This window comes from Epinephelus lanceolatus, chromosome 16 (genome assembly GCF_041903045.1).
Source record: "Epinephelus lanceolatus isolate andai-2023 chromosome 16, ASM4190304v1, whole genome shotgun sequence".
Taxonomy (NCBI): domain Eukaryota; kingdom Metazoa; phylum Chordata; class Actinopteri; order Perciformes; family Serranidae; genus Epinephelus; species Epinephelus lanceolatus.
The window spans coordinates 4,541,225-4,794,467 of record NC_135749.1 but is presented as its reverse complement, the minus strand read 5'-3'; the positions used below and the strand labels follow the sequence as shown (position 1 = coordinate 4,794,467).

At 42.3% G+C, this 253,243-nt stretch overlaps 6 protein-coding genes across 16 annotated transcripts; 3 read left to right on the top strand and 3 right to left on the bottom strand.

Moving 5' to 3' along the window:
• The first annotated feature begins 3,819 nt into the window (after positions 1-3,819).
• Positions 3,820-32,226, top strand: nt5c1aa (5'-nucleotidase, cytosolic IAa). Of its 2 annotated transcripts, XM_033636232.2 has the most exons (7): positions 3,820-6,223; positions 12,996-13,040; positions 18,737-18,904; positions 20,274-20,403; positions 24,830-24,952; positions 29,102-29,286; positions 31,174-32,226. In XM_033636232.2, exons 1-7 carry the CDS (start codon positions 6,068-6,070, stop codon positions 31,528-31,530), a joined length of 1,164 nt encoding a protein of 387 aa, XP_033492123.1. In that variant the 5' UTR covers positions 3,820-6,067; the 3' UTR covers positions 31,531-32,226. The 2 variants fall into 2 exon arrangements, with proteins under 2 accessions (XP_033492123.1, XP_033492124.1); XM_033636233.2 differs by lacking the exon at positions 12,996-13,040.
• An 83,058-nt stretch (positions 32,227-115,284) lies between these two features.
• On the top strand, positions 115,285-178,905 carry LOC117264108 (hippocalcin-like protein 1). Its single transcript, XM_033637930.2, has 5 exons — positions 115,285-115,795; positions 164,076-164,244; positions 167,337-167,618; positions 172,472-172,577; positions 174,097-178,905. Exons 2-5 carry the CDS (start codon positions 164,149-164,151, stop codon positions 174,192-174,194), a joined length of 582 nt encoding a protein of 193 aa, XP_033493821.1. The 5' UTR covers positions 115,285-115,795; positions 164,076-164,148; the 3' UTR covers positions 174,195-178,905.
• Positions 177,799-191,920, bottom strand: tmem54b (transmembrane protein 54b). The gene is made up of 6 exons (XM_033637448.2): positions 191,789-191,920; positions 188,980-189,176; positions 186,677-186,736; positions 184,126-184,317; positions 181,110-181,256; positions 177,799-181,012 (listed from the first exon to the last, which is right to left on the bottom strand). Exons 1-6 carry the CDS (start codon positions 191,799-191,801, stop codon positions 180,680-180,682), a joined length of 942 nt encoding a protein of 313 aa, XP_033493339.1. The 5' UTR covers positions 191,802-191,920; the 3' UTR covers positions 177,799-180,679.
• Positions 191,921-192,854: 934 nt separating this feature from the next.
• LOC117263939 (gap junction beta-3 protein-like) lies at positions 192,855-194,894 on the bottom strand. Its single transcript, XM_033637681.2, has 2 exons — positions 194,725-194,894; positions 192,855-194,239 (listed from the first exon to the last, which is right to left on the bottom strand). Exon 2 carries the CDS (start codon positions 194,161-194,163, stop codon positions 193,432-193,434), a length of 732 nt encoding a protein of 243 aa, XP_033493572.1. The 5' UTR covers positions 194,164-194,239; positions 194,725-194,894; the 3' UTR covers positions 192,855-193,431.
• A 1,127-nt stretch (positions 194,895-196,021) lies between these two features.
• On the bottom strand, positions 196,022-197,515 carry LOC117263994 (gap junction beta-4 protein-like). The gene is made up of 2 exons (XM_033637774.2): positions 196,690-197,515; positions 196,022-196,560 (listed from the first exon to the last, which is right to left on the bottom strand). Exons 1-2 carry the CDS (start codon positions 197,223-197,225, stop codon positions 196,275-196,277), a joined length of 822 nt encoding a protein of 273 aa, XP_033493665.1. The 5' UTR covers positions 197,226-197,515; the 3' UTR covers positions 196,022-196,274.
• A 2,512-nt stretch (positions 197,516-200,027) lies between these two features.
• LOC117263058 (homeobox-containing protein 1) lies at positions 200,028-233,595 on the top strand. Of its 10 annotated transcripts, none has more exons than XM_078175547.1 (11): positions 200,028-201,370; positions 205,248-205,359; positions 206,619-207,045; positions 207,354-207,439; positions 210,645-210,755; positions 211,964-212,176; positions 214,257-214,413; positions 218,575-218,657; positions 223,477-223,572; positions 225,424-225,480; positions 229,226-233,595. In XM_078175547.1, exons 2-11 carry the CDS (start codon positions 205,278-205,280, stop codon positions 229,252-229,254), a joined length of 1,341 nt encoding a protein of 446 aa, XP_078031673.1. In that variant the 5' UTR covers positions 200,028-201,370; positions 205,248-205,277; the 3' UTR covers positions 229,255-233,595. The 10 variants fall into 10 exon arrangements, with proteins under 10 accessions (XP_078031673.1, XP_078031670.1, XP_078031672.1 ...); XM_078175544.1 differs by having other exon boundaries at positions 225,424-225,539; XM_078175546.1 differs by having other exon boundaries at positions 225,421-225,480.
• The last annotated feature ends 19,648 nt before the right edge of the window (positions 233,596-253,243 follow it).

The following is a 253,243-nucleotide window of genomic DNA, read 5'->3' as shown; positions in this document are numbered from 1 at the left end:
CATGGCATTTAAAGGACATGGGTGTTTACCAGACAAGGTGACGAGCTGGAAATTTCAACTCAAATTTCAACTGGAATCCAAGATGGCTGCTTCACGCGTCAACAGTCATTATAGCTGTAGTAACATAATGTTTATCAGCACTTCTGTCTTATTTGTGTCTCATTAAAACAGTCGTGCTCACAGTACTGTCCAGCTGGATATAAGATAAAGATAAGAGGCTAACAATGGCTAACCTGGCTAGAACTTGAAAGATGCAGTTGAGTTGCATTATGGGAAGTGCAGGATCTAGTGTTTTTGGAGCATGACCTATACTATAGGCACCAGGCACATCCATAAATAGACCCCAGGTGGTGCTCTGGTCCTCTGACTGGATAAATGCCCTTTTTAGCGAGACATTTGTTTTCTATTCATTTTTCTAATTTACCATTTTAGTTTTTAAGTTTGGCCCGTGGCATCAATTCTTTATTATAAGCGTGTTGTAACGCCTGACAACTGCATCTGAGTTTTAATTCTGCCAGACTGCAAGAGCCCGGCCAATGTCCCTTGTCACAGTCACCACAGTTAACGCACTTAAAATGAGCGCTCTGTAGAGCAGCATCTACATCTCCCTGTGAACTGTCTTCATGGATAGCCAGGTGCAGTGTTGTGTGTAACTGTGGTGAGATTAAACTGACCCACTATTAGCCTTAGCTTAACAAGTTTGTCTGGCGTAAATTGCTTTCATACTTCCACATCTTTAAAAAACAATTTTTTTTTAAACTATTTTGATAATTTGATTTGTCACCTGCCACTTAAATTTTGTTTTTCTTAACATTAATAAATACACTTCCACCATAAATTGATGCAGACTACAAGCACTACTACTACTTCTTTAACTTTACTGATGGGCAGTGACTGGAGCTAATATTTTCATACAGTACTATGCTTTCAACTTCCTATTATACTTTTATAGTGATATCAGCAACTATTTGATGTCACAAAACGTTTTTTATTTGAAAACTTATTCAAGGTGATTGTTACCAGCCAAAATATCTCTGACCTCAACACAACACTCAGCTCTTGTGATCAAATATAAATGTACTACAAGAAGAAACAGCCATAGTTGCAGCTGTGAGAGGATGTACCTCGGCACAGTGGTGCTTTGAGCTAACAGCTAGCTTTAGCATACTGACATGTTGGTGTTTAGCAGGTATAAGGTGTTCCATGCTCACTGTCTTAGTCTAGTGTTAACATGATTTGCAAGCATAGGTGTCATTTACACTGTGGACATGTCCCCATTACTTTTGGAAAGCATAATTTCCCCTCCAGCCTAATGATCCTACAATGACCCAAAAATATGCCAATCAGTAACTTTAACAAATTCTTGACACAGTTTCTTCTTTGGCAAAGTTTCCCATTCTCTCTCTGAGAACATGACAAACACACGAGCTACTAAAGTCCAGGGGTTTTATAAATTAATCAAAACTAATTAATGTGACATTGATGTGAATAGGTGAAGAGGTGCCACATGCACGTTTAAAGAACTAACTTACTGAAACGGAAGAAGACTGAAGAGCAAATCCTTCCTACGTGTGCTCTGACTCAGCAGATACTGATAAGCAGGAGTATGAATATTTGATAGCAATGGAGCAAACCTGAGAGTCTTACTGCGTCATATGCTCTTATATTTTGATATCTTAAATCCTCACCTGCTCTGTGACTTTTGTGTTTTCCTTTACATAAAGACATTTCCAATATAAATTAGTGCATGAAAATTCACCAGAATGCAGGAAATGAAGTGTCTGACAGTCACAGAGCAGGTTCACAAAGTAAGAAGCTCTACCAGTGTTCATTTTCAGCCTTGAGTGCTGGCACATCAGAGTCTCAGATGTGCTCCAAAGATGATGAGTGCATTTTAGAAATGAATCACTGCACTGCTTGGCACTGAAGTGAGGCTAATATTCTGGCTTCTCATCTTATCATCAATCTGGTGGCAGAAGTTATGAGAAGTGTAGATCATCACAGGGTAACGTTAGCCCTTAAACGTTCTGCCTTGGTATAGCACATTTTGTGTCACTATATCTTAATAAAAAAATTGTTAAAGTCAACTCAACCTGACTGGGCTATCTCTACTATTCTATTATTTAGGTGTTATACTTAAAAAATTCACTAGATGTCACTGTGTCTTTAAATAGTGATCCTCTTGTTTGCGTCTTACAGAAAGTTAGTAACAAAGAAGTCACCTCAGACATGAGGGCTCTGTGTGGAGGGATTTTCAAAGGTACACATGTTTTTTGGCATGTTGTAGTTTCAGAGGTCTATCATGAGCTTATAGCACCAAATTCTGGGCCCTGTGTATGAGCAGTCTCTGTGGGCCCCCCCATCCTTCCTCTCTTGGTCCATGTCTCTCACATGTACCTTTTTCAATTCAAAGTCACTTTGCATTCTTTCTCTGTCCTTTCTCTCTTTGAAAACAACCTCAAACTGGAGCCCCAATTTCACTTTTGTGGTAAAAGACATGACGGTGTATGTTGGTGCTCTGACATGAAAACACCAATGAAAAACGGCGTCCTTTAACATCGGCATGATATGCAGCTGGCTGCTGTTATACAAGGACAAAGACCAAAGTATTGCATCAACTTAGTACGTTTGAAGTAAATGTTAAATTTCCTGTGAAAACAGAAGTGTATTTTGAAAGAAGACAATGCATGTAACAGGCTGAAGTTGACACGGTGTCCCAGAACGTCAACAACCAAAACACCCAGGGTACCTTGCGTGTTGTATGTGGACGTGGAAAGTCCAAACGTCGATATGTGACGAGGTCGGAGTGAGAATGTGCTGTACCTTTAGGGGGCCTCAGAGACAGTGTCCTGTTACAGATTCATCTTGTCTTTGGTCAAATCAGACAAAACTGGTTCAAACCAGTGCTTCTTATCAGCTTAACATTTTTTTGTCTCCAAAATTAAAGTTATGGACCACTTGCCCTTCACTGAGATCCAGTTCTCCCATCACAGCCGTCACTTTGACCAGTAGAAACACACAACGATCTGCTGCCGTAGACAACTGTATGACAACAACACCCCAGCGTTTTTAATATTTCCTCTAGGGATGTTACCACACAGAGTAAAAGGGGGAAATGATGGTGTGAAACAGCAGAGGCACTTTGTCAACCCGCTGAGTTAACGTTACTGTCATTAGCATCAAGCTAGCAAACAATGGTACATCCTCACGGTCGGACATAAAGTAATAACATTAACAAATAGCGGCGGGGCTTTTACTCACCACAACTGCAGAGGCTCCCAGCTTCATTTGAAACAGACTACATTATAGACGCTCCGTTATTTATTAATCCCTCTGTGTGTTTATATATTTACTTTTTATCTGTTCCGTTGTCTTTGTAAAGTTAACATATCGCACCGTCATTTCAAACTCAACACTTGTTTCAAATTAAAAGCTCCTTATAACCTCGGCCGAGAGAATCCCTCCAGTTTCTAAATAGACTTTTATTCTGAAAAATTTGTCAGAACTTCCTGTGGAAGATACAGTAGCTTGATAGTTTACATATGGCGCTTCAAATGTAGCTCCTGCCATCTGCTGACGCTTTTAGGTTTCGGAGCTGAAGGACCAGCGTTCTAAAAGTAACGGAAGTAACTGATGTCTTGTTTGAAAATGTACTTAAGTATTTGATTACTCAAACAGCAAACTAACGCGTTAGGTTACTTGTTACTGCAAAAAGTAATCAAAGTACTCTAACGCGTTATACCCAACTCTGTGCAGCACACCTGGGCAAGGAAAGGGACAGCAGCAGAGAACACACACACACACACACACACACACACACACACACACACACACACAGCTGTAACAACACAGTAAAAACAGTTAAATGAAGTAAGACTATAAACAGAGAGGTATCTGCAAATAGTGAAGTGTTAAAAGCAAATAAATAAACATGAATGTGTGTAAATATGTAAATGTGTCGCACAAATAGACACATACATAAACACATGCTCTGTGCACAAGCCTTACCGCAATATGCACAAAACCACATATACATATACAGATACTTCACATTGGGACCTTATGGAAATGACATCCTAAAACTTTGTGTTTGTAGAAGTGGATACAGATCTATATGATTATATCTCAACAGGAAGTGCATTCCAGAGTTTGGGAGTCCGGACAGCAAAAGCCTGATCCCCTCTCGTTACAAAATTTGTCCTGGGAACAGCAAGACGTAGCTGACCAGATGATCTCACAGGTACGTTTGGGTTTATAGGGTGTTAAGAGATCCATTATATACTCAGGAGCTTGTCCAAGTCGTGCTTAGAAGGTGTCTAATAATGGCACTGTTCAGGATTTAGCCAAGTTTCAGTGATTCAAAGGATACCCACTGGAAATTGATGTGGTGCGAAAGTTGGCTAGCAGGATGCTTTACTGATGTTTATGTGTGAAAACCTCGACACAGCCAGCTAGCAGCTAGCTAATGTTAGCTCGAAGTCTGCAGGAGGAGAGTTTACAGACTGGTGGGTTGATTTCCGCATCCCGATGAGCGACCAGCAGCCAAAGCCAACCACAGAAAGCACCGCCAACACTTGCAAGAAAGACACAAGAGCCTAAACTTAACAATAATTTGGCAGCACTGACAGAGAGGCAGCTGGAAGCGTCAGTGCTACAAGGCAATACAAATTCAAATACTGAATTTCTGTTAAAAAAAACATTGATTTAGTGTTTTCACAGATTAAATAAAAATGCAAAGATTTTTTCCCATTGCTTTTTCATTAAAGAGTTTAACCACAAAGTGGCAAACGCATCAATTTCCCTGTGATTAAAAGATCAATTAACTTGTAAGCCATCTTTGTATAAGTCATGACAACAGGCCATGAGGCATGTGGCTGTTAGTCCTGGCACTGTGTTGTATTCAGCATGCATGAGTAAGGACACTAATGGCCCAGCGTTACACTTGGTGTGCAACCTTGGTTTTAAATGAAGGTTACATCCATTATCTGCTACCTTTAGGCTAATTCAACTCCCCGTTCCCTGATCAACCCCTCCCTGACTCACTCTCACTCTCTCAGCCTACTATCTCTCCCAGCTGACACTTGTGGTGATTACTAATGTCCATTTTGTTACCTTCCAACCACTGTGGAAGACTAAAAACCACATGTGAAAATGTGCATTTAGTTAACTTAAACCTGCCTCAGTCAAATCAGAGTGAATATGAGAGAGAGAGGAGGTGTCGGGTGTTATGCTGCAAAAAATGTGTTAAAAATAAGATAAAACAAACACCTGCTAATGTGGTCTTTATTAACTAATTTGCCGTTATTGATGAACAAACTCATCTCAGCCAATCTCACTGATTAAAAAACACACAATTAAGATTTGCCTCCAAATCTAATGGCTTATCATGATGGCTATTTTTTGCTGTGTACTCAGTGTGTGCCTGAGCATCCCATGAGCCTCTTGGGCAAATTGCACCGTCAACAAGGGACAGCGAGGGTGAGGGGCGTAGCGTTGCTGCATAAGGAAGCGGGGCTGTGATTGGTCAGCGGGATGACAGAGGGGAATGAGCCAAGCCGGAGAGCTGAGGGAGTGATTGAATGGGACAGAGATGGAGGGAGGGAGGGGGTCACTGAGTAGGGAAAGAGAGAGAGAGTCAGCAGCAGATGGACTGCTGCACAGCCGGCAACACACTCACAAAGGATAGACTGCATGTGTGACAGTGTGTAGCTGAGTGGAGGAAAGTGGTTGTGAATGAGTGAGGGTGGAGCAGCAAGCGTCCTTCATGTCCTCTGGAATTGGTTGCAGTGAGCAATAATCCTCTTGAGGGTGGGGGGAGGATACAGACAAGTGAACAGGAGACGGAAGAGTGAACACTTGAGCTCTTCACACTTTGGCTGCTCTCACAAGCCCAGCAAACCACTGCAGTGAGCCTGTTATCAATGTAGGAGTATTTCGATAGATGCCTGACGCGGGACACTGTGCTCATTTTTTGCAGAAGAAGAGAACTGTGTCTTGATCAGAGGTAGAGGGGTCAGGATACGTAGGGAGCACCTGTGGGAGCACAGAGAGGGGGGGGGGGTTCTCTATGGTGAAGATGAGTCTGGACCCTGTGCAGGTGATGAGCGGACAGGTCAAGGAGCTCAAAGTGTCCCCTTCATCCAACGGGGACAGCAGAGAATCATGGGAAGAGAAAGAAGAGTTCGATCAGCAGCACTTGGGCCTCACCACCAAGCCAAAATCAGTAAGTCTGCACTGACTGTTCATAAATGTTGCTACATCCTGTCTGTGTTTGCAAAAGCCTCTTTACCGAACAACAAATTTACTTCCTAGATCCCTCAGTCCTCTTCTCTTCCCATCTGTCCTGTTCCCGCTCTCCCCGGCTCGGTCTTTTGAGTCAGATATTTATGTCACCTACGTACAGTTTAAAGTGAACCTCACACACGAGGGACCAGGGGTTAGATAAGGTGAGAGTGTGAGGGCACATAGCTTGGTGTCAAACTCTGATGACATCCGTCTTCCAAATTATGAGTGGAATCTTAATGGCAGACACATAAGCCACAGAAACATTTTATTTTGGAGAGTGGTAATTTACTTTCTTCAGAATCAATTAATAGCCATGCAATGTGTGACACCTATATCACTTATTGTCTAGATTTTTAACTGGACTTTGGTCTAAAGACTCAGATACAGCTGACTTTGTCTAAATTATTGTCTGTATTTCAAATTAAGAGCATGAAACTAAACTTGTAGCAAATTAAAAAACAACATACAGTAAATTATACATGAACATATTTCTCACGTAACTGAATTCTACAGCAGCATAGTGTAGAAATAAATCATATCTTCAGCTGACATTCCAGTGAAAGTGAATTCAAAGCAAATGTAGCTTACTTTGATTTAGCTGGAGTTCCCAAACTGAAGTGATACTCCATCAGTGGCTCTGTATTCTTCCTCCGGAGCAACTTTACTTCTGAGAGACTTCTGAGAAGTGAGAGTCCAGTTTGCAGAACGTTGAAGGGATAGCTCACCCCCAAATCATAACCACATATTTTTCCTCTTACCCATCATGCTATTTATTAATCTAGATTGTTTCGGCGTGGGTTGCCAAGTGTTGGAGATACTGCCTGTAAAGATGTCTGCCTCCTCTCAAATATAATGGGAGAAATGGCAGACTTGTTCTGACACTGATAGCGGTATCAGACATGCGTCCAATAACCCTAACTGCCTAAAATGATGGATAGAGCATTGGCAAAAACATGAGTCTCTGCACTGATCTGATGCCATGTAATTTGTTAATCAACTCTGAAGTAGAATTCACATCTGCACAGCAAGTTGCACTGTGGCAACTACTGTTTAAGAGCAGCAAAGAAGAGTTGATGTCAGGTAAATAGTGTAATGTTAGCCATTGGCAAATTGTCAGCAATTTGGCAACATGGCATTCATTCTCTGTAAGTATTCATGTTTTACAAAGGGTTTAACCTGAGCCATGCCATACAGTGATAGCAAGTATTTCACATCCATACTGGCTTAGTAGTTTTTGATATTATTGAATTGGATAATACACAAGTTTGGGCACTGGAATCAGTATTGAGAAGGAAAAAATGGTGTTTTAACATTTCTACGAGATGGCACTCGACATGTGGTGCCCAAAGCACCAACAAATAAATTTGAAAAACTCAACAGCTAAGTCTCTTTCCAGAAATCATGACCTGGTCACTCAAGATAATCCACAGATCTTGTTGTGAGCAGTTTCATGTTGGAACTATTTTCTTCTATTGAACTATTCCCAACCATAACATTGCAAAGAAGGAAACTTGTCGGTGAAGATTCTCAGTCATCCAGGTCATGGCAATCGCAAGTGCTAATATCGTAGGCAACTGGACTTGCTTGCGTTTCTTGAAGACGTTTCACCTCTCATCCAAGTAGCTACGTCTTGGATGAGAGGTGAAACGTCTTCAAGAAAAGCAAGCAAGTCCAGTTGCCTACGATATTAGCACTTACGATTGCAAAGAAGTCAGCGTGCATCAACTGCTAGCTCACCTAGCACCACTGAGCTAGCTAAAGTCACGGCTCATTTAATGTTTACATCTCACGCTGTCATGAGGTCATCAAGTCTTTCGTCCATAGAGTGTGCCAGGGCTGACGTCAAAACCCGGAAGTTTAGCATCGCGCTGGTTCCCGGAAGAGAAAGTGAATGTGATTTTTGCATTGCGTTTTGGATTATGTCAGAAAATAAGCTCTGTGGCTAACACAAGTTTATGATACTTACAGGTTTTGTTCAGCGAGATAATCTTCACATATGAACACCTTTCATACCGCATTTGAAGCTTAAATGCGATCACCAGAAGTAAAAAGCTAACGTTAGGCATTAATGGACTACATGACTACTCCACGGTCACGTGACTCTTGATGTCACCGCCACTAAGCTTTCAACTGATTTCGGATGCTTTATTTTAAAAACATTGTATAATGGGGAAATCGGACTGTTTAAGCTAAATAAGAAGCTGTAATGGCGGACTGCCAGCACTCTCGCCTGTTCGGGGGTGATGACATTTAATGTTTAATGTCTCCGTTTGTAGTCGTATTGAGCAACTTGTTAGCAACCACCTTTTTTACGACACGTAAAAGCTTCAAAATTCACAAGTAGGGTATTTACTGACGTGTTTTATGTCGTAGAACAAAACCTGAAACTCGCTTAAGCTTTTGTTGACCACAGACCTTATTTGAAGCATTTTTACCAAAATCCCATTCAAAAAACGTATTGACTTTTAGACGAGAGAACCGCAAGTGCTAAAAGCACTAACAGAGTTCCAGGTTTACTGGTACACTCTATTAGACTGATAAATAGCTCAACAGGGAAGAGGAAAAAAATATATATTTTTGATTTTGGTGAGAACTGTCCCTTTAATTAAAAGAGACCTAGACTCTCAGTGGCAGGGTTCAGTGCTATTTATTGCGCTGCAGGACTTCAACATCCTGTACAGCACATGGCAGCATTAGCAGGGAATCAGGGGTGATGTGCAGGATTATTGCACATTCATAAAACTGAAACATACAGCAGCGGAGTGAGAATGTGTTTCAAGAAGAAACAGGATTTTAAAAAAACATTGAAAGAGTCAGCAGAATAATGGTGACTGAGGGCAAAAGTACAAGAGCTAAAAGTAGCTAAAAGCTGAGTAATCTCTGCTGCTGGAGGATTAGTGCAGCCACAGTGGTTTGTTTTCAGACTGTAAACATCCTTTACATGCACTGATACTGCTTAGCCCCAAATATCACTGCTTTACATCACCGTAATAAAGATATGATACTAATGGATAGCACATACATCTCTGCCTTCGTGAGAGCATTAGTGTATACTGCATGTGATTATTCATCAGAGGTAATGGATCACAGATTATCAGGCTTTTACTCCAATGAATGTTGAAATTAAATGGTAATATTACAGTTATAAGGCCGTGATGACATCATTTTGTCATGGTACAAAGTCAAGACACAGTGAAATAAAAGTTACAGTTCCCACACTTTTATATTGTGTCTTGATAGATACTAAATATGTGTCAAAAACGTAAATTTTGGGGCCTTTTTTAACATCAAAATCCACCTGTTTTCTTCCTACACATGCATTTCCTTGCAGCCTGTTGGACACTGAGGACCATACATGTGATTCTAGTAATTCCAGCAAGGACACATTTGATGGATGAGAGCTCCCTTATACATAATTGGCTACTGAAGAGAAACACAAATACGGGCTAACTGTTTTAGTAATGGGAGCTGTTACTCAAAACGCAGGCCTGATTGATAAACAAAAACACATCTTTCATTTCAGTTATATAATTTTAATTAACGATAAATTGCCAGGTCGGTGTAATTAAGTAGCATTTATATTAAATTAAAGGCACTTCTCATGTGTGTTCAATCTGGCCAGCTAGGAATGAACTAGCAGCCAGTACAGTACAGTCCTCTCTGGTCTAGCTAACATTTAGCCGTGTTACTTACTGATCCATTAGAAAGAAAGCTAGCTGGACATGGGTTTTGAAGCCTCTTTGGTCACGGAGCTCCCTCCATCTCTTGAACGCCTGACTGAGGTTTACTCTTGTTTTTCCTCTTCTTTTATCACTCTCCTTTTTGCTCTTCTTTGCCTCCTCACACAGAGGAGCTCCTTTTCTTTTGCTAGGCCGTTTTTCACTTGTCTCCAAACTTTGTCCGTCTGCCATTGTGCTCGTGACTCAACTATCTCATGCCCAGCTCCTCATAAGGACCAGCTCCAGTCCCTGATTGGCTGACTGACCAATTTTGCTATATATATTACATATACTGCGTTTCCTGCCGTAAAACAGATTTTTTTTCCGCAAAATTTCAGCACCGGTGGCAGAAGCTTATTGCAAAGATTGCAAAGCCACTAAGTAACCTATGTAAACGCTGATAGTCTGATTTTACTGTGGCCACTACCCTGTGCAACCCACATTATTTTCATCATGATATATTTAGGAAAATATGCTATCTGTTGCCTCTTTAACTGTGTCGTGTAGGGCTACAGGTTCTCTTAAGGTCCACTGTGTAGTAGTTTCCTACGGTGTGGGAGCCGAGCCTGTGTGCTACCAGAGTTCAGCGCCTGATATAGTGCAGTTTATACTCCAGCAACCTCAGCCAGACTCTAGGCAACGTTTGTCAAACACAACCAGTCTCCTAAAGAGCCTTGTACTGTGGGAATGTTGTGTTTGAAAAAAAAAAGCCCTGATTATGTGATGTATGTTAGCGAATGTAAAGTGGAGTTGAATAGCTGGCTTACATTTTACTTTATCATACTTACGGCCGGGGTCCACCGCCAACGGGAGCGGCGCGACAACCCCCGTCTGTCGCGCAACAACTCTATTTTACGGCTCTTCTATTTTTGTCGCGCTACGCTCCCCTACGTGACCCCTTCAGCAGATAAAAACTACATGAAATAGTGTGCTAAATGAGCACAATGTGTTTTTAAATGAATAAACCATTATCAGAGGTGATATGTGGTGATTTTTTTTCATGCATTTACCCATGTTTATCCATGACATTGTGTAAATGTCCGTGGCGGACATTTGAAAGCAAGTAGATGACAAACAGTACAGTAAACTTGTAGATAACTCAAATATATGTAATAACTTAGGTGGAAAATGCTTTAACATTTCATGCAGCCTACATGCAGCCTCTCGGCTCAGCAAACGGTAAACAACCCCGCTGGCTTCTCTACATGTCGCTTCTGTACGCAGTCAGTGGAGCCCAAATGAATACGTCGCGACACTAGGCTGACATGACGCTTACATTTGCAGCCGGTGGAGCCCGGCAGTTAGACTACTAGGAAAAACCAGGGCCACAGGATTGCTTTTTCCCAGAGGCCACTTGCGGTATTGCATCGAAAAAATCTCCTGTTGCCCAAAAAGCATTTTCCCCACAGGCCATGATTATAAAAGAGATGTCTGTAAAAGTTTAGACAGGACACCTCAAACTGCAACCAAGATAAATTATGACATTGTCAATAAGAAATGTAAAATCTATGACCCAAGAGGGAAGTCGAGGGCAGGGCACATATTCACTGGACTGTGTACCGCAGAAGCTAGAAACCTTTTTTGACGAGTTAGCTCATGGATAGGTGCCATCTTGGGATCCAAGATGATTATACATCTATGGGAAAACTAGCTGTACCCTGTATAAGAAATGCTGATCCTTTATTTTTCCATATCTTCTAAATGGATTTCCATTAGCTTAGTTAGCGAGCTAGCTATCAAATCTGCCAGCTACGTTTTACTTTTCATTTTACCTCAACTTTTGTTCCCATACTTCAAACAAAACCTCAGGTGTCTTTACTGCCTTATTTCTGCATTAAAGTAACTGTAATTAGCCTTACTTTGTCCTTCATGGTGTCACAAATATGGTTCAGCTAATATATATGTGTTACTGTATGGTGCACATCCCGTCAGAGGTCCCCATGACTCACAGCCCACGTGATACTGGCCTGATTTCAGACAAACAAGAACATTAACGTCGCTGTTATTCGAGTGTTCGGTCACACTCGTGTTACCATATCTGCCAAGGCCTGACTAGCCTGCATCATCACTGGCCTTTTACTTATCTATAAATATCAGCCCCCCCCTCCACCCGCCCGCCACTGCTTCTCACCTCCCCACTCTGTCGCTCTCTGCCCACACTTTCACCTCTTTATTTCTTCCCCTCTGCTCTGTCTCTGTCTATTGTCTGGAAGTCCCTGTCCACGTCTCTGCTTTATATTCCTGAATGAGTGAAGGTGTTGTTTCAGCGCCTCAGATAAGTAAAGCTAAATAACATGACTCATGGATCTGGGTTACGCACGGACACCAGTCCTGCTGATCTGGCAGAGCTCTGACAGGATTAATGTGTAAGGTGGGGAAGAGAGGAGGGGGAAGGTTCAAACGCAATTTCCTGTTTGATGCTTTATGGGACAATAAATAAAGGTGCAATTCCTCGGTGCCACATGAAATAAACACACATGAATGTTTAGTTTCCAGCAGGGTTGATTATACACACTCTTTGCCACCACACAGATCAATAAGTAGGAGGTGATCATGTGTGTTTCTGTGCAGAGGAGCCGTGTGATCGATGCATTCCCAGTGGGTAAGAGGCCCACTGAGAGAGGGCAGGCTGTTAACACTCCCAGTATCAAATCACAGCACAGCGCTGGCCTCTGGGATCACTCCCAGACGGTGTGACATGTTATTCATAGAGTAAACTGACTCTAATGGATAAGCTGCACCAAAGGTCTCGTACATCTGTAAGGCTGTTTCTGGGCAGCGCTCATAAAGAAGACCCAGGTTTTCCATCACAAACTACGCAGCACATTGTGTCAGACAAAAGGCAATATTTAAAGATTCTGTTGAAGTAAAATATCTCATTCTGTAATGTGTTGGTAATTTTTGGGTGGGACGGATAGTCAGTGAAGTTCAGTAGTGAATGAATGCTCTCTAAATACCCAACAAATAAAACCCAACTGTCATTCTGCTAAGGTGACAGGGAGACGAACCCGGAAGGTGGAGGGAGGCGTGTTCTTCGTAAGTATGTCCCATCATCATGTGAGGTCATAGGTTGTGTTCATGGCTACCATATGACCATCACTGCTGTCTTCTCACCTTCTTTTAACCTCCTCTGTGACCACTGTCGATGTGCCTGCATGATCATGGACACACCCACTCTACTAACCAACAACCTGACCCACTGCATCGTCACGTGTGCTGTCATGTTGATTCTGGATACTCACAGGCTGGACTGAGCTGATGAAGTCACAGAAAGCTACAGCTCTCTAATTTGTGTCCTCATGCTCCTGTGGGTTTTAAATTTTAATATTAGTGAATGTATTTAAAGCTCTGCTACAGGCTGAAAGAAAAGACATGTCTGAGAAAAAAGAAAGTTTGTGTAAGGAAATATAAACCGGGGAAAATTTGTCTATTTTTAAAACACAAAAAAAAATGCTTTTGGAAATATTTTTGTGATGCCGACAATTTCTCTATCTCAGACAAATCCACTGTTCCAATACTGGAGTGAAATCACGAGAGCTTTACCTCAGTTAGTGCTCCTGTGATCTGGTTTGCGGTCAGGTGGTCATAAAGCTCAGTCCAAACCGTCTGCAGTCTTTTCCTTTCTAAAATCAAACATGTTTAGTATTATCTCAAGTTTTTAGTCTTGACTCATGCAAATACTGAATTCGTACACGGTGTGAACAGCCAATAGCTGCGCTCTCTCCAGCACCAAACAGGAAGCAGCAAACCGTGTGTACAATAGACACGGAGAGGACTCCAGGGAGGTGCAAGAATGTGGACAAGTCACGGTTGCCTTGGACTGTGGATGAGTCTACAACAGTCTGTGTGTAACTGGGCATGTATCTGATCCACCATTTATTTTAGTCAGACATCCTACTTTTTGAAACGGTCCACCTCTCAATATCCTCCTCCTAAAATAGCAAATTGCTAGGACACATATGCTAATAACTGAAAGATGTCTCAGCCTTGTAAAGCCTGCACTGGCATCAAACATTTTTTCTGTCCTCTTTGAACAAGTCCATACAGCACTGGTTACACAACATCAGCGTTTAGCACATCTTTTCCTTTACAACATTGAACATTTGGAGGACCCTTCACGCTGATATGTAACACTCATACACTTAAATGGAAGCTAGCAAACCATGCTAATCAGCCTCCTTCCAGAGAGAGTAGGTAACCCTCTTTGCTATTGTTTCTACTGATTCACTCTGATAAAGCAGTCTTTCTGACTTCCTTAATTTTGAGAGTGAAAGTAGGTTTTTGAATTTTCAATTTTGATAAAAAACCAATAAGAAACAATCTCCAAATGTTACAAAAAAGTTTCCACTCTTGGGGCGTCGGTGGCTTAGTGGTAGAGCAGGCGCCCCATGTATAAGGCTGTTGCTGCAGCGGCCGGGGTTCGACTCCAGCCTGTGGCCCTTTGCTGCATGTCACTCCCTCCCTCTCCCCCCCTCACACTCATCTGTCCTATCAATTAAAGGCTTAAAAATGCCTGAAAAAAATATCTTAAAAAAAAGTTTCTACTCTTGGGGGAGCTGGAAAAGTTGGTGTAGTGATAAAAAAGTAAAAGTGCAATGGAAACAGATTCAGCCAATAAATGATGACGTACAGTTGTGCAACAAATTCTCGTATGGTATCCTACAAATTTGTGCCAAATGAATGACGTTACGTCCTTAATGTACAGTTCTGTAATGAACCTAAAGTTACAGAGGTTAGGTTTAGGGAATGATGGTTACAGTGGTCAAGTTTAGGAAAAGAAACATGGTGAGGACGTACCTTAAAATGACAAAGTTCACACAGGTCTGAATGTGCGACTCCAACAGAAAGTCTCAAGCTTAATTTTTTTTTTTTTTCTGTGACCCGTCCGCCACTCCAACCTGCCCCCTTACAAGTGGTCAGGACTGCTTCCTTGTTCAGTGCCCACAACACATTGGTTTCGTGATCACAGCCTTTCAATATGAGTGGGATATGTACAAATTTGGGTGCGTTGCTTTTTGTAGGACAACATATGAAAAATTTGTGACGTACCGTTATTGCATGGGGCACTGCAATAACTTTTGTCTTCTCTGGCTAAATTGCCCCCCCCCCCCCCACTCTTTCACTTTGAAGGTCCTGTGTGTTAATTTAGTTCTGACAAATAACAACCTTCACATGCGCCCTGGGGAGCACTTCTCTCTCTCTGGTGACAAAATAAAGCTATTCTTGTCAGTGTGTGGTGCTAACACCACCTTTATGTCTGTGTTTGGATAGAAGCAGAACAACCTGCAGGGAAGTGCTGTGTGTCTTTTTGTGGCAGAAGCTTAGTTTCATATATTTATATATATATAAATATGTATATATATATATATACATACACCGATCAACCAAAACATCAAAACCACTGACAGATGAGGTGAATAACATTAATCATCTTGTTACAGTGCAGTGTTCTGCTGGGAAACCTTGGGCTCTGACATTCATGTAGAGGCCACCTGACACGCACCATGCATCACCAGCCAGTGGTTTTAATGTTTTGGCTGATCACTGTACATATATATATATATATATATATATATATATATATATATATATATATATGTGTGTATACTGTATATGTCAAGCAATTAAACGTTCAATATAAATTAATTTTGTTAGATGTGTCGTATTTAAGCTGCTGGACTTTGGACTGACAATTTTCAGTCCTGTCAATCGTCAGCCCATTGCAATCCATACTGCAAGCGAGTTAGTTAGTTGGTCACATGTTGCGTCTGACCATCTGATTGAGTGCGATGTGACAAGGCTGCACTAGCATCAGAGCTAGCTAGCTCGGACCTCCACATTCGCTGTTAATTGCTTTGTGTTGAGGTGATATTTCAGGCTTTAAGTTCTCAGATGATACAAAAATTCCTTCCTGCAGAAACTGCAGACAGAGAACGGTGCTCCTATGAAGAGTTCCATCTGGGTGTTTTTTAAACGTTCCAGTCACGGGGCCAAGCAGCGTCTTCTCGTCTGCCTCCATCATGTGACAAAGCCACTGTGGCCTTTAATGACACACCGGGTCAAAGGGCAGCCCTAATATATATTTATATTTCTCCATACGTTAATTTATTGAGTCCAATGGGAACGTTGAAAACTTATAGGATGTGTTTTTTAAAAATGCAAAATAATATGACACAAGCCAACACTCATATTGTTTGTACAGTATGCATGTATCTATCTGATCTTTCGTGCTTTGTGGGTCAGGATTAATCCTGGGGTGTGTGTGTGTGTGTGTGTGTGTGTGTGTGTTACCAGGTAAGTAGGTGACATGTCAGCAGGCAGTGGTGTTGTGATGGAATAAAGCTAAATAGAGGCCCAGTGAATCAGTGCCCCTGTAGGCCTGTGGCCTATTTACCAGCACACAGCCAGAAGGACATGGACACAAACATGCATGTGTGTTATGACACAGACTCCTGCCCCACTGCAGACACACACACTGGATGCAGACACATATTGACTCAGAGGCATGCATTATTTACTGCCAGTATAAATGTTTCTGCTGATATGCTGTACTACTGAGCAATAAAACAGCTGACATCATCTCTATTATTAGATTGATCTTATTACATTATCATAGGATACATGCACGATTAAGATCCAAACTAAACATACTTGCATGTGTGTGTGATAACTTGTACAGCAGCAATCATTCACATGTAGGCAATGTCGGTGCACTGGTGCATCCCCCCCCCCACCACACACACATACACACAAACTTTCACAGGCACATTAAAGCCCCCTCTGCCCCCTCACATTTCTCTTCCCACCAACCAGACATCGTCTGAGTTCAGCTGCCTGCTGATGGCACTAATGCCACTTGCCCGCACAAGAATTCTGCCCTCCCCTTTTTAAACACAAGCACCCGAGCGTAAACACAAATTAAGCAACATGAGCCCAACAAGAGGCCACCGTGCCATCTAGCACTGTCCATTAGAGTCCGTGGAGGAATTGTCTATGATAAGAATCACACACACACAACAGCCAACAGCCAACAGCCTCTAAAATAAGCACAGAGATGATTATCAGATCTCTGACACAGTCTCAACAAACATGAATACTTTGAGCTTAACAAAGACTTGTTGTTGGGATAGCGTGTTTGGGAGCTAGCTAGCTAGATGTACCTGTAGTGTGTAGATGTAACTCAGCAGCCCAGAGTATAAACAGTAACTCTGTTAAACTTTGGGGTAGAACATGTTTGTCATTTTTACATTTTGTCCACCCAACCCCAGGTTGGAGCCAATGCAAATAGCCACCTGTGCAGACCTCAAAAAGTTATCACAAGTACCAGCTTGTGTTTCGCTGAGACCGAAACCAGCTGGTCTTAAACCATGCTAGGATAAATGCTGGCATTGTACATTTCTGCAAACCATGGGTACATTAGATTTTTACGTCATCATGTAGTGCATACGTTATACCTTAAGATATCTTTGGGTTTCAACATCGTTGTGGTTGTGTGGTTGGGATTAGGCACACAAAGCACTCTGTGGGCTGCTTAAACAGCCCGTCCCCTAAAATAGGGAGCGTATTGAAATTTTCATTTTTTAAATTTTCAGTTCACAGCATATTAGTTGCACACATTGTTAAAAATACTTTTCTATTATGGTATTAAACATTCAAATTTCAGGTTCAATCCTTTCTGGTTATTTACTGTTAAAGGACTTATTTTAAGATATTGGTGGGAGGGTTTTGCAGGGTACTCCAAAGTCAAGGAGACGGTCCAAGGAAAAGTGCTAATAACTCAGAAGTTGTCAAATACCTGAGCTTGGGCAGTGACTTCCAGCATCAGACACTGATGAAAAAAGCGGTGTATCCTTGATACACCGCTGGTCGGCGTTATTGTGTAAGGATGCCCAGTGGCGTCAGGAGGAAACACAGCTGGACAGCAATGTAAGAGGGCAAAAGTCCAAGAAGGGTGGGTGGAAGGGGCTGTGGATGGGTCCAACAACCACCTGGGAGGCTGTTGGACCTGTGTTCACTTCCTGTGTAATTGTAACGCCAAAGCCTGTTCTTTTTTCCTTAACCCAACCATGTGAGTGTTGGCTAAACGTAACCACGTGCGTTTGTTGTTGAAGGAAAAAAAGTCAGTTAGCAGTGTTGTACTGACGTAGTGAGTTTATTGTGAAAGAGACTGTCGGCAAACTGTACATGTCCTGTGAAGCTGTGAAAACAGAAGTGTATTTTGAAAACAGACAATTCACGTAACAGGTCGAAGGTGACACGGCGTCCCAGAAGGTCAACAACCAACACACGCAGGGTACCTTTCATGATATATCTCGACGTGGAGAGTCCATGACCAAACGTCGATTATAGATCTGCATTCATACAGTTTGTTGTAATGCAACAGCATCAACAGATAACTTCTGATGTTTTTGCATGTTGCCCAGCATGTATTGTGATGTGGAGATTTTTAACAATTTCTTTAACTGCATCAAATAAAGTTTGAATGACCCGCAGGCCTCTTGTAAAAAACTAACAGCAGCACTTGTAAAAATAAAAGGTATTATTAGCAGGGTTTAGTTTTGCCCCCCAGGTAAATATAGGCTCAACCATTCCTCCAACAGCTTTCACCCTCCTCCTTCTGTGTTTTCCACTCATCATCTCAGTGGGTCATCACTGCTTGCTCATTTTCATTGCTGTTTCTCTGTTCCTCTTCATCACAACATTTTCTGTCTTGTCTCTCATTTTTTCTGCAGCCAAAGCCAGAGAACGCAGTGACCATTGCAGTTTCCTCTCGGGTCTTGTTTCGGACCGAGCGAGAGCAGAGGGTGTTTGAGCAGAAAGGGGTGGAGGAGTATTTGAGGTACCAAATCGAACACGAGAACGAACCCTTCGCCCCCGGACCTGCTTTCCCCTTCGTCAAGGTTAAAGTCACACAAACACACAGTCACATTACAAATCCCAGCCCAATCACTAGATGGTGATGTTGGCACTGTACATTTCTGCAAACCATGAAAATCTCACATTTTATATGTATCATTTCAAAGTTTGTAAAGGAACATAGTATATGGGTTGACTTTGTTGTGAGGTGGTGACACCTGCCAAGCTGCAGAACACTGTGCGAGACCAACAAAACACAAACACCTGTAAGTCATTAATGCATTTTTAGTGACTTTTTAGCCACCGAACTTTGCTGTTTTTTAGTCACCTGTTGCATGTTTTTACCGGGAAAATTGCCACAAAAAGCAACTATTTTTTACCAAGACATTGCTGCATTTCCAGCCAGGATAGTGCCACAAAAAGTGATTGTTTTTTTACGGAGACATCACTGTGTTTCCAGCCCAGATCATGCCATGAATAGCAATTGTTTTTTACAGAGACAGCCCTGTATTTTCCAGCCAGGATAGTGTCAGAAAAAGCAGTTGTTTTTATATGAAACATCATTGCTATATTACCAGCGGGGACAGTGTGATAAAAAGCGTTATCTTTTTATGAGACATCCCTACATTTCCAGCCAGGATAGTGTCTTAAAAAGAGTTTAATTTTTACAAGACATACCTGCATTTCCAGCTGAGATAGTGTCACAAAAAGCAGTTGTTTTTATACAAAACATCATTGCTATATTACCCACTGGGACAGTGTCATGAAAAGAGTTTTGTTTTCATGAGACATCCCTACATTTCCAGCCGGGATAGTCTCTTTCAAAGAGTTTAATTTTTACAAGACATACCTGCATTTCCAGCTGAGACAGTGTCACAAAAAGTGGTTTTTTTTTTAAAGAGACATCCCTATATTTCCAGCCAGGATAGTGTCTTACAAAGAGGTTAATTTTTACAAGACATACCTGCATTTCCAGCTGAGATAGTGTCACAAAAAGCGGTTGGTTTTTTACGGAGACATCACTGCATTTCCAGCTGGGATAGTGCCAGGAAAAACATGAAGACACCGCTGCATTTCCCTCAGAACAGTGCCATGAAGAGTGGGTATTTTTTACGGAGACATTGCTGCATTTCCAGCTGAGATAATACCACCAAGAGCGGCTATTTTGAGCCTAATCCAAATGTTTTTTGTGCTTAAACTTAACCACATGTTAACCACAGTGTTGTTGAAATGTAAAGACACGTAAAGTTTTAACAAATCTGCTACAACATAAAAATGTAAAAACATACCAGTGTAACGTGGTTTGCAGAAACAAACAGAAACAATGCCTTCATTTATTCTGGCGACTGTGTTGCAAATACAGCGTAGTTTAATTAGCAGACTGCACGTTCGACTTATTTTGTCCCGTCACAGGCTCTGGAGGCAGTGAACGCTCGTCTGCGGGAGCTGTACCCACAAAGCGAAGAACTATTTGACATTGTTTTGGTGACGTACAACCATGCCCACGTAGGAATCCGACTCATCAACACCATCAACCATCACAGTAAGTTTTACAAGAGAGTTCATTTTAAACGTGTGCATCAAGCTGAGAAAATAGGTGCTTTATACTTAGCATCTTTTCCAGAGTTAGACAGCAATGGCAATAACGCAGCAGGTTAAAGCCCCGCTACGCAGAATCTGAAAATTTATGACTGTGGCGACCCTCAGTGGCATTATCAGATGATACAGTGTGGCAGGCAGGATTGTGGCTATAAATAGTTTCCTGTCATGGTGCAGCTCATTGATAGCTTGGTACGAGATCAGATTTCAAACAGCTACACAGACACTTACAATTCAGTTTGACAAGATTATTACCTCACTGTCTGTGCAGCCAAACTGACACTGTGCATAAACATAGAATCTAAATGAAATGACATAGAAGAGATTAAATTAAAATAAAAAAGAAAGATAAAACTTGACCACTGTATTAGATGTTTAAAGGCATATACTGATGTAATGAGATACTGAAGCTGATGCAAACTAAGCTGAGAGACAAACAGCAAAGTGTGTGAACAGCTGACTGACTGGACCCTTCCCAGGAAAATCTCAGACCCTGTGATGACGTCTTCCTCACCGACCGCTTCCTGTTCAGCTCCTCATGTGTTTTCATGTCCCCGGATCTTCGCTCCAGGGTCAGATCAAGATTACATCCTTCGGGATGTAAAAATAATCTGAGGGGGACGAAACAAAAACAGGTCCGAGCGGAGCCACCAAAGCAACACACGGCCATCCAGATGCTTCCATGTTAGATCTCTCTGGTTGCTCCCAGCATGAGGGGGCCCGGTACATTAGAACAGTCTGCTGACCGCCGACCTTTCCTACAGAGCTAAATGCAAACATGGCTTTTCTGATGTCACAGAGATAAGGGTTTGCTGACCAGCTCCTCTGCCAGCGATGGACCTCCACGGGAGACAGGGTCATGAAAAATGATTAAGGAAAAAACTATTAATGTGTTTGAGCCTCAGACAAACATTATCATTCACCTCTCATCACCTGCTTACACTGGCTATTTTTAACAGCCGCAGGGTGAGGTATAAAGTTTCTCTCTTTGCATTTGGATTACTGGGGACATGTATAGAGTTGGTGCATGGCTGCAAATGACAAGTAAACATGCCCGCCGACAGTTTCATTCATCTGCTTTGCATGTATAACATGGAGGACCCAAGGGCCACGATGACTGGCAGGTCCTGTAATTTCCTCTGTGTGCAGCAAATTGAGATTTCATGTGATAACATTTTCGTTCTCTATGGAAATCAAAACTGGAGCCACTACACGACCTCATATATGCGTGGTTATGCATAGAAGCCCATACTGACACACACCCCTGGCTGTCAAGTATTGACAGTGAGGCTGTGTCTCTGCAGTTCTGCTGATTTCCTGCCTTCCTATTACCATGTTTTAGATCTTCTGACCAAGCAAATAAAACATACAAAGACAGATTATATGAAAACATTTTTGCAAGGGGGGAAAAAAGATACAAAGACATCAATGGTGAGGAGATTTTCCATCAAGTGACTCCCACGCTCCGTCCTGTCTTAAAGGCAGGGGACACTCGGGAGGTTTGACATGATGAGGTGCAGTATAGGGCGGGGGCCAAACTCACCAGGGCCCGACTACAAAGCTGAATAAACCATGAAGGGAATCTGTAGAGGACAGTCACTACTTTGAACTCTGTTCCTCTGTTTCTTTAAGTCTCCATCTGCCTTCAGCCGGTCTATGAGTCATACTGTATATGCCTCTCTTTGTGTCCACAAGTCTTTCTGTACTTCTTTTAAACCTGCACTGCACTACTTTGCACTTTTGCAAATCCAAATAGAGTAAGTTGATGTTCAAAACATTAAATCCATCCTTCAAGAGTGTACTGCTGATGAGCTCACATTCCTCTGGACGCAGTCCTCAGATGGTGGCTCATGTTGCATTTTCTTCTATATCTTTAAATGAAATGGCAGCTGGGGAAAAGCTACCTGTTAGCACCCTGATGAAGGTAAAACAGCTGAAGACATTTAGTGATAAAGCATGTAGTTCTGGGGACGAGTCATGTTTTATTTTTGAGGGATTAGCATTAAGTTTATTGCTATACCTGCATTCTCGTAGTTAGACAATATATCCAGTTTTGGAGTTTTGGGGAGGAATAAACAATATGTAATTAAACAAGTAGTTTAACTAAATGTTGCAGTAGCTTAAGTCACATTTCAAAGTTCAGAAAGGAAGGGCTTAATGCAAAAACAGGTCAGCAGACTGGACAGAAAGTGAGCGTTAAAGTTCTAGTGTGGGTGATTTCGTGGCATCTAGCGGTGAGATTGCAGAACTAAAACTTCTCCCATGAGCCAATTATGTTGGGTGGCTGAGGCAAAAACGTGAATGTCTCTATCTAGAGTAATTTTTTGGTCCGTTGTGGTTAGAGCAACATGGCGGAGTCTGTGGCAGAAGACCCGTCCCTATATAGATATAAACGGCTCATTCTAAGGTAATGAAAACACAGTTCTTATTTTCAGGTGATTAAAAACCAATAAAACATAGTTTTAATTGTTAATTTTGCCAGTATATGCCACTAAATTCTACACACTGGACCTTTAATGTAAAGGCTGGTACAGAGAACAAAGAAAGGAGAGATATTGGACGATGGACACCAGCAGCAAACGCAAACAACCTGACAACTGACTAAATACACACAGGACTGATCAACTGATGAAAAACAGGTGTAAGGGAAATAAGTTAGGAAAAAGACAGTAGCCCCTTTTACACTGCCAGATTTTCCACGAATGTTGGGCTGTTTTGCCGGCAAGCTGCAAGCGTTTAGACACACAGAGGTGGAATGGCGAGTTGATCTGAGGTGCCCAGTTTTCCGCCTCGTAGGGTAGACATATTGCCGGAACTCTTTTAGTTTAATCAGACCAAGGCAGCCTTCCACAACAGGAGGGGCTGTTGATGACTTGTGGGAGGAGCTGTTGATGACTCCGCACGTGCGACCCACTGGCGGTGGATAAACAGAAAACAGCTGATAGCAGGAATTAGCGAGCAGCTAGTAGCAAGAGGGAAACACAAACCTGACAGACACTGTAAAGATGAGCAACTGGGGAGACAAGGAATCGCACGCCCTCCTTGTCCTCGCAAACGAAGAGGCCATTAACCATCAGATGACGGGGACGGTGAAGAACGGGTCGACTTACGAGGGAATCGCCGACTTACCAGCCGCGGCTTCCCTGAAAAAGGCGCATTCTGTATAACCAAAAGTAGGCAGGCGGCATTTTGCTGCACTCCCCGCTTTTGTTTTTATACTGCCAATGCTGAAAAAAGACTGATTGGGCTTTCCTGCAAATTTGCACAACTCCTGTTTAAAAAGGGCTAAAGACAGGGAGTAAAACAAGACATGACACATGAGGAGTGGCCTTCACAATAAGTAACAGATATAAACAAATACAAACGGATTAAGTGTTACAAACTGGGGTCGTGAAGTTTGAAAAACGTGAGTGTTTAGCTGCAGGGATCTATTGAAAATATCCTGTTGGTTGCATTATGGGAAATGTAGGCTCCAGCTGTTGAGGTGTGACTCATACGAAGGACAAAAAATCTGAACATTTTGGCCTCAGCTGCATCAATTTTGACCATTCTTTTATTATTTGTCTCTAAAAAGTCTCTCATCTTTAGAGAGGTGCAATATAAAACTGCTGGAGTATCCTTGTCTCAGACGAGTTTCTTTCCTGCTGCAGCTTTGAATAAATGCTTTAACCTCGCCATTTCTCTTTTCACAATCAGCACATCAATCTCCCACTCACAATAACCTTCTCTTTCACTATATCTCCATCTATCTTACGTGTCACTCACCTATTCTCACTCTATTACAGCCCTCAGCTCTCAAACACATTCTGTCACATCTCCATCCTGACATTAGTCTAATGCTCCACACGATCCTCCCGTGGCCTCTCGCTCTGTTCCTTCATAAATATCAGATCATTTTACCTGAACAGCTCTGTAGTCATGGATCTAATTACCTAATATCAGTCTCCTCTCGTTCTCCACATACCACCTCTCCTCTGCTGAATGAAGAGCCTTCTTCAGCCAAAAAGCAAGCAGACACTCAGCCACCAATCATTCCCTGTTCCTCTCCTCTGCACAGCCTCGCCCCTCCCACAGTCCCCTCTTCACCCTGCTAGTTAACCCCCTTTGAACCCTCTACACCTTTTAAGTCTTTGTATGTTAATCCTCTCACCATGTCCTTAACCCCATCTCCTCCCACTTCACCCTCCGTGACGCCATGACAGATTTAGAGCTTCAGCTCCTGGCTGACATATGGAGGTTTCTGTTTTGATTCTGTCGTTTTGTGTCTGGGTGTGTTATGCTGCAAATGTGCTGCATGCTGACATTTAACACGGGATGAAACTGACACTGAAACTAAAAACCTTGTTCTTGTTTGTTGTTCTTGTCCCCAGATTTGTTTATTGAGAGGTTTTGTATGACGGGGGGAAGCAGTCCTATTGGCTACCTGAAGGCCTGGCACACCAACCTCTACCTGTCAGCTGATGCTGACAAGGTCAGGGAGGCACTGGCTGAAGGTGAGCAAACACACACACACACACACACGCAGAGAGACAAAGATTAGGAAGATTAAGTTTAATTTTGTGAGGTATCTGTTACCTAAGAATTAGAGGTGATGACCTACAGCGCTGCAAAGCTGAAAAGTGATATGACTGCAAGATAAAGTCGGCATAGTAATATTTGCAAAGCACAGTCCCAGTTATCAGTCTTACCATGTTTCATTGGATCACAGTCAGGATATTATAGCCCACTGAAGCTTTGTATGGTGTTGACTTGGATCGTGAATGACATTGAGTGAAACAGCAACAGGTTGCCCAAAACATAACCCACATTCTGTGGCTAAGAAACCGCTGGAAACACTGCAATAACTTGCTAAAAACCAACCAATTTTGTTGTTTGCTGGTCTCAAACAATGGTCTGCAGCTTGGCAGGTGTCACGCCATGCGCCATCCCCTCCACCTCCAAATGACAAAGTCAGCGTATACTCCATTGCTTTAGAAACGTTGATATGATACATATGAAACATCAATTCATTGCATTTGTGGTTTGCAGAAACATACCATGCCAACATTTTCTTCTGGCAACTGGGCCGCATGATTAATTACATGTAAGAAACAAGGACTGGGCCGTAATCTGCTGCATGATTTATTCTTTGTAAAAAAAATAAATAAATAAAAAAATAAAATAAAATAAAATCCTCACATTCTCTCAGTTTTGTTACTGTGCAAAAGAGTCAGATTAGTCATTAGAATAAAATGTTGGCATTGTACATTTTTGCAAACCACGGATACGATCCTGCCGCTTTGTCAGTGGACATACACGTAAGAATCTGATGTGCTAGGTACCCTCTCATGTCAGTTTTGGATGCTCGGGGACAGCGTGTCAATTTACGCTTGTGACCTTAATTGTGTCTTTTCAAGATTAAACTTACCTTGCAAGTAAAACTCTTCATTTTTAGGTTTATTTCCTTAACTTTAGACAACAAAAGCACGTGGTCAGGGCTAGAAAAAAACATCATGATTTGTCTTAAAATTCCTATGGTAAATGAACAGCAGCCTCCCAGGTGAATGTCCAGAGTTTTTCTGACTTATCCACCTCCCCTCCCGCCCCTCCCTATATACGCTTTCTCACTCATTATGTTACAGTCGTTACAAACTGCCAATGTCTGGTACATAACTGATACTGCTGAGAAAGGTGCCTTTGACGCCAACATCCATTGACAGAGCGCTGGGTTGTTGCCTGCTGCCTCTAAAACTTATGTTTCGTATCATACCTCTGTATAAGGTGCCTCTGTGCATCAGTAACAATGACATTACTGACAAAGTGGTGGTATTTGATGAGTTTGGAGTAAGAACAGGCTGGAGACACTGAGGAGAAACAGCTGCAGAGCTGCAGACCACCATGTAGGCTGAGTCTTTTGCAGTGGGTTAGAATCCGATCTGTGACCCTTTGCTTAGTGACACCCCCCTTTCACTCTCCAGCTGTAATAAAGGCAATAAAGAAGCCCTAAAAGATAATTTTAATTTAAAAAAGTGTAAAGTTTGAACATATCTGCTACATACAAAGGTTACAGGTGAATGGTTTGCAGAGATGTACAATGTCAACATTTATTCTGCTTTCTTTTTTAGTTAATTGACCTATGGCTAAGCCACGCCCCCTCCACTTACTCGGACAAACATTCAGTGAGCGGCGCTATGGCAGGTGTCACAGTACACGGCATTTCACAGGAGAAATTGATGATTTTTGGGGACATAACGATCAGATGTCATTGAGAAGTAACCAAAAGGGCCTAAACTACGCATTCGAGGGATATATTCATCATTTTATTGTTGAGAAGGTCGATGAAAAGCTTCAATTACAAGCCAAAATTTACAGGTCACAGTGTACGCTTGTGAACCGCATCTGGTTGCCGTCACCATCAAAGACAACAAGTTAAAGTGCCACTGAAGTTAAGGTTTTTGGCTCAGAATATGAGAAAAGGATAACGGCCTTTTTACCATCTTTACCAAGAGTGTCTCTCCGTTAGTTTGGTGCTACAGTATTTACACTGAATCATTCAGCATAACGTTTGCCAACCTTTGTTATCTCTGCCATTACAGATAAGTTAATGAAGCTAAGCTCCAGAAGTTAACGTTAGCTTAACTAGAGCCCTTTGGACAACAGCTAACAATGATGTACGATCACCAAAGTACAAAACTAGAACAAAATAGGCTAATGAACTCCCAGCAAACAAGGTGACATGATGAACAACGCAGCTAGGAGCTAACGTTAGGCTAACTTTAGCTAACGTTAGCTAGAGATGTTAAAGATAACTTTATATTTCTTTCCAGCAAAGTGACAATATGTTGCCTCAAACACAATGTTGACTTCAGACAGACACTCTATCATGCCTGTTTAGTTTTATTAGTATTATCATAAGCTCAGGTGTAATTGCAAAGTGCAATTGGGGGAAAACTCCAGTACTGCCTTTAAACTTCAATTTAAATGGAAAGAAGTGCGATGCTTTTAAATTCTCACACACACGATGAGCTGCAAGTAAATTCTCTCTGTCCTGTTTGCATATTGAGCAGAGGTGACTGACATCTTGTGCGATGCTGTAGTCTCATTATCATAAACCGACACATTAACGATTCCCCCTCTCTGTGTTCCCTTGATGGATTCCCGCGTGTCATGGCACATCAAGGCGTACACTAAAGGGAGCACCAGCAGGCTGTAACATCCCATTTGCTCTGGCTGTGGCTCTGAATATGTATATATATTTGAAAACATGGGCTGCTTCCTGCCAAAGAAATACAAGATGTTAAAAAGCTCTGCTGACAAGGAGCTGGGAACAGAATACACTGATGTGAAATTTGCAGGACTTGAGGTGACAACCGCTTCTGATGGTTTAAATTTGTTCAGTGCAGCACATTTCATGCTGCATTATTATTGCTGTCAGAAAGGAAGAGCTCATACTGAAACAGAGCAAATAGGGTCGAAACTAAAAGGAAAATCCTGCAAAGCCGATCCAGAATAGAAGAAACCAGTTTCAAACTAACTGATTCTACGAAACGACATGTTGTTTTTCCTGTGTCACAGCCTGTGTGCAAAGAGGGCTGAAGGAAAATTAACTGGAGAGCTGATTGATCACAGCATGACCACATACTTCTCAAGGTGACTTCATGTGACTTACACGCTTCATGTCAGTAATGCAGTGACTGTGTGAAGCATACACCCACCAGCAACCCCCCCCCCACACACACACACACACACACACACTCAAAAGACTCAAGCAAAGGAAGTGTCCTTGACATTCTACGTGAAAGGTCTCAATCAGCTGCGAAGCCTCTTGTTATGTAACACTTTCTGTACGCTGAAGGCCATCACTAGTATCTGATCTGAGAGTGTTTTAAATAGCATTAATATCACAGCAGCTGCAACAACATCAATAATACTTTGCTGATTTGGTCTATTCAAAGCAGGAAGTAAAGTGAAAGGCAGTTCTAACTACAGACTGTGGAAGTAACCATGCTAACATCACCCATTGGTTTGTGGACTCTTGTTTTGAAGCCTCAAATTTGACATTTTGGAAGTCAAATATTTGGACCAATGGGTGGAGATAATCCTAACGCTAGCTGCTAGCTTACTTAGTTACTGCTAGCATGGTGCATTTACAGCTGTGGTTAACCCAGCTGGCATACAACTGACAATGTTAAATTGTGATGGTTGTAAAAAGGTTGGCAAATTTTTTTTATATCAACATTTAAATTTCAGAAAGATGTTTCAATGGTGAAACAGTGTTTGTGTTGTGAAATCAACGCTGATTCATCTTTCAAAATCAAAACACAATTCAGCAGTGATTTAATCATGGTATATGGCGTTGATTTAACAGTGAATAAACATTGGAACTTAACTGGATTAACTGGGATCATGCTAATGCTATATCTGCTGGCAAAAAAACAAGATTTTAACCAATAAAACCAATATACACCTTTATGTGATGAGCCACGCCCTCCGCAATATTCATTGCCTTATAGAAGCTCAGTTTTAGTAAGTTTTCCAACTTTTGCCAAGAGGGAACTTTAGATATTGGTCCCTAGATTATGTTCACCCAGTTTCATGCAGATCACTCAAACTTATTAACTATTAACTTATTCTTTCTCTTTGATGTCTGTGTCTGTGTCCAGGCATCGCAGCAGCCACCATGTTCATGCCAGAGAAGCTGACGGAGGTATCGGAGTCCCAGCTGAGGGTGGCGTTTGATGGTGACGCTGTCCTCTTCTCTGATGAATCGGAGCGCATCTTCAAGGCCCACGGGCTGGACAAGTTCTTTGAACATGAGAGGGACAACGAGGACACGCTGTTGGATCATGTAGGTGGTTTTCACTGGAGGTCATTGTGCTGACGTCATGAATATATTACAGTGCAGATTGCATTTCACTCTATCTATGAATAAGCATGTTTTTTTTGTACAGTAATTAAAGGGAAATTTCGGTTTATTTCAACCTGTCTCCTATCGTCCTAAATTTGTTTAAAGTGACTAGTGACATAAAAATAATAGTTAGCATGTTAGCCGTTAGCCTAGATACAGCCGGGGCGCATAGTAGCGTCAGACCTGTTAAAACGTAAGTGAACGGGCAACCGTCAAGTGCAAAGTTAGTCCACTAAACAAGCTTTTTTTCCACAAAGACCGCCTCATATCGTTAGGATAAATGTCAGAGAACATATAGAAAACGACATGTAAACTTGTTGTCTTACCTTACCGGTGTGGTGCCATGTTTGTTTACCATTTAGCTGTGCTTTCCAAAGCGCGGCCGAAATATATTGTGCGAGCTCTAGATAAAGCCCAGCTGGATACTACTCCAGGTGGAGGTGTCTCGTCCTCGGTCACATCCAGACCTTGAAAATAAGGCTGCAACCGGTCCCATTCCTTGCAACAGAGGCATTCCTCTTCTGTGGGCACTGGGGCACAGCATTCACAGGTACACCACCAATCTCCAGAGCTACGCAGCCTTGCAGCAGCCATTCCTCCTCTCTCGTCCTCTACCTGTTGCGCCCCTCTCTCTCTCTCCTCCTCCGTTCTTCAATTTCACAAAGTTCTTCTGTTTACCATCTAGCTCTGCTTTCCAAAGCGCAGCCGAAATATCACGAGAACAAGCAGCGATCTCGTACCGTGCCTGAAATCTAGCGAGAACAAGCAGCAACAGCTGGAAGGCAGAACCGGACAGTATCCTGAAAAGTTCATTCATTTATTTTATGAAAGATTTATAGAATAATGGCTGACATTTTGCCAGACTTCGACTTTGTGGAGGAGGAATTTGATTTTGCAGAGTTTGATGGCTGCCCTTATTTATTTGAGCCAAAATACACTGACGAAGAGCTTCCCCACAGAAGAGGAATGCCTCTGTTGCAAGGAATGGGACCGGCTGCAGCCTTATTTTCAAGGTCTGGATGACACCGAGGACCAGACACCTCCGCCTGGAGTAACGTTAGTATCCAGCTGGGCTTTATCTAGAGCTCGCGAGATATATTTCGGCTACGCTTTGGAAAGCACAGCTAAATGGTAAACAAACATGGCAGCACACCGGTAAGGTAAGACAACAAGTTTACATGTCGTTTTCTATATGTTCTCTGACATTTATCCTAACGATATGAGGCGGTCTTTGTGGAAAAAAAGCTTGTTTAGTGGACTAACTTTGCACTTGAAGGTTGCCCGTTCACTTACGTTTTAACAGGTCTGACACTACTATGCGCCCCAGCTGTATCTAGGCTAACGGACAACATGCTAACTATTATTTCTATGTCACTAGTCACTTGAAACAAATTTAGGACGATAGGAGACAGGTTGAAATAAACTGAAATTTCCCTTTAAAGAGAAAGCTTTAAATCTTACTTGCCTTTGTAGCCCTGCAATGCCATTTCCATGCAGCCCTAATCACCCATGAATGATCATGTAGCTGTACTTGATATAAAATGTAATCAACTGATAACTCTTTGAATGAATTGTGCAACATTATATGATAAATGGTTTCAGACTGTCAGTTGATGCATTGTTCAACCAGCACTTTATTAAATTAGCTTTGAGTTATGCAGGCTTGAGAAGAAGTTATGCTGAAGTTTGCTCATGCTACACGAGTATATAGATGTGGAATGACACAGCAATAAGACCTGATGATGCCAGGTGTAAAACACACAAAACAAAACACTGAAACAAAAGAACACACTGATTTCTCATCATCTCTTTCCTCCTCTGTGTCAGGGCCCCCTGAAGGGCTTCCTGGAGGCACTGGGGAAGCTCCAGAAAAAGTTTTACGCCAAAGGCCAGCGCCTGGACTGTCCCATCCGAACATACTTGGTCACAGCTCGCAGCGCGGCCAGCTCTGGGATCCGGGCGCTGAAGACACTCAGGGCCTGGGGCTTGGAGATCGACGAGGCCTTGTTCCTCGCAGGGGCACCGAAGGGCCCCATGTTGGAAAAGATCAGGCCTCATATCTACTTTGATGATCAGATGTTTCATGTGGAGGGAGCGGCCGAGATGGGCACCATCGCTGCCCACGTGCCCTACGGTGTGGCACAGAAACATACGGCCAAACAGAACACTAGTGTGGGGAAGTAGACAGCAGGACTTCAGGTGCCAATGACAACAGAAGGACTATGGGATGGAGAAACATCTTAGAGAAAAGCAAAGTGAAGCTCAGAAGTTTCAGAGCATGGAGACATGAACTTGTACTGAATTATATGTGGAAATGCATCATTTCCAGAATGTAGCAACTGTACTGTGAGTTTGTTTGATCACATGTAAACAGTCTCAATGCCATCATGCAAGGAGTTACAAACAGGTCTGGGTGGAGCATTTTACACTATGTCAAATCTCCAGTCGACTCAGTACTGATGTGTTTGTCAGATCTTGTGGTATATGGGAAATTCAAAGGTGCTTGATTGCCATGGCGACCCGCTACTTCTCTCACTACTACCTGTCTTCATAGAGAAGACACCTCGTCAGCGAATGCATGAGGATACTGAAGGAATGGCTTCGGTGATATTTACATAACTTGAGTAAAGCACAGAGACGACACTGTATGTTGGCATTAAATGAGCCATGAACACGATGCAGAGATATTATAAAGATTATTATAGTGATGTACTGTAGCACAAGAGTCAGCATTTAAAGTTTATGTGTCAAAGTTTGACTTCACACGAATGTAAAATTGTTTGTTTGCAATGATACAAAATGTGTTGTATGTTACTGAAGATAGTAATATTATGTACTATTGTATTAGTACGAAACAAATACAGAGAGCCATAAGTTTCAGTTGGTGCCTTACTTTCAATGAAGACACTATTTTAAACCCATATGAGCAGTGTGGTCGGGTCAATACTTTGCTCATGAGTAAAATATCTCAACAACTGATGGGTTGCTATAAAATTCAGTTTAGACAAACACCTGCCACTTTATTAGGTACACCTTGCTAGTACCAGGTTGGACCCCTTTTTAATTCTTGGTGTCACAGAATCAACGAGGTGCTGGAAACATTCCTCAGAGATGTTGGTCCATATTGACATGAAGACATCACACAGTTGCTGCAGATTTGTCGGCTGCACATCCATGACGAGAATCTCCCGTTCCAGCACATCCCAAAGGTGCTCTATTGGACTGAGATCTGGTGACTGTGGAGGCCATTGGAGTACAGTGAACTCATTGTCATGTTTGAGATGATGTGAGCTTTGTGACATGGTGCGTTATCCTGCTGGAAGTAGCCATCAGAAGATGGGTACACTGTGGTCATAAAGGGATGGACACGCTCAGCAACAATACTCAGGTAGGCTGTGGTGTTTAAACCATGCTCAGTTGGTACTAAGAAAATCTCCCCCACACCATTACACCAGCAGCAGCAGCCTGAAGCGTTGATACAAGGCAGGATGGATCCATGCTTCCATCTGAATGTGGTTTTTCCAATCTTCTATTGTCCAGTTTTGGTGAGAAAACCCGTGTGAATTGTAGCCTCAGTTTCCTGTTGTTAGCTGACAGGAGTGGCACCTGGTGTGGTCTTCTGCTGCTGTAGCCCATCTGCTTCAAGGTTGCACAAGGTGTTGTTGCTTCAGAGATGCTCTTCTGCACACCTTGGTTGGAACCAGTGCTTATTTGACTTCCTGTTGCCTTTCTATCATCTTGAACCAGTCTGGCCATTCTCCTCTGACCTCTGGCATCAACAAGGCATTTTGGCTCACTGGATATTTGCTCTTTTTGGGACCATCCTCAGTAAACCCTAGAGATGGTTGTGCTGAAAATCCCAGTAAATACTCAGACCAGCCCGTCTGGCACCAACAACCATGCCACGTTCAAAGTCACTTCAATCACCTTTCTTCGTCATTCTGATGCTCCGTTTGAACTTCAGTAGCTCGTCTTCATCATGTCTACATGTATTGAGTTGCTGCCACGTGATTGGCTGATTAGCTATTTGCGATTACAAGCAGTTGTACAGGTGTACCTAATAAAGTGGCCAATGAGTGTATTTGGTCTGCAGAGAATGAAACTGAATACATTTCCCTGACTTTTCATGTTGTGTCACAGGTCAGGATTGTACAAACATTTCAGGCACCATTAACATGCTCAAGTTTCACCTCACCTCTACTATTTCATTATTCTGTTAGTAGGCTACAAAACAAATACAGACAGCTATAAGTTTCAGTGGGTGCCTTTAGTTATTTGAACGCAACACGACAGGTCAAAATTGTTGGGGAGACCAGGGGCGTTCGTAATATTTTTTGGTTCTGATGTCATTAGGGACTGTTCATTATTTATGAGAGGGGAGAGGGGGTAGAAAAAGGGGAAAAGGGGAGGCATGTCAAATAGATTTAGAATAGAATACCTTTTTAAGCATTGGGGAGGGACTTATGTTTCTTTTAATTTGGCTTAGCGTAGGGGGACACAACTTTAAATGGCTGTATTTAGTATTTATGTTATGATGATGCTGATTTTTTCACCAACATTACACCATTTATCACAGCCAGAAACTGTAAAAACAGAAACTATTGTTATATTTACAAATTTCTGACGACCCTTGAACGCACTGTTTCATCACAATAACTTTTTTCTACAGGTCTCATTTAGAACTTTGCCAAAAATAAACCTTTTGCACTAACTAACCAGCATGCACGACAAGAGTGAAAACGGAGGCTCTTTTCAACTCCAGGATTTTGTCTTCAACTTGTAACTTCCAGAAATCAAAGGGTAAGTTTTGAGGGAAACAAGTCATGAGACAGTCCTTTTCTTTTAAGCTATTTAGATTCTTCTTCTTTACCTTTCAGTTGATTTATTAAAGAAAGGGTTCATATTTCAGTCCCAAAGACCTTCCTCAAGACATCACACTCATAAAATGACACACTGCTTAGATACAGCTCATAATTGCATGATGGCTCACAGCTGTGTCGCTGTGTCCACAATCACCTGAGGTAACTCATCAAATCAAGGTCACCATGACCCAGCAGATGAATTTTGTAGCACTGAAGAAATTGTATCATTTCATTATTATCAGTGGGCCTTTGGCTGCTTTGAAGGCAACACTTAAAACCATGCCAGCAATGCAGTTCAAGGAAGGTCACAAAATGAATGAATGATTAATTTCAAATCACCCTTTATTGTATGCGCTCCTCTCTTCTCTGTAATGATAATTTGTTTTCATATTAAATACTTGAGAAAGGCACCTGAAAGCAGCACAAGAAAGTGATGTCACTCCAGGTTTCATGGGGTTAACATGGACAGCTTTCCTCTGATACACTATATATGGCACATTTACAGTGAAAAGTAGCCTATGTCTGTACATGGACTCTCTATTAAGGGACTGTTCTTTATGAATCACGCACAGTTATGTACAATTAGCATGCTACAGTTTCCTGCTTTAGCCTGTTAAATGTATTTCATACCATTGAATTTAGGAACATTATTTATCAGCCTGTAGTCCACACACAACACAGCAGCATTACGTCTCAGGAGATGAAACATGAAGTCAAAAAGTGAAGTAACCTGAGGCATGTCAGCAGCGTGGTCCACTCTGGTCCAGAGAAAGATATCAAGACGACTTGGAATCGAGTGGACCCTTTAATGTAGCACCAGCATCAGTCCAAAGTTAAGCTAAAGTGTTCTATACAGTACATGAAATGTTCCTCAGGTCCAGCACCTCACAGTAACAGTACAAATACTCAGATATGATCAAAATGTCCCCTGAATTGCAGACCTTCTATTGGCTATTCTTTTTAAAACTCATCCTGGTAGCTAATGTGAGGAAACTACAGCCTCTGTGCAGGGTGAGTGGTTCCTCACAAACTCAAGTATCACAGCAACATTCACTGAGCAGCTATCTTGATTTTACTGCCCTCTCCTGTGAATCAAAGTAAGTACAGAGTCACGCTCTGCTCAGGAGGATCTGTTGATGTTGTACAGATTAAGCAATTAACGTCAATATTTTATCTTAGTTACAGCACGACTTCTGTTTGATTCAGAAACATGAATATATCATTCATTGACAAAATGGCCTTTTCAAAATGCCAATCCACTTCACATCCACTTCACATCACTGCTGGAAAGTCCTTAGTGATGCTTCATTACACCTCATTATCAGCCTACTGAGGACCTTGAAGCTTTGGAAAGTAACAAGCAGCCACAAGTTTAATTTCACAGCCAATACACATAATTACACTGAAGTTTTGTTTTTGTTTTTGTTTGGGTTTTTTTGGTAGACATTTGTGCTATATGATGGCTGACTTGTTGGAAGATACAGTTTCAGCAGGTCCAGACAAAGCAGTTTGAACTTTAGGTGGCATTCAGGAATAGATAAATACGGATCAAACAACGTTTGAACGTTTCAACAAGCTGATTTTGATGGAGGACAAAAAAGATCAACAAATATATGAATAAATCTATAAACAAATAAATAAATACAGGAATACATAGATTCAAAATTTAAAAAATGTTAAAAGAAACACAGGAATACGTAAAGAAAGAAAGAAAGAAAGAAAGAAATGTATCTGTAAATACAGGAATAAATTAATAGATGCAAAAAAAAATAAATACAGAAATAAATAAATAAATAAATACAGGAATAAGTAAATAAATAAAGAAAGAAATGTATAAGTAAATACAGAAATAAATAAATAGATGCAAAAAATAAATAAGTACAGAAATAAATAAATAAATACAGAAATAAGTAAATAAATAAAGAAATGTATAAGTAAATACAGAAATAAATAAATAGATGCAAAAAATAAATAAATACAGAAATAAATAAATAAATAAATACAGGAATAAGTAAATAAATAAATAAATAAATGTATAAGTAAATACAGAAATAAATAAATAGATGCAAAAAATAAATAAGTACAGAAATAAATAAATACAGGAATAAAAAAAAATAAAAATACATTTTTAATAAATACAGAAATAAGATAATACATACAGAAATGAATAAATAAATAAATACAGGAAAAAATAAATGTATGAATAACAATTTAAAGAATAAATAAATGCTGCAATAAATGAATAGATAAAATAATAAAGTAATTAAGACTTAATGAATGCATGTTGAAATAAATATGGAAATAATTAGATAACTGCATGAATAAATAAATTAATAGATAAATAAATGTTAATGATTAAACAGGATATAAATAAGTTAATATTGTTATTCTACACTTGTAAAACTACAGTTATTCATTTGTTTCTGTATTTCTGTGTCTGTATGTTGAAGAGGTCGGAGGTCCAACCTCTGCACTTCTTTATTTCTGTATTTACTGATTTTCATATTTTTCAGCATTAATTCATTCTGTTATTTATTTATTTATTTATTTTTGTATTTATTTATTCCTGAGTTATTTATGCATTTATTATTAAATGTTTTTAAATGTTTTGTCTTCCATGGACATCATCAACCCTTGTGAAAAAAATAGCCTATCAATTAGAAATGTTCATGAGCACTAATAAAGATGTCAATTATAGTCCTTGCTTTACTCACTGATGAAAATAAAAGATCATGTCTGCATTGGGAGTCACTCGCCTGCACTCCTTCTTTCTACCATTGAGTGGCAGCACTGGAATGATAAATGACTCGGTGCAGTGCCTGGTCTTCATTCATCACATGTTGTTTTTATTCAGGATAAAATCATTAAACTGTATCTGTACATCTCGCCTCCTCCCATGTCTTCCTAATTTCTTTCTAATTTCCTTCCTTTGGTCACATGTTGTTCCTTACAGTTCCCTGTTAATTCCTCAGAATGAGCAGAATCATATTACTACCCACACTTTCGCTCCCTCTATCAACGATGATAGATGTGTCAATATTCCCAATCATTCCCAGCTGAAGCGGATCTTCCCAGCAGAGTCTGGGTAATAAAAGCCAGAAAGCGGCAACATCCAGGGGCCAGTCTACCTGGAGCCATGCTGCTAACAGCACCACAGGGACGGGTCCTGCGGGTAAACGCTGATGGATTGACATTCATGTGTGTTTTACAGTATAAGCTCCGCATCAGTGGGTCCATATAGCTGGCATACAATAGAGAACAGGGACAGACTGACTCTGGAAACTCTGGAAAGCCTGTGCACATTTCTTAATGACACACATGCTCAGGCTGCCAGCTGTACCTATTAACAGATAATAACCATCGGCGTGAATGGAAAATAGTGGAAGAGAATGGCTCTATGCTTTGATATACTCCATTGAGATGGTGCCTGGGGACAGAAATGAGCATAACAATCCACCATCCTGCTTCTTACCGACACCCCAGTTAGTAGAAAAATGCTGCAAAGTGCTAGAGTGGAGAAAATAATTGCAAATGAAGGAGCATACTTTCATTTCCTGCGTGCTTTCCTTCAGAGCCAGTGAGATTGTGATGGGAGGACTATCATACAAGAAAAAGAAACAGACCAGAGCGAAGAGTTGTTTTATAGATTCGTTCCACTGACTGCGATTGATGACCGAATGTGGGACATTATGTAACAGACAATAAGCTCAAATATAAGCTGTCTTACTGCCAGATGTGACCTACAGAGGAGAGGCTGAGCAGGGAGGGGTGGGGGTGGCAGTCAGCCTTTATCAGCGCTGGATAACGACACAATGGAGGAAGACACAGAGAGAAGAAAAAGGATCAGAAGAAAGAAATAAAGACAGATGGAGAGGAGAGCAGCACTTGCCCCAAAGACACAGATATGTTGTTTTCCTTGTGCTCGCTTACAAAGCAGAGTGGCACCCGTGGAGGGAAACGATGGGTGACTCACTGTCTTGGCAGAGACGCTGAGGGGACCCTGCAGTGGGAGACAAGTCCACAAAATGTTTTCGATCGACTATCCAACACACTGTTTGGTCCGCTCTGCGCTCAAGTGCTGCAGATTTTTGAATTCCTAAAATAAACACTGTTCTCAAAGTGCTGCAAAGTTTTTAATTAGGCATCGAGCTGACAACGCCTTTCAGAGGGCTCTTCTCTCTGTACACTGCCACTGTATGAAAATGAAAAGGAAGTCAGTGGAGTTAATAACCTAGCTGTCTGTGTGTTAAGCTCATTTGTTCAAACTCTCCATCAGATTTGTAGTGTGCAGTATCCTTGGTGAAATCAATACTCTGCTGCTTCAAGTGTGTGTGTGTGTGTGTGTGTGTGTGTGTGTGCTCGGCCCCAGTAACTGAATATTCATTAATTCGGCGATTGCCTGGATGAGAAGCAGCTGGTAACAGGAACATAATGTGTGTAAAAATAAATAAATAAACAACCACACAAACTATTGTGTGCGTCTATCTTTGCATGTTCCTGTGTGCAGCTTTTGTGTTGGAGCCTGACAGCAAAATAACAGCTCCTGTCACAGGAGAGAAAACAGTTGACATTGGAGCTCATATCAAGAAACAAATACCAGCTGCTGTTAATTAACGAAAAGCTCCTGATATTTGTTTGTTTTCCAGCTTTTTCTTGTATATTTTTAGCCACGCTAACAGAGTGTGCCGGAGTTGTTTCCACAGACATTCACGTCCCCCAGATGATGAAGACTTATGACGTTGGTGATCCCCTGACTTCTCCTCAATTTGTCATTTTGAGTGAAATGTCCCAACAACTATTAGATGGATTCCTGTGACATTTGATATAGATATATGCAGATGATGTGATGCTCGGACATTCCAACTTTTATGGAGGACAAAAAATTGACTTAAGGACAACAATTATATGAATCTATAAATAAATAAATAAATACAGGAATAAATAGATCGATACAGAAATTAAAAAAATGTATAAATAAATACAGGAATAAATAGATACAATAAATAAATGCTGCAATGAATACACAAACAAATAAATGCTGAAATAAATAAATAAATGAATAAATAAATGTTGAAACAAATATGGAAATAATTGGATAAATGCATTGATAAATGAATAAAAAATAAAAATTGATCATGACATAAATAAGTTAATATCCGAAATGTATTTCTACATTTGTAAAAATTTATTTATGTGTCTGTATGCTTATACAGTTAGTACAGTAATCACAGGCCCCCAGGAAGTGTGCCGGCCAATTTTCGTTGTGGTCAGACAGTAGAATTCACCTCTTCTTACATCACACCTTACCCATAATTCAGTGCAAATTACCCGGCAGTGTGTCGGAGGTGCAAACAAACAGACGATTGGTTTTGAAACTCTGAGACACTGTGACTGTTTTGATGCCAGGGCATAACTATGGTGAAGACGTGAAGTGCAGAGACCTGCAAAAACCATTATCTTATGAAAAATTAAGATGTGAGCTCCAAATATTCCTTTTTAAGTTTCCGAGCCATGAAAGCCTGAGAGAAGAGCACTTTGGGGTAGAAAGGGTAGAAACACAGTGGAGAATAAAACCCATTCATTTATTTGGATTAGTCATCTGCTAAATGGGTCCTGATAGTACACAGACCCCCAGCTGCTTTTATTTTTACTGGTTAAAGATAGAAAAACTACTGAACCAAAGGTACACGGACATGTTTAGGGCAAAAAAATAATGAGTGAGAAAAATAGGGGAAATTTACTTAATAGTTTGGAACAGTTTGCAATAAATGGAAATTCACCTAACCCATTTAGAACAGGTCTAACTGTAGGCTAACAATGTATTTACAATGTAATGTAGACTACAATATATTTTTTTGGTCAGAAGAATCATTTTATTGTTCCACCCTTTTATATTTTCTCTCTGGCTTTGAAACAGCTTCAAACAAATGGAGAGATGGTCTATGATGCTAAACACAGACGAAACACTGACCAAAGTTGGAAATAAAAACAAAAGAAAAAATAACACCTCTGGCTCATCGGTCATTAACTAATTTACTTTCCCTCTTTGCTTCAGTAGAAAACGTCCAGCATAACTTTAACTGTTTTTATGTGAGTTCATTGGAGTAGTTTCTTTCTCATTGAGCTAAAAAACGTGCTTCATAGTAGAGGGATTATGATTATCTATCAGGTAACAGGCACACCAAAGGGCAAGCCAAAATCTCAAGGCACACCTGTATTTATATAAGTGCACAATAGCGTCTATGACATGTGTTATCATTCTTATCTCAACATAAGACAATGAAAATAAGAACAAAATAAGACTACTACTATTTTTTTTCTCTTTTCTTTTTTTGTGGTGGGTCGTCTCGCTGGTGCTTTGTTGTCCGTACAATAAAGTGATAAAGTGACTTTTAAATGTTTTCATCCCTCACACTGGCTGCCAATCAGGGCTGTTGATGTGTCACACACTAATAATTCCCAAGCGTTGACAGCCCCATATTTCCCTGTGAAGGTTTTTTAAATTGAAGAAAATATTTTTTTTGGCTAGAGGTTGCCTCTCTATCGTGAAATGGGTGCACACAACATTTTGATAGAGTCAATTAAAAATTGATTCATAACTCTTTGTAAAGGTCCAGTTGAATAAAAAACAAAATCCCACAACTCACCTGAATTGGTATCACGGCACACCATTTTAGAACCACTGATTGAACCAAACATCACCAGGCAAATTTTTTCACTTCAGGTGCTGTTTATAGCATGAAACAGCATGTGGATGATGATGGGAAAAAACAGGGATTGAAAAAATGCACATCATATCCATAACAAAGAATCTGGGCTTGCAGACTGCACCTCTGCCTCCAGTGTTTGAAGCTCCAACAAGATGGCTGCTTGGTCGCTGTCCCTAATGGCCATATGTGTGTGAAGGACAAGTGAAACAGGCTTAAACAGCCAAGGATCCATCTTTAAATAACTGGATGTATTTTTTGAGCGTCACAACCACTGTGAAATGACTCATAATCTACACCATCCGAATTTCCATCCATTCATTCCAATTAAATATGGAATGTCTGGACGGGCCGCACAATTAAATCATGTTATCCCGTTAGTTAGCAGAGTGCTAAACAGGAAGTAGCCAGCTCAGGTGTTGAGAGCCCCTGTGCACCTGCTGATCATCCACGTGACTTAATATGCAGCAGTTGAACTTTTTTTAGCTTAATATGCAACTGAGCAACTCTCATAGGAATGAACAGGACCCTGCCTCCAACTCTGTATCCAGTTCTCTTTATTCGTCCATGAGTAAGCCCCTGACTAGCACCTGATTTGCCCCAAACTTTGGCTTGCAGGTATTTGGTTTATGATCAAGTACCTACATAGCTAATGACATTCCCCTCAAGACTGTTGTATTTAGCAAATGCATGCTAACACACTAAACTAGGACAGTAAACATGGTAAGCATTATCCCTGCCTGTAGGGGTCCATGTCATTGGTTCGACAGCCCATTAGTCCGACTGTCCGCGGTGCTGACCGGCTTGAGGTGGAGCAGGCTCACGGCTTATGTGTTTCTCACTTTCTTTTTCATTTTAACCCACACCATGATCTTTTCCTGACCCTATCCAAGTGGTTTTTGTGCCTAAACCTAACCAGACCTTAACCACAGGGCATCATGATGATTTCGGAACGGACTTCGGAACAATGAGTTTAATATGGTCGGAACAATGGGATGTCGAACCAATGGGCTGTCGAACCAATGGGCAGTTCCCGCCTGTAGACTCTGAGTCAGACCTCTATAACAATAGAGCAAAAAATAGCCAAACTGAAATGCAATTGCAGTTGAATTCAGTGTCATTAAACTGTAATGATTTCCTCTGCCTGAGTTTGGGGGCTATGAGAGATTGTAATGTGCAGATTCAAACTCAATAAACAGCAGGTAACTTTCTCATTTCTTAAACAGTGAGCCATTTATTTGTTCCTCACGTTTTAAATGAGACACGAACAAGCTCTGAAATTTCACAAAAACAATCTCAGATGCTTTATTTCCTCTGAGAACAAAATATTAAACCATTTTACCATCTTAGCGACAGAATTTATTCCAGGAACTTTATTCAAAACCTCACGGTGAAGCTTAGAGAACATCTGGTTCCCCGTGCGAATAGTTCTTCCTTTTCTGTGCACTTTCTGTCCAATTTCTATAACTCCTGGTGAATCACTGAGTAACAAACAACACCTCTCTCCAAATATAATACTTACATGGCAGTGACCTCTGGCTGGAAATGTGAAATGACCTTTTCACATTCAGCAGTCAGGCCGGAACTGCTTTTGATATGATTGCGGCTGCCATGCCCTCGGCTTTTTACAGCAGCCTTAGAAAATCTACAGCATGTTATTTAAAATAACTTGGGTCAGTGCAGCAGTATTTCTCCAGACAAACCTGCAGCAGAGCAGACGGGCGCAGACTCTCAGTGCGGTGGCTTTATCAGTGAATACGTATGAATAGCTGACCAGGACAATCTCCTTAAAACGCTTGCTCTTTCATGCTTATGTCTTTTAAGTGCTTCAAAGTTTCTTCTGGAAGGATTCATCCCCTATGTTGGTATCCATGGCAACAGATTAAGGCTATCCCTAGAGAGAGATAAAAGGAGAGATGGGAACACGAAAGTTTGTGTGTGTGTATGTGAGTGTGTGCGTGTGTGTGTGTGTGTGTGTGTGTGTGGTAAGTAATCCATGGATTGGCCTTTACAAAATCTATTTTGTCACCAACACACTTCCATTGTGTTTCCATGGCTACCTTATCCCAGATGCTGAAAGGTGGAGAGAGATAAAAAAAAAAGAGGGAAATGATGGAAGAATGTAACCATGGAGGGAAAAGAGAAAGACTAAAGATAAAGGCAGGAAAGTAAGAGAAGAAGAAAGAGTGTACATGTACACAAAGGTATTTGGAGAATGCCGTGCACACACCTGGTGTCATACACACATACGGCACAAGTGTTGCATGAGGTGTGCGCACAACCACTTATCCAGGAGGGAAGCCTTAACTGAAAGCATGGTCAGGCATGTTGCAAAGCACTTAGAGATCTTCAGAGATAGCGGGCAAAGAGAGGAGCTGAAGGGATGGAGGAAGAGTGGATGGTTGGAGGGGGATAGTGAGGGGATGGCGGGCAGAGTGGTTTTACTTCACAGGGCTTCATCAGATGGATTGATTTTTCCTCATGCAGCATATGAGCAGAGCTTGGCCAAACATGCCTCTACTGGATCAGCTCTATAATCTGAAGTGGACTAGATAAGATGGCCAGGGCTCACATTTAAGGTTTCACATATCCGTGGGAATGTTTCCTGGAAGTGAAATTTGTCTATTGACAAAAATTACTTTTACAACCACAAAACAACAAGACAATGAATTTGATTAATCGACTTATTCAACATTTTGGGCAGAGATGTTCCAGTACGAGTTTTTCCTTTCTGATTCCTGAACTTGCACATTGACTGATACCACGTACCAGTCCCATATTGTTGCATTAAAAACAAACAAACAAAAAATTAACAGTATACTGCTAACCCTGTACAGAGGGTGAATGAATGATATAATTGTAGCATGGCATGGCTCAGGTTAAACCCTTTATAAAACATGAATAAACACATACAGAGAATGAACGCTATAGAACTTTCTTTTATCATCTCCCTTGACAATTTGATAATGGCTTTACTGGAATCAGTTCTTCTTCACTGCTCTAGTGCTCAGTTCAGACCAAAGATTTGTTATGAGACAAGTTGAAACAGGCAGCTACTTGCAGTGCGCCGTTCTGCAACATTCTGTCAGTTCACACCAATGCAACTAGATCAGACAGTGTATCATCTCATCTAGTCAACAACTCTCTGTACTTCTGATCCGTAACGTTGACAGGAAGTGACCACCATGAGACGGTGTATCATCTATAGTCAACAACTCTCTGTACTTCCGATCTGTAACGTTGACAGGAAGTGACCACCATGAGAAGGTGCATCATCTCTAGTCAACAACTCTCTGTGCTTCTGATTTGATTTGCAGCTTTTCAGACTTATTTTGTGGCTGAATATAATTTGAAGTTTCTTCAGTGTGAGGTACTGGCTACAGTTGTATTTATAGTAGTGATGAAAAGGCGTAAAACAGAAACAAACTCAGCAGGGACAGAGCACCTGCCACAGCAAGCGAACACGCCACCTATGATCATTTTGACTTGACCCACTGGGAACTGCCCATTGGTTCGACAGCCCAGACCATATTAAACCCATTGTTCCGAAGTCCGTTCCGAAATCATCATGATGCCCTGTGGTTAAGGTCTGGTTAGGTTTAGGCACAAAAACCACTTGGTTAGGGTCAGGAAAAGATCATGGTGTGGGTTAAAATGAAAAAGAAAGTGACAAACACATAAGCCGTGAGCCTGCTCCGCCTCAAGCCGGTCGCGGCACACTATACGCCTGCTGCGAGCCGTTAAGCACCGCGGACAGTCGGACTAATGGGATGTCGAACCAATGGGCTGTCGAACCAATGACATGGACCCGACCCACTGGCTGTTGAATCAGGCGACTTGCTTTATGGTCTAAAACCAATCGCTGGTGATTGCAGCTGAGTTGCAGCTGACACCATCAGCCAGCTTGAGTCAAGCTCAGACTGGACAGTTCAGTTGCTAGTGGCTGTACAGCGCAACTTGTTGTGTAGTCTACTGCGTTAGGGCAGCGAAGAAGAGTTGATCTCCATGAAAATCCTCGCTTGAAACTACCCTAAAGTTTACCAACAGATTACACGGTATCAGATTGGTGCATGGACTCGTGTATTGGACGATACCCAATCCAGCATTTTAGGCAGCATCAGAGGCATTTCCAATACTAGTATTGGACGTGGTCTAACATTTACATCAGGGGTCTTCAATGTTTTTCATGCCAAGGACCCCTGAGCACCAAGAGAGATGAAGCAGGTCCCCTCTCCTACATATATTGTATAAAACTTGCACTTGACATAATTCTCTGGATATTAACGAGTCTTCTCTCTCCGCTCTGCAGCCATCTCTGCAGCTGCCTCTATATGGCATATAGCAGCGATCCAAAGTGTTTATTCTCCTTGTGGTGGTGGGTAAGCAGGAACAGGATAACACCTCACATTCCCACTGTCACACCAGTCCGTAATTAGCTAATCGATTCCTGAGCCTCACACACAGAAATGAGAGTGGTTTTCATTCTTATCTCTCAGCAAAAATGCAGAGTGTATTTCCCAAAATGTCAAACAATTTGTTTTACCTACAAATGGGCTGCATACCATTACATTAACTTCATAAGTACAGTTGTATTTGTTAAAGCAGACGTCATGGAAACAAATCACGTTCAGCATATTGATTTAATGTAGTTTATCATTTACTTACTCGTTTAGCAAATAAAAAGTTTCCATTAGGGAATGAAAATTGTATCATTTGTGTTTGTTTTATGATTATTGCTTTACTTTCCAACTGTGTATCAATTACACATAGCATAATTTAAAAAATAATCTGTCCTGTAATGAATGTGTTTACTCAGCTGAATATCAGAGGTGCTGCCAACAGCAGGAAAATATTCAAAGAAAGGAACAGCAAGATGCATGCACGGTGTCACAGATTTAATTTCTTCAATTAAATTAAGCATCAAAGTGACACACATGAGTGAGCCTGGCAAAAGTAGATGCAAAACACATTGTTTTGTACATGAAAATGAACAAAATATATGAATACAATATAGTTAGCTGCCAGTAACTACTATATGTAAGACACTGCATGCCTTCATATGGCTTTCAGATTAGTGTCAGGAAACTAAAACTAAAATTTCATGATTTACAACATGTCCAGAAGTAGCGTGGAGGCAGCAGGGGATGTTAACGTGACCCGACTGACTCAGACGCAGCACAGGGACGGAAATCTGCTTTTTCATGCAGTGATAATATTGTCTTCCTTTTGTCAAGTTTTTCCATCAGAGCCTATGTCGAGACTCGGGGTAACAGAAACAACTGGGGGACGAGGGTGAAGAGGGAAATGGAAAATGGGAGAGTTTATCTTTAGACACATGTCTGTCCACCAAAGCAGCAGCCAAAGCCAAACTAGTGTCAGAAGAATATTTATTAGAGTTTTGGGAAGTAATGGCCCTGACTGTCCTATAAGACGCCATATAGGAATCATATTTTCAGTCTTGTTTCCTGTCGGTACTCTAAAAGACCAAAGAACTTGAACTACACTAATACAGGTATCTTAATACCTATGCTTTAAGAGTGTGTTTTAGAAAGCTGCTATTTTGTGCCAAATTTCAGTGAATCAGTACCAAGTGTTCCCCGTTAATTTGTTTCACGCCAAGGTGACAAAACCTCTGATGCAACATGTGACATTAGGTCACTGATAGAGCGCTTTTTGCACCTAACAGCTACAGTAATTAGACAGACGGACACAGGCTGGCTAATGGAAGGTGAAAGCAGTTCACTGCTGTCAGCAGGGATGACTCTAACCTCTCACTGACCCCAAGCAACATTTTCTTCCGAGGCTCAGTTTAGATTAAAATGTCACCCTGTCATACACTGCTGACTTTTTCCATACTGTTTAAAGCTGAACACTTTGTTCAAGTGGTTAAGTGTTAATGTCATGCAGTTCAAATGTTACCATTGTAAATAGCCGTCAGTACTGGTTATTTATGTTAGAGAGATTTAAAAGGCTCCTGTTACAACAATGAGTATGTTAACGATGCTGTTATCATCTTTTAAATGACCATGATTCTTAGCGAAACATCAAGGCTTTTCCAGCAGAGTTTGTGCCCACTGTTGTGCGTGTTCTTCCGTGACACATCAGGTTGTTTCCAGTGGTGTATGTGTCCCCTGTGTCCCCAAATGTGGGTGTTTTTGTGACACATTGCGGTGTTTCCAGTGGCACTGTGCCCCCAAAATTGGTTGTGTTTATTTAGCGACACTGCACCTAATCCAGCAGTGTCTAAGCCCTCAAACTTGTGTTTTTTAGTGTCACATCACTGCATTTTCAGCTCTCTTTGAAGCTCAAAACATGAGTGATTTTAAGTGACTCATAAAGGAGTTTTCAGCAGCATTATGCTACCAAATGTGGGTTTTCTAGCAACACATTCAGGGGTTTCCTGCGATGTTTGTGTCCCCCCAAAATGGGTGATTTTAGCATCACATTACTGTCTTTGCAGCAGCATTTTTCCCCCCAAATGTGGGTGTTTTTAACCAATACAGTGAGGACTTTCTAGCAAAATTTGTGGCCCCAAAATTGGTGTTTTTTTTAGCCACACATCACTGTATTTTCAGCAGCATTTTTGTCTCAAGGGTGGTCTTTTTTTTTAGCAACACATCGAAGAATTTCCAGCAGCATTTGTGCCCTGAATGTGGATGTTTTTAACAATACATTACTGTGTTTACAGCTACATTATTACCCCCAAACATTGGTGTTTTTTAGCAACACAATAAGGAGTTTCCAGCAGCGTTTGTGCCCCGAATGTGGATGTTTTTTTAGCAACACATTACTGTATTTCTAGCCACATTATTGCCCCTAAACATATGTTTTTAGCATCATATTGAGGAGTTTCCAGCAACGTTTGTGCAGCTAATTATGGGTGTTTTTTAGCAGCACATCATTGTGTTTCCAGCAGCATTTTGCCCCAAACATGAATGTTTTTAACAGCACATTGAGGAATTTCCAGCAGCATTTGTGCCCCCAAACATGACTGTTTTAAAGTGACACATCAAGGTTTGCTGCAGGTTTTGTGCCACCAAATTAAGGTGTTTATTAGTGACATAGTAACATCAAATTAAGGTGTTTAGTAGTGACACATGGCAATGTTTCGAGCAGCACTCGGTGGTGTTTTTCAGCAACACGACAAGTTTCAAGTTCATTGAGTTTATGCCACCAAACATGAATGTTTAAAGCCAAAACATAATCGTTTCCCAACCATAACTAGATTTTTTTTTAGCCTAAACATATCCACACATTAACCACATCCATTTGAAGCATAAAGAAACATACATTTAACATTTAATAAAGTGATAATGGCATTAATTAAATATTAGTCACTGTAACAGGGGCTTTCTAACATGCAGATAACCACTAATGCCTATTTAACAGTGATAATATGAATATGGGTGTTACTGTCATGTGAAAATGGTAATATGGAGATCTGAAGAACAAACTCATCTGATCACAACAAAGAACCAGACTTGGTGTTGATGAGCAAACTGTGCACATGAAGCAGACATATTCAGTTTTTATTGCACTGTAGCATTTTGACCTGTAATTTTCTGTACACCCAGAGAATCTCCCTCCCAGTTACCATAGCAACACCACAAATTAATCTGGTTTAATAGGATGAACCTTGAGTGCCTCAGGTAAGGTGAGCAGGCTGCCCTTGTTGATGGCAGACATACAGTTGTATGCTCCTCTCACTGTCTTGAAGGCGATCCAGACCAACCTCATCAGGCAGCTGGCTGACAAGAAAGGGTCATTAGCTTGATTAAGCTCACCTGGGCCCTGAAGCTATAAAAGCTGGCCTTTGTGTTCAATCTGTCTTTCTCTTCCTACAAAGGGCATCCACCCTGCAACTTGCACCTTCAGCGCCCCCACACCACACCACACCACACATATCCAGCCCAGTTGCCAGGAGAAAATGATGGCATTGTATGTGATGTAGTTCTAAATATATGAGCTGACTTTGTCATCAGGAGGTGGTGGGGATGGTGGACGGCAAGAGACCTGGTTGGCTGCCAAACTGCAGACCTGCAGACCCAACCTGTTCTCATTCTGAAGCAACACCACGGCTTGATCAGTGATTTCCTTGTCAGACACAGATGAGAAAAGCCATGCTTTCGTGGCGGTGTGATATGTCACTGGGCAGTGTCAGGATATAACACCGCCTGTAATGAATCAGTTCAGGGAGGACCCAAATGCAGAGTAACAGGCAGGTTGAAGATTTCACAAAAAAGCAAGCTTTAATGCAGCTTATAAAAAACATCCAGAGCAGACAGGTAACTAAAAGTCCAAATGAAACAAGAAACAAAACTAATACAGAACAGGTGTGAGGGGAAGACTCTGGGAACAGGGAAGGACTAACGAGGCTGATGAAGACTGGTGTGTTAAAAACAGGTGGGAAAACACACAAAGACAGGAAGTAAAACCAGACATGACACAAGAGGAGAGAGTCTACAAAATAAAACAGGAAGCAGATTCAACATGAATGAGTAACATGAAACAGGGAACACAAACAGAAAACCCCAAAATGAAGTCCACAAGATAAGGGATCATGACACCACCAGATGGCATCAGTTTGAAATGCTGCCAGAGAACAATGCAACCTAAGGAGCTAAAAAGTCCCTATCCACCTTATTTTCAAACACGGAAGTAAATAGTGATCAGCTTCCGTGTTTTTGTGCGTGACTTCCGGTCAGCAGCTTTCCCTTACCGGAGCTAACGGTGCAAACTATTTTTTTTTCAGTTTTCAATTGTTTATGTTAGTCAATCAGTTAGTTAGTTAGTCTGTGTATTTTATATAGATAACTGTGCCCACGTTTCCGTTATCCAGTAATTGCCGGTAAAAATAATTCGCTCTAAACGCGAATAAATCGCACGTCAATCAAAAACTATGACCCAAAAAAGCACAATCTATCCCGAGTGAGACAAACTGCTTGATCCCCGTCTCCAGTGTACCAGCAGAGAACCTGCAGAACCGAATCAGCAGAAAAACACACCGGGCTACACAGCCTCTCTACCTGAGCAGCTGAAGCTGCGGCTCGCACCCTCGACACACAGACAACGCTTCTGCATGCCAGCCACACGTGTGCGCAACTGTGAGAAATAAATATGTGAGGTGTACGCTGCTTTTCTATCTTTTATTTCTTTTTTCTTTCTTTCTTTCTTTCTGTCAGCGACATACACTCCTAACACAGGACAGGTTGTTTTAATTGACTTAGTTGATCATTAAGCCATAGTGATGCGCGGATCGGCTCTGATAGCACCCGAATCAGCATGTACACATCAACCATCCAGCCGTTATAACATGATTGAGCTAGCAAAGCAGTTTTGTGTTGCTATGTGTGGTATTTATTCAGTTTTGGGAAATCACGATGTCTAGAAAGCAGCAGTGGCTGCAGCTGACAGGGACAGCTAACGTTAACACCAGCAGCAAAGCTAACATCAGGACGTCATCTGTTAAAAGCCTCCCGTTGTCGGATACAACATGAAACTACTCCAATTAGCTCAATCATGTTGTAACTAAGACATCCGCTGGAAAAAAATATTTTTTTCACGGACCGTTTATTGAGTGATTGAGTTATTACAGACACCGCTAACGGCTAACGGCTAACAGCTAACGGTTAGCCCAGCTAATCTACGATAACCATGTTATTAATTACACACACAGAAATAGTAATGTTTGTTCGATCATTGTGTTTATAGACTTTGCAAACATCAGATTAGTCTAAACGGTGATATAGTGACGTGAAAAATGTGATATAGCTATATAGCTAAACTCAACAAGGTAAACAACAAGGTGATTCCCATTTACACAGTGGTCAAGAGTGCTGGACCAGAAGTATCAAACAAAAAAAACGGAAGCTGGCTGTGTTCTGTTTTGCCTCCGTGTTTTCGTGAAAAATAAGGTGGATAGGAGGGGAGGAAGAGGAGGTGGATGGGTCATACAACACCGGACTTTCACCCAGGAACCCAGTGTTTGCTTCCTGTATGAATGTAGATCTAAGCCATGACGTTTTTTCTAAACCTAACCACGTACTTTTGTTGCATAAGGAAACAAACATTAATACGGGGTGTTTTACTAACTTAAGTTTATTTTTAAAAAGACTGTATACATCTAATGAAGCTCGAGCGAAAGTTCAGTCAGGAAGAATTTACTTTTCATGCTTAGTCTGTAACTTTCTTCCCCACCCGGCTATTCACTCCTCGCATGCATGCTCACTGTCTATCTCTGGCTGTCAGTGTTCGGGGCTGTCAGTTGAGTCAACAGTTGCTCTACAGCTGATCTACAATCAACCAATAGCACAGCAAGACTCCTTCTCCGTCAACCTATCATCTCACCGCTCCTCATTTTAAATATGGTTCTTTTTCTGCCCGCAGTGCTTTCATGCTGCCGCCTCCCCATTTCCACCTAGTCTCCTCCATGCAGCCTCATTTCGCCTCATCAGTCATCTACCAAGTCATCAGCCACCACCACCAGTGTCTAGACTCCATGGAGGGATTTATCTTGCTGCTGCTCAGATGTCCCACGATCTAAAATAATCTCCCTGTGGTGTCTAAGCGCCATCTCATTCCATTCTCCTGTCTCTTCTGATTGAAATGAGCAGAAATGCTAAATTTCCTGTGAAAGTGTATTTTGAAAAAAACACAATGCACATAACAGATATAAATTGATGGTGTCCCAGAACGTCAACAACCAACATACCCAGGATACCTAGCGCTTCATGTGTAGACGTCAGAAGTCCACTGATGAGTTGGGAGTGAGAATATGTTGGCACACCATTGTTCGAGATCAACAAACAATTATTAGACATTGCACTAGGCTATTTCTGGCTGTGGTCGTTGCACCAAGAATATGTGATATAAGCGAGACATCCAAAAAAAAGGTATTTAAAGCCAAAGCATGATCTTTTCCTCACCAGAGCCGAGTGGTTTTTGTCCCTAAACATAAAAACACATCAACCCCAGTGTTGTTGAAACATGACGACACTTAAAGTTTCAACATGTCTGCCACATGATAACAGTTTGTGATATTAATAATTCAAGCTACAAAATCAAAATCCATCAAAGTCCATGTGAGAAGCTGTAGAAATGTAGAAAAGCCTTGGTGTTAGGATTGATCATCCTCTCGAGAAATGTGTAGGATAATGTATGGAGTCAATCAACACCTCCTTAAGTGACAAAAAAAAAAAAGAGAAATATACCATCTGGTGTTGTCTGCTGCAATGTTGGCATATAACTCAGGCTAATTAGGCTTAAGTGCTTTTTACTATCTGCTGTGGGTTTTAGAGAGCAGTGAATTTCTTTGCTTGTCCAGTGTCTTGTTGATAAAATGTAGAGTTTAGTCTCTAATGGTGCAGGAAAGGGTCAGCTGCACTCAGATGATCTAAAGCACTCTGAAATTTGCAAAAGGCATCATCGCTGCTCTGGTATATGGCTGCTGTAATCACTGATCAAAGAGATAATGTTTCCTCTAATGGCCCTAATGTGCAGAGATTAGCCACAGTAATCTATATATATGTGTGTGTGCGTGTGTGTGTGCCCTGTATTAACGTGCATGTTTGAGCACAAAGGTAGAACATAATAGCATCTGTGTCTGATTTTTAGTGTGTGTGGTGGGCTTGTATGGCCATTTGTGTAGTTTTATGAGCATGTACTTTGTGTGTATGCGTGTGTGTGTGTGTGTGTGTGTGTTTGGTTTGACAATTAGGGAGGAGACTGACAGAATGGATTTCCTGTTTGAGCAATAAGAAGACACAGCCATTCAGCGCTGTGTGACGCATGCACACACTCAAACACACACTTACATACACAGTTGTTCCCCCGTCCATGTGAGGACCAACGATTTCAGGCAAATCCGGCTCCATAAAATCACAATGTGTCATCTTAACATGTCTATTTCTAGGTGTTACGTACACGAGACTAAATGTGTAAATGAGAAAGCTGGGGAGTGTTTTATTTTTCACCTTTTACAGTGCTTTATTGAGTTTCTCATCTGACTCTGTGTAGACATCAAACACATGTCACATCATTTAGCTGGAAAGGTTTTGAATAGGAGGAGTGCAGGGATGTGACAGAGAGGCTGGGTGAACTGGTTAAGCAGGATTTATACTTCTGCATTGAATCAATGCTGTATCCTCCCCAGACACGTGACTGTTACAGCTGTGTGTGTGTTCTCTGCTGCTGTCCCTTTTCCCTCCACTGTAGGTCTGCCCAGGTGTGCTGCATTACTTAACGAGGTGCAGCGCACCTGGCATGGAGGAGGTGCTTCAGAGGAGAGAGGCCTCTGGTGTGGGGACTGCTGGTCCTGCTGCCTCTCAGCCTGTGAGCTTTTGTTGTCTTGTTTGCTTGTTTTACTTGTAATAAATCCAATAGATTTAAGTGTTATAAAGGTGTTTATGTTGTTATCATGGGTCAGTGTTGGAGTTTTGTTTGACGTCTTAAGGGTGGGGTGTAACCAGTGTTGGGTAAGGGTTACTTTAAAAGTAATCAAAGTACGTTACTGCATTACTTTTTAAAAAAGTAACCAGTTACTTTACTGCGTTACTCCCTGAGTAAAGTAACTCAAATACTTTAAAAGTACTTCCAACATTACTCCCTGAGTAAAGTAACTCAAGCACTTTTAAACTACTTTTGAGTATTCTACATTTCTTATTGGGCAATGGACCACAGGGCGCTAAGCCTACATTTTTTTGTCTCCAAAATTAAAGTTATGGACCACTTGCCCTTCACTGAGATCCAGTTCTCCCATCACAGCCGTCACTTTGACCAGTAGAAACACACAACGATCTGCTGCCGTAGACAACTGTATGACAACAACACCCCAGTGTTTTTAATATTTCCTCTAGGGATGTTACCACACAGAGTAAAAGGGGGAAATGATGGTGTGAAACAGCAGAGGCACTTTGTCAACCCGCTGAGTTAACGTTACTGTCATTAGCATCAAGCTAGCAAACAATGGTACATCCTCACGGTTGGACATAAAGTAATAACATTAACAAATAGCGGCGGGGCTTTTACTCACCACAACTGCAGAGGCTCCCAGCTTCATTTGAAACAAACTACATTATAGATGCTCCGTTATTTATTAATCCCTCTGTGTGTTTATATATTTACTTTTTATCCGCTCCGTTGTCTTCGTAAAGTTAACATATCGCACCGTCATTTCAAACTCAACACTTGTTTCAAATTAAAAGCCCCTTATAACCTCGGCTAGAGAATCCCTGCATTTTCTAAATGGGCTTTTATTCTGAAACATTTGTCAGTGGAAGATACAGTAGCTTGACAGTTTACGTATGGCGCTTCAAATGTAGCTCCTGCCATCTGCTGACGCTTTTAGGTGACTACAACAACATGTCGGCTGGCACATGAACACACACAGTGACTCAAATAATAGTGAAAGTAATAAAAATAGGACAAGAATAACCCGATGACATCACACACGCTGTGAAAGACGACCAGGGATAATTGGTGAGTACCAGCGTGTAGTGTGTACCAGGCATAATGCAAGTCCTGAGTCTGAAATATGTCTGTCAGCGAGTCCTACTCCACCTATTTAGACTCCACCGTAGACAACGGCAGCATTTCTCCGACCACGTAGTGAGCCACAAGCTCCGTGGCTTCTTTCAGACTGATGGGTTTAACGTTATCTCCGTTATTAGAACTAAACGACAGCCGTTGCTGTTTCGGAGCTGAAGGACCAGCGTTCTAAAAGTAACAGAAGTAACTGATGTCTTGTTTGAAAATGTACTTAAGTATTCGATTACTCAAACAGCAAACTAACGCGTTAGGTTACTCGTTACTGCAAAAAGTAATCAAAGTACTCTAACGCGTTATACCCAACTCTGGGCGTAACAAAGACTACATGTTGCAGCGACGCAGACCTCCTGTCTGTCTCTGTAAGCTGAAACCATTTCCCTCAGTGGAAACAAAGCTTTGATCTACTTTAATTTCACAAATAAGAAACAATAAATTGTGAAGACAACAAAGCCTCCACAAAAAAAGCATTTTAAGTGTGTGTGTGATTTATCCTGGCTTCATATGAGCAGAGGAAATCTCCGCTAGCTGCTAGGCTAATTTATACAATGTAAAATACCATAGGCTTGTGCTAATAAAGTTAGCATGATTTATTTGTTTGGAAAATGTGTTTAGTATAAGACAGTTGGAGAACCTTATGAGTTATAATGAAGCCTATTTGTGTACTGTTTCTATTAAAGGAAATGGCCACTTTAGAATGAAAATACAGACAGTACTTACTTACACTCCGACAAGAAGTCCAGTGTAGTTTTTTTAATCCACAAAACTCATTCGGGGTATCGGAGGATAACAGCCAGCTGGATTTTTCCATACACTTGAAGTGCATGGAACCCACATTTTTTTTTAAAGATATTTTTTGGGCCATTTTGCCTTTGATGGACAGGACAGGTAAGTGTGAAGGGGGAGAGAGAGAGGGGATGACATGCAGCAAAGGGCCACAGGCTGGATTTGAACCCGGGCCGCTGCGGCAACAGCCTTGTACATGGGGCACCTGCTCTACCACTAAGCCACCGACGCCCCATGGAACCCACATTCTGAAAATGTAATACTCCACTAATGAATTTCAAAAACATCAGAACGGCTCGTCCGTCGTAATCCAAGTGCCCTGAAGCCGCGGCATGCAAAATTGACTTGAAAAGACATAATTTACTCCACTTTTATAGCACAATTTCTCACCGTGGTCAGTTAGCCTGCCCTGCAGGAGTGCTGTGTTTACATGGCAACTCGCAAGACTCAAGAACTAGCACCTCCACCAGCCAACAGCTAGTTTGAAACTGTCTCTATTAAAGGAAATGGCCACTTTAGAATGAAAATACAGACAGTATTCACTGACCCTCATGCCGACAAGAAGTCCAGTGTAGTAAGACACCTGGATCCAAAGTTGAGGCTTGCTCAGTGGCGCATGAAACCAAAATGATTCAACTGTCTTGTATAAAGTTACCCAGATGATTCTGTGATTATGGGCAAGACTTCAGCTATGGCCAGCCCACAGAGCAAGTGCACTAGAGACTTACAGCGGCCAAACGCAGCCCAGTTCAGCTGAGTGACTAACCTCCGCCAGCCAAATGGTTAAATTCCAGTGTAGTGCTCCGCTAGCTTGAACAGGGATAAAAAGATTTAATCTTGCAGCTTTGCCAGACTGTTCTTTGTCAAAAAACTACATTTTACAAGATGACAGTCTGAGTATAATTTACCTTCACTGAATACTTGTTTTATCAAATAGAGCTGGAACGCATCATAATGTAACGCAATATAAAATCCGTGAGCTGCTAGTTGTGGCCATCTGCTGCTAAGAGCTAACGTTAACTAGCTCTAACGGCTTCATCCTCTTGAGGGTCGCGGGGGGGCTGGAGCCTATCCCAGCTGACATCGGGTGAGAGGCAGGGTTCACCCTGGACAGGTCGCCAGACTATCACAGGGCTGACACACAGAGACAAACAACCATTCACGCTCATTCACACCTACGGACAATTTAGAGTTACCAATTAACCTAATCGCCAATCTGCATGTCTTTAGACTGTGGGAGGAAGCCGGAGTGCCCGGAGAGAACCCACGCTGACACGGGGAGAACATGCAAACTCCGCACAGAAGGGCTCCCACGCCCGGGATTGAACCGGCAACCCTCTTGCTGTGAGGCGAGAGTGCTAACCACCACACCACCGTGCTGCCATTAACTAGCTCTGCTCCTGCTAATTTTAACCTGAATCTGATGTTCATAGTTAAGCATTATCAGAGAAACAATAGGGAACAATAGGGTGCATCTGATGTGACGATAGTGAGTTTACTGCATCCTTTCGTCCCGAAGCAAAAACGTTACCAGGGAAGATCTCTGTTCATCCCGAACGTGTTTTCTATTGTCTGTGGGATGAAGGGACGCCAGCTTCTACTAACCATATCATCACATAAGAGTGAGATCACAGAACCCATTTGCCAAACAGTCATTATATTCTTCTTTTACCAGCGTCAGTGGCCGTCATTCTCGAGTCCTGCTTTTTAGTCTGCATAAAACTGATGTGACACAACAGAAAAACATCGACCACTGCCTTCCATGAATGTCATCTTATTTACTGAAAGGCCAACAGCAGACAACAAGGCGGAAATCAGCCCATACTATTGTTCAGACGATACTTCTACTTTAGTACAATGTTTTAGTGATCTTTCAAACTCTGGTGACGACCAGTATTCTGTTTTAATCATCTAACTATAACTTCAAAGCCATTTTCTCCTCACAAAGATAAATGTAGAAGATTACCCACACACACAGACGTATGCACACACTCAGTGGTATGAGTCACAGGGCAGCTCCATAATGTACACATGATAGATAAGAAAATGGATTCTTTACATCTGCAGAAAAGAGAGGAGGGTTAATAGGAAGAGAGCAGAGAGGGTGGATTAAAAAGCTTGGGCGGTGGTGTACTGTATTTCCTCTGGTCTGTGGAACTGGGCGGCATTTTATCCCAACTGAGCAGATGAATCAGCCAGCTGTCACTCCACCAACGACCAGTATAACCCACCAGCTATGTATGTTCATTCATTTACATGCACGCGCACACACACACACACACACACACACACACACAACCTCGAGTACATCACTCCGTCACTGCCATGCTGCATCTTCCTCTCCCTGAGGGCCACCTGGCAGCAACCGCTCTTACCCGCCGCAGTACAGGGATCCAATCATGACTGATGGCCTGTCACACACATGACAACACACACAGCAAACGAGCAGATGCATGTGCTGTAAGCACACATGCGCAAACACACTCCCTCCCTACCTTATTGGGGTCGGCAGGGTCTCGGCAGAATGTATGATTGTCGAGCTGGAAGTGGTCTGCTGGTGTGAACCGATGCTCGAGTTGTGAAGGCTGTGTCGTTCCTGCACCTTCCTGCAGATGCACATTTCTACATCCTTCTTTTGACTTGTTGTCTCATTGCAGAAGGATCAAAGTCAAAACACATAAACAGTAAAGTCACAGTAATGAATTGCCAATCAGGGAGACTTTTATTTTAGCTGCTCTGAACACTGTGTCTTCCCGGTCTTCAGAAAATCCACAAGTGTACATGATGTAATGCCTTTCAGGTTGCAGGTTATAAAGAATGAATAGACAGCAGACTGGGTGGGTTTACAGACAGCGATGGCTGAACAGATGTAAGAAAACAGACACAGACCAGCTATTATTAGTTGTAGATACTGACGTGGTGTACATCTGCAAACTGTTCACCGCCAACGTAAAATATTCATACTAAATGCATCTGAAAAAGATGTTCTGTCCGTGTCTTTCTTATTTTACTTTTTATTAGTTTTGTGTTAACAAGTACACATCATACATTCACAAAATAACTAAAACCAACACACCTCTAGGTGAGAGGGTTCTCTACACAGTTGATGTGGATTTAATTTGAATGTATATAACGGTACCATCAAAACAAACAAACAAAATGAAATGAATCAAAATGAATAAAATGAACCCCTTCTCTCAGTCTCTTTCAGTCTGCAAATCTTCCGTAAATATCTTTGTGAAATTCAACAGTCATCTAAACACCAGCAAAACAGTCGTCATGACCGTACCTGGAAGTCTTTCAGCCGACAACCCGGCCCAACAGTCAGCACGTTTACATGACATAAGAGAAAACTGATTTATTGTGTTTGTCCGACTAAAACCAGACCTTTTAAAAAACATGTAAACATGTTAGTCTAACTGAATTCATACTAAATCAACACACTCAGATAATGTGATTGGGAGTCGAATTCCTCCTGCATGTATACAGTCAGTCAGACCCAAACTGGCCGAGGCGCTCTGAGCATGCTCCACAGCTTCCACCCCGGCTTTGACCTGGAAGTCCAATAGCATTAAATGTGTAACAGAAGAAGAAGAACATGGAGAAATCTACATCCAGAGCTGAGCATTTTTGGACGGACCAAATGTACAGAGCTGTAAAGTTGTCCACCATGGTACCAGTTAGCTGCTAGCTAACCGTAGCTACCGTTGTCCATTGTTTGGTCTGTGACGTAATAGGTCAACAGGAAAAAGGTCCAATACAAACAAGCTGAAAGGGGGCATATCTCCACCTGTCGTAGAGGAGTCGCACATACTTAGATCAATAAATCGATTCCCTTCCTGTGCTTGTATACTGGGACAAGGACAGTAGTCCAGTTAAATGGCCTTGTCGAGCTGTAACTGTAGCTCGACCTAACTATGCATGCAAACGTACTGAGGTACTGCTCACTGCTGTGGTGGTAGTGTACTTTGTGTTAACATTAAAGTCTGTCCCTTCACAGCAGTTGGTTCTGTGGCTCAGCGCACACAGCAGACACACTCCCAGCCTTTCAGAGCAGAGGATACTGCTCATTTTTCCCCCGATTTTGAATCCTGTTTTTGCGTATTGATTGATTTTCTTTACTTCTTTCTTTTTCTGTGATGTGACAAAGTCAGAGGACATTTATTTTTGCTTTATCCACATGCTTTATCCCAGTGACACCAATTCTAGCAATACCACAGCAGTGCTTTTGAGTTTATGCCAGGTGATTAAATGTTTGTCTGTGGACAGATTCTGTTCACACAATAACGTCACTGCCATGCAAGTTGCAGTCGGGAAACTTTACAGATGTGTAGTTAAGATCAAAATGAAGGCCGAGTTTGAAGAAGAGTGTGTGTGTGTGTGTGTGTGTGTGTGTGTGTGTGTGTGTGTGTGTGTGTGTGTGTGGTTCAAACAATCATCTGGAAGTAGGGGGATGGAGGTATGGAAGGGACCATTTGCCCTCAGTTTAATTTAATCTGTTGCTAACTAAATTCAAAATCATCTACATACAAAGTGTGAAAACTGAAAAAAAAAAAAGAACTGAGTTACAACAGAGTGGATTGTGCCGGTTGAAAGAGAGACAGAGGTGTCAAGCCTAACAACGCCTAATGTATGCGTAAAAGCATAAAAACTAGGTTACGCTGAAGACCCCTGACAAGACTGCGCATAGTGTGAGTTCTTAGTCAAGATTAATGATCTTCATCTCAGGCCATCTGAGGTTTATTTTTCAACCTTGGACTCGCCTTGTGTGAAATCAAACAGGACGGAACAGTGATGAAATGCAGCGTCGCCCACGCCTCCTGTGGCACGAACCTTTGGTATTGAGCAGCTTCTGTGGAAGAAAGGGAATGAGTGTATGTTCGTGTTTGGCCTGGATCCATAATCTAGCCAGACCTGCTGCTTATTCCACCTGGGTGGATGAACACACACTGAAGCACACCTTGATAATCACTAGCACGCACTCAGGGTCCGTGCGCACATCGATCAGCAGGGTGTTCAATATGTGGTAAGTGCAATGCACAGGCTTGTAGAATCAGTTCAATCTGGAGGCTGGGGTGGAGAGAGGAGGGTGTGGGGTGTTGTATTAGTGAGAGGAGGTGAAGAGGTATTTGTTAACTAAACTTTGACTCACATTATGAAATTAAAGTGCAAGAGCAGGTTGCAACAGGTGAGCTACATGGAGATAACATTTGCACAACTCTCATTTTTCTTGATTTGGACATTAATTATGCTGATGAGTGTTTATTGCTTTGCTGTTATGCACTGAAAATAAGTGGAGTATGTGTCCATCATAATGCAGTGTGGCATACTCTCATGTATTACTCAGCATGTGCGAATTAAGACGATATCACATCTGTTTCCATTAAGCTAAGCTAACTGGCTAACGTGTAAGTGTATTTCCCAAAATGTCAAACTGAGGTCAGCTCCTTGTTTTAAGGCAAACATTAAAGCTTTTACAACTGTAGTTTAAAATGTTTTTTGGTTGTTTTTATTGACTTGCTATTTTATATTTACAATTACTTCTTCTGCTGTATACTTTTACTTTTATTGCTACAAAGGCACAATTTCCCCGCAGAGATCAATAATATTTTATGCTGTTATATATTCACACATAACACCAAAATGTCGCAGCAGAGCTTTATCGTCGCTACACTGCAGAGCAGAAATAGAGTTAGTTTATAATGTGTTTTGGCTTGTTTCAGGCCCTGACTGTTGTTTCTAACAGTCATAAAACAAGTTAAACTGCATTTGCCAAGTGGAGCGTGGGCGACAAAGCATTTCCACCCCAGCCCCAGTTGATATAAATGACTTTAGATATTTTGAAACTTTTATTTCTATTACCCTCCCAGCTCAGATTGAGCTGACAGAGAAAAAGAGAAGCAGCTTCTGTTCTCCATCTCACTTTTAAACAGGCTACACCACAAGGGCCAGACGTGCACAGACAAAAGTGACATCACATGTCTGTGTGAACATTACAATGCTTTACCCTGAAGGTGTCAAAAGGGTGCTGAATTGAAACAAACACAATTGATCACCTTACTATTGCTACGCCACTCAAACTTTTCCCTCTCGCATGGCAGAGATATGTGACGAGGTCAGAGTGAGAATGTTGCAATGATCACTGGGGCATATTTACCACCCGAAATTCCAGTTATTTTTGACTGGGTTCTGATTGCAGAAAGAAGTAGATGAAAGCAGGTTGCATGTCAGTTTTTGTCAGCTGAAATAACCGGTTTTATCAGCTCTCGCTAACTAGCTCATTAATGTTTGATTATTGGTTGAAAAGAAAACGTTGATGTCTGCTCTGTTGAAAACTTAAAAGAGCAGTGTGTAGGATTTAATGGAATCTAGTGATGGAGATTGCAGATTACAACCAGCTAAAACTTCTCCCATGTGCCAAAAGGGTAGAATTCCTTCACTGTTCATTGTTCAGGAAGTTTAACTGGGAGCTGAGTTATCAGCAGAGGTCTCTTCCAAACAGAGCAGGTGATTAAAACTCGTAGGAACAATGAATAAAGCAGTGCCACGTTAAAAATCCATGTTTCTCTCATGCTGTTATCTCATCACAGACGAGTCACTAGCTCAGCACCTGCTAATGTGTGCTCACCTTTTTCTCTGACAACTTAAGATCCAGACCTCAGGAGGTTTTAACCAGGAGCCAAGTAAACCGCAAAGGTTTCTTCTTCTTCAAATCAAAGGCACCAGGTGATTTAAACCTGTAAAAACACTGACTAAAACAGTTTCATGTTAAAAAAAAAAAAGTCGTTATTTGGATCGCCATGGAGGGACTGCTAACTACGGTGGCTGACGCAAAAGCACAAATAGCCATATCTGGAGCCAGTGTTTGGTTTGTCCATTCTGGGCTACTGTAGAAACATCGCAGACAAGGACCCCCTAAGCACTCAGGAACAGCCAATTTTACATAGTTCCCAGGGGGTCTGCCCATTGGTCCGACAGCCCATTGTTCCGACCATATTAAACCCATTGTTCCGAAGTCCCATTGTTCCGAAATCATCATGATGCCCTGTGGTTAAGGTCTGGTTAGGTTTAGGCACAAAAACCACTTGGTTAGGGTCAGGAAAAGATCATGGTGTGGGTTAAAATGAAAAAGAAAGTGACAAACACATAAGCTATGAGCCTGCTTCGCCTCAAGCCTTTCCCAGCTGACCCAGAGCCGGTCGCGGGGCACCATCAAGGTAGAAATACGCCCGCCAGGAGCCGTTCAGCACCACTGAGCGCTCCCCACACAACCCCGACCCCAGAGTTAATAACAGGAGGTTATGGTGTTTCACTCTCTCCTCTCTGTGACACTTGTATCTCGACCAGTAGCCTACTTTTGTTGCGTTTGCTGATCCTCTATGGTACACAAATACAGTATAGCCTAGTATAATCGCATATTGGAACAACGGGACGTCGGCCTAATGAGAGGTCGGACCAATGAGAGGTCGGAACAATGCTACGGCACCAGTTCCCAGACGTGGAATTACACTGTCCAGGTCCGTCACATGATGACATGGCGCCTAAAAAGACTGTTTCCAGTAGACTTACATTGTGAAAGAGACATCTGTAAATCAGTGGATACATTTTTTTTGAGCATCTCATCCCCTGTGAAATGACTCGTTACACGATCTGGATTTGATCCATTCCATCTGATAACATTTTGAACTCTAGAAGAGCTGCAAGATTAACTCATTTTATCTCTGTTCACAGCACATTCTTACTCAAACCTTGTCATGTATTAATGTTTGGTCATAGATTTTCCACATCAAGATGCAACGGGCAAATTATCCTGGATGCACTGGTTGTTGACGTTCTGGGATGCCATGTCAAGTTCTGCCATCCATCACCCCTATGTCCCACCCACTCTACTCAGGTTTCCACCGCCTTAACTTGCATTGTTGTCCTGTTGCGTTTCCCCCCTGACGCCGCCGTGTGCCGTTAAACAATAACGACTACCGACAGCGTACCATGCCAACTCTGAAACTGGAAATCACTGACCAAACGCCAGGTTTCAACAACTTCAGAGTGAGACCGGGTTGCCATTTAAATTAGAGTGCTAAATTGGAAGTTAGCTGCCTGGTCACACTCGGCTGCTGTGAGTCTCCAGTGCGCTTGCTCAATGGGCCCCACAATGCGGAAGATCTGGGTAATATCATACCATGGAAATACTGTAGAACTTTTTTGGGTTCTTGCACCACCGAGCAACTTTCATAGCATCGGGGACCACCACCAACACTGTATTCAGGGCTCTTTATACACTGATGGGACCCACTGTAGATGTAAACAGCTCATTCTAAGGTGACAAAAGAAAACAGAGTAAAATATACTTATTATATTATATTCCATTTCTACCAATATATCCTCCTAAATCCTACACACTGCACCTTTAACCCAGCTTTGTGTGTTGGTTCAAAACTGTCTTCAGTAGACTCTTTATAGCATGACCCAACCCCACAAAATGGTGTATATGTTAAAGTTAGCCAGGCATGCTAACATTTGCAGCCTGCTCATGCACTTTTGGTTTTGTAGAGCTGAACAAAAAAGAGACACAGCCATCCAAACTCTTTAAATAGGCTCCTGAATATCCCTCTTACTACAGCCCCATGTGCACCACTTCAGCATGTGGAGAAATGAAAAGCTTGTCTCACTGCCTCAGGCGGAACGTTTGTACGTTCATATGTTAATGTCCTCTTGTAAGCAGCAGGGGTTTTATTCTAGAGTCAGTGAAAGGATTTATATACTCACCCAATCTGTGCAGTACTGCTGGAATCATTTCTTATAAATTAGACCGACCTAATCATGTTGTTAAGTGAATTATGGCTCCATAAAGAGTGTGTAATGTTTGTGCATAACGAGGTCAATATCAGACTGAAGGGAGAACAAAAGAGATTTCCTGGCACATGATTTTGACAGGTCAAACAGGGGTTAGTTGGGCTTTAACACTTGAACACAGATATGGGGGAGAACCTCAGTCAAAAGTAGATGAAGTCTGGGAGACATAGATGACCTGTACACCAAAATACTGTATCGCCAGTTTACACAGAGGTAGTTTGCAAAGCCTCACGTTCTATGAAAACAACCAGACATGTTGTTCCAAACCTACCTGGCCACAGCCTGGATCACCCCCCCTCTCGTGCTCCCAGCTACACCTCTAGCAGATTACACAAACCTGGGTGGAAACGTCAGTCATCCCACTGCCTGTGGGAACGATTCTCTCGATGGCCCTTCAAACAGAGAGAAGCGCTGCTCTCGACTGCATGCTAGCGCTTGTTTTGCTGTGCAGTTAGTGGTCATCATGGCTTGTTTGAAGGAGCCTGTTTTGTCAGGTGTTGAAAAGAAATGTCGGTGTCAATTGTATCTGTGCACAGCGAGCAGAATGTCCCCCCACTTATCAGTACTTCAGATCTGTGTTTGTTACACACTTTTGTTGGCAGTAGATTATTTTTATAGACATCTCAGCCTCTCAGATCATCCAGAATCTTCACCACCAACCATGTGTACACTAAATTCTGCAATATGAGGTGTGCCCTTCCTTCTTTCCTTCCTAAAGGCTCACAAATAAGACTCACTTCTTAGCCCTTAGCAACCAATCAATAAGACAATGACAACCATGTGACCATGACAATACTGTGGTCCTGGTTTTCTAGAACATGCATAGCATCATTTCTGAGTAGCCTTGCCTGATGGCATGCTAGACTGAGACATCCATATGTCTAATATAGAATGAAATAAGAGAAAAATAATAATAAAAAATGTTATTTCCCTTAAGATTTGATTTTACAGTAGCAAGCAAGACCTCAGTGGAATTGCTCTGCATTATTTGTTTATATCATTATATATACGTACTGTTAAGGCCCTGAGCACTGCGCTGCATCTTCTCACATATGATGTTTAAACACAGTCTCAAAGCAATATGTGAAATGGATACAACCTCTTAACAACACATCATAGGCGCTGGTTTAACATTGGAGGGGCAAGACATGTAGGTAACGTCTGACGATGTCATGTCAGGAGCCTCCTAGGTGAGAGCCAAGTCTGATCCTAGGAGGCTCCACCTTGGATTGGAGGTACTTGTGGGATACAGGGATGTCCCAAGGATGTCCAATCAGACTGGGATCTGGGAAATCTGAAGGCCAGGTTGACACCTTGGGCTCCAGTTTCTCAGACCGGGCGAGGCGGGGGCGCAGCACACCTTTGCTTCACCAACTGGGTGTGGCCAGGCGGATTTTGCAAGTTTGGCACACCGTGCGCCTGGCGCAGCTACTCCTCTTTCCCACCTCCGTCCCTCCTACCTGCGCAAGTCGGAAAGAGAGAAGAGAGAAGGCGTGGAGTGGGTTTTACACACATCACACCAATCAAATGAGCCCCTCTCCTCGCCCTTAAATGCGCCGCGCGAAGGCGTAATGAGAGTTTACTCAATTCGCCATGGCAGAAGAGAGCAGCAGCCTCAGACAGCCAAACTTCTCCCAGGAGGAAACTGATGTTTTGGTCCGGGAGGTCCAAGCTCGCAGTGTCCGAATATACGGAACTGCGAGCAGACCTCCACGGGCTGATGATGCAAAGGTAGCCTGGGAGGAGGTCACCACAATTGTAAATCAATGTTGCGTTTCTCTCGTGCGCGTGCGCTCTGTCTTTCTCTCTCGCAGTCTCACTCTGTTTCTTTTCTTTTGACTTTTCTAAGATGACAGATGCTGAATATATACTCCCTATCTGATGCTGTGGCTGTTTGTGGTTGGCTGAGAGGGATGTGAACTCATTAGTTTGCAGCTGTGTTAATCAAATCAGGTTGGGTTTCCATTACGCGTGCCAAACGTGCCAAACGGTGCCAATCCCCTTTGATCTGACATCAGATGTGACGGGACAGTCGATATAGAGATACATTTATGTGCTGATTGCAGATAGTTGCATTGAATAGTGTTTTTTGGGTATTTATTGCATTGTTAATGTGCCTGATATTCTGGAAACCTGCCTGTGAGGTTTTGGTGACGTGTGCGCACTGTCCGCTGGTCAGCCAAACTTCGGCTTACACCAGCTGCGCTCCGCCTGCGCTGACAGTAGACCTGGTTTCAGCTGGCGAGCTTTTAGCGCACTTTCGGCGAAGCCTTTTGGCATGAAACTGTCACTGCGCCAAGCTGGATCTGTCGACACCTCCCCCTGCTGCGCTGCCACACCCATGTCAACGCACCTCGGTCTGCCAAAATGAGCACGCCTCGGGTTGCGCTGCTCGAAACTAGCTCTGTGCGGGGTTCGCCACCCTGCGCCACCCTGCGCTGCGCCGGGAAACTAGAGCCCCTTGCGTTATGTGCCACATTCCTCGGGCCTTTCCTGAGCAGTTTTTATGGTGTCATTTGATGCACTGTCCAGCTGGGGGGACTGCTGCCATGAGGGAGTGTTGTTGCCATGAGGTGTTTGGGTGGTTAGAGTGTGTCAAGCAGCATCCACGTTAAAGCCAGGAGTAAAGGTTTCCCAGTAGAAGACAAAGTAGGGAGAAAATGATTAATGATATTCACTTCAGTGGTTTTAATGTTTTGGCTAATCAGTGTGTACTGAAGGCTTTTCCTTTGCACTCTCGCCTCTTAACAGCCATCTGAAGGCAGCAGGTATCTGTTCCATCTGCAGTCTCTAACCGGAGTGATGTTGCACACTGTCGAACCGCAGTTACACACCGCAGATCAGCTGATTACATTTTGTGCAGCCAGCATCACACTGATGTAGAATAATTACAGTGCTTACGTGCTTATGTGCACATCAGACATGTAGTTTTGATGAGTTAATTTACACTGTTTGGTCTGTGTATCAAGGGGATGCATTGAAAACAGCTCACACTGCACCACAAAAAATTGCGTCTCCTAAAAGTTCTTGCCATAACTCTCTCAGGACTGTCTGTTCCTGACAGTCATTCAGCCGGTGAATCCATCCCAAACACCAGCTCAGCGAGGTAATAGCTACATGTCATCTCTTTTTAAATGAGGCTGGCCAAATGTCGCCCGGAGTTTCACATTTTTAATAATAATAATACAGGTAGATGTGAGGCTGTGATGACCAACATGTAGTGGGAGAGATTATTCAGGTTACAAACTAAACTTTAGAAATTATTTCTTCATCCCAGACAACAAGAAGTTCCCTCTGACGAAACTCTGCAGGGTTCCCAAACTGTCATGACGGGGAGAGCTCTGTGATTAAATTCAATACTCTAACCACGTTTAATGAGCCATTATTATCACAGCTTTAAATTTACCTACCTATAATGTTTTTTTTCACAGTAATAAAGCTCGTGGTGTCTTCATGTGCGCACAAAAGGTGGTGGGACAAAAATCTTGTTGTCCACCCTATTCCAGCGACAATGAAACTACTGGTGGTGTTAAAATAATGTGCTGGCACCAAAAACAATGGAAATGCAAAGTGTTTTTTCAACAGTCGCAGTTTGGTTACGTTTGTGGGACAGAAAAAAATGCTTAAAGTTTTGGAAACAATTGTGGTTTCACTTAGAATTACTACATACAACAACTTCGTACTTAAACTACTTTGCATATTACATTGACTTTTGGTTTCACACAGGACATAAACAGCATCTCCTGGTTAATAGTCCATGTTTGTTTGACCCAGAAAACACCCTTCCTGTCCACCCTACACGGACCTTCTTACTCTTTGTATGTAATGTGCATTCACCACAACACATGATCCTTATCGACTTTACACTGTCATTGTTTTCTTGTTACCAGCTTGTAATTTTAACACATTTGGTGTCCACCACGAAATGCAGTATCCATGTAGACACATAAATAAATATCAAATATACAAAATATTCTCAAAAATACTAAATACAAGCAGGTAAAGTGTAACAACGCCTTGATGGCAACAGAGAGAATTCACCTGCAAGAACATGTCCAAAAGAAGCTAAAATACTTGAGGCTTTCAGGAGGATTTGTTGATTGCAAAAACCAGTCCAGTCCCGTTGTGTCACTCCTGTGATCTTAGACAGATTTTAACAATGCTACTCAGACTGTTTCTGTCTTTCAGTGTGAGGCTGTGAAACCAGGAGATAAATGAAAAACACAGGAAGCACTCAATAAAAGACTGACGGAAATCGAATTTAGTTTATGGAGAAGGTGAATTCCCTGCTGCCCTCGTGTCACAATCTACAGTGATTACATCAAATTTAAGCTGTTCATCCAACAAGGTACCTAAATATTTGTTAGATGTGACCCTTTACACAGTTTCATTGTGAATAATTCTTTCTTTGGCTGTGTCTTTGTTACGTCTAACATCAATAATCAACTCCTCAGTTTTAAGAAATTATTATCACAACGAGAAATAAAATCCAAGGAGCATTCCTATGGTCTGATTCTGGTCCACGGAGGAAGGACGGCAATGCGGTATCATCTGAGAATTTGACCAAGTAGCTGCCCTCCTGGGTGCTTCTGCATTCATCAGTGTCCACGATGAAAAGTAAAGGTGAAAGTACACACCCCTGTAATGAGCCAGTGGACAAAAACTTAAGAGTGTGAGAGACAGCTGTTTGGTCTCTGTTAGTTCAGAAGTCCAGTATCCATAATACAAGCTGGTTGGGAAGATTAAATTCACTTATCAACCTTTCAAGCAGCAAGAGAGGAGACTGCACTGTGTTGAATGCTGATGAGAAGTCTGCAAATAAGAGCCTAGCATGGGACTGTGGCTTCTCCAAGTGCTTATATAGCTATTGAGTCTAAAGAGCTTGGCGTCCTCCACACCTTTCCCTGCCCGATAAGCAGACTGCAGTGGATCAATTTTCCATCAACATATAAAAGAACTATGCTCTTAATAATTCTCTCGATGTGTCCATGTCACCTATTGCTATGAGACTGGGCTCAACGTTTTTATAGTCATAATGAGTGTAGACATGACAACCCATTTAAGGCATGGTCTACAACCATACTATAGCCTCTGTAATAAATAATGCGCCATAATAATGTTAATTTCCAATCTTCTATGGGCAGATATGTAAGAGAGTGGACAAAGTGCAATACTTTAAAACACCATGTATAATAAAATCAGTTTAATATCCAGCCTGGTGCATATTGATTTGGACAGGCAGTGTGGATAGTGATAAAAAGCTAATTCCAAGTAGATCATGAGAGAAAGTTCCTCTTGGTAAATAAGAAAATTGACTCTGTGTTTATAATCTTGAGACTGGAAAAGATTGATATCAGATGAACAAGAAAAAGTGTCTGTGGGAGCAAACTAAGGCTGCCCCCTAATAGTCTACTAAATGTGAGTTGTGTGGAAAGGTTGTTTTATTGGTCGCTTAGTCGCAGAAAAAACAAAATGTGAAACTCTATTAGCAGCTGCGCCTTGTCAAAATAAATCCAAACCTATATGACTGGACAATGTGTGACTTTACTTTGAAAGGACAGACACAGGAAGTGTCCACGCTCAGCAGTCAGACAGGACTCAGGTTAATTTCCAGGGCTGGTACCTGCGGTTATTCCACAGGCTAGTTAATAACATGTCGGGCAGGAAATCCAAAGTGTGGGATCATTTTGAGAAGGTGAAGGACGAACCCAAGCTGATAGCCTAGATACAGCCAGGGCGCATAGTAGCGTCAGACCTGTTAAAACGTAAGTGAACGGGCGACCTTCAAGTGCAAAGTTAGTCCACTAAACAAGCTTTTTTTCCACAAAGACCGCCTCATATCGTTAGGATAAATGTCAGAGAACATATAGAACATGACATGTAAACGTGTTGTCTTACCTTACCGGTGTGCTGCCATGTTTGTTTATCATTTAGCTCTGCTTTCCAAAGCGCAGCCGAAATATTGCGAGAACAAGCAGCAACAGCTGGAAGGCAGAACCGGACAGCGGCCTGAAAAGTTCATTCATTTATTTTATGAAAGATTTATAGAATAATGGCTGACTTTTTGTCAGACTTCGACTTTGTGGCCGCCCTTATTTATTTGAGCCAGAATACACTGACGAAGAGCTTCGTGAAATTGAAATACAGAGGAGGAGAGAGAGTGAGAGGCGCAACAGGTAGAGGACGAGAGAGGAGGAATGGCTGCTGCAAGGCTGCGTAGCTCTGGAGATTGGTGGTGTACCTGTGAATGCTGTGCCCCAGTGCCCACAGAAGAGGAATGCCTCTGTTGCAAGGAATGGGACCGGTTGCAGCCTTATTTTCAAGGTCTGGATGTGACCGAGGACGAGACACCTCCACCGGGAGTAGTATCCAGCTGGGCTTTATCTAGAGCTCGCGAGATATATTTCGGCTGCGCTTTGGAAAGCAGAGCTAAATGATAAACAAACAAGGCAGCACACCGGTAAGGTAAGACAACACGTTTACATGTCGTTTTCTATATGTTCTCTGACATTTATCCTAACGATATGAGGCGGTCTTTGTGGAAAAAAGTTTGTTTAGTGGACTAACTTTGCACTTGAAGGTTGCCCGTTCACTTACATTTTAACAGGTCTGACGCTACTATGCGCCCCGGCTGTATCTAGGCTAACGGCTAACATGCTAACTATTATTTTTATGTCACTGGTCACTTGAAACAAATTTAGGACGATAGGAGACGGGTTGAAATAACCCGAAATTTCCCTTTAACAGGCGGCTCGCTCAGTGTGTGACGTGCACTTGTAGATAAAATATAGTCCTATATTAATGAAGGTTCATTAGTACGGTTTTGTATTTCTCTGTAATGTAGCACAGTGTTAACAATGTTACTGATACTATTCTTTCTCACACCTTCAACTCAAACCACCAAAATATATCATTTCATCATTACATTCATATCAGAAACATGCAGACTAGTCCACTGATGGACCCTGATGAGGACTATTGGTCGACTGGGAAAATTCTTAGTCGGGGGCAGCCCTATAACAAACATAATGTTATTGTCTTTTAAATCATTGTTGTGTGATCATGTGAAAAGTTATCTCAGGTCGAGAGCAAGTCAAGACCACACTCTTTTAAAACTTAGCTACTAATCAACACTTAGTTATGTACCTGTGCAAATGTAAAGCATAGCGTTGTCTCATAAATGTAAAAAAAAAAAAAAAAACCTGTCTGGCCCCCGCTGATAAATCAATGATGACCACATGCCTTCATCACCCTCCTCCCGGCAGCCCGGCCCTTCCCCAGTGCAACAGTGCTTCTATATTTAGATCCAGGACCCAGAATACAGTAGCCAAGTAATCACCCCCATCCTGCGTGAGTGATGAACTGCTCCCAGCCTCCCTCCAAAGCTCCACGGGGGGCTGAGGAGCCTCTGCCAAACAGCACTGTGGTCTGTGTCAGCTGGCACGGTACAGTAAGACAGACCATCAATTCAGTGTCGACAATTGGACGCATACACACACACACGGGTCCACAGAGCTGTGACGTTAATCATCTGAAACGTGCATGTAGAGCATGTAAACACACATGTGCCTATAATATTCTCAGTGATTGAGCTCATACACTTTTGCCAGATACAGTCTGTATGTGGGAAATTATGCTTGATTTTATACAGTTTCATCTTCACAAAAAACCCTATACAGAGAATAACTAACACACATACTCAAAGATCATTCACTTTAATGACTGGATGATAAATTAAAGCTAAAATGAAGCTAAGTACGAGGCCGTGTAAAAGAGCTAAAGTGAAAATACTGTACTGCCCTCTCCCCCTTTAAGATGACTCAAGATCTCGGTCTACCCAAACTTGGTTTCCACGGTAACGGTCCCCTCCTCTTTCCCCCTCTTTCTCTCCATCTCCAATCTATTTTAATTAAAGTGTGTGAGATGCCAAAGGCCAGTCAGCCAGTCTAGTTGTTGCCTCCCTGACTCTGTCATCTCATGTTTGCTTTGACTCACACAGACAGTTCCCTTCCATCACTCCATCCCCACCTCCTGTACGCTCCCTTTGTTTACTTTCTCTACGATTCCCTCTCTTCTCTAAATCATTATTTTTCCACAGCACCCGTCTTTGTCACAGGTTACCAAACACAGAATGACGTCAGTTTTTGGCAGCATATGCGGCAAATAACAAAGATAGTAATTCGTTCTGAAAAGTGAATGTCAGGAAACTTATTCATGTTGAATGGTGGGAATCGAGCTTGACAACAAAAGTCTCAGCCTGTGCCATCCTTTAGCCTACATTTAGTTTCATTTAGTGCCTAAACTGAATGTAGGATGATCTGCTCTGCCAGCATTGATAAAGCAATAAAAAAAGACAGATCCTTTGCTTCATTTTACATTTGAGTATACTGGGACAAAATGATGTAAAGCTACAGTAAGCTGCAATGATTATATAGTTTTAAAGGTTGTGTATGTGAGATTTAGAGCATTACTATAGCTGCAAACCACTATTTGCTATGTAAAGATATTGGGAAGTAATGGCGCCCTGGGTACAGAATTATGTTATTCGAGCTTCTCTGTGGTTTATTGTGGTGAGCCAGTCCGCGTGTGCATACATGTTATGTGTGTACAAGTGGCTAGCTCATGGCTGCTACTTTGCACTGCGCTCATATGGTGGTTATTGCTGATACCAGGACGGCGTCATCACAGAAGCGTAGCACCCACCTTGTGGTTCCTCCCTGGTTAACACAGTGAGGTCTGTCAGCACTGTTGCTGTTGTTCAGTGCTGTTTATGGACCTCTTGTACTCCCATTTTGTAGCAAAAACGCCTAAAATGACATACCCAAATTAAAATGACTGTAGCTTCTGAACTGCTCTGACTACATGCATGCATGAGGTCTTGCCAGAAAGAAAACTCTCTGAAGTTTCTTGTGAAAGTGTCAGAAACACTCTAGGTGATACAGAGACAGAGTAATGGGCCTCTGAAGTCGGTAAAAAATTGAAGATTTTGCCTAAAATAAAATAAAAACTGTTTTTCAGGATGAATAACTGTCTGTGGCTTCATCTGAGCAGGTAAATGACATTGTGGGGCTGTAGGCACACTATCAATGAACACTTGTGTCAAATTTGAAGAAGACTGCTCAAAGTATGACCATTCCACAGTGTTTTTTCCATGAAAAGATCCAGGCGGAGCTCCAAATGACAAGAGCGCTCACTCCACTTCAAAACAGTACTATCAGTGATCAAACAACACTCAGCCAGCTTCAAACATTGTACCTTATTGAAATCAGGTGTGATTATGATAGCTGATGTTGTTTATGACACAGAAACACCATAAAACATCACCAAATAAAGCCATATGAAATGTTATGATCCCACTTTCTTTTTTTTTTTAAGATTTTTTTTTGGGCATTTTTTGCCTTTAATGGATAGGACAGTTAAGTGTGAAAGGGGGAGAGAGAGGGGGGATGACATGCAGCAAAGGGCCACAGGCTGGACTCGAACCCGGGCCGCTGCGGCAACAGCCTTGTACATGGGGCGTCTGCTCTACCACTAAGACACCGACGCCCAAACAGCTATGTCCCCGCCTACGACTCCACATAAGATCGCGAGTAATCCTTTAACTTTTCCCGTCGAAAACGTCATGACATGACTTGTCACCACTAATTGCAATTTTGGACTATGTGTGTTTAGGCTGCTCTGGTGCAAAACACTTAATAAATAAAATAAAAACAATGTTATTTTTGAAAAGTCGAGAGCTTCCTGAATCCGGCAATACCAAACATCACATGGTTTGATGACGTAGTGCGCCTGGGAGATACCATTTAACAGAGGAGGGGGCGAGGACGTCAGCGTCCTGGTGGAGTTAGAGAGGTTATGGAGATAGCACCGTTAGCTGCTAGCCACCAGCTCAGCCCCCTCTGAATGTCGTACAGAGTGCCTTTAACTAAGTGAGTCACCTAAGGAGTTTTGTAGGGGGCACTGTGGGAATGTTGCTCCAAGCCATCTGGTCCCTCTATAACCAAAGTGAGATCTGTGTTCATATACTTGGCCCAAAGTTATACATGTTTTCAGTGGGTGTTGGCCTCTGCCAGGGTTGTCCCTTGTCACCGATTCTGTTTGTGATATTCATGGTCAGGATCTCAAAGAATCAGGGGAGGAAGCGGTCCAGTGTTGGGACCTCAGCATTGCATCTCTGCTCTTTGCAGATGATGTGGTCCTGTTGGCTTCATCACACCATGACCTCCAGCGTCCACTGGGGCGGTTTGCTGCTGAGTGTGAAGCGGTTGGGATGAGAGTCAGTACCTCCAAGTCTGAAGGCATGGTTCTCTGCCAGAAAGCAGTAGATTGCCCCCTCCAGGTTGGGAGAGAGGAACTGTCCCAAACAAAGGAGTTAAAGTCTTTTGGGGGTCTTGTTGACAAGTGAGGGTAAAATGGTGTGTGAGATGGAAAAGCGGTTTGGCATTGCGTCAGCAGTGATACTGGCATGGTAAAGAAGTAGCTGAGCCTGTAGGCAAAGCTTTTGATATACCAGTCCATCTACGTCCCAGCCCTCACCTATAGTCATGAGCTCTGGGTAGTGACGGAAAGAATGAGATCGCAGATACAAGCGGCCAAAATGAGCTTCCTCTGTAGCATGGCTGGGCTCAGACTTAGAGATAGGGGGAGGAGCTCAGACATCTAGAGTGAGCTCAGAGTAGAGCTGCTCCTCCTTCTCCAAAGGGGGCCAGTTGAGGTGGTTCAGGCATCTTATTGACCTGGACGATGACACACTGGACTGGCTTGCTGCAACAGAGCTGAAGGTGTAAGGACATACGCCAGAGAGAGAGGCATCTGATTAGGATGCCTCCTTGGCACCTCCTGTTAAAGGTTTCCCGGACATGTTTAATTGATAGGAGGCCCTGGCCTAGACCCAGAACCAGCCCTGGATAAGCGGATGAAAATGGATGGATGGTAACTGCAACTGCTACATTATGCTGATGTGGTGGCACTAACAAAATCAGCACAGCGCACTGGGAAAGGCACTGCTAAAACTGCCAAAGAGGAAGAAAAATGTCATCTGTTTTGGACCACAGTAAAGCAGGGTCAGCCCTCCATAATGTTTCCACTTGTAAAGTCCTTGCCACCACAACTAACAAAATCCCTTTCCCTGCCATACGATGACAACAAAAGGGCCTGGAGCAGGGCTGCTGCTCCTTCACAATGAACAGAGGCCAATTAAGGTTTTTTTGGGCATCTTATCAGGATGCCTGCTCTGTGCTTTGTGTTAGTGCTGTTCTGGGCAAGTCTAAATGGTGGGAGGACCCGGAGTAGATCCAGAACACGCTGGAGGGATTACATATCTCATCTGGCTTGGGAACGCCTCAGAATCTTCAAGGAGGAGCAGTAAAGTGTTGCTGGGGAGAGGGACAACTGGAGTACCTTGCTCTCCTTGCTGCCTCTGTGACCCAGCCCTGGATAATCAGAGCCCAGGGTGATGCCTTTAGCTTGCTTGTTTGGACTGACCAATAACTTAAAATCCAAAAGGGATTCTCAACATGGATATCAGAAATAGAAAAACAGCAAATTGACAAAAGAAAAAACATCTACCTTATGAACTTATTATGGAGAATGTGTTAGCTAACAGTTGCATATATATTCGTCAAGCACACAAAGACTAGCTAGCTTGCTGGCTTGGTGTGTCTGCTGTTTGCTGTTGAGCAGGCAACGTACAGCTGGTTTCCCTTTCACATGCTCTTATTTGACCCATTGATAATAGAAAACATTGATTTGTGCTGCTTATTAGAATAGACATTGATTACCTCTCTGTCAGTTAAACTAATCCATTATCGCATGTGTATGAAGCACCCTTCTTTTCTTCTGTTCTTCTGTCCCGTCCATTTTACTGCACTCACTCAATCCCATTCAAATAAACAATAAAAATAAAGTACAATTTCAAGAAAATAAAGCATAATTGACACCCTGAGTATGACCATAAGCTGATTATGATAATCGCATGTTCCAAGCAAACTGTGTTTTGCTTTCTAACAACGTGCCATCCCCTCCCCCACATCCCCGGAGGTAAGATATTAGACCACTCATCTGTCACATCACATTCTTCACACAAGCCAGTTCCAGCTAATTAATGTGCAGAGAGAACAAATCAGAAACATTTGACCTCCTCCAGCTTAAAAATAAGTCCCACAATCCTTTGGGTTCCTCAGAACTGCGCAATGGGATGTCCCGATTTCCAGCACATAAATGTGTGCGCCTGTGATAATTACTGCAGTGCAGAGGCTAATTGGGCCAGTGCATATTAATTCATTAAAATGTCTCCCTGCTGGTATCCACTTCAAAACTGGGCCTCATCTGTTGGAAGGGTAGGTGTCCTCACAGGCTCCTGAGAGAAATACAAAGGAATTATTCTCAGGTAATATCCAGAGATATGGAGATGTCTGTCAGAGCTGAGCAGAGATATTCAAAGCTGCCTTCTACTGTACAACTTCCTTTTTCCTTTTTAAAGTGTGCTTGAAATAGAAAGTCTCCAAGCTCGGCCCATTTTCAAAGAGAACATCTCATCTGTATGTACCAGATTTTTTTTCTTCATCCTTCGTTAAATTAAGGCTTCTTTGAATGTTGATGTCCAGATGATGAAAGGTCACACGCTTTGTCATGGTCAGTGTATGAGTACATGCGTGTGAGAGAAACATATCTAAAGGCCATGAGGGCTGAGGCTGAGGGATGTTGCCATGGCCTGGATTGAGAATGCAAAGTGCTTAGTATTGACTTCTGGCAAAGACTGAGATCCTCTGGTTTTTGTCCGATCCCTATCCCGCGTGTGTGTGTGTGTATTTTTAAGCTGTTCATCTGAGAAAGCCTTTTAATACATGTTAAATGAACCAAATGAGCAGATAGCAATCAGCTAAAGGGCAAAATGAGCTTCTGCACAGCAACACTGAATACAATAGAGGCAGGCTGTGACCTTAAGCCATGGTGTAGTGTGTATAAGTGTGTGTGTGTGTGTGTGTGTGTGCGCGTGCCATGTGTGAGGCCATATTATGCATATGCACTAAGGGATAGAGACAGAATATAGAGCGCCATCAGCAAATCATCCATAGACTGCACTAACTGTCACACCAAGAAGAGTCACAATATGTCACGTCCACTTTTTCTTTATGAAAATTTGTTATTGATATTATGTTATTCATCTGAAGGATACATAATCGAAGCTGTAGGCAAAAAGGCTATTTACTAGGATGGAGAAGAGGGTGGAAAAATCAAATTATGGCTAATCAACGGCCTAATAAAGCATTTGAAAAGGAGCTGAAAGACAAAGAGAAAATGCAGATAAATGTGGAGGGAGCAAAAGTGAAAGGGTGAGGGAGTGGCGTACGTCTGGAGTCGTGACATAGGAAACAGAAAAGAGTCTAACAGAGTAGTTTGACAGTGGGAGAGCAGGATGATGATGATGAGTGGAAGAGACAAACTAAGTTGGAGAGAGAGAGAGAGGAGGGAGAGGAAGGAGCACTGGGTGCCTCAGCAGGAGCAGCAGAGGGAGTGGAGCTGATGAGCTAAATAACAAAAGATTGTCTCGCCTGTTATTATAGTGTCTGAAGGAGCAGACAAAATACTGCTCTTACACCTTGTCCTAACAGCAAATGAGCGTTCAGCTAATGTGTTGCATCATGCTACATGGGATGCTCTCTGTCCACACTGAATATGTTAAATATGGAACCCTGTTACATCATGTAAACAAGTACTGGCTATTTCAGGAGCACAACGTCACAGTATGCCAAATAATTAATATTGTTAAAAGCGATATATTTGTAGTGAACTTGCTAGCTCTCCACCAGCTACAACTTGGTATCATTTGCCAGCACACTGGAGAACATGCCCTCTCATTATTCATGTTCATAACAATACTTTCGCATGTATATCATTCTATATCATACCACTATCCCATATTTGTAAAACAAGCTAGTTAGCAAGCTCTACTGAACATCCCACACAATAACACTTTCTGTAGTGAAATGAAGCGGCATCATCTACATAACTCTTCATTTCAGTGCTGAAAATCAGCTGTTGCCTGTCCATTGTGACGCTTTCAACACAAGCAACAGGAATAAATAGAAAGGGGGATCCAACAAAATCATCATCATGCTGCCTCGGCCACAGCCAGTCATATTCCAACAGAAAACAGTGCAGTCAAACTGATTTAGTTGCCGACACTCGCTCACATCGCATCTGGTTAGGACATGGCATGACACATCTGATTAAAGAACATTGCATAATGCTGACATTAATGTGCTTATGGTTTAACCCCTCAACATCCTGTTTTCTTCCTTTATTTTCCTTTAAAGAAGGAAGAACTGTAGAGTTATCTCCACCCCTACATACCAGGGCTGAGCGAAACCGAGAAAATCAAATATCACGATATTCTAGATTATTGAAACTTTCACAAAATATTTACACAATGAGACTTTTGATAAATAATCATCAGCTATGTGGAAACAACGCCTAAGTGTGTAAGGCAAATAGTAGATAAGCTAGAACAGTCTGGTAAGTTAAAAAGAATTACATCACTTAAGTGTAATGCAGCCTTTAAAATCAAGAAAAGACAACACTTGGGATTTTACGATATTGATATATTGCCAGACCCTAGAACAGAATCTGACTGTAACAATGATTGAGTTTGAGAAAGGAGGGAAGAGAATTAAATTAGTTTGAAAGTAGGTAAAGACATTTGTGGTGTGCAGTATTAAAATCACTTGGATGTCACAATTGATCATCTCTGGATAAACACATAGCCTACAGACAGATTTCTGTCAGTATTTTGGGGTTTTGTTTGATTTTTAATAAACAAATCTTGTAACCTGGAAATCCAGATGCCCCGCCCCCAGCAAATTCTAATTTGCTTTGCATGGGGATCTGGCCCTGACGAGCAGAGCCCACTGAATTGGACCAATCAGATCAGTCTATCTGACAGAGGCGGGTTCTGGGCAGGCGTAACATGATGAAGACAGCGCTGCACCGTAGGAGTCGAACAGTTAACAGCCAAGATGGCAGCTGCTGAAGGACCACGTCCATTCAGTTTAGCTTTGGAAGAAACGCTAAGCTAACTACACTTATCTTTTTCCTTAAGAGAGGAACAGAAGACTGCCCTAGAAGCCTTCGCTTCCAGGAAGGACGTTTTTGCTGTTTTGCTGAAGGGATACAGCAAAAGCGTAATATATCAGTTAGCCCCACTGTTCGGCAAACAAATGGGGCTTAGTGCAATGAATACGTCACCTTGTTTTTTGCTCTGATTGGCTTGGGTAGGAGGGGTGTATCGGTGAGGGCCAGACTCAAAATCTTTCTAGATTTGAGTCTGGATTTCCAGACTACAAATCTTGGCTTTCAGAGTATGAAACAGTTTCTGCCAAATTCAGATGATAAACACCATTTTTGAGATTGTAAAGGCATGATGACAACCTAGCTGCAAACACTTGTCAACCGCACTCTGGTCCTACTCAGCACCACTCTCCCTCCCTCCCTGAAATTATGAATGAAAGGCAATGTAACAACAAGGCAGGGTCCGAGAGAGTGTGTTTCCATCTGATTTCAAATAAAGTTTTGGCTTTCATAATATATAAACCTCAATACCCACCAGGTTGCCAGTGTGGACCTGCTTGAGTTAGTTCTGTGGTTTAGCGTTTTGCATCAAAAAAATAATGCCTGGGGTGTCGGTAGCGTAGTGGATAGTGCCAGCGCCCCATGTATAGAGGTGATGCCTCGCTGCAGCGGTTGAAGGTTCGACTCCGGCTTGCAACCCTTTGCTGCATGTCAACCCCCACTCTCTCTCTCTCACCCCATTTCACTCTGTCCTATTCATTAAAGGCAAAAAAGCCCCAAAAAATAATCTAAAAAAATAAATAAATAATGCCTAATGTTACACTTTTGTCAATATATACATGCTATACATTGTTAGCTTGGATAAATTCTCCTCACCTTAACTGCACAGCTTAATTAACCATGAGCACCAGAGTGCATTTATTCAGATTTACTTACCTACCTTTAAAATGGTTGTTACCAGTCCTTGATATATATTTTCCTATAGTATGTAAGGTTTCATAAATCAAAATAATCCCACTGACTTTAATCCAAGCTGTGAATATTGTCATGTGAAGCCACTCATTACTAACTTAGTTTGTAAAACTGACCACAGTTCTAATGACAGAAATTTTTCTTTCTCATCTGGCTGCACCATGTTTTGTTTTTTACACTTTTATTTCACTGTAGTTTTTACTCTGTTATGCATCTTTGCAACTACTGCACTGTAAATGTGAAGGTCTTTTCCTCAAAATCATGGCTCATTAAGTAATGTGACGTATTTTGCTTAATATTTGGAGTAGAAGAACAGTACTGATATCATTAGAAGTCTTATAAGATCCTCTTTCCAACAGTTTAGAAATGTGTTTCAGGGTCAGTGTGCCTGAAAATTATAGGGCAGTTCACATTTTAAATATACAGGAGGCATCATAAGAATTGAGGACATGTAGGAAAAGATCAGTGAGCAGATTAGCTGCAGGTCAAGCAGGCGTTCACTCTTTCCACAGATCTATCCTTCACTCAGTGTGAAGTCGGCACAGGAATCGATAATTAGATAACTCTCTCCCACATCTAGCTCAGCCCTCCCACTAACATATTCTGGGCAGCATTCCTAATAGCACACCTCATCTCCCTCCTGAAAAGTCACTGGGAAGACACAGAAACTTTGAAGAGAGGTATCCAGAATTTAAGGGAACGCCACAGTAATTAATTGATGCTGCAGTGAGCGAAGCCCAGAATATTTTCATCTTTAATGGTGCCACTCGGGAACGCACTCAGGCAAAGTGTGCATTACTGCCTATCTATAATTGATGTGTCACGTTCACCACACAGAGCCCTGGCTGGGAGGACTGTGTAAAGGGATACTCTACACACTCCAGATTGCCATGAAGGCATACATAAGCATATACACACACACACACACACACACACACACACACAAAAGACAGGCACATGTTTCTGTAACTATACTTCCATTCACTACCTTTATTTCCCTAGCCGACCTTTAACTCTAATTTTTTTTAAGTATACTAACTGCAATTTTAGCAATATTAAAAGTAAAGGTGCCATTTTACAACCCCATGGCACCTGCTGACCATAAACTGCTTGTATTATTACACGTTTTCATTCCAAGTCGTCACACATCGCCGCTTTGTCAGTGGCATTTCTCATCTACATATTACATGTAGATGAGAAATGCTCCTGTGTCTGCTGTTGACGTTCTGGGACACCTCCACCAATGACGTCAAAAAAGCACATGGTTAGGTTTTACATTCATACAGGAAGCAAACACTGGGCTCGTGGGTGAAAGTCCAGGGTTTGTTGGACCCATCTACCAGCCCCCCCTCCAGCCTCCAGACTTTCCAGCTCCTTATGTTATGTAGTTGCTGACAGCATTTTAACCTGACACTTTTCAGCAGTGTATAATAAAAAAAAAAAAATGTGTCGACCAGTGGCATACCATAATACTGCAAAAGGTTACATGACACCACCCAGCGGCGTATCATAAATACCGCCAAGGTGGCTTTTGTCATCAGGTGTCTGATGTAAAAAAACACTGACAAATGGCAATATGTATATTCCTCTAACACATATTATAGATCCTTCTGTTTGCTTCTCTCTGAAATCATTCTTTCAATTTTCCAAAAAATTGATATTTCTTTAGGGAATACAGTAAGTTAGGCTACAGTGTTGGCTCCACGCTTGCTCCGACAGCTTGACAACCATCACAAAGGGGCGGGGCTTAGCAAAGGGTCAATTAAGGGTTTATTTTGACCAAACCAGAGTTGGTGAATGTTGGACAAACCAATTAAATGACTAACAAGACAAATTAAGATGGTTTCAGTGAGTTTTATTTGAATTAAATTGAGCATAGCATTAGTTCAGGCAGGACACAGTGTCAAGCTCAGCTCACATCCCAGCTACATCAGCTGATCTCAAACAGCCCGATAAACTGATGGAGCAGCTGATTGATGGAAGGTAGTCAGCTGATAGATCACATGATTCCTTTCTATGCAACTAATCGGCAAATCTCATTCAGGGCGCCCTATTTAAACTGCTCTGGCCTGCCTACTGTTGCTGCTTCCTCTGCAAGCTGCTTTGCAACCTGCCTCCACCCCAGCTCCTCCTTTTCATGTTGTGTCTGACTTATCAGTGTCATTTCTGTTTGTCATTGACGCTGCTCTGTTCTGTTCCTGGAGATCTTTGCTGCTGCTCTCCCTGCCTCAGGCTTTCCTCGTATGCACGTGGAAGGGCAGAGAGGTGTGTTCTCCCCACCTTAGGCTTTCTGTGTAGGCCTGAGGAAAGGCAGAGGGGCCCAGAACAGAGCCATACTGCCAAATATAATACTGCAAATGGAAGTTTTCTTTGACTAAAGCGGTCCTGACTGAAATGTGTTTCATGATGAGTTTACATGACAGTGAAGCTAACGTTAGTCTTAGTTGTAGAGACAAACTTGGATCTGTTTAGTAAGAAAAATATAGACCAAAAGTAAATTCTCAATGTAGTGATAATGACACAGTTTATATCTCCCACTGACGTGTTGTCACCATAACAAGTAACAACAATCTCCATTTTCTTTTGTACTAGTCAAATGACCACGGGAAACAGTTCAAAGTCTTTTCTACTGTCGAATTCTATGGATATAACTTTTAGGATTCTTACTTACTTACTTACCTTTGAGTGCACACTCTGTTTGGGTGACTGATTTAGGAGAAGCAGGTATGAAATGTGGAAGGACCCAGACAGGATTTGAAGTGGAGATACTGAGTTCAAAAATTGTGTTTGTCCAATATGTCTAATGTTTGTTTCTCTGAGCCATCTATGACATTTATTTGCATAAAAAACTAGGACTTCATTGTTTTAGAGTTACTTGCACTGAATACTCAGACACAAAATTGTATAGGAATTTTCCATTTCAATGGTTTTATTGTCCAGCTCATAAACAGATTTAGGATTCGCTGAGTTGATGTAAAAGCAGAGGCCAACGGCAACTGGATTTTCTATTCAAATGTTAAAAAGCAAATACAGTTACTTTTTTTTTTTTTTTTACCTACATTTATGCGGATCATGAATTTCAAATAAAATGGGAATCTTGTCATCTGGAATTTGAATTTTATACTCTCACACACATTTCCATAATTTGCTGCTCACTTTGCATAAAATGAAGACAGAGAGGGTCTGAGACAAAGCGTGTCTTTTGAAATTGTCATGGCTCATCAAATGTCTTTCTAAGCAGGGTGAGAACCACAGAGGAGCCAGGGGAAGCTTGGCTCCGTTTAATAAGACACCAGCTCCCCTGAAAACATAATTTGGAAATTTTGAGGGGTTTCTAAAATTACTGACAATATAAATTTTTTGCCTTGCATTTCTATTACTTTTTTTTACATTTCATTATCATAGATAATGCATAAAATTAGGCTGTTATCGATGTATGATTCATGCATGAGTGTGACTCATTGGAAATTCACCTCAGTAACGATAGCAGCATGCATGCTATTCTAGTTCCTCTTGCTAAAACCAAACATCCCAAATCTCTGAATGACTCCAGACCCATAGCCCTGAGCTCGTTAGTAATGAAGTCATTTGAAAAGAATTATCAGAGCTGAACTACTGAACTGAACATCTTGACGTACTACAATTTGCATAAAAAAAGATTAAAGATTAAAAGTAACATAATAAAGATCAGTCACAATTAATCAGGCCTGACTCAGTTAAAACTGGTTTACAACAGGTTCCTGTTCTGCAGCACATAAAGACAGAAACACATCACAAAAACAGTGACATCTAACAAAAACATAAAATTGACATGAATGTGATGTGTCCTCTCTCCTCTACTATACATTTTGTACACTATTGACTCGCACAGCATGCATGAAAACCACAACATCTTCAAGTATGCAGATGATACAGTGACAGTGAGCCTGCTAAACAGAGATGTTATTTCCTACGGTCCTGTCGTTGACTATTTTTAAAATTGATGTTGTGAATCGTTTTCAGCACTAAATGTGTCAAAGACTAAAGATGTGCATTGATTTTAGGCATTCTCACCCCTCTACTGACAGTACAGTGATTGATGGACAGCATATAGGAAGAGTGGAATCCTATAAGTATTTGGGAACTATACTAGACACCAGGGGTCGCATTAACCTGATATTCTAGGCCGTCGGTCATTTTGACCGGTTGCAATTACCACCCCTGCCCACTTTGAGGCGGACTCGAGTATACACGAGTATACTCGCAGGCTCTTGACTGTCCACACAGGCAGCGTATTTCTCCTGCGCTCTCCACGCCGGTTAAACATCGACTCCACTCGTCTGTTCCCGTCAGTAATCGTTTTTAGAACGTAATAAGTTAATGACAATTTGTCATTGCATGTCCATGTATTGAGCGTGTTGGATAAACACTGAATGAATAGGGCATATTGTTCTGACCATTTCATTTATGTAGTTATGCCTGTAGGCTCGGTGACACAAAATTAAAATTGTAATGAAGTGATTATGGTATTGAAAAATGTGTTCGGTCATGCACTGTTGTGTTATTTTAAATTACAAACACAGTATTTTCTCCTCACGTTCCTCAGTGCATGCTGTTGCTATTTTATTTTGAAAATTGACCGGATTCTCTCATCTTTTCTGTGTCCGACTTCCTGTTTGGTACGATCCGCTCGATCCAGCTTGAGAGAAGCACTCGCGGCTCGAGTGAAAAATAGACCAGATGCCGAACTGAAGCGCTGTGGTGTGTGGATGTCTGTTCATCTTTTCGTTCATGTCCTTATTAATGCACACTTTATAACTTGCTTGTTGGATTTATTAAAAACGAACAAATGAAAACTAAATATCTTTGAATATCTTTATTATCATTTAAAAATGAAAATTAAAATGACCCGTAAAAATAGATTATGACCGGATTTTTATGACTCTGTCGGTCAAAATGACCGGTGACGAAAAAGTCTAGCGCAACGTCTGCTAGACACTAAAGTGACATTCGAGAGTAATACTGACATGGTGTACAAGAAAAGCAAGCCTCTTTTGTCCAAGGAAACTTTTAAGTTCCAGGTTGACAGGACCCTGATAACAATGTTTTATCCATCTTTATTGAGTCTGTACTCACCTCCTCTTTTATTTGCTGGTATCAGTGTCTCAAAGTCAGACACAAAAAGGAACTCAGTAAGGTCGTCAATGTTTGCAGCAAAATACTGAAATTGCACAGGCAACTCTGATGGAGCTTTACGTGTGATCAACCTGGTCTCACTACCAGCTCATCAAGTAATAACACTTGTGGCCCTCAGTGTCAGATACCGACACACCGACAAACTGCTTGGGGTCAAACAAACGGTTTGTTTCTCGTGTGAAATCAAAGTCAACTGAGTTTTCATCAAACAATGTAGTGTAGCATACTTGCTAGTGATTTCACATTACATTACTTTAGTAACAAACATACTTATTGTAAGCCAAACTATGATGTTTTTTCAAACCTAATCATGTGCTTTTATTGGCTTAGACACACCAAACTGGCATCAAGGAACTAGCAGCAACAAGACAAGACTATAGCCGAAGGCCAACCAGCATGTATGTTCTGCACCAATGTGGACTCCGCTGTTTCTAAGAAATAAAGAAAAAAAGCCAACAGCAGCCAACAAGGTCCAACAACGGCTGATGAAGGCCAACGGTGCAGTGCACACTGCAAAAACTAGGACAACAGACGCTGACTGTTGGCTTGGTGTGTCAGGGCCTTTAGTTTGTAATATGTCCTGTGTTTATGTGTGCTAAACCTATGTATCCCACCGCTGACTAATAGACTGTGCATTCCAACACCCATACTACCACACTATATAGTATGCCAGTAAAAGATTTATGTCCCAATACACAGTATGCCAAAAATGCCAGGATGTTCTCCTACATCCAGTCCAGTTTTGCAGTATGCAAGCCAGCATGCTTTTCAGGCTATTCTGACCCACAATCCTCTGCGCAACTGAGCCGCAAACAGAAGACAGCTTGACAGCTCGTTGACTGCTGATTGACTGCTGTCAGAAGTTGCAATGATGTATGACAACGCATTCAAGTAACTGATGACCAGTTAAACAGTAATAACAGGAATATTAATTGTTTAAGTGAACAACATAATTATACCAGTTAACTATAAAAATAACAGTGACAGAGAGCTGCAGATGTGATTTCACTGCCAGAGTCACAATATGATATATAAAGCTACAATCTGTGCACTTATAACTTTGAAGTTAAACTACATACATTGCAAAGTAACAACAGCAGAGCTCTCTGGGTTGATCTCCATCTGTAGCAGTAAGTGGCGTTTGTTTTATCTCCTAGGTAACAGATATTAAAGCAAGAGGGTCAAAGTTTAGGGCATAATGTTATGGGGACACAGTACGTACTTTTTAAGGGCAGCTGCATCTTACTATATCTTATCTTACTACGTATATAATGACGAAAACTGTCTGTGTGTCTGTTCCACGTTTTTCTCCTCACTGACTTGGTCAATCCATGTGAAATTTGGCACAGTGGTAGAGGGTCATGGGAGGATGCCAATGAAGCAATATTACATCAATTGGCCAAAGGGGGGCGCTATAGCAACCCATTGAAATGTCAAACTTTGAATGGGTATATCTCATGCCCCGTATGTCGTAGAGACATGAAACTTTGCACAGAGATGCCTCTCCTCATGAGGAACATATTTGCCTCAAGAACCCATAACTTCCGCTTATATAGATTTTCTGCCATTTTGAATTTTTTGAAAAACACTTCAAATGGATCTCTTCCTAGGAAGTTTGAGCGATCTGCATGAAACTGGGTGAACATAATCTAGGGACCAATATCTAAAGTTCCCTCTTGGCAAAAGTTGGAAAACTTACTAAAACTGAGCTTCTATAAAGGAAATGAATATTGCGGAGGGCGTGGCTCATCACATAAAGGTGTATAACATCTCAAGGGTTTCACCCATCACCACGCAACTTTGTAGGCATATGACCACACATAATCTGAGGGGACCCCTCCATTATTGACCCCATCAAACAAAATGGGGGCGCTAGAGAGCTCATTTCTTATCTAGGCCTAACCACCATATGGATTTTTACTAAACTTGGTAGATATGTAGAACAGGACGCCTCAAGGTGACTGGAGAAATTTAACTCTAATTGGCAACTGGGTGGCGCTATAACAACAGAAAAATGCTTCAAAATGGCTAAAATGCGACCGATCGCTGTGGCTCCCCCTGTGGATCAATGTTGTTTTTTTTCTAATTTTTGGTATGACTAAGTCATGGTATGGTATGCTGTACTCAGTGGGTATGGACTAGTTATGTACTAAAAGTAAAAAGAAAAAGCATGCGATTCGTAACGCACCCAAATTTATTGATTGAATCGTAGTGGCACAATTAAGCTGACACGTTCTTTACAACAGGAGTGACAATCAGTCTCCTCCATGCTGTCAACACAATGTCAAACACTAAAATACATACATAATATACACAATGAAATGAAACAAATTGAAAATAAAGCATTACACAATTTCTTATACCACAATTAAACAGTGAAAATTTGTAGCTTTTAGTCACAAATGCCAAAAGACTGATGCTGCAGTTTCAGCTCTGCCGAAGTTGGATCTGATCTTGATTGTGAACATTTGATTAACCTACAAATAAACATATAACACCGCACACACTCTCTAGTAACATGTCATCCAGCAGAAGCCCAGAAAGTAAAGTCACTCTACTATCCGGCTGGCTGCAGTTCTTGGCACATGCATACTTCGTCAGGAGCTTATGGGTGAGGCCAAGCATTGCCCAGGCAACAGAAAACAGCGTCCACCCAATGACACACACACTTTCTAAATGAGGAAATGTCATCAAGGGATGTGCGCTTGTCTTGTACACACACACACTCTGACACAGCGACACTACGTAATCCTTTCATCCTAACACACTCATAAACACACACATGCTGACATCACTTACTGTCAGAGTCTGATGTGTGATCGACTGTCCACAACAGTGCTAATGAGATGCTATTGTAAGACACAGCTGGGGGCCCGTCTCTGACTCTGTGCGTCACAACTACAGACAGTTTATCCTAAGCACGCACTTAAAACAAGACGACAGTGAATTATTTTAGTGTGCATTATAGGAAGCATTTATCAAACCTAGAAAGTTATTGCTCTTTAGCTGATAGCTATATTGCCATAGTCTTTTATCTTCCTCGCTCTGAGCCAACGTTGCTTGATGTGTTTGTTGCTGATATGGGTATTGTTTTATTGAGTTAGTAAGAGCATTAAATTAAGATAGAGAAAGGAAGGGTGGATAGTAGTAGAGAGATATATCGTATCCTGCCACAGGTTTATCCAAGAGTATGTGTCTGTCTGCAGCAGAGTGTGTATGTGTGTATTTGTTTTTCAAAATCCTGATGACCTCTTAAGAGTAGAACGAGGGGAAAAATGTTTTGGGTTTAAGGTTTGGATAAGAATTATTAACAGGCTCATTTCAGAGTTAAGGTTCAGTGTATAGGCTATATAGCAGGGCTGTTTGGATCAGCTCATCCACTCCCAAAATCCCTTTGCCTCAGGCAAGCAGGCCAGACAGGTGAGAACTAGTGTGCTCCGCCTGAATTCTGTTTCTTGAAGCGTCCATCCTGAAATATTACTCACTTGAGGTTCAATAAGGCTGATGCAAAAAAATGTAGCTCCGCACTCTAGTAATCAACTTTACCCAAAGTCAAAATCAATTTTTGGCGGAAGTATAGTGATACCATCCTCTACAAAGTAAGAGCAGAGTAAATTCTCTCTTTGTGTTGTGTCTGAACAGCCCAGTGGCTGGTCGCAAATGTTGGCATTGTATGTTTCTGCAATCCATGGATACGTCACAGGGTTTCTAATGTGACATAGTGAATGAGCTGACTTTATCATCTGGAGGTGGAGGGTGTGACACCAAGGCAAGACACCTGCCAAGCTGCAGACCACGGTTGGAGACCAACACACAACTAAACCAGGTGGTTTTTACTCAGTCGTTGCTGCTTTATCAGCAGCTTTTTCGGCAGGGGTGATTTTTAGTGACCCAGCGCTGTGTTTCCAGCAGGGACTGTGCCTTGAAAAGCTGTTGTTTTCTACACGCCAATACCAGGTACATTAAGCCAAAAGAGTGTTTTTGTGCCTAAACATAACCACAAGTTCACCACAGTGTTGCTGAAATACAGAAACGATTCATGTCTCTGCTACATAATAACGTACAAATGTAACGTGTCCGTGGTTTGAAACAAACAATGCCAACATTCATTCTGGCCTTTGGGTCGGTCTGGAGGACAAGTGAGAAAGACTGTTAGTGCTGCAGGATTGTTGTTGACCTCGTTAACAACTGTACGTACGTTTTCCTACGAAAAGTAATGCACCCAAATGCAAACATATGCCACGTAATGACAAACCAGTAATTTGTGCACAGCGTATGTATTTTGGAAGGCTGTGATCATGCGACCATTGCGCTGACGGGATTAACAATGGAAGCTGTCCTGACTGGTCCAGTTTAGGGGCAGGTTGGGGTTATAGAGGACTCATAAAACAGAAGTTTCCCCCAGGACTTTCCTCAGGAGACTAGTGTCTGGAACTGATGAACTTTGAGTCATTTTAAGGCATTTTTTCATCATGTTTCTTTTCCTAAACCTAACCACAGTAACTTTACTTGCCTAAACTCAACCTCCATAACTTCATGTAATTTACGCTAACTTAGTAGGATGTGTAGGATGTCATATGAACTGTTGTGTGTGCATTTTAATAGGATATAATTTGAACTGTTGTATGAGATTACGTAGCATAATTTGAAAATTACTAAACCAAATATTGACCTGCACACGGGTCACGTCTTTACATCTTAAAGCCCCTACAAGGAACTTTCATTTTGAGTTGATTTTGGCGACCCTGTGGACAAAAGCGGTAGTGTTTTGCCGGAAGGAAGCCTACATTTCCCATGAGCTCTAGCGCATATTGTCGTAAAGACGCTTACCTGGCTCGCGCATGTGTTTGTTTTGGGAATGAATGAAACAACAAGACGGGAAAACTTTGCCCCCGCTCCTATCGGGGAATCCCAGCTCACCTCTGCCGCGCCCCAGCTCCACCTCTCTGGTGTAAGCGCCACTGCCGCCGGGGTAAACGCAGCGGTCGGCTGGTAAGGCTGAAGGCCTGTTTGGCGAGCACTTCCACGACTTCTTGGACTGAGTATGGAGCGGTGCTTCGCCTCTTTATTTCTCGGCACTCGCTGGACCCTGTCGACGCCTGGCTGGTACCTGTCGTCGGCCCGGATGAGGTGTCCCAGCCCCGCGGCCCCTGCTCTCCTCGTCCCCGCTGGTGCGGTGTGAATCTGCGCAACCTGCGGCCTCTGTGTGTGGCTCCCCAGACAGCTAACGCCGTGGACCCGCCGGCTCCTGCCAGGATTGGGCTGGTAAATGCTAGATTGCTAGCGAACAAAACGTTTATCCTGAAGGATTTCCTGACTTCCCGAGGATTGGATTTTCTCTGTGTGACTGAGACGTGGCTGACTGTTGGTGAGTCCAGTGCTTTCACAGAACTTTTACCCGATGATTGCTGCTATTTTAACTCCCCGCAGACGTCAGGTCGAGGAGGAGGAATAGCGACTATTTATAAGAGTCACTATAAATGTAAGCAGCTAGGTAAGATGACGTGTGCCGTCTGAGTGCCGTAAATCGTTTCGTCCTGGAAGCGACCTGGGGCGGACCCGGACACAGTTTCCTAAAGGTATGGATATACACTATATAGAAAAAGCTTATCTTCACACCGATGGTCTCATTTGCTGTTGTAGGTCACGCACAGACATCAGCAGAAACGAGAGACTTTTGCATATCCAGTTAAAAGTTCCTTGTAGTGGCTTTAAAACTTAAATTCTTAAAGTTTTCATTATCTAAAACACACTGTTGGCTAATATCTATGGTAACTTTTTTCACCAGTTGCCATTCAATGTATTGACACTTTGTAATTGTGTACTATAGTATTTATAGTAAGTGCTTTTCCATCTACAGTACCTGCTTTTTTGGCACGCTTTTAGAATACCTAAAATTAAAGCTGAGCTCGAAAGCTTCAGTGTACTGATGAAAAACAGAATGTGACAAACTGCAATGGCAACCATCCTCATGAATAACTCATGAGTACATGAGGAGACTGTAACCTTCATCAAATCAATACATGAAACAAACATAAACATATTTCCATCAAATTGGCACCAAACTGGAGAATCCAACACATTCTCACTCCGACCCCGTCACATACCGATGTTTGGTCATTCTCTCTCTCCACATCGAGATATGACATGCAGGGTACCCTGGTTGGGTTGGTTGTTGACTTTCTGGGACACCATGTCAACTTCAGTCTGTTACATGCATTGTCTGTTTTCAAAATACACTTTCATTTTCACAGGAAATGTACAGTTTGCATACAGTCTCTTTCAAAATAAAAGCACTACGTCAGCACAACACAGCGAACTGACATGTTTTTCCTTCAGAACAAAGGCATGTGTTTAGGAAAAAAGAACAGGGTTTGGCTTTACAGTCCTACTGGAAGTTAACATCAGCCTCCCACATGAGCCTGCCCTACTCAGACTTTCACCCCCTTAACTTAAATTGCTGTCTAACTGTATTTTCGCTGATGCCACCAGGCGCCGTTACACAATAACAGCGACCAGCCGCGTATCACACCGACGTGAAAGCATGACTTTTTTTGTCTGTGTCTGACACCGGAAGTCGCTGCCCAAGCGCTGGTATTCAATTTCGGAGTGAGACAAGGTTGGAGAATCAGTGCCATTGTTTATCTGCCAACTCCTGACATCACATAACAGCAGTGATGCACGCAAACATGGCTTCATTCACATTTTCTTTTGTCTGATTTTCCGGAGCTTCTCTCAAAGCAGGAGTTATCAGCATCAATATACTTCATAATGTTTGAAATTATTGTTTTTGGTGTGAATCATGTAGTGCACAGTGTGGGACAAATTGCCCATCATCCTCTCTGTGTGAGAGGGCTCCTATCGAATATACAAGAAGCACATGGTGTGAGTCCTATACATAATAATGCATTAGGATGATGTATTAGCTGCTCAAAGCACTTACATTAACCTTTGTGTGTAAGCGTGTCTTTTTAGGATAAAGTTGATGCTCTGCTGCAGAGTAATGGAACAAAAGAAAAAACCTAAACCGTGAAATCAGAATTGTTGGATTGATTACCATCAGTCATCAAATTTGTCGACATACATTAGTCTTCTGTCACTTCCTGTTGGTTTCTATAGTGCACTGATGTCCCGGGGCAGGCTACAAAATGGCCACTGTGCTGTAGCATGTTAATGAGGTGAGAATCCAATAGTTCAGGATCCATTGCAGAGGCCTCTGGAGGCTGCAGCTCATTAACTTGGATTGTGAATATCACACCAGAGGTATGTGTGTGGAATGACTAAATATGAAGCATGCAAGGACACAAACACAAATACACACACATACACACATATTAATCAATAAGTACTACGGGTCTGAGGAGTGATATCTGATTTTCCTCTTTTGTCAATTCACCTATACGCCATAAAAGCTGGGAAAACTGTGAATCAGTCAATGACTTGCACTGTTATGTTTTTATTTCCCCTCATGAAATAGCTTCTCTATGCATGGCCACTTTATTAGGTACACCTTGCTAGTACCAGGTTGGACCCCTTTTTAATTCTTGGTGTCACAGATTCAACAAGGTGCTGGAAACATTCCTCAGAGATGTTGGTCCATATTGACATGATGACATCACACAGTTGCTGCAGATTTGTCAGCTGCACATCCATGATGAGAATCTCCCGTTCAAGCACATCCCAAAGGTGCTCTATTGGACTGAGATCTGGTGACTGTGGAGGCCATTGGAGTACAGTGAACTCATTGTCATGTTTGAGATGATGTGAGCTTTGTGACATGGTGCGTTATCCTGCTGGAAGTAGCCATCAGAAGATGGGTACACTGTGGTCATAAAGGGATGGACACGCTCAGCAACAATACTCAGGTAGGCTGTGGTGTTTAAACCATGCTCAGTTGGTACTAAGAAAATCTCCCCCACACCATTACACCAGCAGCAGCAGCCTGAAGCGTTGATACAAGGCAGGATGGATCCATGCTTCCATCTGAATGTGGTTTTTCCAATCTTCTATTGTCCAGTTTTGGTGAGAAAACCCGTGTGAATTGTAGCCTCAGTTTCCTGTTGTTAGCTGACAGGAGTGGCACCTGGTGTGGTCTTCTGCTGCTGTAGCCCATCTGCTTCAAGGTTGGACAAGGTGTTGTTGCTTCAGAGATGCTCTTCTGCACACCTTGGTTGGAACCAGTGCTTATTTGACTTCCTGTTGCCTTTCTATCATCTTGAACCAGTCTGGCCATTCTCCTCTGACCTCTGGCATCAACAAGGCATTTTGGCTCACTGGATATTTTCTCTTTGTTGGACCATCCTCTGTAAACCCTAGAGATGTTCCATTCTGATGCTCCGTTTGAGCTTCAGCAGGTCGTCTTGCCCACTGAGTTGCTGCCACGTGATTGTCTGATCATCTATTTGCGTTAACGAGCAGTTGAACAGGTGTACCTAATAAAGTCGCTGAGTGTATATCATGTTCTCCTCACAATGTTCTGTTGCTCATGGCGTCTTAAAAAACTAAAAATAGCTCCAACAGACAAAAAACAGGAGACAGGTTTCCACTTTCAGGTTAGTCAGATTTACTTGGAAGAAAAAAGGATGCTGAACGACTGAATAATAACCCAAACAGTCTGCCGTAAGAATCCATTGCCACTTACAAACATCCTGGTTCAACTTTAACCTGTCATACAGTTGAGCACACTCAGTTTTCTGGTGCAGTGAGGAATTGTTTGCGACATCACAGGTGCACTCGCTTTTTGGTTTCCCACAATTTCAGTCATGTTCTGAAGTCCACAAAACATTGTCTGTGAATGTCCTCCAAACCCTCATTGATGCAGTGTCATCATCAATGATTTAGATATTGATCATTTTCCCGAAGGCTGTTGAAATTAGTTTGCAGCTGCTGGACAAAGAATGTCAATATAATGATTTTAGAGTCACCAGTTCTCCCATCAACTCTTCTAATCTCTGCAGAGGATAAACTATTGCTAGAAGGTTTCAGAAAATGTATGCTTTCCTCTGAGGCACAGCTGCAGAGCAACGCCGACATACAGTCCCGTTTTTGTGTATAACTCTCTCTGTGGTGCTGCTGTAGCCGACCGGCAGGTGGGTCTTCCAGCTCAGGTGTATTCACCCTTTCACATGTCGTGGTCACTACAGTGGACACCTATTTAAAAGCTATTTTCTTGCATAATGCAGGATTTTGATGCTACAGTTGCATTTAAGTCATCACAGCTCAAGAATCTCACCAATCCTTCTGTAATGATTATATCTTGTAAGGAAATGACAATCAATCATCTGTCCACTAAACTAGGCATCATGCATTGCTGGCTATATTTCAAGCGAAGAGAATTCAACTTTCAGTCCAACTTTGATATTGTAATGAACAGAGTATGCAACATAAAAAGTGCTGAGATTTTCGGCAACCCAGAGACATCTAGAAAACATTGTTTTTTCTGCGCTTTGGAGATTCTGAGCTGAAAAAATAAAGTCATGACTTGTACTGTAGGTTTTATGCTCTCCTTCATCTTCAGCTCCAGATGAGTCATTCCCGCTGCACTCAGCTCATCAATATTACAAAACCCTCCCTCCCCGTGCCAGCGGGCCCAGGCCGCATTACTAATTTAACTTTTATTTTCCTGTTTTCTCTGCCTTCTGAGATGAGTCGAGGAGGTTGGAGGGAGCATAGTGATGAGCTGACGGTCCCTGAAAGCTGCAGGAGATCTAAACCTAGCTGTCAAGTCATTGATTTAGCGAACTAATCATACTGTCTGCTTGATGAAAAACAGCTAGTTCACATGAAGGCAGCGATGGGATCAGAGAAAATGTGCTCTTTGAATAATTTTGCAGGATTACATAACTGCATTACTTACGATTTTAAACAGTTGTTGGCCTTGTATTGTTCATTAGCATCCCCAGCATTGTGGGATTCATCACTCCAGCCAGCAGCCACCACAAAGGTCACGCTAAGCTTCATCTCATTGGTTTCCTCTGGTTTGGACAGTTATGGCATTATTGGACACTGATCCTGAATATTGCATTGTTGAATTCCTGAGAGGTCAAGGACCAGACTGGGCTTGTTTTTTCAAGGCTGCGCCTTGAGAAGATGAAAACTACAATTCACTGGTTGGATATTGATATTGATGACTTTGGCTCGTCTGTATTCATTACATGGGTGGTGGGATTTTTTTCTTCATTGAAAAGCCACCAAATGCAATGTGTTTGTGTGTGTGTGTGTGTGTGTGTGTGTGTGTGTGTGTGTGTGTTACGTAACCACTGTGCAGCCTTGGTGTATTCTCCACTAGATGCTCTTAACTAGCCCAGGGCATTTTCCCAAGTCTAATTCTCTCATTCAAGTGATGGTGCTAGTGAGCAACAGCTGCATCTAGTGCGTCTCATCACATCACAGTTCTCTGTTATAAATTATGTATAATGGATAGTAAAGTATATAGTTTGTATAGTCTACAGGGGTGTTTGGGAGGGTTGTCAATAATCTGAACTCACACAGTTTTGCTTCTTTTTTTTCCCCCTTGCTGGTTGCATCATGACCTTATATTCTTTATATTCAGAGGCTACTACTCCAGGTATCATAAGTTGCCATTCATTTCCCCAGTTTTACTGTGGATTACACACAGTGATTGCACAGGGCGCCCCTCTTTTTCCCACTCCTGTTGTCACAACCCTTAAAGGGTAATTTCGGTTTATTTCAACCTGTCTCCTATCGTCCTAAATTTGTTTCAAGTGACTAGTGACATAAAAATAATAGACCTCTTATTCAGACTTTGAAAATAAAGCTGCAACCGGTCCCATTCCTTGCAACAGAGGCATTCCTCTTCTGTGGGCACTGGGGCACAGCATTCACAGGTACACCACCAATCTCCAGAGCTACGCAGCCTTGCAGCAGCCATTCCTCCTCTCTCGTCCTCTACCTGTTGCGCCTCTCTCTCTCTCTCCTCCTCCGTTCTTCAATTTCACGAAGCTCTTCGTCAGTGTATTCTGGCTCAAATAAATAAGGGCGGCCATCAAACTCTGCAAAATCAAATTCCTCCTCCACAAAGTCAAAGTCTGGCAAAAAGTCAGCCATTATTCCATAAATCTTTCATAAAATAAATGAATGAACTTTTCAGGCTACTGTCCGGTTCTGCCTTCCAGCTGTTGCTGCTTGTTCTTGCGAGATTTCAGGCATGCTATGAGATAGCTGCTTGTTCTCGCGAGATATATTTTGGCCGCGCTTTGGAAAGCAGAGCTAAATGGTAAACAAACATGGCAGCACACCGGTAAGGTAAGACAACACGTTTACATGTCGTTTTCTATATGTTCTCTGACATTTATCCTAACGATATGAGGCGGTCTTTGTGGAAAAAAAGCTTGTTTAGTGGACTAACTTTGCACTTGAAGGTTGCCCGTTCACTTACGTTTTAACAGGTCTGACGCTACTATGCGCCCTGGCTGTATCTAGGCTAACGGCTAACATGCTAACTATTATTTTTATGTCACTGGTCACTTGAAACAAATTTAGGACGATAGGAGACAGGTTGAAATAAACCGAAATTTCCCTTTAATAACCTTGTCATTGCAGGAATTTGCGCAATGCAAATGATGTGACGCAAAATTTGTGCTATTCACGCAAGTTCAAAGTTTACAAAGTGTGCAAGGAAATGTGTGCGACGCTGTGTTGCGGAAGCCTTTCAGCGTTGAGATCTAGTGTTCCGGACATTACTGAGAATCAGAAATGGAGGATAAACTGCTCGCTGTCTGTGGGCAACTGGAGCTCAGCGACTCTATGTCAGTACAGGGGCAGAACAAAAAAGGAGAAGGTTTGGAGATTAATGAGCCATTGTGTAAACTATTTCGTTGCTTCTTTGCAAAATACTCTGAGGTATTTAAGTTGGTCTTCTACTGTGGAAAGTAAACAACAGAAGCAGTGAAGCGGTAATGCGCAGCTGTGACAGTATGAAAAATAATGAGTGTTGCTGCCTTGATCAGTTGCACTTTACTGCAAACCAAGTTAGCTGTTGGCTGCCTTCCCTATGTAGTTAGCACAACCATTAGCACAATTGTTAAGGGTGAAAATTCGCCATTTGTGAGATACTTCAAAAACACTCTAGTGGCTGCATTTGCAACTCGTTTCCGGATTGGTATGAGCCCAGTGTAAGAGAATATGCCTGTGGTGGAAAAGTACTCAGTACATTTACTTTAAAAAAGGTAGAAATACCAGCATGAAACAATAGCTCTATTTTAAGAACTTAAGTAAAATATGTACACATCATCAAAATTTTCATTAAGTATCAAAAGCAAAAGCACTTATCACAGAGAATGAAATTACTGACAGAAATATAGAATCATATTTATTGTATTACTGTCTACTGGGTGATTATCAGTCATGAGGAAGACTGTGATACAGTTGCATCATTCATCAACTTCTGGTGGAGACAAACTGTGATGTTTTGTTTTCATCTTACAAAACTTTAGATTAATGATTCGAAGCCAGTTTAAATCCTAAAATGATGAAATGAGTTTCTGGATTTATCTGCTGTGTCTGAACGTACACTCACTGTAGACATGGTGAAGACGAGCTGCTGAAGTTCAAACGGAGCATCAGAATGATGAAGAAAGGTGATTGAAGTGACTTTGAACGTGGCATGGTTGTTGGTGCCAGACGGGCTGGTCTGAGTATTTACTGGGATTTTCAGCACAACCATCTCTAGGGTTTACAGAGGATGGTCCCAAAAAGAGCAAATATCCAGTGAGCTAAAATACCTTGTTGATGCCAGAGGTCAGAGGAGAATGGCCAGACTGGTTCAAGATGATAGAAAGGCAACAGGAAGTCAAATAAGCACTGGTTCCAACCAAGGTGTGCAGAAGAGCATCTCTGAAGCAACAACACCTTGTCCAACCTTGAAGCAGATGGGCTACAGCAGCAGAAGACCACACCAGGTGCCACTCCTGTCAGCTAACAACAGGAAACTGAGGCTACAATTCACACGGGTTTTCTCACCAAAACTGGACCATCCTCTGTAAACCTCTGATGGTTGTGGTGAAAATCCCAGTATATACTCAGACCAGCCGTCTGGCACCAACAACCATGCCACGTTCAAAGTCATTCAAATCATGTTTCTTTCCCATTCTGAAGCTCAGCTTGAGTTGAGTTGCTGCCACGTGATTGGCTGATTAGCTATTTGCATTTACAAGAAGTTGAACAGGTGTACCTAATAAAGTGGCCGGTGAGTGTACATGCATATCAGTGTTGTAACCAGTGTAGCCAGAGCTCTGAACTACTTTGCTCATACGTTTTAGATTTTAGCTCATAACTACAGCTTTGAAAAAGATGCAGTAAATAGAACCTCTGAGATGTATTGATAAAAGGTCCCATGTGATGTAAACACTCATGTGAAGTGCAAGTACCTTGACATTGTACAGAAGTAAATGGATGCAGAAGATTAAAGGATGGATATAAAGAGGGTTCAGCCAGCTCAATTTACAGTTGTATCAGCGAGCACTCAGTCAAGACAGGAGGATCCATTCAGGCTCAACAATACATGTACCTCACATGGCAAAGCAGCTCTGCTTATGCATGTTCCTCATTTGTATGTAGTCCTCCACATTTAAAATTCAGAACTGGAGAAACTGGAAAGTAAAGAGCTGAGCCAAGTGTTGTCATCCACAGCGCGAGGAGAGTGCTTTCAAAGCCAGAATGCCAAAGACGTTCACTCACAGTGCGGCCTCGTTATAACTGGAAACTTTCATCACGATGGGGGCGAGGGGAGACGCGCTCGCAAATGAACACTATTGCAATCCCATTTGCAGCTTTATGCACAGTCACTCGCCTTCATGTGAGAGATGACACTCTTCATCTCAGCACCAAAGACTCTCTGCTTCATTAGCGGAAAGGACAACTGCATTTTTTCACCTTGGTCTATACGACCTTGGACCATCTGCCAATTTCATGATTAGGTTAAGATGCACAGGCTGTTGTGTGGATAAAAGCACTCTTGTATAGAGTGCTTTCTAACTCACTGAGGAGGAAAATAGGCACAAAGAATGCAGAGTATACTCACTTTTATTTTGCACAGTGCATGCTGAGTGTAAAATATGAATCTACACTATTTTTCATCTAAAAGAATTCAGATCTCTTAAGGTCAAATATCTCAAGATGGTTTATTAGAAGTGGAGTTATCTCATCCATCTCAAATGTATATGGGTTCAAACTTCATCTCTGTGTAGCTGAGGAGCTCATTAAGCACGGCTATTCATCATCATCAGTTCAGTCACAGCTCCCTGCCCTCTCTTCCACATTCATTAAGTCCTCCTGTGTTGATCTTACAGGTGAGAACATCCTCTCCTCACAGCCAAAGGAGATTAAGTGGAAGCATTACAGTGTGCAGTCAAAGCATTAGTGAGAATCGCTAGATGCATTAAAACTAGCCGTCTCAGTCTGGCTGCAGTGTTTAAGTCAGTGAAACTAGGCCCAGAAGAGTTATGCATCACTGAAACAGGAACAGCTGAGGCCATTTTAGATTGTGGCTCATTCCACTGGTCATTATGTATTCACCGCTCCTCTTAATTGGTTGTTACATTTGGACCGGGATCCGTGTTTTACAGCGGTTTTGTGTTTCATGCAGTCACGACTCGCTACAGGAGGTGCTTGCATATTTCAACAAGAAGGTGTGTGGAACGGCCTCGCGGGGCGATTTTCATTGGGATTACAAAAAGAAAGTCTCTCTTCATCTCTCAGAAATAGCTCTGGTATAATCCCTCTGTCTGGACACAGGTGATATCAGCTGCTGCAGGATTAACTGTCACACAGTGGGCAGGTGTTGAGGGATGCCTGGTTTCCTCCTGACAGATCATCTGGTTAGTGAGTTTTCAAATCCACATTCTCATTACGAGATCATCCTTTGCTGAAAATACCTAAGTAACATTACTCAGACGTTATTAAACAGAATAGACATAACTTAGTTTGCACATATTCAGATTATTGTAACTGCCTCAGGAATGTTGCATTAAATGACACCCTTGGATTAAACAATGTAGTTGTAAAATATTGGAGAATATCGATATTTAATCAGTCATTTATTTGTCACATGAAAATATACAAAGTACAAAAGTCTAATGCAGCACAATCCTGGCAGCTCCTTAAACTTGTGCACCGTAATTGTCCATGTTTCTAGACTGGCTGCAGTGTTTGTGTTTTTGGCATCCTGAATGGTTCTGTTAATCCGTGTCTCTCATTGTGGAATGAATCAACTCTAGTTTTGGGTACAGTTACTTCTGTTGTTCTACAAATTAAATCCACCACAGACTCAGTGAATTCACTGATGTCATTGGTGACGTCCACAGTGGTGTCCTGGAGCATGCTGCAGACTCCGATTGGCTCCATTTCTTGCATCACCTGGGGCTTGCGTTGTTGTCTGTTTACATATCTCTGTGGACGGTTGACTCTAGTGTTGTCTGCATTGTAGAGGGCTGCATTGGGATTGGGTCCCGCCAGGTCCCGCGGGACCCAAATCTTGCGGGAGTGGGCGGTTTGAACTTTGCTGCGGGTGGGAACAGGCGGCTAAAAAAACACTGCGGGATCGGGATGTAGCCTATAGCAACAGGATGGAGTTAACAAATGATATGGAAAAGAAGCTCAAACAAGGTCTGAAGGTGCACTGAGCCCTCTACTTCCCAGCGCTCTCAAAGCCGGCGCATTTCATCTTCAGTATCCCTGCATCCAGTGCACATTCAGAGCGGGCCTTTAGTGTCTGTGGACGCATCTTGGAAGAGAGACGCACGGGATTGGGACCGCAGTCGGTCAGCAACATTCTCTTCCTCCACAGCAATATTATGGCCAAGTGATTCATTTGTTAAATTCATTTGTTAACTTTGTTTATTTTATGTTATTTATTAGTGTTATTTGAGCCACTCACAGCCTACTCTCGTTGCTATTTGTTAATTACATAAAGAGGCGTGATGATGCCGGTGTTATTGAGCATAGGCTTTATCTCATTAATGTTTCTTATTCAGGTCTTTCTTAGAAAAGAGACCTTAACCTCAATCACTGCGTGATTATATAAAGGTAGAGAAAAAATACAGAGGAGGAGAATAGAATATGAAACTTTATTATTTCATTAAAAACTAAATGAAAACAACGAAATAGGAGTGCTATTCCTGACCTGTGCATCAAAAGACATGCAGGCCAGGGAAATGAAACAAACAACCCCATGAATCTCTTTATTAATAGCCTATAAAATTACATGTTTTCTCCTGCGGGACGGGAGAAGACACAAAATCAATGCATCTCTATTATTGTGTGGGCATAAATTCTCAGAGTTTTGCGGGAGCGAGCGGGAGTGTAACACACATGTTGCAGTTGCGGGCGGTAATGGTCAGAAATTCAGCGGGAGCGGGCAGGAGCGGGATGAAGACAACAGTCCCGCACAGGGCTCTACTGCATTGTGTTGATATGAAGGGGCGCAGACCTTGGATATCTTTGGAGATTATCTCCGTTTATTCCTGACAACTGACAGCAAGAGGTTAAAAACAAAATCCTCCATCAATTACGACCACATAAACTCAAGCCCCTACACAAATCAAGTGACAGGAATATGTTAGCATATTATACAATAGGTTTGGGCTGAAAAAGGAACTTACAAATGGCTTAACAGCACTAAAACACAGAAATTACTATGAGAGCAATGTCGCTTACCTCTCCCACGGAGAGGTACAGCAAAAGGGGAGAGGTAAGGTGAGAGACACCGCTTCATAGGTGCGGTACCCCCAAAGGTGAACGTAGGGGGACAGAAACTGAGTATCAGACGTTCCATATAATCACTATGGAGGTCTGAGCGTGTCAGGTAATAACAACTGAAACAAATTTTGTGTAATTATAATACTTGATATTACAAATGTACATGACTTTGTTGCAATCTCAACAAGATGGCTGCATGGTCGCTCCTCCTGAAACACAAACAGCGCTGCACTGCAGCCGCCTCTGAACAGCATATAGCAATGATCCAGAGTGTGTCTTTCTCTTGTGGGGCAGGGTGAGCAGGAACAGGACAGCACAGAAAAAGAGTCACCTGATTGAATGCGGTCCAGTATTCCAGAATTTAGCCAAATTTTGGTGAAACAAAGGATATTACAGTCCCTGATATCCTTTTGGAAACTGATGTGGGCACGCAGGTCGTCCAGTTTATTATCCAGCGCCTGTACAGTGGCTAACAGGATGCTAGTTCGGCAGAAAGACCCATGCAGTCCAGCTGGTGTTTGATTACTCCACACTTGCCATGGTGCTCCTCCAATGTTAGTATGGATGCAGAGATGGTCGTGCATCGTCCATCTTCTCTGTCTTTTCCTCGATGTTTACTAATGAGAACATTTTAGAAACCTCAACCTGACCAGCAAGCAGAGTTACAAAAGAAGATTTACAGACTAGTGAGTTGATTTCCTCATCCTGTTGAGTGACCTACAGCCACATCCCACCACCGCCCAACACTAACCACAAATGCACCATCAACACTTGGAAAATAGACGTAAGAGTTGACCCGTTCTCATCCCAGGCGGTCAAATACAGATGAATCGTCATGCCATTCTGCATCTCATACGACACACAGGCCACACGGCCAAAACATGTTGTAACATGTGGTTAGTGTTGTGAAACTGCTGCAGTTAGGTTTAGGTCACAAAACTACTTGATTGGGTTAAAGAATCTTTTGGGTTAAAATAAGTATGTTTGTAATGTTATGTCACATGTGCGATGAAAAAATTGGGTAATGTTGCATAAAAAATAATAATGACTTTTAATTTCACATGGAACATAGGTACATAAGTGACCTAAAACCAAGTCAACGTTGAAACAGCGTTGACTTGGTTTCACAAAAACAAAAACAGCTGTTTTCTGGATGAAATTCTGGTTTTGTTTCACCTATCCACCTCCCCTACCTCCTGCCCTATGCGGACTGTCTCGCTCTTTACGCTACTTCACTTGCTCTTAGCATCAAGAACTGCCGCAGATGGGTTTATATTGGAGTTATCTGACACCCGGTGCATGTTGTGAAGACGCCAAAGGCAATGATTACGGGCTACAAGAACATAAATTTACCACAAATTGAATGGAGCTGACAGAGAGGCAGCTGGAAAAGCCTGCACTTACCTTTTACCACGAAGAGGTTATTTTGGTCCTTATCATACTGTATATATACTTTAATAACAATTATATGTATATAGAGTCATTAAGTACAGTCATAATTATAACTAGTCTGCGACACCAAGGATCAGCACGCCAGGGGCCAATTAGAGCAATATATTCTTGAAGAAAAATTGCAACAATTTCACATGTGCAAATAACATAGTCAAATATTTATGTTGTTGTCCTTGTTTGTAGCTGTGTGTCTATTTCTGTGTATGTGCACTGAGAGTAACACAAAAACAGAGTCAAATTCCTTGTTTGTACAAACATACATACTACAAAGCTGATTCTAACCAGCACGGCAGTGCAGAGTTTAACATTGTCGCCTCACAGCAAGAGGGTTCCTTGGTTGAATCCAGGGTCGGGGGTTTGAACCCCAGGGGTCTGGGAGTCTCTCTGTGTGGAGTTTGCATGTTCTCCCTGTGTCAGCGTGGGTTTCCTCCAGGTGCTCCAGCTTCCTCCCACAGTCCAAAGACATGCAGGTTAACTGGTGACTCTAAATAGCCCGTAGGTGTGAATGTGAGTGTGAATGGTTGTCTGTCTCTATGTGTCAGCCCTGTGATAGTCTGGTGACCTGTCCAGGGTGAACCCTGCCTCTCACCCAGTGTCAGCTGGGATAGGCTCCAGCACCCCCGTGACCCCCAACAGGATAAGCAGTTACTGAAAATGAATCTTACTAAAGTTAGTAAGATTCATTTTCAGTCAGAATGTCATTATATAGTTCTATATAATGTGTGTGTGTCTGTTCCACGTTTTTCTCCTCACTGACTTGGTCAATCCATGTGAAATTTGGCACAGTGGTAGAGGGTCATGGGAGGATGCCAATGAAGCAATATTACATCAATTGGCCAAAGGGGGGTGCTATAGCAACCGATTGAAATGTCAAACTTTGAATGGGCATATCTCATGCCCCGTATGTCGTAGAGACATGAAACTTTGCACAGAGATGCCTCTCCTCATGAGGAACATATTTGCCTCAAGAACCCATAACTTCCGCTTATATAGATTTTCCGCCATTTTGAATTTTTTGAAAAACACTTCAAATGGATCTCTTCCTAGGAAGTTTGAGCGATCTGCATGAAACTGGGTGAACATAATCTAGGGACCAATATCTAAAGTTCCCTCTTGGCAAAAGTTGGAAAACTTACTAAAACTGAGCTTCTATAAGGCAATGAATATTGCGGAGGGCGTGGCTCATCACATAAAGGTGTATAACATCTCAAGGGTTTCACCCATCACCACGCAACTTTGTAGGCATATGACCACACATAATCTGAGGGGACCCCTCCATTATTGAGCCCATCAAACAAAATGGGGGCGCTAGAGAGCTCACTTCTTATCTAGGCCTAACCGCCATATGGATTTTTACTAAACTTGGTAGATATGTAGAACAGGACGCCTCAAGGTGACTGAAGAAATTTAACTCTAATTGGCAACTGGGTGGCGCTATAACAACAGAAAAATGCTTCAAAATGGTTAAAATGCGACCGATCGCTGTGGCTCCCCCTGTGGACCAATGTTTTTTAAACACTTTAACTATCTGCCTTTCAACGTGTTACCTCAACTACTAATGTACAGTTTTAGCCCACTAACTATCCCACTACTGGCAATGGTACTACTGTACTTTCAATAAAGCAATTGTACTATCAAATTCACAAACACTCTGTCTGAATACATTGCTCTTCTTAATGGGTTCAGTTGACTATTTAATCTGCAATTTCCTATGACCTGTATCTATGTTTCTGTTTGACTTGCTTTAACTACTTGGGAACAGGTCAAAGCAGGGCCAAAAATTGGTATGAAGTTCTGTAACAGTGTGTTGCATAAAGTGCATAAGCTGAATTTGCAATTAGAAGATCATGTATAACCTGGAGGAGAAAAACCTGCAATGATACACACGTGCAAATGAACTTGAGTTAGTGAGATTTTGTAACATGGTTAGGTGGTAGGGTGATCACACAGGAGACATGGTAGTATGGCTATATGGACGCTCACTGAACACTCAAGTCTCAGAGGCAGGGCTCCCCCGCTGAGCTAGTATCCTTGCTGGAGGTGCAGGTGAGGTTCAGGCCAACGCTGCTGCCATTGTAGTTCCTGAAAAGACAAATATCCAGTTACATGTGGAGTTCATTCATGGATTTTCCACATGTCATGGAGCTTGGGTCAAATGAAGCAGTGGAAAACACACTGACAGGTCCCATTAATCATTTTTCACTACAGCCACCTGGCATTAGAGAATAGTTAGTTCCAGGTACTTTAGCTGAATAATTTGTACCATAAACAAACTAAATTGGTGTAAGTTCATTTCCTGTTGCTGTGTTATCAGTATCAATGGCTGGCAGGAAAAAGCATGAACGTAAGCTGTATCCTAGCAACACAATTGCAGTGACGCAATCTATAAGCTGGATGCAGGTCCTTGAATGGACCATAGCTGGGTTTGTTTGGAGTTTGGCTCATTGCTGGCTGCAGGAACGAACTGCGAGGAGAGAAACAGACCCCGAGCACTTCCACTCTGTAAAAGAGTTTTCTTTGATAGTGATGCCTGCAGGACTGAATGTGTAAACACTGAAGAACCTGACAGTAATTCACAGGAGAAATATCTTTGTTTTTTAAAAAAACAAAATAATATGCAGAACTCTTCTAAACACAAACCTGCAGCTTGAGGGGTTTTTCTGATGTGTGGAGGGAGCAAAAAGCAGAATTTAACTCCTTAGTCAAGTTCTGTCCTCCCGTGGAAAAAACATCCTTTGGCTAATTTTGAATTGGCACAGTGAGCAGCGTGCAATATTGTTTTCAAAGGCGCAAGAACTTGGCATTAGTAAAAACTCACCCTAAGAGTCCAGTAAAAATGTGTGCTTATTTTGAATGTTGTTAGCAAAAGAATCAATAATACAAAAATCTGATGGAAAAACAAATTTTAAACGCAATTTGCTTTACTTATTGTTAGAGACTCTGGATTACAATACGCAGCTCATTTGAAATTTCATTCCCATACTGTTCTCGCGATATTTCGGCCACACTTTGGGAAAGCAGAGCTAAATGGTAAACAAACATGGCAGCACACCGGTAAGGTAAGACAACACGTTTACATGTTGTTTTCTATATGTTCTCTGACATTTATCCTAACGATATGAGGCGGTCTTTGTGGAAAAAAAGCTTGTTTAGTGGACTAACTTTGCACTTGAAGGTTGCCTGTTCACTTACGTTTTAACAGGTCTGACGCTACTATGCGCCCCGGCTGTATCTAGGCTAACGGCTAACATGCTAACTATTATTTTTATGTCACTAGTCACTTGAAACAAATTTAGGACGATAGGAGGCGGGTTGAAATAAACCGAAATTTCCCTTTAAAGGAAGTGCCTACAGAATAAGTACCGTGTGTGCTCTGTCATATGCTGGCATGGATGGGGAATTTAATCTCATATAACTCCTGTTATAATTTTTACTTGTTTTCTGACTTTCAGCAAGTATGTATCAGGCTATCAGAGCTGTTTTTTTTCTTGTATAGCAGGAAGAAAAAAGTCTACAAAGTCAATGCTGTCGTGTTAATCATGAGTAAAAAGCATCTAATTTATATTCTTATAGGCCATGTTTCTCAGACAGGGCTGTTGTCACTGCCATCCTGTGAATTCCTGTATTTAAACACCTGCGCGTCCCTCAGTGGTGAATGACATTGAGAACAGCAGAAAGCCAAAACACCCCCATCAATAAATAATGAAATAAACTGATTGTGGCTGCTGTCATTTAAGATTGCACGCCTTTATCTAAAGCAGATCCCAAAGCTTTATAGCATTTCAACAAAGGTCAAACAGGCCTGATGACGCACTCCTTTGGGGAGCCAAGCTCCACACACACACTGCGGGAAGTCTTTCTAGAATACTGAAATGAAGGTCAGTTTTCTGGGCCGCTGTTTCCCACAGTGACCATCGCGCCTGGGGAAGAGGAGATGGAGGATGCAAGGCAACACGACCGCTGCACAGTTACGCAAGACCAGTGAAAGTGCAACAACAGCATTGAACTCTGGCTCGGAGGAGGGAAAGTGCCAACAGTACACAAAACACATAGGAGAGAGAGAGAGGGAAAAGAGAGGCAATGGGAGGAGGAGGGGGTAATTCAATCACATCAGCGTCCTCATTCACAGGACAGAGAGCCAGAGTTATGAACAACTAATGAAATAAGCAAAAGCTGAGTCAGATATTTGTCTCACTCTGGGTGAAACAACAGCGAGGTGAGACAAAGAGGGGGATGAAGGTGTGGGCAGAGAGAACACCAGGAACAAAGCAGGACAGACAAACGCAGAGCTTGTGTCTTTGCTACAGTAACTCCTCCACTCCTTCAGGTCAAAAGGCCAGGAGTATAAAGCAGAGAAAATCTCTGCACTGCAACTTCCCATCCACCCTTATCCCTCTGAGCTGAGGAGAGCATGCATGATCACACTCATACTCACTATAAGGCCTTGAACACACATCTCGCAAAGCCTCCACGTCCAGGCTGTGCTCCCTATCATCCACACTTCCCTGATCATTGCCCCAAAGGTTTGTAGTACCATCTCCAGTCTGAGGCTGTTCTCCTGCAGATACAATAACACAACAGACCACTGACACCTCAGATCAACATTGATACTGGACAATCCTGCTTGATTGCATTCAGTTTAACAGTTATATAGTGAAGTTAATGATGGGGAAAGATCGTAAATAAGCTAGGGTACGGTTAAGGTCAGGCAATCATACCACTTGGTTAGAGTTGAGGAAAGATTGTGGTTAACACTAAAAAGTCTCCACAGCTGGCTCCACAGATTGTGGACATTTTTTGCCACTGTTCTTTGAGCTAGCTGCTAACTGCTATCGGCTACTTTTTAGATCCCCCGGCTGTCCTGTTTATACAGACATTTTTGGGGTTTCCATCCACCTATTTTTATTCGCATTTTCAAAAATTACGAAAAAAAAAAAAACTTGGATGGAAACGCCTGAATTTTGAAAAAAGGCCAAAAATTTGCAAAAAAGTTTTTACGCTTGGAGGGGGTGAATTTGTCAGTGTATCGATGAAAGGAAAATGCGACTTTTTGCTATGGAAACAGGTTTTGTGAATAAACAATGACGTAACGGCACACAGATGTTTCAGCCAGAGTTCGTGAGTGAAATGCTGTTGGACAACTACTTCTCAAAAGTCCTTCACACGCCTACACACAGAGAATGACGCGGTGGTCTCCTTCCAGCTATTTCCGACAGTACTCTTAACATTAAACTTCTTCTTTGTCGTCTCTTCTTCAAGATGGTCAGGTACGCTGTGAACGCTGACAAAATGCTAACCAGAGTTCTCCCAAGAGCTGACAGGGTTATCAGGAATCTGTCCATGGTCAGTTGTTGAGTGTCAGTTGAGTGTGTTGTTGTTTACAGTGGGCATAAGACGCTCTCTTATGACGTCATCTCATGGCGCTTGGTGCTTTTATTTTGTTCATTTTTCATGAGAAGCGCCACCTACTGCTCTTCCTGTTGACTCCCAATAATCACAAAACAATAACGAATGGAAACGGGCATAAATCCGCATTTTCTTTTGCGCATTTTAACAAAATTCGCTCAAAGATTTCGATACATTTGGATGGAAACCCCACTATTGTTTCAGTGCTGTTACAACCCGGATGCCACGTTAAAGGTGAAACAACTCTGTCCCAACATTCTGCTATTGCACTTTTTGAACAGGATGGTGAGGCAGAAAACGGCATGAAATTCCAAAAAAGGAAAAGCAGAGGATTTAGTAATGTGTGCACAGATTGATTTGCTTTCACCACCAACGCTGCAAAGTTAAAGTTCTAAGTAATTATGAACAGCCCACTGCAGAGTAGCAAGCTTGTAGTAAATCAAATTAATGAATGCTCATTAAGACCTATTCATAATGTTGATGGGCTAATTTAGACTTAATAGGCTGTTACCTTTTTTCAAATTGTTTTGTGGCTCCAGGCAGATTTTTTTTTTCTATTTTTGTCAGATAATGGCTCTTTTAATAGTAAAGGTTGCTGACCCCTGCACTAGGCTAACCAAGCTAGCAGCTAGCGAGCTCTGCCCTCTGCCCTCTTGTCCAAACACGGTTACTTCTGGCTCCATAAATCCAAGATGGTGACAGCCACAATGCCAGACTTGAGGCTTCAAAACAGTGACATTATATTTATACGGTCTCTGATTATATCGTGATTTAGAGGGGCATGCATAAATCAGTGAATCTTATCGATCCAATGAATTCTTTTGGGAAAACACCTTGTTGTTTTCTCCTGCTCAACCCCTTTAAAAATATGTTAATACACCAACTTAAATTAGGAAAGTCATGAATTTATTTATACACGTCTCCACAGAGAGCTGAAGTCCTGACAAGCTGCAACTCAACATAATCTCTCACTGAGGGTTCCTTTCATCTGTTTGTCGAATAAAGGCAGATGTGTCCCTTGAGTTTAATGTGCATATTCTATAAGATAAATGAGTCTCACAACAACAACACTTACTATTAGCATTTGAATTCTGTAATATTAAAGGCCTTGAAAACTCGTTTTCTCAATCTGCTCCTTAAATTACACATGCATGCATCTCACATGGAGACATGACTGTTAAACTCTTGATGAGTAATACCTGGTTGTTATATAGGCTGCATCATAGCTATTTGTATTAGTACAGGTGTCAAAGATATTTTGAATTAATGCTTTCTTCCTTCTGGACCAGTACTTGGAAGCTGAAGTTTTGCTTTGACTCTCAGGCTGCCCTCAGACCTAGAGTGGTCTCCTTTGGTCTGAATCAGGGACTTATGTTGTTCCAGAGTTGTATAATTGCCTAGAGTTGGTTCGTGTTCTCACGGCAGCATTTACAAGAGGACCAGATCAAATGCCTTGTGTGAGAAAGCTGCTCTTGATTGGTCAGAATTTCCATGTGGGAAAAATCCAGGAAGTAAAGCAAACGTTGAAGAAGAGTACACTTGCAAGATAAATGTGACACTTTCTAATGTCACAATGGAGGGACAACTACGCAGGTTGATTTTAGCGCTGCTCATCGTGGACTATATTGCTGTCATTGTTCATTTTAGTCAAACCATACAGTTTGAAAACGAGGCGCGGCTCCAACTAGAAAACAATGTTTTGATGCATTGGATGTGCTGAATGTGCATATTAAGGCAGTACAGGAGGAGGTGCACATTAATAATCCTCCAGGACTGTAACATGCTCATGTTTAACCCAAACAATGTGTCATGTGACTGCAGTTGCTTCACATCCAGGTCGGAACACCTTCTCATCACAAACCAACCGCACCAGAGTTCCTTTGGAACCAGACTGAGACCACCTCTTCAAGAAGGTCTCGGTCCGGTTGTTTTGGTGCACACCTGAGTGTGATTGCTGTGTTCACACCTGCCCAAACGAACCGCACTGAGGGGGCAAACGAACTTAAGTTTGACTGGACCAAACCAAACAGGGCAGGTGTGAAAGCATCTTTAATGTTGAAGCTTCAGAGATAAATAGATTCAAAGAGGAGAAAAATCAATGGTTGAAGGTTGTAGTTGTGCTTTTAGATTGTTAACAGACTTTCAAACAGTTTGTCTCTCATACTTACACTTCATTGGACATCCCTGGAACCATACAACGACACCACCCAAACATCTGGCCCGAAACTTTGAACACAGTAGACTTTGCCTCCCCTTTGTGCATGATATGAAACCCATGCTGTGCATGGAAATTGTAATTCTACTCTTGCCATCCTCCAGTTGCATCTCATTCTGCATTTAATTTGCCCAACCCGCTGTGATTCCTTCTCCTCTCCTTCATTTATATGCCAGTGTATGATATCTTGGCAATAACACTCATCTATAAATCATTCCTTTTAATCAGACACATAACTTTCAGCTTTGTATTTGCAGCAGCCTTCACCTCGTGTTCACAATCTTTCCATTCAGCATATAATCATCTCTGTGCTGTTTGAAGAGCTGGGCATTGATGTTCTGATCAAGCTGTGAAATACAACTGAACTGAATCTGATGTGAATGTGGTAGCAGAGAGCACACACAGTACTTGTCTAAATAACTAAGGGTTAATGAGACATGATCATCACACGCAACAGTGGCTGATTAAAAAGCTGACCATCTCTGAGACCTCTGTGCGTCTCATTCCTCGTTTAAAATCCATCACGGCATACGTTGTCTCAGGAAATTGTTTCTGCTCCAAGCGCTTACGTGCTCCCTTTAGGAATGTGTCGTTTTTGATTTTCCTGTTGGGCTAGCGCTGGTTACGCAGGCCAGCTGTCCCTTCAATGAGCAACCAAACTTAGTCCAGTGAGACCACCATCTGTGAGTCATCTCCAACCTTTCCAACCAAGTATGGCTGATGTCTGGCTCAGATGGCGCACCTCAGAGTGTGTGTTTGTATATGTGTGTGTGTGTGTTTGTGTGTGAGGTCTGGTGCTCAGCTCATCCCATCAATGCTAATATCCACAGACTGTCCAGTGTGTGACTCAGGTCTGAAGCCTCTTTGCCAGATGTATGTGTGTGTTTGTGTGTGTGCTGCCGTACGACAAACACAGAGATTGTGCTACAAAAGTAAACAGCAGTGTGTGCAATTAAATTCCAACTGTTTTATGTGCATTTTCAAATTGTGCATGAAAAATTAAATTAAATTAAAAAAGTTGAAATATTGCAGAAATGTTTTTATGCTCGGCTGAGATGAAAAAGTTAGTGTGGCGACCAAAACAAAATATGAAAAAGTGCAGTGGGAGCAGACTTTGAATAATCCATGACACGTACGCTGGCATCCTTCTCACAGGCAACTTGAGAGCATGCACATCCGTGATTTCCACTGACTTCCTCTAAACTTGCAGCACACATTAATCGGACAAGAGAATTAAATCACCCAGCTCTTCTAGACTTTTTAAAATATAGAACAGAATGAATCAAATTCTGGGAATACAAAGAGTCATTTCAGTGTGTTTTTGATGCTTCTTTGGGCCACAGCACGCTCTGATCCCAACTTGTCACATACTGCAGCTTGTCAGTAGACCTAAACATCAAATTATGATGCGGGAGGTCCCCTCCTGTGTCAGTTTTGGACGTTAAGGGATGGTGTGTCATTTTCCGCTTGTTGTGTCCTCTCAAAATAAACCTAGTTTTCACAGGAAATGTACAGTTTCTTCTCATAAGATGCATAATAAACTTACATCGCAGGTAAAACACTTTGTTTTTTCAAAAGCATGTGGTCAGGTTTGTAACAAGTACAGCTCTTGCTAACATCATGTAATGTCATGTGACATACGTCACAACTGAAACATGCTAGACATAGAGTGCCGAAGTCACGCCCCTTTCGGTGAAGCTAATGGGACCTTAGATCAGAAAAAATATGAATGGCAGTGAATGAGGAGAGAAACATTATCTTTTGGTCCCGTTTGAGTTGTGACATGAAATCCAAATATGTCGTTAATGAATTTAAAACATAAATTTTAAGGTCAAGAAAGTCATACTTTGTGGTAAAACTGTTGAGATATAAGCTTTTGAAAAAACATAATTAGAAAAACTACACAGGAGGCGGTCGCGCATGTGACGTCATAGCCTTTGTTCGCTTCCTGCAGCTTGGAGTGACTGCAGCCTGGCACAAAACACACAGACATCTTCAATCATAAATCGATTAATCATGAAACAGTGGAATTTCAGCGGGGAGGCCAAGCTGCAGGAAGCGAGCAAAAGCTATGATGTCACATACGCGACCGCCTCCTGTGTACTCTTGAGTCTTTTTAATTTAAAAGCTTATATCTCAACAGTTTTACCACAAAGTATGACTTTCTTGACCTTAAAATTTATGTTTTAAATTCATTAACGACATATTTGGATTTCATGTCACAACTCAAACGGGAACAAAAGATAATATTGCTCTCCCCATTCACTGCCATTCATATTTTTTCCGATCTAAGGTCCCATGAGCTCTACCGGAAGGGGCGTGACTTCGGCACTCTATACCAGCACCTATACCTTGTCATCATGAAAGTCACTCCACTGACTTTTGGTTTCACACAGGAAATGAACAGCAGCTCCTGAGTGAAAGTCTGGAGTTAATTTGACCCATCCACCACCCCCGCCCATCCTATTTGGACTAAGGCTTCAGAGGGTGCCTTTTAATGTTGGTGTCTGACGCAGACATCCACTGACAAAGCTGCTGTATTTGACGAGTATGGTTGTTGCCCACTGTGCCAACAACTGCTGCCGCCTGGTGCAAATTATTCCACAGCAATGTGCGCTGTTTTTTGACACAGAAATCACTGACAAAGCTACGGTATTTGACAACAGAGGAATGGCTGGTGGTCATCATGCCAAAATCGTTTGGAAGCAACATTTTCCACTGTTTTCTTTCATTTTTGGTTTGAGTGGCGCGCTTTTAATTACATCATCTCATCGCATTCTCTTCTCCTGCAGTGACTTAATGCCACTCAGCTGGAGAATTAGCTCAACAGTTTGTCTCCAAATATCTGCTCATCAGTAGTGGATAGTAAATTCAGCAGATCATCCCGCAAGCAGCATAGTTGGTCACCAAGGACGGGTGACAAAATTGCACAATCCCCCCATTAAAAAAAATTGAACACAAAGGAAAAATTATCCAAAGATCTAATGCTAACAGCTGATAGGGACACCATCTCTAGTCCTGGTAATGCATATTGCCTCAATGTGTTCATCAATGAGTGATCATCACAGTCGGAACATGCTTTAGCATTGATAGGTGGAGTGGAGTGTGTGGAGAGCATTAGAGCCCGGTCCTTCGACAGGGGGTCTGCGGAGGGTCTTTAGACTTACTGGAAGGGGGCCATCAATTACTGTCTGATAATTTAAACTTGAATTTAACATTATGTTTTTGTTTTTTATAATTAAGATATATCTAAAAATGTACTTTAACATGAATCCAACATATTAGCAACAATAAAAAACAAAAATTAATTTACAGTTTACAACACTAGTGATAGGCTAACTGTTACCCATGAATGCTTGTGTAACCATGTGAGCTAGCTAATGCTAAATCACTGTGCGGCACTTAAGAGGTTCTTGGTCTAAAAAATGGTGAAAACCCCTGCGTTAGAGTAAGTAAGAGCCATCTGAGATGTGGTAAACAAAGAGACAAACCAAAAAAAGAAAAGACGAAGAAATAGAGACTGAAATTTGCCAGTTTGCACGTATGGTATTTCATTTGTTATTTTTCATTAGCAATGCTGATTATGTGTGTTGATTTCTTGTTGGTGCTTGTTCTTGTTTGTATTCATTTATAAATAAATATAAAATATAATGATAATAATGAGCTAGACGTCTAGCTCATTATTGGTTAATTTTCTCTTTACTTATTTTGCAGATTTTTCTGAGAATTTAAGAGCCTAGAGATTTTTTTTTACATTACAGCTCAACAAAATTCATACTCATATGTGTTATCCAATTATATATTATTCCACTTCTGTGCCGTTTTGTCGGGCGGAAGATGATGAAGATCATGAAATAATTTCCCAACTCCATTAAGACACTAATCCTATTGGGGTGCTCTAGCAAAACCACAATGGTTGTCTGTAGAAATGCAATAGTGCACAATAATCACAGATTGTTTTCTACCGACTAAATCCGGAATTTTATATTTTATATCAACATTTATATGCGTGTTTGTGGCCCCGATTATATCTATCACTAAGAGCAAAAATGTGGCGCAGGAAATTATATTATACACACAGCATGGTGCGCCATCATTCTGTGTTGTGACACACACATCTATCTGTTTTACTGGGAGAGAGAGAGGAGAAGGAGAGATGGAGAGGGGAGGAAAGAAGGAGGAGGGCTGTGCGCAACGTCGGTGCCAATAGGCGCAGCGCTGTCTAATTAAACCCCCACCACGTAATCTCAACGAAACCATCCCCCCGTTTAAATCCACTCCACCGGCGCTCACCACTTAAACACACTGTCCTCCGCTGCCATCCCGTCCCGACCGGCCCCTGGAGGAGAGGAACCGCCAGCAGCAGCAGCTCCGCATCGCAGCACCATCACTGCTGCCTCTCGCCTGCACGGTAACATGGTTTGCAGGGCTCGGCTGCTGTAGCCAAGGGCCACTTAGTCAGTCACTCAGCTAGTCAGTCGGCGTGTGTGGATGTGTGTGAGTGTGCACTAAGAAGCAGCAGTAGTAAGCAGACGGAGATCCAGCAGCGCTGTACAGCAGGAGCACCGGAGGAAAGCGTCCGGAGCGAGCCGAGCATCCCTGCATCTCCACCCGGCTGTCCTGCACACCGGCCCCGCTGAACCGGAGCAGGGACACCCCTCTCCCCACCACAGACACCACCTCGGCTCCATCGGGTAAGACAGAGGGTCGACATTACATCGCAGATGTTTAGCCTTCCTAAAATATTATTTCCTGTAATGCCACCGCTGGTGATGATAATTTAGGAACAGCGACGCAGGCGCTTTTGTTTCCCCGCGGAAACGGTGCATATCACGGCTGTGTGGTGACAATAACCAGCGAGTGTAGCCTAGCCGAGAGTATCTGACCTGAAAACATTCCCGTAGATCCCCTGCAGTTTGTCTCATCGCATCGGGACAGATGTTTTGCAAATGTGCATTCCACATCATCATCATCATCATCGGAGTGCTTTCATCGAATTAATCACTAAAATAAAAATCCTCTTTTGTGCAGCCAATAGGATGACAGCGGCATCGGCCTGCCATTTTTATGAATGATCTTAACGCGGGACAGGAGGCACGGATGGATGCGCATGGTGGTGCTCTGGATCTTCCAGCACTGCTTCTCTGTCTCACAGCCATGAGGTGCACTTACCTCCCTGAGAGAGGCAGACAGGAAGAAAAGGGGGAGATAGGAAGAGATTGAGTTGCATCCTCTTAGCTGCTGCCTTATCTGCCATACTCATACTTACAGGGCTTTATTATTCTTGTTGGGACTGCAGGGTGTGTGTGTAATTATTACACTGACTATCTTCTCATATAGCAACATTATAGAGGGACATTACAGACAATCTGTTGAATTGCAGAGAGCTTTCAATCAAGTATCACCCTTTGCCACCTTTGCCGTCTCTTTACCTGAAATCACTTGAGTGAAATGAGGCACAAAGTTATTTTCTCCACTCCCAGGTTAGGGATCTTAAATCAGGCTGTCTCACTGCTTTATAATAGGTTTATAACAGCCTTACCACCCATCCAGTGTGGTCATAATGCAGCTTATCGTCTGCTCCATTAGCCTGAGTCCTCCTATAGCTGCAATCTCTGCATCTCATGTATCCTGTAAAATGTGATTTGATCCATATTGGAAATCTCCATCGCTGTGGACTAGATCAATAGAATAAAAGGCAGGGACCTGGTGGCCCTCGATGTATATAATCTCTAATAACCATCTGTCACCTACAGGACTTCTGCTCTCCTCTTCGTTGAGATAGCAGGCCCGTTTATGGCTGATTCAGACTCGGGCTATGACACATTCACAGCTACATATTCTTTCTTAAATGCCACCCAGCTGCTGCACGCTGTGCGTATAATCCTTTCAGATTTAACTGGTTCCCGTCAGACTTGGTGTAAAGCACAAAGACGGGAAATGTTGTGCAGAAAGTCAGAAAGTCACCCAATCTATCCACTCAGGGATATTCAAAGGAGTCACATGAGCAGCAGTTGTTGGTGGAAAGGCACTGTAGCTGTCATTTAGGGAGGGTAATAACGAAAAGAGTGATGAGAGGTCTGATAATGTGACCGTCATTGGGTGTGACCCCGGGTTAATGAGAGTGTGGTGGAGCAGCATGAACAAATTGACTTATATTTGGGTATCATGTCTTGAGGAAATCGGCTCCACTCAGTTTGCTCGGGATGTGGGACAGGCCCGATTCTGCTGCTGCTGCTGCTGATATTTTGGTTGGGCAGCGTTTAGCCTGCATGTGCTAATGCTAGTCTTGTTACATAAGAAGATAAATGTGCGCTGGAGTGCTACTCTCTCTCTCTTGCCTGCACACACGCACACTCATAACTTGTATACACAGAGGTTTTAACCCTAAGGCGTTGAGCACCGAACAAATGATAGATGTCGTAGTCAAGGTGTGTTTCAACGAGGCAGGTGCTGTGCGGAGGGAAAAGGAAACAGTTTCATTATTATCCCTCCTCAATGGCTCTTTCATGCATGGCTCTCCTTCTTTATGTATTCTATATCGCAGGCTCTCACAGAACAACCGATGTAGTGTTGCTCTTATAGGTGACCTTGCTCTCGCACAACGCTGCTAGAAATTCTAGAAAGACAAGATGTCCCTGACTGCATGTATGCATGGAATTTATAGGTCCATGACCTGAAAGTCACTTTGTGTTAAGGTTTCCGTCTTGCCATGTGAGCACAGGTCAGTGTTGGATCATGGGATAGAAACACACAGGCTCGGCCACTCGGAGCTTTCATTCTTTCATCCAGAGAGACAAGTAAAACCTTTGAATGCCCCTGATGTTCGGAGACCTCAGTGGAGCTGGAGAACCTCCAGGCCTTGAGTCGGGTTAACATCTCCCCGCAGAGGTCTGCTGTTTGTACAGCCCCTGGCACCATGATGGATGTGGAAGGCCAGTGGAATTTTCTCAAAGGACAACTCTTGAGGGCTTTATGGGAAAAAAAAGAGCATAATCATTAAAAGCATAGCAAAGAAATGGACAGAAAGGCTCCATGTAAAATGGCTTTTTGGTCTGGCAGTAACACAATAATGGGAGGAAATTGTTGTTTATTCTTTATGAGTTATGTTACATATCGTCTTTAGTAATCTTGTTAATAGTAATTAGCAAATACCACTTCCCCATGAGCCATTATCACCATTATGTTATGCTATTAGGCAGAGGTTTGGACTTGAGTCACATGACTTGGACTCAAGTCAGAGTAGAGTTACAATTTCAGTGACTTTAAACTTGACTCAGGAATTGCCTGTCTTGACTTGGGACCTGGCTTGGAACTTGCCTGTCATGACCTTATACTCATGCCTGTTTTGACTTTGGACTCCACTCAAAACTTGTCTGTCTTGACCTGAGACTTGACTTGGGACTTGCCTGCTGTGACTTTGGACTTGACTTGGGACTTGTCTGTGTTGACCTGGGACTTGACTCAGGACTTGCCTGCCTTGACTTGGGACCTGGCTTGGGACTTGCCCATCATGACCTTATACTTCACTTGGGATGTGCCTGTTTTGACTTTGGACTCGACTCAAAACTTGTCTCTTTTGACCTGAGACTTGACTTGGGACTGGCCCGTTGTGACTTTGGACTTGACATGGGACTTGTCTGTGTTGACCTGGGACTTGACTCAGGACTTGCCCATCTTGACTTGGGACCTGGCTTGGGACTTGCCAGTCATGACCTTATACTTGACTTGACGTTTGCCTGTCTTGACTTTGGACTCGACTCAAAACTTGTCTGTCTTGACCTGAGACTTGACTTGGAACTTGCCCGTTGTGACTTTGGACTTGACTTGGGACCTGTCTGTGTTGACCTGGGACTTGACTCAGGACTTGCCTGTCTTGACTTGGGACCTGGCTTGGGACTTGCCCGTCATGACCTTATACTTCACTTGGGATGCGCCTGTTTTGACTTTGGACTCGACTCAAAACTTGTCTATCTTGACCTGAGACTTGACTTGGGACTTGCCCGTTGTGACTTTGGACTTGACTTGGGACTTGTCTGTGTTGACCTGGGACTTGACTCAGGACTTGCCTGCCTTGACTTGGGACCTGGCTTGGGACTTGCCCATCATGACCTTATACTTCACTTGGGATGTGCCTGTTTTGACTTTGGACTCGACTCAAAACTTGTCTCTTTTGACCTGAGACTTGACTTGGGACTGGCCCGTTGTGACTTTGGACTTGACATGGGACTTGTCTGTGTTGACCTGGGACTTGACTCAGGACTTGCCCATCTTGACTTGGGACCTGGCTTGGGACTTGCCAGTCATGACCTTATACTTGACTTGACGTTTGCCTGTCTTGACTTTGGACTCGACTCAAAACTTGTCTGTCTTGACCTGAGACTTGACTTGGAACTTGCCCGTTGTGACTTTGGACTTGACTTGGGACCTGTCTGTGTTGACCTGGGACTTGACTCAGGACTTGCCTGTCTTGACTTGGGACCTGGCTTGGGACTTGCCCGTCATGACCTTATACTTCACTTGGGATGCGCCTGTTTTGACTTTGGACTCGACTCAAAACTTGTCTATCTTGACCTGAGACTTGACTTGGGACTTGCCCGTTGTGACTTTGGACTTGACTTGGGACCTGTCTGTGTTGAGCTGGGACTTGACTCAGGACTTGCCTGTCTTGACTTAGAACCTGGCTTGGGACTTGCCCGTCATGACCTTATTCTTCACTTGGGATTTGCCTGTTTTGACTTTGGACTCGACTCAAAACTTGACCTGAGACTTGACCTGGGATTTGACTCAGGACTTGTCTGCAGTGACTCTGGACTTGACTCAGGTATAATGTGTCATGAGTTTGGACTTCACTCTAGATTTCTCCTGTCGTCAACTTTGGTTTGTTTTTAGGCCTGAGAACTTTAAAATCTGAGGTATTTAATAGAAAAATAAGCACAAAAAAGCATTCAGAGCTATTAATTAAAAGTTTAACACATAAAAACATTTTTGTATATTAGGACTTGTGGCTTTTGTCAGATCAGATTTTTCATTGTGACATTACCTTGTTCCAAATGAGCCCCGCTCACTTTACACCGGTCAGAAAACCACTGACAAAAACAGAAACACACTTGTGAATTTTGAAGCTTAAGGCGACAACAAGTGTCTAATTGAGGCTACAGAGTGCCATCACAATGAACACGGCTTTACAGCCTTGATGTGGTGTTGATGTTAAAGTCATGTGACAGTATTGTAGTTCATTAATAACCTAACGTTAGCGTTTTACTCCTGGCGATTGCATTTAGGTTTCCATACACATAAAAGTGGTGTTCATTTGTGAAGATAATCTTGCGTGTAAGTCCACAAACTTTTCTTTGTGATAGAGTTTATGTCCTGCAGTAATCCAAAGTCCAACTTAAAAAAAATTCCATAGGGCTTTTGTTGTTCACTCAACAAAAGCCGTATGGGATTTTTTATGGGAAATACAATGACAGTATTTTTCGGGTCAGCCAACAAAAACGTCATCCCTTCACTACTCTGCACGGCAGATAAAAAAAAGAAGGAAGGAAGGTTTTTTTGTTTAGGTGTGAAGGCTTTTTGTTGTTCCAGCAGGTATGCGGCCTGTTTCCCAATGCAGTTTCTCAGGCCTGAGCCAAAAGTGTATGTGCCTAGGACACAGTTGCATGTTACGTCTTTATTATGAAACTAGTGAGAATTAGAATCACTCTGAAGAGAACATCCCATGTGTTCATGCTTTGTAAGCCTCTCTATGTGGCTGTGTTTTCATATGTAGGGAAGTAGGATGAGTGGGACGTGGCCTGCATGGGTGGACACGGAGTCTGTGTTTCCCATGCGCGCTGCCGACCCCATAATCTGCCCTGATCCTACTGGGAGGGGCGTCTCCTGCCCGTCAGACATCCAGTCTGATAAAGTCTGAGATAAGGCCGAGAGAGAAGCTGCTCTGCTGGAGGTAGACAGGGCCTGAACCAAAGATGTTACCAATCAATCCCAATGTGACGCTCCGTGTAGCTTAGAGCACAGCCAGTGATGAGTTTGGTCCTTGTTAGAGCATCCGCAGTCTATGAGGCAACCTGGGAGGATGGATTGTTGCTGCTCTGCCTTTTGTGAGTGAACAGCAGTTGCTTGCTTTTGAATGGGTAGAAATAAATCAGATATGGAGCTCAAGCAACATGATTGTTCAAATCCCTCATTGTAGGGGGGGCTACCTGCACTGTCTCCAGTGAATCCAATCAAACGACACTGGTCTGGAATAATTTGACAGAACTGGTTTGTGATTGCTCCTTTTGTCTTCTAATAAAAGCATAAAAAACAAATTAAGTAGGAACAGGAAAATACCACAAAAGAGAACATGAAGTGCCAAAGAAAGGGCCTCCTACCAGTGGGACGTGCCCAGAACACACCTAATGGGAGGTGTCTGGGGGCCATCCTGATCCGAACTACCTCAACTGACCCCTTTCAACTCGGAGGAGCAGTTGCTCTACTCCAAGCTCCCCCCAGATGTCTGAGCTCCTTACCCTATCTCTAAGGCTGAGCCCAGCCTCCCCACAGATGAAACTCATTGCGGCCGCTTTTATTTGCGATCTCATTCTTTCGGACACTACCCAGAGCTCATGACCATAGGTGAGGGTTGCGACGTGAACGGAGAAGTAAATTGAAAGCATCGCTTCTGGCTCAGCTCCCTCTTCACCATGACGGTCTGACACAGTGCCCACATCACTGCAGACGCTGCACCAAACCGCCGATCTAACAGAGCTAACAGTGATGCTAAAGGGGGTGTGCAGCTCAAAATTGAGTGCTTACTCACCGCAAAGTTTCCATAGCAACGTTTTGGGGTGTGGACAGCGGTGCAAGCACTAATCGCTGAAGCATCAGCGCCACTAACTAGTTTTCAATGGGCTTGGTAGGCAGGCAAAATTAACCTACCGATAGACATGTGTAACTGGTCAAAAATATTCTCGGTGGTTAACCGATTGACGGTTAAACATTGACATCTGTAGTCTGACAGCATGGTAAAGCAGTGAAAATATTCTCTATATAGTGTCCACTCAGGTGGCTATAGATTTTCTTGGGTGATTAAATTGTGTTTTTCTGCTGCAGAGCACGGCTTACCTGCCATAGTGGTTCTTATTTTCTGCTTCTTCAACTGGGAGGGGGGCATGCCGACTGACATCCACTGTATGTAATACACTGACCATAGAGCAGTACCTCATACATCCCCACTTTGAAACATCTGGACAATCCCTTTAAGTAGCTAATGAAAAAAGAAAAATTACATGAAAAGGCGTAAGGAAATTAATTTCTTGTGGAGATTTTAAATAAATGACAGTAATTTTGCCCGTTCACCTCCTCTTCTCGCCTCTCCTTTCCTCTCCTCTAGCCATTAGGAGGCTGAAAGGGCAGCCAATTACTCCCAGTGCTCGGTATGTGGTTGAGCTAATGAAGCCAGAGGGGGAAAAAGTGTGTGAAGGAGTGTGTGTGTGTGCCCTTTAGCATAAAAGGGCCAACAGCTCTCAACTGATAAGGCGTGGTGGAGAACACACACTTGCTGCACACTCCACCGATAACTCTGTTGAGATCGTATCTCAAAGCAGCCTCCTCCTCTTTGCCTCTGTCCGTCCTACTCCTCTACCACATATCACTTCTCCCCGACCACAAGAATATTTCTGTTCTTATGTCTTGACGTCATTTTTCTGTGCATCGCTCCCACTCTTTGTTCAGCATGTGTTTCAGTTCATCTTGAATCTTTCTCTCCATTTCAAAAAGCTTAAGTGTGAAGGGACAAATAGTTTAATTAGTCCCTTTAGACTGCAAATCTGTACAGTAGCCATAACAAGAATATTTTCTGTTGTTGAGGCTCTCCCCCGACTCTCCTCAATGGATTCTGTCTTGATTTAGATACCTCCCTTATGCCTTTCAAACACAGTTGTACTCAGGGCGACCCGCAGCAGTAGTTCCCTTTGTTTGTTATTTTGCTTTGTTGTTCCTTCGTCTGTTTGTTTGATACTCCCTGCGTGGACAAGGGGGATTTATCCGTCCTGTTGTCTGATCCATTGTCATCGTACTATCATGAGGGTCACAAGCTTTTTTCTCATGATACGGGTCTTTTTTACGGCCCTGTTTGGCCTGCAGAAGTTTGACCACACTCAAATACAGCCAAGAATTTCTCATTCAGTGCTGTAATTCTGGCATGATGGCAACACAGCAACACACTGTTATATGCTGGCAATTTTTTTTAAGGAAGACCATGGGAAGTACCCCTGGAGAACCAGGACCAAGGAGGGGAGGAGTGGCCCAGAGACTACGCAGTGCACATACAGTCTTTAAGGAATAGGATGGAGGGACCGACGTGCTGTCGCTTGAGATTTGGACCCTCCAACGTGATCTTACAGAAATATGTTAAATGACCACGACCACTTAACATCTCATTATTTGGTGTGTGAAAAAGATTGCGGTTTCTGTTAAAAGGACTATGACTGTTACGTACTGGGCAGCACGGTTGGATTTATGCACCAAAACTACTGGGATAGGTTTAGCAAGCGGTTGTATTTTTGGTTATAAAAGAATGATGTATTTTACATAGAGGACATAAGTACATCGTAAAGTGATGTAAATACACCATGTAAATATGCCATGTAACTTAACTACATACAGTCAGGTCCATAATTATTTGGACAATGATACAGTTGTCATCATTTTGGCTCTGTACACCACCACAATGGGTTTTAAATGAAACAATGAATACCTGCTTAAAGTGCAGACTCTCAGCTTTCATTTAAGGCTTTTTTCAAAAATGTAGTATGAACCGTGTAGGAATTACAACCATTTCTTCACACAGTCCCCCGACTTTAAGGGCTCATAAGTATTTGGACAAACTAACATAATCATCAATTAAACAGTCAGTTTTAATACTTGGTTGCAAATCCTTTACAGTCAATGACTGCCTGAAGTGTTGGACACATAGGCATCATCAGATGCTGGGTTTCTTCCCTGGTGATGCTCTGCCAGCCCTTTACTGCAGCCGTCTGCACTTCCTGCTTGTGTTTTGGGTGTTTTGCCCTCAGTTTTGGCTTCAGCAAGAGAAACGCATGCTTAATTGGATTCAGGTCAGATGATATGACTTGGCCATTGCACAACATTCCACTTCTTTGCCTTAAAAATGTCTTTGGTTGCTTTTGCAGTATGCTTCAGGTCAATGTCCATCTGCACTGTGAAGCATCGTCCAATGAGTTTTGAAGCATTTGGTTGAATCTGAGCAGATAATGGTGCCCCAAACACTTCAGCTTTCATCCTGCTGCTCTTGTAAGCAAGACAAGACTTCACTAGAATAAATACAGAGGGTTTATCACAAGATGCAAACCATTGGTTAGCCTGGGGAAAACTGGGAAAACTGGGCACCTCGGATCAACTCGCCAATCCGGCTCTGTGTGTCTAAACGCTCGCAGCTTGCCGGCAAAATGGCCCAACATTCACTGAAAATCTGGCAGTGTAAAAGGGACTCATGATATCTGATGAATTAGCACCCCACAAATGGCGTTAGTGCTTAACGTAAAGTTACGTAGGTTAGGTTCAGGAAAAGAAATATGCTGATGACATACCTTCAGATAACTCAAAGTTCACATGGTTTTACACATGGCATGAACACCTCAGACCTGGGTGAAAGTCCTATGTTTGTTTGACTCATCCCCATCCCGACCTCTTCCATACGCAGAGCTTGTCGCTCTTGATACTTCCTATGGGATCCAACATTAACCACCGCCCACTGTGTGCCATCATTGTCCATCGTGTGTCCACCACAACAAAGAATCCTAACTGACTCTCCACTGGCACTGTTTCTGTGGAGCCGGCACATCATTTTAACACATTTGTGCCACCACCACATAATGTGATGTTTCACGTATTTCTGTGAGACCAGGTTGTGTTGTTCAGCTCTCTGCCCTTTTTATCTGCCAGGAGAATTTCCACAGTCATTTCTCATGGTTTATTATACCCACCCCAAATCAAACTTAGACAATGCATCAGTCACCATTAGAGTAATGCAGAGTTTGCAGTATCCTCTGATGCAGCTAACCTTATTATGGGGGATTTTAATCGCTGCTCTAATTCCCTTAGTCATTTTCTTCAGTACGTTACCTGCCCTATGAGACATGGCGAGGTGCTAGACCTTTGTTACGGGACCATCAGGGGAGCCTACAAATCTTATTGCGAAGCTCCTCTTGGCACCCCCGATCATAACGCTGTTCATTTAGTTCTGGTCTGTCAGCCAACTGAGGAGAGAAACAACTGGGACCTGAGGATTGTTTTTAGAAATTGATTTGGATTGACAAACTGGAGCATTTTTAAAGAATCCTTTTCATACATGCATGCATACATTGTCATGTTACATTACCTATTGTGAAAATATGGTCTTACAAAACATGTACATCTCTCTTCTAATAAACCTTGGATTATTAGATCCCTCACTATGCAGGATTTCCCTGAAAAACAATGTCTAGACTCATACAAAATTTATCCCTCTCAGTCATCACTTAAGACCCACTAGATTTGTGTAGTGGTGATTTATCTGCAGAGACTCTGCCCACTTCAGTGAGATCGGGACCTTTGTGAAAAGGTAGCGTCCAGGTACCAGACCATGCATCCAAGACAGAGCTACAAAAATTGCAGACACATCGCCAATTGCACAAATACAGTTAGGCAAAACACCAAATGGACAAAGTTTGCTCCCAAACAAAAACAAAGAATAACTGCCAATTTCATCTTAGCATACCTTTAAACAATGATGAGATCAGAAGAAACTAACCTTTTATGAGGGAGACAGCACAATGTGGAAGGTAAAGTAAGAGATGATTCCAGAAAAGGCATCAGATCATAAGTTCTGATACGTCTGACGCCGAACTGTCAAATGAAATTGTATCTAAGGTTTGATGCACACGATTTTAATCATGAACTCTCTTAGAGCTGAGGCAGGGTAGAGGGCTGATTGATGAAGCCGCAGTGCGTAAATCTTTCAATCTTATCAAAGGAGAGGAAGAGTCCTGGGGGGTGAACTCCCGACAAGCTGTGCTACACAACTAAATGTCATTTCATCTCTCAGTCTTTGGAACTGCAGAAGGTCGCTAGACTCCTTAATGTGGTTCCAGTCGTCATATCTCCAAAGTCATTAAACGATTACCTCGCTTGTCATGAAAAATATTTAAGAGGGAGTTTAGCCATGACACAGGAAAGTCTGGAGCCCCTCCAGTTAGCTTATAAGGCAAGGAGGGAGGGTGAAGATGCATAACGACCCTGCTAAATCTTATTTTGAGGCATCTGGAAAGAAACAAAAAACAGGGTTGCTCTTCACTGATGAATTGTTTTCAGTCACACATGCACACACATAGGCTGCTGTCATTTAGAACGAGGGTTTTAATTCTGTTTGTTGGTTAATTGATTTTTTGTCAGGGAGCAGAGAGAGACTTTGAGTGAATGGTTCTCTGTCTAGTACACTCTCATCTTCCTGCTCAGGGCAATCCTGTCTCCGAGGAATTATGTTTGTATATTACTGAAATGCTTTCATAATTAAGTTGTGGTGACAATTTAATCGCTGCCTTGACTGTGTCCAGAGACAGCGTTACTTTGAATTAATGAAACAATACATTTATGTAGTAATGGATTTGCAAGGAGTTGGTCGGAGCTGATGGTGGACACACAAAGATCAGGTCTAGGGGCTCATGTCCACACAACAACAGCAACAAAAGCACTTATGTTAGGGTCAGGGAAAGATTGTGATTTTGGTTAAAGGGATGCTTTGCCAATTTTCAACCAGCTTTGTACCATAACATGATGGTAGTATGTGTAAATGAATGATGTTAAACTTCCCTCCCAGTGCACAGATCTCTGCTCAATGCCACAGATGCCACTACAGATTGTACCTCTTCATTTTTGTACGCCTACAATGCATATGTAAAGAGAACTGGGTACATAGTTGGAGGCAGGGCCCCTTTCATTCCTATGAAAGTTGCTCAGTGGCGCCTGAACCTTAAAAAGCTCATTTTCTGTGGTATGAAATTACCCAGATCGTATGTGTTGTGGGGCCCAAAGAGCAAGTGCACTAGAGACTTGCAGCGGCTGAGCACGACTGAGCGGCTAACTTCCAGGTTAGCGCTCTGCTAACTTTAATGGAGATTAAATTATTTAATTGTGCAGCTCCTCTAGACTTTCAAATAGATCAAATCTTTATAGTGAAATGAATCATTTCACGTCGATTGTGATACTGAAATAAATGTATCTACTGATTTATAGACTCCTCTTTCACTATGTAAGTCTGTGGGGAAAAATCTTTATGGGCACCATGGCATCATGTGACATACCTGGATGTTGTGATTCCACATTTGGCCATGATGTAAAATTAGCTTCAAAACATGCTGTTCCCGAGGGCTTGATGCCCGCCACCACCACAGATGCAATGAGTATAGAGGCGGATCTACCTCTCACTTTCTCAAACTGAGAGCAGTCTCAGATCAAACGGTAAAACGAAGCAGCGCTTTGTCTGTTTCTCACTTCAGATGTTTTCAGACACATATTCTAGCTTACTGTTTAACTGCAATACGTGTTTGTCACCAGCCGGCCACCATATTGCTTTCAGACCAGCCGAAACCAACTTGCATTATGTCTCTCACCAGCTGGAGCATTTATTGATCCGGTACGGCACTGTTCATTTTGGTACTGCTAGGTTTTAACCTCCTTTTCTCCATTTTCTTTGGTCATTTAGTACCAATTAACATCCTACAGCCAGTTTTGTGAAAATACCATCTTTCCAGCATGAAATACTTCTTTAAATGTTACCAAAAATGGCAATGAAAAATAAAGCTGTAGTCACTTTGAGTGGATAGTGTATTCTAAGATTGCCTATGTGGCGGAAAACAACTAGAATAAGTTGTCAGTGAACAATTTGTTGATACATCCAGTATCAACATTTTAATTAATTAGCAACATTTCCTTATAATGTTATTAGAAAATGTAATTCGTCCCTTAACAAATGTATTAATACTGCGAAATAGTTGTATAAAAACTAATTTCTAGGAGACAGGGCTGCTCAGGGTCCTTTCCCAACTTTTATTTATCTTGTACACAAACGATTGTGAGACTGTTGTATTATTATATTACATTATAAAGACAGTTATGTTTTAAAGATAGCAACTGACTAATAAGTTGTCGTCAGCCTTCTGCACACAGAAGAACAGAGTCATGGCCCAGTGGTAAGAAGTCCTTCATACAACTGTATATTAAGACCAAAGAGACGAATAGCACACTTATCAGACACAAGTCAGAGCCACACAGAAAACTCAGGTCATCCTACTGCACAGGTTTTACCTCCCTGAGGTGACACAAACAGATACATGAGGTCTTTAATTCCATCAGATATCATCCTTTTAAACAAACTGTGAATTGGCCTGTTACTGCAGTAGCTGTGGATGTAATACGGTGCCTCATGGTTTCAAAGGTTTTCGGGTTGTCTGTCTAAGTCTCAAGAACGCAGTATCTCACGAACGCCTAGAGAGAATTTCCTTAAATTTGGCACAACAATTTTGGCCTTTACTCAAAAATTCTTACACTAATTATAACAAAATTTCACGCATATGTCTGACAGGATAAAATAATGAAGTGCTGACATTTTATATCCAAAAGGTCAAAAGTTAACTTCACTGTGACATCAGATTGTTCAGCAAAAACACTCTTTGTCCATTAGTCAACATCATATCTCAGGAACAGAAGGGGAGACATTTGAAAAGGTGTGTGAAGACGTGTGAAGCGTCCACGCTTTGGAATATTTCTTTGCAGCAACATCCACATTTAAAACACTGTCTACTGTCATGGCTTCATATGAGTCTGGACAGACATGGATGTAAACTGTAACTGCAACTTGACTGGTTTGCAGAGGGAAACAACAGCGAGGCGGTAATTCTAGTTTTTCTTTTGCTGCTTCCTCTGATTAAGCACAGTACAGTACAGTAATGCACTGTATGTATGTCTATGTATGTATTGTATTGATTTTTGTTTTGATTCACTGGTGTGTTCTCCTTGTATTTATTATTATTGACTGCTGTCTGTAGGCTGAATTGGCCCTGTGGGACGTTAAAGCTTTACTCTAGCTCGGAGCAGAATGTGAGGAATTTTATGGAAGAATAACCACCAGCTGTGTCTCTGCCTCTGCCACATAAATATAAACAGAGCTGTGCTTGTTGTGCCTGTATTTTTTTTTTAAATATATGAGAGCAGAGCAGAATTGCCACAGTGAGAGGAGTGAAAGAAAATGTTCCGGGTGAAAAACTATAACCTGTTTCGTACCATGACAGCATCAATTAAGCTCAGCGTTTTCGCCCCGCCACCCTCTCGCAGGGCTCTCTGGGCAATAACAGAGGGCCAATCAGAAATAGAAAAATCGATGTGGCGCCGGCTGGCTTGGATGCATTTACAAGCAGCCGTAATGACTGCAGACTCATTTCTCCAGCTGCTGGTGCAATCACATTGCAACCTTTTTCTGTGGAGCTGTGAGCAAAAGAGCGGTATTATTCTGTGGAGTCGGTTCAATTAAATGTGCTGTTTGCCTCTCAGGGCACCGCATGATACTCTTATAACGGGAACCGCTGTAATGCTCGGGCTTTTTTCTCTCCTCTCATTTGACACAGACAGTTGTGAAGATTCTTTTTTACTTTTATTTTGATCAGGAGCTTGCACCATATCTCCGAACAAGCCTTTCTAGTGTTTGATTGTTGTCAGAGGTGCCGCTTCTTCTTACATGAGATCTGAGTGATTAATGGGGGCCGGGGCTGGACAGGGTCCCTGGAACATGCTGGATATTATAGATGTTGACAGTTTTCAGTGCGCCCTCATTTTTAGCAGCGCTCGTGTCAGTGATCAGTGGTGATGTAAAAGTCTTGTGGGGCCAGACGTGCAGCTGTGACTTCCTAATGACAATTAATGAGTGGAAAGAAGCAGTTAGCATGTGTGGTGAAACAGGCAGTTAAATCTTCGACTTTACTAAGTAGCATTATACAACAATTAGTTCCAACTAAGTGCTTCGATTGGACAAGAGGCATTCCATGACTGCTCATATCAGGTCTCCAGGAAGGCAGCTCAGCCTTAGGGTGGATTTATACTTGTGTGTCAGCTCTATGCAGAGCCTACGCTGTAGCCTACACCGCTGTGAGCATTTATACTTGTGTGGTGGTGTGTCTGTGTCACTCTCCAGTTACACCTCCAAAACTGTGGGTGTCTGTGAAGTGCTGTCAAGTTTAGTTGATTCAAAACACACATTAAACACACATTAAACACAGCTTCACTATAACTCGCAGCATTCACAGACAAACACTTGTCTTTATCTGGACACGTTTTCCCCACAAATACAACATGCTAACGTTATTAGCACAAGCTTATGGCATTTTACATTGTATAAATTAACCTAGCAGTTAGCAGAGATTTCCTTTGCTCATATGAAGCCAGGGACAACAGCAACATTTAACAAAAGAAAAGTTACAAAATTCAGCTCCACTACAGCTCACAAGGTTCACTGACAAAACCTTGTGAACATTGAACACTGAGGGAATTATAGTTTCAGCAATGTGCATGTGTGTTATGGACAATTTCTTTACACTGGTCTGAAAGATGACATATTATGGAGGCAAAATAGTCCAAAATTAAGCAATACATGACACCTGTAGTGTCTCCCCTTAACTGTTAATTACCCTTTGAACCGCAAAGATGAACATACTTCCACAAATAACATTTGAGCTAATCATGGATGGTTGTCAGAGGATGATAAAGGGAAGGAAAGAAGCCACTTCACTGCAAACCTCCAGGTGTGCTCATATGATGGGACAATGGGCCCCTGGGCACAGATGTGCAAAAGGCCCCACCACCTCTCCTACATAGGAGCAAGACACACAGACTTTGTGGTGATTTTGCTTCTTTTTTGTGGCTGAATGTTTCTTTAAGGTAATTTTTTGTGTTCCTGTGGTTGTTTTCTGGCTCTTTATAGTCTGTTTGTGTGTCTTCGAGGTAATCTTGTGTATCCTTGTAGTTGATTTGTGTCTCATTACAGTGATTTTGTGTCTCTTTAGGGTCATTTTGTGGTTGTTTACTCATTTTTGTAGTTGTTTTGTGTCTCTTTGCAGCTCCTTTGCATGTCTTTGTGGTCATTTTGAGTCTCTTCCTAGTCGGAACATGTGCAGGTGAAGGCCAGGGGCCCCCCAACACTGTGGGCCCCTGGGCCTGTGCCTAGTAGGATCATTCAGTAATCCATACATGCCCATATGACTAGGGTGACCATATTTTGATTTCCAAAAAAGAGGACACTCGGCCCAGCCACGAGATAGCCTATTTAAATGATACTCACAGTTTACTCAAAGATGCCTTATAATTTTAATATAATTTAAAGTTTATATGTATGGATAGAAAAATCAGTTATATTACAAAATAATCTCTCTCAAAGACAGAAATTCAGATAGGCCCCTATAGATAGGGGACACATACACACACTAGAGTATGGCTACCTGATATGAGCCCGACGGGTCCCGACGGTAGGCCTACCTGACGGGCTCGGGTCGGATTCGGTCAGCTTTCAGTGAAAATGTAGTGTAAAAATAAATAAAATCCTATTGTCTGTCCTGTTTATTGCTTGGGGAGTGTTATTTACGTGACAACACCTGAACACAACACACACACACACACACATTGGCTGTTTGTTTCTACCTCTCCCCTCGCTGGAAGCCTCGGACCTCCTGCTGCCCGCCTCCGCCTTGATGAAACGCTGAAAATTAAATAAAAGAGGGAGACAGGTTTTTTCTATTTTATCTTATTTTGTTATATTTCTCCCTCTCCCCTCGCTGGAAGCCTTGGACCTCCTGCCGCCCGCTCCCGTCTCAAACACGGAGGCCTCCCTCTCCACGGAGCACGCCCGGCCTGTTAAACAGCCTGTAACCATAACAACTGTGTGACACAAACTCAGTGCTTTAGTCATTAAATAATGTCGGGCTCGGTTCGGGTTCGGACATAACAAAACAGAATGACTGTCGGGTTCGGACAGAAATATGCGGCCCGTGCCGCACTCTAACACACACACACACACACACACACACACAAGGAAAACCGGACATTATCATCAATTTATAAACACCCCCCGGACGCCCTGGACAGGATGTGAAAAGTGGACATGTCCGGGCAAAAGAGGACGTTTGGTCAGCCTACATATGACATCAGCCGATCTCACCACATACTGTTTGATCAGTATGTTAAGTCCAAATCAAACATGCCACCAAAGCAACTGTCAGCAGACCCTTAGTTCACTGGTTGCATAATTAATACAAACATACAGATAAATAAACATGACACACAGTAGCTGTCTTGTGCTAACGTGCAGACCTACACAGAATAGCAGGCTAGCGTGCAGGAATGTTTATGTGTTGCTTGACAACAGTCCAGTCTCAGTCTAGTTGCAGAACTATTTATGTTAGTGGAGCCAAATAAATGATTAAATAAACAAACAAATCATAATCTGTTGGCGTGCGGTCCTGTGCCTATGACCGAATCACAGCTATGATGATCAGAACCACAGCATTGCCTCTCCTGTGATATCGCTTAAGTAGCACAATTGAACAATACAAGTCCTGCATTAAAATGGGACTCAAAGGTGTTTTCTTGTAAACAAACAAAAATCAGTGTGTGTGACCCAAACACTGTGTGTGTCCTTGAGGTCGAACAAATATGGTGAATGTATTTCCTTCCTCATAAAACATTTGCAAATATGATTTTTAAAGAATATTTTACACTGCACCGGCGCATTGTTTTGTTTCTTCTACTGCTGCCAGCTGCCACTTAGTGGAACGCTGATGTGTTGACTGTTTGTGCTAAACAATAAGCAGGGAAGAAGGGAACTCATTTTTTACTGCATGTCACATCTGACTACAAATCATACTGAATATCTTCTGTCAGGCCACTTGTACTATGTGGAAGTGGGTGGTGAGACGCAGCTAATCTGGTTTGTTATTTTGCCTCAGTGAGCACATCCACTGTGATTCCACTGAGATGCATTGATTTTGGTCCAAAGTTTAGCAGTTATAAATGCTGGGCCACAGTGCACATGCAGATTTTAGTCTCATCAGTTGTCCTGATATCCATCAGGAAGCATGATTAAAGAATCAGAATACTCTTGTTTTTAATGTAGCTCAGGAAGCATGTTGTTGTCAACTGTAAATAAAACAGCCATCGCTCTTTACATATGACAGATCTGTCGCAGAATACATCACAGTAAAGTAGATGTGGTCCCGATGGAAGCTGTGACAGAGACTGCGTTGAAGCTCACAAGACTGTCACTGATCACAGTGCTGTGCAAGCTGTTAGTCTCCACATGGTGATATGAGATGTATTTGTGTTCTCACTCACACATTAACCAAAGAGAGAGGGGGACAGATGGAGAATAAGAGAGAGGTGGAGATGAAAGGACAAAGTGGAGCAGGTAGAAGGTGTGAGAGAGCTACAGCTGAAAGCACAGATGTGTTCAGATTGTGAGCAGTCCCAGAGACAATAATTCTCACTGATTACTTGCCTCATTAGTTACTTCCTTTATGGCAAATACTGTAATGTTAGGAGTATTGGTTCTTATCGCATGTTTTGTCATAGACATTTAGCCGTATGTTTGATGGTGATTGATCATGACTGTCCAATTAAATTTACCCTCATGCTTTTAAGTAGCTGGAATCAATATTTTTTTTTACAGTCCATCAAATGACAACGTGAAAGTGGTCGTTCGTAGTAATGATCCTTCAGAGAATTATCACCTGCAGCCTCATGGCTTTACAGAGCTTTACAGTGAGTTCCTTTGTTTACTACTCTGACTCACTCTCACCACTCTCGTAGTGTTGCAGTGGCCACAGCAGGTAGCTGTTTCCTGAAAACTCTACTCTGCTCTACCTAGCAGCAAACAGCAGACAGATAGTTAGCAACTAGCTGGTGAACAACGTGATGCATTCGTGAAATGGCTAGAAAAACGACTCCAAATCAATGCTAATGTTAAATGTATCCTCATACAACAGTTTCTGTGATATCTAATTAATTAGCGCCCCTGCTGGTTAGGGTAGGTTAAGGACAAGAATCATGGATAGGCATCGTAACGTTTTGTACATGATGGTGAGTTACGTAGGTTAGGTTTAGGAAAGCAAAGGTATTACGTAGGTTCCCAGGTAGCCAAAATGACCTGACTCAGAATCAGCCTGAACTTGGCATGCAGGATAAAATTAACTGGCTGCGTTCGGTTGCCCGACTTGGCGTAGACTTGGCATAAATGACGCAGGCCAAATCAGCTGGCTCGATTCTGGCTGCTGACACTGCCATCACCGCGCCATTTCAAAAATGACCTGGCCAGGCATCGACCCAAATTGGCATGCCGCATGAAATTAGCTGGGCCACATCCGATTGCCCGGCTTGGCGTAGACTGGCCATGAATGAAGCCCCAGAATCGGGCCAAATCAGCTGACCCAACTCTGGCTGTGACACTGCCATCACTGGGCCATTATCAAAAACGACCAGGCCCGGCTTCGGCCCAAACTCAACACACTGGAAGAAATAATACGGGCCACATGCGGTCGCCTGACTCGGCTTAGACTCAGCATATATTACGCCCCAGAATCGAGCTATCAGCTGGCCTGATTCCGGCTGCTAACACTGCCATGACTGGGTTAGGTTCAGGAAAAGGATTATGTTCATCATCGTCACACTACGTAGTAAAGTTATGCAGGTTAAGTTAAGAATAAGAAACATGGTTGGACGTTGTCGTACCATAAAATAACTCAAAGTTAATTTGGTTTGATACGAGACACAAACACTGGTCTCCTGGGTGAAGTCCTGTGTTTGTTTGACCACCACCCCAACATGCGTCCTTACATGGGATTCGCTCTTTATACTTCTTCCTTCTTTGCTCCTGTCAGCACTACGTGATCACAGTCTTCCTAGTTAGGTGGGTTATACGTATTACTGGCTCATGATTATGTTGTTTATATATAACATTTTTGATGCATAATTTTTCCTAGGTATACATGCTAGTGTTAACACGATACTGGAATTTCTAACTTTGAAAACTATATGATACCATTTGATACCACTTTCAATACCATGAAAAAAACTGACAGTATACAATTAAAAATTTTTATTAAGAGATAAATATAACAAGGCTACAACATGACAGTTCCATTCGGTGAAATACTTAATCAAACCTTGTTTTTGCCTAAAATATGTGCATCATTTCATACTTATTTCTCTAAAGGACCTCCCCTAAAATTAAAATGTGGAACAGGTTAATTATGCAGTGCTAAAATAAGGAGCGAGAGAATTCCTTATCACCCAGGTGTAGTGAGTCACACTTCCAGCAGTTGTAATCCGCAGCTCTGTGGCAGAAATGAGAGGCTGGGGGAGCCGCTAACCAGCGCAGATGTGATTATTTCCTTGGCATCAGCAGACTGATGTGTGAACCTCACAGCTGAGCCTGCAGCAGGAAGCAGAAGAGAGTCCGTGAGAGAAGATGAGGAGTTGTCTGAATGTGTGATCTTTCCACCGGAGCCAAGAGTGAGTCCTGCATGCCCAGTACTGTACAAGTCACGGCACTGCATTGTGGGATCTCTCCATCATGCAGCTTGTGGGCTTCCATCAGTGAGATGTGATCGCTTGTGAAGGGGATATTCTCGCTGAGTTGGCTGTTTTCCTTCCTGACATTAGGAGGTGCTTGCTGGTATTTTTAGATACTTTCTCTCTTTTTTCCATCATCAGCGCAGACAATACGAAAGTGAGACAGCTGTAACGTGGCCAGGTGGTATGGCGATCTTGTCCAGTCACCCCTCGTATCCCCCTGTCAGCGATGCATGAGATTTAGGTTGTTGTCCAAGTGTTCTCCGAATTGTATGCTGCATACCTCTGCCTTATTAGGGAATCACATCGTCTTTTCAGCCACATAAATGTCCTAGACATTGTGTTTTCTTTGATCAAATCTTCCTGGGATAAAGAGACGTTAAAACCACAGAGATCTGTTGATCTTCTTAAGACTTTACATTATGTAAAGATAACAGGATTTAATATCCAGAGGGCAAAAGAGCTGCAAAAGGCATGTTATGAACAGCTTTATTCAAAAACTCATAAGGCTATAAACACACACCCACAGTTCACCTACACATTCACGATCTAATAACACAAACGCCGCCAAAAGTGTATTTTTATACATTCATTCAATACGTTTGTTATGTGAGTCACACATTTCAAGGGATGTGTGACCTCCATGTGTTGGACGCAACGTGGAACGTCAGCCAAGGAGCAAGTGGGGGGATGGGATCGTCAGCCGTCTGTGCTGGTGTTTCTCACTGGGTGGTTAGAAAATGTCATCCAGCACATACTGCAGGATGTCTGCAGGAGGAATGTAATGAAGTGTAAAAAGACAGGAGTGAGACATGGTGAAAGAGGGGTGTCAGAAAATGAAGTGGAAGGATAGAGAAGGGAAAGGAAGACAAAAAGTGAAAGCTGGAGGGGTTGTAACCTTGTCGTCAGTGTGTGTGCCAGCAAGCAGCTGGAAAAAACTGATGCTCCTGCCTCGCCCATCTGCCTCTCACACCCCCGACTCTCCTGAGCGCCACATGACTGGAGCTTATCCCTTTGTTTTTCTCACCATATCATCACTCTCTTCCTCCCTATATTATCTTATTTGTATTTTTGATTTTTCACACATTATGGCGTGTTGTTTAAACCAAAAGCTTCGGCTGTGTCAATATCCACTTACATTGACTGTCTGGGAATAATAATGAGATATGATCTGTGATGAAGTATCCGACCTACAGTGCCCTCCAAAAGTATTGGAACAGTGAGGCCAATTCCTTTATTTTTGTTGTAGACTGAAAATATTTGGGTTTGACATCAAAAGATGAATATGGGACAAGAGATCAACATTTCAGCTTTTATTTCCAGGTATTTACATCTGGATCTGATACACAACTTAGAAGATAGCACCTTTTGTTTGAACCCACCCATTTTTCATGAGAGCAAAAGTATTGGAACATGTGACTGACAGGTGTGTTTTGTTGCCCAGGTGTCTCCCAATTACATTGATTATTCAAACAATAAATAGCACTGAATGTCTGAGCTCAGTTTCAGATTGGGTACGATAGGTTTTGCCTGTGCAGACTGCATTTAGAGGTGGAACCAACATGAAAACCAGAGAGCTGTCTATGGGTGAAAAAGAAGCAATTGTGAATCTGAGAGAAGATGGACAATCAATCAGAGCCATTGCACAAACATTGGCCATAGCCAGTACAACCATTTGGAATGTCCTGAAGAAGAAAAAAAACACTGGTGTACTAAGCAACAGACGTTGAACAGGTAGACCAAGGAAAACATCAGCAGTTGATGACAGAAACATTGTGAGAGCTGTCAAGAAAGACCCTAAAACAACTGTTAGTGACATCAGCAACAACCTCCAGAGGGCAGGAGTGAAGGTATCACAATCTACTGTTCGCAGAAGACTTCATGAACAAAAGTACAGAGGCTACACCAGAAGATGCAAACCACTCATTAGCAAGAAGAATAGGAAGGCCAGGCTGGAATTTGCCAAAAGGTACAGAGATGAGCCTCAAAAATTCTGGGAAAAAGTTTTATGGACTGATGAGACAAAGATTAACTTTTTCCAAAGTGATGGAAAGGTGAAAGTTTGGAGAAAGAAAGGATCTGCTCATGATCCCAAACATACAAGCTCATCTGTGAAACACGGTGGAGGTAATGTCATGGCTTGGGCTTGCATGGCTTCTTCTGGGACGGGCTCTTTCATCCTCATTGATGATGTAACACATGATGGCAGCAGCAAAATGAACTCAGAAGTCTACAGAAACATTTTGTCTGTTAATTTAAAGAAAGATACAACCAAACTGATTGGGAGATCCTTCATCATGCAGCAAGATAACGACCCAAAACACACTGCCAAAACAACAAAGGAGTTCATCAGGGGCAAGAAGTGGAAGGTTTTAGACTGGCCAAGTCAGTCTCCAGACTTAAACCCAATAGAGCATGCATTTTACCTGCTGAAGAGGAGACCGAACGGAGTAACCCCCCAAAACAAACAACAACTGAAAGAGGCTGCGGTGAAAGCCTGGAAAAGCATCACAAAAGAAGAATGCAAAAGTTTGGTGATGTCAGTGGGTCACAGGCTTGATGCAGTTATTGAAAGCAAAGGATTTGCAACTAAATATTAAGTCTCATTCACTTTAATCTATTCTAAGTTTATATGTTCCAATACTTTTGCTCACCTAAAAATTTTGTGTTCCATTACAAATAATGCTATCTTCTAAGTTGTGTATCAGATCCAGATGTAAATACCTGGAAATAAAAGCTGAAATGTTGATCTCTTGTCTCATATTCATCTTTTGATGTCAAACCCAAATATTTTCAGTCTACAACAAAAGTAAATGAATTGGACTCACTGTTCCAATACTTTTGGAGGGCACTGTATGTCACTGTAGTGTCACTAGTGGGATCATCTTGGATTTGTTGCACTAGCTATTTTGTAAATCCATTACTAAGCTAGCTAACTACAGCTTGCTAATTTCAAACTAGTGGTTTACTACATTTGGCTATACCATTAAACCATAGGGAGTGTCTTCACTAGTAAAGACTTAGTATGAATGCAGTTCAGTCTCAGAAAACCCATTGTAGCATTACAAGCTGCAGCATAACTCCCTTAGTTGTATTTATATGTAGGCCTACATGCAAGAAAATTGTGTTTCAGATTTACTAGTATTCATAAAGTTAAAGCCACAGTGTGTAGGATTTTCTCCCATCTAACGCTGAAATTGTATATTGCATTCAAACGGATAGTGTGCTCAAGCACCTCACTGTTTCAAACGTGTATTGCAACAACGGTAGCCGCTGTGTACCAAAAAGCTATGATAATATTGATGAAACCATGTCATCCGATACGACATGGAGTATTCATTCAGGCTCCTACACAGACACACGCGACGCGAGTTGACAAACCCCCTCCTCACCATGCTGGCTATGTTTACGGGTGTAAATCGAAACAAACCAATCACGTCTTGTCTTTTGACAACTAACAAGTGGCTCAACCTCACACACCTCATCCCTCTCCTCGCATCACTGCGTCACTGACAGTGGCTAACAGCTGTTTGCGACCAGCAACGCTAACAGCGCTGGCCTGTGATTGCATTACCTTTGTCCTTCAGCAGCTCTTTCCAGCTGGGAAAGGCTACCCCGATGTTGACCCTCATTTTTTGAATTTGCCGGTCACGTTGCCTTTTTGATTCCCATTTGCGCTTTCTTGGCGACGAGGATTCCGTCTCCCGTGATGCTGCATATGCATGATCCTGCATTATGCGCAAAGAGTGGGACTTTCAAATTTGCCGGGGTAGTAGCGAAGCGCCTCTTGCTCCTCTCCTTCGGCTTCTCAGTCACGCAGCGCTGGCCTGGCTCTCAACAAAAACGCTGAAGGCGGGGCTTTATGTCCCTTGCTGGCAGATGTATTCTCAAGATGGCGAAACGTTATGGAACCCCCCAGACGACTTACCCGCACAATGTACAAACAAATCCAAAATTCTCCTTTTACGAGAATAAGTCAGGTTAAAGGATAACTTCGGTATTTTTCAACCTGGGCTCTATTTCCCCATGTGTATGTATGCGTATGATTCATAGGTACAACTCGTTCTAAAATTGGTTCAGAATTGAGGGAGGCGGATGTAGCCGGCAGCCGCGAAACGAGCTAAAACGGTAATGGGGGAAAATACGTCCTGTATAAGTTTGCTCATTAAAAGTGCTTTTTTTTCACCACTGACCGGTTCAGATCGCCAGTGCTATCTCTGTAATCATCTCGTCATCTCACAAGAGCTTTGCTTGTTGCCGGAAGAGTGGCACTGGTTGTCCCAGAGTACAGTTGAGAGTTTTACTGCATCGACTGAAAACAATGGTTCGTGTTTGTGCTTATCCGAATTGCAAGAACAGGATGTCGCGCAACACCCCATACAGCTTTCATAGGCTGCCTTTGTCGGACGGCGAGATGCTGAAGTTGTGGCTAGTTGTGCTACAAATGGATGCTAACACTCCTGTCCAGACACTGCGCCTTGCAGACCATCGGGTCTGCAGTGCTCACTTCTCCCAAGATGACTACTGCCAGCCGAAGAAGAGAAGACATCCAGTCCCAAAACACCTCTTCCTCAAGAAAATGGCTGTCCCACGAGTAGAGAGCTACAGACACAGTGGAGCAAAGCTCTCGCGAGATGACGTCAGCCCAGAGGTAAGAGAAACGTTTAGTATGCTATTTACAGAGATAGCACTGGTGATCTGAACTGGTCAGTGGTGAAAAAAAGCACTTTTAATGTGCAAACTTATACGGGACGCATTTGCCCCCGTTTTAGCTTGTTTCGCCTCCCTCAATACTGAACCAATTTTAAAACGAGTTGTACCTATGAATCATATGCACACATACACATGGGGAAATGGGGCTCAGGTTGAAAAATACTTAAGTTATCCTTTAATGGTGGAGGTAATAGTACACCAATGATGACATATTTATGAGTGCAGACATCGATTTTTGCCAATAAACAACTGAAAACGCCACACAGTGTCCCTTTAAGAATAGTAACTGATGGGGTGCCCAGTAGCTCACTAGGTGGCGAGTGGGCATCTCATATACAAAGGCAATGTCCTTGCTGCAGTGGCTGTGGGTTTAATTGCAGCCCTTGGTCCTTTGCTGCATGTCCTCCCCCATCATGATAAACTTCAATGTCAGGAATTAAACTTATTTATTCATATATAATAGGCCGACATACATGATATGTGTGTTTCAGATTTAGTAGCACCTGAATCATGCAGATTAGAATGCTAACTGGCTAACTGTTCTCATTTAGCTTAACATTATTAGTTTAATGTTTTGTAATTTGAGATATATTAAGTCCTTATATTCAGTCAGCTTTTTGCCAGTATCACATAAAGTTGTCCGGCAAATGAAAATATCACTGGCCAAAGTGTCTAGTGGGAAATATGCCAAACAAATACATTGATTAATAGCATGTTAATAGAACAATATTGTGTGACTACTAAGATACGTTGCAGAGACAACTTAAACATAAACTTATATTATGCAGACCAGATTTTAAGATTAAGAGACAGATCCACTGAAGCAGTACAGAGTGCGTCCCTGCCTCTTCAGAGCATACGCTACAATCACAGTGGTCACGGCCTTCCTCTTAGAGTTCTCTTTCGTATCACAGGTCTCCCCATAGAACAGACCGGAGATACGCTTCACTCCAGCACAGCGAGCCAGACAGTGGATTGCAGGCTGGGTGATAAACGGTGACGCTTGCAGCACCAAGTCCTTGTCCTCCTTTGCCTCTGATTAGTCACTGTCTTCAATAGATTCTTCATTTAGCTTATTTTCAAGTTATTTATTATTGCCATTTGAATATAGGGTTTTATATGGATATTTAAAACATATATCCTGTAGTTGTTGTATGTGACCTGATTACTGGAAATTTTAACAGCCAGATTGGCCGTCAAAAACAGTCTTAAGATAAACCCTGATACCCTGCCTTCCTTCTTGGTAACCCACATCCACCTAATCAACTACCACAACACCACTGGTTAAATATTTTTATTTTCATAAAAGCAGTTTGATTAAACGTCAGGTCAAATGTGTCAGCCACGCCCCACATTACTGTTTATACTCTTCAATCTAAACGGCGAGCTAGCATTAGCTTTTGGGTTCAGTTAGCTAAGAAAATAAGCCTAGACCTGCATTTATTGTAACTAATCTCTATGTAGGAACTAGTTTGTATGAAGTAACTCCTTTTACTTACTTATTTGTTTGATTTGTAAGCTGCTAAAATATCCTCTTGATTATACAAACACATTTTAAATAAAACATCTTAAATATCCAAATGATCTAAGATTAACCATGGGAAATTATCTTGCCAAATCCTAGCGATGCCCATCGTTTTTTACCTCTCATCACAGAACCATCCTTGACCTCAATAAGCGAATAATTGCCTCCAGCAACAAAGAAAGGAAGTTGATGCTGGGAGAGTAATTACCATCTTCATCCTGGGAAGTGTGTGTCCCAGCAGTGTGTGTTTCATGACAGCCTGAAGAAGGGTGCGTGCGATCCCCGCACGTGGCCGTGAGTGTGTCTTTGGGGCTCTTGCTGCTGTGCCGGTGCAACGTGCTGCTCTGGGATATGAGCTAAAATACACTTCGGTGCCTCGAAAGCCCTTCACCCTGGAGGCCTCTCTCAGTAAGGGATGTCCCTTTTTTAGAGCCCTTGGAGAGCTTGAAAAACAGCGCAGTAACCCTTTAAGCACTCAGTGGATGTGGGACAATTGTACTCTCAGGCAACGTGATACTGTTGGCAGGTTGAAAGCAGAGAGGTTTGATTCAGTGTCCTATTTAACTTGCCCTTACAATATCATTTACGCCGGAGCTACAACTAAACCTGACCACAAGCTTTTCAAACCGCCCAAGCTGTTGAATGGACGTTGGAACAACACAGTTCCTCTCCTGATGCATGCAGGTTTGTACTTACATCACCTTTTTGAATGGTGCGTTGTAGTTCATGGGTATGTGCTAAAACTTCATTAAAACAGAGCACTTCTATGTCAGGTGTACAAGAGTTAGAGACTCTCAGGCTGCATTACTCGCACTGTGTCTCGTCCAGGCAACTAAACCAGGACACTGTGACAGCGCTCATGAATCCCAGCATGACACAATGCATCTGAACCCACTTTCGGGTGGTTTAGTAACAAGGAGAAAGGCCAGAGGGCCGGGTTCTAGCGGTCCTGTTGCCAGTTTGCGTTGGCAGGAGCTGGACGGAAAGATCTAGAGCAGCGATACCAGGGGAGCTCAGGCAGCAGCAAGCTAGGCCCGAGGCATTTAGCAAAGATCAAGGGCTGTTAAAAAACGACAAACTGACATTGGAGATGTTTTTGGAGGAGAAGGGAGATGGATGGAGAAGGGAGGAAAAAAGGAGAGGCTAAATGAGAGGATAGGGAAGACGGGTGTTGTGTGTCAGCAGATCGATTGCAGCTAAGGATAGAAGTATATCAGGATTCTCCTTCACCTCGGCGGCAGGAATAGAGCTTGTGACCCCTGAGGGGAATCTGTGGATGTTATAGATTAGTTTAGGGGTCAGTTCGGCGGGCACAATGTGACTTATATCATTGAGGGGAGTCTTGGAATATTATTTTGGTCTAAATGCATATTTCTCAATGGAAAAAATATCCCATCAGCTTCCTTGTGAAAACAGAAATGATTGCATGGCAGATATGGAAACTTGTGAGTAGCTGACCTCTTCTTAAAGCCCCTGAAAACTTGGTTTCACAGTTCGAACAGTTCGTATGATATCCTACGAACTTCCAGGAATGAAGTTACATCCTTAACGTACACAACGTACCTTAAAATGACTCAAAGTTCACTCAAAGTTCACACGGATCCAAACTTGTGACTTCAAGGGAATGTCCCAGGTGAAAGTTTGTTTTTTTGTGACTGCACGTTGGTCGCGTTTTCGCAGCCTTTCAAAATACGTGGGATATGAACAACCCAGAGTTATGAATGGAACATACACTAAGACGGGTTGTTAAAGGGATACTTTGGCACTTTCCAACCAGCTTTCTATTATTACAGTTTGTGTAAATAAACTTTGGTAATCTTCCGTCCATCTTGCTAGCGTCCAGATCTCCCTGCTCAACTCCCAGCTTAAATCACTGGGATTCTTGCCGGCTCTAGCCCTGCTGCTCAAACAACAGATTGTACGTCCACATTTTCGTATGCCCGCCAACACGGACACGAAGATTATAGAAGCAGATTGAGAGAGAGAGAGAGAGAGAGAGAGAGAGAGAGAGAGAGAGAGAGAGAGAGACGCCCCCTCACTCTCTAACTCAGACCAAACTCTAATCAATCTGCCAAGCTAGGCAGTGTTGATCAAACAAACCAAGACTCTGTCTCTGAATTACCTATTTCTTGTCTGAAATGTCTTCAGCAACATAATTTAGTTCACTGTTTGGCTGTAATAGGAGAATTTAGGACAGGAAGTGGGCGTCATATTGTTTCCTGTTTTGTGAAAATGGAGGCTGAGAAACTGAGATCAGACAGTCAAACTAAGCAGTGCTGAATAAGGCACCGTACACATGCCATGTCTTTAACCACCTGGAAAACACAAGGTCAGCTGCTGGTGACCGTTGTGCCCTTTCTGTACCAGCTTTCAAGAGTGAGGCAGCAGGTTGCGTCAACCTTAAGGCCCTGACACACCAAGCCGATGGTCGGCCGGCGCCCAAAGTCGGGCCATCGGTGAGCGTCTGTCGGCCTAGTTTTTGCGGTGTGTCCCGCACCGTTGGCCCTTCGGCGTCGGGGGCTTTTCAGCCGATTGAGCATGTTGAATCGGCGGCAGAGCTAGTCGGTGAGAGAGATCACTCTGATTGGCTGTTCAGGTTTTATTTCCTCGCCCCTGTAGCGAGTGAATCTGCCTGTAGTGAAACCGGGGCTAACCGGTGCTTCCTCCTCAGGCTCCACTTCACTCAGCTGCCCCACAGACCCGCTGCTTCTTCACACTTTAACCTGAATAACAAACCGGAGCTAGCTGGGAGCGGCTAGCGGAGCGGCTAGCGGAGCGTTAGCAGAGGGAAGCACAGCCAGTTAGCCTCCGCTAGTCTCTGAGCTAGCCCCAGCTCTCCGTTTGGATCCAACCGGAGCACCAAGCCCTGGTTTGTTATTCAGGTTAAAGTGGGAAGAAGCAGCGGGTTTATCGGGCAGCTGAGTGAAGTGGAGCCTGCGGAGGAAACACCGGGACCGTCTGGATGTAATAGTCCGTGGAGGTGCTGCGGTGCTCGGCTGCACAGATAGGAAACCCCTCGGCAGACAGGATGTACCACTCTCTCGCTCCGCTCTCTCTCACGCAGGCGCAGAACGTACGCGCTACTTGGCCGTCGGATGTAGTCCGTGTAGTGTGTTCAAATGCAACTGACACAGGGCGACGTGAGGCGACGTAGACGACACAACAGTTGGCTTTCATCACCGCTAGTTCTTTGATGTTGGTTTGGTGTGTCCGCACCTTTAACAAGCACTGTATCATAGCCGATTTACCTGAAATCGTGAGTGCAGAGCTGATGTTCTTCAAGGCGCAGTCTGTGTCTAGGTCTATTGTCCCTAAGGTCCCTACATATGAGCCAAGATTCTGGTACAGCATTGCCCATTCTTGCCTCAATTTTTTTTGGGAAATACATTGTAACTTACTGCTCAGCTGTAATATGAGATTGTTTGTTACCAGCTGGCTGCCATATTGTCTCCTGTGTAAAAATGGACAAGCTCACATTATGTCACTCACCGGCTGGTAAGGTAAATGACCATCGCTAATTATAAGCCAACGTTGGGCTGCTTGCTGTTGGCTATAATGTCTGTCATTTCCAGTAAAACATTTTTTCTTTTTAAAAGTAGAAACATAGGAAGAAAGCAAGTACTCCATCTTTGAAGTGGTCACGTCTCCAGTGTGATCTCAAGTGCACAGCTGATATTTGCATGTTTGTTGAAGACGTAATGGAAGTGCATATTGAAAAGATTCAGTGTGGTCAGAGAGCTCCAACGTTATAGAATGCAAAATGATAGCCTGACGGTCGTGGTGTTATGTTCCACTCGGAGTGCCTGTTGAATCAAATGCGACACCTGGTTGAATTCAGTATACTGGTCCGATGTTTTGGCTTGATAAACCAGTTTTAACATTTTTACACCAGCCCAGCCCTGGGGACCACTCTATCTACTAGTACAGATGAAAAGAAACTCTAAGGCTGAGGTTTAAGCAATTTTTGGCTTTGTTTGAGGCTTCAGAATGAGTCCTGACAGCTATGACAGTGGGAGGTATTCATCTTAAAAAGCCTTCTCTGAATGCATGGATCGTTACGTTAGTTATATCGGAGCACAGTATCTGTCACAGCCCTCTGACAGTGGGTTTGGTTATCTCAGAGGAGAGAAGACTATGTCTAAAAATATCACTGAAGAACTGGAACCTGGCTTCTGAACTGTGACTAGCTCAGCTGCCGAGGCCGAGTTGTCTCCGAGAGGAAGACGAGAAAACTTGTGGCTGCATCTCCCCCGTGGGAGCGAGGCTGCTGCTGATACAGTGTAATAGGCTGTCTGGGAAGAGGACCACGATTCCGCCTGTCAGCAGCCGAGCCTCCTGTCTTCGGTTCGCTCACTGTGCGGCGGACACTATGGATTTTCATATACTATTATGCTCAGGATCGTGCTAGAATTACACACCCTCTAGAGGTCACAGCGCTGCACGGAGCAGATACTGAGACGAAAACAGATGGAGGAAGGGAGAGAGAAAGTGGCATTAATTATCCAGCAGGGTTCCTCTTGTTTTCTTTAATCTTTTCTTAATCTGCTCTCCTCTTCCTTTCTTTTCCCCTCCTTCCCTTAGTCCTGAATACATTTTCCACCCGTATCCTCTCTTACATATTGTGTTATCAACAAATGTTACACCTCAACTCCCTTTGATGCACCAACTGTGCAGACACTCGGCTCGTCGTCTCCTCTAACCTGGCCCTTCCCACACAAACACATGGTGCCCGCTACAGTCGGGAAGCCGGCTCGAGCTCGCTCCTCTGCTGCGAACGCAGGGACAGATGCAACGCTGACCTGAGCCGTATGCTGCTGAAAACAAGCTTTGAGCAACAGCTTTGAGTCTTCGCAGCTCCGGACCGCTTGATTTACTACCTCCATCCAAAGTGTTGTAACTTATAATGTCTCCATTAACCGAAATAAACAAAAGACTACGGTCATAATAGCTGCCCACACTTTCCTCCCTGTGATTGTCACTTCGCTATTACAGTGCACTTTATTCATCTGCACGCGCAAAATTGCTGGTGTAAACAGAGGAAAGTGCGTCTCCCAAGTGGGCATCAAATTAAAATTGCGTAGCAGCAGCACATTTGCTTTTGACTTTCACTCAGCAGGACGAATTTTTTTTACATCTGGGTTCAAGATGTTCACTTGCTATTATTATATGCAAATGCCCGGTATAATGTGACATTTATATGCAATAATGTCTGAGACATGCAGAGACAGTTAACAGTAGAGCAGCTGGAACACTGAGCTGGTTAATAAATGGACCACACGGTGAATTTCTTGCTACCGACTGTGAAGATGAGCTTCCCAGTGTAAATATTTCATAAGGAATGGCGACGAGGAGGCTTTCCACCATTCTAGAAAAATATTATATACATACATATATATATATATATATATATATATATATATATATATATATATAGTGTATGAATATCTTCTCTTTCCTTGTTGGTATCAGCCGCCTTATATTTCTAGAATATGAGGAGAATGTATGCATGTATTCCTGCATCCTGACATGTTTGTGCATTTGTGATTTTTTCTTCCTTTCTGATTAAAAATTAAACAGCTTGAGAGGATGTTGTGGTCGAGGGCATCGTTAGAGGAAGACGCTCTGAAGGAAGCAGTATGCTTTAGATGATTGGAAAGCAGTGATACAGTGTTTCTCTATCACAAGCTATAGGTCGGGTAAAAAAGAAAAACATGGCTTCTTTTTATTGAACAAGAGCAGGAATGAGGGTGTCAGTGTTTCGGGAAAATGAGATCACTGTCCAGTGCCAAGAAGGCCATTATCACAAATCGCCTTATTCTCCGTAGAGTTGTAGGAATAGGTTTTACCTGCATGACTTTGGGGGCCTGTAAATAGTCCCAGAATTCATAGCAGAGGATTGATCTGTATTTGCTCGCTCGGAGCCCAAGTAATGGATACATGGAGGCACTCGGGTTGCTTGAGGTTTTCAGTCACGTAAAGCAGATTGTTACTTCTAGATGGAGGACATTATTTCTTGTCTTTGTGACCCAGATGGAAATAGCATTGCCCTCCAATGGACGTGTTATAAATGAGGTCAGCCTCTTCCCAGATGGAGGGCTGAGGTCCCGAAAAGAGGTCTGTCGTTGATGTCCTGAGGGGCCAAAAGGAAGTGTGTGTTAAAGCTCAACTGGACGACCTGACATGCCGCTGGTACCAGACAGTAGCATACTCATGATGTTGTCAAACTATTAGTAATTTATCTTATGTTAAAAAGCCTTCTTCACATGTGTCATTAAAGCACCCAGCAGATGGCTTAAGTTGACTCCCAGTGTCACCTGTCATGTGAGGTGAATTTTGTTTTTGAATATGTCAGGCTGGTGGGTGGAAGTGATGAAGACTGTCAGCCAACGTTGATGAGTCTATTTCTTGTGTTCAGTGCTGCTTAGAAGACAGATTGTGTTCTGGTACTTATTTCACTGCCATAAGATTTTCTACCATGAGCCAAACCCAAGATCAGATTTGTTTTCTTTGGGCACATGAATAATCTATGCTATATTCTCCCCGTTGCTGTGGCCCCATTTTGCTATAAAGGATTACAAGACAAGTGTATTTCTATTTATTTATATCTTCATTTTATTTATTCAGAAGATGAATTATTGTCTCTGGCACTGCATCATCAAATCTTACATTTACAAAGTATGCAAACTGAGTCGAATGGTTCCACCAGTTTCCAAAATCCACCTCATTCCGAAATTGAATGCCATTTTTGGTGTTTTTTGATTTGATAGTAAAGTGATCTTCCTTTTTCTTCATTTGTGGACACAGGCTGGTCACTTAATTTGAAAAATAAGTAAATTATGCACAGTAGAGCTGCAACATTTATTTGATTTTCAGTGTTTTTGTGTCTATAGCACTACTCATACCAGACTAGTATTATCTGTGGACCTCATGTGATGTAGATATTGTCCCCCACATTTGTGTCGCGTGGCACATTCACACAGGATAAGCAAAGTCTGTTTTTGCCCTCTGTCTAGATTAATTTCCTTATAGCAAGACTTTTTTTGAGTATAGAAAGTGTATTTTGCTCTTATCTAAAATATTTTCAGCATCATGACTGAATTTTTAGCTGATTCTGACAATGTGAAAAAGTCTGCAAGATTTTAGAACAATATTTATCCTTTAGTGAGACTTGGACACAAAACAGACCACAACAAGTTTCTGTAATGTTGTAAGACACTCATAATAACAACCTGAGCCTGTCAGTGGAAAAAACAAACACTTCTCACGGATGTAAATTGACAGGGAGCACCTGCCTGGTGTGGTTACATTGCAGCCTGTTTCCCCGCTGCTGGTGGTTTTAGCCGTCTCATGTTCCAACGAGTCATTTAGACACAAAAACATGGAAAAATAGGATCCAGGTTGCAAAATACCAGAGTTCCACTTTAACCCAAAGCTATTTTGATAAGCGTTTAATTAAGTCAAGAGAAGGCAACCTGTGGCTCTTTAGCCCCTCATCAGTGGCTTTGACAAAAATAAAATTATATGGAAACTAGTCCATACCCATTGAGTGCACAGTTGCCGACGTACAGTTTCACATGGTGTGTGTTTGGGATACAGGTCATAGGAAATTGCAGATTAAATAGTCAACTGAACCCATTAAGAAGAGCAATGCATTCAGACAGAGTGTTTGTGAATTTGATAGTACGATTGCTTTATTGAAAGTACAGTAGTACCATTGCCAGTAGTGGGATAGTTAGTGGGCTAAAACTGTACATTAGTAGTTGAGGTAGTACGTTGAAAGGCAGATAGTTAAAGTGTTTAAAAAACATTGGTCCACAGGGGGAGCCACAGCGATCGGTCGCATTTTAGCCATTTTGAAGCATTTTTCTGTTGTTATAGCGCCACCCAGTTGCCAATTAGAGTTAAATTTCTCCAGTCACCTTGAGGCGTCCTGTTCTACATCTACCAAGTTTAGTAAAAATCCATACGGCGGTTAGGCCTAGATAAGAAATGAGCTCTCTAGCGCCCCCATTTTGTTTGATGGGGTCAATAATGGAGGGGTCCCCTCAGATTATGTGTGGTCATATGCCTACAAAGTTGCGTGGTGATGGGTGAAACCCTTGAGATGTTATACACCTTTATGTGATGAGCCACGCCCTCCGCAATATTCATTGCCTTATAGAAGCTCAGTTTTAGTAAGTTTTCCAACTTTTGCCAAGAGGGAACTTTAGATATTGGTCCCTAGATTATGTTCACCCAGTTTCATGCAGATCGCTCAAACTTCCTAGGAAGAGATCCATTTGAAGTGTTTTTCAAGAAATTCAAAATGGCAGAAAATCTATATAAGCGGAAGTTATGGGTTCTTGAGGCAAATGTGTTCCTCATGAGGAGAGGCATCTCTGTGCAAAGTTTCATGTCTCTACGACATACGGGGCATGAGATATGCCCATTCAAAGTTTGCAATTTCAATTGGTTGCTATAGCGCCCCCCTTTGGCCAATTGATGTAATATTGCTTCATTGGCATCCTCCCATGACCCTCTACCACTGTGCCAAATTTCACATGGATTGACCAAGTCAGTGAGGAGTAAAACGTGGAACAGACACACACACAGAGTTTTTGTCATTATATAGTAAGATGAATAACAGCTATTTTTTTAGCATTTAATTTTCATTTATCTCTGTTGTAGACCTAAAGAAATTATGCACCTATGTACCAAAAAAAAAAAAAAAAAAAAAAAAAGTTTAAACATTTCGTCAACTAAAATGTGCTTTAAACGTCTATAGCCTGATGCCTTTGTCTCCAAATTTTGCCAAACCTCAAACCTAGCTTTCGATTCCACATTCAAACAGTTAAAGTTTTGGAGGAGAATACAGAATTTAATAGTGTGTGAACAGCTTCATTTGCTTTTACCGCCAGCTCTGCGAAGTTAAAGTTCCAAATAATCATGAGTTGCCCACTGCAGAGTAGCCACCTTGTGGTTAAACACATTAATGAATGCTCATTTACACTAGTAATGTTGATTGGCTAATTTGGGCTTAATAGTCTATGTTACCTTCATTATGAGGCTAAAACGTTTTGTTGCTCCAGACGGATTTTGTTTTTACTGTTATTGGTCGAAAATGGCTCCTTTGATAGTAAAGGTTGTCAACCCCTGGCTCAAGCAATGTTCAAGCAAAAGTATCTAATATTTGATGTGAGATTTATTTGGTCTTACGTGATATGATAAGTTAATATCTTTGGGTTTTGAGAGGACATCTGAATGCAGGACTTGACTCTAGGATACAACGACGGGCATTTTTCACTGTTGTCTGATGTTTTGTAGACACAACAATTAATGGAAAGAATAATTGCAGACTAAATTGTTGAACATTTTCATCCAGGGTGCACTCAGAGTAAGTGGATATCAGATATTATGTTCATAAGTGGAGAATGCATTTTTAGGGGGATAGGAAAGAATAAAATCCTTTTGCTGTTCTCTGAATTTGATTATGATAATCTCTGGAGGATGATTTTTGCCATTAGTAGTACTTTCACCATGAGCTCCATCAAAGAAAGACATCCCCGAGCTACCCCAACTGTCCTCTCTGTCTGTCTGTCTGTCTGTCTGTCTGTCTGTCTCTCTCATCCCCTCCATCTGAAGTCAATACTGCATAAGCCTTTAAAACCTCAGCCTTCTGCCCTTATGTGACCTTAAATGTTACTTCATCATATTCTCATCTCCTCTCCTTACTTCCAGTCCTTACGCACCAACTCATCAGCAGCTGTATGTTTTTACATGTGTTATTTCAATGAAAGGAGGAAGATCACAGGAGCACTAAAGTGTGTGTGCATGCACGTGTATGTGTGTGCTCCCTCTTTGACGGAGACTTATTATCTGGATTTGGACATGCTCTGAAAACTCGGAGTGCAGCAGGAGAGAGAGCTCCACACCGAGGACCAGTCCTCATTCTTATTTTTAACCACTCCATTAATGTCTTTTCCTTCAATAACTCATCAATCCTTCCTCACTTCTCCCTCCTCGCCTTCCTCTTCTCCCTTTTTTCTCACCGTCTCTGAAGCTGGAAACTCATGAATTCTGAGACATGATGAATTGGTTGGTATTGATTAGCAGTCTCTACCAGAGGAGCAGTGGCAGTAAGGGGGCACAATATGACGCTAGTAGGGATGAAAGAGCAGGACTGATGGAAGGAGCAGTCTTTAGAAACCATGTTCTTATAATTTAAAGACACTTTTAGTGAGTTTTAGGTCAATTAAAGTGGCTGTAATCAATGCTTTTGTATAAATAACGGATCACGTGGTTACATTCATGTGAAAGGAGTTGTTATAGGGATAAACCCACCAAGAATTATCAACCGACTGTGCAGCTCTCCTCTTTGAGCTCATTGTTTGGTCGTTAGTTTGCATCGGGCCAAACTATTGTGTTGCCCCGTCCAAAATACATAAATTAATAACTGAATTGATATCGTATGCATGTGGGTGACTAGTCGACGAATGTCCCTAAATAACGATTATTGGTGACTGGGAAAAGTCTTAGTCTGGGGCAGCCCTAGTTCTCATAGATTCTTCTATAACAAGGCATTTGAAGATGTCCCCTTGGGCTCTAGGAGCTTAATGAAGTAGGAACAATGGATATTTTTCTTGTTATCTGCCCTTTTTATCTCCCTAAATGATTAACTGATAAATTGAGAAAATTAATAATGCAAATAACTGCAGGCTTCATTGGCTTGTGTCTTATTATTTGAATTCAGTGATGCAGTCGGTCAGGGTGGAGTGAGCTGCAGTGAAGATGGATTCAGTAAAGATGCAAAGCTGGACGTCGTCAGCGTAGCAGTGTAAGTGGAGTCCATGACAGTGAATGATATTAACCAGGGGAAGCATGTAGAGGATGAAAAAAGAGGAGCAAACACTGAGCCATAAAGGAATTTACTGTTCTTTAGACGATGACTCTAACGTTAACAATGTCACAGCTTTCTGCTTGACCCTGAATGCGCCAACAAAAAACATCTTTCAAAGCCGTCACTTCTCTGAACTTCAATACCTCACTCCTCTCACCTACACAATACACCTCTCACTACATCTTCAACATGAGTCATCATCATCAGTGACAAGGAAGAGGAAAAAATGAGACCTCAAATCTTCGGAGAGAAAGGAGGCAGACGATGCGGGGCTATCACGACAGGTCAGCGGGAGGGAAGTTACAGGAGGAGAGAAGCAAATTGTCGGGCAGAAATTATGGGTAATTGCGGGGAGAGATAAAAACATGTCGAGCGGGAGGGGGAGAAAAGGAAAGAAAAGAAGTATGGATGAAAGGTTTGAGCTGCCCAGCGTCTCAGGTGGCCTTTCAGATTGCTGTGCTTTGAGAGGACGCAACGGGAGGCTGAAAACACTCAAGTGAAGAAAAAGAAATCAATGGTGCTTGTCTTTTTTTTTGATCTATCGCTTTTTTCACATGGCAACAGCTCTGTCGGCTTTATTCTAGTGCCGCATACCACTTCAACCCCCCCTCCCTCTGTTGTCTATCTTCCCTTCTCTTTCCTCTCCCTCTCTCCATCCCTCTTCCTCCCTAATGACTGAGCTGTTGGCAGGCGATATGAAGGCAGCATTTTCTTGTCTTATAAGCACATTAAACAGCAGAGAAAAAGACCGGCTCTCTAAAATGTTAAATTGGACTTTGGACTTATCTTTTCTCTAACTCTCTCTGACTTTCCCTTTTTCACATTCTGCCTGCCTCTTTTCCAGCGTCCCTCTCTCCGTCTCAGTCTGCTCTCCACCACTTTCTTTCTCCTTCAATTTATTGCAGCCAAAGTTGAGCTGACGTACTATAACAGGCCTTTTATTAAAAATCCTGATATCGGCGAGCCAGTGTCACCAGAGTCATCCACCTTTGATGATGACGGTACCTCCCTGACCACAGCTAGTCAATTTGCTTTTAATACTTTTTATTTCACATGGCTGCCCAGAGAAATCACTCCAGCCTGGTGTGGGAGGATTTCACTCAACAGTCTGTAAAATCTGCTGTGAAGCTTGCTTCAATCCTCCTTAAGGAGCAGCTAACCTAACTCAAAGAATTAAATTACTTTTAGTGTCCACCGATGTGCTATAAGGTGCTTCTGTGGGGTTTCATGGCAATAAAATGGCCTGATAAAAAAATCCAATTATAATGTTGGCACCAAATATCAGCTCCTGGCAGCTTAAATGAAAAGTAAATTCAGAATCAGCCCTCATAGGTTTTATTTTAAAGTTTTCACCATGTAGATTCTCGGCCAACTTCGTGCCCTTACATATTATCATTCCAAGGCACAGACTGAAGCATCTGTTTTCTGAAAGATAGACTTGTGATCTTTCAAAAAATTTAACAACATAGCAGTTTTACTGAAGTTGTGAGCCATCAAAAATTCCAATTGGGTGAAAAAATTCACTAAAATTTTTTCTGCACATTAAAAAAAAGTTATCACATTTCCCAATGTGTGACTTTACTTCCTAATCCAAACACAGCAGCCTGAAGGAATTTATCTCCTAGCTCAGGCTCCTCTCATGTACATGTTTATATGTATACCTAAAAAAAGTAATGCACCACAATTTATATAACACACAAGCATAAGCCAGTAATTTGTGTATATGCCACGTGACAGGGAAGGCTGCAATCATGTGACTAATGTGATGATGGGTGTAAAGAAGTAATTAGTGTAAAGACCAAAAGTCCGTGTAAGGAGGCAGGTTGAGGTGGAGGATGGGTCAGACAACGCAGGACTTTTGCCCAAGAAGATCCGTATGAGACTGTGGTTTGGGATTTAAATTTGCATTTCTAGTATGGAGAAGACATCTCCCACCCTACCCTCCCTCTGACTGGCTTGTATTTGTTGCCTTCATTGGTTGGATAGGTTAGGTTTAGACAGGCTGTTATCCCAAATGTTTTGTAAGTTTTCCAGTGAAAAGCAATTCGTACAAATCCCATGTATTTTGAAAGACTTCGATCATGTAACCAACGTAGTGGGGGCAGTAAACAAGGAAGCTGTATGGAGAACTTGTAAGGAGGCTGGTTGGGATGGTGGATGGGTCACACAAAAAAAACGGTCTTACGTCCCAGAGACACCCAACCGTAGCCCCTTTTACACTGCCAGATTTTCTGCAAATGTTGGGCCGTTTTGCCGGCAAGCTGCGAGCGTTTAGACACACAGAGCCAGATTGGTGAGTTGATCCGAGGTGCCCAATTTTCAGCCTCGTAGGGTAGACATATTGGTGGAACCCTTTAAGTTTAAACAGACCGAGGCGCCCTTCCGCCACGGGAGGGGCTGTTGATGACTTGTGGGAGGAGCTGTTGATGACGCCGCACGTGCGACCCACTGGCGGTGGATAAACAGGAAACAGCTGATAGCACAAATTAGCGAGCAGCTAGTAGCAAGAAGGAAACACAAACCTGACAGACACTGTAAAGATGAGCAACTGGGGAGACAAGGAATTGCACGCCCTCCTTGTCCTCACAAACGAAGAGGCCATTAACCATCAGATGACGGGGACAGTGAAGGACGGTGAAGGACTTACGAGAGAATCACCGAAGGATTGACCAGCCGCGGCTTCCCTCCCACGTCACTGTTTACATCACACGCTGAGCTACACGTTTTGTTACTTGCTCACGCCCCCCATTGCCCCGAAAAAGGCACATTCTGTATAAACAAAAGTAGGTAGGCGGCATTTTGCTGCACTCCCCGATTTTGTTTTTATACTGCCAATGCTGAAAGAAGACTGATTGGGCTTTCCTGCAAATTTGCACAATTCCTGTTTAAAAAGGGCTTGTTTCCTTTCCCCAAAAATAACCACAGTCACTTTTGCTGCCTAGACCCAACCTCCGTGACTTAACTATGAACTTAACTGTATGCTAAGAACATAACGTCATTCGTGGGGCACAACTTTGTAGGATATCATACGAACTGTTCTATGAGAATACGTTGGTTTAGGCAAGAGGGGTGGGACCGTTAGACTAAGAATGTCAGGGTAAGCCAATCAGAGGCAGAGTAAGACAGAGTAAAGCTGGTCATGTCTCGGCTATCCTAGGAAATGCGAATTCGCATTTGGAACTGTGTAAAACCAAGAGAACTTTTAAGCCCGACCTATGTAACTTTTTGTGAAGTATGTAACTTTACATTACGCACATAACATCATTCACGGGACACCAAGTTGTTAGATATCATCATCAGATAGCTTTAATTTGGTATTGTTATTTCTTGTTTAAGATTAGGGTTATATGTCTTTCCTAACAGTACTGGGAAAGATACTTGGAATATGTAATCAATAACTTACATTATATTATCTAAAAAGGAGTTACTCTAATTACTTTGTTTCATTACATGTTACCTTCGTCACTCAGCCCAGATAAGAAAGTGTCTTTAAACAACTGCAAAGCATTCAACCATACCTCACATTTTCTGTATTTGATATTTGTAGAAATAGAAAACAAGACATTATGGCATAACAAGGTTTTGTGATTTTAATATCTGGTATTTATTCAACATTAACAGCTAGCTTAATCTTAGCTTGACATTAGCACGATAAAGCCGTAGGGTTCACTTACCCTCTTAACTCTGAACTAAAGCAGGTGGTTACGAGTGACTAGCGTTAGCATGCCAGCTAAGAACATAAAAGACAACCTAGTAGCTGGGAATCGGATCTCTTGTGTTTTGGTAGAAGCTGAACACCTCCGCACATGTCCAGCCCCTAAACCAAGTTACTGAAAAGAAAAATCACATTGTTAGGTAACTGGTTCAGGCTGTCATCATTTTTTAAATTAGGGAGATAGCGCCACAACTTGGGAACCAGGTTTAAAACATTTTTTATCATCATAACTCTGTGCAGTAGACTTTTGGGTTTTTGAAAGACTGTCAGTGATTTATCTCTTATAAAACTGGTTTGTTACAGTGTCTCTGTGAGTCAAATGTGATGGTGACACATGAGATACTCTGTTGTCATACATGTCCTTCATTTAAGAGTTTGGGCAAAAGACTTTCTACCACCTACTAATACTCTTTGTCTCTGTCTCTGACGGCACCTCTCATCCTTGGATCTGATTTTGTCTCACCTTCGCTCCCGTATTCTCAATGACCCTACTTTTGGTGTTACATCATTTGCCTACATGTCTTTGTCTCTCTCCTACCTCTTTCTTTCCCTCCGTTCCCCTCAGTGCAGGGATCATCAGCCCAGAGGTTGGTGACCCGCTTAGTAGCTTTGGAACAGATGTTCAAGGGGCAGAGTCCGCGTATGTGTGTGTTCAGCCTGTGTGCGCGCAGACTTACGACGAGGCTGGACAACAGCAACTAACGAGCACTGGGCACTTAGACTGGAGAGATGGATTAGTGATTCGTGCATCAGGATGGAGGGATAAACGATAGAGGGATAGTCAAAGGGATTGAAAGTAGGGTTTGGGTTCTGGGGGCCACAGGGGGGATTAAACCCAGAGAGGACAGAATCATTTTTACTTTTCTGTTCTCAGACTCACAGGGGGGGTTGGGTAGTGAGCTTTCACAGGTCACAGCTGGGTTGAAAAGAGAGAAAAATAAGGGGAGGGGAGGAAGAGAGTGGTGAGTGCAACGTAAAGGTCAGTGTGTTAGAATGGGATTATTGTGTAGCTGTAGCTAGTAGCGCACAGATTGATTTGGTCTCCAAGGGCTTTGTTAAAACACGTAGACGGCTGTCAGATGATTTAACACCTCCTCCTGCAGCCATGTTTGAGTTCCCATAGAAGCTAATTGTGTTTCTTACCAACCTCGCACAATCACCAGAAAAGAATGTTGCTTGAATGTTGATTCTTCACCTACGCTCCACTCTCTTTCCTCGCCCTGTGCAATCCCTGCTGTGGCTTTCACAAACCACCATCCCTTCAACTTCCAGATTATAAAGTCAGCTGACATACTACATCGCTTTATTGACTATAATTGACATGATACATATGAGAGGTAGAAATATGTTTGTGGTACAATGCCAACATTTTCTTCTGGCGACTGGACGGCCTATCAGCAACACTGAACAGGCACAGTTTAGCTCTGCAGTGATGTAAGAGCTTATAAGTGCCTCCGTGCCGGCGATTATGTCTTTGGGTGGTCTGTCCATCCATCCCATTCATCTGAACGCAGTATCTCAGGAACATCTTGAGCGACCTTTTTTCAAATTTGGCTCAAACATCTACTTGGACTCAAGGATGCAGTGATTAGATTTTGGTGGTCATAGGTCAAAGATCAGGTCACTGTGACCTTGCGTCCGTCTCATTCTTGTGAACGCAGTATCTCAAGAACACCTTCAGGGAATTTTCTTCATATTTGGCACAAACGTTCACATGAACTTAATGATGATCTGATTTGAAATGGTGGTCCTAGGTCAAAGGTCAAGGTTATTGTGACCTCAACAATAATGTTTTTGGCCCAAACTCATACACTAATTATGACAAAACTTCACACAAATGTCTGATAGGATATAATGATGAAGGGATGACATATTCTTATCCAAAAGGTCAAAGGTCAACTTCACTGTCACATCGTAAAGTTCCTCAAAAACACTTTTCTGGCCATAATGTAATGTCACAATGACATTTAATCAGATACTGAATTGGTGACACTAATCTTAGGTGTCCACCCTGAAACTGCGCTGACTGTATAGATCTTCTGTGCGGTTTGGGGGATGATGTGTGTCAAGCATCCATGTTTTCACAGACATGGATGTAAACTGTCTGGTGTGCAGAGCCATACAACCACAAGGTGGTAATTCTTGTCTCACCATATTTTCTGGTTAATTTTGTACCGTATCTCAATCATGTTAGCTTAAATCACATTCTAATACTGCATACTACATATCTGTATGTACAGCCTACCGCCTACTAAAACAACAATAAAGTATGCTATTAACAGCAGACTGTTCACACTTACGTATACTCAAACTCACTGTTGGTTATTATTGAAGGAAAATTGTTCAGCATAAATGTAAATCAACATTACTTTTTTCACTCAGCCTGCTTTCAGACCTAGAGTTCGCTTGCTTTGGTCTGAATCAGGGACTCATTTTGTTACGTAGGTGCATAATTTCGGACCAGATCACCTCTTCATGAAGGTCTTGGTCAGGTTGTTTTGGTGCGCACCTGAGTGTGATTGCTGTGTTCACACCTGCCCAAACAAACCGCACTGAGGGGGCAAACGAACTTGAGTTTGATTGAACTGAACCAAACAGGGCAGGTGTGAAAGCATCCCCAATAAAATATTTTTCTGTATTATTTTTAGGGCAAATTAAAATGATTAAATATTTCAGTGTTCGATATGTTTTTTAAACTACATTATACGTGTGAGTATAACAGTATGCCCAGACACTTGGTGTTTCCTTTCACTTTCTTTTTCTTCTATTTTTCACATTCTTTATTCACGCTTGCTGCGAGCCAATTAGGGTGATGGTTTGCTGTGTACTATGTCTGTGTGTCATCAGGAAGCATTAGCTCCTTCAATTAGAGAATCTTTATCTCCCCAATTAAATCTCATCCTCTCTTCCAAGCTTTTCTTCTTATTCACCCCTAACGCACACGTCCACACACACACAGAGAGGAACAGGCTCTAAATGTTCTCCAAATGACAATTGGACAGCGTGGGCGGCCATTATTAATCTCTACAGGTACTAAAAGTGTGTGCGTCAATGCGTGTATGATGGGTGTGTGTTTTCCAAAGACTCATCTGAGACACAGCGGTATACTCAGTCTGTTTTCTGCCTGCTCAACTAAAACACACAAATTACTGTTTTATAGTGAGACCTACTCATTTCACATATAGTTCTCAGCGCTGCAGACGCCACTCAATTACTCCTGGAGGAGAAATTAATTTGTGTCTGCCTTTGTCCTTAGATTGTGTTTGGGGCTGTGGACCGAGCTGTGTCGTGTGGCTCTCCAATTCTGCCACATTATCAGTGAAACATAAGGCAAATTTTCACATGTAGACACAAGAGAAGAAGTAATTTGTCAAACACAGTCGTGAAATAACAAGGAGACGTGTGCTGCGAATGTAAGAGGAGAGAAATCTAATCATAGGAACCAACATTTTCTGTGTTTTTGGGAAAAGAGAGACACGCTTTTTTTTTTTAAACAATCATACTGAGACACAGTCTGGATATAAAATGCATTTTTATGCTGCAAGGCAAAGAGCCATTATATTGTTTCCTAATCCTCAGAGTGTGCAGTGCTCACAAGTCCCCAAACACAGAGGAGGAAATCATAATTGATAGCTACAGTTCTCCCTTCAGTAGCCTGGGAATTGGCTACAAGCATTACCGTCAGTGCACAAGCCTTTCGTCTGACGCCCAGATGAGGGACTTAATATGAGTCTGATTTCATTAACTAAGCAAAGAGACGACCAGGCGTGTTGTTGTGAAGCTCTTGCCAGACCTGCGACACGCACACCGTCCACCTCGCGTGCCTCACACATACTGTCTGACTCTCTCGAGTTCATGTAAACACAAACAGGACTGAGCTTGTTCTCACTTTCTCATACACACAAAGTTGTTGGTGTAATTACCTTGCATGACTGAGAAAAGATTGGAGGTCTGAGAGGTCAGCCAAGTCTCATCGGAGGTGTTCAAGGCCCAGTGATGCTGTAATTCGAATCACTTTTCACACACACACACACACACACACACACACACACACAAACACACACACACATAGGAGCAGCTACTTTGCTGGTGGAACACAGGCTAATTAGCCGTCTAGTGCAGGATAGCAAAGTTAACAAGCATGAGTTTGTTGTTTGTTTTCTCTATACACACTATGATCCCCTAAAATACAGCGTCTTAATCCTTAGTTCACCCTGAAAACACACCAGCAAACACCCTAATGATTTACATGAAGTCCAAAATGTTTTAATGACATTCACAAGCAGTATTCAGGTATTAACACCTTAAATAAGGATTATATGTACAACTTAAAGTGAGATTATGTTACTCAGTAAAACATCCTCTCCCTCACCTGCACCCTGCCTGCCAGCCACGCCCCTCTAATCAAGACAGCTCCACTCACCTGTGCACGCAGCTGCTTCTCATCAGCACTCCCTGCATATAAGCAGCTGCCACCTGTCCCTCAGTGCCAGATTGTTCTTTGACTTCATGTGAGACTTCCCAGCTTTCACTCTTGGCCTGATTCCCCAGTGCCGACTCTGCCTGTTCCCAACCTGCCTCCGTCGTCTCTGCCTTGGTATTCACCTCAGCTTTCTGTCTCCGACTCCAAGTCCTACCTGTTCCCTTCCTGGATGTCATCTGCTCGGCTCTGTGCACGGTGCTACACCCATCATCCTACTTACCTCAGCTCTCCTGGTTTGGCTAATTACTTCAGTCTTTACTCCACTACCAGCCTCAAGAGAAACCCGCCTGCTCTCGGCTCGCTCTCTCACTGCTGAAACTACATGCAAGCTAAACCCAAAGACCCCTGAACTGTTGCATATCTGTGTGAGCAATAAAAGTCATCACCAACTGTCTGCCTGCCTCAGTGTGCTGCACTTGGGTCTGCACTGGACCAGTGACAATAACACTGAGTCTATACTCAATGCGACAGTTCAGTGTACTCATTGGTCTCAACTCTACAGCCATATTTGGTGTGTTTTGTGTTACCAATAGCTCAGGCTGGCTATTGTTAGCTAATGCAAACTTAAGATAGATATTGCTGTGTACCATAATGGACGGAGCCAACTTGACATCACCAAGCCCCCAGGAACAGCCAAGCTCACATAGTGGCCAAAAATGGAATTACACTGTCTGGGTCCATCATGTGACATTATGGTGCCCAAAAAGCCTTTTTCTCATAGACATACACTGGGAAAGAAATGTTAATAAATCAGTGGATACATTTTTTTGAGCATCAAAACCACCTGAAAAATGACTTCACTTTTGGGATTTGATCCGATAACATTTCAAAAGTCTATAAGCGCCACAAGATTAAAGCATTTTATCCTCATTCAAGTTTGTGGAGCACTAAACAAGAAGTTAGCGGCTTGCCCTAAGTCTTCTAGTGTGCTAGCTCTATGGGCCGCACATTGTGGAAGATCTGAGTCATTTCAAACCACGGAAAAAGAGCTTTTGTGGTTTCATGCACCTCTGAGGAACTTTCATAGGAATGAATGGGGCCCCGCTTCCAATGCTGTATCCAAGTCTCTAATAGATCCATGGCCATCAGCCATTGGCGAATATGCGAGCCCCAGTTATGAAGCCCTGGGTTTTACATTCTGGCCATCGCCATCTTGGATTTTAGGGTCCTTAGTAACTCTATGCTATGCTGCTAGCTTCGTTAGCATGGTGCATTTACAGCTATGGTTGACTGTGATGATGTAATAGCCTGCTAATGCTAATTTTCCGCAGCAAAACACAGACTTAAAACCATTAAAGCGAAACGTGCTTACCTAAGATACTGAACATCTCACTAAGACATTCTTGAAGTTCGGTGGTTCTCAACCTTTTTCGTGTCACGGATACCTTAATTGATACACCTTCGGTCACAGGCTCCCATTTAATAAGATTTTACTCCAGGGACCTCCATCTGAAAAGATGTTAGACTCCTGAGAATCCTTAGAAGAGATGATAAAATAGTTACCGTTATGTCTTCTACTCATATCTTACATATGTAGTTGATTAAATAGTGAAAATGATCTGCATCAAGGACCCCTGGGGGTCCCTGGACCACTGGTCCCTAACCACTGTTTTAGCACAACCAAATGCTGAACAAGACTTTTTTATATGACCAAAACAATTCAATTAATTTGGGTATTGACCTTCTCTGGGAGCCAGCCTCAAGTGGCCATTTGAGGAACTGCAGTTTTTTGCACTTTTATGTTGGCTTAATTTTTCAGCCCTGGAGGTAGCTGCTTGCTGTGTACCTTGTATTACTGACTCGGTTTGTTGACTTATTTTGCTCTCAGTACTTGTTAATTAGCTTTTCCACTATATTTTGGCAGGTCACAGATATCTATTTAAACAACCTGAACATGCGGCTGTATCCTGTGACTGCCGCTTGTGACCACAGTGGCTACTGTTCACCAAAATTCAAAATCCTTAGATCTTAAAAATAATACTTATTTTTCAATTTGGGTGTGAATTCAAGCAAAACAAGTAAATAATTAATGGATAAATGAATGGTTTGTAAAGCATTTTAATGAATTTCATGTACAGTTCAAATACATTAACTTTTACTTTACAGTACAGGAGTGCCTTAATTTGTACCAAGGTTTTTTTTTAAATGAGTTTAAGGGATTTAATAAGTAAAAACCCATTAAAATTGACAAGAAATCAAGAAATGATGCCTCTATTTTCACATTAAGTGAAAAATTAAGGCATTTTAAAGCATAAATTAAGGGACTGTTTACATTATTTTCAATTTGAGTATATTTTATCCCATTAAACCATGCGTGTTGCTTCTCTGAAATGATGTTTTGTCAGACAGGATGAGCTGAGATGCAGATTAGGAGATCTGGGCACATAAACACACACACACGTATACACACACATAGACACACACCACACAGCTGATTTGACACACAAACACACAGCTGGCCAGATAAACCCATAAATGTGATCAGTGGGCTAGCGCTTGATGTCACAGGGTTGCGTTCGGGATTATTTAATGTTTTGCGAGTGTGATGCAGCAGTTTGGAGACTTGTGGCGTTGCATAACATCTCGTGTCAAGAGGATTGGGACACAATACTGTGACAAGGCTTGCTTTGATGTCATTAAAAAAATCAGAATTGTGTGAGTGGAAAAAATGATGTCGTCAATTTGTCAGCATCTTTTTAAGGAACTGCCCTGTGGTGTTTTTCCTTTCTTTGCTCAGTCGTTTAATTTGCACAGTTTTAGCTTCTGTGTTTCTTTTTTAACCATTTGAGGCCTTTTTCTTGTACATTCAGCTGTGACCTGTATCTAGTCTTACTTAAAGGATCCTGTCTAATCCTTCTTGTTTCTTTATCTGCTGACTGCTGCTGGGCGACTCTGGTGGTGTGCCGCTGTTTGCTGACCAACTGCATTTCACCTCTCGTTTGTCACAGGAGGTCATCCTCCTGGCTGCTTAATTGTTGCTGACCTCCTGTTCCTTTGTCTCTGATTGACAGGTGGGAAAAGCGGCCTGGCTAGAGCTGTAGTCACTGTTGTTGTCAAGGAAACCAAGAGTCCTGTCCCGTTGCCATGGGGAAACAGAACAGCAAGCTGCGGCCAGAGATGCTGCAGGACCTCCGGGAGAATACCGAGTTCTCTGATCATGAGTTGCAGGAGTGGTACAAGGTGCGTATGTAGAGACACTGTGCACAGAGGCTGGATGTTATTGGGAAGGTTATTCTAATCAGGCTAGAAATTAAGAAGTGGAAAGAAATTAATTTCATTCGCTCATGAACTATACTTTAAGTACTTGTACATTATTTGAGTTTTTGCATTTTATGCTAATTTATGTGTCTAAAACTCTAAAATTCAGACAGAGATATGGTACTTTTTTTGCTACATTTACTTAGCAGCTATAGTATGAAGTTATTTTGCAGGTTACAGTGTACATATAAAGTGCATGATTATCTTATAAAATATTATGCCTTCTTATAGATTTCATTACCCACGGTTTATAAGGTAGTTGAAAATTTGCTCCACCTTGACACACCTCAACATTAAAGGGATAGTGCACCCAAAAATGAAAATTCAGCCATTATCTACTCACCCATATGCCGAGGGAGGCTCAGGTGAAGTTTTAGAGTCCTCACAACACTTGCGGAGATCCAAGGGGAGAGGAGGCAGCAACACAACTCCACCTAATGGAGGCTGACGGCGCCCCAGATTCAAACGTCCAAAAACACATAATTGTTTGGAAAAACGTCATTTGAACTCTGTTTTTAGCCTCTCTGTGCACCGCGCTCACGTGTGCACACTTGCCCAAGACCATGAGACATGGGCACCGCGTTCATGTGTGTTCACGTGCTTTCGCTGGTCTCACATGCGTGTTGACACACGTCAACACGGTGCACAGAGAGGCAGTTAGAGCTACAGGCTACAATGAGGCTAAAAACAGAGTTCAAATGAGGTTTTTCCAAACAACTTTTTATGTCGGGGCTTCAGGACACTTGGATCACTACGGACGAGCAGTATGGAGATATTTTGTGGTTTCAATTATGTGTTTTAGAACGTTTGAATCTGGGGCGCCGTCAGCCTCCATTAGGTGGAGTTGTGTTGCTACCTCCTCTCCCCTTGGATCTCTGCAAGTGATGTGAGGACTCTAAAACTTCACCTGAGCCTCCCTCGGCATATGGGTGAGTAGATAATGGCTGAATTTTCATTTTTGGGTGCACTATCCCTTTAAAATGCTGCTTACACATTATTGCACCAGAAATATTTGTTTAATGATAAAATATATAAAGTGTGTAACCATACTGCATAAGTACCTTTACTTAGTAGCTACATTTTGCTGATAATACTTGGTATTTTTACTAAGTTGAATTCAGGATTTTTACCTGTAAGTAACATGTAATTCAACATTGTTGTGCTGCTGCTTTTGTTTAAACATGCATTTTAGACCCTTGCAGATCCCTGGTTGTATTGTACACAAATTTAATAATATGTACAAGAAAATCTATTTTTTTCTGTTTTTATATCAAAATCTAATCATGTATTCTTCCTGTAAAACAGAATAAAACAGTTGCTTACATATGCTGGTACCAACCAGTTTCAGCCAATAAAATCATGACATTCACCCATCAATCAGTCTCCAACTTTTAGCCATACAGCGCTACAGTAAGTTTAAGCTAGCTGCCAACAGCATGCTATGTTGGTGTGTTGTCGTTTCCCTAAAATACTGTAGTTAAGACCTCTCTGGCAAGAATTTGAAAACTTTAAGGACAGTGGTATCTGAGAATCAGAATCAGCGTTATTGGCCAAGTACGTGCACACATACAAGGAATTTGACTGCAATAAACTTTGCTCTCAACATACCAGTACTGACATTAAGTACTCAAAATTAGACAAAGAAAGTGGAAGTAGAACTAAATTCTAAATTAGATTAAGTTAAGTAATATTTACAAGCCCTAAATTTAGGTCAAATATACAGGTAAATCGTGCAATTGTATGTTGTCAAACATTGGGAAATAGAGCAAAGATGCAAGTGTTGTTTATCTTGCCGCTCTGTGACTGTTAGTGACAGCCTGGGGGAAGAAACTGTCTTTGTGACCCGTGCTCTGTAGCGCCCACCTGGAGGGCCGAGGGGAACTTGATACATCGTTAACATTAAAAAATATTGATTATTGCAGCTTTAGGGAGTCAAAATATTTAAGCTTTTCCTTCAGTACTCACCGTTAAGTGTTCACGATTGGTCTGCAGTGATCATTAACAGGACAGGGACCTGAGTTACTGTGACCTTTATTGGTCTGTACCGTTGTGTATCAACAGTAATCAGTAACTTGACAGCAGCCTTGAATGTGACAATGTTTGTCTCAGTATAAGCAGAACGCCACCCGCTCCGAGTCTGTTAAGCCTTGCTATGATGAGGCGCCGCAGTGACCTGACCACAAGAATTATCTCCTCTTCTGTGCACGGTTAGGGTGTTTGTGTAATGGCTATATAGCTTTATGCATGGATTAAACCTATGGAACAGCTGTGTGAGCTGTCCCAAATAACTGCTGCACATGTTAAACCGTCACCTCCCTACCCTGTGACTTAAGCCTCGCTGACCCCGGGTCTCTTTACATCATCAGTGGTCCTGATGGTGCTCACTCTCAGCAGATTAACAGCTCCAGGATGCTGGAGATGTCATACACCCTACATAGTGTATTCGACAGGATGTTGAGGTGCCCGAGGTCTTTTATTGGCAATAAATCCAAGAAAAGTTGTGACGCTCTTTTAGAAAATGTCAAAGACACAGCTGGCAATGAAAAGAAGTTTTATTAGGAAGAGGACCATGTTGACTTTCCACCTTCGCTCATGAGAATATTTGATATGAGGATCAAGAAGTAATTCCAGCCTTCACATCAGGACAATGACTTTGTCACCTCTCTGGCTCGATCTTAAAGGCCTTTGTGAGAAAAAGAGCTTTATTTCTGCCGAATAAAGGCCGAGACTGACGTGACTTTTACTTCCCTTTTCTTCTCAGGCACAATGCTGCTTTATCAAATGTGACTCCTTGAAAAGAAGATAGAACTGCTTTCAGCTATCCAAGACTAAGCCCCTTTTCACAGTATCTATTCAGAATCAAGCATTACATGAATGATTTACTGGTCAAAGATTGGTTATAGAAATGTGATTCCTGATTGTTCCAACTGGTTTTGAAAGGGTTTTATTTGGGTCTGTTGATGTAAAACGTTTATCATAGAGATGTATTTTATGTCATGTCGTCTTTTCCTCAGGGTTTCCTGAAGGATTGCCCCAGTGGGACCTTGAATGTGGAGGAGTTCAAGAAAATCTACGCCAATTTCTTCCCTTACGGTGACGCCTCCAAGTTCGCTGAGCATGTCTTCCGAACGTTCGACACCAACGGCGACGGGACGATAGACTTCCGGGAGTTCATCATCGCCCTGAGCGTGACGTCACGGGGCAAGCTGGAGCAGAAGCTGAAATGGGCTTTCAGCATGTACGACCTGGACGGAAACGGGTACATCAGCCGCGAGGAGATGCTGGAGATTGTACAGGTGAGCGAGGGACTCTGGGTATTGAAGTTTGGTTGGGGGCAAAGCATTCTCTGGTTGTCCTTTTCTGTAAAAAGACACATATACAGCTTTAACTTGGGGCAGCATATTGATTGTAAGGAACAAAATATTCACAGCAAGCCTTTAGAAGTTTCGGGGAGACGTGTGGGTACCCATAGAACCCATTTTCATTCAGATATCTTGGGGTGAAAATTCAAGGGACCCCTTTGAAAATCATCATACCAGTTTTCCCTTGCCAAAATTTAGCTTAACTTTGGAGCATTATTGAGCTCTCTTCCCGACAAGCTTGCATGACATGGTCGGTACCAGTGGATGGAGGAACTATTCACCCCAACATCATAGATACATTACTTTTCCTCTTACCTGTAGTTCTGTTTATTAGGGTTGAGGCAAATAGCATCCAGTACAGAAAATGTACTTTTTACAAGCGTTAGTATCATCCCATTAAAATGTGTGAGTGATCGAAAATTATCCGAAGCTCAAATCTGCAGCTGTTCTGTAAATGGTTTTCTAATGAATAATAAATATAGCATCTTGCACCAACATGCAATTAGGTCCCACCCTCTCCTGATTTAAGCCACACTCATTCCAAGTACGGATATTGATACAGATAATTTAGTTGGTTGAGCATATATTGTACAGATAATGGTGGACTCATTCATTCACTATTCACCAATGTATATTGTTTTGGTGTGAGTCGCATGCTTCCTGCTGAGCAGTAATATGGTTGGCAGGTGTAATTTGATACAAAGAAAACAGCCCCGAATAGGTCTGTGGGTTATCTTGAGTAACCGTGTCATGATTTCTGGAAAGAGACATTATTTTTCAAATGTATTCTTTGGCAATTATTTTCTCCAGCGGGAGCACGTGGGGGTGCTTTCTTGTGACTTATCACTTTTCTTGTGCTGCTTTCAGACATTTCGTAAGTACTTAAACCTTTGAACCCTGAGCAAATTGGTGCGATTTCTGTCACAAACATGGGAAAAAAAGGCAATGAACAACTTAGAAATGAGATAAGAAATGTCCCACAAATTGCAAAGAATTAATAAATTCAGAAAATGATTTTTAAAAAGTAGGGATAAAAAAAGAAAAATGCTAAAACAATAAACTAGATTGTAATGATTATGCTTACATTTGAAAATGTTTACAGATTCATAAATTTTAAGGAATTTTCCAGGTCATTTCCTTGTTTGTTTGTTTGTTTTTTACTTTCTTTCTTCCTTTTTTTTCAAATTTTCTTCTTTTTAATTATCTCTTTTTATTAATTTCTTGCATTTTTTTGGGTCATTTCTGCCTTCGTTGCTCATTGCAGTTTTCCCATGTTTTTGAAAGAAACTGAGCCAGTGTGCTCAGGTTTCAAAGAATTAAAGACATATCTGTTTTCCTTAAAGATCAGTATGCACGGCAAAAATCTCCCAAAGAGGATCCTGAATATTAGTAACATGGGTATTTTTAACATGTCACATATGTGTGGTGACAGAAGAAACTAAACTAAACTAATATGATAAATCTTTTAGTTACCAAACTTAGCTTTAGTTTTAGTTAACAAAACAACTCAACAGACTTTTGCATTGACATGAACAGACAGAAGCTAGTAGTATGTGCAAAAAAGGCTCATGCACTGATATGTAAAGACTCTAAAAGACATACTTTAATGTGCTGACAGCAATATTAACATAAGCAACAGTTTCCATGAAGGCTGTTAAGTGCAGTGCTACAGTGGTACTGTATGTAATCCTGTCGCTCTTTAAGGGACGAAATAGAGGGACTCATATGATGGAACATTAGACTGAGGATCTCGCGGTGTGTTCTGTGTGTGTGTGTTTGCAGTGTGTGTGTGTGTGTGTGTGTGTGCATCTGGGTTCTCATAGATTAGCGAGTTAAATATAACCGGAGTTTATCCCTGAGTGTGCAGAATACTGGGATTATCCTCAAGCTAATTGAGGTTACGCACCGTTGGATGAGAGAGGAGGGGCTCATTGTGTCATTGTACACAGAGAGACACTGTCCTGATGGAGGAGGTCAGGTTTGGACAACAGATCTATCTTCACCTGACACACACTAATCAAAAGACAAGTCTGACAAAACATAAACCTTTTACCTCTGACTTGTAGATTTTGAAGAGGTTTTGACTCAATCTGGCACAATGCACCTTGAAACAAGTCAGTTACTTTGTGTCACATGACTGAAAACTTTTTATAAAAACAATCTTAAATCAGAAATATGTCTTATAGTTTCAAGTTTCAATATACAGAGGTGAGACTAAGTCATTGTTTTGCAGATCCTAAAGTCCTAAACAGTAATAATGCTCTCTTCAATCAGGAGAAACTTGTTCTGAGAGAAAAGAATATTTATTTACATGTGCACAGAAGTTTGAGAAAAGCGAAGTGTTTGGCAATTAGACCCCATTGTGATGTCATATCCAGGAGGTGGTAAAGACCTAGTAGATTTGGGAGATTAGACGCTGATGGAAGTGATGAGATGAGATGAAGAGGGAGCTGAGGATCAGGATGTGAAGAGGAGTGGGCTTTTGATGAGCTGACTGGAGGTGAACGGGGCGGAGGAGGGCGCGACGCAGAGAGCACAGAGGAGAACAGATTTAAAGTTTGGCAGCAGTAACATGAATGACTGAAGGAGACTGTGGCAAAGTTTGATTGGCTAAGAGAGGGAGCACACAGTCAGCTGATTGGTGGAAGTGGTGGGAGTGGGATAGAGAGAGAATTGTGAATAAATATAGCATAAAGAAAGTCTTCCTGATTGAACTTACGCCGAGCTTCATAACCAGTATTAAATTTACACAAATCAAAAGTTTTTCAATTTGCATTTATTTGTTGTAAAAAGTTTCTTGGGTGCTAAGCTAATGTTAGCTGAGCATTAGCACACTAACTATGCTAATATTGGCCTTGACTTACTGCTCTTTGAGCAATTTCACATGTCAAACAAAGATGGAAATTCTGTGATGAACTCCTGGTGACTGAGGAGAGCGAATGTCCTCTGGAAGCTCTTTAAGCCACTGTGGCCGTAACGTACCACAGCCTGTGTGTGTTTTCATCCAGTATAAATTATATTAACACATTCTTCTTAAACACAAACATGGTGCTTTACTGAGGAAATCCAAGCTTTATATCCACCTTATTCCTAGCCCCCATGATACCTTGCATGAACCAGAACCAGCATTTTCCTATAATAGTACGTAACGGTATGCTAACAGTGTGCTAATCCTCTATTCTAGAACGATTAGTAGATAAAACATTAATTTCAGCTCTACGTAAAGTGAATAAACTGATGTTTACCAGCTAATGCTCCGCCCCTCTGCCTCAATGACGGTTTATACTTTTTTATCATGGCTGACTTAATAAATCAGAGTTCTATGGAGTGAAACATAAAATATAAATATATAAATATCAGTATAAAGCAGTAGTAAAACAAATAACTTGAGCCATTCATTTTATATGATATGAAAGAACACACTCAGAGTTGATGACTTAACACTGTGCCCAGTTTAATTCTGCCATCTTGTGAACAGTTATGCAAATACAATTTGTACCGACTGGTGAAATGGTTGCACCCAATATCAAACATCATAAGACATCATAAATATACTCCTTAAAGGGATAGTGCACCCAAAAATGAAAATTCAGCCATTATCTACTCACCCATATGCCGACGGAGGCCCTGGTGAAGTTTTAGAGTCCTCACATCCCTTGTGGAGATCGGCGGGGGGAGCGGCTAGCACACCTAATGGCAGATGGCGCCCCAGACTAACGTCCAAGAACACAAAGTTGAATCCACAAAATATCTCCATACTGCTCATCCATAGTGATCCAAGTGTCCTGAAGCCCCGACATAAAAAGTTGTTTCGAAAAACGTCATGAACTCTGTTTTTAGCCTCATTGTAGCCTGTAGCTCTGACTGCCTCTCTGTGCTCTGCGTTCCCTTTGGAGCACAAAGGGAAAAATGTTGATTTGTGGCACAGTTTTTAAATAATGAGGAAAGATGTCAAGTATGTTCAAGTCGACAGGTTCAAGTCCAAGTGAAGTCATGTGTCATTGGTGTCTTCTTTGATTTCGTCAGGTCTGAAGTCATTAAATCTGTGACTTGAGTCTGACTCTGGTCCACACCTGTCAGTATCTTCCAATATATATCCAGCTATTTGCCTTTTTCCAGAGAGAGATATGAACTTGTTTTATAGTCCAACAGATAAAATTTTACAGCTGCGACGTCTTACCGAGAAGCACAGGGGGCTTATTTCATGCCAGCTACCTTCACTTCTGAGGATGCTGCTGTGACACTGATCTACAGTGAGTTTTACACACTACTCTCCCAGTGGAGGAGATTTAATGGGCACGTAAGCTGATTGTAGATCGACGACTGAGCTGATACTCGGAGCTCGTCTGTTGTAACTTGCAGGGGTTAATTTAATGCCATCAGGGGATGGGAGGTGTTGTGTGTATCAGATGTATCAGATCAATACAGTAAGCTCTGCCTGTAACATCCCCCCGCGCTGGCACATGTATGTGATCTGATGGCGTGGTTTTATAGCCATGTAGCCTCTGCGTGGGTTTTTGTGGACAAGCTGGGAGCAGCTCTCAGCATCAGGAGGAACAAATGTCAGTGAAGCAGACGGACTTCAGAGAGCGTGTTTATCAGCATCTTGAAAGCCACACTGACTTTATTTTTCAGTTCACTTGTGTTTTTAGTTCTCTCCTGCTGAGCCTCCTTAATGGGTCCCTGCTGGCTCCAATTCACTTCTCTGTCTGTTCTCCCACCCCGACCCTGTCTCTCTCCTTCTCCCCCACACTCCCTCGCTCCCTCGCTCCCTCACTCCGTCTCAGGCCATCTACAAGATGGTGTCATCCGTGATGAAGATGCCAGAGGATGAATCCACGCCAGAGAAGAGGACGGATAAAATCTTCAGACAAATGGACCTCAATAATGATGGTGAGAGGAGGAAATGGCAGCATGGAGGGGTGGATATGCTGTAGGGGGGTGGAGTGAGGAAAGGGTGATGAATGTGACAGTTTATTGCTAATAATCTTTGAAATGTGTTCGTTTTACTGGAAACTGATTGTTGAGAGAAAACAGGACGCATATATTAGTTCTGTTATGTAATATAACACAAATCCTCTACTGCCCATGGACAATAAAAAAGTCCCCAGTTGCTGTATTAACATATTTCTGTAAAAAACAAAATCTAATAAACCGTACACTGAACAGCAGGACAAAGAAATGCAACAAGCCTAAAGCTTACTCTGATTAAGGGCTTTCTTCCTCATCAACCAGGCTTTCTTCAAGTAAGTGGCTGCTTATAGTGTTTTGTACGTGAAAAGCCAACTCTTATCTAACTAATGGTAAATGGTTAATGGGCTGCATTTATACAGCACTTCTCTAGTCTTAGCAACCACTTTACACCACAGGCACCACTGACCCCATTCACAAACACATTCATCTGCTGACGGCCGAGGCTGCCATGCAAGGTGCCACCTGCTCATCAGATAATCATTCACACGCACTCACACACTGATAGCGCAGCGATCGGGAGCAGTTTGGGGTTCAGTGTCTTGCCCACGCTTCGACATTTGGACTGCAGGGACCAGGGATCGTACCGCCGATCTTCAGATTGGTAGACGGCCACTCTACCTCCTGAGCCAAAGCAAAATGCAGCACGTACAATACTGTGTAGTTCCAACAATAAGAACAATAGAGCTCTGAAAATAGAACTCGCTGTGAGAAAGAATAGTATCAGTAACATTGTTAACACTGTGCTACATTACAGAGAAATACAAAACCGTACTAATGAACCTTCATTAATATAGGCCTATATTTTATCTCCAAGTGCACGTCACACACTGAGCGAGCCGCCTGTTAATGACGCTGTGGGCTAATGGGCATGTAGCTACTTCCATGTTTCAGATGATACGTCATGTTTGTAGTCGACCAATGAAGATGAGTTTACATATCACCTTGGGTTCGTCCTTCACCTTCTCAAAATGATCCCACACTTTGGATTTCCTGCCCGACATGTTATTAACTAGCCTGTGGAATAACCGCAGGTACCAGCCCTGGAGATTAACCTGACGAGGACACTTCCTGTGTCTGTCCTTTCACATTAAAGTCACACATGGTCCAGTCATATAGGTTTGGATTTATTTTGACAAGGTGCAGCTCCTGATAGAGTTTCACTTTTGTTTTTTGTTTTTTCCTGCGACTAAGCGACCAATGAAATCTTGCCGACGAATGACCTTTCTGGTCGACTAACATTTGGTCTATGATCCAACATTAATTTGATAAGAGCTGTGGGTAGTTGAAGAATTCCTAAAATGAATTATTTTAGTTTTCCTCTTCTTCAGTCTCCATCTTTGACACCATACTGACTTAATTCAAATAGACATTTTGTAGTCTGCATGTAACAAGGGTCAAAATAATGCATTTGTTCTCGTTCTCTCTTTCTACCCTGCAGGCAAATTGTCCCTGGAGGAGTTTATCAAAGGTGCCAAAAGCGACCCCTCCATCGTGCGGCTACTCCAGTGCGACCCCAGCTCGGCCTCCCAGTTCTGAACCCCCCGCCCTGCTACGACCCTTTCCTCCTCACCCTCTCTGTTGCTATTGAAACAGTCACTCAAATCAATGCATGATGGTTCTCGTCTCTCATATCATCTCTCTTATTTTTTCTTTTTTTTCGTTCGTTGTTGTGTGCAAGGATGGAGGAGGGATTTTAAGGAGGATAAGAAAAGCCATCACTATTATTTTACTGTCATTTTCATATTTGATGAAGGGACATGCATACATTTAATGATGGGTCGACAGTGGCTTCCGCTAATGTTCCCGAATATCTCTCTCTCTCTGGAACGACGGATTTCCAGGAGAAGGTGTGGATTCTTGCAGGGCGGGGATGGCTCAGTTTGTCCTCCAACACATATGTATATCATGTATATACTGTACGTCTATGTATATCATAAGATGAAGTTTGTCTTCATGTATGGTGCACACTCTGGCATTGAGAGGCAGTATTATGTAGCGTAGCTTCCTGGTGTGATCTGGACGGGTGGTCGGGGTGGAGGTGGGTGGGAGTGGGGGGTTATTGGGATTTTACTGCTATATGATCTTTCGCTGAGAAAAAGAAGGCCTAAGATCCCATTAGCTTTTTATTGATATCTACTGGCATGTTGATTTTTAAATGTTTTTTTTGTACATATTGTTTTCCTCCTTCATGTTTTATTTATTCATTTTTATTCTTATTATCATGCTTTTACTTTGATATGTTGTTAAAGATGACCGTATTCCAGTTTACAGTGACAGAGAGAGAGAGAAAACGTGACTTTAGATTGATCTCTTCAGGATTTGTCTGAGTGGAAGATTGTGAGACTCTAGTGACGTAAGAGGATCTTGTATTGCGTTTGATCAATGACACCAGTAGCACATATCGTTTGAGCTGCCATGAGTTTATAAAGTATGGCTGTGCATTTGGTGTGAATGCGTGTGTGTGCATGTGAATATGCACTGTGTGCTCGAGGCTAACTTTTACAGTATTATCATGTTGTGTTGTTTCTTAATTTGTAAGTATTTTAAAGTTCTTTAACAACGAGCAGTAAACTTAAGATAGTCGTAACCTGTCACTATACTGCATGATCCTATGAACTGACAAAAATCCACATAAAAAAAAAAAAAAAAGCAGTTAACGCACAGCAGTATCTTTTTGTAGCTCTGCAGCCTCCTCAGCACTGTACCAGGCAGAAATGATTGAGTATTTGTCTTGCTTTGGGACAAACCCTCCCGCCCCCTCGCCACCCTCCCCTCCCTCTCCCTCTTTTCCTCTGACAGACAGAGAACTCACTAAGGGCTCGTTCATCACTCTCTAGCTGAATGCTTTTATAACCTCCTGGATTAGTCTGCTTACAGAGCAGTTAGATGAAGGGACATGTTTCCTGAGATAGGAGCAAGTGCACACGCTTGTTCTGGGTAGAGTTTTCAGGGTTTCCAGATATATGTCGTAATGTGACAGACAACAGTGGCTGTGTTTACATGAGCACCGATAAAAGTCCTTCATGAATTATATTTTAATTTACCAAATATTTAGAGCACCAAGAAAGCAGGACATTTACAGAGTGTTCACACCAAACGTGGAACGAGATTTTCATGCATACAAAGTTAATACAAAGACGTGAACAGATGCAAATTCGTGCCGGGCGACATAAATGATGTGAATGTAATTTGCACCATTAGCATGTTTGCGCTAGTTGAAGATTATCAATTAGCACCAGAAATTTGCGTGACATCTCTTCCTAATATGTAGCAAGTAGAGCTTAGATTCTCTGCCCGCCACTATCCTCGGGCTTGGAGGGGTCGGGCTCCTCATAATAGACCTAGGCTATGGAACCAACCACTTATCACACCTGGCCGCGTACATGAGTTGTTGACGGTGACAACGTGTGCGTCGGCTTCGTCGAGTGTACGTGCAGCACGATGCTGGTATATGACAGCAAAAAGACGGGGACCTCGACCCTTAAGAGGCACATGACGAAGGCTTGCCATGGAAAGAAAGACGAGAGTCAGCCTTCAATGTCCATGTTTGTATCCTTAAAAAACATGTCGGGTTTAAACCAGGCTCGGGCTCGTAATTAGTTAAAGGGGCGGGCCGGGCTCGGACAGAACATGCACGGTCTCAGGTGGGGTCGGGCTGGATTTTTTTGGGCCCGATCTAAGCTCTAGTAGCAAGAGAACAAATGCTAGTGGCTGAAGTGCGAAAGATTGTCCAGATATACTACGAGCAACTGTAACATTCAGGGAGCCTATCAAGCCATGATGGAGCCTAAAGGTTCATTCTCACTGCTGCGATGCGGAAATGCGGGATGGATTTGTGTAATATTCTGCCTTTAAACCATACACACAGACGTGCTGCGGAATTTCGCGTTGTTGTGTTCCAAGTCCGCGCAGTGTGAACGGGTGTGGGTGAACATGGACGAGAGTAGCAGCAGCAGCGAGCTAGCAAGCTAACGTTTAACAAGCGTCAACATCAACTTTCTTTAGCACTTACCACTCTCACCGCAGCCACCAAGCTGGACAATGGACTGCCAGATGTTGTCCTTTAATTCATTGTTCATAAAATCATCCAGTCTTTTATCAAAAAGGACGGGGTGCTGTGAAACGAGTTTTATCAACCATTCTCTCATATTGTCCTGCCTGGCTGGATTTCGGACTCTCCCGGGTCTGCGTGACGTCACTATAAACAAACAATTTCATTGGCCCAGCTGCGTAGTTCTGCCGGCGAATTCTGCAGGGGTCAAAGTCTGGGCGGAAACTTTTTTCACTGCATGAAAGTTCCGCCCCGGTGTGCAAACTTCCATAAGAACCCATGAAATCAACTTTTATATTTTTCCGCAAGAATAATCCGCGTGGATATTCGCCCTCAGTGAGAATGGACTTTAATGGTGATTTCACACCGCCACGCAGTAACTTACCGCCTCCAATTATTTCAGTTCGGGGAAGGTAGCTGAGGGTGAGTGGTTTTGAGCACGATGGTAGGGGTGTTAAGCAGTTGCTGCCACATGCACAGATTTTGCTCTGCCACGCAGAGACCACCGTGTTGACCTTCTAGTAGTTGCCACTAGGCTTTGGCTGATCAAGGAGTGGGCATCGCAGAAGCAGAAAGCAAACTAGACGGAGTAGATGATAATGTTGGTGTCTGAATACCGGGAATCATGGCGCCAGCCTTTCCACCAAACTCCAGATGACTGGTATATTGTCCTGATGTAGAAAACTTTGGTAGGTTTCATTGATTTCGGTAGTACGTTACTACGAACCAAGTAAAAAGATTCCGTGTTTGTAACCCAAGTGGAAAACTCACTTTGCATTTGGTTTGAACCTGCCATTACAGACACGGCATCAAATCTCTTAAGCTTAGTGATATCAAAGTTTTAAAACATAGCCTCAACTGAAAAACATATGCTTTAAATAAAATCTGTGCACATGTGAAAACAGCCACTGGTTGCAGGATTACCAGCACTACTCCCATTAACAATAGAAGGCCCCCATTGTCAGATCACTATTGCCATCTTCTGGTTTGGAGGTTAAACACAACACAAATTCTGTTTGTGAAGAAGCCGTGGGCATGCTGGGGACAAAGCAGTGAAGTCGCAGATAACCGTACATCATTCTTTTAGGAGGGGACCTTCAGGTTCTTTACTTTTATAGGCTGATAAGTTTAATGTTTAAGTGTTTTCTGTATTTAAAAGTGGTGGAATGTAACTAAGTACATTTACTCGATTGCTGGAATAAATACAGTACTAAGGTACCCTACTGTACCCTTTCATTTTATGCTACTTTATACTCCTCCACGACATTTCAGGGGCAAATATTGTACTTTTTACTGCACTACATTTACCTGACAACTGTAGTTACTAGTTACGATTTTACACTCAAAGTATATCAGTTTATGAAGTACGTTGTATTGTTATAGATTAAACTGCCCCAAATTATATAAATGGGTTTAAATTAGCTTTAATCATGAGGTTCAGTGTTTGTTCAGTAATTGTATTCGTATGTTAGAAGATCCTTTTGAGATGACACTGAAACGCGTCATTGAAATCCAGACTAATGCAGTTATTTCAGGCTGGTTAGCAGCTCCATAAAGGAGGGTTAGACAGGCTTCCCTTTACACACTGTAGAAAGTGAGGAATAAAACCCTGGCACAAAATGATTTCTCTGTCTGCCACATGAGATAAAAATAACTGAGTGGGACACGTTTCTATAGCAAGTCAGAGAAGAGCCTCTGTCACACCAGACTCAACATCAGATATTTCAAAAATGGCCAATATCAGCCCAGTATGTCTGTTGCCCAACATCTCACTACCTCACAAATTGAACTATTGTGTGCAGTGGTGGCAAAATGAACTACCAATGAGAGCCGTGCTGGTGCAGCTGCATCCACACGACATTACTGACCTAACTTGTACCAAACATTTGCACAGGAGCTTCCTAACCAGCTGCACCTCTGCTTTCGGGGATCCTATAGTGTCACTGCCTTCTGCTGGTAGGATAAGGAACAACAGTTGCTAACCCCTGATCTACACTTTAACCCTTTTCTATTCTCACTGCCTCTGATGAACTGGTACCTTGTGTTGGATAAATACACCCCTTTCTTTCTTTCTTTCTTTCTTTCTCCCTTCCTCACCTCCCTTTCCTTCCTGTTTTTCTGTTGCATGAAAACCTCACGAGGATGACATGTTTGTTCTGTTGGACCTGAAATCGAAATATATCTATGTGTTTCAAAGCTGCACGTGTGGACTGTTTCCTCATTTCTGGTTATTTGTAAGGAACGCATTAAGGAGCCAAGCGCACAAGGCTAACGTCTGGTCTGACAGCTGAACACTGCTGTCATGCACCTGAGTGTTGCAGCCTGTCAGGTACACTGGAAGTCCTTATTAACATAGTCCTGACAGGACGTGGGTGACAGTGTTTGCACCGGCCTGTCAGGATGTCTACATGTGTGTCTGAGTGTAACCAGTCATTCCTGTCAGGCCACTACAGCTGTTGCCGTTACCGCATTTTAAACTGAGGTGTTTTCGGTCACAGAGTTCAGCTACAAAACACACAAGAAAGATGCAGAATTTTGAATAAAAACTTTATTTGCTTGTTGACTAAAGTTAATAAATACAAAAACTAGCAGTTTGTCTTGAAACGAGTGTGTCTTGACCTAACAGCAGAATACACACACACACACACACACACACACACACACACGCTCAATTGTTTCTCAATTATTCAATCAGGCAATAAAAACACAAAAGCTTGGAGACACACCCACACACACACACATTTCACACTGTACGTCACCACTTGTGAGAGCATTTCACTGGCCCTACTGCCTCCATTATGTGTGTAAACTCATACATTAAGAGAACACACATTTTAGACGAGAAGATTGATTCTGCTCTCGTGCCAGGAGATGATTAGCTTAGCTTAGCATCGAGACTGACAGCAGGGAATAAATCAAGCTAGGTCAAGTTAAAGAACACACCTATGAGCAAAGAAAACATACAAAAGCCTGAATGTTAATTATACATTCAATTTCAATTTCTACAGCCAATTTGCTTGGAGTGAAGTTTGCCAGTCAAGTCAAAATGACCACAGACGGCGTGTTCGCTTGCTGCAGCAGGTGCTCCGTCCCTGCCGAGCCCTCTGTTTCCGTTCTCATGGTGACCAGAGCCAGGATAGCTGTGTCTCCTCCAGTTTCATACTAACCTGAGCTTATCAACTCCCAACTCAAAAACAAAACATGACGTATAAACACCTTTCTATGCGCAAAAAATAAAGATATCACATGTTAATAGCGAACTTTAAAGTTGTTTAGAGAGAGCTAGCTAGCTGTTTCCCCCTGATTCCAGTCTTTATGCTAAGCTAAGTTAACCATGGCCTAACTCCAGTTCCGTGCTTAACGCACAAACTGAGAATGGTATCAATCTCCTCGTCTAACTCTCAGCAAGAAAGTGACAAAGTGAATTTCTCAAAATGCCTTTTTTTTTTTTTTTTTTTACTCTGAATTAGGGTTGCAACGGTATTATATTTACATTTAAACCGTTTTGTTAATGGAAGTATTATCTGTCCAGTTGTATTATTTTCAGTATCGTCAATAGGCAAATGATGATACAGTCATGAACTGTCAACTTTTATATCACGGTATACCTTGAGACCGGTATAACACTGCAACCCTACTCTGAATAATCCCTCCTATACGCATCATTTGAGACCATGTCCTCACTTTGAAAGATTTACCTCATAAGTCTATCCTGATATGAATAATTTGACCCTCATCAGAACAGAAATACAAGAACAGACACACTCACATAACTGGGATCCTGTACACTGTGCAAACAGTCTGAGCCTCAGAAAATCCATACATCAGCACTGCTGAAAAAACCCATCACCGGCTCAGAGTTCATGAAGTACTAACTGGACGATAGGGTTGCAAGTATGAAGTCTGAATCCAAGTATTGAAGCACTGCAGAGCATTTTGTCTTCAAGAAGCTCTGTCATGTCAAATATGTCTAAATCCAGAAGCTGGACCTTTCCAGCGTACCCCTCTCCAGCAGTTGGTGCTCCTCCGGTGCCCTTTGCTGGCTGCCAACCCTCGTTTCTTGCCTTTCTCTGTTTGACCTTTCTCTGTGCGGCTGGCGAAGAGGCCGCCTCTCCGAGGGAGGAAGACTCCGATGCTGACGGGGAGGAGGCTGTGAAGGGGGAGGGGGTCTGTGCTGCTGTCTTGGAGGTTCAGCATTCCGTCTTGGAGGTTCGCGGTGGCTTCTTGGTGGTTCCGTGTAGCGTGTTGGAGGTTCAGTGTAGTGAGAGGGAGCAGCTTCCTCCATCGGCCTCACCACATTGATCTGCACAAAGATTAATTCATTTTTAATCCAAATTTTTGTGATTGAGTGAGTTTTTGTGAACTGTAGCTAATAGTTTGGGTTTGAGTGGAAATCTCACCGCTCTGCCATAGTCTCTTTTTCTCTTCCTGTTTGGACAGCAAGGTAGACCCAGGAATGAAGCACAGACAGCAAAGCACCGGGCGGAAAACACCATCTGGATGACACAAGTCACGATCAGAGGCACCCACAGGATCAGAGTGGTACTCTGGGGAGGGATGGAGGAGTGGAGTAAGTGGCAACCACCAGCTGGACCATAAAAAAAACAATCTGAGGCAAGAGCAGCTTCCCACAGTCAGGTGTACAGTGTGGGTAATGATGTGATACACAGCCTTATTTTTCCTCAAACCGCTGTGGAGCAAAAACACAGAACCAAATCTGGGAGTTTCAGTTTGCACAGGAGAGTCAGCATTGTGAATAAAATATGCAGAGCAGAGTGTATCAAAGAAAAAATGCACAGAGGGAATTCAAAGAAAAAGAGCTGCTGTTTGTTAGGCATGCTGACTCGCAGACTACAAAGAGAACGAACATTTACAGTCCCAAGTTTGGAGCTTTCTTTGGAACTTGTGATGAAATATGCAAGAAGCAAAAAATAAACCTTGCATAACCATCATTACTGCCTCTAAGCAGCTATGAATACCAGAACCAGATGCCCAAAACACTCATTCAGGTGATGTAATGGGCCCTCCAGCAGCTATATTGGAGGTCCCATGCTAATAAGCAGCTCCAAGTGAACAGCATGGTCTGCAGTCTCAGAGGAGCACAAAGAAAAGTTAGTTGCTTCTGTGCTGACGCTGAGTTGGAACTGAGTTTCTGACTTTATCCAGAGGCAAAAACCAAAAGCGAACACATCCAAAATGATACAAGTAATCCCTCGTTGTAGGAAAGCTAAACAGACTGACTGTTTTATCTGGAATTTTATCTTCCAGATAAATTGACTCTCCTGGGAGTCTGTTAGAAACTGATTTTCTCACTTTATATCTCACTGATTTTCACCTTTTTTTAGAATTCTTAAAATCATTAATATTGATATGAATGGTTGCCATGACTACAAAACAAAAGCTCAAAATATAATAAACAAGACTTTTCCTCAACTGTTGGTTAATTATGTCAGTATTTGGAGACATGTCTAGCTGCAGCCACATTCAGTTTGAAGCCTACACGACACACCCATACAAATCGTACCCATCACTAGTACAAGACAAACCCACCAACGCAACCGTTATTTGAACCCTACTACAACGTTACACTGTAATGACTAAATATGAAGCCAAACATAGCAGTAATCCACCTTATGAGTAACAAGATGTAACCCTTACCCTAACCCAACAATTCATAGCTGGCTAAGTGCTAACTTTTCTTCAGGGCTTCCTTGAGTGATGTAGTTGCTCCAGTTGCAGCTATACGTGCTTGAGTAATTGGACCATGGATGTATTAAGAGACCTGGATACAGTGATAAACACAGGGCCCTGTTTATTGCTATGAGAGTTGCTCAATGGTGCATGAGGGAAAATTCAGGGACAATTTGCATCACTTTCACACTATGCAGCCCATAGAGCAGGCTTACCTACTAGAGACTTACAGTGGCCAAGCACGACAAAGTGCAGCCAAGGGTCTTACCTCTGCCGACCAAACGGCTAACTTATGAATTAATGCTCTGCTATCTCAAGGCAACTGAATCAAACGCAACTGGACTTACTTTTGTCTTAGAAGACGTTTCACCTCTTATCCAAGAGGCTTCATCAGATAAGATTCATCGGATAAGAGGTGAAATGTCTTTTAAGACAAAACTAAGTCCAGTTATGTTCGATTCAGTTGCCTTGAGATAACTGTGACCTGGATAAATGAGAATATCCACAGGCATAATTCTCTGCTAATTTCAGTAGGGGTAACATTATTAAATTGTGCAGCTCTTTAAGACTTCTGAATGTTATCGGACTGAATGGATCAAATCCTGATAGTGAAACAAGTCATTTTGCAGGGGATGCGACGCTCAAAAATGCGATGAGGTCGTCTTGGGTCACAGGGCATCACGTGGCATATCCCAGAAACTGCAGTACCACTGTTTGGCCACTATAAAAATTGGCTTCAAAGCCCTGCTAACTTCTTGGGGGCCTGATTTGGACAGCTTATTACTGCTGTTAGCTGCATACAAGCTAAAGATAGCAGGAGAAGTTACTACAAGTAGATGTAGATATAGCTGCAGGTTGAGCATGGATGTATAATGAGAACTGGATACAGCGTCCGAGGCTGGGCCCTGTTCATTGCTATAAAAGTTGCTCAGTGGTGCATTAAGTCAAAAAGCTCAATCTCTGCACTATGAAATTACCCAGAGCCCCGAGCAGGTACACAAGAGACAGTGTGATGACAGACAGCACTGTAACCGCAGTGATTGCATGACACCAGTCCTCTATTCAATAGTGAGGTGAGTTAAAACCCTCCCACCGTCGCTGTGTGTCACAAAGAGATGACCTAATGTAAACAGATGCTGTCAGGGGCTGTACATCTGCCTAATGATGTGTGTGCTACCAATGGATGAAATCTGACACTGAGCTATAACTCAAAGGCGACGCTGTATGCATTTACAGTGGCGCTGCCATTAACCCCTTACATCAAGAATAACTCTAGCTTAAGACAAAGGTCACCTAACTGACAAATTGTAAACTACTAGCCATGCTAAAATGCCAAAGTCGTGTGATGGTGTGGCTGCAGCTGTGAGGCTGAGCGGGTGTGACAGTCCATCTGTGGCACACTGAAACAGGACAGAGCCTGAAGTGGACCGACAGGGTCAGGTCAGCATTTCTGCCACCAGCCCACCGGCTGCACAATGTGACTGACTGAGTGACAGAAAAGACAGACACCCAGCCTCACGCTCCCTCCTTCTCCCACACCCTCTGTGTACATACACACACAAACACACACACACACACACACACAAAAGGGGCACAGCCACACGGCTCTGTTGTGTATATGCAGCCGTGACAATGGTCAGCTGTTCAAAGAGCCAGCCTCCGCAGAGAAGGTCACAGTTCACGCCTTGATCTCAGCGTCTGTCGCACACACACTAATACACTCACGTAGATGCGTGTGGGGTCAAAAGGACACTCGTTGGTGACGCTGGAGTAGCCAATGGCATCGGGGAAGCGGCAGTGAGTCAGGAGGCTTCGCCCGCCGTGAATGATGGCCCTCACCACAGATATGAAGAGTCCGATGGCTGAGGCTGCTGCCATGAGAGCCGCAGCCAGACCGACCATGAAAAGGGACCACGTCTGTGGGGGAACAGAAGGAGAGACAAGGAAAACAATCAGGGATCAAAACCATGATGGCTGAGAAGATTAAGCTTAAGTTGCAAAAGTGGGGCAACAGTAAGCACATGAGAGGAGAGCAAAGAATAAACAACATTAATATGGAGAGAGGAAATGTGTTAGGGTAATGTGTTTGTTATCACTGGAAAACATGGACAGGGGGACCATTAATTCCTGATTTTGGACACTTTGACAGGCGTCATCTCACTTATACTATGCTCACTAATCAAAGTAAAAGAAAATACATATTTTCTTGCATTTTGCAATCAAAATCTAAAGTTTCCCTGGTAACACCTGGTAATAAGTAATAATCATTACCATCCCATGAGGGTGTTATGCAATGGAAATGTTGTTTGCGTCTCCAACAAACAGGACAAACTTTAAAAACAACTTGGCAGTAGATGATATTTCTAGTCCGCTCAGCTCACAGAACCCTTTGGCTAAGCTATAAGCCAAAAAGCTAACACTGCGCTAGCAAGATTCAAAGTCATAACATCACGTATGGCTGACAAACAGTAAATATAATATGACAATGTGTTCAACAACAAGACGAGCCAACTATCCAGACATGTCACAGTCCCCAGACACATTCACTGGAACTACTTGGTAGGTGTCTTAAGTCAGGAATGAGTGGACACCCTGCAGCCGATCACAATTGAGTATTCCATTAAGCTAGCTTTCCAACATAATGCAAGAACTGGTGAAAAATAAAGTCACTAACATGCAAAAACAAAAGTATGTGACCATTTTTTTTGTAAAACATTTGAACAGTGTCATTTACTGTGAGCTTCTTTTTTCCTGAAAGATTTTTGAGGGTTTCTGATAACCTGAACGATCTCTACACTAAACTGAGTTTAAAGGATGAAGTTATTTTATATTTTACATATTGCCGATTCCCAGGAAAAGACCAAAATGAACAATGAATTGATCCTGTGAGCTGAAATGATAAGTTGATAAGTCAGTTGACAGAAAAACTACTATTAATTATTGAAAAAATGTCAAACGTTCTCAGGCTGCAGCCTCCCAAACTGCAGAATCTGCTGCTTCTCACCAATATTTAAATGTAAAGTGAACATCTGTGTTTGGGCCGTTTGGTCAAACAAATCAACACACATGAAGACATCACCGTGGGCTCTACAAAGTTGTGATGAGCATTTTGGGCTCCTTTATTATGATGAATATGGCCACTGTGGTTTGAGTCAATTACACACAAACCATCCTGCTGTGATAAATAACGTAACACACCAGATCTGCAGCTGAAAATCAACCCCAACAAATACACTATTAACTCTTGTTTGAGTGACATTTGCTGGAAACTACTGCCATGCCTAAGCTTTTTTTTTTTTTTTTTTTTAAAGATTCATGTTTTCGATAAGAACAAATAGTCTTGGCAAAGAAAGGATAGGGATGTCTAAAATAAGGCGAGACTACTGACTGGTTTTGGTCATTTAATAGCCGTATCCAAACTCCCAGTAAGAAGTTGCAACATTAGAAACCAAAGCTATCAGCTATGACAAATAATATGCAAGTACAAAAACAGTGAACCTATCCTTTAATACATTTACAGAAGGTGAGACATGAGTACAGAAAGTCTGTAGACATTTAAATTGAGAAGATGACTGAGCGGCTGAGTCGAAACTTGATAAGAACACTAAGAAATAATGGACGTAGAGAGATTACAAGCTGTAGTAGCCACTACGTGTGATAAAGGACTGTGTTAACATAAAAAAGGGAGTGTTAAGCTTACTTGTTATTCATGCAATGTGATGCCTGGATTATTGAAAAAGATAACAAGACGGATGAGGAGTTTAACCGCTGCTTTGCCCAGATCACGGTTGCTCTCACTAACAAAGGGAACGGGGAGTGGTTTATCGCGGCAGGTACGCCCGCGCTTACTCATTCTGTTCAGCTCACTGCCTCGTCAGTCCCGTCTGAGCAGCCTGACAGCTGATTGAGTAAACACACAGGAGAAGCCGTGCTGCATGACCGGAGGGAGAGCGGAACAAACACCGAAACTATTCCAGCTCTGCAGGCTCCGATTCAGACACCTGAGGCAACGTGCAGGAGCTCAAAGGGGGTTTTTAATGTCCTCCTGACTGGATAGACTGAGACCAAAGCTGAGAATAATGTATGAAAATATCAAAGAGAAAAGCAAGTGTGCGTGCAGCGCAGGCAGACAGATCAAACTTAGCAGAGAGTGCCTTGACAATACTGATCTGGCAATGTAGGAGGGATCAATGGAAAGAGGAGAAGAGACAGTGAGAGCAGCAGGGGGAAGAACTGACAGCAGGCTGTTTATAGGAAAAACATAAGTGATACTAACCAGGCCTCGACTCTTCTTGTTTTTAGACAGGACAATAGCCAGAATGCCGACAATAACTCCCTGCAGAGACGAGACAGCAGAGATTTAAACAAAATTCATATTGCTCAACTGCAACCACATATTTCTCACCCAGTCTGATGTACTCAAGGTCGTAAAACAACGAAAGTCAAAACTTGAATCTGTCAACACCACAGCTGTGTGTACACTACAAGCATTTCAAATAAGTCGTTAAGCGTCTTTGTGTGCTTTGAAAGTTGTTGTTGCAAAGCCTGTGGAAAAACAACTCATCATAGAATTGCCCTTAATTGACCCTTTGCTAAGCCCCGCCCCTTTGTGAAGGTCAGTCAAGCTGTGGCCGCTAGCGTGGAGCCCGCACTGTCCAACTGCAATACCTGAAGAAATATGAATTGTTTGTGAAAAAATGGCGATATCAGAGAGAAGCAGACAGAATGTGTGTCGCATTATGTTTGAAGGATATGTCTAGGGTGGCAAAAATATAAATAAAGAAGCTAAAGCCTGTCGATGAATGTGTGAGAGTTGAATCACCACATCACCTGGTGATCAAAACAAAAGATAATAAATTAAAAGGGAAACTTTTTAAAACAGCTCTATGTCATCGCAGTGTGTGCAGATGAAAGGTGTTTGGCTTCCCCCCTGTGCTGCCAGTGCCCACACCTCTGCCAGCAGATGGGAAGGGAGCTCCCAGGGAAGTAAGTAAAGTCAAGAAAGTAAAAATGAATTATATAGCGCTTTTCATAGACGTAAGTCACACAGTGCTTTCCAGGGGAATTATACAACAAAAGAGAAAACATAGTGTCATTGCAGTGCGTTCAACTGCACACACTGCAATGACACAGACCTAGTTGAAAATTGGCAAAGTTTCCCTACTTCCCTCCTCTGTTCCTGTAAAGCAGAGTAGGTCTTTTGCACTGTTCCAATTATTTAAATGCAAAAGCAGCATTTGTATATTTAGTATACCTTCAGTAGCTGGTAGGGATGGTGGATGATGCAAGAGTACTCGATTTGGACATCAGTATTCGTTCAACATATCGCGTTATTATATTTTTAATTTTCCTTTGCTTTGCATGAGAGAGTACATATAACAGATACATGTAAATTGAACCTGTTCGATATTAAAATGGTTTTTGGACAGGACGCAGTTCTCTCACCGCTACCTATGAATATCTGCAAAGATACTGATAGCAAAAATGATAGATCTAAGCAGCTACAGGTAAGGGTCAACATTTTCAGTCAGACATTATTCAATCTAACATTATAGGCAGAATGTAGATGTTATGTGATGTTAAACTTGCATATAGCTGATCACTACAGTCTCTGCAGTGCCGAAACACTGGCTATCCCCTAACCCCTACCTGCATTTTCATTTGGGTGTTCATTTAGGGTCCTGTTCTTATGCATTTTGTTTGGTTTTCATGTTTGAGTACTCGAGTACTCGATCTCAATTCAATGCCAATACTCAAATATGGAAATTACTTATATTGCCCATACCCAGTAGCTAGCTTGCTAACGCTACACTTTTCAGGGTTTGAGTTTGGTTTTGGAGTGAGAAGAAAACATCTCCTTCCAACATCTCCGGGTAACAGGTATCACTGCAACACATTTACCCATGACTTACTCTACATCCACAAAACCAGCCTGAAAATGAGGAAAATCTGAAACGAGCACAGCCGTTGGTCAGAGCTGGCCGATGCTACACTATGACTGACCAGACTGTGTCCCGGGGGCAGGGCTTAGCAAAGGGTCAACTGTCACACAAATCTGTGGCTGAACAAACAATAATATTCTACATTTTTAAAAAGGGAGAGTACACATGTACTTCCTGTGTACATAAAGAGTTTTCCGAGGGCTCTATGTTTAAGAAAGTGGTTTTACAAGTAAAAGTGGTTTTACAAGTCGCCCTAATGACTAGAAGGATCCAGCGAGGCACAAGCCCAAAGAACCCTTTGTTACAATATTGATTTTTGTATTTAGAAAGTTTCTGCAGTACTTTATGATCAATTCTAGGTTCACTTTAAATGCATTTGTCGCTTGTGGTCTGCAGGGTGCAACCACAGCCCTGATGGAAAACTCCACAACTTGAAATTGCAAAGTCTGACACAGAGTGCTGAAATGAAATTGCTTTTTCTTCATGGTTTGTTTATGTGTCTGTTTTTTCTCTGTCTAATGGACATAATGTCGAAAAAGTCGTCTTTCCCTTATTCTCAGTAATATTCCCACAGATGTTGTGCCGTCCTGATAACTGCTGTAGGATTAGCACACATCTTATATGGCTATAGACTCACTATAAGCCCAGAGGTAAGCGCGACCACATTAGAGATGGCGTACTCCATGGCCCGGGCCTGCCTGTGCAGGTTGATGTGTCTGAGCACCACACCGTGCACCAGCGCTCCGAGCAGGAAGTTCACATGACCGATGAGGACCATGCTCAGACCCATCTTCATCAGGGTCTTGGGCTCCTCCAGGCTGGCACAACACAGTCCTGAGGAGAGGAAGCAAGTTAATGTACAGAGCCATGATACTAAACAGAGAGTGACAGAGATTTCAGGCGATGTTACATCAGCCATGTTGTCCACGTTGTATTGATCAGAAACACGAGGCCCGGGTCAAAACCACAGCGGAGATGTCACTTGTATTAATGATTAGCTGCTAAACACATAACTATAGAACAGATCAGAGTAAAGTCAGTGAACAGAAGTAGTAGACAGAGATATTTCATTTTGCTGTGTCCGCAGCCTCTCAGCCACCGTCACTAACATTATGCTTTACACAAGGACGGCATGATCGTTTGGCTGATAGTGAATTGTTATCTGAAGATTGGGCAGATATGTTTAAACTAAGCTGCTGGCTGACACACACAGTCCCTCCTCCCTCTACCAGCACTAATGTTACCTGCACACAGTGAAATCACATCAGCAGAGAGACAGCAGGACAGAGGACAGAGGACAGAGGGAATGACTTACAGTGACAGTAAAAACTAAACTTCTCTTAGTATTGTGATGTCAGGAATAGTATTTATATAGTGGCTTTGCTGTTGTAAAAATTACTGTTGCTGCTCTAGAAACAACATTCAGATATATTTAAAATATTCAATAATCTTGAATTTATTTTCTTTAAATTAATGTATTTTCTGAAAAGCAATTGTTTAGTTATATTTATTATTATTTTAAATGAAAAGGAACCGATGCGGCGGGGTTCACCCTGGACAGGTCACCAGACTCTCACAGGGCTGACACATAAGCCCCTTTTACACTGCCAGATTTTTGGCGAATGTTGGGCCGTTTTGCCGGCAAACTGCGAGCGTTTAGACACACAGAGCCGGATTGGCGAGTTGATCCGAGGTGCCCAATTTTCCGCCTTGTAGAGGTAAACATACTGGTGGATCCTTTTTGGTTTAAACAGACCGAGGTTGCCTTCCGCCACGTGAGGGGCTGTTGATGACTTGTGGGAGGAGCTGTTGATGACTTGTGGGAGGAGCTGTTGATGACGCCGCACGTGCGAGCCACTGGCGGTGGATAAACAGGAAACAGCTGATAGCAGGAATTAGCGAGCAGCTAGTAGCAAGAGGGAAACACAAACCTGACAGACACTGTAAAGATGAGCAACTGGGGAGACAAGGAATTGCACGCCGTTTACGTCACACGCTGAGCTACACGTTTTGTTACTTGCTCACGCCCCCCATTGCCCCGAAAAAGGCACATTCTGTATAAACAAAAGTAGGTAGGCGGCATTTTGCTGCACTCCCCGATTTTGTCTTTATACTGCCAATGCTGAAAAAAGACTGATTGGGCTTTCCTGCAAATTTGCACAACTCCTGTCTAAAAAGGGCTTTAGAGACAGACAACCATTCACACTCACATTCACACCTACGGACAATTTAGAGTCACCAATTAACCTGCATGTCTTTGGACTGTGGGAGGAAGCTGGAGCACCTGGAGGAAACCTACACGGACAGAGGGACTCCCCCCACCCCTGGTGCGAACCTCCCACCCTGAGTTCAAACCAGGAATCCTCTTGCTGTGAGGCCACAATGCTAACCACAGCTCCACCCTTGATACGAGGACTAGTATGGATAAAATCTTAACGATACTCATCCCTAGTAGTAATGGTACCACCTCTAGTCCTGGCAATACAGTTCACCTTAATGTGTCATCAGTGAGCGATCATCATTGATCATGATAGAGCATTTATTAGTGGGGGAGTGGAGAGTATGTGGATTATTACGGTTTATTTGTGTGGATTTGTCATTCGCTCTTGTTTGTAATGAATCCAATAATCATAAATAGAAGCTAATAATGTGGGGGGGCACCAGGGGAAGCTTGCCTGGGGCACCAAATGTTATAGGTCTGGCACTGACAGTGTAGTGTTCTTATGCTCAACACATGTAAAGTAACTCAGGCCACACTGTGCGTGCTCATGCCTGTTAACATCTCACATTAAACCTAAAACCTAAAACCTAAATTTCTCAGAACACAGACACCTTGCGAAGCAAATGTCATTTGAAAAGTAACAAACTAAAACTCTGAGCTGAATTTTTTGAGTTCCCCCTCTGGATTTGTGTGTTTATGCAAAGGACTCAACTCCATTTGAACCTGCTGCTCCCATCCTCACTCGACAAGACGGTTTCACATCTGAGTATCTGGTGAACATTTCTTGCTTTTACCGAGACAAACCCATGCAGAGCAAAGGTGACGATTTGGATTTCACACCAGCCTTCACACTGTTCAGCCTCACATCCTGCAGCCATGTGGAACAAAGGATGTGTCTTCAGATGGATCACAAGAACAATTTGCAGTTTCATTTCTCATTTAAAGCACTGGGAAATATCAGGAGCACGACTTTGGTACAGGGGTTGTTGAAACTGTCTCAGCCTGCCAGGAAACCTTTTCTAACTTCTGAAGGGATTTAGACGAAATAGAAATATTGAATTGATAACAGTTTCAAAGCTTTCCTCCCAACACACCACAGCTCATCACCTCCACAGCAGCGTGCCGCACCACACCCAAACAAACAATCCGAAAGTTTGTTGTGTGAAACAAACACATGTCTGCAGTTTACATTCATTTAAATAAACCTCACAGGCATGTTCATTACCTGTATCGGCCATCTCTCTCAGGTCACCATTCGCTTAAACTGACGGTGGGGTTCGGCTGTGGACTTTATCAGCGTGTCTCCTCTTCTGTCCAAACGAAGCACCTCACTCCTGTCTGTCTGTCAGTCTGTCAGCAGGACGCACACTGAGTCCTCTGCGCTTTTATTTTTTCAAAATAAAATCCAATTTATTTAAAAATATATTCCTAGAAGTGTATTAAACACGACAAACACTGTAGTATGCTTATCAAAACACCTGTTTGTTGCTGTTTGAAGAGTTTAATAACTCCCATTAACTGGATTTCCTCAAGCAATATCATGTAGCAGGTGAAAGTTAGAAAAATGGCAAGAAGGGAGGTAATAATGCAAAAGTTTAAGCAAAATTACAAAAGTTAGGATTATGTTTCAGTATAATCTGTTGTAAATTAATACTGCAAATATGTTTTATCTCTTACATTCCTCCTTTAAATGCTCTCCAACAGATATTTCAACTGTAGGAATATATTTCATGCTTTTATTTTGAAAACAAAGTCGCTAATTCACCTGTTTAATTTTGTAAACCTTGATCATAGGCATGCACCTGTTAGTTAGCACCTCCCTGATTTTGTTTGTTTGTTTTCTCTTGGTATTTCCGTGGTAGGGAAAATTTACTTGATACTTGAGGACAGTTCTGAAATATGCTCGTTATGGTGCCAACAACTGGATCAAAGCCTGGGAAAGAGAAATAATTGTGCTTTTTTAAGATCTGATCACATTATCAAAGATACTAAATAGTGCCACAGGTATAGTTTAGAAATATTTATGAATGCAGAATTGCCTAAGCAGTGCAAATAATGTACAATCACAAAAAATAACTCTTGGAGAATTCATTGCAATGTTTTCTGAAGGTTTCACGTCCTTCACATGATAGTGCAGTATGCCTTTGGTGCCACCAGGTGGAGAAATGGCGCCATTAAAGTAGGAGAAAGCAAATCTTACCCATGACCATGTGTTTGCTGTGGTTTTATTATTTAGTTGAAAGCAAAAATAACTCAAATTTCAGTACTTTGACACCATTTTAGGCAGTACAAGAAACAAACAATGTCAGCTTTGGTTGGGTTGGGTATACTACAAATAATGTAACTCCCATGTGGATCATTTTGTACCCAAGACATTTTGGAACATCACATTGTGGTTTTTCAGATTTATTCTAAACAAGTTGCATCCACCATCTACATCTTTATTGGTTCACTTTAGTCTACTGCACCCATTTATATCTGCCCTGCTCGTTGTAGGTTCATTGAAGATGTCAATGCCGAACACACATTTGACAAAGTACCCAATTACAAAAAATATCCTGAATGATACGCAGGTGATCAGTTTAGTATGTACGAGTATGTGGCACATTATTGCCAAAATGACAGTGGTCACAAATTCGAGCAATCCTTCAATTCTTCATTTAATGATTGATTAGTTCATGATGTACAGCAGCTCAAATGATTCAGTCTTCTTCTGGCGCAGAGCATCGGATCGTTTGTGTCAAAATACAATATATTTATATTACATATAAAATTATACATAAAATTACTTTTTAAATGAAAATATCCTCAATGGGGAAAAAGGATCACATATTGTAAGTCAAACATTTGTTTATACTTGGTTTCCAGTTATGATGTAAGAGATGACTTGCAGCCATCACAGTCCCTATTAGGGTGGACCTTTCTAGATGAAGTCTGAATGCTGCCTCGTTGTTTGAGGTTCACCATGCGGGCAGCGATCAGATAGAAAATCTCACAGATGTTGAGCACCACGCACACAACGGACGCTCCCACCATGAAGTAGGTGAAAATGGTCTTCTCAGTGGGCCGGGATATGTAGCAGTCCACCAAATTCGGACAGGGACTGACATCACACTGGACCTTCCTGGGCAGTTTGAAGCTTTCGTAAATGTAGTGAAGCACGTAGAGAAAAGTGATCTCAAAGGTGGTCTTGATGAAGAGGCTAATTAGGTAAGTCCACCACAGACCGCCATGCTTTTGGCCCGGGTTGTCGTACAGCCGAGTGTTCTCGCCGTGCTTGGCTCGGTACTTGCGTTCCCGTTCTTCCCGGTAGGCTACATGCAGCACCACCATGAAGGAAGGGCAGGTGACGAAGATGAGCTGGAGAGCCCAGAGACGGATGTGGGAGATGGGGAAGAAGTAATCGTAGCAGATGTTGGTGCAACCTGGTTGGCGGGTGTTGCAGTCAAAGTGTCCCTGGTCGTCACTCCAGACCCGTTCGGCAGCCACCACGAAGACCAACACCCGGAAGACAAACACCACTGATAGCCAGATGCGTCCGAAGGCAGTGGAGTACTTGTTGACTCCGCTAAGAAGACCCTGGAGGAATTTCCAATCCATGAGTTCGGCAAAGATTGGCTTCTGTTGGCCTGTGAGTCTTTAAAGTTGCAGGAGGTAGATTTTAAAAACTGGAGAGCTAGAACACAACAAAGACGCAGAGTTAGGCAGTTATCCAAAGAAGGTTTTAAAATACAAATAAATACATAAATAAAATCAACCTTAATTTAGCAAAATACTCTCTAACATGTTCCAAACATTTCACTGCGCATTTTGGATAGTGGTTCTCTTTTCCAATCACACCATTTCTTTGACAGCTGTGGAGCCTCAGTCCCACAGTTAAAGCATTTTCACTTACTTACATAGTTTAGCACTTTGAAGAAAGATGCCTTTAATAATTGATGAAACACGTGTTCAACATATAAAACCTTCTGCAGCGCAGAGGAACACTTGGCTTCAGCCTTTAGGGAAGTTAAAGTCGAGCTTGAAGGTAGAGTTTGTTAAATGTTCTCTCATCCTGCCTCTGAATGTCCAGTTCTACCCTTAAATTTAATGTTCTCAGATTTGCAAGCTGAATATGATTGATCCAAAATGTAAAGTAATGAGTAAAATCTCTTGGCTTACCTTAAGAAAAAGGTCTTCCTCTCAGTCTATCATGTCCCCTGTCTGGGAAATAGACTATGGGAATGCGTTCAGCGGGCAACCTCTCCTCCACAGTGGCTCTCTGATATTGACCGGCCACAAGAATCCACTCTTGGCCATAGTCGGGAGGTGTGGCCACTCTTGGCATCCGCCCAGACTTTACCTCTAAATCTCCCACTACTTCTTGTCAGCATCAGTTTATCTTAAAACTGACACTCAAGAGTCCAAGAACCCATGACCCATGAGAATCCATGACGAGGTACACTTATTTTGAAGTGGTACAAAAAAACACATCCATGAAACAGCAAAAGACAAATCAGTGGTTCGGCCGAGTGTGACTTTGTGCAAACTAGTAACGGTGATATGGTATAATGAATAACAAGCAGACCTTACTACACCCCCTTTAGGTGTGTTTGTCCACTCTGATCACCACATTTCTTAACATGTGACGTGGTATCAGCTCCATTAGGCAACCATGATGTGGAGATATGTGCTTTTGAGACCTTTGATTAATCAGAATTAAACTTGGCCAACACCTAACGTTTGTTTGTGCAAGCACTCTGGAACTACGGGTGCTGAAATACACCCAAGATATGGAGTGCCAATATTGTAAAATCAGATATGACAAGCGTTTGCTTGTTAGTTACCTCAGGTAACAAGGTGCCACAGTCACTGCCTTATTAGTACACTCAGTTTTATGATAGCATCCTTTGTAAATCTGCTCTCTGCTGCTCTGACGGAATGCAGGATGTGGTTAATTGTCGTCAAAGTGGGACTTGAAGGAGTGGTGGTTGTATCAACTTTTGTCAATAATGTTACTCCCATCAGTGACCACGTGTGGATCATTTTGTACCCAAGACATTTTGGAATGTCACGGTGTGGTTTTTCTGATTAATTTTGAACATGTTGTAATCCATCATCTAGACGTTAGTCTGCTGCACCCATTTGCATCTGCCCTGCATGTTGTAGGTTCATTGAAAATGTCTTTGCCAAACAAATTTGACAAAGCACTCATTCAAAAAATATCCTGAATGATACGCAGATCATCAGTTTAATATGTAGGATTTCCAAAACTTTTTGTAACAGAATAAAATTGGAATATGTAACCAAGTGAATTTCACAGGATGATTGTTTATTTGAGAAAATACTGTCTTCGTTTGTTGTTTGAATTTGTGACATTATTGGTGCTCATGCAAAAGTACTTCTTAGTGTCTGTTGATGTACACACACTGCAGCTCTCACGTCTCAGAATGGGTAAAACAATTTTATTATGTGGCCATACAGACAACAAAATGATGTAATGTAACAAATAATCATATAAATAGAAAAAGTACAGTCAATCACTTTTTGTGTGCATCAGTTATTTTGGATCACAAACTTTTAAAAAGGCAACAGTATAATGGGACAAACACGTTACATAATTGTGATGTAAAAACAGACGACCTTTGTAAACAAATGTGGCGAACAGCACAGAAGCTACCAGACATAGCTCTATTCTCACAGGTCAAGCTCATTAACAAGACTCATGTATCTCAGGAGACTGCTATGCTGTACGCTGGGGCTGAACTCTCCTTTGCACCGTCTGCTTTGCCGTTGTCGACCATCTTCGTCTTCTCCGGCAGCGGCTCTTTGAACAGAGAGTTCTCTCTCCCAGTTCTGGTCATCATGAAGGAGTTTTCTCTCAGTGCGCTCTGTCCTCCTCCGCAGCACTCCCAGAACCTCTTCCCACACAGGTAGAGGACCTCACAGAAAGTGAGGAAGATGCACACAAAGCTGGTCACCACCATGAAGACGGTGAATATTTTCTTCTCTGTCGGCCTGAAAGACACACGGTCAGAGATGAGACAGAGAAGATTAATATTGATTGCTTTAGAAGAAAGTGGAAGTCAGAGGCCAAATTCAGCAATTCAGATTCCTGGATCTTTAGAATCTCAGAGGTACTCTTACCTGGCGATGTAGCAGTCCACCACATTGGGACATGGCTCTATGTTGCATTTCACCAGCGGTGGGAAGAACGTGGCCTCGTAGATGTAGAACAGCAGGAAGACGAACACACCATCCACCATGATCTTAAACAGCAGGCTGAGGAAGTAGGTCCACCACAGACCCCCTCGCTTCTTTTCCATGTTATCATACAGAGGGACGCAATCTTCTCCGTGCTTTAGCCGATGTTTGCGCTCACGTTCCTCCCGGTAGGACACGTGGAGCGTCACAAGAAGGGACGGGCAGGTGACAAAGATCAGCTGGAGAGCCCAGAGTCGGGTGTAGGAGATGGGGTAGTAATGGTCGTAGCAGACGTTGTGACAACCGGGCTGCCGAGTGTTGCAATCAAAGTCCTTTTGCTCGTCACCCCAGACCTTCTCACAGGCCACCAGGAAGACCAGGAGCCTGAAGATGAAAACGATGGCGAGCCAGATGCGACCGAACGCTGTGGAATACTTGTTCACCCCGCTGAGGAGGCCCTCGAGGAAGGCCCAGTTCATGATGTTTCAGATGTTAGCCTGGACCACCTCGAAATAAAAGAAGCCCCAAAAAGGCCCCTAAATGTGGCAGACACTCTGCTGAGTGCTCAAATACAGATGGCTTGGATACAAACTGAACTGAGCACGTCAGGCACAAAGGCTCTTTAATATAGCACTTATTACTGCTGCCTTCTTGGCACGAGTTGAAGGGGAGGGAGGAATGTTAAACAAAGTAAACATAGACTCATGCTTCATGCTGCAGTCACTGGTGTTACTGGTGATAGCAAACACCTTGATAAAGGAGAGACAGAGAGAGGCAGGGACATTGCTAGATACTAATTCACACTGTTCAAGTTAGATGTAAGACATTTAAAGAAACACTTCAACCCAAATCAGAAGTCCATGTTCGTCCTCTTACCTGTTGTCTCATTTTATCCAGATTGTTTTGGTGTGAGTTGCAGAGTGTTGGAGATATCAGCTGTAACAACGTCTGTGGATTATCTTGAATAACCTGGTCATGATTTATGGAAAGAGACATTGCTGTTGAGTTTTTCAGATGTATTTTTGGTACTTGGTACTTGGTATCTCCAACACTCTGCAACTCAGTCAAATCAATCTAGATTGAAAAACAGCACTACAGGTAAGAGGGAGAATGTGTGATTCAGATTTTGGTGTGAATGGTCCCTTCAAAGAGGTAGAATAACCTTGTGGGAAATACACATTTGCCTTCTTGTTGAGGGTTAGATAAACACTACTCTCATATTTACATTAAATATAAGCTACAGCATGAACTGACCTGGCCTGACTCTGTCCGAGGTAAAAACTGTCCACCCACCAGCACCTCTCACCTGTAGGCAGGTTGTTTTTTAGTAGATAATTGATATTAATTCAGTCTTTACACAACAGAGTCAAATACAGTTACCTTTATGAGGTCATGGACACAGCCTCAGTGCACATCTTACTATATGATGACGAAAACTCTGTCTGCTGTCTGATGCCAATGAAGCAATATTACATCAATTGGCCAAAGGGGGGCGCTATAGCAACCGATTGAAATGTCAAACTTTGAATGGGCATATCTCATGCCCCGTATGTCGTAGAGACATGAAACTTTGCACAGAGATGCCTCTCCTCATGAGCAACACATTTGCCTCAAGAACCCATAACTTCTGCTTATATAGATTTTCCGCCATTTTGAATTTTTTGAAAAACACTTCAAATGGATCTCTTCCTAGGAAGTTTGAGTGATCTGCATGAAACTGGGTGAACATAATCTAGGGACCAATATCTAAAGTTCCCTCTTGGCAAAAGTTGGAAAACTTACTAAAACTGAGCTTCTATAAGGCAATGAATATTGCGGAGGGCGTGGCTCATCACATAAAGGTGTATAACATCTCAAGGGTTTCACCCATCACCACGCAACTTTGTAGGCATATGACCACACATAATCTGAGGGGACCCCTCCATTATTGACCCCATCAAACAAAATGGGGGCGCTAGAGAGCTCATTTCTTATTTAGGCCTAACCGCCATATGGATTTTTACTAAACTTGGTAGATATGTAGAACAGGACGCCTCAAGGTGACTGGAGAAATTTAACTCTAATTGGCAACTGGGTGGCGCTATAACAACAGAAAAATGCTTCAAAATGGCTAAAATGCGACCGATCGCTGTGGCTCCCCCTGTGGACCAATGTTGTTGTCGTTGTTCTAATTTTTGGTATGACTAAGTCATGGTATGGTATGCTGTACATAATCATGGAAACTGTCAGTCAGTCATTCTGTCTGTCCCACGTTTTTCTACTCACTGATGTGGTCAATCTATGTGAAACTGCACATAGGCATTGAGGATTGGCATAGGTAGAAGGTGACAAAGCTACCAATGGGTGTGGACTAGTCAGACACTAATTCATAAAATGCTTGAACTGTTTTGTAGTTTTTATATGTTGTCCAGAACTGAGGAGGTGGTCCACAGTTCAGCTAAGCGTCTCTACAATGGATGACATCTGGAAAGAGAGTACACATCCACATCAGCCCTAAGATGAAGTATCCCTTTGGATTCAGACCATACAGACTGCATGTGTCTGTGGCCTGACTGTGTGAAGCTGGACAATTAAATCTTGGTGTATCAGATTTCTCAGCAGCTGATGTTCACTCTCTGCAGCAGCAGGCTGTCTGCAAGGTGCAAAAATGCAAGGAGAGTGGGAGGCCCAAAGTAACCCTCCAGCTCTGAGAGCTAACTATAAGAGATGTTGCCCAGTTTGGGTACCAAGACAACATGACATAATATCATTCAGACACTGGAGCAATATCACATCACATGACAAGCTGTCCAAGTTCAACCCACCTGTAAGAGAGAGGTTGAATTCTGGTCCCTCTGCAGGCTTCAGAGGACTGTACCAAAATGAATTAATTTTACACTGAGAGGCACCTGGATGGTGCAGGGGTAAAACAGCCCAGGCGCCAAACGCAGGGGAGAATGTTTTGTTTGAAACAAATTACCAATTGTGTCATTTTTTAGTCATCAGTGGTAAATCAGTGGTGACACTGCATAATTATCTTCTCATCTCTGTGTCATAACACTTTGAATTACAGCTGTGTTTGAAAGGTGCTGTGACACTAAATAAACCTGTGTTGCCTAAAGCTCTTTGACTCATAGTAAACCTGCAACTCCAGGCAAAAACAATATTTGAACCAGCATGTAAAATCAGTTTAGTCAACTAAACAAGAAAAGCTGGGATAATATGTATTTTCAGGCTGTAGGGTGCAAATGAGAACTGATCAGTGCGTGTCCACTAAATGATTCATGAAACAAAGCATTTACAAATTTACAAGGTTCATTTATTTGTCATTTTACAACACAGCTACACACACACACACACACACACACACACACATAGAAACACATATATACACATACAAGTATTTAAAATCAGACAACTGTGAGGGATTCCTGAGCAACCCTACACATTGGCGCCTCCAAGAGGGGGCCGTGGCCCCATGGTAAAATTACTGGCCTCCCCACTGCTTCCCCTGGCAAAAATATTTGGAGGTTGACATCACTGTCTTCAAGAGGCTGTAGCACACTCATCTTAAAGCTGGAGGTTAAGGTAGCGGTATCTTATTAAACTAGACAACCTAAGGCATCCACTGCTACCACCGACGATGGCATAGCTTGTCTGCGAGGGGGGTAAATAATGCTCCAAATTTGGGCTTAATTTTGGCGACAGAAGAACTAGCATGGCCATTTTTAAAGGGTCCCATGAACTCATGTCAAGATGTCTGAGTGGGTACCGTCAAGTCTCCCCAAACATTAGTAGGATGCTCCCAGTTTGGTTCCAGTGTTCTCCTCCTTCAAATTAAACCATATATATATACCCATATAGGACCATATATATAACCTATGTACTTGAACAGCAATCAAATTCCTGAAATGTAGTGAAGACTTGGTTTTGGTGTGTTTCAGGGGCCCCATCTGGTCACCCCTGTAAAGTTCTGGGTGCACCACTGACCCTACAGCATGTCATGAGGTGAAATCTTTTCCAGTGTTTTAAAGTAAACTACTGATGTGTTGTTTGTTCTATTTACTTTTTCTTTAAATGCTTGCAAATAAGAAAGGCAGCTTACATCTGCAGACAAACGCACTTCTGTGTCGGGTGGTGCTGCGTCAAGGCAGATATATTTACAGACACATTTTTCTTTAGCTGACCAAAATAAAACTATTTAACTGTTAAAAATATGATGCCAATAATCTAGATATATGAGAGAGCACTGTTTGTTTTTTAATTTCCAAATAATGTTGCCAAAATGTAAAATTAACTTTTATTTGTGCTCACAGTGCTGTTTACAGTGAGAGATGGTATTTTTAAAGTACAGTATAACCGGAAATGATGATTATGATTCTCGCTGCCTTGACAGTGGTGTCGGGTGAGGGGTCATAAATTGAGACAGAATCCCCACATTTGCATACACTATTTACCCACTGCATAGCTGAAAGACAATATGACCCTGCACCGTTCACCCTCTGCTCGTTAATCCGCCGCCTGCTGCGGACCGAGGAGTTACTTTCTGTAGCGGGTTTCGGGCGGACCTCCACTTTCTCCACAGTTTTCACCATCTTCCCTCTCGGTCCAGCCGGCTGCCGCTGTCTCCCCACAGCACCGGGAGGTAAGAGAGCGCTGCTCCGCGCTGGGACAATCCGTTGCTAGCTAGCGGCTAACTTAGCTAGCTAGCGAGCTAACTGTGCTAGCTGTGTCCCAGCCTCCCAGCCCCTCGAGCTAACACGCACCAAATGTTTGCTAGCAGCCTCATATAACCGCGAAGGTTTCACGCGGAGCAGCTAATCTGAAATAAGGTCGATGTAAGTTAAATATCGCAAGTTTTAGATAAGTTGTTGGTCAAGAGAAGACAGACTTAAAGTGTCAAGCTAGTAAGACATTTCCGTTGTCTTTCAAAATAAGAGCGCTGTGTATACAAAGTCTTTTCAGAAACAAGCTACAGAGGTTGAACTCATGTCTACAGTAAGGGACTGTTCTTTACTTATCAGAGGAGATGTGACTCTTTATTTATTTATGTATTTATTTTGCTCCTCCTGAGCTACAAATATTTTCCCTTGAGCCCCTGTGTGGGTTTACACTCTTGTCATGCAGTGCAGTTTGTATCTAGCCAAATTTTAAATGCGACGTAGAAGAAAGTGATTTTGATGACAGAAGTTCGTCACACATGATGTGTGTTTTAACAGTTTCTGGCTGAAATAAATGGTGCAACTAACTCGCCCATAGGCATGTTTGAAAGGCCTGTTTTCTTTAAAACACCAGTGGTAAAATAAATACAGACTACAACCATTTAAAGTTGCATGCCCCTCTCCTAAGCCAGAATAAAAACACAAGTCCCTCCCCTTTGTTTACGTAATTATTTGACATGCCTCCCCCTTTTCTGCACCACTCCCTTCCTCCTTCATAACAGTCCCTAACGTCCAATTTACAATTATACAGTTAGATTGAAACAGTGGTACATCGTCTCTCCAAATGTGTAACATATCACTTTTGCTTAACTTTGCATCAGAGCTGATAAAATTATTTGATTGTTATTGTATACAGCACTTATAACTTAAAGTCCAGTTTACTCCTATAGTTCACGTACTGTAACTCTGCCATGAAGGGCAAAGAGTGTGCAGGTTGGACATGCAGCCGACCGCCACTGTAAGGGACTGTTCATTACTTATGACAGGGGAGGGCAAAATGGTTCAGGCACTTCAAAAAAAAAAAAATGGAATTATGTTTCTTATTTTGCCTAGGAGAAGGATTTTTATGTTTAAATTGTCTAATTTTGTATTTAATTTTAATACCCTTGAAACCCATAAACTTGCTAGTGGTGTAAAAAGCAGGTTTGCTTTAATGAGCGTGTGTGATGTGGAGGCTTAATAACTTTTGTTGGTTTTGTGTGTGGCGGTCATGCAGCCATATTCTGCTGAGAGCCATATTCTGCTGAGTGCATAAATAATATAGCATTCATTCAAAGTTGCATATTCATATATGAAACTATGCATATTCAATCAACTATAGAGTACAGCATGATGCTGAATTAAGAAATAACTTCTGACAACAGCTAAAACAACTGTATACATTTATTTTAAGATATTTTCACAATATTTTTTTTGTAATTTTCTTTGTTCTTGTACATTTTTATTTCACAGTTTTTGTCCATATTTTTATTGTAATATTTCTATTCTAACCTGTATTTTATTCTTAACTGTTATGGTACTTTTTACCTTTACATTTGATTTCCTTTCCTCCTAATATGTTTCTTGTATGCACCTTTGTTATAAATGAAAACCTACTTTGTAATTAACCTTATTCTGATTCGAACTGATACAACAATGTGTCAAATAAATCGCACTGGCTGAGTTCATTAGCTTGATGCTAACATACAATAGGAATTACCATGAATTGGCTAACAGTAATTAGCATCGTGATAATATTATATTAACAAATGATGCATTTTACTTGACATGCTTAACGTAAAATGTTGTGTTCTCTCACATATATTCCCTGTGTTCTGTGGAAACAAAGTAATAGCTGCTGACTCACTTTATATTAATAGGTTATTATATGATTCCCGTCTGATCTGTCCAGTTGTCTTTTTCTCCTGTCCTGTCCTAGTCACGTAATGAATAGAAAAATTGAGTCCCATCCCGCGGGAATCCCACAGAAATCACATAACCCAAAAGATTCCCGAAAAGATGTCAGTCTCTAGTGTGATTTTACAAAAATGTGGTTATTTATGATGGAGGGAGGGTCATGCATTTTCCCGTATCACTCAGGGCAGCTGTTCTTGACCCAGTAATATTTCTTTCTAAAACTTCTGTCTGCTGGCTACTTTCTGTTTCCTCATTGTATGCTTCTTGTTCGTGCTGCTATTGTTATTGCTCTGCCAGTCTGTCTTTGTATATTTGTTGTTATTTGTTGCATTACTTATTTTATTTTTGCTGATGTTACATTGTCCGTCCTGCTGCATGTGTGCGCTACTTTTGTTGTTGCTGTACTATGTGATATGTGATGCTGCTCTCTGTTAGCCACTTTATGCTATTTGTCTTTTATGTAATGCACGTTGTATGTGGTACTGTTTCTTTTATCTTTTGATACCCCTCTAATCCCTGTCCCCTTCTCCTCAAGAGGCTCTTGCCTTTTGTCAGGCCACCATTGTAAATAAGAATTTGTTCTTAATGACTTGCCTGGTTAAATAAAGGTTAAATAAAATAAAAAATAAAGGGAAACATATTGTAGTGTGAGGAGTAGTGTCATGATAAAATAATAATAATGATGATTATAATAGTAATAATGAAGCCCCTTAGCCTGAGTGTCAGACTGAAGCTCCCAGAACCTTCAGTCTGACATGGCTTCCATTGAATGCGATTTACAAGGGGGAGGGGATTTGATTTTTTCCCTAACCAATCAGTAGAGATCAACGACTCACCCAGAATCTGACGTCATTAGTATCCATGCCTCGGGGGTAGGGATGGGCAACACAAGCAAAAACACTATTCAAAAATCGTGGCAAGTATTCGACAATTTTTCGAATAATCGCCTGCCCTTGTAGACTGCCCTCGTGCGGTTAGGAGCTGAATTGCATGTCAAATAAAGGGGGGGAAATAGGACGGCAAATAGTAATAGTCGCATTAAAAAATTGATTTTTCAAAAATAAAACGACTATTCGAAAATCAAAAATCGTGACCCATCCCTATTCGGGGGTGCCGAAAACAAGCGAGCATTGCCCGTTTAAAATGTCTCCGTCGTCGTGCACGCCCAGCTGCATCGCTGTTAAATCCAGTTTAGCAGCTTCCTTAATTTGGTCCTCCATTAACGCGAATAGTGGCGAAATACCTCGATAGCATCGTTAATGTGGTCTGTAGGATCTGTAGCGGTCGCCATTGTTGCTATCCTCACCCGGCGTTCATTGGTCCGTCCATCGTTTGGACGAGATAAATCACAAATTCACTGAAGTATGCCAGACCAGTAATGCAAGCCTACTCAGTTGAGTGGGCGGGGTCTATGGTCTGGAACCAGGCTACACACCCCTGCCTCTTCTGATAAATAGAGTACAGTCCCTAAGTCAATGCTTATTGTTCAGAAGTAAAGTTTTAATAGTTGGAACTGTTCTTTCTGTTCTTGTGGGGATATAATCTAAGCCACAGAGAGGTTATTACTATTATTATTATTGTTGTTGTTGTTAGAGAAACCATACAAATTTAAAAATCTGGGCATTGTCTTTAGATGCCACGAATGCTTTTATTTTTGAAGGTTGCATTGTATTACTTCCGCTTTCTGTCTGTCTCGCGCTGGCTAACTTGACACAAGTAGGTAGCAGCAGGCAGCTATCGGTGTGAGGCTGGAGCTCAGCTCAGGGGAACCAGCCGGAGTTGACGGTGTTAGCTTAGCCACCATAGCCTGCTAGCGAGTCATCTGCTGTTGTATGTCTGCCAGCATGCTAATGGAGGCAGCTTAACCGCGACACACTGCAGCTCGTCTCCTGTGTGACTCTGTAGAGGTCCAGCCGAGCTGAACTCCGCGGAGCCATGCGACAGTGGTGTGTCCCCGCTGCGACCCCGCGCACTGAACCACTCCCGGGGCGCCTGTCTGTGTCACCCCCTCCTCCAGGTAAGACCACCTCAGACACGGGACACCGTTAACTTACTTTTAAAGCTAAACTCAGCCTGCTGCTTTGTCCTGGACCTTTTAGTTTTGTGCAGGAATTACCAAAACACCAGTGTGGCAAACTGGCAGACTTAGTGTGGGTGTGATGGTGCCTGTCTGTCCCGTAAACACAACATGTGAAACTGAATTCTTGCATCTAGTAGGTCAATTTTATCCTGTTTGTGTACAAAGGTAAATACAAGACAGTAGTGCACTTGACACATCTTTAAAATGCTCAAGTGAGTGGCTCACATCTCATTTAACAGGACAAACTTTTTAAAGGGAGTTGGCTGTGCTTTTTGCAGCTTTACACTGTGTGTTTAGACGGAAGTGACGTTGTTTACAAAATCACACCTATGCCGAATTGAAGAGTGGTTTCACCAGATTGGTAAAACGTGCAAAGTTGTGTCGTCCCACATGTCTACCCTTTCAAGTATGCAAGGCCATGTCAAATTGTTAGATTTTCTAAAGGAGTTCAGTGTGATGTTCACGCTGGAGAACGCAGAGGCAAGGCTCTCTACGATCCTTGACTGACAGGTATAGGACATGACAAGATGGATGGATGGATGGATGTGTCTAGGCCCAGTGGACCTGATGTTAGGTTATGAATGCCAGGGTGATCTTACTTTAATTCCACCCTGGACAAATGGAGCAAGGTTAGCCCCAAGTGTCTGTGCCAAGTGTTTGAAAGGGTGCCAAAATTTTGAATGACCCAAGGGTTCTTCAGAGGAGAATGCGGTCTGTTTTTTTTTTCCCCCTAAGTTCAGCTTTTCAAACCAGTCTTACTCAAAGTTCTGTGCTATTAGCATAACTAAAATCAATTTAGTCAGATCTGCATAAGATAAATGAACCCCCCCAAAAAAGGAAGTGCAGTGTTTGAATCCAGCTCTGACTGTCTGTTTTTATTTGGGTTTCTTTATCTATTAATAATCCTTTCATCACTGATCAGTTTGTCTGCAGGTTCTGAAAAAGTTTGGGATATATTATCTAAATTTAAGTTCTGATCAAAGGTAGAGATAAATATAGCAGTATATGTGTTGGTTACACTCTGTGCAGTGTTGGGGTGCTGTTCATCTGGTGAGAAATCAACCCCAGCGTGCAGACCTTTGGTGTATCAATACAGTTGATTCATATTCACTTACAATAATGGGCTTGTATTTCCTTCAAAGTGACAGTCTCAGATTCCCTTTGATCAAACGTGCACCCCCACGTTGTGTCTGCAGATGCCAGGATGGAGTGCTGTGAGGTGGAGCCGCGCTACACCATCGAGCAGATCGACCTCCTGCAGCGCCTGCGTCTATCCGGCATGACCAAACCTCAGATCATCCACGCTTTGGAGTCCCTGGAGAGGCTCGACCCTGACCACCGCCCGTCGCACTGTGACTCCCAACCCGCCCCGTCCAACAACACCCCCACCACAGCTGCTCCGGCCCCGTCCTCATCTTCATCCTCCTCCTCCTCGCTCTCCCTAGCCTCTGCTACCACGCAGACCTCCGGCCTTGACGGCGCTGCTCTGTCCCCTAGCAATAGCTACGAGGCCTCGCCTCCGCCCCTCTACCCTCCCAGTGTGGCGGTCCAGCGGTCATTCAGCTACGACATGATGGGAGAGGAGGAGTGGGACCTGGAGGAGAAGGTGGAGGAGTACATGAGGTAAGGGAAGAAGGAGGACGGTGGAGCTTAGTGTTATCAGATAGCTGGGTGAGGACGAGCCGGGAAGCAAGACCAAAAGAATAGTAGAGACAAAGAGAGACTATTATAACATCAGATAATGACAGCTAGCGTCCCCCGAGGCGCAGGCTTATTCTCCAGAATTTTACTGGAGTTAATTCAGGTCAAGTGTTTGGGGACGGCTGAAAAAAGAGAAGCATCAGTGAATAAGGTTAGTCAGAGCAAAGGCTGGTGTTTTAACCACAGTGTAACACTTCTAATGCCTCCACGGCTTTGTGTTGGTTTTGCAGGAGAGACAGCAACCTGGTGAAAGAAGAGATCAAAACTTTCCTCAACAATCGCAGGATCTCTCAGGCCATCGTAGGCCAAGTTACAGGTACTGTGCCCAGTCTGTGACGTTACCAAAGCTTGTTAAACTGCTACAAGCACACATGTCAAAGTGTTATAAGAACTGCTGAAATGAATTGTGGGAATATTTGACTGTCATAACTCATCTGAATGTGATTCTTGATGTCACGATTAAGATTGATTCTTGATTCAGTAAGTAGAAAAGGGGAACTGCTCTCAGGATCTTACTCCAGTGCACTGTGGGCCAAAGCTCTCACTTGTATTTTTAGTCCAAACATAACTGACTGCTGAGTTAACTGGTCATGATGAAGGTCACTGTCTGACTGAGCAGAAAAATGTGTGTGTGAGTTGGCAACATCACTCAGTTTGGAAATATTTTACAGTCCTCTGCACATATGAAAATAGTGAAATGAAAGTGTAATGTACTGACCATCAACAGTCAGTGAGTTTACATGACATCAAAGAAAAATGATTTATTGTGTTAGTCCGACTAAAAATGGACTTTTATAACACATGTTAGTCTGACTGAAATCAAACTAAATTTAACTTCTCACAGTGGGACTAACACACCCAGATCATGCGACTCCTGCATGTATACAGTCAATCAGACCCAAACTGGCCGAGGCGCTCTGAGCATGCTCCACAGTTTCCGCCCCGGGCTTTGAACCGGAAATCCAATAGCATTAAATGTGTAACAGAAGAAGAAGCTGGTAACAACATGGAGAAATCTACATCCAGAGCCATGACTTTTTGGACGCACCAAATGTACAGAGCTGTAAAGTTGTCCACCATGGTACCAGTTAGCTGCTAGCTAACCGTAGCTAACTTGTTTGTCCATTATTTGGTCTGTGACGTAATAGGTCAACAGGAAAAAGGTCCAATACTAACAAGCTGAAAGGGGGCATATCTCCACCTATCGTAGAGGAGTCGCACATACTTGGCTCAATAAATGGATTCCCCTCCCGTGCTTGTATACTGGGACAAGGACAGTAGTTCATTTAAATGACCTAGTCGAGCTGTAACTGTAGGATATTTTGGCTTCATTTTTGTACAGTGGGAGGAAGTGTTCATCCTTGCGTACAGTCTATGGTTCTGGACTAACGGGGGACAAACAGTCAGCAGTGCCCTCACTAACATTACACAGTAGAGAATACACTTTCTGCTGCAACACTCGCACCGATAAAAGCCAACGTTCTCCATGATCTTATACAGCCACAGGTCTTTGGATAATGGCGTATAGAGTGTTCACAAAATACTTCACCTGTGTCTTACAAAGCTCATTTTGGAAGGTGCAGTTTGATTTTCTGGAGGAAGATAGTTGATTGTTGAGTCTCATTCTCAGGTCGTCAAATACTGACACTTTGGACTGGTGGTTCTGTCCGACTGCCAACTGTGCGTTGGTGTTCAACAACTTGAAAATGAAGCAGTAATCTTTGTCCAGAATCACATACAGCAACTTCAAGTTATTCAATTTTAGAAGAATCCATTTTTTAAATTGTAAATCGATTTAGAATTGTAAAAAATGAGTGTTTGGACAAAACTGATAATTTTAAGACATCATCTCAGGTCCTGGAAAACTGCAGTGGGCATTTTTATAAAATTTGTATGGACGTTTTATAGCCTATAAGATAAAATGCATTAATCAAAAAATAACTTACAGATAAAATGATGATAATAAAAATCATTCATTGCAACACAATGACTATATGTCACACTGTCAAACATACAGCATGTCATGTCATGTTATAGTACAACAAGCCCCTATCAACAACCCAGCACTCCTTTAGATTGTTGAGATACATCTTCACTTGGCTCGACGTGTTCTCCAAGCAGAGCCTGTTTAATGCACTTTTGAAAGTGGGTTATTAAATAAACACTTCACCTGCAAAATGACTGTTTGTGAATCAGTTACTTGCTGCATGTTACCTTGTATTTGTAAAGAAAACTTTGTTTGTCTTGCATCCCTCCACAGTGAACGGAGAATCCAAAAAGGTAAATATTCGTCATGAATTGAAGTAAATTGGGACCAATTTAAACGACAAACTCTCACACAACCAGTGCAGCATCATTTATCCGGTCGTATGCTCAGTACTTTACAAACACATGCAGTTGTGTGAGAGTCTGTAAAATGTTTTGATGTAGTTTTGTTGTTAAATGTGGACCTTATTACTTCAGTTCAATGAAGAATGTTGCCTTTTTGGATTTCCGTTCACCTCAGAGGGATGTAAGAAAAACAAATTTCTTTACGAAATCAGGGGAACACGATACCCTGGAAATCCAGAGTTCTCGCGAGAGCACAATTTGAATTTGCTCAGCGAGTCACTCTGGCAATCAGTAATGACGCTCATTACCCATGCCGTTGGAGCCGTGCTGCACCAATCACATCGATGTATCTGATATAGGCGGGCCAGAGGTGAGCTAAACAGATGACGACAGCGCTGCGACGACGAAGTCCGGAATCAGTCAGTAAACATTGCAAGATGGCTACGGATGAACACCAGTTGTTTGAAACTTTGGCGGCTTTGGCCGCTACAATGAAGGAGTTAGACTTGGCTTTTTCTCTAAAAGAGGAACAGAAGACGGCGCTCGAATCTTTCCTTTGCAAGAAGGACGTTTTTGCTGTTTTGCCGACCGGATACGGCAAGAGTCTAATCTACCAGTTAGCTCCGCTGGTAGCTAAACTCTGGATACATCACCCCGTGTATTGTTCTGATTGGTCGTAGTGTTATCCAATTGCTGCAGTGATATTTTCAAATGCATGCTTGGTGCCGCCCCTCGAGTTGGGCCATTTGCATTACTCATGGCCAGACCCTAAATCTTTCTAGATTTGGGTCTGGATTTCCAGGCTAGGAACACGAGGTGAGTGGCTCAAATATAATAATGGTCATTTTGTGGGTGAAGTATTCCTTTAAATATAACAGAAGAAGAACTGTTCAACAGCCAGGATGGTTCTGTCTCTAGGTAGAGAGGGGCCTGTGGTGTCCAAAGCCAAGACTCCACCTCTAGGCAATAAATGCTGAACTTCACAAGTAGCAGCATGTTCACAAAGTATTGCACCAAACCACGTGTCCTTAATTAAGGTATTGATATTGGGACGACTTCATTAGCTTAACAGGAGTATTTCAGAGCTGGCTCACAGCCGATCTCAACAGCACAGATGCTACCAGTGCACCATGAAGTAAATCGATGTCTTTAATGTGTTAAGATAACATGCCTCTCCTTCCCGCGCGCAGGCATCAGCCAGAGCTACATCTCTCAGTGGTTGCTGCAGCAGGGCCTGGAGATGAGCGACTCCAAACGCAGAGCTTTCTACCGCTGGTACCTGCTGGAGAGGAACAACCCAGGTGAGGCGAGGGGCAGGCTGAGGGTGGCAGGGGTCACACAGGACATACAGGGACTGTGATCCAGAGCCAGTGTAAAGTCTGACCATTACAGAGCAGAGTGGGATTATAGATCATTACGAGGATGATGGATGTTAGGTACAGGAAGAGTGATTATGAGAAAGTGCAGATCAGCACCTCAAGGTTGAGTGTCAGGTTAATGATAATAGATTAGATAATGTAGGAGGGGAGGCTTGTGTGTGTGAAAAAGAGATAAGATTTTCTGTATTATGTGAATGTGAACCACTGCTTGCTTTCCTTCCCCCTCCATCCATCCTCCTGCATGGTACACGCCTCTAATTCCTCCCGCTAACTCCATCCTGGTCCTCGAGGGCTGTGAGGTCAAGGAAGGACACGAGACAAATCTATAATTTCAGAGGAAAGACAAATGATAAAGGTAGTCCTGTCACAGGAGATGCTAATCAATAATATTAAGGCTTCTGGTTTGGAAATGAAACTGTAGTGGGTGAATGCGGTTTGTCTGTACAGGCTAGAGTAACAGCTTGGGTAGGTGTTGACCTCTCCATGTCCTCGGATACACGGATATAGATGCTTAAAATTGGTATGGTTTAAAAGCTACAACATATTAAATGAGTAGCGATGCTCAGAGCTTTTATTGGTTTATCAGACAGCATGCATTCACTGTAAAACTGTGTGTAAATATGTCAAAGTCACATTTTTACAATCAGTCCTATGGAATAAACCGAGCTGCCGACGGACCATCTGCTGACCCTGCTGTCTCCCTTCATCTGAATCCTTTATATTTCCCCTCCCACCCAAGCTTTGCCTTAGCTCCTCTGTAGTTCTCAGCCCTGATGCTGGAGGTACTCTGGTGCTGGTTTTCATTCCTACATGCCTAACAAACTGGTTATTAACAGTCATACTAACAATAACTAATTCTCTCAGCGGCCACAATGCTTTGCTTCCAATATTGGCTCCTATTGACCTGCCCGTCACAACTCTAATCAGATTGACTCCTAATTGGCGTTTACATTATAAAGCAGGCATTTGTTTTTAAATTTAATATGACTGAAACTTCCCAGGCAGGTCTACAGGAGTGTGTCCGTTAACCCAATTAACCCTCAATTTCCAGTGACATTAGCCTAAACTGGTGTCCATAATCTAATCCCTGGCTGTGGCCTGCCTGACCGTTGGTTTTGTCCCGACTGAAGGGCTGAGGTGGAGTGAAAGCCAGCACAGCGTGAGCCCCATGCCCAGGGCCAGGGGAGGGGACAGAGACGGGACGGTAGCAGGGGCAAGCGGCAGCCTCCCCAACCCCAACACCAACCTCAACCCCAACCCAGTGTGGAGCAGGCAGAGAGAGCTGCTGATGCACTTGCTGCCGTGGTACACTGCTGCTGCCGCGGCCGCCCAGGCCCAGCCAGGTAACCGTGCCCTCCCAGCCCCGCCCCGGCCTCAGCAGCTCGCCACAGGAGACACCTGCACATCAGCTGACCCGCATGTCATTTACCCCACAGCGTCTGTGTCAGCTTGGGATACATTTCAACCGTATCAAATGACAGAGATAAACTAGAGGATTGAACCATAACACTAAAAATGAAGCAGCTCCTTATTGTTAAAATCCTCTTGACCATGGCGTAGTAGCAGCCTGTGGCACCAGCTGAGTGTGAGTTCAGATGTGGCTGAGTTTGAATGTCGTGTGGGAGTTGCGCTATATCTTATTAAAAAACTCGTTATAGAACAAGGTGTTGGCACAAAAAACCTTAGAAGGTATAGGCATGTAAGAATACCACAGATTTAGTAGTTGATACCAGTACCAGTGAATTTTCACGATTCTAGACACACAATTTGATACCACAGTAAAAAATAAAAACAAAACAATAAATCCCTTGTATTTAAACATATTCTCCTTCATTAAAAACATTTATGTTTTATTATAAATTCTTGATGATCAACTTTAAACACAAAGTAATCTCCGCAATTTTGTGGGAGAGGAAACGTAAATATTTTCTCCTCTGTTGTTCAGCACTTGTACATATGAAATGTGACTCTAGTCTTTAAAGTAGGCTGTTTATCCCGCCCCTCCTCCACTGTGATTCGACGGCTGGTGAAGAAGCGACAGTGATTAGTGCAACATTTTTCAACCCTCTGTGAATAGACACTCAGCGCCTCATCATGCTGTCATTTGTAGCATACTGTAAAAAAAAACGCACTCCCATTGCAAAGAAAAAAAAACATGCATGCCAAGTGTTAAATTCTTCTTTGTGTATTTAAGTGCAGACTAGAACACTCTTAGGTATATACGTTGCTCTGTCAGGTCCAGAAAAAGTGCGTCTTCAGTACCTACAGTAATGGAGAAAGACGAGTACAGTCATGTTTTTTTAGAATTTTAGCATCAGTTAGGTATCAAAGTACTAGTTCTCGTGACATAACCACAAGGTATTAAAAGTCTGTAGCAAACACTGTCACAGCTGGTCGCTACAGTAGCTTTGAAGCTCATCGTCTCATAATGAGCAAATGTTGATTTAACTGAAATGAGCCTTAATGAATTCATCGTCTATTATTGCCTAACCATCCATCCATTTTTTGACACTACCCAGGGTCCAGTTGCTTTAATTTAATGAACTATATCATTAGGGGCTATTACATAGTGCTGGGAAGTAATGAAAAAATGTAATATAATAATAATTATATATCATATCAGACCATATCCTCCCTGTTGTTTTCCATCATTCCACACTGTATGACTGTGAAGCAGCTAATAAACTGCTTCCTATGTGATATGAAAAGGTTCTATACTCGGATACAGGTGAGCTACATCATAGAGTCAAGATATGACTTAAAATTTCTACCTCCCAGGCAGGTGTCAGTCAGACCTTGTTACCATGGTGATGTTTGAACAGTCAAAATAACCTTTACTTTGATATTTATGCTAGGAGCACATTTCCTGTGACAGACTACAGCCATTTACATTAATGATGAAGCAGACGTGAACACTGTGTGTAGTACAAATTACAATTACTTGAAATAGACATGATGATTGATGTGATGATGATGATGATGATGATGATGATAAACAGTGTAATTTATGCTGCATTCACTGGAGATGGGAATAACTGCTGGCAACATGTGGTTGCTTCTGTTGTTTTTCAGCACATAGAGGTTGTTTAAAGTTTATTATCTATATTAATGTCCATTTTTTGTGTGATACAACCCTCCCTGACATCAAAGTAACAGAAGCGATGACTGTGAAATGATGATGATAGCTAGTTAAAACAATAGCACGTTACCTTCTCTTTTTTATTTAACTGTCTGTTATAGGTGTGTTTATTTTATACTACCTGATGTTACAGACACATACAAACTGACATATTACAGATGTTTGTTTTGAGTGATGTTCAATTCATGTGGTGCAACAGGCAGCTGCAGTCTAAACATAGTCACTGTCTTTGTCTTAATGAATCTCAACAGTTTGATTGTTTTTTTATTCACTCTCTGTCTCAGGGGCCACCTTGTCAATGCGGTCTCTGGTGAAGGAGGAACCTGATTGGAGGACAGGGATCATGGCAGGCGACAGAGCAGGGATGGTGGGCGGACCTCTGAGGCTGCGCAGAGGAAGCCGGTTCACCTGGAGGAAGGAGTGTCAGTCAATCATGGAGAGGTGAGCGAGTCTTTGTGCTGCATACAGAGCCAGAGTGAAAACTCCAGAAGAAAATGCTGAATGAAAGATGTCATTGAGCTACAAACACCAGTGTAGCAGAGGTTAGCCCATGACGTCATGACTTTGGCTCTCTATTTTGGACTTATTCTCTAAAAGGAGACAAGTACTGTATATGCTGCATTCATGTCCTGTTGGAAAATGTGAACATGACTGTAAAGGAGAAACTCAAGATTTGCACCCCAATTAAACTGACTTCCTTCATTCTAGCACCACCAATGATGGAAACCTCAGTGTAGAAAAGCCAATTTACTGTATTTAAACTGAACTTGGACTTTAAGTAACAGTTATTTTCATTATTGATTAATCTGATGCCCATTTTTTTTAATCAATCAATAAATCAATAAATCTTTTGGTCTAAGAAACGTCAAAAAAAATTATAAAATCACAAATTTCTAATGTCACAAGGCCAACGTGTGCATCTGAAACCCAAAGATATTCAGCTGACAAACACTAAAATAAAGAAAAGCAGCAAATCATCACAGTTGCAAAGTTTGAATCAGTGAATGTTTGGCACCATACCTTGAAAACTTTGTCCATTGATCCATCAATTATGAAGCTGGTTGATTTTCCTTTTAATCAACTGATTGTTTCAACTCTAAAACAGCTGGTTTTCATTGGCCGTGTTGGGATCAAATTGCCTTGACAACATAATATTTGCACGAGTTTACATTTCAGTGTTTATGTTAAAAGCGAGCTCCCAAGAGTTTTTGTTCTGTTTTAAACTACAAAAACGATGATGAGGAGCAACAAAGTTCTGCAGAAAACTCCTGCGTGTGTGATGCTTCAGATGAGTTTGAACACGTCAGCACTGCTTAAACCATCAAGGCATGGATTGCTCCTTACATATGTTAGGAATGCTGCATCGCTTGAGGTCATTTCAGTTTTAATAACCTTCCCTGGCTCTGATCTGTCTCGCTAATAGTGCGGAGTAAAGTGCTGCTCGGGCTGCATGTTTATGTCAGAACCTGGCCCGAGCCTGAGAGAGTAGTAACTGAGCCTGACCCGAACCTTCATCTTCATTCATCTTCTAACCGCTTCATCCTCTTGAGGGTCCCAGCTGACATCGGGTGAGAGGCAGGGTTCACCCTGGACAGGTCGCCAGACTATCGCAGGGCTGACACATAGAGACAAACAACCATTCACGCTCACATTCACACCTAGGAAGCCGGAGTGCCCGGAGAGAACCCACGCTGACAGGGGGAGAACATGCAAACTCCGCACAGAAGGGCTCCCACACCCGGGATCGAACCGGCAACCCTCTTGCTGTGAGGCGACAGTGCTAACCACCACACCACCGTGCCGCCCCTTGACCCAAACCTGATGCACTTAATGTAACGTTACTGAAGCACTGAGTTTGTCACTGTCAAGCTATTGTTGTTACTATGGTTACAGCTTGCTTGTATACAGAGAGTACACACGTGGCACCTTGTAAAGGACCGTCAGAAGGCACACGTGTCTCTCCCACATGCGCACCCATGCACACATTACGTAATGTCATGTTTTGAGTCTTAATTTTGGAGTATGTCAAGTCTTCATCTACATGAACTCTTCTTGAATTTTAACCGCTGTTAAACGAACTATTTACACAATCCGCCAGATTTTCGGCGAATGTTGGGCCGTTTTGCCAGCAAGCTGCGAGCGTTTAGACACACAGAGGTGGATTGGCGAGTTGATCCGAGGTGCCCAATTTTCCGCCTCGTAGGGTAGACATATTGGTGGAACCCTTTTAGTTTAAACAGACCGAGGCGGCAATCCGCAACGGGAGGGGCTGTTGAAGACTTGTGGGAGGAGCTGTTGATGACGCCGCATAAACAGGAAACAGCTGATAGCAGGAATTAGCGAGCAGCTAGTAGCAAGAGGGAAACACAAACCTGACAGACACTGTAAAGATGAGCAACTGGGGAAACAAGGAATTGCGCGCCCTCCTTGTCCTCGCAAACGAAGAGGCCATTAACCGTCAGATGACGGGGACGGTGAAGAACGGGCCGGCTTACGAGAGAATCGCCGAAGGACTGACCAGCCGCGGCTTCCCTCCCACGTCACTGTTTACGTCACATCCTGAGCTACACGTTTTGTTACTTGCTCACGCCCCCCATTGCCCCAAAAAAGGCACATTCTGTATAAACAAAAGTAGGCAGGCGGCATTTTGCTGCACTCCCCGATTTTGTTTTTATACTGCCAATGCTGAAAAAAGACTGATTGGGCTTTCCTGCAAATTTGCACAATTCCTGTTTAAAAAGGGCTATGGAGGAAAGTGTTAGCATCCACCATGGATGGCTTCAGCGCTGCCTCCTCTGTTTTTTGTTTTGTCCAGCAATGCTTAAGTTATGTTTGCTGCTGCTGCAACTGAAAAGGCCAGAATGTCTGGAGCAAGGACACAGAGTGTGGAGTAATGTTAGGTGATGGCGTTTTGTTTGACGTCCTCCATCATTAGCAAGCTAACAATAACCTATATGAATTTTTACGGGCTATGCGTAAGTAGCTCAGCACTGAACAAGAAGGTTCCCAGCAAACACAGTAGGTCTGTAGTTTTTGGGCTGAACTGACCTGAACATTATTTGTAAATGTTTGTTCAAGCCAGGCCTGACCTGTCGGGTCCTGACGGGTCCCTTTGGGCTCGGGCGTTGCCTCCGTTGAGGCTGGAGGCATTATGTTTTTGTATTGTCCGTCTGTCCATCCTTCTGTCCCATTCTCGTGAACGTGATATCTCAAGAATGCCTTTAGGGTATTTCTTCAAATTTGGCTCAAACATCCAGCTGGACTCAACAATTAACTGATTGGATTTTGGTGGTTAAAGATCAAAGGTCACTGTGACTTAATCCGTCTCATTCTAGTGGACGCAACACCTTAAGAAGGCCTTTAGGGAATTCCCTTTAATTTGGCACAAACGTCCACTTAGAGTCGGGAGTGAACTGATTAGATTTTAATACTACTGCTACTGCTGATAACAGTAATAATAATACACTGGATTAATACAGCGCTTTTCTGGATCCTCAAAGACGCTTCACAGAGAACAAGAACAACAAAACAAACCAAACCAAAAAAACAAAATTGAAATAATCCAAAAGAAGAGAAACAATGCTGAGAGGGAGAAGAAGAACATGATTTAAGTTATGACAAAATTTTACACACATGTCTAATTGAATAAAATGATGAAGTGATAACATTTTACTTGGACTTGGATGTGAACTGTAACTGCAGCTTGACTGGTTCGCGGAGGCGTACAGCCACGGGGCAGTAATTCCAGTTTATTAGAAGTGTTGTGTCTCTGCATCTCTGTAACATATTTGTCCCAGCCAGTCTTCTCAGTAACCCAGAAAGATGCAGAGAAAGAGGAGTAGGCATTCCTCTACAGTCCTACCCGCTGTGTGCAATTGATTTGTCTATTACATGGTTGCTGTAAGTATAGGGTGCAGTCTGGGCACTCACAGTAATAAGACCACGCAGGCCCTCAGACAACACTCACCAGCAGTGGCCCCGGATTACGCAATTCTACCGCAGTGCTGATCTTTATGAGCTAGTTTAGACCCAAGGACGATACAGTAGAGGTGAAGATGATGTGGTGTGTGTGTCTGAGTGTGTGTGTCTGAGACAGAGTGGACAGGATAGGGCAACTCAGAGGGTGAGAGGAACAGAGGGCTGGAAGAAATTGATCCCTGTGTGTTTTGTAATGTGAGATGATGATTCTTTTTCAGCCTTGGAGGGATAGAAAGACATGAGACATGAGTGAGGATAATTTGACGAGGAAAAGGAAGGTTACTCTGATCTTTACCTGAATATATAAGTTACTGTTTTCACCAGTCATATTTCCAGGCCAGGGAAGAGATTTAAAGATGCAGTGCTTGAATAGCAGAAATTAATCTACTTAATGCATCCATTAATCTGTTCCTTTGCAGTGACGACCTCTCCTGTAGCTCTTCCACTGTATAAATATTGTCCTTTTCTCTCTTGTGGTTCAATACAAAGACTAAAAGTAGATGAGGTGTAAAATGAGGGCGTACAGAGCACTGCTCAGACTGGTGCCATCTTCTAATAAATGTGCAGGCTATGATGCAACATGATTTAACTGTTTCCAATACTGTGGATGTTTGTCTCTTACAGCTTCTTCATGGAGAACCAGTACCCAGATGAAGCCAAGCGAGAGGAGATTGCCAACGCCTGTAACTCTGTCATTCAGAAACCAGGTAGGAAGAGGCGCTGGGACTGTATGGAGGCGTGCTCCTGTCAGAAACGTCCTCAGGCAGCTGATCAGCATAGCTTAGATCAAGTTTCTTGTTCAAAATGACATGCTGCGTGCTAGTTTTTGATGTTTGTAATAGACCAGATTGATTGGTTAGTGAATTGACAGGTAATTCATATGATAGCTACTTTGATAATTGATCATTTCAGTCATTGAAAAAGTAAAACTACCAAACATTTATTGTTAACAGCCTCTTAAATATAAAGACTTGCCACTTTTCTTTGCCTCCTATCAGTGTAACCAGCCTAAGCTTTTGGACTCTTCATCAGACAAAATAAGGAGTTTAATCATTTTAGATTCTGAATTTGGACACTTCTTATTCTTTAATACATTCAACAGAGTAAAAGACAAATTAATCAGAAAGTAAAAGATTAATTCAATAGTAGTTGTAGCCTTAATATGAATATTATTTTATTACTAGGTAGATTTTTATCAACCCCATGTTACTTGTGAAGCAAAACAAACATAGTATTCACATTTAAACATGTTTTTATGCCTCTGCGATGGCGATAGCTATGGTTGGAGGCATGTTTTTGGATTTTACGACTGTCCGTCCCCTTCTCCTGACCACGATATCTCAAGAACCCCTTGTGTGAAATTTGACACAAACGCCCACGTGGACTCAACAGCCCCTTTTACACTGCCAGATTTTTGGTGAATGTTGGGCTGTTTTGCCGGCAAGCTGCGAGTGTTTAGACACACAGAGCCGGATTGGCGAGTTGATCTGAGGTGCCCAATTTTCCGCCTCGTAGGGTAGACATATTGGTGGAACCCTTTTAGTTTAAAAAGACAGAGGCGGCCTTCCGCTACGGGAGGGGCTGTTGAAGACTTGTGGGAGGAGCTGTTGATGACGCCGCACGTGCGACCCACTAGTGGTTGATAAACAGGAAACAGCTGATAGCAGGAATTAGCGAGCAGCTAGTAGCAAGAGGGAAGCGCAAACTGGACAGACACTGTAAAGATGAGCAACTGGGGAGACAAGGAATTGCGCGCCCTCCTTGTCCTCACAAACGAAGAGGCCGTTAACCGTCAGATGACGGGGACGGTGAAGAATGGGCCGACTTATGAGAGAATCACCAAAGGACTGACCAGCCGCGGCTTCCCTCCGACGTCATTGTTTACATCACATCCTGTGCTACACATTTTGTTACTTGCTCACGCCCCCCATTGCCCCGAACTCCGCGATTTTGTTTTTATACTGCCAATGCTGAAAGAAGACTGATTGGGCTTTCCTGCAAATTTGCACAGTTCCTGTTTACAAAGGGCTAACAATAACCTCATTAGATTTTGGTGGTCAAAGGTCAAGGTCACGAAGACCCTGTCCGTCTCATTCTCATGAACGCAATATCTCAAGAAAACCTTGAGGGCATTTCTATAAATTTGGCAAAAACGCTCACTTGGACTCAACAATAAACTGATTTGAATAGTTGACAAAGGTCAAGGTCACTGTGACCTCACAAAACACGTTTTTGGCCATTACTCTAGAATTCATACACTAATAATGACAAATTTTCACACAAATGTCTGACAGGATAAAATGATGACATGATGAGATTTTATATCCAAAAGGTCAAAGCTCAACCTCACTGTGACATCATAAGGTTTTCTGGCCATCATTCAACACCACAGCTCAGGAACAGAGGGGGAGACATTTGGTCAGATACTAAATTGGTGACATTAATCTCAGGTGTCCACCTTGAAACTGTACTGATAGTGTAGTTCTTCCTTGCTGCCGACAGAAGGTGTGTGTGAAGCACACATGGATGGAAACTAGTCTGTGTAAATAATGGGACAGGTTGGGAATGGACAGTGTAAAAAATAACTGTTCAATGAATGGAAAAAATTGAAGAAATGTTAACAGTGCACATAATTCTTGCACAACTTAGCCTTGATGAAACAAATTGTGTACATACACAGGTTTCAGAACTTTCCCCCCTTCAGCAAAATTTGACATTTTCACTCCAAAAAAGGACCCCTGTGTGCTTCATGTAGATCTGATGAGTTTTTAAAATTGCAATGGCAGAGTCTCTGGAAATGAAATGAGAACCACACCTTCTGAGTTGTCAAAAAAAAAGCTCCAGTCTTCTCTGCTTGGCACATGCAACACACCTGAGCCTGCCTGCCTTAAAGGAAGAATGTCTTAAAGTAGTGTTATGATAACCTGAACCTGAGCGAAAAAAAAGTCCAAAAAATTAATAACTTAAAAATTATGGCGAAAGGGTAGTTTCTTGCAACCCTAGAATTAAGATAAAAATATTCACAAACAAAAAAGCACTTCTGGTTGCTGATAAGTAGTGTTTAACTTTTGATTTAACACTAAAATTTAAAACCTTCGGCGCGCACTGCAGCGCAAGCAGACAAATGCGCGACTCAGAGCAGCATGTGTCACTGACACCAGACTCAGAGCGCAGTGGACCAGTGGAAAATGTCACCATCAGCATATTATCTTACATCAATAAAATCTATTTTATCATTATTTTGAGTCACATTGTTGAAAGAATTTAGTCGTCTGTGTTAAAAACACAAACTGGAACTGGAACATGAAATCTTATATGCCTAACAGACATTGCTTCTTGTTCTTGGAGTTTACATATGGCTAAAGGGGAAAAAACAACCGTAAATGGACAACATGATTTGTGTTGCGTTCAAGGTCCCCCCAAAAAACTGGAGAAAAAAGAGGCAGAATATTTGATCTTTTTTTTTTTTCACAATCTAATCCCGTGCCATCGAACAAAACTTCAATTTTTTGGGGTCAGCCCTAAATCTCACATGCAAGGAGCTAGCCATAAGGTTGTTGTTTTCATGAAGTTGGCCTTGAATAGCTAATGTTGAGCCTCATTCACTAATATCTGCGCAGAAATGTTCTTACTCTCCGCAAAAAATAAGTACTTGCGCAAAATCACCGTCGGATTCATGACACGTGCGTACCGGCCAATTTTGTTCTCACCACCGTGCGTATGATAGTAAATCAGAATCATTCTAAATTGACAGGCGCGTGTCCACGATCTGCAATCAGCATACTACCACGCCCCCATTTCTCCATATAAGGAAACCGCTTGCCTAGAGTTGATTCATGAATGAAGGAAGCGGTTACGCGAGGAGAGAAGTAGTAAATTTCACAGTTTGTTAGAAGCGATGGCGCCGGGTCTTACAGGAATGCCATGGGTCATTGTAAGATTGTGGAGGACACAGCATGCCAGGATGATCTTGCACACCTTCTCAGGGGTATAAAGTAGTTTGCCACCGGCCGTATCTGATCCAAACACATCCAACGGCCCTTAAGCACGCCAAAAGTGCGCTCTACGGCGCGTGTGGGCATGTATGTTATTATAGCGCACCTCTTGAGGGGTTTCAGGGTTTGCGTATGGTGTCATCAGCCATGTTTTAAGGCCATATGCCCGGTCACCCAAACAATATAACATTTTAACATTAACGGAATAGAGACTTACTGAAAATACTAACTTAAAACAATTGAAATAAAAGACTAGAACAAAAGATGCTCACCAACAAGCCATCCACTTCTCACAGTCCCTGCCTCCAAACGCATTCCCACTGTACTGTTTTGCAAAATAAATGAGTCGTGGGTGCCTCCTGGCCAGCGGGCCACAGCCCTAAGTATATGGGAGTCGGCATTACAGATCATCTGCACGCTGATGGAGTGATAGTTTTTCTGTTCATGTTATTGTTAATATTTTAACTGTCACAATGATGAGGGTGAACGTGTGTCAATTTCATGGTAATTTAATCCATTTGGCCAATATATTAGTAAATTAATTATTTTAAAAAATGTTAATTAAATCTCTTTTTAATGAATGTGGTTTTATAGGCTCTGCATGTACTTAAAAGGTATGTTTGCATTTTCTAAGTTAGTTCGGCCATCCTCATTTGTGCGTATGCATGGTCTGAGGCAGTTCTAAATTTGTTCGCAGAGTAAGAACAAATTCGGGTAAGAAAATATTGATGAATCCCGGATTTGTGCGTCAAACGATCGTGCGCACAGTTTAAGCACAGATTTGTGCGTACGCACTGTTTGTGAATGAGGCCCATTGTGTTTATATAGCAGTGTGATAATGACAAAGTTGTTTGAGTATATGCAAGATGGGTGGATGTGTTTGTGATAACGTCTGAATCGAGCGCTCATTATCTGATTCTATTTCAGGATTAGAGAATTACACATGTTCAGGCAGGTGTGAGATTTGAACTGATGTCCGCCTACATTGGACCTAGTTTTGTAGCAGTAAGATTACATTAATTCTAGGGTGAGTTTTCTCAATATCATCATGATTAAATCAACTGTAAATCCATATTATAAAGCTGATAATTTAAAAAAATCTTCCTAGTGGGGTCATGCCCCCAGCCTCCCATAGGGGGGTCGTATTTGTGTCACCTTCTACACCCTGGATGACTTTGCATGCCTGGTATAGTATTTATGCGAATCACCTTTTTAAATCTAAGTCTTACAGGACCTTCTTATTGCTCAAGTGTAATTAAAAACATCTAATAAATTCAGTAGTTGCATTTACTGGAAATAACCCAACTGATGAATTCCTACCATCTTTTTTGAGTGATTTATTTGACCTTTTAAAACTGCACCAGGGGTTTGTTTTGTGTGGAATTAAATCTGTTATCCTTAAATATGTACAAGATGTCTCTGTAAAATGAATTCACGTGAGTCAGGTGTGGGTGGTGTCTCCACAGAGATCCTGTGGTTTAGCCATATCTGCTGGCACTCTAAGTGTGAGACTGTGTGTTTCATCACCCAGGCTGTAAGCTGTCAGAGTTTGAGCGTGTGACAGCATTGAAGGTGTACAACTGGTTTGCCAACCGTCGGAAGGAGATGAAGAGAAGAGCGAATATCGGTGAGGATCTAATACTGTGCATATTGTTGCTGTCCATGTGTATCTAAAATGTCAACTTTTTATGAGCTTGGAAAAAAGGCCTTTTCTCAGTAGTTTATTTATAAGACAGAAAACATTTCCAAACCAGGAAAATGTCATCATCAGTGTATCTGGAAAATTAGGGTGGAGAGAAAGGTTTTCTGATGACAACAAGGATATGTACAGCCGTGGCCAAAAGTTTTGAGAATCACACAAATATTAATTTTCATAAAGTCTACTGCCTCATTTTTTATGATGGCAATTTGCATGTACTCCAGAATGTTATGAAGAGTGATCAGATGAATTGCAATTAATTGCAAAGTCCCTCTTTGCCATGAAAATGAACTTAATCCCCCCAAAAACATTTCCAATGCATTTCAGTCCTGCCACAGAAGGACCAGCTGACATCATGTCAGTGATTCTCTCGTTAACACAGGTGAGAGTGCTGATGAGGACAAGGTGGAGATCACTTTGTCATGCTGATTGAGTTAGAATAACAGACTGGAAGCTTTAAAAGAGGGTGGTGCTTGAAATCATTGTTCTTCCTCTGTTAACCATGGTTACCTGCAAGGAAACACGTGCAGCCATCATTGCTTTGTACAAAAAGGGCTTTACAGGCAAGGATATTGCTGATACTAAGATTGCACCTAAATCAACCATTTATCGGATCATCAAGAACTTCAAGGAGAGAGGTTCAGTTGTTGTGAAGAAGGCTTCAGGGCGCCCAAGAAAGTCCAGCAAACGCCAGGACCGTCTTCTAAAGTTGATTCAGCTGCGGGATCGGGGCACCACCAGTGCAGAGCTTGCTCAGGAATGGCAGCAGGCAGGTGTGAGTGCATCTGCACGCACAGTGAGGCGAAGACTTTTGGAGGATGGCCTGGTGTCAAGAAGGGCAGCAAAGAAGCCACTTCTCTCCAGGAAAGACATCAGGGACAGACTGATATTCTGCAAAAAGTACAGGGATTGGACTGCTGAGGACTGGGGTAAAGTCATTTTCTCTGATGAATCCCCTTTCCGATTGTTTGGGGCTTCTGGAAAAAAGCTTGACCGGAGAAGAAAAGGTGAGCGCTACCATCAGTCCTGTGTCATGCCAACAGTAAAGCATCCTGAGACCATCCATGTGTGGGGTTGCTTTTCAGCCAAGGGACTGGGCTCACTCACAGCCATGAATAAAGAATGGTACCAAAACATCCTCCGAGAGCAACTTCTCCCAACCATCCAAGAACAGTTTGGTGACGAACAATGCCTTTTCCAGCATGATGGAGTGCCTTGCCATAAGGCAAAAGTGATAACTACGTGGCTCGGGGAACAAAACATCGAAATTTTGGGTCCATGGCCAGGAAACTCCCCAGACCTTAATCCCATTGAGAATTTGTGGTCAATCCTCAAGAGGCGGGTGGACAAACAAAAACCCACAAATTCTGACAAACTCCAAGCATTGATTATGCAAGAATGGGCTACCATCAGTCAGGATGTGGCCCAGAAGTTAATTGATAGCATGCCAGGGCGAATTGCAGAGGTCTTGAAAAAGAAGGGTCAACATTGCAAATATTGACTCTTTGCATAAACTTACTGTAATTGTCAATAAAAGCCTTTGACCCTTATGAAATGCTTGTAATTATACTTCAGTATATTATAGTAACATCTGACAAAAAGATCTAAAAACACTGAAGCAGCAAACTTTGTAAAAACCAATACTAGTGTAATTCTCAAAACTTTTGGCCATGGCTGTAGACTCACAGGAGGAGGCTTTTGGCCATGTTACACTGGAAAATGAACATGTACATTTATATTTACCATGTTTCCATCTCTTCCCTCTGACACAACCAGAAGCTGCCATTTTGGAAAGCCATGGAATTGAGGTGCCAAGTCCAAGCTGCCACTCAAACGGTGAGGAAGGAGAGATGCACGAGTTTGGCGATCAGGTGAATCATCGCTTCTCAGAGCAGGTTAGTCAACCTGGTGCCACTTTACTGGCTGATTAAAAAGAAAGACAACTAGTAGAAGGACACGTTGGCTGTGGTGATTGTAGCTGAAAAGTGTGTGTTCTGCATACATGCCGACGTTTAGCCAGGTCAGAGGAAGGTGATCATAAGAGCCAGTTTGCTACATTGCAGGTTGTCTCTCAGCTGTCACGGCAGGAGAGGAGAACATAAAGACAGTGTGTAAAGCCTCAGCAGCAGGCTGGTGTGTTTCAACCTGCCATATGAATGTTGACGTTACGGGTCATGCTAGCTTTGCACTCGCCACCTCTGATGTAGGGATTTGAGGAAACAATTGCTCATGCAAAACAACAAGTAATCTGTGCAAGCCTCCGACACACAAATGGGATTTTTTTGAGATTAATCCAGTTTTTACAATCTGAAAATGTGACCCACATGAATCATATCATGCCTCGTCCATTAAAAAAATATGTTGTGCTGGTTTGTAAGCTGCCTCCGGGAAATCAAAGGAATTTGGCATCTTTCGGCTGACGTATGTGAAGGGTAAGAACTTGGTAGGAGAAATTTCAGAATCAGGGGGGTGGGGGGTTCGGACCTAATTGTAGGGATGCATCGAAATGAAAATTTGTGGCCGAAGTTGAAGCCGAATAATATTAAATGCTTGGCCGAATACCGAGTACCGAATACCGAATATCATTGTTTAGTTTTTCATTAGTTTTTGCAGATGAACCCCCTCCAGATTAGTGTTGTCACGGTACCAAAATTGGATCCCACTGTTTGATACCAGTGAAAGTATCATGGTTCTGAGTAGTATCAGGATACCACAGCGAAAATGAGGCAGATGTGCCTTTTGTCATTTATAAAAAGATAAATCACTTTTCTATTATACATCAATGATATTTCAATGGAATAAATTACTTATTGACTTATTCATACTTCAAAAACAGCATCAATAAGTGATGAACATAGGGGGGATCAAAATAAAATAAATAAATAAAATAAGAATCAACCAGCCACCCTCCTCCCCTGACAAGTCCCTTCATAAGTAAAGAACAGTCCCTAAAGTGCGGTGAGGTTTGTGGCCCGTGAACGGCTCGTTTCTCCTCTGACACGTCACATACCTGTGTTCGGCTGGCTCGGCTGTTCAGGTACTTCTGGGCAGTCCACACGCCAAGAAGAGGATATTATTGGAGCCGACTTATCCGTCGCCAGTAAGCCGATGGCCGCCGTATTTGACAGGAATACATTAACATTACTGTCTGTGTCTGTGACCCCCGTTCAACCCACAATCGGTGGGATTCGCCTGTCGTTTCTGCTGCTGGTTGAAATCTGTAGGCTGCTCGCACAGCGTGCTGAATGATTTAAGCCTATTTTGCTCGCTCAAAACTATTTTTAGTCGCAAATGCGAGTGCAGTGAGGGACGGATCGCCACACTGCCGACATTTTACTCAGCCCGTCACGGCACGCTGTTTGATTGCGTTATCAAAACACGCAGCTATTATTCGGCCTTGCTTTTAACTTATTCCACCGAATACCGAATGTGTGTTTTTTTTGCAATATTCGGCCGAATATATTCGGTTACCGAATATTCGGTGCATCCCTACCTAATTATATTGCGGAGATTTGCACAGCGGCGACCGGATCTTTGCTCTCAAACCACAAAAAAATGTGATGGCACAACAGTCTCCTTCAGTACATTATTTTATGCTTTTTTTTTGATTTTCAAATTGGCTAGTTATCCTGTTTAATTTGTCTTCTGATTAAATCGGAACCGTTGAAACAAGTTGTAGGAAGCCTCTGTAAGTAATTGGCTGCTGGCAGACACTCTGTGCTGCAATGAAATGGTTAATCAGCAGTGCCGTGCACTGTAGAGCCGATGCGCTGCTGGTTCTGCCGGCCTGAATAGAATATAATGTCTATAGCCTACTGTTGTGTGTACAGCCTTTATAGACTGAGCCGAGTAGTGATGCGGGTCGACCCGTAACCCGTGGGACCTGCAAATGGACCTGCGGGTTGGGCAGCAGTGATCGTCTGTTAAATCGGTCTGTAAATAATATTTTGACATTATTGGCTATTATTGTCATGGCGTCCGAAGGTACTGATGCGTTGAGCAGGTGACAGTCCGCGGCCGTTTTCAAAACACACTTGTGTCACGCACTCCAAAAGAAACTTGTTGAAACTTTAAACAATCATTTATTTTACAAAACGGGGGAAACAAATGTTGACAAAAACGGTTCCATAATTCATATTAAATTCAAAAGATAACGGAAAAAACAGCTACAAGTTAGAGGGAATAGTGATAAAGTGGTAAAACTTGGCGTTGATCCACAGCCTCAGACGGATGCGCTCAAGCGTGCTGTGCACACAAGCTCCGTTGGTAGGCTACATTTTCACATTTTTAACAATGCAGTTTAAAAGTTTTGATTTTTATTGATAACCTACATTTACCAACAACAAAAGACTACATTTAGCACCAAAAAAATATGTAAAAAAATAAAATAAAAATAAAAAAGTAAATAAAAAAAAATCGAATAACAAATTTTCATAACGAATACCTACCCATAGAACGAATATTCGAATATCTGAATATTTGGGTACAGCCCTAAAAATAAGATGCTTATTGCTGGCGCAATATGAATGTGACACTCGGATGAAGCGCCAGGCATGACCAACTTCTGCCTCGCTATCTGAGCAATGTTTGGACACTTCAGTGCGTAGTTTTCCATCACAAGAGTGGACCCTGGTCGGCTCGTAGTGGTGTCTCATTCTGTTAACGTTTCATCTCTTCAAAAAGGGTATCCAGGGAGGCAGCAGGTGCAGCACTCTCCCTGTATGTCTCCCCGAACAGTTCACACATCGCGGACAGTGCAGTGGGTGGTGTTGGCGCAGCAGGCTCCTCCGTTGGCGCCTCTCCCTCCGTCGCTGCGTCCCTCTCTGGCCTGGCTTGTGCACGAGCCATCTCCACCTGAATGGGATTCGCCGTGATATACAACATTATTGATAGTATTAATTAATTATTAATGATATTCGAATTATCACATTTAGGTTCGAACTTATAAAAAAAATAAAAATAATAAAAAAAATAAAAATATAAAATATATAAAAATATCAAATTTTTTTTGACAGCCCTAGAGCACAGCAACATGATTGAGATCAGATTTCAGCGGAGGTAGGAGAAGGGAAGAGCAGTGCATGTTGTGATTGTTTACTAGAAAGTTAATGTGTTTTTTGGGGTGATGAGGCAAGACATGGTAGAGTTTCTCAAAAAAACAAAAACTGCAGCACTATGGCATCACTTTGGATTTGAAGCCAACGGAAGAGGTGTCCTCACTGGCTGCAAGTGACACCGTTTTGAGCTCAACTTTTGTCGGACACCCTGTTTCTATGTTTTCCTGTTGCTCACTTTGAAAGTGCTGCAGTGGAAGAGGAACAGCTGATTCATGAAGATGAAATGAGGAGTTATCTACCTTTTTATTTCACTGCAAAAGCCTTGAACAGCCACATTTATGTGATAGAATTTTTCTTAAACAGGTTGACTTGTCTGATAGGAAACTGCCAGAGCAGACAATAGAGCCTGATGAATCCAAGCTGCTGTGGAGCCACTTCATACTTTTCAGATGTATATAATCAGTTGGATTCCCAGTGTAAATCCAACGGTTTTACTAACTGTATGCATCCATACTTTTCCACAGGAAGAGACATCTTCCCACAGGATTGCTGACCAACAAGACCCCTCCTCATTGGCTACTACAGAGGTCGCAGCCCTGCCGAGCCCCACCCCTCAGGTCCTGGATCAGAAAGAGGAGGATTCAAAAAGGGAGACTGTGGATGAAGAGTGACCAAAGCCAGTGGAGTTTGGATCGTATTTGAATTTTAATCAGATGAAATAGGAAAACAATAAGTGTCTCCTCCTCCACACATGTAGGGCCTTTGGGGCCTGTGGCACCCGAAAATCAAAGGGAGAGGGGTGCTGAGGCTCGCTGAGGTGCCTCTGATGGTAAGGAGACCACTGTATTTATCAACAGTAATCCTGCTTATATTAACGGCAATATACAGTATATATATATCAATATATAGTGCATTCCAAGATGGTATTAAAAAGCCTAAAATCCTTAGAGGGAGAATTATGTAAAAGATACCTCGCCCATTTTAAGCTAAGCCTTTTCTTGTTTCTTTGCTACATGCCTTCTTTTAGCCTTTTCAGAGCGCTTGTTTGATGGACTGTGGTGCCACGAGCGTGCTGAGCCTGCAGGTCAGGTGTGTTTGGGTGTGGGGTTAAAGTACGATATCAAGTATCCAGTTAATGGTGATACGAATGCCCTGCGCTTGCTTGAATGTCTTTGACCCATCTGGTTCGTAAGACTCTAACCTCAATCAATCGATTGATTCAGTCAGTCGATCAATCAACGAGTGCTGTTATCAAATCCGTAAAACCCTGAGGGACAACTGGAATCTCAGGAAATCCCAAAAAATGGTGGATAAGGACAGTGAAGAGTTGTCTTAACATCCGCTTTTTTTTCTTCATCTTGATTTTCCTCATCATAACTGTGTTTAACCAAAACAGGATGTGTTATTTATACCTTTTTATATTAGCAAGACAAGCCTAAGACAATATATCATCGTATCTCTTTGTCATCGGTCTTCTTTGTTATACTGAATGCTGCTGTTTGTTTGGTCATTTTTGGAGGATATCCTCATTTCAAAGTCTGTCTCAATCCTCAACTCAGCCAGTGAAGCTAGACTACACACACAGGTCTACTCAGTTTATGTTTTTCTTTAACGTTTGAAAGAACGCTAAAACAAATGTGATCAAAAGTGATGCGTTAGCTTACACGCTACAAGCACCTTCTCTCCTATTGGAATAAGCTAAAGCTTAAGCTCCTGTAAGTTTGTATGACTGCAAAGCTGCACTTCAAAGTGGATCTCACTATAACTGAAAGAGGGAAGCGTTACCGACTACCTGCATTTGGGCCTCGACATGTATATAACCCAGAGAATATACACGTCTGTGGGTGCTTTCCTTCAAATTACATTAGCACTATATAGAAACTGTTATTTGTCAAACTTGAATAGCTTCCTTAAAAAACTTCACTTACAAAATGATCATTTGCGTGTCAGTTACTTACTACATGTGACTTTGAATTTGTGAAGGAAACTGTTTTTCTCGCATGTCTTTATGGTGAACGAAGAATCCAAAAAATGCGAACATTCCTCATGACTGAAAGTAAACTGGGACCACATTTAACAACAACAAAACTATAACACAAAAACATCTATTCACAAACTGTCACAGAACTCATGCAGTATAATCCAAGTCTCATTTATCCAGGTCGTATGCTCAGTGTCTCCCAAATACAATTCAGAGTTCCCACAGTCATGGAACACCTGGAAAAGTCATGGCATTTGTAAAAACCTTTGAAAGTTTTGGAAAAGTCGTGGGATTTTGTTGTGTGTGATGAAATTGTTTCAGTAATTTTCCATGGATAAGCTTTTACGTAATGTAACATAAAGGCAAATCTATTTACTGTAGCTGTCGACGTCACGTAGCTCAGTTACATGTACCGTTTTGTTTACCATCAGGTATGTTTGTGTATTTTTTCCCGTGTTTCGTCTTTCTGAATGGAGGATAAGTCTGATATGTTTGAAAAACCCTGGGCAAGTGGGGCAAAAAAAATAGGAGTCCTGAAAAAGTCTAGGTCACTGTGCTATGCAGTGTACTTCTGGGGACATTTTGGTCCCCAGATTTTGCTGCAGAGTGAGCGCTCCTGTCCGGACAGGATGGAGAGGCACAGAGGAGGAGAAACATTCTAGCTCTGAGACAACATTATCTTCCCTCCTCTGCTTAGAAGTGGTGAGGTTACAGCTCAGAGCAACTTAATACGACACAGTGTCTGGCTTTTGTTTGATATCTAGTGTCAGCAAAAAATGTTGTTGCACAATTCTGATCCACTGTTAGTGCCGTCAGCTGGTTTACTATATAACATGGATGCTGTTGTCACACTGAACGTCCCAATGAGCCCTGTTCAAACTTTACACATTTATAAAGGAAAAAAAACAAAGGACGAATAGTTGAATATTTGTATTTAACGGCCAAATCTGATTTGACTGACATAATTGTCAGTTGGGTACAGCCCAAAAAAAAGTCATGGAAAAGTTTAGAAATTTTGTCCATAAAAATGTGTGAAAACCCTGATACATGCATTCTCACTAAAACATAACGATTTAAAACACTCAAGCCGTGAGCATTTTGCGCCACTTGGCCGTGCATTAGACTGTTTGTACTGACATGTTTTAAATCGAAATTTTTCTGCCCCCACGCCAGTGACAGCTGTGGTCGCAGGCATCCAGTTTTCTGGTTGTCCCTCCGTCTATCTGTCCCATTCTCGTGAATACGACATCTCTAGAATGCCTTGAAGCAATTTTTTCATATTGGGCACAAATGTCCACTTGGACTCAGTGATGAACAGAGTAGAATTTGGTGGTCAAAGGTCAAGGTCACTGTGCCTGTGTCCATCTCATTCTCAAGAACACACTATCTCTAGAACACCCTGAGGGAATTTTTTCATTTTGGGCACAAATGTCCACTTGGATTAATGATGAACAGAGAAGAATTTGGTGGTCAAAGGTCAAGGTCACTGTGACTGTGTCCATCTCATTTTCAAGAACGCAATATCTCAAGAATGCCCTGAGGAAACTTCCTCAAATTTTTGGCATAAATGTCCACTTGGACTCAAGAATGAATTGATTTGAATTTGGTGGTCAAAGGTCAAGGTCACTGTGACTGTGTCCATCTCATTTTCAAGAACGCAATATCTCAAGAACGACCTGAGGAAACTTCCTCAAATTTTTGGCATAAATGTCCACTTGGACTCAAGAATGAATTGATTTGAATTTGGTGGTCAAAGGTCAGTGTGACCCCACAAAAATGTCAACTTCACTGTGACGTCATCATGTTTTCTGGCCATTATTCAGCGTCGTATCTCAGGAACAGAAGGCGAGACGTTTGGGCAGATACAGAATTTGTGACACAAATTTTCTGAAACTGTGCTGATTGTATAGATCCTCTGTGCTGTTGGGTTGAAGACGTGTGTGAAGCATCTTCATTTTAGAATATGAAGCAACATCTGTACTTTTTGTCGACTGTCATAGCTACATATGAGTCTGGATGGACATGGATGTAAATTGTAACTTAACTGGTTAGCAAAGGCATACAACCATGAGGTGGCAATTGTAGTTTAAATGCATGTGTTTGGGAGACACTGAGCATACGACTGGATAAACGAAACTTGCATTATACTGCTTGAGTTGTGTGAGGGTTTGTAAATGGATGTTTTGATACAGTTTTGTGTGTTGTTAAACGTGCTCATCGTTTACTTCGATTCATGAAGCATGTTCGCCCTTGATGGATCCTCCGTTCATCATAGAGGTATGCAAGAAAAACATATTTTTCTTCAGTAATTCAAGGTAACACAAGACGAGTAGTTCTTACACAAATGCTCATTTTGCAGGTGAAGTATTCCTTTAAACTCTGCATTACTTAGTCCCCTATATTTACTGGCCCAAGGCCGTGGGAGTTACTCCCCAAATGTCCATGAAATGGACAAAGGCGCTTGTTCTTGGCCCCCAACAGGGTGCTACCATGTTACCTCCTAATGCCAAAGCTATGCCAAGGTAGAGATGAGCTACTGTGCTCCCAGGAACAGGATATGACACAGTCACGACACTATAGATATACAGTACATAGATGTTTATTTGCTCAGTACAACACTAGCCAACTCTAGCTTACCTCAGAATATCTCTGTGTCATGAATGTGTGACAGGCTATCTGTCATACAAGTGACAGCAGCCATTATTGACTGTTGACGATACGGACAGTGTTATGTAGCATTTATGACAGTGGGGTTTGCCCTGTGTTGTTAATATATACTCACCTCAGACAGTTCTCTCGTCCGGCTTTGGACAGGAACCCCAAAGCTGCACGCTGTTTCTGATTATTCTGCTCCTCTATCTGCTTTTATCTGACAACGAGAAAACAATAACAATAATAAAATTGTAAACAACGGCTGTGATGTGTCTGGATTCATTCGCAGTGATTAAAGGTTTGGGATGGAAGCATTCAGCTGGTGTCAAGATGATGAAACTGGATTCAAGCAAATTCCTCAAACCAGTTGAGGCACATTAGAAACAAGTCAGCGTCTCACCCTGTCAGCACATGCAGAGTAGGACTGAATTATTCAATTAATTAAAGAATGATTCTGTAGCAAAAGCATCAGTGTTTTCTAATGTATTCAGTTCTGATCTCAGGAACAGTGCCAGTGCTGTTTGATCATATCTGGAGGAGAAGACGCTCAGGGTCACTGATGATGAGGTCTGATAACAGAGAGGTAGCTGAAGAAGAGGGTGAGCGTTTCTGCAACTTAAAGGTATGGCAACGTCTTAGCAGCTAGTGTTATGTGCCACTAAAACTTGCTGTCTACATATGTTGACTGAATTCCAGGGTGAACAAATAGGGTGTTGTGTGATCAATGTGAAGTGAAAACATGGACACATACCGCTATCTTCAACATATTCAAACAGTTCTAGCGGGCCTGGCGCCAGGCGGACAATGGCAGGCAGCCAAGAAGAAGACAGTGAGGATATTTACTGATATTATCATATTTATCACAGACCCCTGGATTGAATCGAATTGAAACGGTCATGGCAGTTTACAAATATCGTATCGCTGTCCAAAGAATTGAAAACCTATCTCATCATGATGAAACTTGTGATTTACACCCCTAGTGAAAAATGGAACAACTGATAAAGTACTTGGCTTGTGGAGGATCAGTCTTGAACTTACACTTGCCAGAACTGCCACCTTACCATTCCCATTTTAAACATCAGACATTTCTGAAATTGAGACAAATTTCAACTAAATGTCAAAAGCACAAGATGGCTGCATTGTCACTTGTCTATAAATCAAAGAAACATGGCTGTTGATGCGAGAGTAAGGCCCTGTTTACACTTGGTATTAATGGGTCTCATTCATGAAAAGTGAGTAAATCTGTGTGTAGATTTGCACATAAAAGCCTACTCTACTAAAAACCTACTCCGGATTCAGGAACGCCGCGGGAAACTCAGATTTGATTGTAAACACGTGTGTATGATCATGAATGCCAATCCATCGTAAAGTGACAGCGCACTCCCGGTAATCAGCAATTAGCATAAATCCCCGCCCATGAATAGCCAGTGACCACCATATAAGGAGGTGTAGGTGCATCCAGTCGACCTGTCAGTCATGGCGCAAAGAAAGAAAGAGAAAGAAGAAAGAATGTTTCAGAAGCGGAGATCGAAAGTGAAGTGGACTTAAGAAAAAACATTTTATTGTCTTCAATTAGTAGTGGTGTGACAGGGACAGGCAAAGTGAAGGCCTGGAGGGAGGTAACAGATGCTGTTAATGTTGTCTCCGTGGTACAAAGACCCATGTCAGAGGTGAAGCGTAAATGGTTTGATATGAAACTGGAGGCAAAGAAACGCATAAGCACACACACAAAAAATACAAAAAAGATTCATTTGTGGGGTTTTGAATGAAGTGGGAACGGGAAAGCAGAGATGTTTTGTGCGTAATGGATAAACTCTAAATCAGTGATGGCTGTCGGAACGTAGAGCTATTTAACATTTATTTTAACAAATGATACTATAACATATAGCCTACAGCAGTTTGTATGCATCGTCTTCAAATTATTTGAATCTTAATAGCCTAAAGCTCTGTTTTATACAACGTAAATTAAACATTTTTCAAATCAGATTTATTCATTCAAATGATCAAAAAGCCACAAAAAAACAAAACAAAAAAAAGTGTTGTCTCAAATAATTCTTTCAGCTGGCGCGTGCTCCTTCGTGGCTCCACCACCTGCTGCCCCTGCTGAACCCAGGCACCGAGGCTGAAGAGGCTGTGATCCGGCTGTCCTTACGGATATTTTTATTATCATCATTCAACATGTAGAAAGAACGTGTAATCTATTGAGTCGATTTACATAGATAATTCACAATCATGAACCTAATCTGGATCTTAAACCTGCTAATTGCCAACTAATTTAACTAAATGTGTTATATTTTAATATTTTGTCATGTTTAGATTACGTGTTTCAAAGGCATCTGTGTATTGTGTACATAACAGAGCGCAATACGAGTTAAAATTGTAATTTCCAATAGTGACAAGCAATATTTATGTGCTTTACTAAATTTACACAAGCACTACGAGTGGTCAGGAGCAGGAGTAGATTTTGTTAGTAGCTACGAAAAGATCGGAGCTACTAAAATATTGATGAATGCGGACACACACGTAAATTTCCGTCTGCGAACAGTTTACACACAAATTCCTTCTGCTCACGTTTCATGAATGAGACCCAATGTGTTTTGGGTGATCCGATCACAAGTGGACAGTCGAGACATGTTGCTGTTCACGTCTGTGTCTGTCATGCGTCTCCAGCTGACGCCTTGTGTTCGCTACTGCCCCATGCACGGTTACCACGTCCACACTTTTGCAAGCTGCTCTGTAACATGCTCGCTAATTATGTTTGTGGTTGTGTCAGCATAGCTGGAGATTTTGCTGTCAGCAGACTTAAGCACGTCTCCGTCACACAACACTTCGTCAAACTCAACATAAAATGGGAAGTTATAGAGCGTTAGCAAACTCCCATCCAAACAACCACCACATCCTGCACTGATGATGATGACGATGATGATGATGTCCTTTTCACTGACACATCAGGACACTTTAGTGTTTGAACTACAGAAGATATGTGTCAAATGTGTCCCAGACCACCTCGGCAAGTGGTTTGAATGATCGGATCACAATGCGTCTTAGTGGTCATTAACACTTCGATTTAGTGCTGACAGCTTGTGATTGGATCATCCAAAATGCATGTTAATACCAGGTGTACACAGCTTTAAAGTAGTGCAGCCTGAAAAATGACTTTATTTATTTGTATAGGGACAAGTATGTAGCATACATAGATGCCACACACCACAGCGTTAATAGTTAAAGCTAATTTGCAGTGTCTGTTCCTGGCTGGGCCTGAAGATACAGAAGACTCAGCAACAACAACACAAGTAACAGTGCAAAGTACAAACAACAATAAAAAATACAGACAGAACAACACAAGACACAAACTGCACTACATAATTAGCACCATAGAATAGCCATAAAATTATTCATGGCGGCGCCTCTTTAAAAACTGTTTCAGTTTGAGTTTACAGTGATTTAAATCAGGATCCAATTTGAGTTCAATCAGTTCTTCTGTAATCATCACAGAGGCCGTGACCTCAGCCTGTTTGCATCAGGACTGAGTCATATATGTGGACACATGTTGCTGTGATATTCAGGCCAGCTGTCCAGGCTCAACGTTTGAAAGAGCTGAGCCGAAAGGAGAGAGCTGTTGGAAGAAGTCTGCCGTCAGGGCTTCCTGCCAGGAAGCTCTCTGTTGGTTAGGTTCAGGGAAAAGCTCATAGCTTGGGTTCAGATTAATGGACATGTGCCAGTGAGGGCCTTCTCTCATGTGCAGGAAGAGACAGTGTTACTGTATCCTGACAGAGGTTTGTGACACAGATCATTTGTGAAAAACAATTATTTTCCTTTGCCTCCTTGTGGTACCGCTCGGTGCAATGATATGATTTTTTTGCTGGCACGAGACATGTTGGATACATGAGGGTAGAAATACTTTGTAACAGAACTTTTAGTTTCCGCAGCTCACCACATTCTGCACTCAGCCACGGCTTGGTGTGTTTTCGGCATTAGAATCCACCACGTGAATGAAAACCAATCAGAGCTAAGGAGCCTCTAACACACTGCAGTCAAACTGTCAAATGTGAAAGCGCTGATCAAATATGAATCAAGATTCTGTAACTGCATCGCCTACTTCTCATCTGCAAAATACACATATTTTAGTGTTTAACTGTAAAATGATAAAGTTTGCTCTGAGAAAGACACAGATCAAGACAAGAAGGTCAAGAGGCCAATAGAGACTGCATAGGGCCCTGAATTTGGTGCTACACCCCTGACAGTGAGGACATGATCTACAGCGGTGTTAGAGACTCCTTGGCTCTGATCGGTTACATTTCACACTACACTTTTTAAAAGGGACCAAACCACCTGGACAACGTCACGCAGTTACAACAGCTGCTCGTTTGGGGGCGCTTTTGCCCGAAACGACCACTAACCAGGAAGAAAAAGAGCACGAGGAAGAAGAAAACCTGGCTCATCAGCGAATCGAAGGGTTCGCTCGTTTGGTCCACACCAGAGTTCGAATGAGCGTTCCACTCCAAGCAAGCCTAACTATCCATGGAAGCGGGCCAGGGTTCGTTTAAAGCGGACCAAATAGCGCCAGTGTGAATGCATCCTTAGAAATGCCCTCAGGAGCAGGACGAACTGTCAGTCTCATGTACCACTCTCTGGATGTTGTGGGTAAAGATTCTCAGTCATCCAGGTCATGTCAATCGTAAGTGCTTTATTGTAGGCAACTGGACTTGCTTGCATTTCTTGAAGAAGTTTCGCCTCTAATCCAAGAAGCTTCTTCACTTATAAATGACTGGTACGAAGTGCAGGCTATAAACCCTGTGTGGGTGGGAACCCTTGCAGAGTCGTAGGGGTCACTCTGAAACTAAGAGCTCATGTGACTCCTACGACTCTGCAAGGGTTCCCACCTACCCACCCTTGCAGAGTCATAAGGGTCACATGAGCTCTTGAGAGGTGACATGAGAGGCGAAACTTCTTCAAGAAACGCAAGCAAGTCCAGCTGCCGACGATCTTAGCACACTCTGGATGTAGTGACACTTTCAGCAAATATGATAAAAAGCAAGTTCTCCCCAGCGCGCACCATTGTGCACGTGTCACCTCGTCATCATTGTATATCTGCATATGGTAAAAAATACCAAAGAAAATGAGTAATTATTAATTTAATTTAACAGTTTTAATAGTTAATTATAGTTCATTTGGAATAAACTTACCGTTTTTTTTTAATTGATGCTATTGACTATTTTACAAAAAACAAAAAAAAGACGGAGATTGATTTCTCTTTTTCAAGGGCATGTATAGCAAATAGCACTAATTTTAATTTAATGAGAGTTGGCAATCACTCATTAGGGCCCAGCTCCACCCAACACATTGTTGAAGGACCTGCACTGTCTATTTTTACACCCTGACTCTGGATCTTTTCTCCTTTTTAAAAACCTTTCACTCCAAACAACCTGAATATTTTTTACTCTCTTTTGAACAGAGCCTTCAGAGCTTTAGTTGACTGATAGAGTGACAGACTTCTTGACTGACCACTGGCTGCAGTGAAGCAAAGTTTCTCCACATATTGCAGGATGTTTTGCATAAAGTCTGAAGTCTCTCTGAACATTTCCGGTGAAAACACTTCCTCAAGTGTGCTCAGAAGGTCACGATATACGCTCATATTTCTGTTGTCCAACTTGTTAATTGATTTTGGGCTGTGCATTGTGCATGGAGGGAGCAAAGGACTTGGCAGTGTGCAAAGAGGTGAAATTAATTTGTCGCAGGAAATTGGCATTTAGAAAAACATTAGCGTTTCATTGCCCGCGGTCACAGTGACTCATGTAATGTAATTACACCAACATGATAGAATTTGCCCCAAATCCCTCAGAAAGCTGCTGCGTGCTGAAAGTTTAGCCTTGAGGCCGAAGTCTGGAGATACTCCAAATGTTTTTATTCCATTAATTACGTAAATGCGTCTGTCAATGTTTGTGTGTGTGTGTGTGTGTAAGCAGAGGTGTGTGTGTGTGTTCATATGTATGCATGCTTGCAGGCCTAATCAAACACTTTCACGACATTAGAATGTTGGCAGTCGTTGGTGTTGTTGGAGAAGACTTGATCAGTGTCTCGTGGGCTCAGGGAATTAATGAGTGAACAAATTCCTCACCTGTTGTTCCTGCTTTTGACCACACGAGGGAGACATTGTCTGCTGCTGAATTTTGAGCACTGGAATCAGATGGAGCTTTAGATACTGTGGCTGAAAACAATGCTACACAGCTTGTTTGGAGAAATCTGAACCTGAGTGGTTTGGTTATATTCTCATATGTCTTCAACAGAGACTTAAAAACTAGAGCGAAAGAATGTTTTCACAGAAAACTCTTCTCATTTGTTTTGCTCAAACTTTTCCAGGATGAAACAATATAACGGGTGTCAGCGAGTGTCAGCGAGTGTTGGCAATCCCACTGACATATTTATTTGCAAGTCAAATTAGCACAGCTCTCTGTGTTTTTCTTGTCTGGCACTCTGTGAATAGTCGTGTACCAGTGAAACCCCAACCATCTGGTACATTTAACAGCCTGAAGCAAACTACCGATTCTACGGATCAGCTGCATTGAACTGTGTATCTGTAATTGTGTATCTTAATTTCTGCAGCACAAAAATGTCAATCTCAACTCATTATTAAGTCTAATTATGTTGTGTTGAGATGCCACTGAAATTAAAAGAGATAGCTGGTTTGTAAATGCGACGAGATCGGCCCGCATGTCTCCAGTGAGTTTTAATTTGTAGCCCCGTGGAGAGGAGCCTGTGCACTATAGCTGCAGCCCATTTTTATTACAGCATCATCACTAGGCCAGAAACGTTTGAGCCTGCTTCCAAGCACCAAATCGACCTTGAAACGTAGCGTGACAAGGCTAGAGCTGAAATGACTGCAACATTATTTAATTATTCAATCTATAGAAATTCAATCAACTAGAATTTTAATACCTGTTAAATAATGTAGGTTTCTTATCAAGCAGAGGTGATAGTTCGCTGGGTTTTAATTTCCCAATGTGTTGCTTTGCTCTGTTTTATGCCACTGGTATTTAATATCTCTGGGTCAGGGACTGTTGGTTGGGTAAAACAAGTCGTTTTAAAATGTAATATTGAGCTCTGGGAACTTGAGCATTTTTCACTATTTCCTGACATTTTCTAGAATAAAATATTGATCCCAGAAAATCTGCAGATGAATCAATACTGAAAATAAAATTCAGACACATGGTGATTAACAGGCCTGGCAGGATGGGTGGGTCTGGGGGGGACTGGCCCCTCCCACAGAGCTGCTTTTGCACTTTTAAATAGACCATATATATATATATATATATGTATGTATATATATCCACTGGTTTACGGACTCAATAGCCAGGCCCCAAACACACCCCTGTTCTGCCCTCCCAGTGTGCACCCTGTGCTACTTGGGTTTAAAGGTGCAGTGTGTAGGGTTTAGGGGGACGTATTGGCAGAAATTAAATATAATAGAATAAGTTTCCTTTGGTGTATAACCACCTGAAAATAAAAATGGTTGTGTTTTTGTTACCTTAGAATGAGCTGTTTGTATCTACACAGGGAGCAGATCCTTGTGAACAGAGAGTGCCATGTTGCATTGCAGTGTTTCTTTAGTAGCCCAGAACGGACAAATTAAACTCTGGCTCTAAATAGGGCCATTCACATTATTCTTTAGCAGCCCCTCTGTGACGAGTGTATTGGAAAAACATGGATGTTTTAACCTGAACCTGCTTTATTCAGTGGGGTTTTTCAGTTTAAATGACCTGGTTTGTTTGATTTGAAGACAAAGACACCTCTGTAGATAATTCAGCTCTCACTAAACACTGAAAAATGAACATTGAAGGAAATCTATCCAATCTGCAATCCTCACTGCAATCCCCCTAAATCTTACACGCTTTGATCAGCGTGTAAGATTTAGGGGCATCCACAGCGGTGAGGATTGCAGATTGCAGCCAGCTGAATACTCTTCTGCTCATCTCTCACTTACAGCCACCTACAGTGGCCTTCAGGTAATGTGAAAACCGAGTGGTAACCTGTCGGGCTGAAAAATGAAGCCAGTGCAGAAGGGCCAAAAACTGCAGTTCCTCTAATGGCCACTTGAGGCTGGCTCCAAGAACGAGTCAGTCCCCACAGGCCCCCATGTTAAAATGCCCAATGTTACAGCAGAAATAATGCCTGGTTGAAAAAATGGTTATTGTCTCTTGACCTCTATACAAGGGGTGAATTTTTATATAACTCACCTGTTTACATTTCATTAAGGCTTAAAGTTACGCAAAATTAAGGCTGCTTTGCGTGACCAGCTGTTTGCGAGGCGTCACCACAGTCTGATCCACCCCCCGCTCCTCCACAGCTCCGCCCTCTCATCCGAATATGATCATCTCTGGTTTCAAAATTCCAAGATGGCAACAGCCAAAACACCAAACTTGAGGCATCAAACGGGAAACCACAAACCAGTGGGTGATGTCATGGTGGCTACGTCCATTATTTTATACAGCCTTTACGTCTATGTTCGTCTATCCTGCTTCTGCCCAGGAAATAGAATCCAGCCAATTAGTTTACATGAGTAGCGCATGCTAAATATAGATATGGAGGAAGTGCTTATAACTGTATAATCACTCTGATCAATACACTCACATGCTGGTGCTGCCTATTATATTGACATTGGCCCTGAATCACATCCTGGCTCCAGCTTTGCACAGATGCACATGAGAGTCGGACCAGTCGTCTTTTTTAACTACTTTACTGCTTTAGATCGGGGTCCACACAGTTTAATATATTTAGTGGACATGTTATCAAGCTAGTTTGCTGTCTCTATCAGAAAATTTTTGAGCATCAAACACATAATTTTCTGCATTCTGGTGAATTTTTATGCAACATTTTTTAGCTTTGCTGCATTAATTTATTATATAAATGACTTAAATTTGGTCACAATAAAAGTCCTCTGCTAATTTAATGTTTTTATTGCAGGGGCTAAATGCACATGTTTTAAAGGTTGAGGGGGATGTGTCCCCTGCACCCTCCTCCAAATCTACGCCTATGAAAGTGTATGCACATTCACACACGCACACACACACACTAGTCACAAAATTGCATTCAAATCTGTGCATGTTAACACACCCAAACCTGAATTCAGACTGTGTGAAGCACACAAACACACACACACAAAGACACAAGCACCCTTATAAACACACATCTAGGAGGTGCTTTGCACAGGAGCCTTACACACACACACACACACACACACACAGCGGTGTGTTTTGACCGCGTCAGGCTTTAAGACCAACATGGCTCTTCTATCATTCAGTCCCTCAGAAGTGTTTTTCATCCTCTTTTTCCCCGTGGAAAACAGAATTCATGACCCGTCACCTTTTTTGCTGACTGCACAGGCCGTCCGCTGCCTTGGTAAACGATTTCCCAGCTATTTTAGTTGCCTCACAAAACACTTGATGACACAAGTGGCATGAAAAGTATGCAATTCAATTTGTCAGTGGTTATTACTTTGTGGCGAGGAACAGTTACAGTTATGTTTTGATTAGGGGCGTTTTCTGTCGAGTTGGCTGTCACTCGGACTTGTTTTTAAAAAGCAGAGGAGAAGTGTTTATTTTTCCCTTCGGCGATCTATTAAACGTCCCCTCTTGTCTGATTAAATTTCATCTTGTTGCAGGCTCACCTTTTAGCGAGGTGTCCTTTTGTGCTGCGAGAGAAAGGAGGTGAGAAACAGAGTGGGGAGAAGGTGTTACACAGACGAAGATAAAGGGAGGAAGGGAAAGGTTACCTTCAGACTGGCAGCAGACTGAAGAATATGTGTGAATGTGAGAGAAAATTCCATCTACTCCTTGTGCTCTGGTTCCTCTTACAGCATGTGTGTGTACAGTGTGTGTGTGTGTGTGTGTGTGTGTGTTTTAAATAAGGCCCCGGCACCAGCCAAATAGGTCATTTGCCCTTGAAAGAATGACATGAGACTAGATGAGTAGGAACCTTTTTACCATGTCCTATTTCACAGGACAAATAAAAGGAAACGTGCACACACTTCCAAACACACAATGGCACACTATGCCCTGAATCTGTCAGGGTCTCGGTCCCCCTTCTTCCTCTCAGATAAGAATTTCCACAAGGGACTTGTCGCAATCTCATCGTGCTTTTTTCCCCCCTTCTTGACTTATTCTTCCCATAATTCAGAGCATCCCTCAGCGGCACCTTGCAACTTCTCCCATGAACATGGGCAGGTTCAAATAACACAAGCGAAACCCGTCTCTCCTCGGAGGCTTCTCCTCTGAGGCAGATGTGTTTTCTCCTCTTCATTCGCTCTCCCCCTCTCTTTCTCTCTGGCCCTCGTAACTTTTTCTCTTGACTTTGCTCTTTCCATCATCATTCCCCTCAGTAGGGTTGCAGACTGCAAAAAAAAAAGGCTTTCATGTTGAAAGAAATCCAACCTCTGGTTACTGAAATACCAAACCATCAGCCGTCAAATGTTCAAACAAGACACAAACGACAGCTACACATATATTTTTAACCTTCTTCATTTCATCCATGGAAGGGGTTCAGCTGAGCGTGTGCGCTCTTTGCAAACAATTCTCTGCTTCGTTCTCACGCAGTTACACACATTCACAGTGGGATCTGCCCAGTGCGACCTCAGTGTTCCAGAGCTGGCTGCTTGAAAAAGGCCGCTGCGGGGTGTACCCTGCTCAAAGGCACATTTCCTGAGACTCTGGAGAGGTTGTTTTTTTTTTCTCATTTCCTCGCCTAAATCTTTCTTTTAAGTCCTGGGACCCCAGCAACAAGGAGGCTGACATTAGCAGAGAAACAAGAGCATTGGCTGCTTGTTCAAACACTTGTTCAAACGTTCCTTATGCAACATTCAGACCATTCATTTATTAGCATACCAATATATTCTATGTAAAGATGTAGGAGAGTGGGTCCTGAGCAAAGCATGAAGTCATGCTCCCTCTGTGTGTTGTGTTTAGAGCTTCTCTGTTTTTTGTTGTGGGAAACTGATGCAGCTGTGTGCATCCCACTGACTAGCTCATCACCGCCTCTTTGCATTGTGCTCATACAGTGGTTAACGCTGATATCTTCATGTAATGTGTAATGTATCATGTAAGCTCATGTCGGCACCTTTGCCCTGTTGTTCTGCGCTGTTTATTGAGTTAGCACCGTTGGCTGCAGGCTCAGCAACCTCCATGCTGAGAGCTGTGTTTAGACGAATCATATGCTCTGAATTTCGCACAGAGTCCCTTTTATTTATGTCCATGTTTACATCACAAGCAAGTCATAAGAATAATGATGGTTGTCTTCAGTGTTTTAATTGCATCATTGTCTACAGGGGAGCCTTATTTTTGAGGGGTAGGGGTTGGGAGCGGACTGTAGACGTGCACAGGCAAACATGAATGCACCTGCTTACGTGCAAAAGTACACTGTCATTCATCTTCATCATTCATTCATCTTCTAAGCGCTTCATCCTCTTGAGGGTCGCGGGGGGCTGGAGCCTATCCCAGCTGACATTGGGCGAGAGGCAGGGTTCACCCTGGACAGGTCGCCAGACTATCACAGGGCTGACACATAGAGACAGACAACCATTCAATGCACTGTTGGCAGAAAACACGGAATCAGTCCCGAGCGCTTGTAAAGAGGCAGGTTGGGGTGGATGTGTCACAAAAAACGAACTTTCACCTTGTTTGAGTTTAGACCTCACCATGTTTTTTTTGGAAACTTAATTCAGTAACTTTACGTTAAAGCTATGGTCTACGTTTAGAAAGACGATGAGAAAGATTTGAAAAAAGCATCCCCCCCACACACACACACACACACCCTCTGTGCTCCATGATCCCTCCCCTCCGAGCTCGTGTCCTGAATCGCTCAGGGCCTTACAAACCGCTCGTACTTTCAAATGTGAGGAGCAGAGGAGTGTCAAAATGGAGCGAGGGGATTGGACGGAGGGTAAGAGAGAGAGAGTGCAAATTTGAGCAAGGAGTAACTCCCATGCGGACCGGATGGCTGTGATTGGTCAATTTCTTTGCAGGCCTGCAGCTGACAGAGAGAATGGATTTTTTTGGTTCCTTTTGCTCTTCATATTGTGTAGCTAGCACTATTGGGCCGTAACCACCATCTAAATGATGTTAATAATAATGATCAGTCTTTCTAAACATAGACCATAGCTTTAATTACGTAACTGTACATTAAGGATGTGACGTCATTTGTGGACTCGTGGATTCACAAATCGTAGGATATGCACTTTTCATAGGATATCATCCTCCTACTGTTAGCCTATTATTAATTGCAGGAACCTAAACGTCGTATGTCCAAAACTGCTCCTTTTCAGGAAATGCAAAAAAACAAACAAAACAAAAAAATAGAATAAAACCTGTGTTTTTGAAATAACTGAACACTGCACCATCAAAGCAGGCGTTATGTCTTATGGTCAGATTCTTGCATGTGTCATTATATTATAAATACTTTACCAAAATGAAGCTCAAATGGAGTTACAAGGTCTCTGACCGACGAATGTCCAGATGTGTTTTTTGTCCCCCGTTGATTAGAACAGCTGCATCTGAGGCAGTGGGTGCACTGCATTATGTCATCATTAACTCATAGGTTAAGTTTTTAGTAGCAGTGGGTATGTTCAGTTTTTCCCGTCATTGAATATATTTAGCCCAGATTCTCTTCCAAGTTTATCAGATCGCACCCTGCGGTCCTTCCGCCTCAATCCCCGCCCCTATGAGACTATTCACCAGTGGGAGAGTGGGCAGAAGCTCCGGTGATGGACCATCGGTAGTGACTACAGCAACTTGAAGTCAGGCAGCGCAAACCCCCGTGTCGAGGTTCACAGTGTGCTGATGACAGTTACTAACAGTAGCCACACTGTACTTATTCAAACAACCACTTCTTTATTTAGAAGTTAGACAAAATCATCTTGTCACTGTGGAACCAAAGATGCTCTATTCCAGCACTTCTTTGTAGGGTACAAGTTATTATCTTGTGTCATTAAGATAACTTCTGCTCACAAGATAACAGGCTGTCTCATGCGCACAAGATAATTAAGCATTATCACCTTTCAGGACTTTAGTGCCTCTAACAAGCTTTTTTTTAATACTTTTCACTGGTTAAATATTTGTTAAACCTACATACAGATGTAAAGGGTGACCAACAGCATTGATTTATGAATTTTTTTTTAAGATAATTTTTTTGCCTTTAATGAACAGGACAGAGTGAAATGGGGTGAGAGAGAGAGAGAGTGGGGGTTGACATGCAGCAAAGGGTTGCAAGCCAGAGTTGAACCTGCGACCGCTGCAGCAAGGCATCGCCTCTATACATGGGGCTCCGGCACTATCCACTACGCTACCGACGCCCCTTGATTTATGAATTAATATAAAACTGATGAAATATGGAGGTAAGAGATTTCTGCCCGACAGCAATGATCTACAGGAAAATATAAATATGAGGGAAAAAGTGGCTCCAAAAATGAGGATATTTCAGAGCTCCTTCTCAAATAAGGCTTTTTGTGGAGCTGAGCGTATTTCACATATTTCAAATCCTGGTTGTCTTTGAAAGCCAAATACAGAAATAGCACGATGTTCACTGCTGCTCTTACAGGAAAGCTACAGTTCATTATAATCTGGGTTTTACTTTATTTCTGTAGCTCCAGTCATCATCTCCATTATAAATATTGTACTCACCAAAGTAACTGTGGAGATCCTGGAGCACAGCGAAACATCTAAACATAGATCCAGCGGGGCAGTAAACAAAATGGTCAGATGATCAAACAGGTTGTAAACAAGCTCAGATTTTAGCCACATTAGCTAGATTTGCAATATATTGGATGAATATTTACAGCTGTAAGTGCAGCGACAAGTTTAACTTTGTTTTCTCTCACAAGTTTGGCTAACATTCAGATTTATTTAAACCTGCATTAACATTTTTGGCCACTTGGTGGCAGCATAAACAAGCTGTAAACACAACACTGACATATTATCACCTTATACATTAATAAGACGAACTTGTGAGCAACATTTACTTATTCACACATCAAGTATAGACAAAGCAACATTACCATTCATGTGGAGTCTTGTTTCAGGCAGCCTGACTCATAGTCACTCTCCTCTCAGCTCTGTTTTGCTGTCCGTCACCTCCTGAAAAAATAACTCACTCTTAAGCAGCTTAGTGCATCGTTATGTTCACCAGCTCGTGACTAACTTTCTGTCTAACTTACTGACTGCTTTTTGGGCCAGGCAGATAGTGTACATGTTATTCAGCTCCCGCCTGCAACTGGAAACAGTGCGAAGAGAACTGACAGAAAGAGAAATGTTGTGGTTGCAAAACCAAAACAATGAGCTGAAAGATGCTAAAATGTTCCGTAGAGATGAGAGGAACTGCAGAGTTGGGTGATAATGCTTTATGGGTTTGTCACTCCAAGACTCAGCCCAGTGAAGATATATTTTTTTCTTAGTTTCTTAAGTACGAGTGTTAACGTTGTAGCATAGTGCACATTTTATTTGTATTTTACTGTATTTTATTACCTATATTTACATACTTCTATTTCAGACCCCTATTCTTACTTCTTATAATTCTCTATTCTTTACATCAGAGCGACTGTAATGAATCACATTTACCCTTGAAGTATTTCTGATTCAGATTTGATCCATTGTTGATATAAAGATATTGATTGGTGCAGCTTTAAGATGCATTCAGGCCTTACACAAAACAAAGTTTAGGTGCAGTAGGATTGCACATGGAAACTGACACAAGCTGGTGACAGACACAAATTTTCTCTAGGTGTCGTGGAATCAGTTAACAGTGTTTTAATTATAGTGACAAATGAAGAGATGATAATGAAACTTATGGACACAATTAAAACCCAGATATGTGAATAACAAGACGCAAAAACTTACCTCAGTCTGAATGCACATTTTACAGGTGGCTGTTTACATCTCTTCTCCTATCAACAATCAACGTGAATATGGTATTTCTCTAACCCTTGGCCAAGTACTTTTAGGCACCGAAACTTAATCTCAACCATAGTGGCTGTGAAAAACATCTGCCACGGGACAAACAGCCAGTTTTACTGTTTAGCTCAGGGGTCGCCAACGGTTACTATCAAAAGAGCAATTTTGTTCTACCTTTGCCTCTAAAATTTGCAGAACCTCAGTAGTGGTGTCTTGTGTCTCCCTATCTAGGCTAGCTGGCGAGTCCAAGTGGCAAACAAAGAAAACTCTAGGAGGAAAATAGAGAACTGAGTGTGTGGACAGATTTGTTTGCTTTTACTACCACTGTGCCACCATAAAAGAAAGGAAGAAAAGGCAACAGGCCATAGACGCTCAGTATGACACAGATGTTAGTTGATGACATAGTAAAACATTTTTCTTTTAATTTGGTGAACAGGCTACGCATGCTTTGAGGTTGGAGACTGTGAGAGTCACTTCAGGCCTACAGCGATGATAACTGAAAAATAATATGTTAAAAAATAACCATTTCCATATAACATTCTGTCAAAGATACAGAGAGCCACTGGAGAGGAGCTCAAGAGCCGCAGGTTGCTTACCCCTGGTTTAGGTTGGAGGACTTGTTGGACCAAATACCTGACAAAAGCAATCTGCCTAAATCTCTAGACATCTCAATGTTTAGACACTTTGTATCGCGTCGGCGTGCTGCTCAAAGATTCTGGCTTACCAGGCGGCACTTCCCTCATATGACATCATGTTGCAGCCGCCCCGCTGTTTCATAAGGGTTTAGGCTTACTGGCAGAGGACACATGAGATGAAGCACCTGAGTGTGCTGAGCTTCAGAGAGTGCTGCTCTGCCCCGCGATAGATAAGACTCCGTCTCCGCCAGCCTCCTTCGCCACGCGCTCATCCCTCAGTGAAAAAGATTGAAAGGGAAGATTTCCTGGAAAATTTCAAAGCAGCAAACAGGATCAACAGCTTAGACGGCTTTTTACTTCTCAGCAACTTCTCCCTGCCTAATGTTTCTGCTTTTTTTAGAAGAGTGCTGCTGTGTGTGTGTGTGCGTGTGTGTGTGAGTGAGAGAGAGAGAGTGTGTGTGTGCTTGCGTGGTGGGAAGGGTGGTCCTGTGAGGGAATTTATTCTCCTGTGTATTGGAGTGTAAAAGATGCCAGAATGCTGTCTTTCACTTCACTGATGATGTGCAGCAGCCACATGAAGCAGGAGAGTAAACCTCACACATACACACACACACACGCTCTCACTGTAACTCTTGCCCTTTTACCATCACACGCTTTGCGACATTTGTATAAATATATCCACTCAGTACATTATTACTCTAAAAAAGGCCATTACGTTATGCTCCCGCCTGTGTCACTTTTATGGCCACTGCTCTGTCACATGAATGCAAATGAGACTGAGCGCACCCAGAGACGCAGCAGACACACCTAAACCAACAACCTAGAGATAAAAGCTTGTGGTCGACGCTGCCAAAGCCAGTGTGCACGAGATGATTCCTCTTCCTGCCTCTAATTCTTCAGTCACATTACTGTTTGCTTCAGGAAGTTGAAATAAAAACAGCAGCTCAGCAGTTCTGGGCCAGTGTGAGGGACTGAATTTGGCGTGTATAGATGCTCCATGTTTGCACCCAATGTTTCTCTGCAAGCAGCAAATTCTCTGTCACCGCCAGAGGCCATAAACGGATCGATTGGAGGAAGAAGAGGAGGCAGGAGGAGGGATACACAGAGCTACATCTGGCTGTTGACAGACGGCTGCAGCAGTCGGGGTCAAAGAGCTAAAACCAAAAGGGTGGAAGCATCAAACAGTGCAGATTGTCCTCGGCTGAATCCAAGTCTAAATGAACTGCTGGACGAGCCAGGACTGGAACGGGAGAGTGTTTTGCTCGTAGGGCCAAGGAACACAGACACCCACCTGTGCGTTGTTTGATGTTTGTCTTAGCAGTTTTAGGAAAATCTGCACCTTGGTGGCTCCAACTAGTTTTGGGTGATATCTGTGTTTTCAGTAGTTTGAAGGACTTTGCTTTCCAGCAGTTCAGTTAACGTATGCAAAGTGAGTTAAAATCCAGCTCAACTCAGCAGGACCTAAGGTAGCTTGGATTTAGGTATTCTTTGATGAAACTCCATTCATTCATTGTAGGATTTAGGTTAGCAGGACCGGTGGATCCACAGGGAAAGTTCAGCATTTTAGGGTCCTGACACAACAAGTCAGTGGTCGATCAATGTTGGGTCGTTGGTGAGCGGTTTGTCCCAGGCCGTTGGCGCAAGTTGGCAATTGCTGGCTGCTTTTTGGCTTATTCAGCATGTTGAATCAACGTCAGAGACAACAAATCCTGTTGGTAAGAGAGATACCTCTGATTGGCAGTTTAGCTCAGTGCATGAGAAGAGAAACCGAAGTGAGGAAAGTAAACAAAACACTAAAGTCAAGAGGGCGTAAGATCAAAACAACCATTTTACATGAGGTAGGATTATTTAGCCACTGAGCTCTTTAGCAGAAACCGTTCCTAATTGCTGTGTTGTTGTTCACTTGTGGAGGAGACCAGGGTTGGTTGGCACACTTTTCACTCTGTCGCATTTCTCTGGTAAAATTTATGTTTGAATTTTGTAACCAGCAGCAAATGAATGGTTAAGGTCTCAGCTATGAATAAATATGTTTTAAATGTTTTCCAAAATTATGTGATGTGTGATTACAGACATGTTGTGAATTGCTGCCAACCAGCTGCATCAGGGTGTTGTTTGGCACAATATTAAAGTGCTATTGTTACAAAAAATTCAGCAACGAACCAGAAAACCTGATTATTTAATTGAATATATGCCCATTTTTAAAAGTAAATATTTTTAAGCATTTTATCAGGTGAAATGTTTGATCACTTTTGCCTCTTGCCATTCAAATTAATTTAAAAAAGAAGATTTTAAAATTACAACCCCCAAATCAGTGCGCCAACCAACTCCGCTCACATTTGACCCAAATTTGTGATGTAATTATGTTAAGCGGGATTTATATGTCTGCATCGAAGATGTTATTACGGGTCATTTTTGACCTGAAGACTTTTATTGTTTTGGTTTGATACATACTGAGTGTTAAATGTGTGTTTTTACTCTGTAAACCCCGTAGTCTCTGAGATATTGTAGATATCTGAAGTGTGAGTGTTGGGTCAGAATTAGATTCAAATGTGATGTATGACAACCAAGACTTACCTCTCATGGGAGAATGATCTGTACCTGTTGGCAGAGGTGTGATTCTCTGTTCCTGTAAAACAAAAAAAAATATGATGAGTGAGATGCAGCTTTCTTTCTTTATTCCTCCATCAGTCCAGAGGAGAGTATATGGAGGTGTTGGGAAGGAGATACTGGAGCCAGTAAACATTGTCTTTGATTCTGGACTTCATCAGTAATGCAAACAGACTGTCTTTCAAAGCCTAAGTGCTGTGTTATTGATGATACAGATTATGAGTATCTGACAGCTTCTTCACGCTCATCTCATCTGAGAGTGAATGCAGCAGCTATTAAAAAAGATGAGGGGCATTAGAAATCTAAAGATGGTTATACTGATGATCATTATAAGCAGAGCAAAGGCAGGGGACACTGCCAGCACCCAGTGTAATCAGAATGGACCCTGAGCTTTTATAAAATCTGCATTGGAGCTTTTCATCACAAAATCAAACCAACCAGTGATGATGGAGGAGTGAAAATATAGAAGTAGAGGTAGAGAAAACTGTTCCTATTCCTGGGCTGTTGAGACACACTGGGCTTTCAGCTAACTACACCCATCCGCAGCAATATCTGACGCTCAGAGCAACTGACGAAGGATAAAGAACAAGAAAGTCTGCATAGTACAGAAGGGAGGGATGGTGGAGGAACGCTCATCAGCCTGGCTTTCAATTGTTCCCTGTGGCTGGCCACTTGCGGTATTGCAGCGAAAAAATCCCATGGCCAAAATAGTCTTTTTCCCATAGGCCACTATGATAAAGAAACAATGGAAAAAAATGTTGACAGGACATCTCTTACAGCAGCTAAGGTCAATTATGACCATTCCTATTGTAATTTTTTGCTCCATAAAGGTTTTGTATTTGTAAAATTTTCTTCGAGCCAAGAAAAGCAACATCAGTATTTATGACATCACTAAAGTCTAGGGGCCAAGTGGGAACTTATTGGGGGGGCCGGCAAGAGAAACATTACTGTGCATATTCATGAGGCTGCGTACTGCAGAAGTAAACCCAGACGCTAGAAACTATTTTGTCGTATGCGTCAGGCGAGAAATTCCCATTCGACTGAATAGGCGCCATATTGAAGTGGACGGGTCAAACAAAACATGACTTTCACCCAGGAGACTGCAGTTCATGACCTGTTAAAAATCGAAAGTCAATGTCTCATGTAACGTTAGTTCTTTTGCCTGATATTAAGGCTAAAAGACATCCAATACAATTAAACAACATCAGTGGATAAAACCCAAATAACATTGACCACGTGTTACAATGTGGTTCAGCTGTGCATTACATAGAGACGCTTAAGGGTGACCTGAGTGTTGTTATCGCACGCCCAGGGTCATGACAAAGTGTCGGTATTTGTCAACCTGGGAATAAGGGAACCAGGTTGGATGTTTGGATCTGTACATCAGCTGCTCTAACACTATTGATAAAAGCTGGGACCAGACCAGGATTATAGCCTGATTTATTATCCTGCGGCGTACGTCTGACGTACCTACGTCGTTGCCGTGAACCCTTCGAACTTCTCTGCCACTCCATTTCGTTGCGGTGCAATTCACTGCCAGAGCGGTAGGGGGCTGCGTTCCTTTCCTGAATGGTTATCATCGTCTCTAGTTGATTCTTTGTTTAGCTTCCAGGTTATCCAGTCACAGTGAACAATGGCGACCGAGAGAGAGAGAATCTTGCTGGAGTTGAAGTTGTTGGATGGCGAAGAAAGAATTTTAATACTGCAACATTTACATCGCAACAGAAGATGTTT

Excerpts from the sequence above, each read along its gene's own strand:
- nt5c1aa (XM_033636232.2), top strand. The coding sequence starts at position 6,068 with ATGGTGAAGATGAGTCTGGACCCTGTGCAGGTGATGAGCGGACAGGTC. Across the intron at positions 13,041-18,736 it reads TGGAGGGAGGCGTGTTCTTC|CCAAAGCCAGAGAACGCAGT; the intron begins GTAAGTATGTCC and ends TTTTTTCTGCAG. Across the intron at positions 24,953-29,101 it reads CAGGGAGGCACTGGCTGAAG|GCATCGCAGCAGCCACCATG; the intron begins GTGAGCAAACAC and ends GTCTGTGTCCAG.
- LOC117264108 (XM_033637930.2), top strand. The coding sequence starts at position 164,149 with ATGGGGAAACAGAACAGCAAGCTGCGGCCAGAGATGCTGCAGGACCTC. Across the intron at positions 167,619-172,471 it reads AGATGCTGGAGATTGTACAG|GCCATCTACAAGATGGTGTC; the intron begins GTGAGCGAGGGA and ends ACTCCGTCTCAG. Across the intron at positions 172,578-174,096 it reads AATGGACCTCAATAATGATG|GCAAATTGTCCCTGGAGGAG; the intron begins GTGAGAGGAGGA and ends TCTACCCTGCAG.
- tmem54b (XM_033637448.2), bottom strand. Across the intron at positions 184,318-186,676 it reads ACAAGAAGAGTCGAGGCCTG|ACGTGGTCCCTTTTCATGGT; the intron begins GTTAGTATCACT and ends GTTCCCCCACAG. Across the intron at positions 181,013-181,109 it reads AAAGAGACTATGGCAGAGCG|ATCAATGTGGTGAGGCCGAT; the intron begins GTGAGATTTCCA and ends ATCTTTGTGCAG.
- LOC117263939 (XM_033637681.2), bottom strand. The coding sequence starts at position 194,163 with ATGGATTGGAAATTCCTCCAGGGTCTTCTTAGCGGAGTCAACAAGTAC.
- LOC117263994 (XM_033637774.2), bottom strand. The coding sequence starts at position 197,225 with ATGAACTGGGCCTTCCTCGAGGGCCTCCTCAGCGGGGTGAACAAGTAT. Across the intron at positions 196,561-196,689 it reads GTGGACTGCTACATCGCCAG|GCCGACAGAGAAGAAAATAT; the intron begins GTAAGAGTACCT and ends TGTGTCTTTCAG.
- LOC117263058 (XM_078175542.1), top strand. The coding sequence starts at position 205,278 with ATGCGACAGTGGTGTGTCCCCGCTGCGACCCCGCGCACTGAACCACTC. Across the intron at positions 207,440-210,644 it reads CATCGTAGGCCAAGTTACAG|GCATCAGCCAGAGCTACATC; the intron begins GTACTGTGCCCA and ends TCCCGCGCGCAG. Across the intron at positions 223,573-225,420 it reads GAAGAGAAGAGCGAATATCG|AAGCTGCCATTTTGGAAAGC; the intron begins GTGAGGATCTAA and ends TGACACAACCAG.